This window comes from Dama dama, chromosome 23, assembly GCF_033118175.1.
Source record: "Dama dama isolate Ldn47 chromosome 23, ASM3311817v1, whole genome shotgun sequence".
Taxonomy (NCBI): domain Eukaryota; kingdom Metazoa; phylum Chordata; class Mammalia; order Artiodactyla; family Cervidae; genus Dama; species Dama dama.
In genome coordinates this window covers 65,926,150-66,169,973 of record NC_083703.1, presented here as the reverse complement: position 1 = coordinate 66,169,973, position 243,824 = coordinate 65,926,150, and the positions used below count along the sequence as shown (strand labels likewise).

Genomic DNA, 243,824 nt, shown 5'->3' with positions numbered 1-243,824 from the left:
TTCCCTTAAGCAACTAGTGCTCCCACTTTCTCATGTATCCTTCCAGATATTTTATACAGATGCACAAACTCTGTTTGCTCTAAGTGAACACATTCCCAATCTCAGTTAATACATTTAAGAATCAGTAATATTGATCGAAACATGACACACAAGTGGAAAGAAAGTAGATCAGAGTTGATTGTAAAGCATCCATCTGTTTCTGATGCAGTAGAAAAGCAGTTGAGGAAACAGTAGTTATCACTGTTCTTTGTATAGAACTTTCATGTTATTTTTTTTACCTTGAATTGATTGTGTAATTTAGGTATTATCATCGCCATTTTACAGATGAAAAAACAGACTCAGAGAAGTTAAAGCCAGAGAGCACAAATCAGTAGGTAACAGTGCTAGGACTTAGACTCAAGACTCTTGATTCCAATTTTCTGAACTTTCTTCAGTAGCTCCATAGGTAATAGTCTTAGCCATTTCAAAGAAGAAAAGGAAAATATCAACTTCCCTAAATGAGGAAATTGAAACAAGAAAAAAGCAATAGGGATAGTTTTGCTGAGACTATTTGCTATTGCCATCTTTGGGTGTTACATACACCTCTCTCACATGGCTTAATTTTTCCACCAAGATCTTCTCCTTAAAAGGCTTATACCTGGGGTGGGTTTTCACTAATGTTCAGTTTTCCAACTTCTCTGGGAACACAATGGAGCAGGAGTTACCAAAGTATGTATAGATTGAGGAAACAAAAAGTGATCCTAAGTTTTGGTTCTAGGTAGAGTGAAGTCCATGTCAGGACAGTCTCTCAGAGGAAAACTTAAAAGAAAATGCTGTTCTGAAATTTCTTCTCGTGACTGAATTGAGTGCCAAGGATACAGATTTTGGTGGAGAAAGCCTTAGAATGAATATTTTTAAGGGCCTTTCAGTTTTTAATTTCCTTATCTAGGTCTGAAAGAGGTAGATAAAACATAAATTGTCCTTGTGAGCAGGGCAGGCTCTAATTTCTCTCTAGGGACCCAGCTAAAGGACCATCACTTTAGCTTTTTCTTTGAGGAACAACAGTTAAGAATGATGAGGTCAGGTCTTGCCCCTCCCCCCCAACTATTAACTGCTTTTTTTTGTCTGTTAAAAGGTTAGGTGGTGAGTAGATTTTCCTAAGAGGGGCATGTGCCAACTAAGTAGTTGCTTAGGGCAGACTATCCCTGTTGCTTAGAGCAAAGCTGGGGGACAAAAAAATTTTGGAGGGGGGAAAGAATTTCAAAATGAAATAGTCATGTTGGCGAAAATAATCAGAACTTCGTTGTACTTTCTTACACTTATTTTGGTGGTTGGAATTGTTTATATTTTGAATTATATTTGGGAGGGTATAGATTATAATCTTTTTAGTCTTGGAGCCTCTAAAGGTCTGAATCAGGCTCTTCACACATGCTCCAGGGAACTCTGAAATTTTAAATCCACAACTGGGAGGCTGCTAATCATACAGGTACTATGGGATTAAAACATCAACAACCTACATGATGTATCTGAATCAGAACCGGAGAGTAAATCTATCTCACCACCATTCATTTTCTATTCAAAGAAGCTCAGTTGAGTGTTAACACAGCAGGCCATTGGATAATAATGAAAAGTAAAAACCAACATGTACCCTGAGAAAAAAGCAGAGAGAGCATATTGACAAAAGGGAAGAAAAAAAAACATGAAGGTGAGGCTGGATCAATGCTTAACTACTTAAATTTGATTCAACTGGTAATAGTGAAGCCCTGAAGTCTTGAGAAATAGACATGATACAAATGCTGCTTGAGAAAGACTAGTAAGTAAACATAAGATGGATTGGAAGAGAAAATATAACATGTTGAAAAACAACTAGAAATCTGGTGGAGGAGGAATCCACAAGATTTAGTGATTAGGTGTAGGGGATGAAGGAGCAGGAGAGTCAGTGATAACAAAAAGGACAGCATGGGCTGGGTTTTTTTGGTGAGTTTGGTAGTCCTGTTTATTGAAAACCAATGACACAGTTAACAGTCCAAAAGGCAGAGTGGGGGAGAGTACAGTTTAAATCTGCTTTATTTCATAAGGGAAAGAAGGGAACTCAAGAGTATTTTCCTTTTCCTTTTATCTTGGCCTCATTTCCAAAGCTTCACTTTCTAATAGTTCACCTCAGAATAGTCTGAGAATTACCACATGGCAAAAAGAAACGTCATGGATGTGAGCGATTAATTGAATGTAAACAGTTACAGGTCAAATGAATCAAAAGACAGGAGAGGAAAATGGGAGGTTCACATAGACAGGAAAATGACGTATTGAAAATCCAAAGTTAGAGCATAGACTCACTCCGGAGGAAAAAAACCCAGCATGCAGTGTTTCTCATTTTTTGTTTGGTGGATGACCTTTGAGAGGTGTGTCTTTTGTTTCTGGGTCATTTTCAAGCCAGCAGTGCCCCTCAGTTCAAATCTGGATGATCTGAAAGTCACAGCAAAAGAAGAAGCAGTATTTTGCACATAGTAGGCATTCAGTAAACATATTTGGAATGAAGAAATGAATGGTTTTCAGGACTTAGTGTGTGTGCATGAAGCAGGAAAAAAACCAGAATCATTCAGCTGCGAAGAAGAAATGGCCTTACAGTACATATACTGAAACTCACTGAAAACCCCACTACTTACTAAAAAGATGAAAAATGCAGCAATGACTCTCTGGTTTTCTTTGGCTTATAATTTTGGCTTATAATTATAATTTTCCTTTTATCTTGGTTTCTTTTCAAGACCAGGATGATCCTCTGAAGTTCAGATCTGGATAAAAAAGGAGTTATGGCAAAGGCAAAAAACTTGAGGTCTCTCAGCTCTTGTGATCTTGTCCATGACCAGCTATGAAAGCCAAGACCCCATGGAGTAGTCTTATTTTTATTCCACTTCTCTTCAAAAAATTCCAACCTTGATGTCTGTGTTTAACAAAGCCAGGGATACTTCTCAACAAAGAAATATCCAAACCTTTACCACTGTCAGCTCCCAACTGCATGTTGCTATTTTCCACTCACCAAGGTGCCTAGCAGGTCTGTTTAATCTAGATGTGTGGTGATAACCTTCCAGAAAAGAGCTGTGAAGAGGAAGACCAGGCTCTAGATCCCTGTCTTGGGCACCTTCTCCAGGGCCTGGCTAAATCGCTGATCTCTTTATCTTCAGTCTCTGCCTGTCCCTGATTATTCACATGCTTGTGTTTCCCAATCCTAGAAAATACCCTTCCATTTGTCTCTCCTCCACCAGAGTATGTAAAGAGAAGTTTTTACTTCGTATTCCAACTTTCTGACCTTCCTTCCAACAGCCTCTCAACCACAGCAATCTGGCTTCCACTCCCACTGTGCTAAAGACAGCTGCTTCTGGCAAAGGTTACTGAAACCATATGAAAGATAACATAGGAGGTCTTTGTTGAATTCCTCATCCTATTTGAATTCTCTTCAGTGTTGGACTCTATGAGTACTTCTTTCCTGGCCTCTGAAATACTGCTCCTCCTCCATATACCTTCCTGGACAGTTTTTTTTTTTTTTTTCTTTTAATTCACTCCTAAAATTTTACCTATCGCTGAAATGTTGGTACTCCTAGAGGGTCTACCCTTGAGTCTCTTCTCGTGCCAACACACTCCCTGAGTGATATGAACCTGTTTCCTTAGCTTCAGGTACTGCCTGAAAATTCCCAAATCTTCATGTCCAGGCTGCCTCCACTCCTGGAGCTCTTAAAGACAGATGCACAGCAGCTTAATTAGAAAACAAATGATCCAGGGACCTACCTGGTGGTCCAGTGGTTGACTCCGTGCAGAAGGTACAGGTTTGATCCCTGGTCGGGGAACTAAGACCCTAAATGCTAAGTGCTGAGGCAAAAAAAAAAAAAAAAATCCAGTACAGGAAAACCTTCATCCGTTTCATCTCCACTAATCCTGACATTTCTTTGCTGACAGAAGTTAGGAGGAGGGACAATGAGCCCTGTTAGAGACTCCTTGACCCTAGAGACAGATCTCCCCTTATTTGCCCGTAACCTCGAAGTAAAATCTCACAGGAGGTGAGTCTCTATGCAGACACTACATGCCGATACCCCTTTCAGAAGATAATGAGATGGTCCTGAAGTCAGCACAGAAGAAAGCAGAGCTGGAAGTACCACATTTGAGTTTTTGGGGGGAGTTTGAGTTTTTACTCATTTGAGACCCAGCCTTCAGCTGGTCCCCAAGTCCCAGCCCTCCCTATGTGTGGGGAATGTAGAAGACTAGGAAAATGCCCAGGGGAGAGGAGTGACCTTCTAAGATCCCATACACAACAGTTCCAGAACTGATCTTATCCTTCTGGTTATACTCCATTCTAGTTGAGAGTATCACCTTTCGTAGCCCAAAGGGAAACCTATGTTATTGGAGACTCCTCCTCTTCAGCAGGGGCCCCTTTGGCCCTAGGACAGAGTTGACTCTGCAGTCTATCTCCTATCTGTGCTGGACTCATCTCCCACCATCTCCATACCTCTGCTCTCTACCTCCATCTAACCCACGTGTGTCACCCAGAGAACCTGGCTGCACAGACTTCACCTCCTTTTATCAAAATCTCCATGCTTTTCCCTTCTGAGATCCTCTGCAACCTAACTGGACCTGCTTCCGTTTTCATCTCTGGTGACTCCTTCCCTCATCCAAGCAACAATGGGCATTTTGTAATTTTTAAACACACCATATTAAGTACTGAGTGCAAACTATGCCAGTCACTAATCTATAAACTCTGGAATACACTGAACATAAAAAGAAGGTTCCTGCTCTCACGCAACTCACATTTTAGTAGGAAGAGCCAGCAAATAAACAAGATAATTTCAGATGGTAATAAGGTGCTATGAAGACAATGATGGGGTGTGTGTGTGTGTGTGTGTGTGTGTCAGGGGAGAGATGCGGGTCAGCTATTTTAAACACAGTGCTCAGGGATAGCTTGACAAGGTGACTTTTTGTTGAATGATGAAAAGGAGCCAGACAAGCAAAGATCTGGCTTAGAGTATTTGGGGCTGTTTGACGAGCACGTGAGAAAGGCTATGAGGCAAAAATTAGTTTGACAGCTTGGCATGTCCAAGGTTCCAAAACAAAGCAGGTTGGAACTTCAGTTCAGTCGCTCAGTTGTGTCTGACTCTTTGCGACCCCAAGAATCGCAGCACGCCAGGCCTCCCTGTCCATCACTAGCTCCTGGAGTTTACTCAAACTCATGCCCGTTGAGTCAGTGATGCCATCCAGCCATCTCATCCCCTGTCGTCCCCTTCTCCTGGAACTTATTACATACCTAAGAAAGGGGACAATGCCCTAGATGAGGTGGGACCAGATCACATGGGGCCTTATGGAACATGGAAAGAAGTGTGGAAATTATTTTAAGAGCAACAGGAATCTATTGAAGGATCTTGAGTGAAAGACTGACAGCTCTGATTTACCATTTTAAGATTCTGGCTCTTCCCGGGGAAAGGGTTTTTTGATGGAGCAGAAGTGTAAGCCTTCAGACAGTTCCATGCCTTTAGGCTTATGCTCAGGCCATTCCGAAATCTGGAATGACAAGTTTTTACTGGGTTCCAGGGTCCCAGTTCCTAGGGCCCAGGGAGCTGAGGAAGTGCACCCTTACTCTCAGCTCTTTCAGTCCAGGTCAAGCCTCATTTAGCCATCAAAAAGAGATGGACAGGTGTCTGCTAATATCTTTACCTCATCAACCCCTCAGTGATTCTAAAAGACCATTCTCTAGGCGCTGGAGACTCTGAGGAGTTTCCGACGAGGCCCTCCCCCGCCCTTGATGCCGTGGGACCACTTTTTTCAGTTTCCTCCTCCATTTCCTAACCCAGCAAGTCTCGATCAAACTGTGATCGGAGTCCTGGGGCAGTGACAAACTCAGGGAGGCCCATGGGTTGGCGGGGCAGAAGACGTTTCTCCTTAAGATGAACGGGGCCACCTCACAACTGGTAGCCCTGCCTGAACCAAAGAGCCACCAAGAAAGGGATGCGCCGCTGGCGCCAAAGCTGGATACAGACTACAACTCCCGGCAGACACTGCGTGCGGCTGCCGATCCCTCCGCTACCAATTTGCCCCGCCGGCTGTGTCCACCGCTGCCCGCCAAGGGCCAAGTCCACGTGTTTTAGGCCCCGAAGTAGGTCTTCTTATCACATATCCGGAGAGGGACGGCTGGGAGCCCTGGAGGAGAAACGGACTTTTTTGAGGAGAAACGCGGATGCAGACCATCGAAGAGACGTTGTCCTGCAGCTCCCGATTTTCGCGCGCTTTTGGCGCGGGTGGTTGTGGGTAGCGCGCCCAGGAGGGAGAAAGGAGCCGGGGGGCTGTGACCGCGCCGCCCGCCGGGCCTGAGGGGATGGACGAGGACGATCCCCACGCCGAGGGGGCGGCAGTGGTTGCCGCGGCCGGGGAAGCGCTGCAGGCCCTGTGCCAGGAGCTGAACCTGGACGAGGGAAGCGCAGCCGAAGCCCTGGACGACTTCACTGCCATCCGGGGCAACTACAGCCTAGAGGTGAGCGGCGGCAGGTGGGGCGGCAGGACCGAGCTCGCCAGGCCCCACCCCCGCCCCGCCCCTACCCCACCCTGTGGGGCGGTGGGAGTTTCCCCACCGGGAAGGGTCTCTGCCCAGCCCGGCGCCGAGGAGTGCGAAGCTGGAAGGGAGGGTATAGATCCCATCTCTCCATTTATTTTGAGGCGGGAAACCGAAGTCCGGAAAAGGAGTGGCTTTTCCAAGGTCACACGCCACTCAGGGGTCATCCCCTGGTCTTCAGACCAGCGCCACAGACGTCTTGGGACTGCCCTTAAGTCTTTTGAGAAACAAATACCATAACGATAAAAGCTTAAATGACTTGTGTGCCAAGACGCCGCTGCCCAGCACTTTAGGTGTGTAGTCTTACTTGGTTCTCTCCACAGCCCTTTGACTATGTTCTGTGATCCCCATTACACAGATGAGGAAGCTGAACCCCAAAGAGGTTAAGCCCAAGGTCGTCCGGTTAATGGTGGAGCCAGACTGAGTCTGAACCATAACCTCTCTACCCTGCCGGCCCGAAATGTGGGTTGCTTTTTCTGCCGCGGCACAGCTATTTCATCAGAGCCATTTGTGCACACAAGGCTTATCTCTGGGCCCCAGATTCTTCCTCTCTCAGACGGGGATAATAAGATGGTCTTGACGCTAAACACAGTGTCTGCCTCTGAACAAAATAAATGTAAGCTATCATTAGATTTTCCCCAGCCATTCTTGGGTTAAGTCCTCACAACAGCTCTGTGACATGACAGGGCAGTGAGTATGAATCCTGTTGTCCAGGTATCAAGACCAGGAGGGTTGTGTTGCCCAGGCTCGTTCTGCTAATCATCGCAGGAACCCAAACAAGCATAAGCCCAGTATAGAGGTAGAATTATGATGGAATATATTTGCAGTTACTCCAGTGGCCTCATGATCAAAAGTTTTTGTGATCTAAGAGGGCTGGATTCAGAGTGTTCTTCTGACTCATCACCCAGTAGAACAGTTAATCGCTGAGTTCAAAGGAGTTGGAAATTTGGAGTTGACTGTATGTATGTGTCAGCATATGAGGGAGAAGAAGAGAGACTCTTGTATGTCTCCAAGGTAGGACTGGATAGACTGGATTAAGGACAGTCATCTGCATCTCTGGGTGACATGACTGGAAAGCTGAGGAAGGGAGGAGAAAGTAAGGGAGATTATAATTTACAGCCTCTGGATTGAAAACAAACTTTTTAGAAGTCAGAAAAAGCATTTCTGACATCCCAAGTCTTCATTTAGTCTCTCATTGAATGCGCATTGCTGAGTGTAGGCTATGTTGAAGGCATTAAACTAGGCGCCTTTTTCAGATTCTTGAATATGCCTAGCTTGCGCCTACTTTCTCCATGCCAGTCCCTCTGCCTGGAAACTTCACTCCCCACTCCAGGGAAAGTTTAAGAGCTGAAAGGCAGAGTTGATCAGGATATCTTAATGTCTGACTTAATTCACAGTTGTGTTGAATTAGGATTTTGTGTTTATTCTATCTAAAGTGTTTTATTTTCCTCTTCTTTGTTGGCTTTGTTTTTGGTGAAAGGCATTTTCATGTATCTGCTGCTTCCTAAGAATCTCTCTGCCCAGTCCCTATCCCCTCTAGTCTACCTGACAAGCTCCTGATTACCCACCCCACTTCACCTGTACATTTTGGTGGTTTATCACCACTTAGCTCTTTTGTCTCCCTCTGTGAACCCTTCTGTGACCCCTGCCCCAGTCAAAATCAGTTGCTCACTACACTATATCCTCCCATAGCACTTTATTTTCAATTCTTAAAACATGTATCTCACCAATTATAGATAATAGTATCTCTTCCTCCTAGTTCTACACTTGGAGTTTTATAAGGTCAGAGTGTTTTTGTATTTTGAAGCCCTAGAATCAAGGAACTAATTTAAATACTATAGGTGCTTTTTATTTTTAGAAAAAAAGTCAAAGTAGTAATTTTGGTTCTTAAAGTTTCTCTATATTAATAGTGTTTTCGTCTAGTAGCCTGTATCCAAAAGCTCTATAATACTTCGGTGTTATACCCAAACAATTCGTTAATCAAGGCTTCTAAAAGTATTCAACCGGAAGCTTACCTGCCTTAAGCAATTAAGACTTTTCACTACTTTAGGGCAGGAACACTGGGTCTTAGATTTATTGGTAGCTACTCATTTCTGCTCACCCCTTTTGGATTATTGCAGGAAATCTTTATTAGTCATTTTTTTTTTTATTAGTCATTTTTAATTCTGCTAGAGTCTGGTCTTAAAGAGGATCTGCACTACAGTATTGTGTTATGCTATGAGATTTGTGGCTAGTTTTTAATTTCATGTAAAGCTCAGCAGTGAAGTCATAAAGTGAATCTAGCTTCAATAGCTCAAGTCTAAAGCAGAGAGTTAGTGTTGAATTTTCAAATGTCACCTTTTTTGTAGCATTGTAAATTGAAATATCTGCTAAGATAGAGAGCCATACTTATACTGTTTTAAAGATTAGGGTAAATAATTCCCCCAATTTCTACCTCACAAAACTGACAATCTCCTTTATGTTGAACACGATAGCTATTAATTTTTATATGTGTGATTCTTTTGCCATCATTCTACTCTGTTCTTTCCTTTTCTCTGCCAAATTGATTCAAAAAGAAACAAAATGATAGAAAGGAACTTCCGTATCATCAAGGCCATGACTGGTGTTATAATATTGAATAGCCAATGCTGAGAAATTGAGAACTTTTTCAGTAATATTAGATTGGGGTATAGATGAGAGATCTATCTTTAGATTAATATCAATTTACCGTGTTACACAGGACTGAGAGTAAGGAATTTTATACCCATTTTTGCAACCAACTAAGCTTTCTGACCTTGGGCAAATATCCTCACTTCTCTGCCTGTTAATACAGTATGAAAATTATACCAGATAATCCTAAGATCTCTTTTGAGTCTAAAATTCAAGTGTTCTAACGAAATATATCCATTTTGCTATTTTATCTTTTGCTTGCCAGGGAGAAGTTATACACTGGTTGGCATGTTCGTTGTATGTTGCTTGCCGCAAAAGCATCATTCCCACAGTTGGAAAGGGTATCATGGAAGGAAATTGCGTTTCACTTACCAGAATACTACGTTCAGCTAAACTAAGGTAAAGCACTTTGATTTTTCAAACATTACTTTATAAGTCCTAAATTTAACTTTAGAATTTAATTTCTCTTCATTTTAAATCATTTAGCTTCATCCCATTCTAAATTTTTTTTCCAGTTCTCACATTCTTTCTCTGTCTTTCTTCCTCAAATTCTAACTTCAACCAAAGGCCCCTTTCTAAATCTTTTTTTTTTTTTAATTGAGTTACAATTTATAAGTCATATAATTTACTTGTACAATTCAGTTATTTGGGGTATTTTTAATAGAGTTGTGTAACTATCACCACAGGCATTACAGGCATAGAGGTTTTGTTTTTGGTGGTTTTTTTTTTTGGCTGCACCATGCAGCAGGTGGAATCTTAGTTCCCCAATGAGGGATTGAACCTGTGCCCCCTGCATTGGAAACATGAAGTCTTAACTTCTGGACTGCCAGGAATGTTACTAAATCCTTTTATCTATGATTTTTTTCATTAATATTTTAAGTTTGAGAATAATTTGAAGCTTTCGGAAAAGTTGCAAAAATAAGAAAATTACAAAGACCATCCATACACCCTTGACCTAGACTCACCTTTTAGTGACATTTTACTCCTTTTGCTTTATCATTTAATCTTTCTCCCTTAAATAATGTATTTTCCTCAACTACTTCAATTTAAGTAGCATCCATTATAGCCCTATACCCCCTAAATATTTCAGTGTGTATTTCCTTAAATAACTATAGTGCAGTTATCCACGTCAACCATTCTGTCTCACAGCCATTCTGTTTTTCACTTTCAGTAGAGTATTAGTTAAATTATGTGAGATAGTCAACACTTTTTTTTTAATAAAATAGACTTTGTCTTAGATGATTTTACCCAACTGTAGGCTAACGTAAGCATCTGAGCATGTTTAAGGTAGGCTAGGCTAAGTTGTGATGTTCAGTAGGTTTAGGTATATTAAATGCATTTTCAACTTAACATATTTTCAACTTACAGTAAAGTTACAGGTTACATGCTATAACCCCATTTGTAAATCGAGGAAGATCTGTATACACATAAATAACATAAAGAGAGATGGATGACAAAGCAAATATGCAAAATGCAAAATTGGTGAATATTGGTGAATAAAGAAGTTCTTGTATACAATTCTTGCAACTTTTCTGTAAGTTTGATGCTATTTCAAAATAAAAAGTTTAAAGGATAAAAGGGAATGTTTAGATACATTTATGGCACATCCATATAGTGGAATAAAATCAGCTCTTAACATTATGGAAGGACGTTCATGTGAACTGATAGTAAATGATCTCCAAAATTATAGGAAAAAAGAGAAGTATAGAATATCTATTGTAGGTAGTATGGTTTCACTTGAGTGGGGAAAAAGTATTTAAGTAGGTATGTGTTCATAAATACCTTAAAACGTTCTGCAAGGATAAATAAGAAACTAGTAACAATATAATTGTGACTTTCTCTGGCTCAGCAGTAAAGAATCTGCTTGCAGTGTAGGAGATCGAGGTTCAGTCCCTGGATGGGGAAAATATAATTAGTCACTAAGGCAAAGTTGGTTGCTTTAGTGGAAAAAACTGGGAGGGAGGTGATGGACAAGGAGAGATACTTTCCATCATGTATCCTTCAGTACCTTTGAAATTTTGTAATTATGTACATTACTTATTAAAAAAAGAAAAGAAAACTGCCATAGGGTAGCACGATATCCATCTTTGTATAAATATTTTTGCCTATATCTTTGACTGTCTCCTTCAGTTGAGTTCAGTTCAGTCACTTAGTCGTGTCCGACTCTTTGCGACCCCATGAATCTCAGCACGCCAGGCCTCCCTGTCCATCACCAACTCCCGGAGTTTACCCAAACTCATGTCCATCGAGTCGGTGATGCCATCCAGCCATCTCATCCTCTGTCTTCCCTTTCTCCTCCTGTCCCCAATCCCTCCCAGCATCAGGGTCTTTTCCAGTGAGTCAAGTCTTCTCATGAGGTGGCCAAAGTATTTCAGTTTCAGCTTCAGCATCAGTCCTTCCAACGAACACCCAGGACTGATCTCCTTTAGGATGGACTGGTTGGCCCTCCTTGCAGTCCAAGGGACTCTCAAGAGTCTTCGCCAACACCACAGTTCAAAAGCATCAATTTTTCGGCGCTCAGCTTTCTTCACGGTCCAACTCTCACATCCATACATGACCACTGGAAAAACCATAGCCTTGATTAGACAGACCTTTGTTGGCAAAGTAATGTCTCTGCGTTTTAATATGCTATCGAGGTTGGTCATAACTTTCCTTCCAAGGAGTAAACTTCTTTTAATTTCATGGCTGCTATCACCATCTGCAGTGATTTTGGAGCCCAAAAAAATAAAGTCTGACACTGTTTCCACTGTTTCCCCATCTATCTGCCATGAAGTGATGGGACCAGATGCCATGATCTTAGTTTTCTGAATGTTGAGCTTTAAGCCAAATTTTTCACTCTTCTCTTTCACTTTCATCAAGAGGCTTTTTAGTTCCTCTTCACTTTCTGCCATAAGGGTGGTGTCATCTGCATATCTGAGGTTATTGATATTTCTCCCAACAGTCTTGTTACCAGCTTGTGCTTCTCCTTAGATTCTTAGAAAAAACAATTTTTGAATGAAAGAATTGAGTGTTTTTAAGACTTTATATTCATGTTGCCAAGTTGCCTTTAGAAAGGTAAATTACTAATACTTCTAGCACATTTCACTGTATCCTTTTTGGAGTAGCATTTTTTTTTAACAGTCCTATTGAGATATAATCCACATATCCATTTAAAGTATATAGCTCAACAGTCTTTAATATACTCACATACTGACTACAATTTTAGAACATTTTCATCACCCCAAAAAAGAAACCTCATACTCATTAGCATTCACGTGTTATACCCCCACCAAATCCCCTTCCTCTGGCAACCACTAATCCACTTTCTGTCTTTTTGCCTATTCTGGACATTTCCTATAAGTAGAATCATACTGTATATGATATTTGTTTGTGATTGGCTTCTTTTAACTTAGCATAATGTTTTTAAGGTTCATCCATGTTGTAGCATGTATCAGCATTTCATTCCTTTCTATGACTGAATAATTTTCCATTGCATGGATATAAACATTTTATTAATTTTTTGGTTGATGGACATTTGAGTTGTTTCCACTTTGGACTCTTATGAATAATGTTGCTATGAATGTGTACAACTTTTTATGTGGACATATTTCTCATTTCTCTTAGATGTATATATAAGAATTGTTATGTTATGTGGTAACTCTGGTTAACCTTTTGAGGAGCTGTCAAGCTGTTTTTCAAAGTGACTATACTAGTCATTCTATGAAGATTCCAATTTATCCACATCTTGTCAGCACTTCTTATCTGTCTTTTTTTTTTAAGATTTACTTATTTGTGTATTTATTTATTTATGGTTCTGCTGGGTCTTCGTTGCTGCACAAGCTTTCTCTAGTTGAGGTGAGCAGGGGCTACTCTCTAACTGTGGTATGCAGGCTTCTCGTTGCAGTGGCTTTTGTTGTGGAGCACAGGCTCTCGAGTGCATGGGCTCATTAGTTGTGGCTCCCAGGCTCTAGACCATAGGCTCAGTAATTGTGCATGGGCTTAGTTGCCCCGTAGTATGTGGGATCTTTCCAGATTAGGGATCAAACCTGTGTTCCCTGCATTGGCAGCAGATTCTTAACCACTGGATTACCAGGGAAGTTCCTGTCTTTTTTTTTAAATAGTCAAGTACCCACGAAGTGCTGTCTCATCATGGTTTTGATTTGTATTTCCCTAATGGCTAATGATGTTGAGCATCTTTCATATGCTTTTTGGAGTACTGTATTCTTTGTAATAGATTTTCAATGAAACAAAAACTCTTGAAATCTGTTAAGTTTACTTTGTGTTTTAATTTAGTTTAAAAAAATCACATTCATAGTTTAGGTGATATCAGTCCTATAAGGCTCTTTTGTTCTCAAACACTCTGATGTACTTTGTTCCAGGTTAAGACAGCCATTTTTGGGATAGCAATATGTACATTGGATTTATATGAGAACATATTAGTCACGGCTCTTATTTATTAAAAAAAAAAAAAACTGGAGAAGGAAATGGCAACCCACTCCAGTATTCTTGCCTGAAGAATCCCATGGACGGAGGAGCCTGGTGGGCTACAGTCCACGGGGTCGCAAAGAGTCGGATATGACTGAGCGACTTCACTTTCACTTTCACTTTCAACCCTCAGCTGAGAAGACTTTCAGCTCTAGTGTTTGCTATTGATTGTTTTCTTGAGTTCTCAAAGACCTGTGACCATATTTTTTTAAGTTGCCTGTTTTCTAATTGCATCACTTTACACACTGTTGTCTAATAATATGTGGTATTTAGAATGCCTTCTTAATTATTTTGAGTAGCCATTGCCTGTATTTTCTTAGCACCTCCTTGGTTTTCTTATGTGAACTCATCTGACAGGGAAATGTAGCTTTTTTGTTTGCCCTCTCTGCATACTGGACCGTCTGAGTCAGTGTTCTCACTAATCCCTGATGGTCTCTGAGCTACTGTTCTACCAGACTCAGTAGTTATGTGCTTCAGGAATTTTTCGGTAGAATTGGTCCTATTAGACTCTTGGTGTCACCTTTGTTATCTTAAAAGCTGGTCCCTTCGCTGAGGCTCTTAATTTTTTGAAAACTTGATTCTATTTCAGCTGAAAATTGGCAAGGCTATTTAAAAAATTGATGGAAGCCATTTAAGAAATTGAAAAGTAATCGCAAACAACATTGGGTAGTTGTGACTTTCAGTTCTGTATCAGTTAAATTTTTGTGCTCTTTTCCCGGTGTACGTGGTGGTTCTATTTTTCTCCAATAAAACTTTTTATTAAAAAAAAAAAAAAACAGCAGCTACCAACTTTGGCTCTCTTCAGGAGAAAAAATATGTATTGAAAGAATATTGGATAGCTGACAAAGTCTTTAGGATAACTTGAGAAATTAGAAAATGACCAGGAGAAAGAGAGGCTGGCTACATAAGCAAAAAGCATATCACAGAACCCATCTCTTAGGTACACAGCTTGCATGGCCAGCAGTGCTGTCCCTGGATGTTGGCAGTGTTTTTGTCCCTAGGAGCTGCTGTTGAGCTCTGTAAAAATTTACCGCTTCCTCATTTCTGTGCCATCACTTCCAGATTCAAAAACCAAACAGATATATCTGATTAAGGGCCTCAGGTTTTTTGCGTTCACCGTAAGTTCCAATGCAGCTGACCATTCTAGTAGGAAATCCTCAGACAAAGGAAAGGATAGAATTTCACATGCTGAGCATCCCTGTCTCCAACAAAGTCCTCTATAAGAGACTGTAATTTTGTCAGCCAAAAAAATTTTAGTAATCTAGCTTTTTTTCTTTTTTTGCTGCTCTTGATAAGAATCTTTTAAAAAAGACTCAAATTCTTAGATTTCAGTCAGCATGTCTGCAGTTTGAACTTCTACAGACAATTATCTGATGATTTCTTCCACCACCTTTTGGAGAAGGCAGTGGCAACCCACTCCAGTATTCTTGCCTGGAAAATCTCATGGGCAGAGGAGCCTTGCCGGCTACTGTCCGTGGGAGCTCAAAAAAGTCAAACACGACTTAGCGACTAAACAAGAACAACATAGAGCTAAATGTTTATTTTAGTGGATTTTGATTATAATCCTGAGGATTCATTCAACAAATACCGATCAAACACTCACTATGTGTCACTAGATTATAAGCTCCTTTGGGCAAAGATTATGTTTAGTTTACTACTGTATGCTCAGCATCTGGAACAGTGCTTGGCACATAGCAGATGCTCATAAATATTTTAGAGTGACATTTGCTTGCCACTCTTCTTGGCCCAAGGACACAGCAGTGAACAATGTAGATGACATCTCTGCATTTGGGGTACTTACATGTTAGTGGAGAAGAGACAATAAATACACAAATAAATATATTCAAAAAAAAAAAAAAGAAGTAGATAGGTACTACCTGCATAGTCAAAGATATTTTATGTATTGACTGTTAATTCAGAGTTTATGTTTTCACCGTGGTTCTGGGAACCAAAGTAATTTCATAGCACTTGAAATGGTGTTTTTTTGTCTCTCTTTTTTTAAAAAATAAATTCAAGAATTTTAATAAAGATTCTTAGGTATAAGTAGAGTGTCTCCTTTTCCTACCATTATATGGATTCATTTTAAATTTGCTTTTTTCTGTTTGTTTAGTTTAATACAGTTTTTTAGTAAAATGAAGAAATGGATGGACATGTCAAACCTGCCACAAGAGTTTCGTGAACGTATAGAAAGGCTAGAAAGAAATTTTGAGGTGTCTACTGTAATTTTCAAAAAATTTGAGCCAATGTTTTTAGATATATTTCAAAATCCATATGAAGAGCCACCAAAGTTACCACGAAGCAGGAAGCAGAGGTGAGACACTTTATCCTCGTATATTTGAAATAGAAATTATGATACAAACTTATTAAGGGCATTTGCATTTTAAAAGTCAACTTTTTAACCCCATTTAATAAACCATGGTTGTCTGTCCTTTGTGAATAGGATTTTATATGTAATTTGACTTTACTACTTGCTGTATTTGCTGTTTCAATTTTTAAGTGACAAATGTGGAATGATTTTAGTAAGTTAGATAAAAAGTACATTCCCCCCACCCCTTTTTTAGGAGGATTCCTTGCAGTGTTAAAGAGCTCTTTAATTTCTGCTGGACACTGTTTGTTTATACTAAGGGTAAGGTGACACTTTCAGTTGTTTTATATTTCTGTTGTGGGAACTCGGTGCTATTTGACATGGAAGGTTCCTGGGTTTTATGTCTCTTTTTTCTTGTAAAGGTAATTTTCGTATGATTGGAGATGATTTAGTAAACTCTTATCATTTACTTCTGTGCTGCTTGGATCTGATTTTTGCCAATGCCATTATGTGCCCAAATAGACGAGAGTTGCTAAATCCGTCATTTAAAGGTAAGACCTTATTTATTTTTGAAAACTGATAATCAATTTTTAGAAAAAGAGTATTAAAAGTCGATCATATTCTTTTTTCCATCCATTGTTTCTTATACCCTGTCAAACTAGGTTTACCATCTAATTTCCAAACTGCTGACTTTCGGGCTTCTGAAGAACCTCCCTGCATCATTCCTGTACTGTGTGAACTGCATGACGGACTTCTGATAGAAGCCAAAGGAATAAAGGAGCATTACTTTAAGCCATATATTTCAAAACTCTTTGATAGGAAGGTACTATACTTACATTTAAATGATTCAGCTCCTGTGGGTCAGCAGTAGCAGCCTTCAGGAGAAAACCAGTATTTTAAGCAAGTTCTTAACGTTATAGTCCTCGGGCTTAAGTACCCAGGTTTCAGTCTCTGCTGTGATGCAGTCCTGGCCTGTGATTTTCTGTGATGTGCAAAAGTGAGCTTTGGAAGAATGTGATCAACCATATGTCCTGTTAACTAAATGCACAGCCAGAGGCATCTGTAGGAGGTTCTGATAGAGAATTAATGAAGGACAAACATCAGAGTAAGCCTAAGGAAAACCAGGAGGTCAGAGTAAGCTAGTTTATTGCCCCAATTTGAATACTGTTTACACAATTTGCTGTTTACTAAAAGTAGGATGATATATAACAGCTGTAGCTTTAATTCCATATGAGTAGAGCAGAGAGTCCCTTACAGTTTTATAGTTACTTATGGGCTACCTACATGCATTCTAGATTTTTTTCTCAATAATTTTCCTTGCTGTTTCTATATTCATAAATTGACTTTTTCTTTTGGGTCTCAGTTTATTTCCCCAACATTGAGCCATTTAATCCAGGTAGAACTTGAATTTTCTCTTTGGTTTAAAAAAAAAAAAGAAAGGAATATGGATTAGGTCATCACTAACTGGGTTCTTCTCTTATGTATACTTTTGTATCTAGTCTTATCTTTCAATAAACAAATATTTATGTGTATATACACAATATATATATTTCTGTGTGTGTGTGTATATATACTCAAAATATCTCTTTCTAAAATTTTAATCTCCAGCAAAGTAAATTTTAAAGGAACTGAAGGATTTTGTCTGTTGTGCTCTGTAGAAGCAGTGCACTAGTGGCGTCTGGGTATGGTGACCATACATCTTGGTTTGCCTGGGTTATCTGGATTTTGGCTGTTCGTTTGGCATAGTTACTAGAATGTCTTCTTTTTTTCACTCCAGAAGTATCCTGGTTTGAACAGTGGTTCTCTTGCCCATGGGCCACAGACAGTTTTTTGGCCTGTTTAGGGTGTTTTACATTTTTATTTTGTTCAATTTTTAGCTTACACATAAATTATCTTTTATGTGAAAATTGAAAAAAAATCAGAGTTGGCAGTATTGGTAACTACATAGGTAACGACTGTCAAGCTCAATAACGACTACCTCTTAGGACAAGGAAGTGTGCTTTCTGCCCTCTTCATTTATGTATGTTGAACCCTGACCCCTGAAAGCATTTGAGTTTACAATCCCTGATGTTTGATAATCTAAGAATAGTGTGGATACACAGACAATATTAATAACAGTGTAATTTTCCTTTCTCACCAGTTGTTAGTCACTCTGTCGTGTTTGACTCTTTGTGACCCCATGTAGCCTGCCAGGCTCTTCTGTCCATGGGGATTGTCCAGGCAAGAATACTGGAGTGGGTTGCCATTTCCTTCTTCTCACCAATAACAGTAGCTATATTCCTTTCAAATCTTTTGCTTGTCTGACACATACCATCATTCAATAACTGTTAGTTTCCATTCTTTATAGACAGTCTTTAAAATTGGACAGCTTTCATCAGAATCATTTGGGGAATTTGTTAAAACTACTGCCTTAGTTTAGGCTTTGAGGTCTGTCAAGTCTGCCTTTTTAACAAGTTCCCCTACATGATTGTTAGGTCACTAAAATTTGGAAACCACTGCTATGGATAGACTAACTTCAAAGTATTTTGAAATCTTGACGTTAAAGGTTTTTTAATATTTTATTTGCATACTAAATAGGAGTTACTGGTCTGAAAAAAAAATAATTCTGTTTTGTGTTTGTGTGTGTTAATTCAGATAAATGTAATGTCCTTGTGTGTACATTAATATGCTTACTTACATAATGTCACAATGACTTTTTCTTCCCAGATTTTAAAGGGCGAATGCCTTCTGGACCTTTCCAGTTTTGCTGATAATAGGTAATTATCTAACACTAAAAGTATCAGGCATATCATATACTGTCAATAATGATTTGTTGCAGTTGGTTAAGTGATATGTTATATCAAGTTAACAGCTCCAAATTCAAATTCAGGTTTCTTCTGCATTGGTGGCATTCAGTGAGTATTATTGCTAAGCCTTGTAGTCTTAAATTTATTTTCAGAAACCATTGGCACTTCAAAATATCTGCTCTCCTGAGAAACTCATGAACAAACCCAATGACTTCTGTATTTGAGTTTACATTCTTTCACTAATCAAATATTGGCAAATTCAGAATGTACTTATATTTCAAGGCCACACACAATTGTTTCCTCAATGATCAGGACTTAATTAGGTTCAACTAGTTTTCAGATTAAGTACAGATTCTTTTCAGTCACCTTGCAAAGTAATTTATTGCCATATATGTGAACGTGAAGAATGTCCATGATCAGAGAGAAACCTCAGATATTGTTAGATGGGCAGAGTTAATAAAAGCTAGAAAGTCATGAGCTTTTCTATGCTATGGAGTCAAAATCTATCTTCAAGATAAATCCATTGTGTAACTTAGTTGTATCCTAGGAGCTTAAAAGAATTCTCTTTTCAGCAAAGCAGTGAACAAGGAATACGAAGAATATGTTTTAACTGTTGGTGACTTTGATGAGAGGATCTTTTTGGGAGCAGATGCAGAAGAGGAAATTGGAACCCCTCGGAAGTTCCCTGGTGACGGCCCATTAGGGAAACTGACAGCACAGGCTAATGTGGAGTGTAACCTTCAACATCACTTTGAAAAAGTAATATAACCTCACCTGGCCTCAGTCTTGAATGATCTTTTTCTGTGTGTGTGTGTTTCTACTAACAGCAGAAGAGTGAAGAAAGTGAAAGATGCTCAGCCGTGTCTGACTTTTTGCAAACCCATGGACTATACAGTCCACGTTATTCTCTAGGCCAGAATACTGGAGTGGGTAGCCTTCCCCTTCTCAAGGGGATCTTCCCAACCCAGAGGTCGCACCCAGGTCTCCTGCATTGCAGGTGGATTCTTTACAGCTGAGCCACAAGGGAATCCCAACAGCAGAAGCATCTTTCAAGTTAAATCTTGAATTTCTTCTACTAATTCATATTTCCCATGAAAACTTTAAAGAATAATTTTCAAAACTAAAGCATATAGTATTTTTACCTCATTTCTTGCTATTTTTCATATTTGGATATTATCCCAGAATGCCTGGATTTTCAGTAGACTATGTGTCTTTGGATGTGAAGACATACTTTTTTCCTGTTTTTTTCTTTGTACCACTTTAGCTGCTGTTTTCTTGCTTTAAAATTTGCTTTCCTACCATGAGCACAACCATGTGCTTTTCTCAAACATCAACCATATTACTCTGGATTTGATTGTTAATAGCCAAGGCTTAATTCTCTGTTTATGTGTTAGGTGAGTTGCAGTATAAGGTCTGCTAGAAAATTCATAGAAACCTGTTTTAGTCCCGGCATTTCCATTACCTTTGTCAGCTGTTTCCTCGCATGTAAAATGAAAATGTGCATGTTATATTTCAAATGAATGTTAAGATAAAATGAGATTGTAGATAGAAAGCACTGTGGAAAAGTTTTATTCAGAGATAGGATGTTATTAGCATAATATTGCTAAAAATGGGGTAGGTAACCAGAAGAGGGGGAAAAAGTAACCTCCTGAACATGAATAGAGAGGATGATATCTGTACTAAATTAAATATGTAATTTAGTAATTTTTAATGTCATATATTTTTCTTTTCTGTCAGAAAACATCATTTGCGCCTTCTACCCCACTGACAGGACGGCGATATTTAAGAGAAAAAGAAGCAGTCATTACTCCTGTTGCTTCAGCCACGCAAAGTGTGAGCCGATTACAGAGTATTGTAGCTGGATTGAAAAATGCACCAAGTGAACAACTTACAAATATTTTTGAGTGAGTATGATACTATTTTTTTCCAAGTTTTCCAATCTAATTTTAAATTAGATTCTATATTTCATTCTGTTTTCAGTGCTTCTGAATTCTGGAGATAATGGATTTACATCTGGCAAGTTTTACTATACCATCTCAATCACAAAGTATATTGACCTAAAATCAGGTAGAAGTACTATTAAAAATTACATATAAATTTTATTTCATATTATTATAGACTTTGAAGATTAAACACATCTTAATGGTTATGTAGCTCTAACATTCCACTCTGGTAACACCCTTAATTTACGCATTACTGCTTTTGTTTTGTTTTTTAAATGGGTTCAATCTAAATGTCCATCAAATGGAAGACTGGTTACATATTGATGGTATAACCATGAAATGGAATTTTAAGCAGTTGTTGGAAAAAAAGAGACATATTTCGTAGTAAAGATGATAAAATGAAGCCAGACCAGAGAAACTTATTTCCTAATACCTAATGAAATAACAGAATAATAAAAATCAGCAAACTATCAGCAGCAACCAAATGAAGAAAAGGATATTTCATGCTATAATTTTCCAAAGTGTTGGTCAAGAAAGGAAATGGATGCTCCTAGTATGCCCCACCCCCAGGAAGCATTAGTGAGGGAAAAGGGTTTGTTAACAGGATCTCGAAAATGCTCATTAATACTCTAGATATGGAGGGAAAGAAATGGAGTGAGTAGGCAGATGGGCAAAAAGTCGTATTACTAGAAACCTCCCCAAGTGAAAGTCCCTCTATACCACCAAGATAGCAGCAGAAGTATGAAAAATCCTTAGGGCCTTCCATTTTCTGAGGTTCCTACCTGATTTGTGGTGAGATCCTCATAAAACTGGAAGGTGTCCCTGATGTAGGTATAGTGAACCCTGGAATGGGAATATTTAACTAAATCTTAGAAGAGAAAGCAAAGCCCTGGTCCCCTAACAAAAGCTGAGCCTAGCACCATCTATGTTGTACTCCCAGTCCCCAAACCTCAGTCTACAGAAAAGTGGACAGAACATTCATCCCCAGCTTCAACCACAGCTCAGAAGATAAGCAGATGGCAGGGAAAGCAGGAAGACTCATAGCATCTGATCTACCCTCACAGGATTTGAATAAATAGATCTGGACTGAGCTGTCCATTTAATGTGAACAAGTTAAAAAGAAATGGCAAAGTAACTATGCAGACTTTTTAAAATCAATATACTTATTTATTTATTTATTGGCTGTGTTGGGACTTAGTTGCAGCATATAGGATCTTTGTTGAGGCATTGCAGTACATGGACTCTCTAGTTGTGGTGTGTGGGCTTAGTTGCTCCATGGCATGTGGGATCTTAGTTCTCTGATTAGGGATCAAACACCACAAGACAGATTCTAAATACTGGACCAACAGGGAAGTCCCTGTGCAAACATTTTAAAGCACAAGAGAAGGAAGGAAGGAAGAAAATATGGAATGCAAAAGACAACCTGGAAATAAATAATGGAAAGACATTCCATGTCTATGGATTATAAGATTTAATATTGTTAAAATGTCCACATTACCCAAAGCAATCTAGAGAATCAGTACAATCCCTATCAAAACCCAATGACATTTCTTATAGAAATAGAAAAAAAAAATCTAACATTCATAAGGAATTTTGAAGGACTTCTAATAGCCAAAATAATCTTGAGAAAAAAGCTGGAGGGCTCACACATCTTAATTTCAAAAACACATTATAAAGCTATAATAATGAAATCAGTATGGTATTGTTATAAAGACAGACATGTAGACTAGACATGGAATAGACTGGCATCCCAAAATGCAGCTTCATGTATATCATCAACTGATCTTTGACAAGGGTGCCAAGACCACACTATAGGGAAAACTGGATATCCACATGCAGAAGAATGAAAAAAGGACTTATTTACATATACAGAAGTTACTTTCAGTTCAGTCGCTCAGTCGTGTCCGACTCTTTGTGACCCCATGAATTGCAGCACGCCAGGCCTCCCTGGGCATCACCAACTCCCAGAGTTTACTCAGACTCATGCCTATCGAGTCAGTGATGCCATCCAGCCACCTCATCCTCCATCATCCCCTTCTCCTCCTGCCCCCAATCCCTCCCAGCATCAGGGTCTTTTCCAGTGAGTCGACTCTTCGCATGAGGAGGCCAAAGTATTGGAGTTTCAACTTCAGCATCAGTCCTTCCAGGACTGATCTCCTTTAGGATGGACTGGTTGGATCTCCTTGTAGTCCAAGGGACTCTAAAGAGTCTTCTCCATTACCACAGTTCAAAAGCATCAATTTTTCGGCGCTCAGCTTTCTGCACAGTCCAACTCTCACATCCATATATGACCACTGGAAAAACCATAGCCTTAGATACCTATTATAGGTGGAATCATGTAGCATTTGTGTTTGGCTGGATTCAATTAGTATAACTTCTTCAAGGTTCATCCATGTTGTAGTATATAACAGGATTTTAAGGCTGGATAATATTCCATTATTTCTATATATAGACACACACACACACACCACAGTTTATCTATTCATTCATCAGTGGACCTGTAGGTTGTTTCCACATCTTGGCTGTTGTGAGTAATGCTGCAGTACACTTGGGTCTCTTTGAGATATCTCCATGCAAAAAAATGAAGACGGGATTTTATCTTATGCTTTTTACAGAAGTTAACTCAAAATGGATTAAAAACCTAAACATGAGACCTGAAACTATACAGCTAGAAGGAAAAATTGGTGGAAAAACTTTGCAACATTGAAATAGGCAGTTATTTCTTGGATATGACTTCAAAAGTATAGGTAACAAGCAAAAATAGACAAATGGGACTACATCATACTTAAATATTTCTGTATAGCATTGGAAATAATAGGATGAAAGGCAGCATACTGGAATGCTTGCTTGCTTCTGCATGCTGAATCATGTCTGACTCTTTGTGACACCAAGGACTATAGCCTGCTAGGCTTCTATGTCCATGGGATCATCCCGGCAAGAATAATCGAGTGGGTTGTCATTTCTTTTTCCAGGGGATCTTCCCAACTCAAGGATCCAACCCATGTCTCCTGTGGCTCCTGCATTGACAGGCAGATTCTTTACCCCTGAGCCACCTGGGAAGCCTTACTCGATTGAAAAGTGAAAGTGTTAGTTGCTTAGTCGTGTCTGACTCTTTGCAATCCTGTGGGCTGTAGCCCCCCAGGCTCCTCTGTCTGTGAAATTCTCCAAGCAAGAATACTGGAGTGGGTTGCCATTTCCTTCTCTAGGGAATCTGACCCAGGGATCAAACCCAGGTGTCCCACTTTGAGGGCAGATTCTTTACCATCTGAGCCACCAGGGAAGCCCTAGACTAGAATAGGAGAAAATAATTGCAAACTGTATATCAGATAAGTTAATAGCCAGAGTATATAAAGAACTCCTACAACACCCCCCCCCCAAAAAGTGAAAAACCCTTCATTTTAAGAGGGCAAAAGACTTGACATTTCTCCAAAGAAGACATACAAATGGCCAAAAAGCATATGAAGAAAATTCTCAATGTCATTAATCATCACATAAATGCAAATGAAAACCACAGTGAGATATCACCTCATACCCATTAGAAAGACCACTATCAAAAAAACAACAAGTGTTGATGAGTATTAGAACTGGTGTTCTGTTGCTGGGATTGTAAATGGTATAGAAAATAATATGGAGATTTCATAAATAATTAAAAATAGAATTTTTATGACCTAGCAATTCCACTTTTGGGTATATTTTCCAAAGAGTTGAAAACAGGATCTCAAAGAGATATTTGCACACCCAAGTTCATTGCAGCATTACCTTCAAGAGTTCTAGAGATCTACTGTACACTAATGTGTACATAGCTAACAAAATGTACAGTTAAAAATTAAGAGGGTGAGTTTGTTATTTGTTTCACCACGTAATGAAGTAAAAAAGCCTAGTTTGAAGAAAATATACCTTGAAGTGTAGCTTTGCGTTAGAAGAACTCAGTAAGAACAAAGTGTTTTTGCTATGTATGCTACCTGCCTTTCTACACATGATGCTGGTCCGTTTGAATATGGGATTGGGAATTCTGAACCCTGTGCTTGTTATTTGGCTTTGGGCAAGTCACATTCTTTCTCATAGACTTGGATTTGTCATTTCTGAATTAAGACCTGTATTCTGTGGTTGAATGATAGGAAGGTAACAGAGTTAATAATATAATATAAAAGTAACAGGGTTAATTGCTTCTGGCCAGAGATCTTCCTTTTTGATGCTACATTTTTTTTTTTTTTTACTTGTTATTCTTTTGATTTTGGTAAAAATTACATGCAATTTATTTTTACACCACAATATATACATAAACACTGCCCATCATCTAGTTTTTTAAATCAGGTTTACTGAAGTATAGCTCAGTTGGTAAAGAACCCACCTGCAATGCAGAAGACCCCGGTTCAATTCCTGGGTTGGGAAGATCCGCTAGAAAAGGGATAGGCTACCCACCCCAGTATTGTTGGGCTTCCCTTGTGGCTCAGCTGGTAAAGAATCTGCCTGCAGTGCGAGAGACCTGGGTTTGATCCCTGGGTTGGGAAGATCCCCTGCAGAAGGGAAAGGCTACCTTTCTGGTAGCATTTTGGCCTGGAGAATTCTATGGAGTATATAGTCCACGGGGTCTCAAAGAGTCAGACATGACTGAGCAACTTTCACTTCACTTCACTTGAAGTATAACTTATATATGAGAGTCATCCTTTTTACTGTACAGTTGTATGAGATTTGACAAATGCATACAGATGTATCATCACCATGATGATTAAGACATAGAACAGTCCCCCCAAATTTATGTGCCTTTATATTCAATCCCTATACCATCCCCAGCCTTTGGAAACCACTGATATGTTTTCTGTCCTTATAGTTTTGCCTTTCTAGAATTTCATATGAATAGAAGCATAATATAGAGGACATAGACTCCACTAATGTTGAAATTCTAAAACAGTATGCCAAATGATTATATTTAAAGGCTGTAGATTAGTTTGAAATATCCTATGTTTACATATCCAGGTTTACAACTTAAAATAGGACTTTGGTCACTAAAAACCTGACTAATTCTTGAAAGAAGACATGTTGGTAGTCTGGTTTGTTTTTTCCTGGTCATTAGGTTCCTTTTGTGTTTTATAGGTCTTGTATGCGTAATCCTATGGAAAATATTATGAAAATAGTGAAAGGAATAGGAGAGACTTTCTGCCAACACTATACTCAATCAACAGATGAACAGCCAGGATCTCACATAGGTAAGGAGACAAAACTGAAATTGATACAGCATTGAAAGTAGACTGTCCCAAGAAAAACAGAAATCCAAGTTTTTCCTTCCCTGCAGTTTTTAATATATCAGATTTAAGTTTATGTAAATTAAATTTTGTTCTTTAGTTATTAACAGCTACATTTCATTTTAGCACATTTTCTTTTCATTTTCCCTCATAGACTTTGCTGTAAACAGACTAAAGCTTGCAGAAATTTTGTATTATAAAATATTAGAGACTGTAATGGTACAGGAAACACGAAGACTTCATGGAATGGACATGTCAGTAAGTAAACTCACTCTACCAGCCGCTGGCAAAGTTCCATAAATCCTAAGCCTAGAAGCAGTGTGTTGAGAGGCTCCGTAGTTCATTGTAGGTGGTTTGTGGTCAGCAAGCAGTTAATGGCACACTTAGCCATAATGACATATTAATTGGCCTTCATTGTCTTTGGCACACCCAGTACTAGCCACCTCTTGGCAGAAATGTGGAACATGTAAAATTTGTTTTTGGTACACTATCATCATCTTTCCCCTTCAGGTCCATTGTTTGTCCTTCATTCCTAGTTGACTAATGTTGAAACCCCCCTACTCCTGCAACTATTAAGCCAACTGATAACTTAAATATGTGGCCATACCTCTCAGGGATTTTTAATTTTTTTTTTTCTCTCTCTCTCTTTTTTTTTTTTTCTCTCAGGGATTTTTAAGGAATAAAATGTTAGCATTTTTTTTTAATTGCTCCATTTTCTTTGGACGTTTGATTAAGTTGGATCACTCTCTCCAATAGCTCAGTAAAGAAATTTTTCTAAAAAGTCAATCCTAGCATATGATCTTTGTTTCTTCCTTCTCCACTCTCTTGTCACTTTTGGAGCCTTCTGACCTTAATTTCCAATAAGAACAAGTTGATGTTTGGGGGTGCTGCTTTAACTGTTAAAATTTCTTTGTGTTTGCACCCTGGAAGCTTTCTTCTGTGTTGGTTCCCCATTTTTACTGGATTCCATGCTTTTATTTTTCGCGATTTACTAATATTTGATGGAGCATAGGCTCCCATAACCTCCTAAGAAAGAAGTAAATTTTCAGTTTTTTATTTTGAAATAATTATAGATTCACAGAAAGTTGCAAAAGTAGTACAAAGGATCTCATGTATTCATTTGTCCCCAGTGGTTACATTTTATATAGTACGATATCAAAACCAGGAAATTGAGATTGGATCAATGTATGTCTCTCCCTTTACTATTGTCTTACATGTGTAGATGAGGTCAGTTCAGTTCAGTTCAGTCGCTCAGTTGTGTCCGACTCTTTGCGACCCCATGAATCGCAGCACACCAGGCCTCCCTGTCCATCACCAACTCCCGGAGTTTACTCAAACTCATGTCCATCGAGTCAGTGATGCCATCCATCCATCTCATCCTCTGTCGTCCCCTTCTCCTCCTGCCCCCAATCCTCCCAGCATCAGGGTCTTTTCCAATGAGTCAACTCTTCGCATGAGGTGGCCAAAGTATTGGAGTTTCAGCTTCAGCATCAGTCGTTCCAATGAACACCCAGGACTCATCTCCTTTAGGATGGACTGGTAGATGAGGTAACCACCACCAAAATCAAGATACAAAATTGTTCTGTCATCATAAAGATCTCCCTCATGTTACCCCTTTTTAGGTGACACTCCTCTCTTTAGCCACTAATTTGTTTTTTGTATCTATACTTTTATAATACTCTGTGAGTTCATTTTGTTTATATTTGTTGAGGTTTATTTTATGACTCAGGAATGGTTTATTTTGGTGAATGTTCTGGGCTTTTAAAAAGAATATGTGCTGTATTTGGGTGAAGTGTTCTGTAAATGTCAGTTCTGTCTTTTTGGCTAATGGTATTGTTAAATTCTTCTACATCCTTGCTAATTCTTGGTCTAGTTCTATCAGTTAGTGAGAGGAGATAAGGGTATTGAAGTTTCCAAATGAAACTAAATTTATCTGTTTCTCCTTTCAGTTCTGTTAGATTTTTTAAAATTCATATATTTTGAAGCTCTGCTCTTTGATGCATAGACATTGAGGTTACTGTCTTCTTGGTGAATTAATCATTTTATTATGACAGAATATCCCTCTCTGAGTCTGGTAATTATATTTGTTCTGAAGGCATCTGGCTGATGTTTATATATAGCCACTTCTGCTTTCTTCTGGTTAATGTTTGTATGATACAAGTGTATGTAGTTTTTTTGTGCTTCACTTCTTTGTACTTCACAGATAGTGAGTTTTTAATAAAGGTTTGCGACAACACTGTGTCAAGCTTGTTGGTGCTGTTTTTCTAATAGCATTTTCTCACTTCATTTCTCTGTGTCACATTTTGCTAATTCTTGCAGTATTGCAAACTTTTTCACTATTTGAATTTATTATAGTGATCTGTGATTAGTGATCTTTGATGTTTTATTGCAAAAAGATTACTATTCATTGAAGCCTCAGATGATAACATTTTTTAGTAGTATTTTAAAATTTTTTTTAGACATGCTATTTTACACTTAATAGACTATAGTATAGTGTAAACATAGCTTTTATATGCATTGGGAAACCAAATAATTTGTGTGACTCACGTTACTGTGGTATTTGCTTTATTGCATATTTATTGCAGTGGTCTAGAACCTGGTATGCCTATATATCTTTTTCTACTCTTACTTTCATTTTACCTGTATCATCCTTTGAAATTAGTTTCTTGTAGGCAGTGTATAGTTGAGTCACATTGTTCTGTATACTGTGTCAGGCTCCTTCTTTTAATAGATATTAGCTTACATTTAATTGTTACTATGTTAAGGGCATAAGTCTACTATTTTATTTTTTGTTTTCTGTTTTGTTTTTTTTTTTCTTTTTCCTACCTTCCCATGGATTACTTTGAACATTTTTAGAGTGTATACCTTTGTATTAAATTTTTTTTTAGTGGTTACTCTAGGTATTACAGTATACATACATAATTTCACAATCCACTGTTATAAACATTTTATCAGCTTAAGGGTGGAAACCTTACCTTGCTTAAAATTTCTTTTTAAAAACTGCATGAATGTTTTATTTTAAACTCATACTTGATTAATAGTTGGCTGTATATAAGATTCTGGATTGACAATCATTTTCATTTCTGATTTTGAAGGCATTGCCCCATTATCTTCTACATCCCAAGATTGCTAATTAAAAGTCAGGGGCGTTCTAATTCTTTGTATTAGTACGTGACCTGTTTTTACTTTCTGGAATCTCAGTATGGGAGGCTTTCCTTGAATGTTGGATTATTCCTCAAATGTTAGATTATACCCTTGTCTTTCAATTGGAGGCTTTCCTCAAATGTCTACTTTTTGAATGCGTCACTAAAAATGAGACATTAATAAACCCTTATGTTGATAAAACAGTTTGGGTCAAAACTGTGCACAAGAGTGAGAATAAAAGTCTAGAAGCCTCGAGTGATCATGTAGTATAGGGACCCTCAACTGCTGGTATCTTTAAGACTTATCTGGAGTGTTTTGATTTGTCTAGAGAAGTATCTGCTAATCTCTTGCCTGGCTGTTGGTGTTATGGAGCAGAGCACAGAAGGGAAAGTTGGTCTCAAATTCAGTCTGCAGGCTTTCACCTAAAACCCCGGTCTCTTCTTTACCTGGTGTTCTGAGCTCTGATTCTCTGTAGTTCAGTTTTTGTAGACTAATTCTCTAGACTAGAGGCCTATTATCTGATTCCTTAGAGTGGATGTTGTGTGGGAACCTCAAGAGTTCTATCTTAATACTATAAACTTGCAGATCACCCATCCATGTCAGCCCCTGCCTAATAACCTCTACTTTCCATTCTGCCTGTGCTTTCAGTTGCTGTGTTTTTCTCAGGTTGTATGGAGCAAATTCATTTAAGTGTCTGTAGTCAGGCCCTTATGTTTGACCATCCTGCTTTCTGCTGGGTAATTTGTCATTCTTTCATCTACCTTCAGTTTACAAATACAGTTTGTGGTTATAGGTAACTCCTTGTTTTATCCAGGGTATTTTCTGTTTCTTATTCTTTGTTGACTTGGAGTGGTATTTTGAAGAAGGATGGCAAAAATACTATTTATAAAACTGAAAAGTTATGTTAAATTTTAAACTCAGTGGTAAAACAGGACTTTATCTTCTTAGTAAAATGTTTCTTTCTCTGAACTTCTAAAAAGTCTTAGCTGTGATATACTATATCTTTGATTTTAGTGTTTGATTAATAAACAGTGCCCTGATGTCGAGAAAACAGGTGACACAAAATTCATTTAAATAAAGGAGCCAATTCTTATGCTTGTCTCTTCATGGGAATATTAGTTATTTTATTATTTGCTCCAGTTTCAAAGTAGATTGTTGTTTATGCCTCATTTACATTTGACATCTACCACTGACCAAGATTATATCTTACAAGAAAACTCTTAATAAGTTTAAAAACTTGAAGTTTTATCTGTATTAATCTAGTATAATGTAATATGCTCTTAGATAAGTTATAATATGATTTAAAACTTATGTAAGTTATTCTTTCTATAGTCCTCTTTATATAATGGCAGAGGCTAAAATCCTGAGAAATATATTAAACTGTAGTCTTTCTCTTCCCCAAGGTTCTTTTAGAGCAGGATATATTTCATCACTCCTTGATGGCCTGTTGTTTGGAAATTGTGCTCTTTGCCTACAGCTCACCTCGTACTTTTCCCTGGATTATTGAGGTTCTTAATCTGCGACCATTTTATTTTTATAAGGTGAGATGAGAACAAAGTTTTGTTAATGCTTTGCCTCACATAAACATTCTGTTTGTATTAGTGATGAAGAAGTGAGCTATAGTGATGTCTGGATAATATTTCCAGAAGTATTCTGAAAACATACTGCTTTTGGGGTGGAATCATGGACAAAGAGGAGAGGGAGAGAGAGTATCAGTAAACTAAGCCAATCTCACAGCTTCAGACATCACTGAAATGCAAGTATGGCCAGGAACTAAGTACTTAACTTTGAGTATTCTATATTATGAATGAAAAATCATAATCCTGTTAAATAGAGGCATGATGAAGAACAAAAACTCTTTTCTCCTAGGAGAAAGAAAAATCTAAAATTAATCACGCTTCTTCCCCAAATTTGAGCTAATTCATTATGGCTAAATCTTACTTCCCCTTTTTTTCTGCTGTAACCTTTTTCTTCTAAAACACAGAGGGCATAGCTACAGTAACACTTAATGTTACCTAATTTCTGAATTTAAGATTGATGCTATTATTATACTTGTTGGCATGGTTTAGTTAATATTTTGTCACCTATGTTACTTTCAAACTACTGATTATGGAGTAGTTAGTTTGGGACTTCCCTGATGGTCCGGTCCAGTGGTTAAGACTGCTTCTACTGCAGGGGTCATGGGTTTTACCCTTGGTCGAGGAACTAAGATCCTGCATGCTGTGTGGGATGGATAGATCGATACAGATAGATAAGCAAGCAAGCCTAAAGTTGTAGAAATGCAGATCACTGAAAAGCTTACCCATTTGAATTGTTGACTATGGAATTTAACTTCTTTTTAGTTTGGTGGGGAAAATTGCTTTTCTATATTTAATGTTTATATGAGTATTTCAGATTTTCCATTAGTAAATACATGTAGTTTTATTTGAGGAAAAAGTTTAGTTTTTGCTCTCACCTAATAGAAATTCATTTTTATTTGTAACACCCTTTTTTCATCCTGGAAGTTAAATATGTTTGTTTTTTAATCATAAATAATACTCCCTGAAGAAAAATGAAAAGTATATACAATTGTAAATATTAAAATCATACATTATAATCCTAATATAAATGATAATCACTGTTAATATTTTTGTATATACGCTTACAGAGTTTGCTCTAGATGTTTATTCTTACTGAAAGTGGAAGTTAGTTGCTCAGTCATGTCCAACTCTTTGCGACCCCATGGACTGTAGCCTCCAGGCTCCTCTGTCCATGGAATTCTCCAGGCAAGAGTACTGGAGTGGGTTGCCATTTCCTTCTCCCGGGGATCTTCCTGACCCAGGGATCAAACTCAGGAATCGAACCCAGGTCTCTCACATTGCAGGTAGATTCTTTACGTGTGAGCCACCAGGGAAGCACATGTATTCTTATTAAAATGTAACTATAGTGTATATAGGCAAAGTTCCTTTCATATATGTTATTCATCCTCTTCTTCTGAGATGTTGGGAAGAATAGTCTGAGAAAGGAAATTGAATTCAAAATAGCACTGGCCTGGAAACCCAAGACCTGACTTCTACTGTTGGACTGTTGACCAGTTTTACCTATCATTGCTTCAGTTTTCCATGTACAGAATAAAACATGAAAACCAGAAATGTATGTGAAAGTATTTTGAAGATCTTTAAAACTTCTTTATAAATTAAAATATATTAATAAGCCACAGAATTATGGTTCAAAAATGTTCTTGGTCTATGTCATTAATAAGGCCAGAGCTAGCCATACATGTAAGCCTAGTCTAGAAGTGACTACTTGAGACCATATTACTTTCTCTGTTTTCTCTTCCGCAGGTTATTGAGGTGGTAATCCGCTCAGAGGAGGGACTTTCCAGAGACATGGTGAAACACCTGAACAGCATCGAAGAACAGATTTTGGAGAGTTTAGCGTGGAGTCATGATTCTGCACTGTGGGAGGCTCTCCAGGCTTCTGCAAACAGAGTTCCTACCTGTGAAGAAGTGAGTTAGGGCAAGGCTAATAATCCCATCATTTTATGAAATCTCTGTATTGAGACATGATCCCATACTGTATAGTTCACCTATAAGTATACAATTCAGTTATTTTTAGTATATTCATAGATATGTGAAGTCATCATCACAGTCAGTTTTGAGACATACCACGTCAACAAGAAAAACTTTAGGGATCACTTCCCTACCACCTCCATCCCCCCACCCCCCACCCCCCACCCCTGTCTTCCTGACCCTAGGTAACTAGTAATCTACCTTCTATCTCTGTTGATTTCCCTGTCTGGACATTTCATGCAAATCATTTAATATGTGGTCCTTTGTAACGGACTTCTTTTATTAATATAGTGATTTTCAAGGTTCATCCATGTTGTTATATGTATCAGCACTTCATTCCTTTTTATGGCTTAATATTCCATTGCATGGATACACACACACACTACTTTGTTTATTCATTTATCAGTGGATGAACTGGTAGTGTTTCCACCTTTTGACTATCAATAATGCTGCTAGGAACATTCATGAACAAGTATTTGTATGGACATACATTTTCATTTTTCTTGAGTACATGGCTAGGAGTGGAATGGCTGGTCATATACTAGCTCTTTCTAAGTTTTTGAGGAACTGTCAGACTGTTTTCCAAAGTGGCTATACCATTTAACATTCCCACCATCAGTATATAAAGATTCCAATATCTCCACATCCTCTCCAGTACTTATCTGTCTTCTTGATTTCTAGCAATCTTAGTAGGCATGAAGTATTATCTCATTGTGGTTTTACTTGCATTCCCTGATGGCTAATGATGTTCAACATTGATTCAAGTGCCTATCGACCATTTGTAGATCATCTTTGGAGAAATATATGTTCAGATCCTTTGCCCCTTTTTTATTTGGGTTGTCTTTTTAATATTGAGTTACAGGAGTTCTTTACATATTTTAGATATACTCCTTTATCCATTATGTGATTGGTAAAAACCTTTCTGTGGGTTGTCTTTTTACTTTCCTGATGATGTCCTTTGAAAAAGAAAAGATTTTAATTTTAATGATGTCCAATTTATCTGTTCGTACTTTTGGTGTCAGAGCTAAGAAACCTCATCATTTAAAAATTTTCAAATAAAGAATTTCATAAAGAATTAAATACTTTTCATTAGTAGTATTTAGAATAAAAAGGTCAAAAGCTTCTGCCTAATACACTCAAATTGCACATTTAACAGCTTGGTATCATGAGAAATTGAGTTTTCCCCCTCCATCTCTTGTGTTATTTTTTGACTGCTTTCTACATCCTTCCTTGCTTTTTTGTGTCTACTTATACTTCAATTAACCATCTTGAATTTTTCCCTAATCTCAAACTACTGAAAGAACTATTTAAGACTAGGAAGGACTGAAAAGAAAATGATTTCTTAAATACTCTCTTCCATGCTTCTGTTGTCTTTACAGCAGACTGTGGTTAATTGGACAGTCTTTGGTATTCATCAATTTTTCCATTATAGGATCCATTGGGAAATGAAAAAAACTATGACCTTGAAAGAAAAGGATTTGAGTTGAAGCCATTTCTCTAATACCTAGCAGTAGTGTGACCTTAGGCAAATTTCACATTTTGAGCCTCAATTTTCTCAGTCCCTAAGTGAAGAACGGTAGTGCCCACCTCATAGGTTTACTTTTAGTGGTCAGTAGTCTTAAATAAATAGATAAAAGGTTAAGTAAGATGAACTCTTTACATAACTTAATATTAACTATTGAGCACTTTATACAAGTTGGTATATTTTGTGAAGAGAGAAAGAAAGGGAAATAAAACAGTAAAAAAGTTAAGACTTTTTTCTTACCTTTTCTGTTATGTTTTGATCAGTGGGTTTATAAGTAAAGCAGAGGGGTTTTGTTTTTTCCAGGTTATATTCCCAAACAATTTTGAAACAGGAAGTGGAGGAAATGTACAGGGGCATCTTCCCATGATGCCAGTGTCTCCTCTGATGCATCCAAGGGTCAAAGAAGTTCGGACTGACAGTGGGAGTCTTCGAAAGGGTAGGTTGACCATTGGTAAAACAAACAAAAAAAAATAACAAAGACTTTTTTTGTTAGAGAGAATTTCAAGTTTTGCCCTAATATGTTATTAAGAAATCAATTTTTTTAAATCAAGATTTGAAAGGGGAATAATGTTTATGCCAGTACCCTTTGTGGCTAATTATATACTTTTTTATATTAAAGTAATAAGGTTTCCACTGTGATTCTGAATATAATTATTTTTTTAAATTGCAATATCAGTTATTGTAGAAATCGTATTTTGGCCTTTTTATAAATACACGTAACTTTTCCTCAATGCTAATGGAAAACTACTTAAACTAAGTACCTACCTTTGCAAATGTGACAGAAGTTATATTCTTTCTCTACGTGACTTTATAGAAAAATAAACATCTAAAGCAGAACAAAGAACTCATTGGGATACTTAAGTTCATTTAATGAATTACTTATCTGTACTCTTAAAATAGTTCTTTTGAGCCTTACTATAGGAAAATTTTAGTGCATTCTTCTTTATTTTCTCTTGTGATGCACCAAACTGATGTGTGTATCTTCTGGACTATATAACTCTTTAATTTTTAAAAATCAGTTAAACTCTTCTGACCAGAGAATATCCCTGAAGAAACCTCAGATGAATAAATAATCAGGTTACTTAGTAAGGTAGCTCAAGAACCATTTTTGAACTATAATTGTGTGTGTGTGTGTATCTTGCTTTGCATGTAGTATAAGTTCACAAAAAATATGCAAGCTGTGCATGCAAAACAATCTTCATTAAACTATAGGAATAATCAGGACTGTTTTATGACCTTTAAAAAACTGTCAAAACTAAAATTATCAGTATAATTACTGTCAATTATCAGTATTTATTAAATAAATGAAAAAATAGTAAAAAATACTTAATATATGGTTGGTTTAGTCGCTAAGTTGTGTCTGACTCTTGTGACCCCATGGACTGTAGCATGCCAGACTCCTCTGTCCATGGGATTCTTCAGGCAAGAATACTGGAATGGGTTGCCATTTCCTTCTCCAACTTAATATATACAATGATTAAAAACTTTGGAAACACTGAGAATGGAAGTGTTTTGTCTTTAAAAAACTTAATAAAGAATCATTTAAATGATGCTTACCACTTTCTTCTTATATAACTTGCGATACTGAGTGAGCTTCTTTCCTGTGCCTTGGTGAATTTTCATGTTCCTTTCACATTAAAGGAATAACTTTCAACACTTTTATCCTTTGCTCTTTCAGTATTGTGAAATTTTTTTCCGGTTTCCTTTCAAGTGAAGTTTTTTGCCATTGTAACTTCCTGTTGGATGTCTTCATGCTGTTCATCATAACAACTTTGCATTTATATTAATAAGTCTCATCTTCACACAGTTCTTCTGGCTGTATATCTAATCTCTTGAACAGCAGCAGTGTCAACATTCTTAGCGTCAGCTATTCTATAATTTCATTGACAATTTTAATTTCACTTTCAGCATTATTGCTCTTCATTTCTTTATTGCACTTTTCTTTTTGGCAATTCCCTCTTTCATTTATTTTTGTAAAATGTGGATTTATCACTGGGAAACAAGGAGGCAACGTAACTATATGCTTTGTGGCCTACATGAGTTGAACAGCAGATTTGCCCTGACCAATCACTGGAAGACTTTGAAAGAAGTGACAGGATTGGTCACCAATCATGATGCACATCTTTTATTTACATAATGATTTGTGGGAAAAGTTTGTAGTTTATGCAATTATAGTTAATATACCATGGCAATGGAAATTTGAAATTTGAACCTTTTTGTTAAGGCTTTTGTTAATTTAACTATGTTGTGGTAACTGAAATTCATGCATACTTTAACTGCCCAAAGCATGAACTTTGTGTGTAGCATGTGTGTATGTATCTGACTATAATTTATATATTTATGTTATATGTGTGTGTGTTACCTGGAGAATTCCATAGACAGAGGAGCCTGGCAAGCTACAGTCCATCGGGTTGCAAAGAGTTGGACATGACCGAATGACTGACACTGTGTGTTTGCAGCCTAGCTAGAGATCTCAGAACTAAGATCATGAAGAATGGTCACCAAAATGATTCTCTCTCAGTGGTGGGATTTTAAGTGTTAACTTCTTCATTATAGTTTTTAGTGCTGTTTGAATTTTTCAGTGAGCTTTTAAAACCTGAAATATAATTCACATACCATAAACTTCACCCCTTTAAAGTATGCAATTCAGTGGTTTTTAGTAAATTCACAAGACTATACAACCATAGTTGTATATTTGCCGTTGTATATATGCCATCTCATTACAGAACATCTTTATCACTCCCAAAAGAATTCCTGTATCCAACAGTAATCACACTTTATTTGCCCCTCTACCAAGACCCTGCAACTACTAATCTGTGTCTCTATGAATTTGCCTATTCTAGACATTTCATATAAATGGAACTATAAATTTGTGACCTTTATGATTGGTTCTTTTTCAGGCATGTTTTCAGGTATATATACGTTGTAGCATGTGTCAGCACTTCATTACTCTATATGGCTAAATAATACTTGTGTCCAACTGTTTGTGACCCTGTGGACTGTAGCCCTCCAGACTCCTCTGTCCATGGGATTATCCAGGCAAGAATACTGGAGTGGTTGCCATTTCCTCCTACCGGGGATATTCCTGACCCAGGGATCAAACCACCCTCCCTTATGCCTCCTTCATTGGCAGGCAGATTATTTTAATACTGAGCCACCTAGGGAGCCCTGAGCAAAGGTTTTTTAGTTTAATATGCATTACCTGAGAGTCAGGGTTCCCAGAGATGGGCCATTATGGATAATGTAAGCTTATAGGCAACATCCCTTTAGTGACTAACCTGCAATAAAGGTTCTTCCCCATTATACAGCAGTGGGATTTTGCAGTGAAGTGAGATTAAGTTCAACTTCTAGAACAACAGAGAAAGTAGGAACTTAACTGATGGGCGTTTGGGTTATTTCTACCTGTTGGCTTTTATGAATAGCACTTATGTGAGTATTCAGGTAATATATTATTTTTATAATTAGAAGAAAAAGTTATTTTCTTGTAGGGGTTCATGCAAGAGAATCAAATAATAGAAAATCCTTAGAAAACAATAATATTGAGCCTTGACTCTAGTGGGGAAAAGACAGTTTATTAATTTATATACTTAGTAAATTTTTATTGAATGTCTACTGCAGCTTTTCCAATACTTTGCTAGGCAAAGAATCATTTCAAAGGGTTTGCAGCTAACTTGGTGGTTATAACATGCATTTTCCCCCTTGAAATGTCAGTTCTGAACATTCCTAGTTAGCTTCAAGGGCTGCATTGGTTTTCTTAGAAATAAGACATAGAGGTAGACTTCTGTTAAGGGGTAATGGGCTACAATAGAACTTCCCACTTGTTTGCTAAGACTGGAAGTCAGAACTGCTTTCATAACCCCCAGAATTAAGAAGAGATTTTTATTAAACCATAGCTATTTCCCCAGTTACCTCAGAAATCCAGAGAGTTGTCAAATTATTGCCAGAGGTGATTTTTATACCTTATAAGCAGTTTTGAAAATAGATGACATGGCTGTTACACACTAATGGCTCATAACACTTCTGCTCATCTTCATCTTCTAGTGGGTTTGTAAAAGATGATTCTCTGTCTACTAAATCAGAAAGCCACAGCTACAGCCTTAAACTGTTTGAAGTGTAGATATGTGGGAAGAGATAAAATTGTGAACCAAATCACTGATTTTTCCTTTTTATCAGGAGGAAACAGAAGTTAGTTGGATTACTTTTCTAATTTAACAGTCACTGCATTCTACCTCTCAGCTTCTTACTTTCCCCTTAATATTTTGGTTCTTTAACATAGGCAGAGGTTCAAGAAACTAGGAAGGTTAGCTATTGTAATTTGATTTTAAGATTTATTTCATTCTTCTCTCTCCCACTAGATTCGATATTGCATGAAGACAGAGGCTGTTATTTTAGCATAGTAGCTCAGTATCTAGGGCTTCCCTGTTGGCTCAGTGTCAAAGAATCCACCTGCAGTGCAGGAGACACAGAAAATGTGAGTTCAGTTAGGTCGGGAAGATCCCTGGAGGAGGGCATGGCAGTCCACTCCAGAAATCTTGCCAGGAAAATCCCATGGACAGCGGAGCCTTGCAGAGTACAGTCCATAGGGTTGCAAAGAGTCGGACATGACTGAAGTGATTGAGCACACAGTACAGCACAGCTCAGTATCTGTTGAATGAGGGAACAAACCTGATTTTTTCTGTTTGAAATACAAGTCAAACTGTTAAAAATTTTCTCTTAATAGATATGCAACCATTGTCTCCGATTTCTGTCCATGAACGCTACAGTTCTCCTACTGCTGGGAGTGCTAAGAGAAGACTTTTTGGGGAAGACCCCCCAAAGGAAATGCTTATGGACAGGATCATAACAGAAGGAAAAAAATTGAAAATTGCTCCTTCTTCAAGCATCACTGCTGAAAATGTATCAATTTCACCTGGGCAAAGTCTTCTAACAATGGCCACAGCCATAGTAACAGGGACAACAGGACATAAAGTTACAATCCCATTGCATGGTAATGTTTTGATGCATTTGTTTTTTTTGAAATGGATAAAAATTTAAGAAATGTCTTTTTGGATTATATCACATGGTCTTATTACTCCTGTATTTTCTCCTGAACCTGTACTTTTTTTCCTCTAGTAGTTTTAGGTTCATGGCAAAATTGAGCCTTTCTTGCCATCAATATCCTGCACCAGACTAGCACATGTATTACAACTGGTGAACCTTCATTGTCACATCATTATCACTTTAAGTCCATAGTTTAGGTTAGTGTTCACGCTTGGTGTTGTACATTCTATGAATTTTGCAAATGTCTAATGACACATATCTACCATTATACTGTTACACAGAATAGTAACCCTGCCCTAAAGCTCCTCAGTGCTCCCCCTTTAGTTTTGTTTTGAATGTATAGAGGCATTCCTCATTTTATTGCACTTTGCTTTATTGAACTTTACAGATACTTTTTTTTCTCTTTTTTTACAAATTGGAAGATTTGTGGCAACCTTGTGTTGCCCGGTGATGATTAGCATTTTTTTAGCAACAAAGTATTTTTTAACTGAGGTACATACAATTTTTTGGACATAATGCCATAACACACCCCATAGACTGCAGTATAGCAAAAGCATAATTTTTTTTTTTAATTTTATTTATTTATTTGACTGCTTTGGGTCTTAGTTGTAGCATGTGGGATCTAGCTCCCTGACCAGGGATCGAACCTGGGCCCCCTGCACTGGGAGCTCAGAGTCCTAGCCACTGGACCACCAGGGAAGTCCCCAAAAGCATAATTTTTATATGCCTTGGAAACCAAAAAATTCATGTGACTCATTTTATTATGATATTCACTTGATTGTGGTTCTTTGGAACCAAACTCTTAATATCTCTGAGGTATACCTGCACAGTTTTTTGAATTTTCATATTTTATGGATTTACTACTCTCTTTGTTAGGACTTATTTTCTTACCTGAGTTTTACAAATTAGTGCATTGAGCAAGAATTTTGTTTAATGGTTAAAAACATCTCCTTTAGACCACAAAAGAGAACAGTATTATTGTTTCAGAGCAGAAATAGAAAACAAGAATATCATAACCTAGAATTACTATTTTTGTGGCTTCTTCTAACATTACTATGCACAGATAGAGAGTAAACAAGAAGAGGGAGGGAGGGAGGAACGAACGAAGAAAGAAAGAAGTATTGACAACTTTTCTGGGACACATTTCTAAAACTAAGAACTCTTGCTTGTACATTCAGGTATTGCAAATGATGCTGGAGAGATCACACTGATACCAATTTCCATGAATACAACTCAGGAGTCCAAAGTTGAGAGTCCTGTATCGCTTACAGCTCAGTCATTAATTGGTGCTTCTCCAAAACAGACCCATTTGACCAAAGCACAAGAAGTACATCCAATTGGAATAAGCAAACCAAAGAGAACTGGGTCCTTAGCACTGTTTTATAGAAAGGTATGTGTTTTTATAGCATCTAAAAAGATCTCCTTTAATCAGTGCAATAAAGATTGAGTAACAGAGGACAGCTTTGGCCTTTTTTTGTATGTGGTAAAATATAAAATTCACTATTTTAACCATTTTTAAGTGTACAGCTAAGTGTCATTAGTACATTCACATTGTTGTGCAGCTTCCACCACTGTCCATCTCCAGAACTTTTTCATCTTCCTAAACTGTAATTCTGTACCCATTAAACAGTAACTCCTCATTTCTCCCCTCAACCCCCAATTAGTCATTCTGATTTCTGACTCTATGACTTTAGGTACCCTAGGTACCTCTTAAAAGTGAAATTATACAATTTTTGTCCTTTTATGATAGGCTTATTTTACTTAGCATAATGTCTTCACAGTTTATCCACATTTTTGCATGTGTCAGAATTTCCTTCCTTTTTAAGGCTAATATTCCATGGTATGAATATTCCATGTTTTGTCTATCAATTCATCTGTAGATGGATATTTGAGTTGTTTCTGAACCTGCTTGCCAGTGCAGGAAACAGAAGAGACATAGGTTCGGTCCTGGGGTTGGGAAGATCCGTTGGAGGAGGGCTTGGCAACCCACTCCAGTATTCTTTCCTGGAGAATCCCATGGACAGAGGAGCCTGGCAGGCTACAGTCCATAGGGAGGCACATCGTCGGACAAGACTGAAGTGACATAGCACATACATGTACCTTATGGTTATTTTGAGTGAGTAATGCTGCTATATTGCTGTGCAGATATATAAGTTTCTGCTTTCAGTTCTTTTGGGTATATACAGAAGTGGAATAGTAATTCTAAATTTAATTGTTTAGAAACTGCTATACTATTTCCCATGGTGGCTGTACCATTTTTATTCCTGCCAGCATTGTGCAAGGGTTCCAAATTCTTTGCATTCTTGCCAATACTTGTTATTTTTTGTCCTTTTTTAAAATAGTCATCCTAATCAAGTGGTATCTTATTGTAGTTTTGATTTGAGTTTCCCTAATGAATGATTACATTGAGCATCTTCTCATGTGCTACTGGCCATCCTTATACTTTCCTCAGAGAAATGTCTATTCAATGTTTTATATTTGAGTTTTTTATTGTTGAGGTGTAGAAGTTCTTTATATTTTCTGTATATTAGTTCCTTATCAGATTATGATTTACAAATTTTTTTCCCCATTCCATAGGATGGAATATAGTCTACTTTGTATATAGTCTACTTTGATGCAGTTTTTAATTTTGATGAAGTCAAATGTTTTGTTTGTTTGAATGAATCTATGTTGTTTTGTGTTATTCCTTTGGTATCATATCTGAGAAATCATTGCACATTCCAGTGTCGTGAAGCTTTTCTCCTATGTTTTTTTGTAGGAGTTTTATAGTTTTGCAATTGCATTTAGGTCTTTGATCCATTTTGAGTTAATTTTGTATAATTTTTGTGTACAGTGTAAGATAAGGACCTGTTTTTATTCTTTTGCGTGTGGATGTCCAGTTTTTTCAATATACTTGTGACAAGACTGTGTTTCTGCACTGAAACACACCTTGTTGGCACCCTTGTCAAAAGTTGCTCATCACTGTATATGGGAGGGTTTATTTTGAGGTTCTGTATTCTATTCATTGGTTTCTTCGTGCCAGTACCACACAGTTTTGATTAGAGTAACTTTGTAGTAAGTTTTGAAATCAGAAAATGTGAGACCCGCAACTTTGTTCTTCTTTTTCAAGATTATTTTGGCTATTTGAAGTCCTTTGACATTCCATATGAGTTTTAGGATGGATTTTTTTCTATTTCTGCAAAAAAAAAATTGGGATTTTGATACAGATTGTATTGAATCTGTAAATTGCTTTGAGGAATGTTGACAACAATATTAAGTCTTCCAGTCCATTAGCATAGAATGTCTTTCATTTATTTGTGTTTTCTTTAATTTCTTTCATCAACATTTTGCAGTTTTCATTGTACAATTTTTGTTTCCTTGGTTAAGTTTATTCCCAAGTATTCTTTTTCATACTAATATAAATGGAATCATTTTCTTAATTTCATTTTTGGGTTGTCCATTGTTAATGGTATAGGAATAAGAGTGATTTTTATGTGTTGATTTTGTATCTTGCAACTTTGCTGATTTCAGTTTATTAATTCTAATGCTTTTTGGACTCGGGGGTTTTTCGGTTTTCTACACATAAAATCATGTCATCTGCAAACAGGTGATTTTACTACTTTTCTAATTTGAATGCATTTTATTTCTTTTTCTTGCCTAATTGCTCTGACTATAACTTGTAGTATAGTGTTTAGTGGAAGTGCTGAAGTTGGGCATCTTTGTCTTCTTCCTGATCTTAAAAGAAAAGCTTGTATTGTTTCACTTTGAGTATGATCTTAACTATGGAGTTTTTCTATATGGTTTTTATTATGTTGAAGTAGTTTCCGTCTGTTCCTAGTTTGTAACAAAAGAGTGTTGAATTTTGTCAGTTGTCTTTTTCCACATCAATTTTGAGGTGATTATATCATTTTTCCCTTCCTTTTGTTAATGTAGTATATTATATTGATTGATTTTCACATGTTAGGCTGTCCTTTCATGCCAGGAGTAAATCCTAGTTGGTCACATGGTACAGCCCTTTCAGTGTGCGCTGTTACGGTCAATTGGTAGTGTTTTGTGGAGGGTTTTTACATTAGTATTCATAAGAGATATTGCTGTGTAGTTTTCTTATGGTGTCTTTGTCTGGCTTTAGTATCAGGCAATGTATCATACAAAATAGACAACTTAGCGACTGAACAACAATAACAAATGTACCTTTAACCTTTTTTGAAAATATATTTAAAAGTATGGGGCTTCCCTGGTGGCTCAATCAGTAAAGAAATAGCCTGCAATGCAGGAATCTAGTGGGCTGCAATTCATGGGATCGCAGAGTCAGACACGACTGAGTGACTAACACTTTCACTTAAAAGAACATTATGATTTTGATGAGCTGTGTTTGGACTCAAGTTCATAGAATTTGATTCCATTTCCTGATATGACTTAGGTTTCTTGCCAACTTCATTTGCATAACTTTAAGAAAGCAGGTAGCATTTTCAGGAACTCTGGAATTTACAGGAACTCCATTGTGTTACATTGCTTTGAAAAGTGAAAGTTGCTCAGGCGTATCTGACTCTTCCACCCCATGTACTGTAGCCTGCCAGGCTCCTCTGTCCATGGAATTCTCCAGGCCAAAATACTGGAGTGGATAGCTGTTCCCTTCTCCAAGGGATCCTCCCAACCCAGGGATCGAACCCAGGTCTCCCACATTGCAGGCGGATTCTTTACCATCTGAGCCACTTTAGATTGAGTTTATTGTGGCACAAATACATCTTAGATCTTATGTATAAGTTTAAATTACTGAAGATTTATTATTAAGATTTTTGGGATACTGTGGGGACTCTACATAATTTTTATCATAAATCTCATTTGTTACCTGTAAGATTTGACTAGTCATTATAATCCCTAAATTGTTTTAAGTATTAATGTAGAGATTTAATGTAGAATTTCTATCCTGCCTTTTATAAGCACCTTCAAGCTTCTAATAAGACAGACATGTTAATCAGATATTTATAGCCAAACATGCTGCTTCTCTAAAATAAATCCCAGAATTGGGAGATATCTCTCCAGTCCACTCTATAACTAGTGGCTATCTAGCCCATTCTTAAAAATTGTAAATGAAAAAAAAAGGCACTGTTTTTTTTGTTTCTTTCTAGCCTTGTGATTAGAGTTTAAGGCTTAAAATTTTTAAGAAATTTATTTCTTTTTCAGTTATCTTTTGATGCAAATTTAAGTTGATTTCCTCTATCTAGTCTTTCTTAGGATATTTCTTGAGACACGTGCTCTTTTTTCCACCTCCCACTACCTTTTCTACTGTGTCCCACCATCCCCATTCCTGCCCATGTCTTGTGCCTAACGCCTGTTTTTAAAGGACAGTTCCAAATGTAGTATTTTCCCCATTAATTTCCTGTTTTTAATTTTCAAAATAACAAATTGCTGCCTTTAATAATGAATCTAAGATTGACAAAAATAAGGCTTTATTTATAAATTTTTAGTTCTGAATTTATTTCAGAATCTAGCCTGTCCGTTTCCTTCCATTTAATTATAGCTTACTTAGAAGCTAAAAAGTTTTATTCTTAAAGGGGATTGAGATGTTCATATCTGTAATGAGTTCAAAATAACCATTTCTTGAGTAAATTGCAGCTGTTATCCATGCTAAACTCAGTGTGATACTGGGTGTCATATGCCTGAATGGAATTTACTGTGAATTTTTTGTTAGAATTAGCAGCCTTTCAGAGGATGTATATCAGATTAGCTACAGAGAAGTCATTGGATTAGCTTTGTAAAAGATGCTTAACAAGTAGTACCTAATCCGTCTAGCTAGGGCTATATCTGTTATCATCTCTTATCATGAATGTAAAGTTCCAGCATGTTTCCCACTGCTCTGACCCTAGTAGCTCCTATTTATTTCTTGACCAACTAGACCAGAAACAAAGGGATGGAATGCAGAGAATGAGTTTGTTATAAAATGAATCACTGGTGGCTTTGGAGTCAACTTTATCTCTCTATCAGATTAGTTTATTGGATAGTTAAAATTCATTTTAAAGCTCTAACTTGTAAATTTTTTTCCCCTCTCAAAAGATATTTTGATGTAAAGAATGCCTTACTCATTTTTTCTCCTGAATGTTTAGATTTAAAGCCTTAGTTCAAACAGAATAGTCTAGTTTAGGAATATCACAGTAGGGTTACCAATTCTTAAAATAACAAAACAATGCTTTTTGGATGATCAGAAATCATTTTAGAATCTTTCAGGATCTTTGGGTCATTTGCGTTAGTATTAGTTCATATAAAGACTCTATATATAAAAGATTAAAGGCATTGAACTGAATTTACTCTAATATGTTTAAAAACAACTTGACAGAGACAGACAAATACTACATGATCTCATTTATATGTGGAATCTAAAAAACAAGCTCATAAATACAAAGAACAGGTTAGTTGTAGGGGCGAGGGAGTGGGTGAAATGGATGGATGAAGGGAGTCAAAAGGTACAAACTGGAAGATATAAAATAAGTAAATCATGGGGCTATAATGTATAGCATGGTGACTATAGTTAATAACACCATATTGCATATTGAAAGTTGCTAACAGGATAGATCTTTAAAGTTCTTATCACAGAAAAGAAATTATAACTATGTGGTGATGGATGTTGACTTATTGTGGTGATCTTTTCACAGTATGTGTGAATAGTGAATCATTGTACACCTGAAACTAATAATGTTTTATGTCAGTTACACCTCAATAAACATCAACAGTAAAATCTGGTGTCTTATTTACTTAACATTCCTTTCATGTGCTCATAAAAACAATGGAGAATATAGGGGAATTTTTTTTAATGATTTTGCTCTCAGACTCATTTTTTAATTCAAATATTTTAGTGTATTATGTGACATTTTAGGCTTTCTAGCCATTTTACCTGAACCAAAAAAAGAGACTTCTATTTTTTAAAAAGTTATGTATTTATAGTGGTCATAATGCTCATAAATCAAGCCATTTAGTTTTAGTATTTATCGCTTTACATAGTTGACAGCATAGATAGAATAGCACAAAGCATCTTTTCCCAAAAATTGTTTAGGGTTTTACAAAGAGAATTTTGTTTTAATATATTTTCTTTAGCCACAGCAGTGAACCGATACTCTAAAATAGCTATTTTTTGTAATTTAATGCATCAGCAGCCTTAGGTATTTACTAATCTTGACCTAAAAGCCCATCTTCATGGTAAGACATAAATTTGAGAACTTATTTACTTGTTTTTTTGCATCAATGTGCTATCTTTCATCTTAGGTCTATCATTTGGCAAGTGTACGCTTACGTGATTTATGTTTAAAACTGGATGTTTCAAATGAGTTAAGAAGGAAGATATGGACATGTTTTGAATTCACTTTAGTTCACTGCCCAGATCTGATGAAAGACAGACATTTGGATCAGCTCCTCCTTTGTGCCTTTTACATCATGGCAAAGGTAATGTATAAGTTGGGGGAAGCTCTTTGCTGTAGTTACCTATATTTGAAGCATGAGGTGAAAATCTGTTGCACTCATTAGTTTACCTTAAGTGCTATAAGCCAACAGTGCCCACCTTCATTAATTAGGTGGTAAATTCCAGCTAATGCAATTACAGGCCATTTGTAGTATGTGGTTCTCCACACTATTAATAGAGAACCATTTCCACCTCCACCCCTGTAACACCTCTAATCTTACAGTTTAAAGTAATCATTTTAGATCATTACATTTTAAGTGAGTAACAGAGACCCAGAGCTGAAAATAACTTGGCCAAAATTACACAATTAGTGACAGCCTGTGATCTTCTGATTCATAATTTGATGTAAAATAGCTTTTATACTATATTCCTTTTTAGTGATTTATTCCATTACCTCAGAAGAGCATTTTACTTTCTAGTTGCTACAACATGTTTTAAGTCATAAAATGGCATATCTTACTTGGTTTTAAAAATCCTAATGTGTCTGAAACATTGATCTGTAACTTTGGTCTTGATCATATTGGCCACAGATCCTAGCAGATGAGCATGTTACAACCTAATTTTTCAGCTTCTGGAGGCAAAGGACATGTTTTCGAACTCATCTGTGACTTCCTTCTCACATTGCCTCTTTAAAATCTCTATACAAAATATATAATAGATATTGTTAATTAACCTTTTTTAAAGTTATTACTATTTTTAAGTTATTTCTCTTAAGGATATCAGAACTCTAAAAACCAGCCATGGGTTTATAATTTAGAGAGTTAATTTCCTTCTATGGTTACAATTTTTATACATTTATTCCACAGCCACTAAATAACATACAACACAAAAGACCACATAGTTGTTCCCCTTTTATAGTCACATGCTACATTGGCATCCATACCAATAATCCTTTGTATTACTCTTTCCACTTTTAAAACCACACCTATATACATATTTCATTTATTTTAAGAATAAATGATTCTAAGAATCTCCAGGGAATTTCCCAGGAGTCCAGTGGTTAGGACTCTATGCTTTCACTGCTGAGGGCATGGGTTTAATCCCTGGTGGGAACCGAAATCCTGTAAGATATACAACAAGGCCCCAAAAAAGGAAAGAATCTCCGAAGTCTGAACACTCACGACAACAAAACCCAAAGTTGTCCCAGAACTGATAATACCGCTGGGTTTCCCAGCAGAAGCAAACTACTTTGAGGCATGAAACACTCAACCCTTAAGCCATTCAGTATTCACATAAGTAAAATCCTTACTAAAGTAGAACTAAAAATCAAAAATTATAAAACATTCAAGGAAATGAACCAATATGAGTATGTCAACAGATAAAGTTTAGAGCAGGTTAGATACTGAAAATTTTAGGTAATGAAATTGTTGATCTCAAAGTAGGCAGTTAATATGTTTAAAAGGCTTCAGTGTATAAAAGAAAATTCATTTTATGAATAAAGACCAAGTTACTTTAAAAAGGACCCCAAAATTTAAAATTTTTTTAAAAGAAATAAAAAGGACCCAAAAGATATCAAAAAGAACTGAAGGTAACTTGGAACGGAAACCCAGTGAAATTTGAATGGAAACAAAATTCCAACCCAAAAAGACTCAACAGATTAGAATAGAGAACTGTGGAAATGAAAAAACAATGTATCACATAGAGAAAATACAAAAAAATCAAGAGACAGAGTTGCAAAACATTTTTTTCTTGTTCCCTTTTTCTTTTGTTCTCTTGTGATTTGATGACTAACTTTAGTGTTGTGTTTCAATTCCTTTTTCTTTTTGTGTATGTATGATAGATTTTTAATTTGTGGTTACCATGAGGATTTGCTATAGCAATCTGTGTAGAAACAAGATTGTTTTAAGTTGCTGATCTTTTCCAGTTCATTTCCAATATCCTGCATTCGTATTCTCTCCTCATAATTGCTAGTTTTCATATCATATTTGTGTATAGATGATTTCCTACCTTTCGTGTATGTTTGCCTTTACGGTTGAGCTTTTCCATTTGTAATTTTCTTGTTTCTAGTTGTGGCCTTTTCTACTTAGAGAAGTTCCTTTAGCATTTGTTGCAAAGCTGGTCTGGTGGTGCTGAGTTCTCTTAGCTTTTGCTTGTCCATAAAACTTTTGATTTCTCTGTCAAATCTGAATGAGAGCCTTACTGGGTAGAGTATTCTTGATTGTAGGTTCTTCCCTTTCAGCAGTTTAAATGTATCATGCCACTTCCTTCTGGCCTGTAGAGTTTCTGCTAAGAGATCAGCTGATAAACTTATAGTTCCCTTGTATGTTGTCATTTTTCTCCTGTTGGTTTTAATATTTTTTCTTGGTCTTATTCTTGTCAATTTGATTATTGTGTGCGTCTTGGCATGTTCCTTCTTGGATCTATCCTGCCTGGGACTCTGCAATTGCTGGACTTCAGTGAATGTTTCCTTTCCCATGTTAGGGAAGTTTTTCAGCTATTATCTATCTCTTTGATTTTTTTTTCAGATCCTTCCTCTCTCTCTTCTCCTTCTGAGACCACCCCTATAATGTGGAATGCTGATGTGTTTAATGCCCCAGATGTCTCTTAAACTGTCTTCATTTCTTTTCACTCTTTTTAAATTCTGTTCCACAGCAGTGATTCCCACCATTCTGTCTTCAGGTCACTTATCTGCTCTTCTGCCTCAGTGTTCTGCTAGTGTATTTTTCATTTCAGATGTTTTATTGTTCATCTCTGTTCTTTAGTTCTTCTAGGTCTTTGTTAAACGTTTCTTGCATCATCTCGATCCTTGCCTCCATTCTTTTTCTGAGGTCCTTGATCATCTGCAGTATCATTATTCTGAATTATTTTTTATGGAAGGTTGCTTGTATCCACTTTTAAATAAGTACTTAAAAACTAATAAAACTGAAGACTACAGGAGAGTCAGCAGATCTGAGTTTTCTTATGTTCTTTTTTATAAAGAAAGGCATTTTGTGGTTAAAAAAAAAGAAATACATTTTCAGTAGAGTTATACCATAACAATCTTAGTGCTTTTGATTAATGAAGCTATTAGCTGAGTTCCCACAGGCCACAAAGCCTGAACTTTTAAGGTAGTAGAAGTCACAAATTGTAGTGGTTTTTAGTTATGGAGTGGCCTGGGGTTAATAGCTTTCTGCAAGACTGCTCTCAGTGCCAACTGGTAATTGAAGTTTTTGTTTAGGGCCATTTTTCTTTTAAAAGCAATTGATGAATGAGGTTTTTATTTTCCTTAGGTAACAAAAGAAGAAAGAACTTTTCAAGAAATAATGAAAAGTTATAGAAATCAGCCCCAAGCTAATAGTCACGTGAGTTACATTATTTTTCCTCCTGTCCCAAAATAGGTTTGTACTATTTCCCTGCTGACAAGTCACATAAAAGGTAAACTTCTTTTCTAGGTTTACTATAGATACTTTGGTTTTATGGATACCATTAAACTTGAGACAGTTTTGATCAAAAAACAGTTTCAATAGAAGCCAAAAATCTTGCTGTTTCTGACTTATCTACATATTTGCATGTACTTCTCACACATTCTCTTATTCCATGTGTCCCTTTGTTGAGTTGGGGATGTTTTTCACTAGAAAATCTAATGAAAAATATTTATAATAATAATATTCTTTAAATATATGAGATTTGATTCTCTGATAATATTTAAATCCAGTGAAATTTGAGGATATATTAAGTCTAGTTTCTTTTTTCCATTTGCTAAGAATCTTAATGTTTGCATCTTTGAATTTGAATAGATATCAGGCATTTTTTATATAATATCCCTGGTAAGAGTTCTATACAACATTTCAGTCATGGAACTATAAAATGTTAGCATAGTGGCCTAGTACATAGTAAGCATTTAATAACTGTTAGGTCTACATGATTTTTATTATTGTTCTGAAAAACATAGGATTAGTTTACTGTAAGGTTTTGGCCATTTGACAGCCTGATTGCTCTAAAGGAGCATATTGGCCTCCTCTCTGGCCCCAGTGATCTGCCATCTTAGACTAGAAGAGAGAAATAGTAGCTGAGATAACCCTGGCCCCAGTACTAGTAGCCATACCCTTCTGTAGGAGATCCCCACAGACAGTTTCACTTGTTTACTGAAGCCTCAAATACACTGCTAGCAATATAGAGATACTAGAAGAGCCAAGTATAGGCATTTCTTATATCCTGTGATAGACTAGAAGAGGCCTGGTTTCTGGGCCTCTTCAGAAAAATCACCCAGGAAGAGAGCTTAGAGAGGTTCAAAACATCCCTAAGTTCATTAAGGCAAAGTTAATGTGGGTCAAAATTGGGTCAGGGGATTTCCCTCATGATCCAGTGGTTAAGAATCCACCTTTCAATGCAGGGGACATGGATTTGATCCCTGGTAGGAGATTTCATATCCCACATGCCATGGGGCAGCTAAGCCCATGCACCACAACTAGAGAGCCCACAATGCACAACTAGTGAGCCATGCACTCTAGAGCCCATGCTTTGCACCAAAAGAAGCCCTGACACGCCACAGCTAGAGAAGGCCAGCATGCCACAACAAAGACCCAGCGCAGCCAAAAAAAAAAAGTCATGCCACAGCTTCCTAAAAATTCTCTCAATACCATTATCCATAGGATGAGGGAGCATGGATCATGCTTTTCAGTTATCCTGGAGGTTAAAAACAGTTTAGGGGCAGGGAGGGGAACACATTTTCATGTGGCCACCTGAAAAGACTTGGCATGGGATTGGAACAGGAAAGCAAGCCCCAGAGATATCAAATGAGTCTCACGGAAGGAATTAAAGGGAAGAAGGAATAGGCTCAGATCTTTTAAGTGGCTTTTAATTGGCAAAACTTGCTCATCAGTGTTTAGTTGCTGCTTACTTAATTCTTCTAATTTGTAACCTCCTAAATGGCATATTTCAGGTGGTAGGCTCTGCTTTAGTAAGCTCCTCTTCTAAGATGTTTGCAGTAATCTACATTTACCAGACTAATAACATCTTGCCCTTCACTATCACCCATACAGACAAATACTTTTTAATTGGCTTGATATCTTGCCCTTCTTATTTTGGTTTTGCTTAACCTGTGCTTATTTGTGACTCAATAGTCCTTTATTTCCCTTATGACCTATAGGTCTATAGAAGTGTACTATTGAAAAGTATTCCAAGAGAAGTTGTGGCATACAATAAAAACCTGAATGGTGATTTTGAAATGACAGATTGTGGTAAGTTGCCCAATTTAGCATTCTATATGTAGTACATCTTTGGTTATATTATGCATACTACAGTGGATGTCTTGGAGTTACTTACGTAGGTGGGGTGGATAATGCATGTGTGTTTTGAGAAGAAACAAGTGACCTTGAAGTAAGTATGGGTCTGGTACCTTCCTCCACAGAATTTGTGTGTAGAAACCATTAATTTGTCCTCTGTTAATTGTGTTTTAGAAGTTTCCTAGTATACTTGCACATGTTAATATTATATATACTTGTACACATTTATTATGTAAAAGACACAATAAAATTCAAAACTGAATCTGAATGACAGGAAAAGTAAGACAGCTGTCAGTGATCTGCCTGGGGAGACAAGGAAATGTCCTATTTATTAATAAGTGTATTAGATATTCTGCCACCATCAGCAAGGTCACCTTGTTGCACCATCATGCTAAGACTTAAGGCTCTAGTAATTTTTTTTAAAGAAAGAAGAATCAAATATTTGGTATTCATATGTTGATAAATAATGAAAAGGCCTCTTCTGCCCATATCCTTTTTCTTGTCTCATCTTTCCATTACTTAATGTAGATGTGTGTATATAGGTACTGTAATTTATTTAATTCCACAATATGAGGCATTTAGATTGTTCTAATTATATACAGCTTTGTGAGGAACATCACTGTAAGTTGATCTTTGGTCCACATCCTTAGGGTAAATTCTTAAAGAAAATTGACTGGGTCAAAGACATTTTTTAAATTACCCAAATATCCATGATCATTATGGTGTCTACTGGGATCTTAAGTTTTAAGGTCTTAATGAAAAAATGCTTTAATAATAATGTCCTAGAATCTGATCCCATTTAAGGCCACACAGGCCAAATTCAATTCTTTTTATATAGATATAGACTAGAGATCTCTTCAGGAAAACTGGAGATACCAAGGGACCATTTCATGTAAGGATGGGCATGATAAAGGACAGAAATGGTAAGGACCTAACAGAAGCAGAAGAGATTAAGAAGAGGTGGCAAGAATACCCAAAAGAACTATACAAAAGGTCTTAATGACCTGATAACCACGACTGTATGGTCACTCATTAGAGCCAGACATCCTGGAGTATGAAATCAAATGGGCCTTAGGAAACATTGTATTTATATGAACAAAGCTAGTGGAAATGACAGAATTCCAGCTGAGCTGTTTAAAACCCTAAAAGATGATGCTATTGAAGTGCTGAACTCAGTGTGTCAGCAAATTTGGAAAACTCAGCCGTGGCCACAGGACTAGAAATGGTCAGTTTTCATTCCATCCCAAAGAGAGGCAATGCCAAAGACTGTTCAAACCACAGTACAGTTGTACTCACTTTACATGTTAGCACGATTATGCTCAAAATCCTTCAAGCTAGACTTCAGTACATGAACCAAGAACTTCCAGATGTTCAAGCTGGGCTTAAAAAAGGCAGAGAAACCAGAGATCAAATTGCCAACATTTGTTGGATTATGGAGAAAGTAAGGGAGTTCCCGAAAAACTTCTACTTCATTGACTATACTCAGGCCTTTGACTATGTGGATCACAACAAACTGGAAAATTCTTAAAAGAAATGGATGGGACTACTAGGCCAACTTACCCGTCTCCTGAGAAACATGTATGTGGGTCAAGAAGCAACAGAACTGGACATGAAACAACTGACTGGTTCAGAATTGAAAAGTAGTAGGACAAGACTGTATATTGTCATCCTGCTTATTTAACTTCTATGCAGAGTACATCATGCACAATGCTGAGCTGGGTGAAGCACAAGCTGGAATCAAGACTGTCGGGAGAAATATCAACAGTCTCAGATATGCAGATGATACCACTCTAATGGCAGAAAACAAAGAGGAACTAAAGAGCCTCTTGATGCAGGTGAAAGAGGAGAGTGAAAAAGCTGGCTTGAAACTCAACATTAAAAACAAACTAAGATCATGGACCCAGATTGCTTTGGCAATTCTGGGTCTTTTATAGTTCCATATATGTTTTAGAATTATTTGTTCTAGTTCTGTGAAAAATGTCATGGGTAATTTGATAGGGATTGCATTAAATCTGTAGACTGTTTTGGGTAGCATGCCATTTTAACAATATTCTTCCAGTTCAAGAGCATGGGATGTCTTTCCACTTCTTTGAATCATCTTCAGTTTCCTTTATGAATGTTGTATAATTCTCAGTATATAAGTCTCTCACCTACTTGATGAGGTTTATTCTTAAGTTTTTTGTTGTTGGGGTTTTTTTTTGTATGCAATTTTAAAAGGGATTGTTCGATTATATTCCCTGTCTGGTATTTCATTGTTAGTGTAAAGAAATGCACCTGCCAATCTGCTTATTTTAAGTACTTCTAATTTCCCTCAACACAGACCAATTTTTAGGATTAGGCATACTTAATAAATGATCACTGTTTTCATCAATAAAAACCTACTTCTGATGTCAGGTATGTTAATTATCAAAGCATTGGTCTTTGATTGAGATATGCCTAATAGAAACCATATTTATAGTAGCCACCTGTGGAGAAAGAGCTTCCTTGTTAAAACACCAACTGGATACTCAGCCTGTGCACTCATTATCATGTTAGCAGAGCACCCCAGACTAGCATTCTTGATTAGAACACTTGAGAGATCCAGATTATAGCTTAGTCTAAGTGATGCAAACATTAATGCTCAAGTAAATTGAAAACTTTACAATATTTCTTCTGAGGCTTGGCTTAAGAATTAAAAAAAAAAAAAAGATGCGTGTGTGGTGTTTCATACAAGGCCTTCTCATAGTAAGGCCTTAGTAAGTAGTAGTTATTATTATTTTGTTTATAAGAAGTATAAAATATATTTTATTAATGAGTATGGCTCTTTAAATGTCTTTTTTTAAGCTAATTTTTCTAAGGCCATATTCCTTACATAAAATCCTTTAAATGTTGAAAACTAGGTCAGACACACAAAAACAGTTAAATCCTCTCAAGTGACAAAAGTTCTGTTTCCATAGGAAATGTATAAGACTGATAACTACAAATTGATAATTAAGTGACTTTATTCATATTAGAACTATTTTATGGTCACCAGATAGACAGCCAGATGTGGATGGAGCACATTTTCTTTTTAGATTGTCTGTGTAAACAAGGTTTCCTTGGTTTTAGATTACAATGAATGCCTTTTAGAGCTTATGAGAAACTGCCAAAATGGTCTAAAAGCACTGTAGTTTTAAATTGGTGTGTGCTCTGTGACTTTTGCACAACTGGAGCTCAAGGGCACCGCAGCCTACACACTTTTACAGTGAGGAGCGAAAGAGGATAAGGAGGAACGTGGTAGGATAAATACACAACAAATACCGGATGCTTACTCCAGGGAAGTGCTGCTGCCCATCACATCTCAACATGACCCTTGAATTTATAAATAAATTTTGATCTTTCTTACTTTCATCCTAAAATAATTTTGCTTCTTTACTTTCTCCAGTTTCAGATGGTAAAAACTCACTATATTTGTTTCTTCTCAGACTGAAGACTAAGGACTATATGCAAAGAAATCAGCATCAGTCACTTGAGCAGCTCCTCTGGGAGTGAACGATGGGGTTTCATTAATACATGCATTCTAGACAGTTTAGGTGTGCCCATCCTCTGAAACCAGTTCCCCTGAGAAATGCATATCTACTATGCTCTCAGTCTCTTTTCCTCTGAATGCAATTATATTGTCCTGGGATATGAAACTAACCATGTATTATGGTTGCATTTGTTGACTACCTGCAGCCCTGGAATAATTTGCTTTCTCCCTTCCAACTTTCACTTTAGATCCTTTGAAAATTCTGAAGTCAGAGATCCAGGCTAAAAATTTCAGCATGTCTCTCCAGAGTTCTGCAGATAATATCTCCTTTTTTTCTAAGAGCTTCTCTCATTCACTGATAGTTTTTTATAAAACCACATTTTAATTGCTTGATAGTGTTATATGATAATCCAGAAAAGACATTCCTCTTATTCATGGGAACAGTAGGGAAAATTATGAATCTGTATATAGTTCATTGGTTCATTTCACAAATGTATGTCAAATATATACCATGTGACTCAGATTATATTAGGCAGAGATCCCTTCTACCCTCTGAGGGAAAACAGATTTGAACCAATTATAGCACCAAGCAGGAAGATCTCATTCTCTTTCCCAGTCTTTCATAAGTTCTGTCTCCTAATTTATATGATGTGAGATGGTCACCAGGCCTACTGAGGCTTTAATTTCTGAGTGCCAAAGTCCTAAAAGAGATGAGAATGTAGAAATCGTTTTCCAGCTTAAAGGATAACTGACATCTTGTTTTCTGTTTTGAAATGAAAAATACTAAATAGCTAAATGTTGTTCTTGTTTATGAAGAACTAAAAGACCTTTTAGAACTGATACCCAAAACAGATGTCCTTTTCATTATAGGAGACTGGAATGCAAAAGTAGGAAGTCAGGAAACACCTGAAGTAACAGGCAAATTTGGCCTTGGAGTACAGAATGAAGCAGAGCAAAGGCTAATAGAGTTTTGCCAAGAGAATGCACTGGTCATAGCAAACATAGCAAACCTCTTCCAACAACACAAGAGAAGACTTTACACATGGACATCACCAGATGGCCAACACCGAAATCAGATTGATTATATTCTTTGCAGCCAAAGATGAAGAAGCTCTGTACAGTCAGCAAAAACAAAACCGGGAGCTAACTGTGGCTCAGATCATGAACTCCTTATTGTCAAATTCAGACTTGAATTGAAGAAAGTGGGGAAAACCACTAAACCATCCAGGTATGACCTAAATCAAATCCCTTATGATTATACAGTGGAAGTGACAAGTAGATTTAAGGGACTAGATCTTATAGACAGAGTGCCTGATGAACTATGGACAGAGGTTCGTGACATTGTACAGGAGACAGGGATCAAGACCATCCCCAGGAAAAAGAAATGCAAAAAGCAAAATGGCTGTCTGAGGAGGCCTTAGAAATAGCTGTGAAAAGAAGAGACGCGAAAGGTAAAGGAGAAAAGGAAAGATATACTCATTTGAATGCAGAATTCCAAAGAATAGCAAGGAGAGATAAGAAAGCCTTTCTCAGCGAACAATGCAAAGAAGTAGAGGAAAACAATAGAAAGGGAAAGACGAGAGATCTGTTCAAGAAAATCAGAGATACCAAGGGAACATTTCATGCAAAGATGGGCTCAGTAAAGGACAGAAATGGTATGGACCTGACAGAAGCAGAAGATATTAAGAAGAGGTGGCAAGAATACACAGAAGAACTGTTCAAAAAAGATCTCCACAACCCAGTTAATCAATATGGTGTGATCACTCACCTAGAGCCAGACATCCTGGAATGTGAAGTCGAGTAGGCCTTAGGAAGCATCACTACAAACAAAGCCAGTGGAGGTGATGGAATTCCAGTTGAGCTATTTCAAATCCTAAAAGATGATGCTGTGAAAGTGCTGCACACAATATGTCAGCAAATTTGGAAAACTCAGCAGTGGCCACAGGACTGGAAAAGGTCAGTTTTCATTCCAATCCCAAAGAAAGGAAATGCCAAAGAATGCTCAAACTACCATATAATTGCACTTATCTCACACACTAGTAAAGTAATGCTCAAAATTTTCCAAGCCAGGCTTCAGCAGTATGTGAACTGTGAACTTCCAGATGTTCAAGCTGGTTTTAGAAAAGGCAGAGGAACCAGAGATCAAATTGCCAACATCCACTGGATCATTGAAAAAGCAAGAGAGTTCCAGAAAAACATCTGCTTTATTGACTGTGCCAAAGCCTTTGACTGTGTGGATCACAATAAACTGTAGAAAATTCTGAAAGAGATGGGAATACCAGATCACCTGACCTGCCTCTTGAAAAACCTGTATGCAGGTCAGGAAGCAACAATTAGAACTGGACATGGAAAAACAGACTGGTTCCAAATCCAAATAGGAAAAATAGTATGTCAAGGCTGTATATTGTCAACCTGCTTATTTAACTTATATGCAGAGTACATTGTGAGAAACGCTGGGCTGGATGAAGCACAAGCTGGAATCAAGATTGCCAGGAGAATTATCAATAACCTCAGATATGCAAATAACACCACCCTTATGGCAGAAAGTGAAGAGGAACTACAAGCCTCTTGATGAAAGAGGAGAGTGAAAAAGTTGGCTTAAAGCTCAACATTCAGAAAACTAAGATCATGACATCTGGTCCCATCACTTCATGGCAAATAGATGGGGAAACAGTGGCTGACTTTATTTTTGGGGGCTCCAAAATCACTGCAGATGGTGATTGCAGCCATGAAATTAAAAGATGCTTACTCCTTGGAATGAAAGTTATGACCTAGACAGCATATTAAAAAGCAGAGACATTACTTTGCCAACCAAGGTGCGCCTAGTCAAGGCTATGGTTTTTCCAGTAGTCATGTATGGATGTGAGAGTTGGACTATAAAGAAAGCTGAGCACCGAAGAATTGATGCTTTTGAACTGTGAGATCCAACCAGTCCATCCTAAAGATCAGTCCTGGGTGTTCGTTGGAAGGTCTGATGTTGAAGCTGAAACTCCAATAGTTTGGTCACCTGATGTGAAGAACTGATTCATTTGAAAAGACCCTGATGCTGGGAAAGATTGAGGGCAGGAAGAGAAGGGGACGACAGAGGATGAGATGGTTGGATGGCATCACCGACTCAATGGACATGAGTTTCGATAGGCTCCGGGAGTTGGTGTTGGACAGGGAGACCTGGCATGCTGCACCTCATGGGGTTGCAAAGAGTCGGACATCGACTGAGCGACTGAACTGAACTGTTGTTCTTGTTTACTCACTTAGTTCGATTTTTATTTTTAATGATCTGTATAACAAGAATAACCTACAACTGCTGTAATTAAGGAGAAGGCAGTGGCAACCCACTCCAGTACTCTTGCCTGGAAAATCCCACAGATGGAGGAGCCTGGTAGGCTGCAGTCCATGGGCTCGCTAAGAGTCGGACACGACTGAGCGGCTTCACTTTCACTTTTCACTTTCATGCACTGGAGAAGGAAATGGCAACCCACTCCAGTGTTCTTGCCTGGAGAATCCCAGGGATGGGGGAGCCTGGTGGGCTGCCGTCTGTGAGGTCGCACAGAGTCGGACACAACTGAAGTGACTTAGCAGCAGCAGCAGCAGCTGTAATTAAGCTGGTGTTTACTGTCTTGGAACAGTGTCCCCCACGATTGTAGTTAAGTGTCATGGAAAAGAAGGACTGTGCAGAGAAAGTTTGAGAAGTATGGAATTAAAGTGAACATTTTTTTTTCTAATTGCAAAACTTCTGTAAGCCTTTATTATACTAACATGTATTCTCAATTCCTAAGAGAAGGCTATAATATGTGGCATTTTTTGAACTTATTGATCACATAGCTTTTCCTGCCTTACTAAGATCCTGCAAAAATAACAGGAGTAAAAAAGACATCCCAATGGGGACCGAGATTCCCCAGGGAGATTCCCTGTGGCTGCCTGACCCTTGGACCATGTCAGAGTTTTCTTATTTTCCTAAGGTAGAAGCATAGTAGTAGTAGTAGTAGTAGCATTAGTCGCTCAGTTGTGTCCAACTGTTTGTGATCCCGTGGGCTGTACCCCTCCAGGCTCCTCTGTCCATGGGATTCTCCAGGCAAGAATACTGGAGTGGATTGCCATTCCCTTCTCAAGAGGATATCCTCGACCCAGGGATTGAACCTGGGTCTCCTGCATTGCAGGCTCTTTCTTTACTGTTTGAGCTACAGGGAAAACCAAGGTGGAAACATGCTTCTACCCATATTCTCAGTGTTTGCAGGCCAGTGTATTGAGAATGAGACATTTTTTTCACATGCTGAATTCTTTTTAATTGCCAGTAGTTCTCTAAGCTCTATACAAGAAGCTCAGTTTAGGTAAAGTTCCACCCAAAGCTAGGTGATTCTTGTCAGTACAAGTAGATGTTTTGTAATTCTCTTTTCCCCCCCAAAAAAGAATAGGATAAAGTTCTGCCTGGTGTCACAAGCTACCCTAGAGTTACACTAAAAAATGTGAAAGCACCTTGGGGCAAGCTCTAATTTTATAGCTGAGGATGATATCTTTATTCAGCACTAAGTTCCTGTTGTGCCTGAGAAAATAAGGCTTTTTGAATACCTGTCACCTGCCATGTATTTGCAGAAAAGTAAACATAAGCAATTCACCTTGCTTCTTCCTTAACTTTTGAGGATACACTTGACCTTTTAGAGTCTTTCCACCTTTTCCAAAGAGCCAGTAAGAACATCTGCAGGCCCTTTTGTTATCTGAAGCTCAGGTTTTGCCACTGCTACCCATATTCTGAAGCTCAGTTTAGGTAAATTTCAACCCAGAGCTGGTGCCCCTCTGAGAGTCACCAGTGACAGTGGGTTCAAAGGTATGGTTGTGAAAACATTCTTGCTGAAGTGCTATCTAGAGAATAGAGTACCAACTTAAGTTTACATGTTTGTATTTCTCAAGTTTCCAATTTAATTTATCCATAATATAGGTAGATTTCTGAACTTTTCTAAAAATAGTCATTGTCCTACAGAAATATTTAGGTTTATTTGATTTTTTTCACTTTTATATTGTAGAGAGAGTTGTGTTTCAGATTCCCAAATTATAGATTAAGGTACACCTATCACAACACTGAATTCTTTTAACAGACTTGGAAGATGCTACAAAAACACCTGACTGCTCCAGTGGACCAGTGAAAGAGGAAAGAGGTGATCTTATCAAATTTTACAATACAATATATGTAGGAAGAGTGAAGTCATTTGCATTGAAATATGACTTGTCAAATCAGGACCATGTGGTACGTTTTTTATTTTACTATTTTATTAATATCTGTTCTCATAATTGGTTTACTATGAGTTTATTTTGGTAGATAAGTATTTCAAAGTGAAAGCCTTACTGATACATTTTACAGGAGAAAACATGCTAGTAAATAATCAGAGTGATTAAGGTTGTGATAAAACAGACTAGAGAAAATCATGGAGATTTCATCCATGAAATTATGGATGCATATGGGCAAGGACTCAATGGCAATATGGAAAAATGAAAACAGCTCTGGTGGTTTTTTTCCTTGTTTTTGATTTCTGTTGTTATATTTCTGAGAGAAATGTTTTTCTCAAGATAAAGAGAAAAGAAACTAGATAGGCTTGAATTAATAATAGAAACAACACTAAGAAATTTTTATTCCATATCTATATTTGACACTACCAGCAGGCCTTGATAAGTATTATCAGTATATAAGCTGAAGTTGGTTCCCAGAAGAGCAGACTTCAGTTATAAGAAAGAGGAACCAAGTAGAAGCTGCATTCAGGCAGTAGCTATATATGTGTCTGTGTCTCTACATTTCTTTCCTTGTCCCTTTCAAGGAATATGAGCTGACTATCCTCAGAGGCCATGACTACTCATTCTTCTCCCTCAGTTCCACACATTCCCCACCCCCCACCATGTGCTATACTGTGAATATCTCTAACATCAGCTAATTGGGAAAAAAACAACTCTAGTTTTCCTAGCCTCAAGTGAAGATGATGAATGAAATACTAATTAAGGAGTCATCCCCATTTATGCTTGGAATAGAACATTGTATAGATTATTAAAAGTGCAGTTCCTTCTCACTTTATCTCTGAGTCCTTTGCATTTCAGTATAAAGTCTTATACTTTACACTAGTAACTCAGTCAGTAAAAGAATCTCCCTGCAATGCAGAAGACAGGAATTTGGTCCCTGGGTTGGAAAGATCCCCTGGAGAAGGAAATGGCAAGCCACTCCAGTACTCTTGCCTGGGAAATCCAATGGACAGAGGAGCCTGGTGGCTACAGTACTTGGAGTCGAAAGAGTTAGACATGACTTAGTGACTAAACCACTGGGCATAAAGTCTTAACCATTTTATTAAGAGATTTGTTCCTCGTTGGACTCTTCTTGCTGGCCCACAGAATACTGTGCCTCTCTTTTATTCTCTGCGCTACTAATTTGGTTGTGGGTATGTATGTATGGACTCTTAAGACTCTTGAGACACCTTTGGTGATCAAAGGTGCACAGAGATCAAACCAGTCAACCCTAAAGGAAATCAACTCTGAATATTCATTGGAAGGACTGATGCTGAAGCTGAAGCTGTATTAACATTGGCCACCTGATGTGAAGAGCCAGCTTACTGGAAAAGCCCTGGTGCTGCAAAAGATTGAGGGCAAGAGGGGAATGGGGAGACAGGATGAGATGGTTAGCTAGCGTAACTGACTCCATGGACATGAATTTGAGCAAACACCATGAGATAGTGAAGGACAGGAAGCCTGACACTGCAGTCCATGGGGTCATACAGAGTCGGACACAACTTAGCACTTAAACAACAACAATGTGTGTGTGGAGAGAGATCCTTATTGCAAGTATTAGGACAAAAGTTATTCTTTGCCTCACTTTCTGAGCATGGACATGGAAGTTCCTGTGCTCTTGGCTTATTGCTTCTGGTGTCTTACTCAGAATCCTTTAGGATTTCCTAAAAGATCCAGAAAAATAAATTTTAGTTTATCCATTAGTAATTATTGAAAAACAAGGGTTAATGAATCATTTTTTTAATGAATCATTTTTTAATTTTTTTCAGCCATAATAAGTTCTTATGGTATAACTAACTTCTAATTAGGAGATACCAATAATAATAAAAACATGGTGCGGGGGGAAAGTTCCTTCCATGTTGATCCTTCACCCTTACGGGGAGGAGGGGAATGTAGAATAAAAAATGTGGTGGGATTCAAAAAAAGAAAGAAAAACTTTGATCTGATAAAAGCTTTGGTGGTGGTTTATTCACTAAGTTGTGTCTGACTCTTGTGACCCCGTGGACTATAGCCTGCCAGGCTCCTCTGCCCATGGGATTCTCTAGGCAAGAATACTGGAGTGGGTTGCCATTTCCTTCTCCAGGGGATCTTCCTGACCCAGGGATTGAACCCAGTCTCCTGCATTGTAGGCAGACCCTTTACCAACTGAGCTATGAGGGAAGCCCTATAAAAGCTTTACTTTTATGTTATTTCAGATGGAAGCTCCGCCACTCTCTCCTTTTCCACATATTAAGCAACAGCCAGGCTCCCCACGCCGCATTTCCCAGCAGCACTCCATTTATGTGTCCCCACACAAGAATGGGTCTGGCCTTACACCAAGGAGTGCTCTGCTGTATAAATTCAACGGCAGCCCTTCTAAGGTAAGGTGCTCCCAAACTTTACTCCAGAACAGCAATATCCGTGTTAAAAAGTGGATTTCAGATTTCCAGTTAGTAATCTTTAATCTTACCCTATTTATTTTGCAAAGTTGCTGCAAATAAATACAAACTCTTACTATGGCAAGTTTCCTGTGATCAAGAGCAGTGTATCCAGTTGAGGGAGTTTAATCTGTTATGACTGACATGGTATTGGGGGAGTTCGCACCAAGGGCACAGTGTGTCCTTGCTCAGGCACCATCTTGAGAAGGACCAGTAAGGCAGCATGTGCAAGTGGTCAGATATGGGGACACTCTCTAAAGAAAGACCTTGGAAGGGAAAGTTCATTTGGTGGATGTCAACCGGGATAGGGAAAAGTCTGAAAGCAGAGGCCTCTTCTGACTTACACAGACAGCTCTGTGGTCACCTCCATCTGTAGTCCCATTAATGATGATGATCCAATGGGGACATGATTGCTGTTTTCAGGTAATTCAAGGACTATCAAGTAGATGTGTTCATTGTGTCTCCAAAAGCCAGAATGACTACCAACTGGAAGGAGTTGTAGTGGGATAGGTTGTAACTCAGTCCAAATACATGGCAGCTCCTTAACTTACTAGTTTCTTAACTCATGTAGATCCACAAGCATTTGTTACATTCCTGCCATACTTAGCAAACAAAGTTTACTGAGATATACCTCACAGACTTGCATTTCCTCTTCATAGAAGCTGATTTCATATAAAGACTTTTAGAAGAAATTCTTGGATAAAATCAGAAATGGGTTTAATTGAATTCTAAGTCAATAATTTCAGAACCATAAGTCAGAATCTGGGGAGCTTGTTGAACACAGATTCCTGTCCCAGAGACTTACTGAATCACAAAGCTCTAGCAGGCAGATTCCCTAGACAGTGTTGATGCACAGCGTTCAGGAATAACTTCTCGAAGGCTGTTTTACAGTAAGACCAGCAACATTAGCGTCACCTGGGAGCTTGTTAGAAATGCAGAATCTCAGGCCTCACACCAACGCTACTGAATCTGAATCTGCGTATTATCATTCCCCAGATGATTAGTAAGCACATTAAAGTTTGAAAAGCACTGCTTCAGGAAAAAGACCTCAAACTTGATGGAAGTTTGTTTGATTTATCACAATCACCTGGAAGGCTTGATAAACTAGAGATCACTGGGTCCAATACCTAGAATGTCTGATTCAGTCAGTGTAGGGTGAGGCTTGAAAATTTGCATTCCCAATAAGCTCCCAAATGCTCTGCTGCTTGTGGTCTGATGTCCACATTTTAAAAACTATTGCTATAATGTAAATCCAATTTTTAAAATCACCTGAAAAGATTAATTCTAATCACCCTTATTAGGTTGACCTAGATTCAAAAAATAATCTCTTCCTCATTGTTTAGCTTTGGATAGAGAATAAGGGTAGGAAAAAGCAGTTAGCTTAGATCTTTGCTGCTATTTCCCCCCTTTCCCCTTTTACTCACACATATCCTCTATTTTTTGCACAGAGTTTGAAAGATATCAACAACATGATAAGGCAAGGTGAGCAGAGAACCAAGAAGCGAGCAATAGCCATCGATGGTGATGCAGAATCACCTGCCAAACGCCTCTGTCAAGAAAATGATGATGTTTTACTTAAACGACTACAGGATGTTGTCAGTGAAAGAGCAAACCACTAGTGCCCTTCTCATTTCTGTGGTAAAAGCACTTTCAGGATGTTTTGCAGCAAGTTGGGGCTCTGTCTTTCAAAACAATCAACCCTGAAGGTAGTAAACATCACTGAGTTACAAGAAAAGTTACACCAAAGTTAAGTGGATTTTTTTTTTTTTTTTTTTTTACTTTTATCCAAAATGTAGTTGACAAAAAAAAAAATGTAGTTGACAGATGTATTTTGAGTTGGATTGTAAAGGAATGTTTTTAAGTGCACTTAAAAGGGAATGGTTTCAAGTGCAGTTAAAAAGGAATGGTTTTAAGTGCCTTTTAAGCATATTAATAGTCATAGAATTGTTAAAATATTTGTTCTCTGAGTTTTTCAGACAAAGTAAGGGGAAGCCTTTTAATTTTTTTAGCTCACTTTTTAAAAGAATCAAGTGTCCTCTCCTTCTGGGCTTTGTCATAAGAGGGTGAATAATCTATTTTTGGTAGGTATGCTTTGAGATGTTTGTGTTCCCAATTTAATATTGAGTAGGGGTTGGGTTCCATGGCATCTAGGCCAGAGGATGATGTACGAGCCTGTCTCTTACCCAGTGTGCTAACTTCACATCCAGGTACCACTGTGGGTTGTCCAGAGGCTTCTCATGCCCTTCCTCTCCTTGAGCAGAAGCATGTTTTTACTTAAACCCATGCACTACCCACTCCTTGCTTTCCAACCTTAAGCCTTCTTAGCCTGGTGTCACAACCTAATAAAAGAGCTACTTGCTCCTTTTTAAAACTATCATCACTTTATTTTCCAAACCATTAACTTAATTATATATGATTATATCATCTAACTCTCAAGATAGGACACTGCTTCTCAGGCCAGTAGAGTAAGATACAGAAAAGCGTTGTTAGAGACTAAATTTCCTATTAGTGAGGTAATAGCCATGATAATATGTAAGATACTGTTTTTGAGATCATTATAAGATTGATCATTCTCAATGTCTAATTGATTCCTTAAGAATAGTTGAAACCTTTCTCAAAACCATATTAAGACCACCTCATGCCTTATAATTATACTACTCCGACCATGACGTAGCTGCTTATCACCTCCCATCTTTGCTTTCAGTATCATCAGCGTATTATGAGTTTCCCAATAGGGTCTTATCACTGGCCCCTTAAGGGTGTTTTCTAGGGCTCCAAATGCCACTTCACAAAGAATCAGCTGTTCAATATTCACTTTTCTAGTGTGTTTCCAGAATCTGGAAGGACGTGAATAAGCCATTCTTAATTAATTTTGAGAAATTTTATCAAATGTATGTTTTTTAAACTGCAAACCTTATTTTTTTAATACTAAATATTTAACTAGTGAAAAGCGAAACTGGCTCAGTCATGTTCGACTCTTTGCCATCCATGGACTGTAGCCTGCCAGGCTCCTCTGTCCATGGAATTCTGCAGGCAAGAATACTGGGGTGGGTAGTGGTTCCCTTCTCCAGGGGATCTTCCCAACCCAGGGATCGAACCCAAGTCTCCTGCACTGCAGGCGGATTCTTTACTGTCTGAGCCACCAGGGAAGCCCATTTAACTAGTAACCCTGGCTAATTTGAATGAGTCTGAAATTTGGCTATTAACTAATATCAATAATTATGATTATTAGGAATTTTATTTTTAAATTTTAAGAAGAAAAGTGAGTCTGGTCACATTTTACTTTTCTGAAAATTACATCATTTTTTTGTGTAGTATCTACACATGTTACAAGCCAAATAGCATCAAGTCTGTCTTGAATCCTTGTATATATTTTTATGTAGCTATAATTATTGTGTCATTATTAATGTGCAAAATGTAAATGAGCATTTGTGCATTGTCTTTATAAGAAAATCTGGATGTGTTTTTATCAGTTTTCTAGACTGTATATTCATGTACATAAAATGGTTAATAAAATATTGGCATTTTTGTGAGATTACTGGATAAAACCTATACTTGTGCTCTTTTCTATGTGACTGGATGCAGTTGTGCAGCCATCTAGAATCTGTATCTCTAAATATCTGCTTTATATTTTTTAAATGTCTTAGTGTAACTAAATGTAACATTAAAACTTAGTGTAACTTAGTGTAACTAGTTAACATTAAAAGTTAATATTCTCAGTGCTTTCCAGGAGCCAGGAAGAGAAGGGGAGTGAATGACTGATTGACAAGTACAGGGTTTTCTTTTGAGGTGATGGAAATAATTTTATAACTTGATATAGGTGGTGATTGCATACCATTGTAAACTTATTAAATGACAGTGAATTTTACACTTTAAAATAGTTATTTTTATGTTGGGAGAATTTCTCCTCAATTGAAAAATACCTTAGGCACATACAAGAAGCAGAATTATGTCAGGGCCTTGAAATGGATCAAATTACCATACGAATTAAGGAAAAGTCTTCCCTCTTTGAGTGCTTTCAGGTATATTTATTCATTTGAGACTCAAAGCTTTAAAGTTCTTTGCTATTTAAGATATTTTTAATTATTTTTTTAATTATTTATTTAGCCACATTGGGTCTTAGTTTTGATGGCAGGACCTTCACTGGGTCATGCAGGATCTTTGGTTTAGATGCACAGACTCTCCAGTTGGGGCACTTGAGCTCAGTAGGTACTTCCCAGTATATGGGATCTTAGTTCCCTGACTAGGGATTGAACACGAGTCCTCTGCATTGCAAGGCAGATTCTTAACCACTGGGCCATCAGGGAAGTCCCAAGATATTTTTAATTCATTTTTAAAAAATTTTGGCTGTACCAGTCTTCCTTGTGACGAGCAGGGGCTTGGTTGCCCTGCAGCATGTGTGCGTGTATGCTCAGTTGCTCAGTCCTGTCCATCTGACTGTTTGCAACCCCTTGGACTGTAGCCCATCAGGCTCCTGTGTCTGGGATTCTCCAGGCAAAAATACAGGAGTGCGTTGCCATTTCCTTTTCCAGGGGATCTTCCCAACTCGGATCAAACCCATGTCTCCTGCATTGGAAAATGGATTCTTAACCACTGGACCACCAGGGAGGTCCCTCTAATTATGTGGTTGTGAGTGAGTGTGAGTGTGAAGTCACTCAGTCGTGTCCGACTCTTTGCAACCCTATGGACTGTAGCCTGCCAGGCTCCTCCGTCCATGGGATTTTCCAGGCAAGGGTACTGGAGTGGGTTGCCATTTCCTTCTCCAGAGGATCTTCCCCACCCAGGGATCGAACCTGGGTCTCCTGCATAGTAGGCAGACGCTTTACTCTCTGAGCCACCAGGGAAGTAATTATGTGGTTAGATTGTTTAAATTTAAAAAAAAAACAGTTTTTTAAAGATGGTAATATTCCTGCTTGTTTTTGTTTTGTTCCTTACACTACTTTCACTAAATCAACAAACCTAATTGGCTGTTTACTCTATGCCTGGCCCTTTGCTCTGTGCTAGGGATATAAAAGTGATGCAGGCATAGTTCCTGTCCTCAAGGTGTATTTGTAGTCCATTAATATAATGGTGTAAGCATAGTAGTACAGCACTACACAGAGAGGGATGCTGTTAGCACAGAGTGGATGACTCACTCTGCCTGAACAGCTGTGTCAGGGAATCTAAAATCACTCTGTAAGTAGTAGTGTTAGTTGCTCAGTTGTGTCCGACTCTGAGATCCCATGGACTGTAGCCCACCAGGCTCCTCTGTCCATGGGAGTGGATTGCCATTCCCTTCTCCAGAGGATCTTCCCAACCCAGGGATCAAACCTGGGTCTCCTGCATTGCAGGCAAATTCTTTACTATTTGAGCAACAGGGAAGACCAAAATCACTCTAAAGTGGGGGCCAAATGGTAACTTAGTCCTTGAAGTGAAGTCGCTCAGTCGTGTCCGACTCTTTGCGACCCCATGGACTGTAGCCTACCAGGATCCTCAGTCCATGGGATTTTCCAGGCAAGAATACTGGAGTGGATTGCCATTTCCTTCTCCAAATTTAGTCCTTAGGGATGACTAACTGCCAGGGCAGTAGAAGACAGAGAGCACAACCAGTATAAAGTCCCAGAGGCATGAAAGTACTGTAGGTTTAGGAATTGTAGATACTTCAGCGAGGTTGAAAGGAAGTGTACATACTCAAAAGTGCAGTGCAAAGAGGGCTAGAAAGGGGCCTTTCTTACTTGGGCTCTAAGGCAGGTTAGAGAGCTCAGGCTTGGTCATTTCCAATGGTTCTCAACATTGACTGCAGCTGGGGAGTTTTAAAAAATACATCGGTGAATGGGCTTCTCCCCCCAGAGGTTTCTGATTTAATTGGTTTGGGGAACAACCTAGCTTTAGAATTTTTAAATACTCCCTAGGTGAGTCCAAAATCACTGCCATTGGTGACTGCAGCCATGAAACGCTTGCACCTTGGAAGAAAAGCTATGACCAACCTAAATAGCATGTTAAAAAGCAGAGACATCACTTTGCCCACAAAGGTCTGTATAGTCAAAGCTATGGATTTTCCAGTAGTCATGTACAGATGTGAGAGTTGGACCATAAAGAACGCTGAGCACCAAAGAACCTATCCTTTCAAACTGTGGTGCTGGAGAAGACTCTGAGAGTCCCTTGGACTACAAGGAGATCGAACCAGTCAATCCTAAAGGAAATCAACCCTGAATATTCATTGGAAGGATTGATACTGAAGCTGAAGTTCCAATACACTGGCCACCTGATGTGAAGAGCCAACTTAGTGGAAAAGATCCTAATGCTGGGAAAGATTGAGGGCAAGAGGAGAAGGGGGTGACAGAGGATTAGCTGGTTGGATGGCATCACCGACTCAATGGATGTGAGTTTGAGCAAGCCCCAGGAGATGGTGAAGGACAGGGAAGCCTGGCATACAACAATCTGTGGGGTTGCAAAGAGTTGGACATGACTTAGCAACTGAACAACAACAGGTGAGTACCTAAGGTGAGAACCACTGGTATATAGGTCAAGGGGGGGCCACTAAAGTGTGTTTTTTTTGTTTCTAGTATTTATTTAATTTAGACTGTGCTGGGTCTTGGTTGCAGGGCTTCCCAAGTGCAGTGGAAAAGAATCCACCTGCCAGTGCAGGAGATGCAGGTTCAGTCCCTGGGTTGGGAAGATCCTCTGGAGAAGGAAATGGCAACCCGCTTCAGTATCCTTGCCAGGAAAATTCCATGGACAGAGGAGCCTGGTGAGCTACAGTCCATGGTGTTGCAGAGTCAGACATGACTGAGCTTGCACACAAGGTGGGGGGGGGGGGGGGGGGCTGGGGGGGGGCAGTCTTAGTTGCAGCACATGGGCTCTTCTATCTTTGTTGTGATCTGTGGGACCCAGCATGAGAACTCTTAGGCGCGGCATGTAGGATCTAGATCCCTGGCTAGAGATTGAACATAGGCCCCCTGCTTTGGGAGCATGGAGTCTTAGCCTCTGGACCACCCGGAAAGTCCCAAAGTGGTTTTTTAATTTTACGTGGATAATGATAAAATCTGATGTTTATTTTAGAGCAGCAGTTCCCTAACTTGCCCAAAGATAAGGATTACCTGAGACACTTGACTCCTAGGCCCCACCCTTGACCAAAGGAATGAAATCTTCAGGAATTTTGTTAATCTCTGTTTCAAGTGATATTTAACCTCAAGCAAGTCAGAGACGTTTCTAGCAGTGTTTCTCAAATTTTAAGAGCATAGGAATCACCAGGATTGTTAATCTTGTTAAAAATGCAGTCTGGGGGAAAAAAAAAAATGCAGTCTGGTGTTGGGTCTGAGATTTTGCTTTTCTAACCAGCTCTTACCTAACACCAGTGCTGCTAGGCCAAAGACTGTGCTTTGAACAGCAAGTTTTAGAAATCTGGAAGCTATGTGGAGGACTGATTAGAGGATGTTTAGCCTGATGAGAGACAGTTAGTCATTTTTAACTTGGTTAATTTTACCACCTCCAGGGACATTGACAATGACATCTTTGCATTTTGGGTTGTCACAACTGGGCATGGGAGGTGGTGCCCAGTAGGTAGCTAGCAGACAGAAGCCAGAGATGCTGCTAAACATCCTCCACTGTACTGGGCAGGCTCACAACAAAGAATTATCCAGCCCTAGTATCAGTTGTGCCAATCCCTGAATGAAGTGAACTTTTACCTGGGCAAGAAGAGCTCTGTGTTTCAATGTCCTAGTAGTGGAGATAGAAAAGAAACCACCAAGGGTTACCCAACTGAGCAGGTATGGAGTCCTAGTCAGTGATGGCTTTATAAAGAAGATGACTTTCCAGGAAGGATTCATGGTAATAGATTCCAGGTAGGGTACTAATACACACGAGGGATTATTTAGTGTTGATGATAGATCCTTAATATGTTGAAGAAAATGTTCCTGAGGTTTCAGATTCTACCTATGTCAGTGGTTCCATCAAATTTTCCCATGGTAAGAATCACCTTTGCGGGTTTATTAACTATGCAGATTTAAAGTGTAGTACACACACACACACACACAAAAATAAAGTGTAGTACACAAACAGCTTTGTTAAGCATCCCAGGCTATTATTCTTACCCAGGAAGCTCAGAAGGTACCTGTCTAGTAATCAGGAATACAGAGATCTGGGTGCAAACATCTGCCCTGGCACTGTCTCACCAAACCAAGTGGAACTTAACTGCTTACTCACCTCAGTTTGGTCACCATCACTTTAGGAAATAATTAATTATGGAAAATAACATTCATTGTAGAAAACTTAGATTATACATAAGCAAAAAAATAAAAACTGTATTCCCACCAACCAGAGGTCATCTTTTCAAATTTAAAAAACATGTATTATGTTTTTTCACTTGAGGAAATTGTGTAAATCTTGTTTTATACTATGTTGAATTTTTTTCCAGCTCATCGAGGAAATGAGCTCATACCTCATTTCCAGCTCATACCTCATTGAGGCATAATTTACATAGAATAAAATATACCCATCTTAAGTGTATAGTTTGGTGAATTTTAGTAATTATGTATGATTCTATAACTACCACCACAGTCTTCATCTTACTGTGCTTTGCTTTATTGCTCTTCACAGATAATTGCTTTTTTTTTTTTTTTTAACTGAAAGTTTGTGGCAACTCTGCATCAAGCAAGTCTTTTGGACTTTGCAACAGTATTTGCTCCTTTCGAATTAGAGTTTTCATCTTTTCCAGATATATGCCCAGGAGTGGGATTGCTGGATCACATGGCAACTCTATTTTTAGTTTTTTAAGGAACCTCCATATTGTTTTCCATAATGACTGTGCTTGCAGTGACCTCTTTTTTTTTTTTGCAGTGACCTCTTGATGTGAATCTTCCTAGACTTTTTTCAGTGAATGTATTATATATTTTTAAAGTATTAGTAAAAATGGATCATATATGTAATTTCATATATCCTTTTTGGTGGTGGTGGTTTAGTTGCTAAGTCGTGTCCGACTTGCAACCCCATGGACCTGCCAGTCTCCTCAGTCCATGGGATTCTCCAGGCAAGAATACTGCAGTGGGTTGCCATTTCCTTCTCCAGGGGATCTTCCCAACCCAGGAATCAAACCCAGGTCTCCTGCATTGCAGGCAGATTGTTTACCTACTGAGCCATGAGGGAAGACTATATCCTTTTTGCGATGTCTAAATTTTACCTCTCTGACAGTATTAATGTTTGTGTTCCAAAGGATTTTTTTTTTTTTTAGTATTTGTTTGACTGTATCGAATCTTAGTAGCGGCACATAGGATTTTCATTGTGTTATGCAAGATCTTTTCACTGTGATGCACGGATTCTTTACTTGTGGTGTGTGGGCTCCAGAGCAGGCAGCCAGTGAATTACTTATGTTATCATTAAACAAGGAAAGATTAGCACAGTCACTGCAGCCACTGCGGGAGGTTTCCTCGACAAGATGAAGCACAACATTCGGGACCACTATTCTCAGGCCAGTGAATACTCAGCCAAATATATCAGGAATTGCATCACCCAGTTTAGTGCAAGACCAGACAAATACTTTACACTGGGGCTCCCCTCTGGGAGCACCCCCACTTGGCTGCTACAAGAAGCTGATTGAGTACTGTAAGAATGAAGACCTGTCCTTCCAATATGGAAGACTTTCAACATGGATGAGTGTGTGGGCCTTCCTTGAGACCACTGAGAGAGTTACCAGTCCTTCATGTGGGACTCCTTCCTCAAACACATTGACATCCACCCAGAAGACACCCAAATTCTGGATGGGAATGCAGCTGGCCTACAGGCTGAGCATGAAGAGATGATCAAGGCTGCAGGTCTGTTTGTTGGAGGCATGGGCCTTGATGAACACATTGCCTTTTACAAGTCAGGCTCCAGTCTGTTGTCCAGGACCCATGTGAAGATGCTGGCCACGGACACTATACTGGCCAGTGCTTGGTTCTTCAGTGGTAATCTCACCAAGGTGCCCACCATGGCCCTGACAGTGGGCATGGGCACTGACTGTCATGGGTGCTAGAGAGGTGGTGATCCTCATCTCAGGGGCTCACAAGGTGTTTGCTCTGCCATCGAAGAGGGAGTGAATTATATGTGGACCGCGTTTGTCTTCCTACAGCATCCCCACATGGTGCTCATGTGTGATGAGGATGCCACCCTGGAGTTGAAAGTGAAGATTGTCAAGTATTTCAGAGATTTAAAGCTTGTTCATACCAAGTTGATGACCCCTGTGCAATATCAAAGAGAAAGAAATAGAGAAAAGCCAGCCTTTTAAGAAGCCATACACTGATTAGCTGCTGCTACTTGTAGTCTCAAGGACCTCACTGGGACAGGTGGGTCTCTCTGAAGATTGTCTTTAGGAAGACAGAATTCTTCATCTTTAATCTAGTATGGTTACTAGCTAAATGGGTGAACTTGTTCTTAGTGGTGCAGTGTGGAGTCCAGTCATGGAATTCAGCTAATTTATAATTTAATAAAAAAAAAAAATCACTACATAATTTTGATGTTTGCCCCACAGATTCGGGGTTTTTAACTTTTTATTGTGCCTCTAACACTGTTCATGTGTACAGTATACTCCCGTCAGGAATTTCTATCATTACATGCACTGATTCTCAATTGAGAGGGAGTTTGGGGCTTATGTGTATTGGAGAAAACCTCTTTGGAAAGTCTTAAGAGCTTGTCTTGGGTAGCCCTGCCCCTTGTTTTAGAATCATTGTTCCGGATTAAGGAACAAACTCAATGTCTAAAATCAGTGTAAGGCAGCAGTCCCTTTAGTCAGTAACATGTGCCATGGGAAGAAAACTCTCCCTCACTGTTTTTCCCCAGCTAGGAAAACTTTGCCCAGCTGTTTTTTTCTGCTCTCTCAGTTGGCCTTTCCATGAACTCAGAGGCCTCCTTGAGAGAGGATTCGGGTGGGTGGGACTAAAGAGAAGGCTTTTGCCTATGAACTCAGTGCCTCAAGGGGCCCAGCTTCATCAGACTCCTATCCCTCGGGGACGCTCTAGCACCAGGAGAAGGGCAGAGACCCTGTGTTTTGTTCCAAGGTCTCACTGTAGCGCCTCTCTTATATACACTCATTCGTAGGTAGGAAGTTCATGGGGGCAACAGACACAACCAATATTCAGTGTTATGTTGAGCCAGGGGTATGGGGTCAGGGGAAATAGCTTAATTATGAGTTTAGAAACAATACCAGAGAGATGTGTTTTCTGTGTCCCTAAGAGTTGAGTGCCAAGAAATATATCAAGTGCTTCTACAGTTGTCTAATATCCTTTCTCCACTTAAAATGTTCTGCCCTTCTAACCTCCCAGGTCTGTGTGGTGTGGTCTGATGTTCCCAAAACATCAGGAAGTACACTTTTGCCCCATTACCCTTCACTCGTTGTTCACAGGATGAGTCTATATTCCCTCTTACGCCTCGATGGCCTGGAAGCTGCCTCCTCCTCCTTCCAGTGTTTGTGCCTGTTTGAAGTCGCTCCTGCCTCTATTTCTGGAACGGTCGTTCAGAGCCTGGCTCAGGCCTGTCTTTAACTGCTGTGTTTGGTACCAGCATTTCATTTTCAGCTTTTATACGTGATTGTGCTATCGTTCTGGTTTTTTGTTTGTTTCATTTTTTAAGTTTATTGTTATAGATTTATTTATTTTTGGCTGCACTGGGTCTTCGTTGCTGCATGTGGGCTTTCTCTAGTTGAGTCGAGCGGGGTCTTCTCACTGCGGGGGCTTCTGTGGTGGAGCACAGGCTCTAGGGCATTCAGGCTTCAGTAGTTGCAGCTCTCAGGCTCTAGAGCACAGGCTCAGTTGTGGCGCATGGGCTAAGTTGCCCTACAGTATGTGGAATCTTCTTCAACCAAGAATCGAACTCATGTCCCCTGCATTGGCAGATGGATTCTTAACCACTGGACCACCAGGGAAGTCCTGTCATTGTGTCTTAACCTAATGAATCAATGGACTTGTTTTACAGTGTGATATTTTCTATTAAATCTAGTACTTTCAAGGAAAAAATACAGAAAGATTTAAAAGGTTTTAGATTTATTTCTTTGTTGAATTTGTTTTAGATACTGGCATTTGGAATAAATTTAGTGAGTCTAATGTTTGCAAAGTTAAGAATTAGACACTATTTAATCTGTAATATTATGAAGCAAGTTGGCTAAAACATCAGATATTCATTACATAATGGAGTACCCACAGGCTCCCTTACTTCATTTGGGTCTCTGCTCAAGTGTCAGCTGATAGCACTTCCCAGCCTTTCCTATACTGTTACTTAGCATGTTTTCTTTTTCTTCCCAGAATGTATAATCTATTCATGTATTATCTGAATCCACCACTAGTGAATGAAGCACCATGTAGGTGGAACATTTTTTCTGTAGTTTTCCCAGAGTATTGAATGATTCATTGAAGGAAGTATGGGCTCGACATTTGCTGAATTAGTGAACTGAAGAAAGAAGCTTAGTGATGCTTTCTCTGTTGTTTTTTTGGTGGTTTTCTTGGCCTCTTGGCATGTGGGATGTTAGTTCCCCAAACCAGGGGTTGAAACCCCACCCCCCACACCCCCCACTGCAGTGGAAACACAGAGTTTTAACCACTGGACCACCCAGGGAAGTCCCCAGGTTGCTTTTTATAATAATTATGTCTCACATGTACTAAGCATGTACATACTGCAATGAACAAGGGGGCATATTTGTTGTTGTTATTCAGTCACTAAGTCACGTCCAACTCTTTGTGACTGCAGCCACGAAATTAAAAGACACTTGCTCCTTGGAAGAAAAGCTATGACAAACCTAGAAAACATGTTAAAAAACAAGAGACATTACTTTGCCAACAAAGGTCCACATAGTCAAAGCTATGGTTTTTCCAGTAGTCATGTATGGATATGAGAGTTGGACCATAAAGAAAGCTGAAAGCCGAAGAATTGTTGCTTTTGAACTGTGGTGTTGGAGAAGACTCTTGAGAGTCCCCTGGACTGCAAGGAGATCAAACCAGTCAATCCTAAAGGAAATCAGTCCTGAATATTCATTAGAAGGACTGATGCTGAAGCTGAAGCTCCAATACTTTGGCCACCTGATGCAAAGAGCTGACTCATTAGAAAAGACCCTGATGTTGGGCAAGATTGAAGGCAGGAGAAGAAGGGGACAACAGAGGACGAGACAGTTGGATGGCATCACCGACTCAATGGACCTGAGCTTGAACAAGCTCCAGGAGATGGTGAAGGACAGTGAAGCCTCGCATGCTGCAGTCCATGGGGTCACACAGAGTCAAACACGACTGAGTAACTGAACAATGTACTGAGTGACAAAATGTACTAAGCATTTTCTATGTGCCACACCAAATTCCCATAAAACCGTATAACAAAACTGTTTACAGAGGAGGAAATTAAAGCTCAGAGATTTTAAGTAACTTGCCCAAGGTCACAAGATTCAAACCCAAACACTCTGGTTCTATAGTCCATTTTTTAAAAATTCAGTGAAATCGGGGGGTTTTGTGTGGTAAAATATGTGTAACATAAAACTGATCATTTAATCATTTTAAGTATACAGTTTACTGGCATTAACATTCATGTTGTTGTGCAACCAATCTCCAAAAATTCTTCATCTTCCAAAACTGTAACTTTATACCCATTAAACAACAGCTCCCTTTTCCCTGTCCCTCCCTGCCCCTAGCAACTACCATTCTACTTTCTGTTTCTCTTATTTTGACTACTTTCTGATTGGCTTATTTCACTTAGCATAATATCCTCTGGGTTCATGCACGTTGTAGCATGTGTCAGAATTTCCTTCTTTTTTTAAAGATGACTAAATATGCCATTATGTGTATTGACCACATTTTGTTTATCCATTCACCCTTGGATGGACTGCAGCCCAATTCTAATCTGTTAACTTTTCAAAACTGTGTCTTTTGATATTAATCTTGAGGTGACAGATTATGGGAAGTGCCAACTGTTTTTCTTAAACTTCTCTCTTTTTTCTGTGGGAAACATTCTTACTTCTTCTTTCTGTTTTGGAATAGATCTCAGCCCCATCACACACACAGGAAATTCAACTTGTTGAAAACTTTCCATCCAAAAAGTTGCTCACAAAAAAAAAAAAAGTTGCTCACAATAAATATTTGGGGATGGACAGGGGTTGTTAAGTGGTCCAGTAACAATCTTCTCCCTTCACTCCAATCCGTCACTTCCAAACCCTCTCTCCCAGTTGCCTCTTGGGAGCCCTAGATTCCTTGCTTTTATTACATGTTCTCTAAATTTCCTATCTTACCATCAGCTTTCACCAACATCCTGAAAATTGAGTCAGGTTGGCACTGAAAAGGGTCTTTTTCTTCAAGGAACCCTGCTCTCCTGCTCAGAATGCAGTGCCAGTTTATTCCCAGATACTCAGAGCACACTAGATGGGAGAATGTTCAGTCCCCTAAAGCTGCCTTACATGTAAATTATACTTCTCATTAGTAGGGATAATTGACGTTTCCTCAGTCTTTTGAAAATATGTGAATAAGAGCATCTTACTGTTTTGTTTTTGGTTGTGTTTGTTTATTTTGGCTTTAGCATGTGGGATCTTAGTTCCCTGACCAAGAATCAAACCCGCATTCCCTGCATTGGAAGTGGGGAGTCTTAGCCACTGGACCACCAGGGAAGTCCCCCAAATAAGAGTATCTTAAACATTACTGTGTATATTGGCATACTCTAACTCACAATATAGGAAAATACAATACAGTAAGTCCCCTACAAATGAACAAGTTCCATCCCAAGAATGTGTTTGCAAGTCCAATTTGTTCATAAGTCCAACAAAGTTAGCCTAGATACCCAACTAACATAATTGACTATACAGTACTATACTGTAAATAGGTTTATAATACTTTTCACACAAATAATATGTAAAAAACAGACCAAAAATAAAACATTTTTAATCTTACAGTACAGTACCTTATAAAGTACAGTGAAGTTAAGTGAAATTGCTCAGTCAAGTCTGACTCTTTGTGACCCCATGGACTGTAGCCCACCAGGCTCCTCCATCCATGGAATTTTCTAGGCAAGAGTACTGGAGTGGGTTGCCATTTCCTTCTCCAGGGGATCTTCCTGACCTGGGGATCGAACCCGGGTCTCCTGCATTGCGGGCAGACGCTTTACTATCTAAGCCACCAGGGAATCCCTAATCTTACAGCACAGTACCTTAAAAAGTACAGTAGTGCAGTACAACGCCTGGCATAGAGGCGCTGGCATCGAGTGAACAGGCAAGCGTTACTGACTGGAGGAGCGAGAGAGGGTGGGAGATGGTAGAGCTGAAGGATCATCCGCAAAAAGAGGAGGGCAAGCTGTAGTTTCACTCATGCCTGACGTTGATGGCACAGGTTCTGGTTCCTTGCTGGATTCAACTCTATCTACCCGCTTGACATGAGTTTGAGTAAGCTCCGGGAGTTGGTGATGGACAGGGAAGCCTGGAGAGCTGCAGGCCATGGGGTCACAAACAGTCGGACACGACTGAGCAACTGAACTGAACTGAACCCACTTGAAAAAATGGTCCAGTGATGACTGGGTAGTAGCTCTTTTTTTCTCATTGTAGATGACATTGTAGCACTGGATTGCATTCTGAAAGGCTGCTGCATCCTTTATGCACTGTTCTACATTCAGCTCCTGTGCCTCAGAAACTAACAGTGCCTCCTCAAATAAGGAAAATCCCCTCACCATTTCCTGTGTCATGAATCTCTTCCATTCTTCAGTTACTACTTCTTCCTCTTGTCTCTAATCGTCCTTCCTCTGGGCCTCCAATTCCATCAGGCCTTCATTAGTAAGCTCCTTGTGTTGCACAGAAAGTTCCATTGTTTTCACTTGGTGCTTCTTAGCAATACCAGCTACATCACCACTCCTTTTCGCTTGCTTACAGACATCCTGGGCTTGAAATGAAAATACTGTACTACTGTACTCTATACAGAATTGTACAGTAAAGTACACAAAAGCATAACCACTTATAGAGGACGCACACAGGTGACCATGGACACCAGACACATGAACTAACTTCCATGTTTGGACATGCAAATGCACATTTGAGTCTTTTTCTTTTTTTTAAGATTTTTTGATGTGGACTATTTTTTTAAAGTCCTTATTGAATCTGCTATAACAGTGCTTCTGTTTTACATTTGTTTTTTTTTTCACCACGAAGCATGTTGGATTTTAGCTCCCTGAGTAGGGATTGAACCCAAACCCCCTGCATTGGAAGATGAAGTCTTAACCACTGGACTGCCAGGGAAGTTCCAGGTTTATATCTTTGAAAGTTTGCAATTTGAAGGTTTATATGTAGGGGACTTATTACATATTTGTTTTTCAAATGCAACTCTAAAGATAACCATCCAGTCCCACCCAGCTTATTGGCTCTAAAGTGAAAAGTGAAAGAAAAGTGAAAGTGTTAGTTGCTTAGTTGTGTCTGACTCTTTGAAACCCCATGGACTCTAGCCCACCAGGCTCCTCTGTCCGTGGAATTCTCCAGGCAAGAATACTGGAATCGGTAGCCATTCCCTTCTATAGGGGATCTTCCCGATCCAAGGATTGAACCCAGGTCTCCTGCATTGCCCCACCTCACCTTAATAAAAATTCTGAAACTATTTTCCTTGTCAATCACCGTATTTATAACAACTCCCAAACACTAAAATGCCTTTAGACCTTCTTGAGATAAGGGTCATGTTTTTAGATGAGAAGGATTACTATGTAACAGATATTTAACTTTGAGGAAAGAATATTTTTAAAAAGATCAAAGCCTTCCTTAACATTTGAATTAATATGTACTTTGTTAATATGATAAATGATAAATGTATGATATTTATTATCATATGATAATGTAATAAATGATAAATATGATAAATGATAGCACACTTAGAGTGGAGAAATAGACAAGTATGTATGAGACTTTATTTTGCATGCTATGCAATAGCACAAGGGTTCTTGGTTGTAACCAACTCCATAGTTGTCAGAAATTTGGGGCCCAAACATTGGGAACCACTAAGCCAAAATGTCCGACCTCAGGACATCATCTCCAGCAGTGGTTGTCACATAGTACAAGCATGTTGGAGGTGTGTATCAAGTCTGCTAGAGCTGCCGTGACAATATACCATGGACTGGGTGGCTTAAACAACAAATTCATTTTCTCAACAGTTCTGGAGGCTGGAAAACCAAAATCAAGGTGCTAGCACAGTTAGTGTTACTGAATCAGGTCCATTTGCCCAATGTGCAGCAAGCCAAATACCGAAACGCCAAGGTTTACAGTCAAAGAAATTTTATACACAAGACAGCCAAGTGAAGAGATGGGAGAACAAGTCTCAGATCTGCCTCCCTGAAGGCAGAAGGATTGGAGTGCTTATGGGATAAGTAGGATGGTCTAAAAACTGAGCAGGACAGTGCCGAGCCCTCCTGAGTACAAAAGCTCTTCCATGTTCCTCCATTTCTCATTTGTAGGAAAAAGGTTTCGGCCTTCTAGATCTTCCCTGAGTTCCAAAGGGCAGATTCAAGCAATTACCTATTAGAGAAATGAGAGAATGAAGAAACAAATGAAAAGCAGTTAAATAGAAAAGTAAGGACAAGAGTGCAGCAATAAGAGAGGCCCAAGTCTTCCTCAAGAGATATACATAACAATCCAATACATATCTTGAGTTGTTTTTACAGGAACTAAGTCTCCCCACCCAGGTGGAGGATGGTGACTTCATGGGGAGCACAAGATTCCTGGAACATAACCCATTACCTCACCATCCCCCTATCAGAAGAAAAATGTGCACTCTGCTGCCCTCACCCAAAATTTGCCTTTAGAAACTCTTCCCTGAAACCCCTCATCAGAGAGTTTGGGTCTTTTGAGCATGAGCTGCCCATACCCCATGTTTGGCACCTGCAATAAAAGCTGTACTTTTCATCACTATGAAAGTGAAAGTCAAAGTCACTCAGTTATGTCCAACTCTGCGACCCCATGGACTATACAGTCCATGGAATTCTCCAGGCCAGAATATTGGAGTGGGTAGCTGTTCCTTTCTCCAGGGGATCTTCCCAACCCAGGGATTGAACGCAGGTCTCCTGCATTGCAGGCGGATTCTTTACCAGCTGAGCCACCAGGGAAGCCCTTTCATCACTACAACCAGGTGTTAATAAATTGGTTTTGCTGCACAAAAGGTAAGTGGACCCAAGTTCAGTTTGGTAACAGTCTTAGTTGTGGGATAGAAGTAGATGGAGGTAGGGGAAAAGGTGACATAATAAATGTTCTGCACAGGTGCTTCTGGGTCACATACAAAGACTTTATTAGGATATTAAGAATTGCAGTTCGGGAGACACAGTTTTAGGTAAAAACCAAAAGAGTGCTCAGGAGAAGAAAATGTATCAGAGGCTTACAAGACAAATACCACAACGTTGTTAGAGTTTTGTGTTTGGGTGAGAATTGTCATTGACTCTGACATAAAGAAGCATTTGTTATTAAGGAATAGGCTGTCACTAGTTGTTTTGGGGTAAGGTCAATAAGTATCTCGAATTTCTGGCAGATGTTCTGGATGCCTGTGTTAAGACAAAAGTGGTCGAAAGTTCAGTTTCCTTCCAGGCTGAGATATGCACAAGCCCTGTTTCCTCAATGGTCTTTCAGCTCCATCTTAGTGACTTCTCTTAGCAATACCTACTCCATTTTGACTTTTCTTTGACATTTCCCCCTTTTGACCAAGATCTTTCATTGGGAGGCATCAATGATCAACCATCTGGTTATTTAGCATCAGCATCAACTTCCTCTGTGCTGGGAAGGCTCTTCCCAGAGAGTCATGTCACACAGAGGAGGGGGAAAGGTGTCTATGTGAAAGGTATGTTTTTAGAAAGTTTATGGCCATATTTGAGCAACAAGGAGTAATCTAGGAAGTGAGACTTAGAGGCACTCAAAATAAGAAAAGTTCAAAAAACTTTATTAAGAAGAATCTTATTGGAGTGGTCAGTCATCTCCAGATGTTTAGCTATCATTATTCCTTTTAGTATTTCTCCAAGACCTGGTATTAGGTCATTCATAGTAATTATTTGTTTTTTCATATGACTTATTAATTGTATGACATTCAGCAGTTCTCAACCTTTTTAGCACCAGGGACCAGTTTTGTGATTATTCAAGTGCATTACACTTGTGTACTTTATTTCTATTATTATTATTACATCAGCTCCACCTCAGGTCATCAGGCATTAGATCCTGAAGGCTAGAGACTCCTGCATTAGATGGTCCATCTGGTCCAGAATCTTGGGAAAGCTGTTCACAACAGATTTCATTGCTTCATTATCCTGGCCTTTGTCTGATTAATTTTGCTTTCAGGTCTGTAGACTTGTTGTGACATCCAGGAAGGAGACAGTGCCTTCTTTAAATGAGAAACATGAATCCATGAGTCAATGCCCTTAGGATTAGCAGCACAAATTTAGTTAACAATACTTGTAAAGGTCCCCTCCAACAAGGTTGGAGAACATCATTGCTAAGGTGTCATTTCCAGTAAATACAGTCACCAGTCTGTTTTTTCCTGAAGGAGTGGATCTCAGATTAAGCAAAACCAAAGACAGTGCTTTGGACCACAGCAGCTTAAATGATTAGTCATCATAAATGTGCTATGGTAGGTGGAGTGCAAAGACTAAAGACAAAACAAAAAACAACAGATTAGTTTGCCAGGAAGCCAGGAAGTACCAAGCAGTTGTTTTGGTTTTCCTGTAGCCCCCACTGTTAATTTAATTTACATCCAGTGTTTACCCATCTTAATTTCTCTGATTCAGGAGCAGTCTGTTGCCATGTTACAAGATATCAGGATAGGAAAAGACTGACAATGAGAGGTCAATTCTTCTGAAGAAGCAGAATGGATTTCATCCACAAACGCCACAATATTTACATATTCTGTTGCTGCTGCCTTTGCATGAAAGTCAGCTAGGACTTTCCCCTTATACTCAGTCCTTTTAGTGTGAGCCTCTATTTGATGACAGACAACATTTTATGTCAGGACATATCAGACTTCTAGGAATTTCACACAATTTCTTGAACACCTAAAACACATACCCACATAGACACAACATAAAGAAGGCTAAACATTACTTATCTGACAATTCTTCCCCTACAATTTAAACATATCAAGTACATCTAATTACTTTAATATGTCTTCCTTTACAATGAGAGAGAATAAATCTGAGACATCTGAAATGTCTCTTATCTCAAGTTAGTTCTAAGTCAAAAAGAATTCATTTGGAATTTGATTTGGGGAAGTTTGTCAAAAATATCCAAAAAGTTTTAAAATAGTCAAATAGGATCATACATCACTGTGAAACAATGCTTAGTTATTCCTTTAGCCAAAATAACCAAGACTTCACAGTCAAATATGGAAGGTTGGGCTTCTCAGAGGGCTCAGAGGTAAAGAGTCCACCTGCAATGCCAAAGAACACCTGTAATGCAGGAGACCTGAGTTGGATCCCTACATCTGGAAAATCCCCTGGAGAAGGAAATGACAACCCACTCCAGTATTCTTGCCGGGAGAATCCCATGGATAGTGGAACCTGGTAGGCTACAGTCCATGAGGTCGCAAAGAGTCAGACATGACTAAGCGACTGAACCACCACCACAGTTCTAAGCAAATCTTAGTTATCAAGACGACTTGCATTACTTAAGTTATTATATGATAAAGACATGATTATTTTGATAAGACACAAGATCTTTGTTTTTTTCCCTAGGCATATTACTTAAAGGTAAAGAAAAATCTTCCTTATTTCTTATTATCAAGAGCAGACAGATAGGAAAAAAATCGAAAACAAAAAACTGTCCTTTTAACAGAGGCAGAAAGCCAAACATATTACTTAAAGTTAAAGAAAAACCTTTCATAATCTCTTATTTGAAGGGCAGACTATTACGGAAAAAAAAAAAACTTTGTCCTTTTAACATAGAAAAACAAATTCCAATTTTGTACCAGTTTACAGTTTTACCAGTTTGATATTGACTCATTTAATTAAATTCATTTCAATCATTTCTAGTCTTAACCAGGTATGAAAGTCCTTTCTAAAGATTCCTTCTTCATAAACTTTCTTTTACGGAAAATAGACATCCTACTTTCCTCACATATGGAGATGTTTTTACTTATTTGTCTATTTATTTAGCTTTAATCACATATATTAGAGTTTTTAAAAAGTCCTTCAGTTCAATTGCTCAGTCGTGTCCAACTCTTTGCAACCCCATGGATTGTAGTATGCCAGGCTTCCCTGTCCATCACCAACTCCCGGAGCTTGCTCAAACTCATGTCCTTTGAGTCAGTGATGCCATCCAACCATCTCATCCTCTATCATCCCCTTCTCCTCCTGCCTTCAATCTTTCCCAGCATCAGGATCTTTTCCAAAGAGTCAGTTCTTCCCATCAGGTGGCCAAAGTATTGGAGCTTCAGCTTCAGCATCAGTCCTTCCAATGAATATTCAGGACTGATTTCCTTTAGGATGGACTGGTTGGATCTTCTTGCAGTCCAAGGGACTCTGAAGAGGCTTCTCCAACACCAACTTAAAAATCCTTCTTAAGATTTTTAACTTCCCCACTTAAAAATCATTAGAAAACTTTAATTTGAAAATTAATAAGAACTAAATAGCAATTATGAACTATGTTTTACATTGGCATTCTGTATATTGGCAAATATAAATAATTTTTATCATTTCTAGAAATGTGCTTTCTCATAGAAATAGAAAATTTCTCAGACTGGCATCAAATACTTTAGTTTCTCTGTAAAAATAAGTCTATGTTCAGTAATTAATTCAATATCTTATCTTATTTGGAAATGATTTAGATATTCAATGAATTTAAATTAAAATTTAACTCATTACTTAATTTAGTAAAACTCTAAGGGTGTAAGTTACCAATGAGATTTGAGAAACCATTTTATTTATTTAAAATATTTATTTGGTTGCCTGGGGCCTTAGTTGCGGCACATGGGATCTTTACTTGCTGGTATGCAGGATCTTTAGCTGTGGCATGTGGGATATGGTTCCCTAACCAGGGATTGAACCCAGGCCCCCTGCTTTGGGAGCACAGAGTCTTAGCCACTGGCCCACCAGGGAAGTCCCCCAGGGAAACTATTTTAAGTTGTTTGTTCAGTGCGTAAGTCGTAGCCAACTCTTTGTGACCCCATGGATTTTAAGCAGATATATCATTGCTAAAAAGTTTGCCTAAAAACTCAACTTATTTACATTTAATTCATTTGTTCTTAACAACCATGTTTAGATCCCCTATTAAAATACTTCACTAGACATTAGATAACATCAGTCATCCTCCTAAGTTATTTTTCTGACTGACAAATTTTGCAACAGAGATAACATGAGCTTATTTGACTTTTGGTAAACCTAAGTAGAGTAAAATGTTATACTTGAGATTTTCCTGGTGATCCAGGGGTTACAAATCCACCTGCCAATGCAGGAGACATGGGTTCAATCCCTAGTCTGAGACGATTCCACATCTCAAGGGGCAACTAAGCCTATGTACCACAACTGCTGAGCCAGAGTGCTCTAGAGCCCATGAGCTACAACTACTGAAGCTCACATGCCCTAGGGCCCATGTTCACCACAACTAAAGAAAGATTGTGCACAGCAACAAAGACCCAGCACAGCCATAAATAAATAATAAATAAACTTATTTTTTAAAAACTCCTTAAAAACTGTTATACTTAATGTTGGCAATGCTAAAGAAATGTCTACATTAAACCAACAAACTTAAACTAGCTTTTATTTCCTAAAGATTCACCCTAGGTCATGTGAACTTGAAAAACATTTGGGTTAGGTTCTATTACATTTCTGCAAGTAGACTTAATTTATATAGTGCTTGTTTGTGTTAAGCCGATGAAATTGAACTCTCTATACAGATTAATTTTAGCAGCACTATCCAAAGGTAGGAAAAATACCACATATTTACAACATCTTTATATATAGACACATATGAACATGGTCTTCCCTAATAGCTCAGATAGTAAAGCATCCGCCTACAATGCAGGAGACCCGGGTTCAATCCCTGGGTCAGGAAGATCCCCTGGAAAAGGAAATGGCAACCCACTCCAGTATCCTTGCTTGGACAATCCATGGACAGAGGAGCCTGGCGGGCTACAGTCCATGGGGTCGCAAAGAGTTGGACACGACTGAGTGACTAACACACATATGAACATACAGACAGATGCAAACAGAGGCCTTATAGTTTTTGTTTTAAAACTTTTCTTAAACTGGATTTCTCGGCAAAGGCACTTCTATAGCAGCTTGTATTTTTATTTATTTATCTTTAATAATTTATTTATTAACATTTTTATTTTTGGTTCCTGGGCCTTCCTTCCTTGCTGGTTTCAGGTTTTCTCTAGTTGCAGCGAGCGGAGGCTACTCTTCATTGTGTTGCATGGGCTTGTCATTGTGGTGGTTTCTTTTGTTGCAGAATATGGGTTCTAAGTCGTGTGGGCTTCACTAGGTGTAGCACGTGGGCTCAGTAGTTGTGGCACACAGGCTTACTTGCTCTGAGACATGTGGAATCTTCCCAGATCAGGCATTGAATCCGTGTCCTGCATTGGCAGGCTGATTCTTATCCACTGCGCCACCAGGGAAGTCCAGCAGCTGTATATTTAAAAGTCTTCTTCTCTCCCTTCCCCCCACTTTTTTTTATTTTTTTTATTTTAGGAATTGGAGATGGTCTAGATAAGAGTTCCCAGAGAGGTTACAAGCCTTTGAGATAAACAGGGGAGATGTGGGGAATGATGAAAAGGAATGGGAAATATGAACTGCCTCTAGAACTGCATTTCCACTTTCACAAGGATTCATAAGGTATAACTTACTATAAATGACACCATAGGCTGATCCACACATTCAACTACTTTATCCTCAGTTTACTTCTTTATATTAGGGAGATTTCTAAATTTAAAAAAAAAATTATGTTTTGCCCAGGCAACATTGTTGGTTAGCTTTGTCATGTCACTGTTAATTGGACATCCTAAAGAGCATGCTAAAGAGCATGTCCAGTTAATAGTGCTTGAAGGGTGGATTTATATGCCTTAGTCCAGAGGATATATGTAATGGTGTGGTGCCATCCTCATTTGACCTGGCTTTAAAATGGGCTGCCATTACAGGAGGGACAGTATGGATGGTCTTCTGCAGGGGATCAAGCTTGGTGTTACAAAAAATAAGGAAGTTCAGAAAGAGTTGGACAGCAATGAGGAGAGCTTTATGATAGATATTCAGAGGGAAGGACATAAAAAAAGGAGATTTGCAAAGAGAGAGTTCTCAGAAGCCTCAGAGGATTTTTCTAGCTTGGAAATCTTTTGAGATAATTGTGAGTTAGTTTTTCAGGGGGAAGCAATAGTAGCAGATTCATTCATTATGATTGGAGGCCTCACAATATGAATTGAAATATGCTTCACATTCTCTTTGTTTTGTACTATAGCTTTTCTCCAGTTGAGCACACAAATAAACTAATTTTGAAATTCTGAACAAGCCAAAAGTAGACCAACAGAGTTTTAAGTCATTGCAGGTGATTTTAGTCCAATGCAAAAGAAATATACAAGAGGAAGGCCTATAAGTTTTAAATATTAATTGATCTGGAGTTCTGAACAGTGGCAGTGCCTTTAGAAACCCAATTCCCCATAACTGAGTACTCACCAAGATGAACCATTCCCTTTCCAGATAAAGCCAGCCACAGAGGACAAAGTTGAATTAAAGTTGAAATACAAGTGGAGATTGGCTGTAAGCAATGAGTTTAGAAGGATTAATGAACTATGTTTACTCAGGAGCAACCCACTGAAGTCTGGTCACTCCCTCAAAAGTTGTTTGAGCATCCTAACTCCCAAATACATGGTCACTCCACCCCAAACACTGAGGCACTCCTAGGAAGTCACCATAAGTGAAACTCTATAGGAAGATCTGGCCACTCCCTGTGACTGCCTAAAAGCAATAGAACTTGTACTCAGCTCAAGTTACAGAACAAAACAGTGGTTTTCAAGGCTGTGCGTGTGTGCTAAGTTGCTTCAGTGGTGTTTGACTCTGCGAACCTATGAACTGTAGCCTGCCAGGCTCCTTGGTCCATGGGATTCTTCAGGCAAGAACACTGGAGTGGGTTGCCATGCCCTTCTCCAGGGGATCTTCCCGACCCAGGGATCAAATCTCTGTCTCTTATGTCTCCTGCACTGGCAGGCAGGTTTTTTTACCACTAGTATCACCTGGCTGACGTAGGTTCAAATCCCAAAGCACTTAACACATAGGTGTGTCCTTTGGCAAGTCATTTCACCTCCCTGGGATTCATTTTCAAATTTCTTAAATAACACCAAGAATCTTTGTCCAAAACCAAGTCTCTTCTTCCTGATACTAGACCTTGCCCTAACCCAAGGGGTAACATGCATCCTGATTGGGTCAATCATTTCATAACACAACTGGTCCAGGAATGAAAGCAATCCAGACTTGTTGAAGTCATTCCCTTACATTTGAACTGGAGGAGCAGAGGCTTTCTTTTATCTCTAGATATGAAGCCATAAAGATGGGACCTCAAAGCCACCTGCAGCTGGTAGCCCTCATGTTTCCACATGATTTGCACCCTCCTTGACTTAAACTCTTAGCACTTCCCCTTTGCTCACTTTGCCTATCCACATTGGCCTCTTTGCTATTTCTTAATACCCAGCATGCTCCTGCTTCAAAAGCCTTTGCACTTGGTGTTCTCTTTGTCTGGAATGCTTTTCCTCCAGACACCTTCATGGTTGAGGAAGGGTTGACTCCTTCCTCTCCTTCCTGTTTCCTTAAATGTCATGTTCTCAAAAGTCTTATTATGTCCCCACTACTCAAAACTGTGACTCTATCCTCCACCTCTACTCCTCTTTAAAAATTGTTTTCCAAAGTACCATCTTCTAACTTTATTCTTGTTAATTAGACTATTATTATTATTGCCAGTCTCCCCCAGCTAGAATATGTTTCACTGGGGCAGGGGTTTTTGTTTCTTTGGTTCATTGTTGTGTCCCAGGTGCCAGACAAATTAGTACGTACACAGTAAATATTAATATTGGTGGAATGAATGAATGAACATATTTATAACCAAAGAAGATCAGCTAGTATAATACCTATCTAATGACATTGTTACAAGGATTGGAAATTATGGATATAAAGTAAAGCACAAATAGATTATCTGACTCATTGAACAAAAAAAGACTTACAAAAAAAGGAAACCGAAAAAGACTTATGGGGCATGCACCAGGATCTGTATGTACCAGGATCTGTATCTTTGGATCTGTATGTGTGTATATACACATTTTGTTTTCCAAGTTTTCTTTCTTGAGCATTATTTTTATCAAACAAATCTATATATTTTTTTAAAAAAAGAATTTTGGCTTGCTTTGTGATTTTGGCAGATGGAACAAACAAGGTCCCTGAGAAGGTTAGGTTCAAAGAGAGGATGAGGGAGTGGTGATAGATGGCAATGAGAACTAGCAGTGCTGGTTGAAGAGGAAGTTGTGGAGAGATGTAAAACCACAAGGTTAATACTGCCAGGAATAAAATTGCCCAATTCAGCTGGGTGGGTCGAAGCTAGCTTGGAAGAGCAAGGAGGACTTGCTGAGCGTATTCAAGGTCATTAAACAATGGGCCTTAAATTAATCGAACTTTGAGTTCTTTTTTTCTAGTTCTAACTATGGTGAGATTGACATCAGAGGAGAGTGTAAATATTCATTTCTCTCAATATGACCAGAGCAGAAGGCCTGTGTCTAGTAGGCATTTGTTTCCAGGTTGTGGAATGACCGTATGAAATAGAATCACCAGGACCAAGTGGAAGTAAAGCAGCAAACTAGAAACCATCCAAGTTTTGGAGTCAGTTCTGAATCTAGAGTCTGTCACTTACCAGCCATGTGACCTTGCACAAGAAACCAACCAACTTGTGTAAGATTTAGGGGCCCTACGAAGTAGATTAGGGGAAACATAATAACTATGGCATAAATCATACTCTTTAACAAGCAAAAACAAATAGAAAATTAATTTATCAAAAGCAACTGCTTTGAACAAACCCAACTGATTAAACTTAAAACCCTGCTTATATCACCTTCTACTGTCCAGGAAACCTTGGTGTCAGGGCAGGTTTTCCCACAAGTCTTATGAACACAAATTTTCAAACAGCCATGTTCAAGTTTAAATATATATCTTTCACATATATATGTTACTTGTCTCTTTGACCCCCTTGCCCTTGTGGTTTTGGTTTCACAAGTCTTGAAAAACATTCTTTACTCAAAATATTCTGAGGTTTAAAGATATATCTTTTGGGCCCTGGTCCTTCTGTCCTTCCGTGCAGAGGAGGGCAAGGTCACCTCTCTATACTTTCCCTCAGGGGTCTATGGGATAAGGGAGCAACTGAAAAATTTGGGTTAACTAATATAAAATAATTTTGTATCAGAATTCCCATTAGCAAGCAATTGTTGGCAATTGCTGGCAGAGAAAAACTAGATTGCCCCCTGTTTCAATTCAGGCTTCATCACTCCCTAGCTGGGTGACTTTGAGCAAATCACTTATTTCTCCATACCTCAATTCCTTACATCTTAAGGTTATTGTGGGCTTCCCTGATAGCTCAGTCAGTAAAGAATCTGCTTGCAATGCAGGAGACCCTGGTTCCATTCCTGGGTCGGGAAGATCTGCTGGAGAACGGATAAGCTACCCACTCCAGTATTCTCGGGCTTCCCTTATGGCTCAGGTGGTAAAGAATCAGCCTGCAATGTGGGAGACCTGGGTTTGATCTCTGGGTTGAGAAGATCCTCTGGAGAAGGGAAAGGCTACTCACTCCAGTATTCTGGCCTGGAAAATTCCATGGACTGTATAGTCCATGGGGTTGCAAAGAGTCGGACACACCTGAGTGACTTTCACTTCACTTAAGGTTGCTGTGATGCTTAATTAGTACTTGCAAAACCCTTAGAACAGTGCCTGGTACACAAAATATTTGGCTCAACTGCTAGACCACTGACAGGTTCATGCTGCTTGATCATAATCTGCCTCATTCAACCTTTATCTCCTAGATGCGTCTATGGTTGGGTTGATGGGAAGGTGTATCGGCTTTAGTAGCAGCAGTAGTAATCCTTTTACATAACTGTAGAGATCAAGATTCATAGGTAAGTTTGGGTCCTGCTCCAGGGTGGCAAGAATGAAGGCGAGATGCTTACCATTTTCATAGGCAGCTACCACTAGGTAGTAAAAGTCCTTGAAGATAAATTTTAACTTATCGGATTGTCCACTTCCTTTCCTCTAGGCAGGGAGGTGGGATGGAGAGAAGGGGTGAGGATTCTTTTGGAAAGAAGTCTGACATCTGCTGGTGTATGGAGACTTGAAGATAGGCTAAGAGTTCATGGACAGACATCCCCAAGACCCTCGAATCGGCCAGCAACACTGCACAACTTGTTAGTGCAAGCAGACGGCTTTACATCAGGTTTGAATTCATTCCAGCATCTTCCAGTTCTGCTTCCTGCCCACTTTTCTCTTAATTAAGATGAGGGCAACCTTATGACTTTTCAGGTTTCTTTTAAGTCTCAGTTCAGTTCAGTTCAGTCGCTCAGTCATGTCCGACTCTTTGCGACCCCATGAATCGCAGCACGCCAGGCATCCCTGTCCATCACTAACTCCCGGAGTTTACTCAAACTCATGTCCATCGAGTCGGTGATGCCATCCAGCCATCTCATCCTCTGTCGTCCCCTTCTCCTCCTGCCCCCAATCCCTCCCAGCATCAGGGTCTTTTCCAATGAGTCAACTCTTCGCATGAGGTGGCCAAAGTATTGGAGTTTCAGCTTCAGCATAAGTCGTTCCAATGAACACCCAGAACTGATCTCCTTTAGGATGGACTGGCTGGATCTTCTTTAAGCTTAGGGCATCTGAAATATGGCCAAGAGTAAACCTGGGGTAGTCTGAAGTTCAGTTCACCAGAAGAGCCTCTGCTCTGGACCGTAGCAGCATGTACTGGGCACACTCTTTGCCGGCTCCCCCAACCCCGCCCCCCACTATTAGCACCATCCTCACTTTTCCTTCTACTCACTGGCTTTACCGTAAATGCCTAGGTGCGGTTTCGGTCCATTGGGCGGTCACCGCGCCTGCGCAGGGGCTGGGAGGTTGGGGGACTGAAGTGGGCGGCCTGTCTGGCCCTAAGGCCTGAGCTGTCAGTGCGCCTGCGCGGTCGGCCTGCAGCCTGGCAGTATTAAGCCGACTCGCCGCCGGCACCGAGCTGCGAGTGCGCTTGCGCGCGGGTCGGGCGCCGGGGTTCTTGAGTGTGCTGAGGCGAACTGTGTGTGTGTGCGTAAACCATGCAGAGTGCCGACTCTCAGAATCCCCCCAAGCGGTCCCGGCGCGACGGCAGCCCAAAAACGCCGCCAAACTCCCCTCCCGCAGACGCAGAGACGTCCCCGAGCCACGACCTGCACCCGGACCACCGAACCTGGGGCCCGAAGCAGGTGTGCTCCTTCCTAAGGCTCTGTGGCTTCAGCGATTCGGAACTGCTGAAACGCTGCCGAGGTATCAAAGCTGGGTTGCTGAGGGGCCGGGGGGCCGGCGACCCGTGCCCGGGACAGCCGGGCCTGAGAGAGGGCGCCTTGAGGCAGTGAGCGGGGGCCTCTAAGAGGAGCCAGAGCGGCCGAGGGAGACCGGACGCGGGAGGCACCCGAAGGGGTGGACCTGAGGCGGCGGCGCCCAGGAGGGAATGACCTGAGGCGGAGAGCGGAAACCTGAGGCGGCGAGCCCTCGGAGAAGGGGACCGGAGGGAAGGGAGGGGCAGACTTGACACGGGAGGCACCCGAAAGGATGGACCTGTGGCGGCGGCGCCCAGGAGGGATGACCTGAGATGGAGAGGAAGGAGAAATGGGGCGTCTGGGGTTGGGGACCCGTAGGCAGGGGGCGGACTTTGAGGGTTGGGACCCTGGAGGAGAAAGAGGGGGCAGCTGGTCTAACTCTGGCGGGCTTCTTCAGGGACTTACCGCCCCGGCGCCGGAGAGGCGAGACTCGAGTCCCTTTTTTTAAGAAGAACCTGAGTGGGAGGGCTGCTGTCACTCATGTTCACCAGGTTCGGGACACCACTCTGCTGATGCAGCTCCATGAACACTAGCCACGTTAGATTATGTGGGGATGCTCGAAGGGGCTTCCCAGGTGGCGCTAATGGTGAAGAACCCGCCAGCCAATGCAAGAGACTGATTAAGAGACGCGGGTTCCATCTCTGGGGAGTCGGTAAGAGTCTCCTGCAGGAGGGCATGGCAGCCGACTCCAGTATTCGTGCCTGGAGAATCCCCATGGACAGAGGAGCCTGGCGGGCTGCAGTCCGTGGGGTCGGAAAATATCGGACACGACAGGAGCAACTTAGCACACACTCTGTGGGTGCTTGAAAGTTTTTGTTTCCTCCTCTCCCCTCCTAACCGGGAGTTTTTCTAACGGGGAAAGAACATTTTTGTTCATCTCTGAATCCTCATCGCCTACCGTACCATCCCGGTAGGACTCTACGTGCTTGGTGCCTGTACTTGCAGAGCTTGGTGGAGATCATGTTTTATTCTCCAAAAGCAGTTTCCCTCGCTAACTCTAAACCCTGGAGTGGCTCAGTTGACCTCTGAACTCCCAGGAGCTTGCATCTTGGCTTGTAGGTTGTGAATTTTAAGCTACTTTGTTGGCTCAAGTTCAAACATCCATCCACTTGAAATCTACTGAGCTTCCTGTAGGGGATGTGAAGCTTAACCTCTGCTTTACCCTCTGAAGTGTTCAATAGGAAAGTGGGTGTGATTTGCAAATTCAGAAAACTTTTGCAGTTGGGGGGTGGAGCCCTGTGTGCTTAGGCTGGGGACTAGGGTGGGAGGATCTTTAGTGGTTCAAGTCTTAAGGATAGCTTGATGGATGTTGCACCTGACCACAGCCAGACAATGTCCTGTCGGACTGAGGTCATTTTCCCTCCAGAGGTTCAGGTTATCTCCGTTTGTCCCTTCTTTATCCTATAAAAAAATTTTTTTTTGGTTTGATTTTTGAGCCGCTTGCAGATTTCTGAGATCAAAACATTCTCCCATTGCAAATAATTTTTCTCATTAATTAAAGTCTGTCTCTAAGTTCAGATTTTTTTTTAAATTGAAGTATGGTTAATTTACAATGTTGTGTTAGTTTCTGGTGTATATCAGAATGATTCAGTTATACAAATGTGTGTGTGTATGCTATGATCAGTCTCTTTGTGACCCTATAAACTGTAGCTCACCAGGCTGCTCTGTCTATAGGATTTTCTAGGCAAGAACACTGGAATGGTTGCCATTTCCTACTCCAGGGGATCTTCTCCACCCAGGGATCAAACCTGCATCTCTTGTGTCTCCTGCATTGGCAGGTGGAATCTTTACCACTAGTGCCACCTGAGAAGTGTGTATATATATATATATACATATACATATATATTTACTTATATATGCATGCGTGTCTGCATGGCTTCAGTCGTGTCTGACTTTTTGCAACCCTATGGACAGTAGCCTGCCAAGCTCCTCTGTCCATGGGATTCTCCAGGCAAGAATACTGGAGTGGGTTGATATGCCCTCCTCCAGGGAATCTTCCCAGCCCAGTGATCGAACCTGCATCTCTTATGTCTCCTGTATTGGTAGGCGGGTTCTTTACCACTAGTGCTACCTGGGAAGCCATATATGTACATGTAGAATGTAGTTTCCTGTGCTATACAGTAGGAACTTGTTGTTTTATACACAGTAACTTGTGTACAGATTAATTTTTATTTGACAAACTAAGCACAAGGTGCTGGGTCTCTTTCCTCATTTTGGAATACAATTTTACAGGAATTTAGAAGCTGTGATCCATGTTTTTTTTTTTTGATCCATGTTTTTTAACATGATATGTTTGAGATTGAAAGGTCACACAACTAGAAGAAAACAGAGTTGGATTTTAAGATTAGGTCTTTGAACTCCAGAATTCATCCCAGCTGTATCTTAACAAGTATTCTTATTAAAATACACTGAATTTCCCTCAGCAATACAGGAACAAATAAACCAATAAGAAAAGAAAAGAGAACATATCCAAAGTTATAAAGTCAGTTAAGAGCAAGGAAAAAAACACCCCAGTAGGAAAATGAGCAAAACACAAGAACAAACAGTTGACAACCAGCTTGTAAACACAGAAAAAGATATTCAGCCTTAACAGTAATTTTAAAAAACACTGATTTTAAAATTTAGGTAGAAGAATATATAAAGATTAATAATAGAAATGGGTAATCTAATAAAGTTGATGAAAGTATCAATTTGCTTAACTCTGGACAGTTTGGAAATACCTTTTTGCTTATAGGGAATTTCACTTGTAAGAATTTATAGAAATATTTGTACGGTGTCCAGAGAAATATATTCAAGAATTATTCTTCTACCCACTAGTTATAAATAGCAAAAAAAACCAGAAAATTTCTACTGGACCAGACCCTGCTCACCTGGCACCTGAACATTCATGCTTTGATCTAACTCACCCTAGCCTCGGAAGGGCAAGGTTAGCTGTAAACTTGAGCGCCCAGAGTCACCTTTGCCCTCCCATCAACAAACCCACATGGAAGCTGCTGAGTCCTGAGTGTTCAGCATCCACACTATGTAACCCTGAGCTGGCTCCATGGAATTTTCCAGGCAAGAATACAAAAGTGGGTCACCATTTCCTACTCCAGGGGATCTTCCTGACCCAAGGATTGAACCTCTATCTCCTGACAGGAGGATTCTTTACCACTTCGTCACCTGGGAAGTACCTTGTTGCCAGTACGTATTGCCGGCTGAAATCTTAGCCTTCTCTGCCTACTGAAGCTGAATGAAAAATACGGAAACAGAGTTTGGAGGAAATAGAAAGGTGGCTTTTATTCTCAGCTGGCAGAGAGGGGAAACAGTAGGCTCGTGCCTGAAGAACTGTGCCCCCCACTCCACGAGGAGCCCTGGGGGCTTGTGTAAGGCAAGGGCTTGCAGTCAGGAGTCAGTGATGAGGAATAAAGGTGATAGGATCTTGATTTCTTCCTCTTGTATTGTTTCAAAGACAACCATAAGCTGGCATTAGTAATCCAGTAATTGAGTCTGGCAGTTCAGTGGCTCTGTGGCCTTCTTTCTGATATGTAACTACAAGGTGAAGGGTGTTGTACGGGTAAACTCCAGATAGGGGGATGTATTTAGCATAGAGTCAAAAGAAAATAGGTGAGAAGTGTAGCTCCTACAGAGTTAAGGGGCAGAAAAGCAAACTCAAACATTCAGAGTTAGGAGCAAAGTGAAAAAAACTAGGAATATTCAGACCTGCTCACTATTCCTTTATATTCTTTGTTCTCAGGAAAGGGAAAGAGAAAAACTCATTCCTCTTTTGTCCTTTTCACTGCAACATACTGGATGCTCTAAAAATCTTGATCTGAGTAAATTCTGATGGATCCAAACTGAAAGAAATCGAGAAGCAAATGCTGTAAATATTGAAATCATTTATTTTTTTCTCTGTTTTCTTCCATAGAGAAGAAAATGACAGATTCATTACTGCCCTTTCTTGATGAGTCACGTCCTGAAGATCTTGAAATAAGGTGAGAATGATAAAATTCACATTGTAGCCAAGCACACTTAAGACCTTTTTATTCACATTTGAAAGACAGAGCCCAAGATCATTAATATTAACTGTCTTCACTTTAAATTTGTAGTGTTTTAAAACAGAATACCATGCCTGCTGTTAACAGCTGTTTTTGTTTTTGCTGTGCAAATTCTGTGTTTAGTATTACTAATGATTCCTATTTTAAAAATTTTTGCTGACAAACTTTCATGAAGTTTGTAGTGACCAAGTTTTTACTCTCAAGTTCAGAATAATTGAATTATTCACATCAGAAAATGTAGAACTGATAGGAAAAAACATTAGCAAGCAACATGCAGTCCTATCTTGAACATGTTTCTAGGTTTTTTAAAGGTGCCTTAAGACTGAAATGCTTCTTTGGTGCTAAAGACACTGTCCAAGGAAGTTAGGCATTTTTCAGTTGAATGATTTGGGAACAATTTATTTAACCCTTCAGTTTCTGCACCTGTGAAATGGATACCTGGGAGACAATGTGTGTAGTGATTAGCACATGATAAGCCCTTCATAAATTATATGTATAGGTTGAGGTCCATATGTATGACTGGAGATTCTAGGATCTAGATCTAGGTCTACTTTAAAGATCTAGGTTGAGGATCCAATATCTAAATATTCCTTAAATAGAGACTTTATATCCATTGGAATTGGCAACAGTAGTAAAAATATTGTCTTTTTTCTGGAATTCCACTTAGTTAAGTGTTATTTGTGGAAACAGTAACAAAGAATCAAAACAAAGGATTATACTTGAGTTACTTTATGCATTGCTGCTTAGTAGTTGGTAAGGGAAGTAGATTGAAGGAAGAGATCACTTTAGGACATTTAACTAACTTTTACCAGCCTTCGTTCCTCCAGATTGCTTCTTACTACCTATTTCTTATTTGAACTGAATGGATTTTTCTAGTAGAGTTTTGCTTTAAGAGGGAAATATGTACTTTGTGGATCCAAATACTATTGATTTATTCAACAAATATTTGTGGACGACCATTATGTGTTAGGCATTCTTCCAAATACTTGGGACACATGAGTTAACAAAATAGTACAAATTCCAAAAGGGACACTATATGTCACGTCTTTTTGTGCCCATCTCTTAACTCTGAGGTGGGTTCTGCAGGACTCCTTAGAACTGTGTTTTTCTATACAGGAGCCACTAGCTATGTGTTAAAATCAATTAAAATTAATCAAATTGGAAATTTTAATTTCTCAGTTATACTGAGTCATAGTTCAGTTCAGTCACTCAGTCGTGTCCGACTCTTTGTGACCCCATGAACCACAGGACGCCAGGCCTCCCTGTCCATCACCAACTCCCGGAGTTTACCCAAACTCATGTCCATTGAGTCAGTGATGCCATCCAACCATCTCATCCTCTATCGTCCCCTTCTTCTCCTGCCCTCAGTCTTTCCCAGCATCAGGTTCTTTTCAAATGAGTCAGCTCTTCGCATCAGGTGGCCAAAGTATTGGAGTTTCAGCTTCAACATCAGTCCTTCCAGTGAACATTCAGGACTGATTTCCTTTAGGATGGACTGGTTGGATCTCCTTGCAGTCCAAGGGACTCTCAAGAGTCTTCTCCAGCACCACAGTTCAAAAGCATCAATTCTTCAGTGCTCAGCTTTCTTTATAGTCCAACTCTCACATCCATACATGACCACTGGAAAAACCATAGCCTTGACTAGACAGACCTTTGTTGACGAAGTAATGTCTCTGCTTTTTTTTTTTTTGTCTCTGCTTTTTAATATGCTGTCTAGGTTGGTCATAACTTTCCTTCCAAGGAGTAAGCGTCTTTTAATTTCATGGCTGCAATCACCATCTGCAGTGATTTTGGAGCCCCCAAAAATAAAATCTGCCGCTGCTTCCACTGTTTCTCCATCTATTTGCCATAAAGTGATGGGACCGGATGCCATGATCTTAGTTTTCTGAATGTTGAGCTTTAAGCCAACTTTTTCACTCTCCTCTTTCACTTTCATCAAGAGGTTCTTTAGTTCTTCACTTTCTGCCCTAAGGATGGTGTCATCTGCATATCTGAGGTTATTGATATTTCTCCCAGCAATCTTATTCCAGCTTGTGCTTCCTCCAGCCCAGCGTTTCTCATGATTTACTCTGCGTATAAGTTAAATACGCAGGGTGACAATATACAGCCTTGACGTACTCCTTTTCCTATTTGGAACCAGTCTGTTCCATGTCCAATTCTAACTGTTGCTTCCTGACCTGCATACAGATTTCTCAAGAGGCAGGTGAGGTGGTCTGGTATTCCCGTCTCTTTCAGAATTTTCCACAGTTTATTGTGATCCACACAGTCAAAGGCTTTGGCATAATCAGTAAAGCAGAAGTAGATGTTTTTCTGGAACTCTCTTGCTTTTTCAATGATCCAGCAGATGTTGGCAATTTGATCTCTGGTTCCTCTGCCTTTTCTAAAACCAGCTTGAACATCTGGAAGTTCACGGTTCATGTATTATTGAAGCCTGGCTTGGAGAATTTTGAGCATTACTTTGCTGGCATGTGAGATGAATGCAATTGTGCGGTCACTTGAGCATTCTTTGGCATTGCCTTTCTTAGGGATTGGAATGAAAACTGACCTTTTCCAGTCCTGTGGCCACTGCTGAGTTTTCCAAATTTGCTGGCATATTGAGTGCAGCACTTTCACAACATCATCTTTTAGGATTTGAAATATCTCAACTGGAATTCCATCACCTCCACTAGTCATACTTCAGGTGCTCAGTAACCACTTATGACTGGTGGTTACCATGTTGGACAGGGCAGATATAGAATATTTCCATTTTAACAGAGTTCTCCTGCTCAGAGCTACCTTTGAGGATCCCACCGGGATCAGCTGAAGTTGTTCACAGTAGTACCAATGCAACCGATTAACGTATTTCCCCCTTGTTTCCTGTTTTACCTTTCCTAACCCTCCACTCCATTTCCCAGGATTCACATCCCAAAATAAATTACCTGTATGCAAACTCTTGTCCTAGACTCTACTTTCTGTGGGAAAATCAGTTTAGACAAGTACTCCTGTATTTCCTCATGATTAACTGATGATTGTAAAAGGTTTTTCTAAAAAAATGTTAATAACAAACATTGTTACATTAAATGTATACAGTAGTTGTAAGAAACATTACATTTCAGAAATGATGAAATACAGAAATAAAATCTTATTGTAGTCTATCCTGGCCCAAATCTTTGTTTAAAGTATTTATTTGGAGACTTCCGTGGTAGTCCAGTGGTTAAGAATCTGCCTGCCAATGCAGGGGACACAGACTGGATCCCTGGTCCAGGAAGATGCCATGTGCCTTGGAGCAACTAGACCCGTGTGCCACAACTATTGAGCCTGTGCTCTAGAGCCCAGGAGCAGCAGCAAGCGAAGCTATTGCAGTGAGAAGCCTTTGCACCACAACTATGAGTAGCCCCTACTCACCACAACTAGAGAAAACATGCTCAGCAAACAGAGCAGCCAAAAAACAAAAGTATTTACTTTATCATAACTTTTGCCAAAACAAAGACATTTCCAGGTTTTGGGTAGCTTTTTAATATACTTTAATCAGTGATTTTTTAAATTAAATAGATTTTTATTGAGGTATAATTGACATGTAATATTATGTTCGTTTCAAGTATATAATGTAATGATTCAGTATTTGTATATATTGAAAAGTAAAAAAAAAAAGAAAAGTGATCACCACAGTAAGTCTAGTCACCATACAAAGTTACAAAGAATTTTTTTTTTTCCTAAGATTTACTCTCTTTGGAATTCCCTGGCAATCCAGTGGTTAGAACTCCGCACTGTCACTGTCAAGGGCACAGGTCCAGTCCCTGGTTGAGGAACTTGAGATTCTGAAAGCTGCACAAGAAAGAAACCAACACCAAAAAAAGAACAACAAAAATTTACTCTCATGAGTCAACAAAAAATTAGAATTCGATATAAAGGAGAAATAGAGAATTTTATTTGAGCCAACCTGAAGATTATAACCCAGGAGACAGCCTTTTAGAAAACTCTGAGGAATGTTCTATCTGTCAGAAGTCAAAGATAGTCATGTACATTTTTGAGATAACAGATGGTACATCAAAGTGATGCACTGAAATTTTACATAAAGTTCACCAAAAAAAAAAAAAAAGTTCACCAAAGACTCATACTCCAGATCTGCACATAGGAGTAATGTGTCACCATGACCTTTACAGGGTTAGGAAAGGAAAAATTCATCTTCTAACGAGTTACATTGCTTACATCAGAAGGGAAAAACAGCATTTTTTTTTACAGTCAGGCCAGCATTCTCACCTTTTTTTTTTTTTTTTTTTGCATTCTCACCTTTGAGGAGGTCTGGTTAATATGTAATCCAGATACACACTGCACATGAGGGAGGGCCCAGCACAAGCAGGGACCATGTTATACCTAAATTTTCTTGCCCTGCCTTAGAACATAAAATGTATTTTATCGTTTGGCAACTTTGAAACATGTACTGCAACATTAATTGACTATAGTCATCATAATGTCCATTACACACCCATGACTTATTTTATAACTGCAAGTTTGTACCTCTTGAAACCCCTTCACCCATTTTGGCCACCTCCTCATGATTTCTATATGAATACAGTAGCTTCTTTTCGAGTTCTAATTGAGTAATGAATACTGAATATCAGTTGAGGGAAAGACTCGGCAGTGAGGTTGGTTTAGGTTTGGTATTGTTTTATGCTGTGACTCTTGGTTATGCTGTGCTGTGCAACTATGCTTAACCTTTGTCAGTTACAGCTCTGCCTTTAGGTACTTCTTGGCCTGGCCTTTCTCTGTGCTTGTTATTCAAACAGCTGAGGAGAGGGGAATAGTAAATACAAAGCATGCTGCTTTAATGGTTTATCAGCTGTAATGATGCTTCTATGCATTCTAGGAAAATCATTCTTAGATTCTGTAGTTACTCTGAGTTTCAGGGTACAACATAGAGGTCAATTATAGTTCTTCTGGCTCCAAGTCTATTTAAGTACTTTTAGCAAACGATTTACATTTCAGTCTAATTAGCTAGTGGATTGATAAAACCTAACCCCTTGCTTTCTGCTTCAGCCAGGTATCAGGCTGACATGCCTAGACCAATTAGTAAGTGTAAATGGAGACTGATTAGTAATGTAAATAGAGCAGGGAAATTAACTATAGGATTTTGAGCTGTTAAATTCCTATTAAATTCTTTCTCAGGATTTTAGTATTATGAGTAATTACTGATAGAGGAAGAGAGGTATAAATGAAGCTAAAATCATAAATATTTGATTTGTGCTTAAGTCATACCTATACTCGTAAGTCACATTTGGGCCTTTGAAACTCGTCACTATAGTGAATTTTAAAAGTCCATTCATGATCTTGTGACTGATCACCACCCCTGCCAAGAAGTCTTATATTATCCTGCATTTCCTTTCATTGTATCCTCAGTTCAGTTCAGTCACTCAGTTGTGTCCGACTCTTTGTGACCCCATGAACCACAGGACGCCAGGCCTCCCTGTCCATCACCAACTCCCGGAGTTTACCCAAACTCATGTCCATTGAGTCATTAATGCCATCCAACCATCTCATCCTCTGTTGCCCCCTTCTCCTCCTGCCCTCAGTCTTTCCCAGCATCAGGGTCTTTTCAAATGAGTCAGCTCTTCGCATCAGGTGGCCAAAGTATTGGCGTTTCAGCTTCAACATTAATCTTTCCAATGAACCCCCAGGACCGATCTCCTTTAGGATGGACTGGTTGGATCTCCTTGCAGTCCAAGGGACTCTCAAGAATCTTCTCCAGCACCACAGTTCAAAAGCATCAATTCTTCGGCACTCAGCTTTCTTTATAGTCCAACTCTCACATCCATACGTGACTACTGGCAACACCATAGCCTTGACTAGATGCACCTTTGTTGGCAAAGTAATGTCTCTGCTTTTTAATATGCTATCTAGGTTGGTCATAACTTTCCTTCCAAGGAGTAAGTGTCTTTTAATTTCATGGCTGCAGTACCATCTGCAGTGATTTTGGAGCCCCCAAAAATAAAGTCAGCCACTGTTTCCACTGTTTCCCCATCTATTTGCCATGAAATGATGGGACTGGATGCCATGATCTTAGTTTTCTGAATGTTGAGCTTTAAGCCAACTTTTTCACTCTCCTCTTTCACTTTCATCAAGAGGCTCTTTAGTTCTTCTTCACTTTCTGCCCTAAGGGTGGTGTCATCTGCATATCTGAGGTTATTGATATTTCTCCCAGCAATCTTGATTCCAGCTGTGCTTCCTCCAGCCCAGCATTTCTCATGATGTACTTTGCATATAAGTTAAATAAGCAGGGTGACAATATACAGCCTTGACGTACTCCTTTTCCTATTTGGAACCAGTCTGTTGTTCCATGTCCAGTTCTAACTATTGCATCCTGACCTGCATACAGGTTTTTCAAGAGGCAGGTGAGGTGGTCTGGTATTCCCGTCTCTTTCAGAATTTTCCACAGTTTATTGTGATCCACACAGTCAAAGGCTTTGGCATAGTCAGTAAAGCAGAAGTAGATGTTTTTCTGGAACTCTTGGCAATTTGATCTCTGGTTCCTCTGCCTTTTCTAAAACCAGCTTGAACATTTGGAAGTTCACAGTTCACGTATTGCTGAAGCCTGGCTTGGAGAATTTTGAGCATTACTTTGCTAGCATGTGAGATGAGTGCAATTGTGCGGTAGTTTGAGCATTCTTTGGCATTGCCTTTCTTAGGGATTGGAATGAAAACTGACTTTTTCCAGTCCTGTGCCCACTGCTGAGTTTTCCAAATTTGCTGGCATATTGAGTGCAGCACTTTCACAGCATCATCTTTTAGGATTTGAAATAGCTCAACTGGAATTCCATCACCTCCACTAGCTTTGTTCGTTGTGATGCTTCCTAAGGCCCACTTGACTTCACATTCCAGAATGTCTGGCTCTAGTTGAGTGATCACACCATCGTGAATATCTGGGTCATGAAGATTTTTTTGTGTGTGTGTGAAGATCTTTTTTGTACAGTTCTTCTGTGTATTGTTGCCACCTCTTCTTAATATCTTCTGCTTCTGTCAGGTCCATGCCATTTCTCTCCTTTATTGAGCACATCTTTGCATGAAATGTTCCCTTCGTATCTCCAATAAGTCTTTCCCATTCTATTGTTTTCCTCTATTTTTTGCATTGATTGCTGAGAAAGGCTTCCTTATCTCTCCTTGCTATTCTTTGGAGCTCTGCATTCAAATGGGTATATCTTTTCTTTTCATTGTATCCTAGATACTTCTTAACTGATGTAAGAAATGCTTATTTCTCTTTGAAAGTTATTTTGATATGACAGCGACTCAAATTGTCAAACAAATGTAGTTTTCCTAGATGTGACATCTTTTCCCATTTAGTTAGATGACTTTGTTTGCATAGTCACCACATGGTTAGACTAATAAACTTCTATATTCTTGTACTTAAAACACTGCTGATGGAACAAATATTGATTTGAACATCAGTAGTAATTTCTGTAACACCTGTAATCATAATTAAAATTCTCCCGTAGTTCTTGAGGGCAGCAACTGAGTCTGTGGTAACCTCAGTGCTGAACACACTGTTTAATCCCTCTGCAGCCCTGTGAGGGAGATATTAATAGTATTATCTCTGTGCTATAGATGAGAATATCAATGTACTAAAAAAGGTTAAGTGACTTTTTTAAGGTCATGTAGATTCCATGTGCATATGTGAGCCAGTTCCGCCTGATTCCAAAAACCTTTTTCATTATCACTATGCTCTACTTCAAAGAGACCTACCTGTCTTGAGATTTCACTCACATGAATCATGCAGATTTTAGGATCATTAGGGTAGATGTTAGCCTCAGTTAGGTTAAAGTAAGTTTGAAGTGTATATTGAGCATTCAGTGATGCAGATATGGGAAGTGTTGAAGTCTGAATTTACCAAGAAAGAAGAGGATTAAGGGCAGAAGTCACATGTCTCAGAAGTAAAGGAAGGAGAGGGTTTCTAGGGAGGAGTATGTTTGGATTATTAATTGTTCCTTTTAATCTGACTTCTAACAATCTAAAGTTGATTATATACTCCAGGATTATTATTAAGCAAATAATGATAGATTTGCTTATCTTGTTATAATTTTAGTTCCTGTGGGAAGAGAATGAAGCAGCTTAATTGTATCCAACATACAATGAAGGTAAGAGAAATGAGTTTATTGTTATTTTTTAACATAAAGTGATATAACTCAGTTATGTAGAATTCCTTTTTAAAAGAATGGAAAGAAATCTCTTTTCAGTAATTGGATTAGGAGTAATGGGTATTACTTTCCTAAACTTTCTGCACTTTCTAAAATAACCATAGAGTATATAAGTCAAGAAAAGCTAAAATAGTTTAAGCACATAGAAAGTATACATAGGCTACAGCCGAGCTTGTCAGATCTTAACATTTTGCCTAATTTGCTTGAGATCTTTTATTTTTAGAACAAAATATTAGAAACAATAGAAGGCCTCCTTTGTAACCCTCTTGAATTCTGTTTCCATCCTTTTTTCTCCAAGAGTAAGCACCATCCTGAACTTGGTGTTTAATCATTTTCTTCAACGTTTTTTGGATTTTTTACTATATATCTATGTATAGCCATAAACAGTGTATAGTACTATTTTACATTTTTTTTAACATTATATACATGAAATTACACATTGTCGTGGCTTCTCTTGTTGCAGAGCATAGGCTCTGGAGCACTCGGTTCGGTATTTGTGGCATGTGGGCTCAGTACTTGCAGCTCCCAGACTCTAGAGCACAGGCTCAGTAGTTGTGGTCCACAGGCTTAGCTGCAGTATGTGGGATCTTCCCAGACCAGGGATCGAACCAATGTCTTCTGCATTGGCAGGTCGATTCTTTACCACTGAGCCACCAGGGAAGCCCTAGGATAACTTTTAAATTAAAATTACTTAATCAGTTTTGGTAAATTTTTATCAAATGATGGGTCAAAGAGTAGATATATGCCTAAAAATTACTTGTTTATTTTTCATCCCCCAACCCCTTCCAGACATTTTAAAAGCCCTGTTTTTCAGACTTAGTGTCCAAAGAATCATTTTAAGAAGCAGTCAACTGCCTAGCTTCCATCTCAGAAATTCTGATTATGGGAACTTAGTTTAGATACCTAGGAATGTGCATTTTTCACAAGCTCTTCAGTATGGTTCTAATACCATAATTACAGAAATGTTTCTTAAAAAAAAAAAGAAAAATATTTCTTGATTGGTTACTGATAGGAAATGTACATCATTGCTTACCCTTTGAGATCTATAGGGTAAGGAGACTTAGTTTCAGATCTGGAAGAGGGGACAGGGTTGTCATTCTCCTTTTACCAAGTCACCATTTGTATTTTTCATCAGAGGTATTATATGCACTGAGTTATCTTAGATTCTATGACCATTTTACTTTTAACAAGTTAGTCTGCTTATTTTCCATTGAAAATCATGTTTGAAAATTTGCTTCACTTCTGCAATAACTTTCTTTTAGAGACAAGGTAGTGATTCTTAGAGTAAATTTATTTAATCCCAGCCCTTTTTGAAAAAGTTACCTAATGTTAAAATACTTCCTTTTCATAAAGAAGTAAATAGAAGGATCACTTCCAAAGATGCTATCTAAATATTTCGTCCTGCAGTCAGAAGACAGTTACTGTCCTCCATTCTCTTGTGTCCCTCCTCAGTAGCTGCAGCTTGGGTGGTCTCTTCAGGCAGGGCAGAGGTAAGATGAGTTTTCTTCATTAGTTGAGATCATCTCAGATAATCTGAGGTCACTTTTTCACATTTTGCTGCAAAAAATATTTTCAAAGTAATTTTCAAGTCAGTCAGTAGTTTCATTTATTCCCTTTTATTTATTTTTCTATTTTTCATGAAAAGCAAAATTGTTTAACAGCATGTATAAACTATAGTCATTGAAAATAGTTCTTAAAGCTACTAAGTGCTTGAGTTAGTGAGTCACTGTCTAGTAATGAAATTGATACCTTTTTGACCTTAGCTTCATCAGCAGTACGGTTGAACAAAAAATTGATTTCTACCCTAATTTGACATCTACCTTTATTTCTTTTTAAATAAAAACAGCTTTTGTGAGATATAATTCACATACCTTACAATTCACTGTTTATTTTTTCATTTTTATTTTTTATTGAGATGTAGTTGACTTACAGTGTTGTGCTAATCTCTGCTGTATAGCAAAGTGACTCAGTTATACACATATATACATTCTTTTATTCGTTCGTTCTAAATATATGAGTCATTGTTTCTTAGAAATTTCACAAGGTTTTTCAGTCATCACCACAATCTATTTAAATTATGAGTTCTTTATATATTCAGGATATAAGTCCCTGATATTTGATACACTGTGCAACTATTTTCTCTCATCTTCTGGATTATCTTTTTATTTTTATTTATTTAGGCCACATTGAGGAACTTGTAGGCTCTTAATTCTCCAACCAGGGGTTGAACCTGGGCCCCCAGGTTCAACATAACATAACCACCCTATCAGCAATGAAAGTTTGGACTCCTAACCACTGGATTGCCAAGGAATTCCCTATCTTTTTACTTTCTTAATAGTGTTCTTTGAAGCATAAAAGTTTTAAAGTTTGATGTAGTCCACTGTATTTATTTTTGCTTTTGTCTCTTATGCTTTTGGTATCATATCTAAGAAACCATTGCCTAACCCAAGATTATAACTTCTTATTCTTGAGTCAGTTTTCTTCATGCTAAATTTAGTTCAGTTGACCTCTGAAGCCAGAAATTATATAAAAGTGAAGATGAAGTACAGTATTTGACATAGCAGGCACTAACTCCAGGACCCAGCATTACTCACTGGTGGGTGGGCACCAGTCCCAGGATCTCCAGGACCCCGATCCTCCCATCCACCAGAGGGCAGACACAGGCCCCAAGACCACTGCAGCCCCACAGCCTACCCTGTCAGGACCCAGCCAACACATTAGCAGCCCAGCAACAGTCCTGGGCCCCTACCTCCTGGCCCTGCCTTACAGCAGGCTAGGTCTAGCTCTGGGACACCTTGAGTGCCTCAGCCAGCAGTCCTGGGATTCAGGTCCACCCATCAGCAGGCTGGCGGCAGCTTCAGGACACCAGGGCCCCTGTGTCCAGAGACCTTGGGACCAGCTCCACCCACCAGTGAGCTAGCACTAGCCTGGAATGCCCCTTGAGCCTGGCCCTGCCCACCAGTAGGCTGACAACAGCCCTGGGACCCCGCAGGTCCTGGACTTACTCATTAGCAAGCCGACACAAGCTCTGAGGCACTTTGGACTCCTCAGTCAACCACTATGGAATTCATCCCTACTCACCAGCAGGCCAACACCAGACCCAGGAACCCCGGCCTCAGAGTGTCTCATCTCAGAGCCTAGCTCTGCCCACCAGTGAGCCAGCACTAGCCCCAGGACACTTTGGGGTCCTTCAGCCAGCTACCTTGTGATCTGGCCCTGCCAACCAGTGGCTGGGAGTCTCCATACAAGGCAGGGCCTGGCCACCAACCCAATTGGGGAGCAGGTCACACCTCCCACACTACCCACGATACTCAGCCCACCACAGTAGAAGGACCCACAGTGAGGGCACCCTTGAAGCATATAGCCCTGATGACCAGAGGCGTGTGAGATGTTGGGACACACAGGACATCTCTCATAAAAGGCCACTTCTCCAAAGTCAGGAAACATAACCACCCTATCAGATACATAGAAATAAAATCCACAAGTTAGACAAAATGAGACAACAGAGGACTGTATTCCAAACTAAGAAACAAAACCACAAAAGAACTAAGTGAAGTAGAGACAGATAATCTACCTGATAAAGAGTTCAAGGTAATAATAGTAAAGATGATCAAAAACTTGGGAAAAGAATGGATTCACAGAGCAAAATGTTAGAAATTTTTAACAAATAGAAAATCTAGGGAAGAATCAAGCAGAGATGAAGAATACTGTAACTGACATAAAAAACACACTGGAAGGAATCAACAGTTGACTAAGTCATACAGAGTAGGAGATCAGCAAGCTGGAAGACAAGATTGGAAGCCAAACAGAAAAAGAAAGGAAAACAGAAATGAGAACAGTTTAAAAGACCTCTGAGACAACGTCAGGCATTCACATTCTACGGGTTCCAGAAGGAGAAAAGAGAGAGAAAGGAGCAGAGAACATATTTGAAGACATAATAGCTGAAAACTTCCCCAACCTGGAAGAGGAAATAGATGTCCAAGTCCAGGAAACAAGGAGAGCCCCAAATAGGCCCAACCCAAAGAGGAACACATCAAGACATATTGTAATTAAAATCGCAAAAATTAAAGAGCAAATATTAAAAGCAGTCAGAGGCTAGCAGCAAGTTTATATAATGAAATTCCCATAGACTATTAGCTGACTTTTCAACATAAAATCTGCAGGCCATAAGGGAGTGGTAGAGTATATTTAAAGTGCTGAAGGGAAGAACTTAAAACCAAGAACCTACCTGGCAAGTTCTCAGTAAGAATTGATAGATCAAGATAAAAGCTAAAAAAAGTTCATTACCACCAAACCAGCTTTCAAGAAATGCTAAAGGCACTTATGAAAGGAAAAAGCCCATTGGTAAAGGCAAATATACAGTGAAGGTATTCAAATGACCACGTACAAAGCTAGTTAAAAGACAAAAAGCAGAATTATCTATATCTGTAGTAAGTAGTGAAGGGATACGCAAAACAAAAAGATGTAAAATATAATACCAGAAACAGTACTCAAGGAGGGACTTCCCTGGTGGTCCAGTGGTTAAGAATCTGCCTTGTAGTGCAGGAAACTTGGGTTTTATCCCTGGTTGTTGGTCCTTTAATGGACCGGAACTTGGTGGTCCGGAGTCCAAGATAAGAAAGTAAGAGAGAGAAAGAAGAGGCTAATATCCCCTGGGTTACGCAGCTGGCTTCCGCACTCCAGGGAATCAGCCAGAAATAGAGAGAGAGAGAAAGAAAGACATAGGGACCAAAGCTCTGATGGAGCAAAGGTGTTTTAATCAACATGGCGTGGGCATATATACTGTCTTACATTGTAGTTATTCTCAGCAAAGATAAAGATTAAAATTCCAGACTTACAAAACATAAGAAGATCCCTATCAAAGAGAGAGTTGCAAACAATCACCTTTTACCATATGGTTCATAAGAAGGAAGAGGGTACTTATCACCGTAATGAGAAATGCCTGGATTCCTCAGCCCTGGGAAAGGCGTGCCTCTCCTCTTAATTCCTGAATATTCAGGAATTATTAAGGGCCAGAGGGCTCCTGACAGATCCAAAACAGCACACAGGAAGCCTCTTGTTAAATGCTTCCTGACACCTGGTCAGAGAATTAAAGATCCCACATGCCACGGAGCAGCGAGGCCTGCGTGCCATAACTACATGACCCCTTGCACCACAACTTGTGTCTGTGCACTGCAGTGGAAGATTCCACATGATGCAGTACAGATCTTGTGTTCCTCAACTAAGGCCCAAGGCAATCAAGTAAATAAATATTTTTAAAAAACAGTACTAATGGCTAAAGGGGAATAAATAGAAGTTTGTTAAAATTCATTTGAAATGAAGAGATCAGCAACTTAAAATATTTGTGTGTGTGGGTGGGTATATATGAGTTTGAGCAAGTTCCAGAAGATGGTGAAGGACAAGGAAGCCTGGCATGCTGTAGTCCATGGGGTGGCAAAGAGTCAGACATGACAGAATGACCAAACAACCAACATGTATATATATATATATACACACACACACATTTATAAATATGTTGCTCTATATAAACCTCCCAGTAAGCACAAACTAAAAATCTATGATAGATACACACACACAAAAAGAAAGGAATCCAAACATAACATTAAAGATGATCATCAAATCACAAGGGAAGAGGACAAAAGAAGAAAGGATCAAAAACTACAAAAACAATCCCTAAACAATGAACAAAATGGCAATAAGTACATACCTATCAATAATTATTTTACATGTAAATGGACTAAATGTTCCAATCAAAAGACATGAAGTGGATGAATGAGTACGAGAACAAGACCCACATATAGACTGCCAAAAGACTCACTTCAGATCTAAAGAAACACAGACTGAAAGTGAAGGAATGAAAAAGTGTTTCATGCAAATGGAAATCAAAAGAAAGCCGGGGTAACAAAGCCAAGTAGTAGATTAGTTCTGTATTCAAGTTAAACACACTCACTTAACACACTCATTCAGATCATATAAGCCATTAGACTCACTAAAGGCTGATGAAATAATATACGTAACAGAAAGGTTGAAATCTTTACGCTTCTGTTACTAGAATCCATTAAGAAGTAAAGTGTACCCAAGTCCAATACACTTGATCTGTCTGGTAGTGATTCGTAAATAAAGTTAAGATTTTCATACCTTGTCATTTCCCATAGTATTATTCTTTCTTGAAAGCAAATAGCTTTAACGTCACACCATAGGTCGGAATGAGTGGACAAAAATTTTAGATGGTGTAATGTATTGTTGCTCACATTAATTTAAACGTAACTTTCTAGGTGATTAATGATCCTATCCATGGCCACATTGAATTTCACCCTCTCCTCATCCGAATCATCGACACACCTCAATTTCAGCGCCTGCGATACATCAAGCAGTTGGGAGGCGGTTACTATGTTTTCCCAGGAGCGTCACACAATCGATTTGAGCACAGTCTAGGGTAAGAAGCCTCCCTGGTGACTCAGGTGGTAAAGCGTCTGCCTGCAACGCAGGGGACCCGGGTTCCATCCCCAGGTCAGGAAGATCCCCTGGAGAAGGAAATGGCAACCCACTCCAGTACTCTTGCCTGGAAAATTCCATGGATGGAGGAGCCTGGTAGGCTACAGTCCATGGGTTTGCAAAGACATGACTGAGTGACTTCACTTTCACTTTAGGGTGAGAAGACTACAATGCGATAAAAGTTATGTGATGAATTTACATTTTTTTTAAAAAGTTATGTGAATGTAGTTTCTCCCTCTCTTTCTCTCCAGATATCTTATTGTATAAATCTAATGCCTTTTTCATCTTTTTTTTTTTTCCTTTTTCATCTTAACTAAGCACTTAGCACACACCATAGCTGTGGCTTTCACAGTTTGAGGTGTATCATTGAAACTAGCACAAATTTCTTTTTCCTTCTTCACAGTTTCACAGAAGATCTATTCTTATGATAGATCTTAGCAACCTCAGCATAACAATTTTTTTCTATATTTATTGAGTTGAGAATTTTGACCTTTTTGCTCACTTACAATGGACATGAGTTTGAATAAACTCCAGGAGTTGGTGATGGACAGAGAAGCCTGGGGTGCTGCAGTCCATGGGGTTGCAAAGAGTTGGACACAACTGAGTAACTGAACAGAACTACTCACTCACAGGAAGCACTTCTAGGCTTCTCTTTGGCACATCTGAATCGCTAGATTTACTACTCTTGCACTTTAGGGCAAAATAAGGGTTACTTGAACATAAGCACTGTGAAACATTGATAATCAGTCTGATAATTGTGCTGGTTACTAAGTGGCTAATGTGTGGGATACGCTGGACAAAAGAGTCACTCATGACCTGCTCGTGATGAAGCAGAAAAGTAGGAGATTTCATCATGCTACTCACAATGGACTGATTTTTAAACTTATGAATTGTGTATTTCTGGAACTTTCCATCTAATATTTTCAGACTATGGGTGACTACTGGTAACTGAAATGAGAAAAATGAAACCAATGATAAGAGAAAACTGCTGCGTTACTTTGGTTTTGTTTATTTGTTTAGAAGCGTTTTTAATTAGCCAGAACACAAGCATCTACTCAAATCTTTATTCATCAATAAATACTTATTGGAAAATTGTTCAGTTCCGACCCTCAGTCGTGTCCCGACTCTTTGCGATCCCATAGACTGCAGCACACCAGGCTTCCCTGTCCATCACCAACTCCCGGAGCCTGCTCAAACTCATGTCCATCGAGTCAGTGATGCCATCCAACCATCTCATCCTCTGTCGTCCCCTTCTCCTCCTGCCTTCTGTCTTTCCCAGCATCAGGGTCTTTTCCAGTGAGTCAGTTGTTTGCATCAGGTGGCCAAAGTATTGTTAGAAAAATTGTTAGACCATACCAAACTGATAAGGTAGCAACTGTCTCTATTCTTGTGGAGCTCAAAGTTTAGCGGACAAGAAAGATTCATTTAGGAAGTACTTTCAAAAAAAAGGAAGTACTTTCAGGTGGAAATGTTAAAAGTGTATTTAACATTTGTTGGGCACCATATCTTCAATCTATGTTGTAAACATTACAATTCCAGAAGTTTGCTTTTTAAAAAAATGGGATAAAATAAATAATGTAAAATTTACCTTCCTAACCATTTTTAAGTTTACAGTTCAATAATGTTAAGTATGTCCACATTATTGTGCAACCAATCTCCAAAACATTTTCATCAACTGAAACTCTATACCATTGAGTAGCAAGTTCCCATTTCTCTTCTCCCAGTCCCTCAGTAACCACTATTCTACTTTCTGTTCTGGTGAATTTGACCATTCTAGGTACCTCATTACAGCTTCCCAGGTGGCACAGTGGTAAAGAATCCACTTGCCAATGCAGGAGATGCAAGAAACTTGGTTTTGATCCCTGAATCGGGAAGATTCCCTGAAATATGAAATGGCAACCCACTGCAGTACTTTTTGCCTGGAGAATATCATGGACAGAGGAGCCTGGCGGGCTACAGTCATATAAGTGATTTTGTAGCATATTTGTCATTCTGTAATTGGCTTATTTCACTTAGCATAATTTCCCTAAGTCACTCATGATGGAGCTTGTGTCAGAATGTCCTTACTTTGCTCAGTTAAAAACTGCTGATAGGTTACCCTAAGTGATAGACACTGGGAAATTTTTATTATGTATGCACAGAATTTGTACTTCCAAGTACTTGCTTAATTGGGAATTAACTCTTATCCTAAAATTGGCCAAAATGGGGTTCTTTTGACATTCCAAAATTAATTTTTTTTCATGTGCAGCTAGAAAAAGCCAACTTGATAAAACATCTTTTCAAAATTCTGAACCTAAAGAAACAGAAGTCTTTCTGGGAGCATTTGCATTTCTCTTCCTGTATCTTAAAGATACGAAAGTTCTACCTGATCTTAGGCAACCCCCCAACCCCACTGTGTACTGTGATCTTGGTTTCTGCTACGAAAGTGACTCACATGGTATACATTTGGCAAGCAGTCAGATAGACTGGGAAGTCTATTTGTCTGACTGTGGCAACTCTCAGGAAAATTTGTTATAAAGGATCTTTTTCATCTTAACCTTCATTACATCCTCCCATACATCAAAGGACTTTACTCTCTTAGGCTGTTTTGGGACATAAATTTCTAAATCTTATGAAGGCTGCATGCTTTGCACTCTCTTGTGGGGACCTCTTGCATTTTATTGGCTTGAGTCACTGTTAAGATACTACTTGTCAATGACCAGACAGTGGATCCTTAAAGGTGGAGAAACTTGGTAAATTGGTAAATTTTTTAGAGAGCTTTCTTTATAAAGAGCTGTTTTATTGTTACCTATGAAAAAAATTAGAAGATGGATAGTATATAAAATAGCTATGCCGTCAGTTTAGAACAGACAAAAATAAACAAATTTGGGAAGCCTTATTTTTGTAGTGTCTACTTAGGGTTCCCTGACAGATGCGAATAAAAACATTAGGTTAATTAATGTTAATTAGATTGATTAATAGAGAAAAAAGCTGAGAGGAAAGTGAAGAGACTTCTTCCCAAGAAGGTGAAAATTTTAAAGGAATTTGTCCCAACAGGATAAAAATCTTTAATTTTATTAAGAAATTAGATATTTAAAATGGATGTTAATAGGATTAAAAGAAAGGTTTTGATACAACAATATATAAGGTTGGATGGGCCATGGGAACCTTCTGTTGGTGCCCAATATTAAAGGGCCCCAAACAAGTCCATTCTTTTTAACCTCAGTTTAGTATATATATGTAAATATACTTAAATATATGTTTAAAATATTTATTTATATATTTAGAAGGCTGGAAGAAAATTACACTGAGATACCTGATCAATAATTGTTTGGGACAACAGTTAAGCCAATTAATTAAGCTAAAGATATTTTTTAAAAAAGACCTGAGTCCCTTAGTTAACCCCCTCCCTGGAGACCCCAGAGCCTTTTATGTAAAAATAGATAAAATGACCAGAGGATAAAAAGGAGAGTTTCTAGAACCCCTTGTGGATGGTGCACTAATAAAGGCTAAAGTTAACGGTGTAAGAGTTGATAGGACTGAGACGACAGTTTATAAAAATAGGTATATTTAAGTGGGTTTAATATGTTTATATCTCTTTTTCCTAACTATATTGTGTGTAGACATTATGTGTCCCTGGGGAATGCTTCTCCTCCCTGGTATTATAAGACAGAATATAGAAATCCACCCCTCAGAAAATATTAAATATACAAAAAATTCCAAAACAACACAATAGGATTACCTGAACTTACACAATATAATGTAAAAGTAAGGGCTAATATTCATAAGCTAATAATAATCAAAGTAAAGAAAATATAGTTGGGGAAATCAGTCTTTTAATATTATTCAGGCAGCAGACTAGTTCTTTGGGGAATTAAAATCAACTCTCTCTGTCTTGCACATCTCTACAAATCAGAAATATATAACAGCCTATAAGGACCAGAAATGTAATACCAGCTATTACAGAAATGTAATACAGCCTACAAGCTCAGTCAGGTAGACTCTCTGAAACAAAAAGAGAAAAAGAGGTCTTTTTACACTCAAACTGCTGAGAAGGGTCCATAACCCATAGTCTGATTCACAGCCTCCTTAGAGATTTATCATGGACAAATACACATCTTAACAGTCACTCATCTTTCAAACAGAAAAATAACCTTTTCTTTTTTGTTTGTGTTTTGTTCCTTCCTGCTCCGCAGTGTGGGGTATCTAGCAGGACGTCTAGTTCGTGAACTGAGTGAAAAACAACCAGAGCTGCAGATAAGTGAACGAGATATCCTCTGTGTTCAGATTGCTGGTCTTTGTCATGATCTTGGTAAGCAGTTCAAAGAGCCAGAGTTCTAGTGTAAATTCACCTGTCACCTCTCTTTGAAATACAACTAAGAGCAATATGAAAGTTGTGTTCCAATTCTTTAGTTAACATTAATGTAAATTTGCCATTGCTTCTTCCTAGAATTGTTCGTAAGCCCAAAGCATTGCTTTCTTTTCTTTTTTTTTAAGAGTCTTTCAATGAATTTCAAAGAATTCAATGAATTTCAATGAATTTCCCACGTTGTACCCTTCATTGCAGGTTATATGAAAGGACGGTCTAATAGCGATTTTTTTCTCCCTACTGTGTGTTGGAATGTTGTGGATTTGATTTTTCCTTTATCTTTGCTGAATAGAATTGCTGTTTCCCTTCAGTTACTTTGTGAAATCTCTTCTTCTCACACCTAGAATACATAATCTGCTCTAGCAGATTAACAACAGATTTAGAGAACCCCTTGTGACCTATACTCACAACCTCAGTCTTGGGCCACTTAAATCCAAGCAAAATAAATAAATAAATAAATAAATCCAAGTAAAAGAATATCATCTTTCTCCAGAGACAAAGAGAAAAAAGAATGTTCTCTTTTATCACAGGAGTTTTTTCTTCTATCCTTATAATTTATTCCTACTTACTGGAGTAATCTATGGATTTCCCAGGCAGCGCAGTGGTAAAGAATCTGCCTGCTAATGCAGGAGATGCAAGAGACATGGGTTCGATCCCTTGGTCAGGAAGATCCCCTGGTGTGGGAAATGGCAACCCACTCCAATTTTCTTGCCTGGAAAATTCCATGGACAGGGGAGCCTGGCTATAGTCCATGGGGTCACAAAGAGTCAGACACTGAGCACACACACACATTGAAGGATCCTAAGAGTTTGCATGTGCCCTCAGCGCAGAGAAAGGGAGGTTTTTGTGTTTCAGTAGTCAAATAATTGAAGGCATAGGGCAGTCTTTTCAGCACGTTCTCTTGGAGATTTCAGTAGGACCAGTATCAGCCTTTGATCATTAATTTAAGATTCTTGGTATTTTGAGAGGGAGCTTTTGGGAATCTTTTACCAATCCCCAGGAGTCTAAACTCTGCAATAACAAGCCTTTATTTATGTACTGAAACATGCAAAAAAGGCCTGAGGCTGGCCCAAGTGAGCTCCCTCTCCCATCTAACAAGGAAGTGTAGGGGGGATTTGTTCCAGGATCCCCTCCAGATACAGAAAAAAAAAAAAAAAACCCAAAGCCCAATGCTCAAGTCCCTTATATAAAATTTGTATATAACCCATACACATCCTCTCCTGTGTATAGAGAATTAAATCAATTAGTCTAGAATTAAATCAGTTCTAGATTACAGATAATACCAATAATATATAAATAACTGCCAGCAAGCTTGGCAAATTCAAGTTTTGCTTTTTGGAACTGCCTGAAATTTTTTTTTTCCCCCAAATATTTTCTGTCCAAGGTTGACTGAATCTGTGAATGCAGAGGGCCAAGTTTAACTCCTTCAGAAATTCTGATGATTCCAGATTTGTGCCTCAGGAAAGCTTCATGTTGATAGATGTCGTGGAATGTTAAGGTCACTTATGAATAAGATGAAGTAGTGATCTCCACTTTTGATTGCCCATATCATCAATAAAAACAAAGATAAGCCCTGATATGTGTATATTTATTCTAAAATAAATTACATACATTATAAAATTTACATAAAAAGGGATGTTTTTAAAGGTTCAGAGTAATAAAGTTCTAATGATTTCCTGACCCTAGTAGATTGTGTTAAAACTGCTTTTCTAACACTACCAATATGTAATCTAAAGAAGCCAAAAGTTTTTGTCGTTAGCATTCCTTTAGTTACACAGAAACTGTCCTTTCATTAAGTTTATGTAAACTCCGGTGACTCAGAGACCCCCTCAGTGGAGAATTAACATTCTTGTATTGTTCTGCTTCCTGTTCTCTTGTTTTAGAAAATAGGAAGGAACAATTTGTTCCTTTTTGTGATTATTTATAAATTATTAATTTCCATTGATATTCACGTTTAACTAAAAAAATTTCTTTTCCACCAATTTACAGTTTTCCTGTTCTAATGCAGCTTTTGTTTTTAAGGTCATGGGCCATTTTCTCATATGTTTGATGGAAGATTTATTCCACTTGCTCGACCAGGGATGAAATGGACGGTGTGTATCCATATATTCAATATTTAGTAAAATAAAGACTAAGCAGTGACTACTGTGTTATAGTATACTTATGTTACAGTTTTTCAGGGTGTTGCTTTCATTTGATCCTCACAGCAGTCTCTAAGGAGGAAATCATTATCTCCATTTTTGTTTAAGTGTAAAGGAACTCGAAACTCAGAGGTGTACTGATGCACTAAAAACCACAAAGCCTGTGAAATGATAGAGCCAGCACTAGAAAACCAGGTTTCCTAGCAGCTATTTTAATGCTCTTTTTACTCTGTCATACTATATAAAATAAAAAATCAAAGGCTGACTCTGGCTTTGATTCATTTTGTGTGACCATAAAGTAAGGAATACCAACTAAGTTCTTTGTATAATTACAGATTTGCAGGTAGCTAACCCATTTTTCTTCTGGAGAAGGAAATGGCAACCCACTCCGGTACTCTTGCCTGGAAAATCCCATGGACGGAGGAGCCCGGTAGGCTACAGTCCGTAGGGTCGCAAAGAGTCGGACACGACTGAGCAACTTCACTTCATTTCAACCCATTTTTCTGGAATCAGTTTTTGAGAAGTAAAAGTTAGGTCATCTTCCATTGTTAACTGCACTATATTTGGAACAGAAGAAGATATCAATACATACTGAACACTTCTTACATGTCAACCACTATTTATTCTCTCATTTTTAGAAAGGTATAATTCATCTTAAGTATGTTGTCCAGATCTTCATTGTACAGTTCAGTGAGTTTTGATAAGTGTATTCATCCATGCAGCCACTACTCAAGTTGAGATGTGCAATATTTTCATCTTCCTGGAAAATTCCTGTGTGACCCTTCCTAGTCAGTTCTACTGTCCCCATCATCATCACCTTCTAATTTTTATAAACAGATTCGTTTTGCCTGTTTCTAGACTTGATATAAGTAGAATCCTATAATAGGTACTGTTTTGTCCTGTTTGTATTCATGCAGTATATTGTTTGTCCCTATTCATTGCTGAGGTAATAACCCATTGTATGAATAAGTCACTATTTGTTTATCTTTTCTCCTTTTGTAGTATTTGGGTTGTTTTCAGTTTGGGGCTGTTACAAATAAGGATGTTGTACATGTTACTATACACGATTTTTGTGGAAAATATTTTCATTTGTCTTAGGTTCATTTCTCCTTACCTAGTAGTAGAATTGCTGGGTCATCAAGTAGATGCATATTTAACTTTATGAGAAATTACGAGACCTTCCCCATTTTACTGCCAGCAATATGAGAGTGCCTCTTCTTCCATGGCCTTACCAACTTTTAGATTTTTAGGTTATTCTTTCTATTGAGTGTGAAATAGTCTCTTGTGGGATTTTCTCTTTTTTTTTGGCACTCTCTGTGGTGCGTTAACTTGCATTTCCTGTACTTTGTCACTGATAAATCTTCTTTTGTAAAGAGATTTTCCATTTACCCATTAAAAAAAAATTGAATATTTACCTTTTAGTTATCAATTTGAATAAATATATATATAGTCAGATGTATTGTGGATATTTTTTCTCCCGTCTCTGACTTACCAATTACCAATTGATTTCTTTAAGATTTTTTTTTTTAATGTGGACCACTTTTAAAGTCTTTATTGAATTTGTTATAATATTGTTTCCATTTCATGGATTTGGGGGTTTTTTTAAATTTGTTTTTTGGCCACAAAGCCTGTGGGATCTTAGCTCTCTGATTAGGAATTGAGCCCACACACCTTGCACAGGAAGGGAGTTTTAACCACTGTACTGCCAGGAAAGTCTTAGTTCATTTCTTTAACAAAGGTGGCTTTTGAGAAAGAAAATTTAAAATTTTGATGAAGTATTCTGGTTCTTCCACCTAGTAAAAAGGATAGTTTCTTTCCAGTTCTGCTGCCCTAGGGCCTCCCTCAGGCTAAAAGCCATAAAAGAATTGGAATGTTGCCCACAACAAAAAAGAACTGGAATGTTTAGTTCCCTATAACTCTGCCTGCTTTTGGTGGTAATCCAGTTCAGTTCCGTTTAGTTGCTCAGTCGTGTTCTACTCTTTGTGACCCCATGGACTGCGCCAGGCCTCCCTGTCCATCACCAACTCCCAGAGTTTACTCAAACTCATGTCCATTGAGTCGGTGATGCCATCCAATCATCTCATCCTCTGTCGTTCCCCCTTCTCCAGCTTTCAAACTTTCCCAGCATCAGGGTCTTTTCAAATGAGTCAGCTCTTTGCATCAGGTGGCCAAAGTATTGGAGTTTCAGCTTCAGCATCAGTCCTTCCAATGAACATTCAGGACTGATTTGCTTTAGGATAGACTGGTTGGATCTCCTTGCTGTCCAAGGCGACTCTCAAGAGTCTTCTCCAACACCACAGTTCAAAAGCATCGATTCTTTGGGGCTCAGCTTTCTTTATAGTCCAACTTGCAGGAAGGGGGACCCCTCCCAGGGCCGGAAACTGGGCTCTTGTCCAACACTCAGAAATGAATTGTCCGAGGAGACACATGTGCTGACAAAGCAAAAGATTTTATTAGGAAAGGGCACCTGGGTGGAGAGCAGGAGGGTAAGGGAGCCCAGGAGAACAGCTCTGCCACATGGCTCACAGTCTCGGGTTTTATGATGATGGGATTAGTTTCTGGGTTGTCCTTAGCCAATCATTCTGACTCAGAGTCCTTCCTGGTGGTGCACACCTTGTTCAGCCAAGATGGATGCCAGAGAGAAGGATTCTGGGAGGTGGTCAGACCTGTAGTGTCTCCTTTTGACCTTTCCTGAACTCTTCCGGTTAGTGGTGGCTTATTAGTTCCATGTTCCTTAACAGGACCTCCTGTCGTAAAACAACTCATGCAAATGGTTAGTATGGTGCCTGGCCAGGGTGGGCGGTTTCAATCAGTGTGCTTCCCCTAACAAACTCTCACATCCATACATGACTACTGGAAAAACTATAGCTTTGACTGGACGGACCTTTGTTGACTAAGTAATGTGTCTGCTTTTTAATATGCTGTCTAGGTTGGTCAGGAAGTTATCCAGAGTTAATAGTTGTTTTGGAAAACAACAGGGTCAATTTAAATAGGATCTACTTAGCCATTCCCAAGTCTTTTTCTTTAAATATTTTGCCTTTCACCTGTAAGTCCTTACCTCATGGGAACTTATTTCTCTGCATATGCATGGTAGAAATCTGATTTCTTTTTTAATATAGATAATTATTTATTGAATTGTCCCACTGATCTGCACTCAAATGCTCTACACTGTCCCCACTGATTCTATAATACCAACCCCAACATTTTTTGAACTTTATGTATATGATGAATCTTCCTGGATTCTATTCCATTCCACACATTCATAGTTGTCACTAAGTCTTGACAGTTGGTAGGACAGCTGTCCACACCTTGTTCTTTTATTAGGTATCTTTGGCCTTTTGTTCTTCTATTATAAATATTGTAATTTTCTCCATAAAGATTTTATACATCTTTTGTTGTGTTTACTCCTAAGTTGCATATAATTTTAGTCATTATTGTCTGTGCTATCTTTGTGAAACTTAAAGTTTTCTGTGTGTATAAATTTTTTTCTGATCCATTTTAAAGTATGTTGTAGGAATGCTCCTTTAATCCTATATGCATCAGTGAGTATTTCCTAAAAATAAGAACATTCCCTTACATAACCTCAGTACATTTATCAAAATCAGGAAATTAATATTGATACAATACTATTATCTAACTTACAGACTTTCAGATTTCATCAGCTATCCATAGAAAAGCGGGAAGAAAACCTTTTTTGGTCCTGATTCATCCATACGTTACACTTAGTTGTCATTTCTCATTAAGTTTCTTTTGATCTACAACAAATCTTCAATCCTGTCTTTCAGGGCCTTGTCATCTTTTGAAGTATACAAGCAAATTATTTTGTGGAATGTTCCTCAATTTGAGTTTTGGTTTGCAGTTTTCTCATACTGTCAGACTATCTATTTTTGGCAAAATGCCACATAGTGACCTTAGTGTGTTCCATCAGAGGCACATGAAGTCTAAAGCTATTACTGGTAGTATTAACTGAAATCACTTGATTAAGGCAATGACTGCCAAATTTCCCCACTACGAACTTACTCTTTTTCCTCTATATAATTAGTATGTACCTTGATTCAGTTAAAAATAAAAAATATAAATAGGACCATTCAGGGTTGTGTTTTCATCTTTCTTGAGTTTGTTTTTGCTAAGAACTATGATGATATGTCTTCCCTGGTGGCTCAGAGGTTAAAGCATCTGCCTCCAATGCGGGAGACCTGGGTTCGATCCCTGGGTCAGGAAGAACCCCTGGAGAAGGAAATGGCAACCCACTCCAGTATTCTTGCCTGGAGAGTCCCATGGACGGAGGAGCCTGGTAGGCTACAGTTCACAGGTCGCAAAGAGTCGGACACGACTGAGTGACTTCACTTTATGATAGAGCAGTTCTTAGCAAAGATCTGTCCTATCACAGTTCTTAGAAAAACAAAGGCCCTCCAGGGGGCCATTTGATCGTTATAACAATTACAAATGAGTGACCAGAGACAATGAGTAAAATGAGTTTATAGTTTGAGATTCCAGCCCAGATCTTGACTTCAGATCTCTGGATCATCCGCCACCTTTTTTTTTTTTTTGCTTCCAAGTTTGGAATTACCCCTTTTCACCACTAGATGGAAATGCTAATAGAACTTGTAGCTTCACAAATTCCAAAGCTGACGATACTCTAGAACTAAATTTTATAGTAATATTCATTAAAATGGTATTCTACTGCAAATTTCCTGGCAGTCCAGTGATTAGGACTTGGCACTTGCACTGCCAGGGTCTATGTTTGATCTCTGGTCAGGTAACTAAGATTCTGCAAACCATGAAGCTCACCAAAAACAAACAAACAAAAAGGTATTCTATCTTTATAATCTGGTAATATTCAGTTGTGCTCTATAATACATATGTATTATAAATGATTATATCTCATTAAATATATTTAAGAAATAATGATGCACCTGGATTGTAAAGTTTTGTAGACTGGTAAAATATAGACAAATTTGACAGATTTTTTAAAATATCTGTAAGACTGTAGTTGAAAAAATAGATCATTAACATGCATTAGAACTTTATCTCTGAATTACCAGGGAGCCAAGAGTAATTTGAATAATCAGGGGTCCCTGATGGACTAGAGTCTGTAACAGACCATACTGCTGACTTTTCCTAGCATGAACAGGGCTCAGTTATGATGTTTGAGCACCTCATCAATTCTAACGGGCTCCGAGATGTCATGAAACACTATGGTCTCATCCCTGAAGAAGATATTTTGTTTATCAAGGAACAAATTACGGGACCACCTGCATCACCCATCAAAGATTCTTCAAAGGTAAGTTTGTGTACAATCTGATTTGAACTGACTGGTTCTTTTCATCAAGTCTTTTCTTGGTTCCTTTAGATCTTTATTTGAAGGGGTGACATTTTGCTATTTTAGGAGACTAAATGATAAAATATGTGATACATTTCTACTGTTTAGTTGGAAAAAAAAAAGGCTTATATAGTTCTTCCAGCTCTTAACTGAGTTCTTTAGAAGTTATCCCCCCAATTAAAATACACATATTAATATTTTTAATGAATATGTATGCAGGATTTTATATATAAGCCTAAAGTAACTTAGTTCTGAAAGTAGGTGTCTTGTTTATCTATTAAAATTAACATTTGGATTATTTAGATATGTGAAGACCTAGAAAAAAGTTGAATTAGTTCAGAGGGAAGTATGATTTTTTTCCTTTTTGATCTTTTTTCTTTTAATTAGGAAAAAGAACTTCCCTTTGTGTTTTTTAGTCTTTTTTCCTTAAAATACACAAATCTACTTGTAAGGTATAAGATAAATAGGAGGATTTTATAGCAAATATCCTATTTCCAAAAATAGAGTTCCTAGGAATTCCCTGGCTTTCCAGTGGTTGGGACTCTGGCGCTTTCACTGCTGAGGGCCCAGATTCCATCCCTGGTTGGGGAACTAGGATCCCCAGGATCACTCAGCGCAGCCAGAAAAAAAAAAACAGAGCTCCAAGAATTTTCACTCCTGAATTTAAGCATTCGAATATAAGGAACATTCTTCCTAGTTTATAAATAGATCTTAATGTTTTTTAAAATCTTTTAAACCAAGAAAACAAGAAAGCTTATTGGTTATCTAAGTGAAATAGACTTAGGATCCTTCCAAAGGCACTAGGTTTAGTATTAACAGGATATCACACTTTAGCATTTCTAGCATTTCTTTCCCTTTCTACTAATTTGGGAATTAAGTGAAGGAAAAAAGAGTAGAACCTTCTCACTTACCTAACCTTCCCATTTAAATATCTGTTTATAATTTTCAGGTTAGTACACTTGCTTTGCTTATAAATAGATTTATCTCCTGTTCTATAACTTTCAGTGGGTTTTCTTCTCTTCCAGTGGCTCTATAAAGGGCGTCCTAAAGAAAAAAGCTTCCTTTATGAGATAGTGGCCAATAAAAGAAATGGCATTGATGTGGACAAATGGGATTATTTTGCCAGGTATGCACTGAACACTTCAGAAAAATTGATTAAAAATCTTGTATACTTTAAATTGCAGAGAAATGCATTTTCACAGAAATCAAGATGTTATTTTTGTATACTATATCACTTAGACAACTGTGTTTCATTTGCTGTAATCAGTTTTTAAAAGTCAGATGGAAAAAGCAACTGAAGTCCTAGAAAATAGAAATGTAATTTTAAACTATCCAATAAAGCTGGAGGAGGAAGGGGAAAAAAAAATCTTGTATACTTTAAATAGATACAATTTTTATTTAAGTAAATAAGCAAGCAAAATAAAACCCGTATATAACTTTAGTATTGATATTTAAGGTATGGTTTCATTTGCTGAAAAATTTCATCTCTCTGCTTGGGAATCTCTCCAGGGACTGCCATCATCTTGGAATCCAAAATAGCTTTGATTACAAGCGCTTTATTAAGTTTGCCCGTGTCTGTGAAGTAGATAATATGAAGCATATTTGTACTAGAGAAAAGGTAAGCTATGTCAGAGGACAACAAGGAAGGTGTGATTCTTAGCCTGAAGTCTAGAAATAGCCTTTCAATAATTTGGAAAAATCACTACCTGGTAAATTGTCTATCTCTTTACTTCATGCTTAGCATTTGTAAGTATTTTAAAGCTCTTTTCACTTCTCCTGTATGGTCTATTGTCTACAGTAGACATTTACTGAGTCTTGTTCTCAGCACTGTTTTAAGTGGTTTAGAGGATTAACCCAATCTTCACAATTATGTAAGACTGATACTATTATTTTCCCATTTAACAGATAAGCAAATTGAAGCACAAAGAAGGCATACAGTTAATGGCAGAACTGGAGTTTCAATCTAGGAAGTTTGGCTTGAGTCTTGTCCTTAATCACTATATTGTGTGTTTCATGGTAGTTATAATCCTATAATCATTAGTTCCCTGCTAGTTTAGTCATATTACTAAAGAATATAACAGTACTATACTATACAAAGTCTTTCTTTTGAGAATGAAGACTAGAAGAAGAATAATACCTAATTTCTAGAATTATTGGGAAATTTAAAAAATATATTTAAGATGCCTAAAACAGAATGCATCACAGAGTTACGATGCTCAGTAGATTTTGGTTTACTAAGAATAAAAGTTGCAGATTAGTAGTATTATGAGTCTTCCTTGCTCTTTCTTGGGAGTCTCAGGGGGTTTGATGAATTTTACCTGTGTCCAGTCTTCTTTTATGCCACCATCCCTTTTTCTTGACTTTTATGCTTGTCTACTAACAAGGGAACCTAATCTGATCTCACCTTAATGTTTGTTTCACCTCTTTCTGCAGGAGGTTGGAAACCTGTATGACATGTTCTATACACGCAACTGTTTGCACCGCAGAGCTTATCAACACAAAGTTGGCAACATCATTGATACAATGTAAGAAATTTGATTGTTATTTCCCTATAAAATTTTCTATGATGTTTTACTAGAGTAGCATACTTGGGTCAAGTTGAGATTTCTAAATAAATTCAAGTAAAGTTTAAGTGAACAAATCGAAAGTGGTTCCCTTAAGCAAAACAAAAACTAGCATAAAATGAATTTAGAGGTGAGGAGGTGAATGTTAAAGAGGACAGACTCAAGCAGAAGAGGGGGTTTAGGCTAGGCAGGAAGGGGACACCCTAGGATGGCTTAGATCTCCACACAGGTAGTCACTTAGGTACCAGATATTAATCATCAAGGTGAGAAATGAGATGTGGATAATTGACGCTCTGAAATTAATGACAAAATTGAATTTTGAAGATTAATGTCTCTCCCTACCCTGTCAATTATCAACATTTGTAGAAAACAATAAAACCTACAGGAATTTTGGGCTTTCCTTGTAGCTCAGTCAGTGAAGAATCTGCCTGCAATGCAGGATATCCACATTCAATTCCTGGGTCATGAAGATCCTCTAGAGAAGGAAATGGCAACCCACTCCAGTATTCTTGCCTGGAGAATCCCATGGACAGAGGAGCCTGGCAGGCAACAGTCCATGGGGTTGCAAGAGTCAGACACAGCTGAGTGACTAAACCACCACTACAGGAATTTTACTTCTCCCTGATCCAGTCAGAACCAAAGCAGAAAAGTACAACCAGGTCTCTAAGTGACTCAGAGACCCTGTGAGGAATTTCCAAAAGTGGGGTATGAGTCAAGTTACTTCTGTGACCCTAAAATAGTTTTAAATGGATCTCTTTTAAGCTTTTACTGTTTTTCATGTTTACATTTGTGTTAAGAAAATTTACTTTTCTACTTTTTTCTTCACCTTTTGTCATGAACAGACTAGTTTGAATCCTTTCTCCTATTTGTATAGCTGTTATTTTGGTAAGAGGTTTTTTTGGTTTGTTTGTTTTCAATGCAGAGACTCAGATCTAGGAACAAAGTCTGGTACTACTTCTTCCTAACTTGACTAAATGAAAATTACTTAATTTCTATGTCTATATAATTGAGGCTGATTACACCTGTGTTACTGATAGAAAGATTAAATAAATGATGTATCTAAAGCTTTGTAGTAATGCCTGGAGCACAGTAAATATGGTAGTCCACAAATCATTGTGGACTTCCTTAGCATGGTTGAGATGCAGTTGTCTTTTTTTGTTTTTAATTTTAACTTGCAGGTGTACAATATAGTGATTCACAATTTTTAAAGATTATATTCCATTATAGCTATTATAAAATATTGACTACATTCCCCATTGTACGGTGTATCTTTGTAGCTTATTTTATACCTAGTAGTTTATACCTCCTTACTCCCTCACCTGCCCCCTTCCCTCTGCCTACTGATCACCACTAGTTTGTTCTCCATAAGTCTGAGAAGCAATTGCCTTTAGAACATTGTGTCTCAAGATTTTGTTTCCTTTTTTTATTTTTTTATATAAGATTTTGTTTCTTAAAAGTAGAGAGGTTTCCTAAATTTTATACAAAGCATAAAGCAAATATTCAAATTTACTCATAAACATAAATGTTTATAAAATGATCTTTAGGATTACAGATGCCTTCCTCAAAGCAGATCCTTACATAGAGATAATAGGTTCTGGAGGAGATAAGTATCGCATTTCTACAGCAATTGATGACATGGAAGCCTTCACTAAGCTGACAGGTAAGAAGTAGAAGGTAACATAGATGGTCCATCTCAGAAACCATGTAAACTTTCCCTGGATTGCAGATGGGTTATTTTCCAAACATTCCAATGTATTGTATATTACTGGATTTGAGTTTTATCTCTGCTTTGCACTCACAAGGTAACCTTGATAAAGTGATTTAACCTCTCTGAACCTTGTTTCCTCATCTGTAGAGTGGGAGTAATGATACGGAGCGTGTGGTTTAGTTGTGACGCTACACTGAAGCACATAGCACTTGGAACAGTACTTGGCACACAAGTGCTGTGCTGTGCTTAGTTGCTCAGTCTTGTCGGACTCTTTGTGGCCCCATGGACTGTAGCCTGCCAGGCTCCTCTGTCCACGGCGATTCTCCAGGCAGGAATACTAGAGTGGGTTGCCATGCCCTCCTCCAGAGGCTCTTCCCAACCCAGGGATTAAACCCAGGTCTCCGACGTTCCAGGCAGATTCTTTACTGACTGATCCACCAGGGAAGTCCAAGAATACTGAGGGGGTAGCCTATGCCTTCTCCAGGGGATCTTCCTGACCCAGGAGTCTTAACTGGGGTCTCCTCCATTGCAGGTGGATTCTTTACCAGCTGAGCTACCAGTGTAGCCTAAGTGCTCAATATTAATTATTTTTAACTTCTAATACAATTGGGCTTCCCTGGTGGCTCAGCTGGTAAAGAATCCTCCTGCAGTGTGTGAGATCTGGGTTTGATCCCTGGGTTGGGAAGATCCCCTGGAGAAGGGACCAGCTACCCACTCCTGTATTCTGGCCTGCAGAATTCCGTGGTCTGTATAGTCCATGGGGACGCAGAGTGGGACATGACTGAGCAACTTACACTTTTATAATACATAATTACACTTTCATAATACCAGACCAGTACCAAAAAGCTGACTTGCCCATTTAACATAATTTTCGTTGCAAAACAGGATGCCAAAGACATTTCTGTGCAGTTCGGCGGAAACAAACTCTGCAACTTAGGGTGGGAAGGAAGAGGGGTGAGGTGTCACAACTGATTCTTTAATGTGGGTAAGATCAGTAAAGCAAAAGATATAAACCAAACAGTATATACCAGTTAAGAGTTCTTAGTGGCAAATCCTGAAACTGACTCTGCTTAACTAAAAACAAAGTGATAGAATCAGTGAGAAGGCTGGAGTTTCTGAAATGAGAGAATGGCAAAAGCTGAGTGGCCTCACACACAACCAAGATCAGCTTCCTGTTCCATCACTGCTAAATTTTTTTTATACATGGTATAGGCAGTTATATGGGCTTCCTTAGTGGCTCAGATGGTAAAGAATCTGCCTGCAATGCAGGAGACCTGGGTTCAATCCCTAGGTTGGGAAGATACCCTCAAGAAGGGAATGGCTACCCACTCCAGTATTCTTGCCTAGAGAATTCCATGGACAGAGGAGCCTAGTGGGCTACAGTCCATGGGATGGAGAGGAGTCAGACATCACTGAGCAACTAACACTTTGACTTTCAGGCAATTAATAGAGTCCCCATTACACTTGTAACTTTTTGGGTACTTTCCAATCATACCTAAAGGACAGGTTAGAAGTGAAATGGTGATTCTGTGTATCAAATGTCTGTACACTGAGAATACTGTGTCCATCAATATTTGCAGTTTATAATGTGACAAGTGAGTTTACTTTTTTCTTGTTAATTCATCTGGGTTGGATTGATGACAGAGTTACTTATAGGGGATAATGTATTTGAATTGTTTCTGTGTTTTGTTTTAATAATACCTTAGTAGGTACACTAGTTTTCCATTGCTATGTGGCTGGAAATGGAAAAAAGATTATAAGAGAATTTAAGCAACCTGCAGATAGTTATTTTTAAACTTTTGCTCATATTGAAGCAAATGATGCTGTATTTTTAAAAATCATCTTCAGTCTTCCTGAGAGACCAATCCTAACCATTTATCCTATAACAGTATGTTACATTTAAATTATCTTTTCAGTTTAAAACAAAAATGAATTTTGGATTTTATACACTTTTGGGTTAACTGACAAACTGTCAAATATTGTACATCTTAATGAGGTCATAACTGCACATGACTGTACGTAGCTCTTGTTCACCATGAACACGGTGACTAGAACACTGAAATTGGCTTTTACCCTGTTCAGTGAGATGAATTCACTGATCACTTGCTTGGATATTGTCACAATGCCAAAAATCCCAAAAAAGAAATTAGGTCACATTTTTATGCTTTAACTGTCAGAATATAGGAGAATAAGCATACTGCCTTTCCACTTTAGTCATTTGAGCCAGGAATCATCTTACTTTTCTTGCATGTTATTTTGAGCAGTCATATGATCCTTATTGTCCTTAATAACAACACAACCTTGAAGGAATAGGATCACGTGAGCCTTCCTTTCTTTTGTTGCAATTCTAAAAGCAACTCATCTTTATTTTGAAAATCTTCACTTCTTATTTTTAAATTTTTTAGAATTTTTTTTCATGTTTTAGGGACAAGTGTTGAAAATATACAGCAATGTTAAAAGAATTTTACAGTTAAAACCTATATATAGAACCTAAATTCTACCATTTACCAGACTTGCTTTATCACATATTTATTACTTACCATCCCTCTATCCATTTATTAATCTATCTAAAGCTTGATATATTTGAAAGTAAATTTCAGACATCAGTATACCCTAATTCCTGCAGCATGCAGATTAACTAAAGTTCAGTAACTGTTATAGATTTTTTTCTTTTTATGCAAAATTACATGCAATTTGTATGTTTATAAAAATTGTAAGGTTAACATTTGCTGGACAAATGCAGGACACAGAACATTATCTTCTCCTTAGAAAGTTCCTTTATGCTCCATCCCAGTCAATACCTGTTCCCACCTCATCTCTAGAAGCAACCACTATTACCTGTCCTAGGGTTTTATATCAGTGGAATCATACAGTATATATTCTTCTGCATAAGGCTTCTTTCACTTAGCATTGAGATTTATCCAGATTGCATGTATCAGTAATTCATTCCCTTTTATTGCTGAGTAGTAGACCATTGTATGAATATGCCACTGTTTCTTATTCTGTTCTCTCTGCTTCCTAAATTCCTATTTCTGATGGATGTTTCAGCTTATCTGGATGAAACTATCGTAAGCATTGCAAATGTTATGACCACTGTCTTAGGTAGTCATTTTCTTACCTTGGTCTTTATTCTGCAATATTCCTAAGCAATAGATGGACCTTATCCCTTCCTTTCCTTCCCTTGGAAGACCTTACCTTCAAATCCCTTAATTAAATTGGGGCCTTAGAATGTTAAATTCAAAAGAACCTTAGAGATTATCTACTTAAAACTCCTCAGATGAGGAAACTAAGGCCAAATGAAGGAAAGCAACTTATCCTAATAAATGGCAAACCTGAGCTCAAATCAAGTCTTCTGACTCCCAAGTTGAATGTTGTTTACACTCTTTTAGTGATACTTTAATCATTAAGTTTAATAGACAAGCAGCTTCCCTTTACTTTTGTACATGACTACTTTCTGAAAACATGTATGTGGAACAAATAGAACTCTCGTACATGGCCAATGGGAATGCGGATGGTACAGCCACTTGGAAAAATTTGAGCATTTTCTTTCTTTCTTTTTTTTTTTTTTTTGAGCATTTTCTTTTCAACATATATGTATCCTGTGACCCATTAATCCCTCTTCTGCCCACTCAGCCAATGAAAACGTCAGTCCACCCCAAAACCTGTACCTGGTAGAATAAGATGAAAGGCATAAGAAGAGTATCAGTCAGGTTCTTTGGGGTTCGAAGGAAGAAGGAATTACATCTCTGATTTGGATGCACTGGGGAAGGTTTCATAATTAGGCACTTTTTGAGATGAACCTCAGAAATTAGATAGGCCTTCAGGAAGTGAGATTCTGTCATGGGGGAAAGCATTTCCCTAATTTAGCTGGGAATAGGGTAGATTAAAGCATGGATTAGAAAAGTGTGGTCTTATTATATTAAAATTGTTTTGTTTTTCAAACTGAGTGTAATATGTAAAGAAATAATGAAAACCAGACTTCCCTGGTGGTTCAGTGGTTAAGAATCCTCCTGCCAATGTAGGGGCCACAGGTTCCATACCTGGTCCGGCAGGATTCTCCGTGCTGTGGGGCAACTAAGTCCATGCGCCACAGCTATTGAAGCCCATGGGCATTAGAGCCCTTGCTCTGCAACAAGAGAAGCCACCACAGGAGAAGCCCAAACACCACAGCTAGAGAGTAGCCCCTACTCGCCGCAACTAGAGAAAGCCTGTGCACAGCAAAAAAGACCCAGCACAGTGAAAAATAAATAAAATGAACATGTTTTTTAAAAATGTTTTTTAAAAACATTACTGAGAGGGTAAGGAATCTGTTAACCATGGATTAAGAGGGAAGAACATACATATACGTGTAGGTGACATGAATGACATAGGCTGCTAATATTTTGCCAAGAAAGGGCATTTTAATAAAATTCACTTTGCAAAATGCAATGGTTGATTCAATCAAGGATAATGAATGAATGCTAAACCATTGGTTGAAAACTTACTGGGATAATCAGAGCCTCTGAAAATATCACCTTGCAGAAAGATTCATTTATAACAGAGAAAAACCTGGGGATTATTGCCCTAACCAACTTTTGGAACTTGTTAACAAAGCCAGTTATGTGACACATGATGTGATGCACTGAGCCAAGCTCTTGTAGTGCTCTTAGATGTTATAACACTTGTATAATGTTCTTCATAAGTGTTTTCCTTGAATGTAGTGGTGAAGAAACAGCAAACAAGTTCAGTCTGGACATTTTACAAAATGACTATGTGAACTTTTCTAAATTGTCAACATCATGAAAGAAGTTGGAATTACCTAGTTCTAGTTGGGAGGAGCCTAGAAAACAACAACTAATGTCATCCATAATCCTTGATTGGTATCTCCATCCAGCAACAAAAATTTGTAAATTGCATTATTGCAACAATTAAACAAATTCAAGTACAGATTGTATGTTAGATATCTTTATATCATTGTTAAATTTCTTAACATGATTGTGATTAAGTTAGAGAATGTTCTTGTTCTTGGGAGGTATATGCTTAAATATTTAGGAGTCAAGGGTCTTGATGTCTGTAAGTTTCAAATGTTTCCTCAAAAATTTATATGTGCACACATACAGAGAGCGTTTGCATCTGTCGAAACAAAACAGTTTATAAATTTTGGTGAAGGGTATTTTATTTTGAAATTTCTGAAATAAAAAGTTTGAAGAAAAAGGAAGAAGGAAATTAAGCTGCCTTCTATCATCATGGAATGAAACCTTTAAAAGCTTTTTCTTTTTTTTTTTTGACTGTGCCTTTCTTTGCGGGATCTTAGTTCCCCTACCAGGGATCGAACCCAAGCCCCAGCAGTGAAAGTACTGAGTCCTAACTACTGTACCTTCAGGGAACTCCCTTAAAAACTTTTTATTAAGGAAATTTACATCACTTAGCTTCATGATTTAGCTGCAATAATTAGCATGGCAGTTTTATTTCATCCCTTCACCCCATCAGACCCTGGGCCATTTTGAAGCAGATCTCAGACATAATTTTGTAATTCCTTAAGTTTCATTCTCTTTAAAAAAAAAAAAAGCAATAAACTAATATACTTTTGTACCCCAAACTCAGTCTCAAGTCATCATCTCCAGTGCAGTCTTATCTCATCTCTCCCCTTTCCCACTCATTAGGTTATCCTGAAACAAATCCAAGACACTGATTGGAGCACTTTTTACAAAAGTTTTTTGACATCTTTATAATCATAGTGTATCTACATTTGTAAACCTCTGCTTGAAATCATTTCAGAAGTACAGCAATGTATGAGTCTCTTTAAATCTTGGGGGGTTTTTGTTTTTTTTGTTTATTTTTTATTTTAATATAACTGAAATTCCATCAAATTGGCAGATAACATTTTTCTGGAGATCTTACACTCCACTGATCCCAGATTGGATGCTGCACGAATGATTTTAAAGAAAATTGAATCCCGTAATCTATACAAGTTTGTGGGTGAGACTCAGCCCAAGAAACAAAGAATTCAAAAGGTAAGTTGAAAAGTCCTCTGTCCCCACAACAGGAAACCATTCCCATCACAATACCACAGCTGTATTCTAAGCCCTTTATATTAATATGTTCTCATTGAATCTTCACATCAGTCTCTTGAGACCTATCTTGCAGACAGACTGAAGCTTGGGAAAGATTAAATAACTTGCCTACAGAAGCACACTAAGTGAGCTAGGATTCAAAGTCAAGCCTTATTTATTCCAAACCTTTACTTTCTCAACTCGGAAGTGAGAGGGGGCCTCAAATTTTGTCTAGATCCAAAGACCAGAAAATGAATGTAATGGAAAAGGGGCCTCATAATAAGGCCTCTGCATGAGCTTCTTTGAGACTTTAAGGACCTGCTTTTTAACTACTTCCTTCTTTCACAGTTTATCACTTTCTCCCAGACAGTGCTTGCCTGCCTTCCTTAGTTCAGTCATTAGTTCTCTCTCCTGCTTGTTGAAGGGTCTTATCTTTGTCAAAAAACCTATAACACAAGCTATACTGATAACCACACCCTGCTACACAATACTTCCTTAGGTCACACTTTACTTCTTCTTGTTTTACTAATAGGTTAATGCCTCATTTCTTTCAATGTGAAATTCTGTTATGAAAATCACACTATTGTGATTTGATTAAAAGGTAGCATGGGTATAATTTGTTAGGGAAATCTCTATCTACGTTTCTTGGTAAAGTGCCATTTTTAGAGAAGAACCCTGTTCGTGGCACAAACACTGTAGGATGAAGAACTGGAGTTCTAACATGAGGAGCCTTGTCTTTTCCAGGAAGACTACGAACACCTTCCGGAAGAGGTCGCCAGTGCTAAACCCAGTGATGTACAGCTAGAAGCTGAACTGAAGGCTGAAGACGTGATAGTGGATGTAAGTAGTTAGCTCAATAACATGCTACACAAAGAATTTATTTAAGGTAAAGCATCACTACCACCCCTGTTATAACAGTAGTACCTGGTCATTATAGAAAATCTGGAAAATACAGAAAAAAGATGGATAGAAGAGAATCACCTATGATATCACAGAAGAAACTAACATTAGGCAGATTTTTAAAATGACAGCCAACTCCAGTATTCTTGCCTGGGAAATTCCATGGATAGAGGGGCCTGGCAGCCTGGGCTAACAGTCCATGGGGTCGCAAAAGAGTCGGGCACAACTGGGGGACTAAACAACAATGAACAAAATTTTCTTTGACATATTTTTATGTCAATATTGTCAATATTTTTATGTAATTGTGGTCATGTTATTAATAGAGCATTGTATATAGTGATTTTTGAATGTTTTCTTGATCAAAAAACTAATTGTTGTTGTTCAGTTGCTCAGTCGTGACCCCATGAACTGCAGCATGCCAGGCTTCCCCGTCCTTCCCTATCTCCCAGGGCTTGCTCAAACTCACGTCCATTGAGTTGGTGATGCAATCCAACCATCTTGTCTTCTGTTGTCCCCTTCTCCTCCTGCCTTCAATCTTTCCCAGCATCAGGGCCTTTTCTAATGAGTGGGCTCTTCACATCAAGGGGTCCACTGGAGAAGGGAACGGCAAACCACTTCAGCATTCTTGCCTTAAGAACTGTATGAAAAGGCAAAAAGATATGACACTGAAAATTGAACTCCCCAGGTTGGTAGGTGCCCAATATGCTACTGGAGAAGAGCAGAGATATAACTTCAGAAGGAATAAGAGGCTTAGTCAAAGTGGAAACAAAGCCCAGTTATGGATGTGTCTGGTGGTGAAAGTAAAGTCCAATGCTGTAAAGAACAATATTGCATAGGAATGTGGAATGTTAGGACCATGAATCAAAGTAAATTGGAAGTGGTCAAACAGGAGATGACAAGAGTGAACATCGACATTTTAGGAATCAGTGGACTAAAATGGATGAATTTAATTCAGAGGACCATTATATATACTACTGTGGGCAAGAATCCCTTAGAAGAAATGGAGTAGTCCTCATAGTCAACAAAAGAGTCTGAAAAGCAGTACTTGGGTGCAATCTCAAAAACAACAGAATGATCTCAGTTTGTTTCCAAGGCAAACCATTCAATTTTACAGTAATCTAAGTCTATGCCCCAACCATTAATGCCAAAGAAGCTGAATTTGAACAGTTCTATGAAGATCTACAAGACCTTCTAGAACTAACACCAGAAAAAGATGTCCTTTTCATCATAGGGGACTGGAATGCAAAAATAGGAAGATACCTGGGGTAATAGGCAGTTTGGTTTTGGAGTACAAAATGAAGCAGGGCAAAGGCTAACAGAGTTTTGCCAAGAAAACACACCGGTCATAGCAAACACCCTCTACCAATAACACAAGAGATGACTCTACACATGAACATTACCAGACGGTCAATACCCAGATCAGATTGATTATACTCTTTGCAGCCGAAGATGGAGAAGCTCTATACGATCAGCAAAAACAAGACCAGGAGCTGACTGTGGCTCAGATCATGAACTCCTTATTGCAAAATTCAGATTTCAACTGAATAAAGTAGGGAAAACAACTAGGCCAAGGTATGTAAAAAAAAAAAGTAATACATACCAATAATTTTTTAATAGCACACACACACAAAGGAAAAAGTTAAGACTTTTTGACTCCTATTTTCATAGAGAATGTAGTGTCTTCTTATATCCTATGAGAATGCTGGATGACTTTCTAACATTTTCTTCTGTTCTTCATAAGAAATTCTTTTCAGAGTTCTACTGAAATCTCAGGACAGTCTTCCCTGTGTACTTTTTCCATAAGCCTCTCAATTCTTATCTTCTTGCTGACGCATCTTTGAGTGAAGGGCAATCTTTCTATAACCATTCTTTGCCCTTGAACCCCCTTTCTATTTCCTTGGCTATATGTTCAAGTGCCTTAGATCAGCAGATCAGGCTGCAGGTTCCTGTTTCATTAGATGAAGTTCCATCAGAATAAAGGGATCTCACATCCTGACTTCCTGAGGCTCTGAAAGACTTCCCTCTCCGAAATGTTACCCCTGGGTTTGCACATGTCTGTCCTTGCCCTCAGGGCAGAGCATTGCTCCTAGTAGTCCCCCACTTCCCAGTTCATCTCCATCCAGGTGGCCTCATGCATTGAAGATGACATACACATGGCCAGTAGACATGAAAAGAAGTTTAACTTTCTTATTAACCTGTAGGCAAATTGATACAATGAGTTTTTTGATTCTCAGATATATAAGATAAAAAATTTTTTTTAAGATTTTGTGATAATAAAAATACATGGTAATGGAAGTATAAATTGACACAAAAGATCAAACTTGGGTCAGTTTTAACTGACCTGGCAATTTCAGTCTGGAGGTTTGTCCTAAGGAGATAATCAGTTTTGCACAAAAACACAAATATATTTATTGTGGCATTATTATAGTGTGAAATTTGAGGGAAAGTGTATATGTCAGTGGAATAATGCAAGCATTAAAAGTTGTTTTTAACATGGAAAGATGTTTATAATAAGTGCAAAAAGTACATACAGAATTATTTTATTTTTGCATCTTTAAATTTATATACACGTGTGTATACAGTGAACACACTGAAAAATCATGGATATATTAACATTATTTCTATCTGGGTGGTAGAATTGCAGGTGACACTTTCTTATAGTGAGTGTGGTATAAGAGTTTTATAATCAGAAAAAATAACTATCCATTTTAAGATGGGTAAAGCCCTTCTATATTCTGAGAAAGCAAGTAAAATTGCTAGCTACATGTCTTATCATGTGTTCGCATTCCACTTTTAGTTTTACGGTGTGATAAATTTATGTGGTCTATTTTACTATGCGTGACTCCTTTTAAGACTGCGACTAGTAATTTTATGGTTATCTAATGGGCTGTAAGACATAATTTACTAGTTAGAATTAAAAATATGTAGTTGTTGGTCTGTAGCTACTTTTTACTCTTGAGTCCTTGGTTAAAAATCTCTGGGACTTCCTAGGTGCTCCAGTAGTTAAGAATTTGCCTGCCAGTGCAGCGGACACTGGTTCGATCTCTGCTCCAGGAAGAGTCCACATGCCACAGGGCAGCTAAGCCTGTGCGCCACAACTACCGAGTCCACACTTTAGAGCCCACAGGCCACACCTACTGAGCCCGAGAGCCCTTTAAGAATGGGATCTCCAACTACTATAACATTCCCCTCTGGAAGAATAACTGCAGATTTCCTCAAATCTGCTTAAAGGAGGAATTTACAGTACATTGTAGAGAAAATGAGGATTATCATTTATTCCAATTTTAAAGCCAAGGAAATAAATACCTAAGAGCTAGGAGCACTTGTAAAATTGATGAAAATTTGATTAGTATTCATGCCTTATCACGATCGGTAAAAATGTCAAGGCTGTATCAGGTCTCTTGCACATGGCACTACACGGAGGCCTGTGACAGCACCAGCCCCAGGATCATGGAGAGGACTAAGCAGTTCTCCCTCACATCAGAGGGATGCAGCTCTCAGAGCCCGTGGACCCCACAGAACAGGAGGCCAGCCAGGTACTGCCGACGCCAGGCTCACTTCTGGACCACGGCTGAATCTCAGATGTCCACAGTTCTCACAGGGAGCATCGCCACCAAAGCTCATATACTGGTTTTCTTCTGTCACCACTCACAGGATAAGTCTTATCATCTGTTCTTTTTTTTTTTTTTTCTTTTTGCACTATCCTCGCCACATTACTCTATTTCTTCCTGTTATTTCATTTCCAGTCTCTTCCCTTGTCTGGAACCTGTCCATGAAGCCCTTAGGAATTTCCATTCCATAATTAATGCACCTGTATCTTCAGCCTCTTCACTATCTCTTTGCCTTTGTTGCATGTAACCTGCTATCCCCTGAGAACCTTATTCCCCTGCAGCTCTTTCAGGAAAAGCACATTTTTTAGCGTCAGGAGATCTTCCTGGTCATCAGTCCTTTTGTCCCCTACTACCATCTCCAGACCCCATGCAATATCCCCATTCCTCTGAGACTGCCATCCTTAAACCAGCTCCTGTCCTCTTGGTTGAAGATTTTGGCATGGTATAGACCCTTCCACTCACTCTAGTTCCTGCCATCATCTTTAGTGGCTTCATAGTCCCATAATGCCAGCTCTGATCTCCTTATCCTTGTCCTCAATGACCTTATCCCCTCCACCTCAGCCAGCACACTCAGCACATTATGCACTCTGAACCTTGTTGACATTGAAAAATGCCCTTCCTCTAAAATTCACTAATTTAAGCATCCCATCTCTGTCCACAAACCCCTTTCTTCCTTACTTTCTTGTTCCTAGCTCATTGGGAACTCCAGTTTATTGTCTCCTTCCTTTCTTCCATCTTGTCCCCTTACCTTTCCTGGGTACCACAGTCCACTCCATAGTCTCCCCTCTTGCCTCTCTTAACAACCAAACTTCTAAGACTTGTCTTCTCTCTTTTATTTCTCGACTTCTGTTTTGTTTCATTGTTGTTTGTTTTAAACCATGCCATGTGGCATGCGGGATCTTACTTCTCCCACCAGGGACCAAACCTGTGCCCCTGCAATGGAAGTATGGAGCCTTAACCAGTGGACCATTAGAGAAGTCCATTTTCATCTACTTCTGAACTGCTTTTCTGCCACCATCATAGACAGCTCTACTCGTTTTATTGCCAATCATCTTATTGTACTTTGCATGTATTGCATTATCTCCAAGGTCTAAGCTGGTATTAAAACTACTCACTAAGACCACCAGTGACTTCAGTGTTACTAAAACTAGCAGACAAGTTTCTGTCCTTTGTGCCTCAGAGCTGTTTCTTCTGCCTAGAATTCTTTTCTTTCCTACCTAAGCCTGGTTAATTCCTGCTCACTTTATTAGTAAAATCACTTTCCCAGGAGAATATTTTCAGTCACTGCATAGGAGCCCCAGACTACTAGGTTCTCAGGTCACAAAGTTTCATAGCACCATTTGCTTTTCCTTAGTAGCTCTTTTGTTTTTTAAAATTTTTTGGCCACACCACCATACAGCTTGCAGGATCTTAGTCTTCAGATCAAACTCCAGGGATCAAACCCAGGCCCCTGGCAGTGAGACCGCCAAGTCCTAACCACTGTACCATCAGGGAATTCCCAGTAGTTACTTTTTTTTTTTCCCCAGTAATTACTTTTATAATTATTTGTTCTACCTTAGTCTAAGATCATGGCATCTGGTCCCATCACTTCATGGCAAATAGATGGGGAAACAGTGGCTGACATTATTTTTCTGGGCTCCAAAATTACTGCAGATGGTGATTGCAGCCATGAAATTAAAAGACGCTTACTCCTTGAAAGGAAAGTTATGACCAACCTAGACAGCATATTAAAAGGCAGAGACATTACTTTGCCAACAAAGGTCCGTCTAGTCAAGGCTATGATTTTTCCAGTGGTCATGTATGGATGTGAGAGTTGGACTATAAAGAAAGCTGAGTGCCGAAGAATTGATGCTTTTGAACTGTGGTGTTGGAGAAGATTCTTGAGAGTCCCTTGGACTGCAAGGAGATCCAACCAGTCCATCCAAAAGGAGGTCAGTCCTGGGTGTTCATTGGAAGGACTGATCTTGAAGCTGAAACTCCAATACTTTGGCCACCTGATGTGAAGAGCTGACTCATTTGAAAAGCCCCTGATGATGGGAAAGATTGAGAGCAGGAGGAGAAGGGGATGACAGAGGATGAGACGGTTGGATGGCATCACCAACTCAATGGACATGGGTTTGGGTGGATGCTGGGAGTTGGTGATGGACAGGGAGGCCTGGCGTGCTGCAGTTCATGGGGTCACAAAGAGTCAGACACAACTGAGCGACTGAACTGAACTAAACCTTAGTCCAGGCCATGTGGTCAGTGGGGGCTGGGATTTTATCAAATATCCTTGTATCTCTGCACAACAGTGCCTGACATGTCTGTCACATAGTGGATATTGACTTTATACCCTACCTATGTTGAAAGCACAAAATCTCTCTCCTCACCCTACCCAGATTTCAAATCCCTATGGGTCATGCACCAGACCTACTTTTGTTCAATTATGAGCCACTCTAGCAGGGCTCCTACTTCTCCAGGGCTCCTAGCTTCGTTTCTTGTGATACCCTCACAATCCCGAATTTAATTCTCATTGCTGTTATGTACATGATCGCTCATTTATTGCTTGTATTAAGGTTATCAACATGGATTATGGGATGGAAGACAAGAATCCTATTGATCATGTTCGCTTCTATTGTAAGAGTGACCTCAGCAAGGCAATCATAATTACTAGAGACCAGGTAACTACTTACAGTAGCATTTGGCAAATCTTTGTAGTAAAGTTGCATCTTAACATGCAGGTTAGGCTCTGAAGTCAATGTATACAGTTTTTAAAAAAGAAACAGAAACATATCTTTAAAATTAAAGTATACTTGATTTTCATAGACTAGACCATCTTACCAGCCAGTTTTTCCTGTTTGTTAAACTTGAAGAAAGCTCTGTTTTTTGGTTTAGAAGGTAATTTATAAGTCTGATGGGACAGGAATATATGGTTGAAGTCATCTAAGTTAAATGTGCTTATTTGTATATCTTCTGTGAGAGAGTCTGTAGTCTTCATATAATTATATCATACAAATCTTTTATCTTTTATTAATGGGCATAAAATTATGGGACATCTTGCAGTATGACAGTTACCCTGAATTCTTTTCTTTGGATTATCATTGGTATAAAATACCAAAACAACATGGTGCGTTTAATATCACATCAAGCATGGAGCTTAGGAACAGCTGATCTCTCTTCAGCATGTAAATTTAAGGTGACAGTGAAATCTTTTCTTCTTTAAAAAGGTTTCTCAGTTTTTGCCAGGGACATTTGCTGAGCAGCTGATTCGAGTTTACTGTAAGAAGACAGATGAAAAGACTCTGTTTGCTGCACGACAGCATTTCGTCCATTGGTGTTTAATCAGTGACTTCACCAAGCCACAGGTGGGTGACTTATTATTCGCATACATCACGGAAATTTTTAAGTAAAAACCACAAGCAATGTTTACTTCCCTCTGAAAAGTTCTCATTTAAATGATGGTCGTTTGATGAACTTATTTACAAGACAGAAACAGACTCACAAACTTAGAGAACAAACTTATGGTTACCATGGGTGAAGGATGGGGGTGGGCAGGAATAGTTAGGGAGTTTGGGGTTGACATGAACACACTGCCATATTTGAGATGGATAACCAGCAAAGACGCAGGACCTTCTGTATAGCACAGGGAACTCTGCTCAGTATTATGTAACAACTTAAATGGGAAAGGAATTTGAAAACGAATAGATACATATTTATGTATAACTGAATGACTTTGTTGTACACCTGAAACTGACAGAACATTGTTAATCAACTGTACTCCAATATAAAACAGAAAGAAAATAATAGTCATTTGACTTGATTTGGAGGAAAAAAAGTTTTTCCACATTAAGCCTCCCTTTTAATCTTTTAATTATTTTTAAAATTGGAGTATAACTGCTTTACCATGCTGTGTTAGTTTCTGCTGTATAACAACATGAATCAGCTCTATGTAAACATAAATCCTGTCTTTCTGGAGCCTCCCTCCCACTCACCCCCATTGCACCCCTCTAGGTCATCACAGAGCACTGAGCTGAATTCCCTGTGCTATACGGCAGCTCCCCACTAGCTATCTGTTTTACAGCCTGGTAGTTTCACCAGTCATTTTATTGTACTTTGCATGTATTGCAACATCTCCAAGGTCTCAGCCTGTATTAAATCTACTCTCAGTAAAACTCCAAGTTACTGAAACTACAAGTTACTAAAACTAGCAGACAAGTTTCTGTCCTTTGTGCCTCAGAGCTATTTCTTCTGCCTGTAATTCTTTTGTTTCCTACCTAAACCTGGCTAACTGCTCACTTCATTAGTAAAATCACTTTCCCAATGCTGAGTAAACTCAGTGTTCCCAAACTTATAACCTATATAAATTCACTAGTTGCCAATCCCATAGAGAATGTTGTTGAAATGGTCCTTTATTGACCTGCAACATGGTGGATGCCTGGCACAGAGAACATGACCAATTGATAGTTGTTGATTGAACAAATGATTGGTAGGTAGGTCGGAAACAGTGTTCTGCTTCCTGGTCTAGTACTGTCTCTCACAGCACCCTACCTTCTTTTCTCCCCAAGCACTGGATGCTGAAGGAAACAAAAATGAAAGGTTAGATGTGAAAGAATAGCCCAGTATATCAGATCTTTGTCAAATGCCAGAGGGAGGGACACAGGGAAGTCTTTTAGTATTCAGGGTTGAGAGAGCTGTCAGGTAGGAAGGAGGATTCTTCTAGATCCAAAAGCTGGATTGTGTTTGGATGAGTAGCAGAGAGAAATGAGAGCTACACAAAATTGAAACTGGAACAAATCGGGTGTGTTTGGGAGCTATGAAGACATAGCTATGAAGCTATGGTCTGACTGGAGGAGAAAAGTCTTATTGTTGAGGTGACAGGGGAATCAGAAAAAATCAGCTTGATTGTGGAGAAGCACTGAAAATCAGCTACGAAAGAGTTATTCTTATGCACAGTGGGGAGGGAATTGCCTCAAGACTTACCATGCTGCTATAATTATTTTCTTTTAACAATTTTATTTATGTATTATTTAATTTTATTGATTTATTTTTGGCTGCACTGGGCCTTCATCGCTGTGCACAGGCTTTCTCTAGTTGCAGTAAGCAGGGGCTGCTCTTCATCGCAGTGCACAGGCTTCTCATTGCAGTGGCTTCTGTTGCGGAGTGCAGGCTCTTGGTGCACAGGCTTGTGCTGCACGGGCTCAGTAGTTGTGGCTCACGGGCTCTAGGACACGGGCTCAGTAGTTGCGGCTCACGAGCTGTAGGACACGGGCTCAGTAGTTGCGGCTCACGGGCTCTAGGACACGGGCTCAGTAGTTGTGGCTCTCGGGCTCAGTAGTTGTGGCTCACGGGCTCTAGGACACGGGCTCAGTAGTTGCGGCTCACGGGCTCTAGGACACGGGCTCAGTAGTTGCACCTCACGAGCTGTAGGACACGGGCTCAGTAGTTGCGGCTCACGGGCTCTAGGACATGAGCTCAGTAGTTGTGGTGCATGGGTTTAGTTGCTCCGTGGCATGTGGGATCTTCCTGCCTGGACCAAGGATTGAACCCCTGTCCCCAGTATTGGCAAGCAGATTCTTATCCATTGTACCACCCTGGAAGTCCCTGCTGTAATTATTATTTACTTCTGGGCTTTTATCTCTAGCTAGACCTGTGGGAATAAGGAAGTATGTCCATCTTAAGAACTATAGCTTCTAAGGAGACTAAGCCCCTGATGAGGAAGGAAGACTCTAGCGACAGATAGACTGGCACGTGGAGAGACTGGAAACAGAGAGATAAGAGGCTACTCAAGTTCAGCTACTCAGTTTGGACCCTAGAGCCAGATGCATTCATTCAGGGAATGAGTGTCCCCCAGGTCCTGTGTCCGGGACCAGGGATGGAACAGTACCTGAGACAGTTCCCGAGGGTCTCACTCTAGTTGGGGACAATAAAAACTTGAGTCAATAATAATCACAGTAGTGCGTAAGTACTTTGGGGTCAGAGCAATGTGTACAGTCTCAGAGGAGCAAAAAGGTGAAGGGTTTATGCCAGAGTTGGTTGGTTGGGAAAGACTCATTTAAAGAAGGACTTGGAAAGACTTCCCTGGTGATCCTGTGGTTAAGAATCCACCTGCCAATGCAGGGGACATGGGTTCAATCCCTGGCCTGGGAGGATCTCACATGCCATGGGGCAGGTAAGCCCGTGTACCACAATTACTGAGCCAATGCTTTTAAGCCCGCACTCCACAACTAGAGAAGCCACCACAATGCGAAGCCCATACACTGCAACTAGAGTATAGACCCTGCTCGTGTATAGAAAGCCCGTGGGCAGCAATGAAGACCCAGTGCAACCAAAAATTAATTAATTTTTTTTAAAAAGAGCTTGGAAGCTGAGACCTGAAGGATGGATGAGGAGTCAACTGCATAAAGGGGGTGGGGGACCGGAAGGTGAGAGAGAATGAGGTGCATTTAGGGGTGGGATCTGAGCTCTGTGCAGAGTCCTGTAAGCCAGGAGCCCCAGAGCAGTGGGAGCCATTGGGGTGTTTTAACCAGGAAAGTGACACGTTCAAGTCAGCGTTTACAGCAGAGTCACGGCCACTGTACCCGACCAGAGGGCCCATAAGAGAAGCACCTTGACTTCTCTGCCCACCTCTCTTCCAGTCTCCCACCAGTGCCTCCCACTAGCCCAACCTGACTAGAGGCCAGTAGGCAGGGGAGCTGGGAGATGTGGTTCACAAGAGCAGCTCCTGTTACGCAGAGCAGGGCAGAGGGAGGTGGAGAGCGGATCTGAGAGCAAGTAGGCATGTGAGGCCCACAGTGTTCTACACGAGCCTTCTCTTCCTCATGCAGTAAAGGCTCTGACAGTCCTGTACCCTCATGTAGCCTAGAGAATCCAGTCACGAGTTCAAGAACAGTTCAGGATAGAGTCAGGCGCTGGAGGGCCTAACTTCTTACACTCTTTGATTTCCAGTCATAGTGTCGCTTCACTTCGACACCAACCCTCATTTTGGGTGGAGTCTAGGGAGCTGAGGCCAAAGTGACAGCTTTGATTATGGAGCAAAGGTCAAGTTCCACAGGTACACACTACCTTTCCCTCTTTTTGCCATCTAATAGACCTGGGCCATTTGTTACAGGGGAGACTAAGAAAGAGGGTCCAGCAAGGATCTAGCACATTCCCTTTTTCCCTGGAAAACCAGGGCAAGGTGCGTCCCCGGAAGCTGCGTGAAGGGACGGGGTCACCGAGCCGGGCCACGTGCTGCTTCTGGCCGTCTTTGAAAAGAACTGGTGTGGTGGCTTTTGCTCTGAAAGCTCGTCCCTTCCCAGGACCGTGTGTCTCTAATTAAGCATGTACACTGTCCGGGGTTTCCCAAGAGTAAGTCTGTCCAGAAGCAGGCTGTCTGCAGGACGAGGATATGTGTGCCTGTAACATTCACTTAAAACCATGAGAACTGGCTTTTTTCTCTATTCCTAGTTACTCTCTCTTTGACAGGATGGTGACGTTGTAGCCCCGCTTATAACACCTCGGAAATTGGAGTGGAATACAGCTGGCATCCAGGAAGGGTCCAAAGCCAAAACCCAGCTTTTCTCAGATGACTCGATGTGAATGTCTGCACTTTTTGTTTACAAAAAGCCCCTCCCCATCCCCTTTCCCTCCTCCCCCAGCACAATTAATTTAGGGAATTTGGTCACAGAGGTCTACAAATGGAGTGACAGCTAGTGCTTTATATTTTATATCTTGAATGTACACACATACTAAGTCATTTTTATCTAGAGGAACAGGTATTAGGCAGACCTTTATTAACATGAGCTATGGAAAGCACAGCCTTGCCTCTTTTTAATATTAATCAAAGTCTTTCTTCTTTAGCAGTCTATTTTCTTAGAATTAACAGCTTTTTTAAGTACTTTGAACTCTTATGACATTATAGTGTTTTTTAAAAAAATTGGAAATAAGACAAAGGCACACACTGGAATTTGCAGTTGGGGTTGTCATGAACAGCCGTGGTTAAAAACAGAATGTGAAACCCCAGCCCCCTGAGGAGGTGCCCGTCACCCTGAATTTGAGGCTAGCTTTCCTTGAGTGGATTGCAACATTAGTGAAAGGCACCTCCCCTCACCCTTTTAGCCCCTCATAAACTGCCAGGTTGGGGTCAACAGTATAGGAGGGCCACGAAGGGGCTCCAGCTCTTCAATGAGAGGCCTGATTGATGTGTTGAAAAGATCTGAGGGTGCTGGCCTCCTCCAAAATGGGACATAAAACTGCCTTACAGGAGACCCCCTAGCTCCAGTAGCAGAGGGACTCCCCAAACCAGGCTGTCCCCTGGGTCAGCTGTGGCTCCAGCCCATGTGGGTTTCTTTCTCTCCTGAGTGCTCACTGCCCATGCCCTGAGGGTTCCACCACTGCCCAGCCTGGAGAAAGCAGCTCCCGTCCCCCTGACCTCTGCCTCTCGCTTGGGTGCTGATCAGAGGCCATCATAGGAGCCGTCCTCAAGGCTGCTCAGAGCTAGGACTTAATTTTTGCCAGTTCAGTGCATTTGATGAGTTTCAGGGCAAAGACTGGCTGCCTATGCTGAGACAAAGTGACTTACCCAGTGAATTCCAGGTTCCCCTTTGTGTCTCTACCTCCAGCAGTGGAGTAGCTACCACTGTGGTTGAGCAGTGCTCCTGAGCTAAACAGAGTCTGGAGTTAGAGCTAAGTCTGGAGGCTGCCAGAGGCAGGGCCACGGGGAGTGCAGTTGTGAGCCCCTGACATCTTGTACTTCACCACGCCCTTACAGAAGCCTCCCTGGCAGCCTAGGCGTGGGGAGCCAGCCTTGGCTCTGGGTCAGAGCAAGAGGGAGCGGGGAGGAGCTCAGACCGCAGGGCAGCAGATCACCCCAGCATCTTGGGGGTGCTGCCACCGTCCACTGTGTAACCAGGTGCTCCTCTGTTGACACTAGGGTGACAAGCGTTTGCAATGTCTGCTGTTCTGCTCTGTCACCCCCTCCTACCCCCAGTAGATAATCGAGTTGACCCTAATTCCTAGAGTAGTTAAAACCGTGCTCCTCTCCCACCACAGTGCTGTGTGATGGGGATGTGGATACAGTGGGCTCCTAGAAGCCCAAAGAAAGTGGTCATGGTACCAGGTCGTGTCTGTTTTGGCCACGGTGCTTCCAAAACGTCCAGTGGGGAGAACCCTCCACCTCAGACTTCATGTGTCCAGGCCCAAGGTCAAGAATGTATCGTTTCTCTGCAAAGATTGTTTGATTTTTGCCACTCCTCCATTTATATGATTGTTTTACTCTGGAAGTTTGTCATCTCAGAGTGTATCATTGTGCTGAGGAACAACTTGAATCTGTTTTGTTTGCATCTTTTGTTACTTTTTGGCAGCTGCACTTTATGCTCTTTGCAACTGTTTTAATTATGGGAACCACGTGCCATTGACAAGGTTAAATTTTTCTTAAGAAGCATCTTCACTATTGGTATAAAAAGGGAGCCTTTAACAGCTTGGCATCTAGAGTTATTGAGCTTTGTCACCTTGAGAATGTAAATAAGACTGCAGGTTCAAGTGCCTGGTTGCTTCATCCTGGTAAGGGAAACAGATGCAATAAAGCTTCATGAATGTACCTCTGTCTTGAAATCAGTGGTGTCTTCCTCAGTGACTTTCACAGTCGTGTGCCCAGTATTGACCCTTTTGTGCAAAAGAACTGTGTTTGGTCTAGGAATGTGCCCAGATGTTTCTTTATACCTCAGTACCGTGTTGGGTCTTCCAGAGGGGATGGTTTTAACAGGCCCTATGTTACTTGGTTTTCCTCTTTCAATAATGGCAAGTAATGACCTGATAAAGAATCTTATTCTGTCAGGAGGCAGGCACTAGCATGGGGAAGGTTATGGATTTTATTTTATTTTTTTTTTAGTTTTTCTAAGTTCCTCTTTTGCCAGAAAAAATATCCTTCCTTTTTTTTAAATCTCCCTGACATTTTCATCTACAGAATTTCAGCTTCTTTACCCAAATGTGCATATCATTCATTGGCTGCTTTCATATTTTCCTTGTGGAATTAAATAAGAGATCTTCAAGTACCCAGCACAGTGGTAGCAGACTGGTCAGTTTTCTGGGAAACGAAGAATGCTATTTTGGAGTCTTTATTAATTTCACTGGTTGAGTTAGGTGTCTGTGGTTTGACAATACTCTTTAAATTAAAATACTGTCCAAAGCATATAGAGAAGAATCCCATTTTTTAAGAATCCCATACACCTCCTTGGAAAACTGTCTGGAAGGATATATATGAAAACGTAAGTGTTTTAGGGGGTGGTTGAATTTTAGGCAATTTTAATTTTTTTTATATCTTCTGGTTTTTCTACAATAAACACACACTAACTGTGTACTCTCTAAAAGGATCATTTTCCTGCGGAATTTTATGGTGCTTGGGTGAGGTATAACTGTCTTTTACTCCCTCAGATCCCCTCTCTAGTAGAATGTGGCCTGGCTCCACACCTATCTTGGTCCTCAGGCGACGGAGGCTGCTCTCAGCCACAGTCCACACCGGTCACCTCACCATCTGTGTTTCAGACGGAACGGGCCGCCCTGGGTGAGCGCGGCCTCGGCGGCATCCGGGGGCAGGTCTGAACGCCTGTGGCCTCAGGAGGCTGCCCGCCGTGGCGTCAGCTCAGGACCCAGGCCTCCACCTCACTGATGCAGAACTGCTCCTGCCGGGCCAGCACCTCATTGTTGAAGGTCGCACAGGGGTGGCTCCCCCCGCGGTACAAGTCTCCATCCAACCACAGCCCAAAGCGGCCACTAAAGAGAGGAGAGTCTTGGCACCGTCCCTCCAGCACCCTTCAGACCTGCCCCAGCAGCCCTTGGCCACGCCATGACTGCTCTGCCTTAGTCTCATCTCCTCTGAAACCAGTTTGTCCCAAATTGTTAAGGACTCACACATTGCCCCTCACAGGGTTTCAAGCTTTTTTTTGTTTGTTTTACAGTACAATGATTTTGATAAATATATACAGTGGAGCAGCCATCACCACAGACCAGTTTTAGAACCTTCAGAACATTAAGATGGCAATGCCTTAGCCAAAGGAGGGACTCTCATAAGCTTTGACTCCAAGCCCAGAATACATCAGACCAGGGCATCCATTCTAGTTCCCTCTTTTGACAGCAAACCTAGGCTAGAGCTGGGAAGTGGCTGATGGGGTCTGTGTCAGTCTGCCTCTGTGGAGGCTATTCAGGCAGCTGGGAGAGCAAAGAACTTGCCTGGTGCTAATCAAGCAGCTGTCATCCGTGCCCTCAGGATAAGACTGATATTCAGCCTGAATATTCAGGTCACACCAGAGGCGAGACTGACCTTGTAAAACACTCCACTTCCCACCCCCAACACACACACACCAGGTTCTGGGCAGATGCCTGCCTTCCTCCAGTGAGTTCTGTTCCCTATGTTTATGGAGCTGATTGACAGGTAGATTTGGGGTTTGACTTTAGCCTCATCCAACCATATGGAGTGCTGTTCCCAAAGTTTACATAAATTCAGCCTAAGCTGTCACCAACGAAACACTTTAGGGGAGACGTCATGCCATCCTCTCCTCTCAGTATCAACTTAGAGCAGAGTTTAGGGGGTTGGCTGGGGGCCAGGGAGTGCCACAACACCTATCGAGGGGAGATTATTGAAGGTTAACCAGCAGCCTCCCCCATTTTGTCTGGGGTAGCCTAACCCAACATTTCCAGACAGGGGAAAGGACCAGAGTACAGACCACCTCGAGACTCAAGACTGGGGAGGACTAGGACACGCACCTGCCACAGCCCATCATCAGAGAATCCAAGTCGCCTTTCACAAAGAAAGAGTTGCTTCCTGTCCACTTGAAGACCTGCGATAAGAAACCTCCAGTTATTGGCGGAGTCCTGCTCCTGCAGTTTTACTCTGGACCACTGGGTGGCAGTGTGGTGAAGGAAACAAACTCCAATCCCCAACTAAGGCACTGGCGCTACCCTAGGCTCCTAACTCCTGCAGTTTCTCTCAGTCTCCCTGGAGTTCACCTCCTCTTGCCCTCCAGTCTGAATTCCCACAGCCCAAAAGCCCTTCTGTTCTAGGAATAGACCAGAACCCTCTGAGGCTTCCTGCTTCCGAAGCTGGAGAGAGGAGGGGAAAGGTCCACATCAGGAGCCAGGCCCTGATTCTACGATTAACTGTTTCCTCCTCTCACTGGAGTTAACACAGCTTGCACAGCCCCGGTGCTATTTCACACCCAACAAGTTGCAAGCCCCACCCCAAAGAGACACCCTGACTACCACCAGTTCTGTCCCCGCCAGTCACTCCTTCCTGGATCACAGCCTCCTGATGGGTCTCTGCTTCCTCTGTCTCCTGCCCCGAAGCCCACGTCTGCTCTGCAGTCAGTGAGCTATTCAAAACTAAATCAGGAACTCCCCTGGGGGGTTCAGCGGTATAGAATCCACCTGCCAATGCAGGGGACACGGATTCAATCCCTGATCCGGGAAAATCCTACATGCTGTGGGCAACTAAGCACTTGGAGCCGGTGTTCCCCAACAAGAGAAGCCTGTGCACCGCAACTAGAGAGTAGCCCCTGCTTACTGCAAGTAGAGAAAGCCTGCGTGCAGCGACAAAGAGTGAGAATAGCCAAAAATTAATTATTTTTAGAAATCAAATTGGATATTAGCCCTCCTCTGCTAAAGCTCTCCAATGGCCCTGACAATGGGAATAAAATTCAGCATCTAACAAAAGCCGAAAGCCCAGCGTGCTCTGCCCTGATTTTCTCTCCGATCTCTTCCCCCCTTTACCGCCTGCACTTCGTCTACACTGACCCTTTTGACCCGGGACACCTGAAGCTATTGCTGCTCCAGGGTCTTGCTGACCCCTCTGCCCAGAATTCTCTTCCCCCAGATCCTCAGAAGGCTCACTTCTCAGCTTTTGGATGAAATGTCATCCCAGAGAAATTTAAAGTAGCCCTTCCTTCCAGGCCCTGTTCAAGTGACAATATGCCCTGCTAACATGTAAGTTCCATGAAGGCTATCTTGATTCTGGCAATATTCCCGAGACATGGTGTAGACGTTTGTTAAGTGAACAAATTATTCAGGAGTCAATTTAGGACTTCCCTGGTGGTCCAAAAGTTAAGGATCCACCTGCCAACACAGGGGAAACAGATTTGATCCCTGGTCCAATAAGATCTCACATGCCACAGAGTAATGAAGCCCACACACCGCAACTACTGAAGCCTGCCCTAGAGCCTGTGCTCAGCAACAAGAGAGATCACTGCAATGGGAGCCCAAGCACTGCAACTCAAATGCAACTAGAGAATAGGCCCCGCTTGCTGCCCTGGAGAAAGCCTGGGTGCAGCAAGGAAGATCTAGCACAGCCAAAAATAAATAGAAAACTATTTTTTAAAAGTTTAGCTAAAAAAAAAAAAGTTTAGCTAATAAAAAGATTTTTAAAGGGCTGCAAAAGTATAGCCTATGATTGCCTGTAATTGGTTGCAAAAAATGCTCTGAGCAACCAAAGGGTTTTTAGCAAGAAAATGGACTAATCAAAGATAAGACCTGGGCTCAGAAGAGATGAGATAATATTAACAAGTGACCACGAGAAGACAGAACCATGCAACTCCTCCTCTACTTTCCTCAAGGAACGTGACCTTCAGACTTGCAGGTGGAAGATAAACACTGCTACAGAAAAAATTAAGTAGATGTTCATGGTGCTTCTTGGAATGAGGGTCAAGGAACTGCTGGGAATTCATGAAGAACGCAGATGCCAGAAGACCAAAGACAGACAAAAATTAACCAATTTTTTGAAAAGATGAGATTCCATAATAATAGCCTGCGAAGACTATAGCAATTGCCTGAAAAGAAAAAATCATCCCATTCAAGAGTTTATTTTTTGCATTTAATACAAGGCACTGTTTTAGGTACTGGATAGACCAGTGATGTAACAGACAAAAATTCCTGCCTCCTAGGACTCCCACTCTAGTGGCAGGAGGCAGGTAAATAAGTAAAATAAATAGTGTGTTAGCTGTGACAAATGCTTAGGAGAAAGAAGTAAAGAAGGGCAATAAGAGTTTCCAGCGGCTGGAGTGCTGTAAATGTAAACAGCAGGGAGGGTCCTGCTGAGAGGGTAACATCTGAGCAGAGTCCTGATGGAAGTGAGAACTTGACTCATACGGAGAGCCTGTGGAGGGAACCTTAGGAAGAACAGCATGTTTAAAGGCCCTGAGGTAGGAACAACCTTGCTTGTTTAAGAACGAGCTCCGAGGTCAGTGTAGGGAGAGGGGAAATAGCAAGAAATGACTTCAGAGAGAGTCCAGAAGATGCAGACTCGTAGGTTATTTTAAGGACTCTGGGGATTTGTCTGGTGGTCCAGAGGTTAAGAATCTGACTGCCGATGCAGGGGATGTGAGTTCATTCCCTGGTCGGGGCGCTAAGACCCCACATGCCTCGGAGCAACTGCTGCAACTACTGAGCCTGTGTCGCAACTACAGAGAAGCCTGTGCACCACAGCAAAAGATCACAGTGTCACAACTAAGACCTGATACAGCCAAATAAATAAGTAAAAACATATTCTGAAAAAAGACTTTGGCTTTTCTCTGAGGGAGAAAGGAAGCCATTGGTAGCTTGCAGCCAAGGAGTGATATGTTCTGACTTCATTTATTTTAAATATTTATCTGGCTGTAGCTCGGCTGAATCTTAGTTGCATCACACGGGATCTTCAGTTGTGGCATGTGAGTTCTAGTTCCCTGACCAAGGATCGAACCTGGGCCCCCTGCAGTGGGAGCTCAGAGTCTTAGCCACTGGGCCACCAGGGAAGTCCTTGTCTTACCTTTTAAAAGGCTCCCTCCAGGTACTGTGATGACTGAAGGTGGAAGCATTAGGAGGCTATAGCAGGGACATGGGCAAGTAGTGATGGTGGCTCGGAACAGGGTGACAGCAGAGGACATTGTGAGAAGTGGTAGATTTTGGGTAGAGATGGAGGAGGAAGAGCCTCAGGATCCGTTGACAGCTTATCAGACGTAGGGTGTGAAAGAAGCATTAAGAAGGGCTCCAAAATTTTTGGTCTCAACGGCAGGAAAGACAGAGGTGCCATTCACTTTGTCAGGGAAGATGGCAGGAGGGACCAACTTTCTGGGAGAAAGTCAGATCAGCTTGGCAAAACCCCAGTCGTGGTTGGACCCTCCCATCCACGCTGTCTGTGCTTGAACCTGACAAGCTGAATGTTGCTAGAGGAAAGGAACACAACAAAGGAACCGGCCCCAGGACTTCCGTGGTGGCCCGGTGGTTAAGAATCCTCCTTGCAGTGCAGCAGATATGAGTTCTATCCCTAGTCAGGGAACTAAGATCCCACCTACCGCTGGGCAACTAAGCCCATGCGCCACAACACTGAGCCTGCCCGCCCTAGAGCCTGTGCTCCAAAACAAGAGAAGCCGCCACGATGAGAAACCCAAGCACCGAGGGCTGGAGAGTAGCCCCTGCTAAGCCGCCACTAGAGAAAGCCTCACACAGCAATGAAGACCCAGTGCTGTCACAAATAAATACAAATTCTTGAAAAGACCAAAAAAAAAAAAAAGAGCATCACCTTCAGTTGTGGAGAGAAGGAGAAGAGGAAGGTCTCGCCAGTACCGTAGAAGCCTTTGCTGAGTCGAAGGGCCGAGGAGGAAAAGGCGCCAAACATCTCGAAGGAAGAGTTTATAGTTTGCAGCTGGAAGGGAGCTGGAGATCCCCTTCAGGCTGGGGAGTCTGGGGCAGAGCTGGGGGATGGAGGGGCCTCCGGGGGCCCATCAGCCCTTAGTGGCAGCCCTCCCCCCAGCACCCCCAGCACAGCTCACCTGGCCGTCCTGGTCTCTCAGCACCAGCAGCACCGGCCCACTCTGACCCTCCATCTGCCTGTACAGGCTCCGCAGACTGAAGCCGTCCCTCGACGTGCAGAAGGCCAGCCTCCAGGAGTATCCAGTGACTCTCGGCGGCAGGTGGAGACTGAGCTGGGGACAGAGCAGAGGGTGAGCGAGGGCTCCCGGTCCCCCCAGCCTCCTTGCTCCGTATCCTTGGGGTCCCAGGAGGACTAAGGTTAAACAGCCACCCCTCACCCAAGCCTGTGCTTTACAGGTTCAGTTCAGTTCAGTCGCTCAGTCGTGTCCAACTCTTCGCGACCCCATGGACTGCAGCACGCCAGGCCTTCCTGTCCATCACCAAATCCCGGAGTTTACTCAAACTCATGTCCATAGAGTCGGTGATGCCATCCAACTATCTCGTCCTCTGTTGTCCCCTTCTCCTGCCTTCAATCTTGCCCAGCATCAGGGTCTTTTCCAGTGAGTCGGCTCTTCACATCAGGTGGCCAAAATATTGGAGCTTCAGCTTCAGCATCAGTCCTTCCAGTGAACATTCAGGGTTGATTTCCTGTAGGATTGACTGGTAGGATCTCCTTGCGGTCCCAGGGACTCTCAGGAGTTTTCTCCAACACCACAGTTCAAAAGCATCCATTCTTCGGCGCTCAGCTTTCTTTACAGTCCAACTCTCACATCCACACATGACTACTGGAGAAACCATAGCTTTGACTAGACAGACTTTTGTCGGCAAAGCTTTACAGGTCACGGAGCGCTTTCATGTTTCCAGGGGGCACCATGGAAACAGCAATGAGCAGAAGCCCTCAGAGAAAGGGATTACTGTTCCCATGTTATAGATGAGGAAGCTGAGGCTCGAGGAGATGAAGCAACTTGCCTGAAGCCCTCATGGGGAGGAAGGAGCAGAGCCAGGATTTGAACCCAGGTCAGGCAGAGAAGAGACGAGACACTGACTGCCTCCTCCTAACTCCCCATCTCATCCTTCCATTCCCACCCCAGCTTTGGCCTCAGTTCCCAAGGACTGGTTCCGTTTAAAGAGTCAGATTAGTTCACCATATCCTTAACTTCCTGGCACCGTGAAGAAGGTGGTGCTAGGATTACTGACTCATTTTACCAGAAAAGCCCCGCGAGGAGAAGTGAGGTGCCCAAGGTGACACAGTGAGCAGAGGACAGAGCAGGAGGGACCCCAGGCATCCCTGGGCCTGGCTGGGGTGGGGCAGGACTGAAGGCTTTGTACCATGGACTGTGCCCGAACCTGACTCATCTCCGAGGCTCCCAGAACCTGGCTGGCTCCTGCCAGCTGGGGCGCCACGGGGCCTTCAGGAACCGGAGCTGGGGCTGAGGTTGTTGCCTCCTCCTTTTCCTCCTCCTCTTCCTTGTCCTCCTCCCCAGACAGAGCATCCTCCACCTGGCTGGGCTATAAAGACACACAGAGGGCCTGGTGAGTCGAGAGACAAGGAGACACGAGCTTCCACACATCCAGAGCCTGAGAGCCTTGGCCACCTTATCGCCCCTACCCGGGCCCCTGCCAGTCCAGCCGGAGGAGGCTGTGAAGTGTCCACGACAGGCCAGACCCTGTCCTTCCCGCCAGCCAGCTCCCTCCCTGGCCCCTTCCAACTACACCCACCGGATGTGGCCTTGAGCCCCCGAGGTTTTGTCTGCCTGGTTGCTCTTGATCCAGAGTGGATGCCAGGGATTGTGTTCTAAGCTTGGGAGGCAGAAGAGAAAGGCAGGCAGCAGCTCCCAAACTGTGTGCATTTGTACATGAAATAACAATAATAATAATAATACAATAGTGGCTGAATATCCAGTAAACAGGACACATTTGACTAGGCCCGTGTGAAATGCTTGGTGAGCATAATCTCTGAATTTTCCCAAGAATCCTAAGAAGAATGTGCTCCTTTTTATTTTTTTTTGACTGTGCCACAAGGTTTGCAGGATCTCAGTTCCCCAACCAGGGATTGAACCTGGGCCCTCCACAGTGAAAGCATGAAGTCCTAACCACTGGACCACCAGGGAACTCTCCAGAGTAGGCTTTTTATTACCCCCATGTTATTATCCCAAAGGAAGAAAGAAGGCCCTTTGAGGTGGTGAAATGTTTCTCATGGGTGAGATAGTGCACAGGTTCATATAAAATGCGCGTTTAGGGCTTCCCTGGTAACCCAGTGGATAAGAATCCACCTGCCAATGCAGGAGACATGAGTTTGATCCCCGGCCCAGGAAAATCACACATGCCGAGGAGCAGCTAAGCCTGTGCGCCAAGACTACCAAGTCTGTGCTCTAGAGCCCGGGAGCCACAACTGCTGAGCCCGTGTGCTGCAACTACTGAAGCCTGTGTGCCCTAGAGCCCGTGCTCCGCAACAAGAGAAGCCACTGCAAAGAGAAGCCTGTGCACCACAACCAGAAAGTAGCCTCTGCTTGCCACAACTAGAGAAAAGCCTGTGCAGCAACAAAGACCCAGCATAGCCAAAAATAAAAATAAATAATAAATGCCTCGATAAAAAAAAATGCACAATTGTTTGAAGGTGTGTGATGTGTTGGCTTAAAATAGAGTTGTGTAGGCAAGTCAGTGTGAGGTGTTAAATGCAACTTTGTATGTTACCTTTCAATATGTGGGTGGGTATGAGCTAGGATTGTGTTATATGTGAGTGTCAGTGGGCATGTATGTTAGTGTGTTCATTCATTCATTCATTTAATCACTGAGCTGCCTCTCTGTACCAGAGTGTTTGTGTGTGTGTGTGTGTGCGCGCGTGCACGCACGCGTGCACATGATGCCTGCACAGAAGGACTTTGAAGCTTTTCATCAGGAGAGATCTCTTTAGGGAGAAGAGATGGACAGGACACTGCTTTCCTATTCTCCAGGTTCAGGCCTACAGAGGGAGTCCTAACTGGACAGGCTTCCGGACCGAGCTCCATCTGGCACCCACTCCATGCTCCTTGAGGGTCCCGGAACCACAGGGCTGGGTGCTAAGGCCCCAGGTTCCTGAATCCTTGCTTTGAACCCTGGGTCAGCTGGGGAGGGCCTCAGAAGGGGGACACCTAGCTGTATGCACCCTGGCCCAGGTCCCACCCAGCCAGAGATCTCACCTCCCCTGCCTTTCCTGACCGACCCCCAGCCCCAGCCCCAGCTGGGCCTCTTACCAGCCGAGTGTAACGCCAGCGGAGACTTTTCATTCTTCTGTCCGAGCTCAGCCAGGGGCAGTAAGTAAGCCTTCAGCCCTGCCAGGGAGGAGGCAGCGCTGGGTGAGACCTGGAGATGAGAGGGAGGGGCCTGGGGCACACCTGGCTGGCTCCACGCCCACCCAGCTGCCCTTTGCTCTCTCACCTGTCACTCCCAGGCCAGCTTGTCCCTGAGTGAGTCTGTGAGGTCAGCTATGCTCGGCATTCAGGGCCATACTTGTAGTTAGCAACTAATGCAGGTTAGCCATAAATTCTAGTTGTAATTCAGGCCCATAGACCCATAGACTGTAACATTTGCACAGCTGCCTGAGCCCCAAACAGGGGATCTGGGGCCTCTACTTCCCTTTATGATCTTGCATAAGTGCTATGCCTTATGCACTTATGTGGGTCTCAGTTTCCCCACATGTGACATGTTGGATCAGGTTGTCTCAGAGGCCCTCACAAGACTGACAGCATGCAGTTCAGTTTTCTCTCAAAGCCATTATAACAGAAGCTTGAAAAGGGCCAAGCTAGACCAAAATAACAGATTTTTTTGTAAAAAAAATACTCATTTTTCTAATTAAAAGAGCAATACATATTTACTATAGAAAATCTGAGAAATTTAAAAAAGAATAAAGAAAAATACAAAAATATTCAAAAAAATTCATAATTCCACCTCTCAGAAATAAACTCTCAACCCCTACAGGTTTATTTTTCCATCTTTTATAATTTCACATGTATGTCTATACATACATTTATAAATAGATCACACAGTGTGCTGCTTTATAAGGTGCTTTGTAAAGCTTAACAAAAGAAAAATTTCCAATTACAGTCAGTACCCTTTGAACATGTGATTTTTTTAAATGTATTTATTTATTTTGGCTGTGCTGGGTTTTAGTTTCAGCACACGGGATCTTTTTTTGTTTATTTCATGTGGGCTCTAGTCCCCTGACCAGGGATTGAACATGGGCCCCCCCCCCCCCCAGCATTGGGAGCGTGGAGTCTTTGCCACTGGACCACCACGAAAGTCCCATGAACATGTGATTTTTAATGGCTGCATATTATTTCACCACATGATGTACATCATTCCTCAAAATGTTTGACATTCTGTTTGCTTATAATTTTCTGTGATTATAATAAATTATTATAATAAATTATAATAAACTTCCTTGTTATAAATCTGATTATATTTTTTATGATAAATTTCAGAAGTTGAATAATGGATCAAAGGGTGTTCACACATTCTTTTCCAACTGTTTCCAATGAGGCTTCCCAGAGCTTAAGGCTGACCAATGTCTGGATATCTTTCAGGAATCTCAAGGTAATATCTTTCTGATCATTGTGTTTTATGGCCTTAAATTACAGATAAAGAAACTACCACTCAGAAAGTTGAAGAAGGAACTAACCACAGCCACAAAATAATATAACACAATAAAAAGAGCACAGACTCTGGAGTCAGGGAGTCTAAATCCTGTGTGACCTTGGGCAAGTTACTTAACATCTCTGTTCTTCTATCTCCTTGTCTGTAAAATACTAATACCTATTTACCTGATAGGGCTGTTGTAAAAATAAATGAAGGTAATGCCTGAAGGGGTTACTCACTGGAAAAGACCCTGATGCTGGGAAAGATAGAGGGCAGGAGGAGAAGGGGGCGACAGAGGGTGAGATGGTTGGATGGTATCACCGACACAATGGACATGAGTTTGAGCAAACTCAGAGAGATAGGGAAGGACAGGGAAGCCTGGCGTGCTGCAGTCCATGGGGTTGCAAAGAGTTGACATGACTGAGTGACTGAACGATGCCTGAAGAACTAGGAGGCTGAGCCAGGTCTCCATCCTCCTGTTCTGAGTTCAGTGAGATAACACACAGTGCCTGGTGTTTGGTGAAAAAGTGAAAGTGTTAGTCCCTCAGTCCTGTCTGACTCTTTGCAACCCCATGGACTGCAGCCCGCCAGGCTCCTCTGTCCGTGGGATTCTCTGGGCAAGAATCCTGGAGCGGGTTGCCATTTCCTTCAGGGGATCTTCCTAGGCAAGGGATCAAACCTGGGTCTCCTGCATTGCAGGCAGATTCTTTACCGTCTGAGCCACCACGAGTGCTAGATAAGTGGCGGTGCTCAAGGCCATCCCCCCACACTGCCTCTTTGGGAGATTCAGGGCTCAAATCACTGACAAATGGCCACTCAGTCTCCACCCGAGCACCTCGGGGACAGTCACTTGGTCACTTGCGGGGTTAAGTAGCTCAGTGGGGCAGGGAAGATCAGGAATGTACTCACTTTGCCAAGTGTCGACCTCTGGTGACCTCTTCCAGCTTGTCCAGCCTGATGGCTTCCCTAGTGCATCTCCGGGATCCCACAGAGAAGGAAGGGGCCACTTCCAGAACCAACCCTGTCCACCTGGAGGTCTGTACGAAGCAGATTTAGCTCTGTACCCTGGTTCTCCGGCGGGCAGCTGTTACCTCTGCCCCAGCCAGGCTCCAGCCCTCCTCTCCTGGCTCTTATACCTGCCCAGAGGGTGGCATGCCCTGGCCCCGAGCCTGCTCCGGTTTCAGCCGGAAGGACCTGGCTGTGATTATAATCCATCAGAAACTCAAATCCCACAAACAAGAGCTTGTCACCTTGGGTCTCTGCTCTGCCCCTACCAGCCCAAAGAGGTGGGGTTTACTGAACTCCTGGGCTCTTCCCGGAGCCTCTCACCCACAGCTACTGGGCACCACGTGGTACCTGAAGCCCATCATGGAAGGCACTTCCCTGATGCCTTGTTGGGACGCAAATGTTGCAGGAAAGGGTCTAGCCATAGGGCCACATCCACCTCCCTGTGCCTCAGGGGAAACCTGGGGCTCGGGGGATGAGGAGAGGTCCCCCTGCTCTGGTCCTGTTTCCCTTCTCTCACATGGGGAGGTGATTCTTATTGGCCTGTCGTGCCGTGGGGCGAGGTTACGCACAGGAAGCCGAGCATCTGGCACACAGTAGGCACGCTCTCGGTTCGGGTAGTTCTCTGTCCCAGGCTCATAGTGGGACCTCACTGAATGCTGCTGTTGAAACGCAGAACCTCAAAGCTGGAAGGGGTTTCAGCCCGAGCCAGACCAAGTGACCTCCACCCAGGACAGGAAGTCATGAAAAAATATGCCCAGCAAGGGACCCCCAGCCTGTTTGGGGTGGGTGAGCCCATTCCCTTGGGTGATTCACACCCTCGGACGGGCCAGCTGCCCGCTGGGGGACCGCGGTACAGAACTACAACTGTTTCACACAGACCTCCAAGTGAACAGGGTCCGTTCTGGAAGTGGCCCATTTTCTGCAGGGTCCAGGAAATGTGGGGTGTGGGGCGGCTCTAAAAGACTCCTTCCTGCTGGCCTTGGTGGAAAGGACTTGGGTCCCCAGATCCTTTCTCCATGGCCAGGTCTCCTGGGGCAACGCCCCAACCAGGAAGATAGGATACTGAAAGGACTTGTATTAATATTATGGGGAAAACATTCAAGTGATGGGCCCTGTTGCCATCTCAAACAAGTCTGTTGCAATACGTGTTTGAACTGTTAACAGCCTGGGGGATCACACGTCTGGCCCTCCTGCTTTCATGGCCCCACTCCCAACTCTTTTTCCTCCACACTCGATTCCTGAGCCTTTGGGCACTTTGGGAGGCCAGTGAGATGTGCCTTGCTGTCCCATTCTTTGTCCTTAAGTCTAGAAATGTGACCTGGCGAAAAAGCTAATTGCCACGTAGTGTGTTTAGTCGTGTCTGACTCTTTGCGATCCCATGGATTGTAGCCCACCAGGCTCCTCTCTCTGTGGAATTCTCCAGGCAAGAATACTGGAGTGGGTAGCCATTCCCTTCTCTGGGGAATCTTCCTGACCCAGGGATGGAACCTGGGCCTCCCACATTGCAGGGAGATTCTTTACCATCTGAGCCACCTGGAAGCCCAAATCCCATGTAATTGGCTTCTGAAAAGCTTCTACGATCAGATTCTAGATGCCAGAGGGTTGAATGTCCCAGCACTGCCTTGCAGCCTGCTTTCTCCTTTCTCCACCAGACCACGTGCTGCCTCTTTTAGCACTGCAACAGTCGTGGCCAGGAAACAATTTCAATGTCCAGTAAAAGGGGAAAAGGTTAATTGACCTATGGAACATCCACTCTGTGGATTATTTCTAAGAATTAAAAGCGATGTTTGCCAAGAGTTCATAAATGCACAGGAAGATGCTTCTGCTACTCTGTAAGGTGAAAAAAGCAGATATAAAATGAGATGTGCGGCACAGTTACTGCTATGCAAAATAAACCCGAAGACATTAGGAGAAAAGGGAGAGAACACACCTGGTGGCTTGCTGGGCTGACTGGCTTCACTCTGAGCTGATGGGTGCATGATGTACCCCCTCATGCATCCTGGGAGGTCTGATCTCCATGCTCTGGTCCCTGTTATGGACCGTCTTTGCCCTCTTCACACACAATTGCCACTCCTTCAGCTCCTCACTCTCAGCTGGTGACTTTGTTCCTCTTTGAGAAAATGGGAGCCGTCAGTCCCTCCCTCAATCTTCCGACAGACCCACCTGCATCTCACACCTCTCTTCCACCTTCCTTCTGGGACAATGAAGGAACAGCCTCTGTTCCTTTCAGAAGCCAGTCCCTGGGGTCCCCCTAGATTTGTCGCTCTCCACTTTTCTCTGCCTCATCCATCTCTTGCTTGCTCCTACCTCTCAATGTGACCATCCCCTCCACGATGGCTCCATCCTCTTCTTCCTACACTCCACCTTTACCTCCTCGTCACTATTCAATCCCCCGCCTTTGACATCTGTCCTGACCACCCCTGCTCTTGTCAAGGTCCCCAGCAGCCTCCGTGTCACTCTAGGCTGGGGGTTGGGGGGCGTTCACTTTTCTGCTCTCATCTTCCTTCAGCCCTTCTGCTATTTGACAGAGCGATTCTCCTTCTCTTACATTTATTCCTTCACTGGCAGCTCCCCACCCCTCTATCTTTTGTGGCTGGTGTCTCCTTTCTTACCCACTTTTTAGAACCAGGAATTCTTTTTTAATTTTCTACTTTATTAAGGAAATGATATATGGATATAGCTTTATTTAATAAGATTCGAACAATTAATGATAGATGTTCTGGAAGCAATTGTTGAAGGCCCCTTTCATCCTGCCCTCTCCCAATCCCATCCACACTTGGAGGGAACAACTACCAATTTTTTTTCATTTAAAAATTTTACTTTTTATTTTAAATTGAAGTATACTTGTACAACATTATATAAGTTACAGGTGTACATGATAGTGACTCACAATTTTTAAAGGTTATACTCCATTTATGCTTATTATAAAACAGTAGCTATAGTCCCTGTGTTGTACAATAAGTCCTTGTTGCTTTATTATTATTTTGGGAGGTATGTGCCACATGGCTTGCAGAATCTTAGTTCCCCAACCAGGAACTGAACCTCGGGTCACGGCAGTGAAAACCTGGAATCCTAACCACTAGGCCACAAGAGAACTCCCACTTGTAGCTTGTTTTCTACAAGACAATTTGTCCCTCTTACTCCCCTTCCTTCTCCCCACCAGTAACCACTAGTTTGTTCTCTGTATCTGTGATAGAACCAGGGATTCCTAACATCCTGGTTCTAGGGCAGTTTTTCTTCTCTCTATAGACCCTATCTGGTCTCATGGATTTAAATATTATCTAAATGCTAATAACCTTTCATGACTCCGGACCACATGCTACCCTGGGCTCCACACTCATGGATCCATTGCCTATATACCTTGAAAGTCTCCAAAGACACCTCAAACTGATCGGACCCAGAAAGAACTCTCAACCTCCATCTCTAAACCTGGTCTCTCCACCCGCAATCACCTCCAAGCTGTTTTCCCTGTCTTGTTAAACCACACCACCACTCGTCCTGTAACGAAAGCCAAAAACCTGGGAGTTGAACTTCATTTCTTTGATCCCTCACCTCCATCCACGGGTGTCTAACTCTTCAAAGTTCCAGAAGTGATCTCAGGAGCATCCCTCTTCTTCCCTCTCTACTGCCTCCACCCTCATCCCAGCCACCGTTACCCCTCAGAGGCTGGTCCAACTGCTCCATGCCCCATCTTCCAGCAGCTTCTTGCCATCAGCTAGAGTGATCTATTTAAAACACAGATTACATCTCACCCTGGCTTACTCCAAAGTCCCCAGTGGCTTGTCACTGCATCAAGAATAAAGGCCTGCAAGGGCTGCTGTGACTTCTTCTATCCACTCCAGCTCCGTCCATCACCGGTCAAGTGCTGGTCACATGGCCCTTCTCACTTTCTTGAACATCTATCAAGTAGGTTCTCTCTGCCTGGAATTCTCTTATTCTGGCTCTCTGAATAGCTCACTTTAAATGTCACCTCCAAAGAGAGGCTGACCTGACTACCCCTTTTAAAGCAGGCTCCCCTACTAATTCCTCTAACTCTTCTTCAGCCAGTGGTTTGTATAAGGGACAAAAACTTTGGGACTTCCCTGGTGGTTTGATGTTTAAGATTTCACAATTTTTAAAGGTTATACTCCATCTATAGTTATTGTAAAATAGCAGCTACATTCCCTGTGTTGTACTATAAGTCTTTGTAGCTTATTATTATTATTATGGGGGGTGTGCTGGGGCAGGGTTCCATCCCTCATTGGAGAACTAAGATCCCATCTGCTGCATGGTGTGGCCAAAAAATAAAAACACTTTTAAAAAAGGAATAAAAATTTCAATTAAAAAAAAATCACCTCCTCTTGGGAGCCTTCCAGGATTCAGTCTCTATTCAGTTTCCATCATGTTGGTCAATTCAGCTGCTTGAATGGGAGAACATAAACTGTTTTTCCACTGGGTGATCAGCATCTTCATTTCTTACAATCTGATTTATTTCTTTTTATTTTTTTAATTTATTTATTTCTTATAATAATTTAATGCTTCATGACTTCTAGAGTAGAGCTTTATACAGCGTGTGCCTGAGCTGAACACTACCTAACAGCGCAGCACAACAGGCTCTAAAGCTAGATGGCCCTGGGTTCAAATCTACCCCAGCCCTGCCACTTCCAAGTTATAGGACCTTGAACAAGCAAACATTCCAGTTATTCATTGCTGCGTAACAAACTACCCCCAAAATTAGTGTCTCAAAACAACAATATTTATTTTACAGTTTGGGACAGCTCATTTCTGCTCTGCTTGGCATCAGCTGGCGCAGCTCCAAGGTTGGAGGCTGTATCATCTGAAAATTCCTTCTCTCACGTGTCCAGGGCTTAGTGGGGACCAGAGCTGGAGTTGTTGAATGGAACACCTTCATGTGGCCTCTCCCATGAGGCCTCGCTTCCTCCCAACATGGTGGCTGGGATCCAAGGGAAAGTGGACTGAGGGAGAGAGAGACTCAGGGACACAGAGGCAGAGAGAGACTGAGCTGTCAGTCATATTGCCTTTTATGACCTAGTTTGGAAGTCATACTGTCACTTCTGCCGTTCTCTGTTGGTTCAGGCAGTCACAAAAGCTGCTCAGGTTCAAGGCGAGGGAATATAAACCTCATCACTCAATCAGAAGAGATTCAATGCCACACTGTAAACAAGAATAATTGGGGGACTTCCCTGATGGTCTAGTGGTTGAGAACTCACCTTGCAATGTAGAGGACGTGGGTTCTAGCCCTGGTCGGGGAACTAAGAAGCCTGCACACACTTGAGCCCTGCGCCTCACCACGAGAGCGTCCGTGTGCTGCAGTGAAAGATCCTGCAGGACACAGTGAAAATCCCACATGCTGCAACTAAACCCCGATGCAGCCAAATAAATTTAGAAATACTTTTTAAAAAAAGAACAATTGGGATAAGCTATACATCCCTGAACCTATCTTTTAAAAATACAATCAATCACAAGAAGTTCCTAACCTTTCCAGGATCCTCTGCTGAAGTGTTGGGCACCGAGCGTGGCATGAGTGCTCAGGGGGCGGGAAGCCCCAGGTGGCCTCCCCACCTGCACGGAGCCAAGTCTGGGCCCCTGGCAAGTCTTACTCCTGCTGTTTCCCTCCTCTGAACTGAGTCCAGAGCCCCCACCTTGACTCTACCCCCCCCCCCAACCAAGGCCTTGCTGTTCCCCAGACTCTTCTGGGGCTGCAATGTGGATTCAGGGCTCCCCACATCTGAAGACCCTCAGAACAGGAAGAGCCATTAGCACCCTGCTCAGCCAGGGACCCAGACAGGGTATATGGTAGAGGCAGGACTTGCGCTCAGGCCCACGTGGGGAGATCCAGGCAGCTGCTGTTGTGGCCATGAGTGTGTCGGGAGTGGCTGAGCAGCCTGCTCTAGCACGTATTCCCCTGCCAGGGTTCACATCATCCAGCATCTCCAAGCCCACATTCTGCATAGATGGAGAAACTGAAGCTGAGAGAGGGTATGCGGTTTCCAAGAGCCACACAGCATCTCTCTGTGCTGGACCAGAACCAGTCTACAAGAAATGGAGGCATCAGAGCTAGAAGGACCCTGTCATCCATTATATCCCACGGGGTCTTCTGAGGCCCAAGAAGCAGAGGAGGGCCTGCCTTGGCCCTTGCCTTTGTGGAATGTCATGCCATCCTGTGGGTGATGACTCTTTTGTGGCTCATCTCCTCCCTTGACTGTGTGCTCCATGGGGTCAGGAATTCACCACTGGCAAGTCCACCACTGTGGCCCTCTGTGGACTGGGTGAGTGGACAGTCAGTGTGGGCAGGGGAGCTGGGGCTTTGCCAGGAGGGGGTGGAAATGCCCCTTAAGTAGTGTTTGCAGAGGACGTATTGAGTGGCCCTGCTCCTTACCTGGCTGGTGGAGGGCACCTGGAGAAAGGGTTTGAGGATGGAGGGGGCACTCACACACCTAGACACCCCTAGATGGGAAGGAAGCCATGCCTCACAAGGAGAGGGCATACCCGGGAGTGTACTCACCGCTGCGGGGGAGGTGGGACAGATACAAAGTGGACTTGGGGCCAGCCGTGAGTCAAGGGCGGAGGAGGTGAAGCAACAGGATTGGAGGGAGGAGGAAGAGGAGGGAAAGAGAGAAATGGAAAAGGAAGGGGGAAAGGGCTAGGAGGAGGAAAGGAAAGGAGGAGGAACAGAGGGAGGAAGAGGCTGCAGAGGGGTAAACACGGGCCTGCCCCCACCCCCGCAAGGGGGTGCCACCCTGAGGGTGATCGCCAGCCCGCTGGGCAGCCAAAGGACTTCCTAGACTTGCCCAGCAGGGGCTCGGCGGCGATGGGGAGTAGCAGCGAGGAGAGGGGGAGGGGAAGGTGTGACAGCCACGTGGGAAAGTCAACAACACGGGAGCACAGGTCTGGAAGAAAAGAAACGACACCCATCGGAGTCGGGACTCCAGGGTCAAATGGAGTTGCTCTGTCGGGGACAGAGTGTGAGGAACAGGGCAACCGGGTCCAGCTCGGACTAGCTCCCGCGGGAACCAAAACCTATTCCCAAAGCACCTGCATGTCTGACTCTTCAAAATGGGTCGCCTTGATTTTAGCCGGGCAGAGCCTGAGACCGGGTTCAGGGAAGAAGCGATTGTGCCTGGGGTCACAGCAGGTCAAGGCGTGGGGAGCTGGGCAGGCGCCGAGGGCCAGACGCTCCCCACGACTATGAGAGGGAAGCCAAGCCTGGACACCGGAGCACGCCCTTGGAGGCGCGAGGTCTGGCGTCCATCCCGGCTCTGCCAGTAACCGTGGGTCGGGATCGCCGGTCTTCCCCAGGCTCCAGTTTACGCATCTGTACATTGGGATGATCTCTCTCGCTCCGCCAGGTTCTGGGGGGCGGAGTTCGCGCACGCTCCGCACAGCCGCGAGGGGCGAGGTGCTCGGCGTGTATATGGATGCTGGCTCCCGCGATCTGAGGTCCGCCCGGCCTCTGCCTGGGAGTCCCCAGCCTCGCCGCTCGCGCTACCCCTGCGCGGACGAGGGGAGCGGGGGCGCCTCCGCCGGGGGCGTCGCCCAGGCCAGCAGGGGAGGGGACGGCGGCGGAACGGAGGCGGAGGGAGCCCGGGCCTCGGCAGCCTCGGCCGGCCTGACCCTCGAGGGGGTCGCTGTTGCCTCGCAGATCCCTCCCTCGCTCGCCTCCTGTATCCCTCCCTGCCGCTCCCGCCGCGTCCGCCTTTTGTTCGCGGAGCCGCGCGTCCCCGAGCTGAGGCGGCTGGGCGGGGAGCTGGCGGGGCTGCGCGGGGGGCGGGCCGCGCCGGGCGGAGCCGGGGCCCGGGCCGCAGCCGGACTCGGAGCTCGAGAGAGCGATCGGCGCGCAGGCAGCCGGGGCCCGGGCACGCTCCGGGGGCGCGGCGAGGCCGAGGGGGCGGGCGCCGGGCGGAGCCGGAGCCGGAGCCGGGGTGCCTGGAGGCGATCGGGCCGCTCTCTCCGAGCCCAGAGCAGCGGAGAAACCGTGCGGCGGGGGTCGGGGCCGGAGCGCAGCCCGGGGGCTGAGGTGGGCCGAGAGGAGCCGCGACCCCAGCGGCCGGAGAGGCGCCAGGAGCCTCTCCCGGGGCGCGGAGGCCGGGCAGGCCCGGGCCATGCGCGCCGCTCGTTGAGGCCGAGGGAAACCGCGATGGAGGTGCCGGCGGGGGAGCCCCCGGCTCGGGGCTGCGGCCCCCCGCCTGCTCCCGCCCCGGAAAGGAAGAAGAGCCACCGCGCGCCGTCGCCGGCCCGGCCCAAGGACGTGGCCGGCTGGTCGCTGGCCAAGGGCCGCCGCGGCCCAGGCCCGGGCGCCGCGGCCGCTTGCAGCGCCGCGTCCTCGGCGAGGCCCGACAAGAAGGGGCGTGCGGTGGCGCCCGGGGCGCGGGGCACAGGGACGCGGGTGGCCGGGGTCCGCACCGGGGTCCGCGCCAAGGGCCGTCCGCGCCCGGGGACCGGGCCGCGACCGCCGCCACCGCCGCCCAGCCTCACCGACAGCAGCTCGGAGGTGTCGGACTGCGCGTCGGAGGAGGCTCGCCTGCTGGGCCTGGAGCTGGCGCTGAGCAGCGACGCCGAGTCGGCGGCCGGGGGCCCCGGGGGGGCCCGCACGGGACAGCCGCCCCAGCCGGCGCAGCCGGCACAGCAGCCTCCGCGGCCTCCCGCCTCCCCCGAGGAGCCATCGGTGGCCGCGTCGTCGGTGAGCAGCAGCCGCCTGCCCCTCAGTGCCTCGCTTGCCTTCTCCGACCTCACCGAGGAGATGCTGGACTGCGGACCCGGCGGCTTCCTGCGAGAGCTGGAGGAGCTGCGCTCGGAGAACGACTATCTTAAGGTGCGGGGTCCTGGTGGGGGAAGGGGAGGCCGCGGGGAGGCGCGGGTGTCCGCCCCACCGGCCGAGGCACTAGCCGGCCCGCTGTCCCACCGCTCGAGCTGGGCAAGGGCCTAAACCCTCAGGGGCTCCCTCGCATTCCGCTTCCCATTGTATCTGGGAAACCTTCTCCTCAGGGAGGAACCTGGAGGAGGAGACTGCCCACGGGCCCTGATTTGGGAAGGGGGTCTTGAGTGCTTTGGAGGATGCTTAGATACGGTGCCTGGGATGGGAGTGGGTGCTCCGTGAGGGGCTGGACCTCGGATTCCGCGGCTCAGAGCCCCCACCCCCAGGCCGCTGGGTGGCCCTCCTTTCTGGGACAGGCACTGGTGTGCAGTTTTCCGGGAAGACCTGTGGCCATCTCCGGCCAAGGAGAGGCCTTGAACACTAGTCTGAGTCTTCACCCAGGGCTTTCCTGGCTCAGGCCTGTCCCTGCCTGCCTTTCAGGGCGGGTCCCCGTTTGAAAGCATGACATCTGGGAACATCCCCTTGGCTAGAGTCCGACTTCCGCCCAGTCTAACGGTCCTGCAGCCTGGGAGGATGGTGTCCAGGGAGAACCCGTTCACAGCTCCCTAAATCCCAGGGTATTGTCTTCTGCCCAGTTTGGGATAGGCCCTGTATACCCAGCAATCCTATTGGTGCCCCCCAGCAGTGCCCATCTCCTTTCCAGTGAGAAGAGGGAAGCTGGCATCTGAAAGAGGCTTTTTCTCTGGGCCTGTAGGGGACCTGAGAGCTTCCCAGGAAAGCAGGCTTGACCTTCACCCTTTGGGTGGACATGAGCACATACTGGATGCAGGCCAAGCTCTCTCTGCCCACTGAGGCAACTTTAGGGAAGGCTCAGCCCTCACACGTCGGTGTTGGCCTGGGAGATTGCCAGATTCCTGGGTTCTCCCGCCACGGGCTGGGCACGGTTTGGAAGAGGCTGAAATGTTACCTGCTCTTATCAGTTGATATCCTGGCACAGCATCCAGAGCATCCCTGGCCAAGAGCCTCTGAGTTCATGGCACTCTGCTAATTTCTGTCTGCCTGGCAACACTTAGCCTTGCACTGTAGCTCTTCGGGCCAAAAGGGTTTCTCTGTCTTTATTTATTTATTAATTTGGTTTCTCTGTCTTTAGAAGTCTGTGAGGTCTTGCTTAACTGTGTCTCTCCCTCTCCATCTCCCCCAGGATCTGCTACCCAGCATGTGTTAAGTAACTGTTTGTACAATAGAAGGATAGGGTCTGTCTGAATCAGAATAACCTACCCCTTTAGCTTCTAACCTTTCCTCAGGCCAGGTCTTAGTTTTCTTATCTGTTAATTGGGAGGGTAAGCCTTCCTGAAGCCCCCATTCAGTGTGGACAGTTGGGGTCTCAGTCAGCTCCTGCAGTCTTCACAAGCCAGCTGTGAGGAGAAGACAGTGAAGGGTAGGGGAGAGGAGGGAGATAAGCCAGAGAAGGCCTGGCCCTGCCCAGGTGGTGCCTGACCTGCTCTGAACTCGAACCCTGAGCTCCTCAATCCTGCCTCCTGGCCTCCATCGCTCCCCCTGGCCAGGGAAGATGGGCCATAGAACTTGGCTTCACAGTCTCCCGCACCCACCCCCACCAGCTCCTGTTCATGCCAGGAAGTCACCCGGCAGAGCTCTGGACTCCTGCTGAGCCACCCATAACTGTTAAGATGGAAAATAGTTCCAGAAGGCTGGAGATTGAACCTGAGGCCTCACAGGGGCCAGGGCCTGGCTGGGGACCACCCACTGCCTGGGCAGGGCTCAGCCTCAGTTTCCCTCATTCATTCAGTGTTTCTGGCTTCACGTGCAGGCCTCAGGCCACTGTTAGATCTGGAGAGTGTGCCTTCCTGGCTGTGTGATCTTGGGCAAGTCCCTTAACGTCTCTGGATCTCAGTCTCCTCATGGTAAAAAGAGACATCACACATCTTTCAACCTTACGTGTTAAATGAGTTATGTGCGCAAACACCATGAGAGCGCCTGGCATGGAGCGAGCCTCAGAGGAGGGTAATTTCCACCACTGTTATTCTCAAGTGGTACATGACACATTTCTGTGGGCGCTTACCATGTTCTCTGGCAGACTCCGTGGGGAAGGAATAGAGCCTCCTCCCCACCCGAAGCAGTCCTGGCCCGTCATTCATTCATTCGCCAGCTATTTACTTAATGCCTGCTGTGTACCAGGCACTAACACAGATCTGAGGACGAAGTGTCTGTTTTCATGGAGCTGTTGGTCCTCGTGGAGGAGGCTGGAATTAGACAGTAGTCACACACTACATCACACACTGCCTCACACTACAGACCGCGATAAGGGTGGGGAGGGACACAGTGTGCTGAGAGCACATGAGGGTGGGACTGGGGATGCTTAGGGAGGCCGGGATGAGAGGGAGCCAGGTGAATAAGGAGCTGGAGTGAGACCCTTCCAGGCTAAGGGAAGTAGGAAGAAACTTGTGGAATTCAGGAAACAGTTCCGAGCCTGGAGAGAGGGGGGAGAGGGAGGAGATTGGATGGGAGTGGTGAGCAGGACTGGACTGTGAGGTTAATGCTGTGTCCACATGAATCAGTCCCTGATCTTCTCTCCAGCTGCCAGCCTCACAGAGGCAAGGTGAAAACCTAGAGACTGTGGATGTGGGCCGTAAATGCAGAGGCTATTACAGGAGTTGAGTGCTTTGTTTGGTTTTGTTTTGGGGGCACGCCGTGCAGCATGCAGGATCTTAGTTCCCGGACCCAGGGATCAAAGCCACATTCCCTGCAGTGAAAGTGCAGAGCCTTAACCACTGAATCGGCTGGGAAGTCCCAGAAGGAGTTGTTTTGTTCATTCTACAGATGGGTAAACTGGGGCCACAGCAGGGAGGGGACTTGCTCCAGGTCCCAGAGCCAGTTGTCCAGGCAGCCAGGCTCGGAGTCAGAGTACCTGGTACTCTTGACGTGTTTCTTGCCCCTCTGGACCATTTTGCGTCTAAGATGCAGGAACCGAGTTACCAGGAGAGACTCCAGGTCCCCAGCATGTCCGCAGCACGCCTGCTGCTGCCTGGCTTGAGTCCCTCCAAGCCCGGTGGGGCCTTGATCAAGCTCACCTCCCAGTTGATGGAAGGCTCTGGGACCTGTCGCCTGGGGAAGGCCTTGCAGATGATGACGGCAGATCTCCTGCGGCCTGAGGCTTTTTCTGGGGCCCCAGGGGGTAAGGTAGAAACCCAGCAGCTCTCACCCAGTGAGGAGCTGCTACAGAGAAGGGAGTGAGCTTGCTGTCACTTGAGTTATTCAGGGTTATTCAGTGCTGGAGTTATTTGCCTGTGATAAAGACATGGGGTTTGTGGAAAACAGCTTGTAAACTGAACAAAATGTAGTGGTTGTGATTACTTGAGGAGGATTTAGGAAGAGGTTTATGTGAAGGCTGTAGTTGAAATTGCCTGACCTCAGGGTCCTTCCAGCCAAGGAAGTGTGAAGGTTATTAACTTTTAAAAAAATTTTTAAAAGATTTTGAAGTATAGTTGCTTTACAATGTTGTGTTAGTTTCTACTCTACAGCAAAGTGAATCAGCTATATGTATATACATTTATCCCCTCTTTTTTCCTTTCAATTTCTCAGTGTCCATAGGACACTGAGAAGGGTTCGTTGTGCTCTGATAGTGAGGTTCTCATTAGTTAATCTATTTTTACACAGTATCAATAGTTTATATATGTCAATTCCAATCTCCTAATTCATCCCATCCCCTCCTTTCCCCCTTGGTATCTATGTTCTCTATCTTGAAGGTTATTAACTTTTAAGGGTCCAGGATTCAAAGATGCAGACAGATTGACTGTTTGACCTTCAAAATCCTGGTGGTCTGAGGTCTTCCATTTCCCCATCACCACTAGCTGTTGCCCATGTACCATTAGGACATGCTGGGAACCACCCAGTGTGGACTGAAGAATCCAAGAGTTGGAACCCAAAGATCTGGCTTTGTGACCTGACTGTCATTTACTGTGTGGCCATAAGTGAGTCACGTGGCCTCTCTGAGCTCTCTTTTGTTTCATCTGTATAATGAAGATGATGGAACCTGCCTGGGCAACCTCAGAGGACTGTTTACAGGAATCAGGGAGGTGTGAATAGACAAGAAGACTTTTTGCAAGCAGTGAAATCATGCACCTTTTAGGCAGTTAGCATAATTATTAGCCAATGAGCAGAGAGGATGTCTAGGTCTTCATTCTTTTTTTGGGGGGGGGGGTGGTGCGGCTGTGCTGGGTCTTTGTTGCTATGCAGGCTTTATCTAGTTGCAAGGAGTAAGGGCTACTCTCTAGTTGTGGGGCGTGGGCTTCTCTTGTTGCAGAGCACAGGCTCTAAGGCATAGGCTCAGTGGTTGTGGCGCATGGCCCTAGTTACTCTGAGGCATGTGGGATTCTCCCGGACCAGGAATCGAACCCGTGTCTTCTGCATTAGCAGGCGGATTCTTTACCACTGAGCCATCAAGGAAGCCCTGAAGTCTTCATTCTTGATAGAGCTGGGAGAAGACAGGAGGGTGGATCCCCTTAGCTTTAAGATGTTAATAAATCAGGAGCTGCTCCAGGGAGGACAGGAAAGTGTGGGTCACATTCTGTACTGTGTGGACTCCATGAAGCAAGCCCTCCCACCTCCCTAGAGGTTCTACACATAAGAGTTCGTGCGTGCATGCTAAGTCGCTTCAGTCTTGTCCGATTCTCCCTATGGCTCCTCTGTGCATGGGATTCTCCAGGCAAGAATCTGGGAATGGGTTGCCGTGTCCTTCTCCAGAGGATCTTCCCTATCCAGGGATCGAACCCGTGTCTTTTATGTCTCCTGCAGTGGCAAACGGGTTCTTTACCACTAGTGCCACCTGGGAAGTTGGAAGTACAGCCAGCTTTAGATGTCAGCCCAGAAGGGCCCAGAGGAAGCATCTAATTCACCTCCAGTTCCCATTGGGTACAGTTGGGCAAATGAAGGCTCCAGCTCACACAGCCAGAATTCCAAACCTGGTTGGTCCAACCCTGGATCCTGTTCTTTTCACAGTCTGAGAGGAACATGAACTTGTGGTTGCTAACAACTGGTCTAGTGTGGGACATAGGTTGGTGAGAGGAATTCTACTGTGTGCAGTGTCCTAGGCTAGGGAGCAAGTAGAGAATAACCTGTGCTGGGGCTGACGGCCTGGCGCCTGTAGGCAGTGTGTGTGTGTGGTGGGGGGCGGGGGGCACATGCCTGCCTGCGTGTACATGGATATGTACCCTGCATCAGTGCAGAGTGAGATTGGGACCAGGGGTCTGAGACTGGAGGAAGTGACGGGGGGTTGGATCCAGCTTTAAGGTTTAGATAATGGTTAGGCTGGAATCCAGAGCGCTGGAATGTTAGAGCCCGCCTGGGGACCCCCAAACCACTGATTACCGGCCTTCTCTGGCTCTTGCGCACAAAAGCTATCAGCTATGAGATCATTTCCAGAGTGCTAGGCCCTTAGTTAAGTAAGCGCTTTACTCCTCACAGCAGTCCTATGGGGAGAGTTCTGATATCAGACCCATTTGACAGAGGAGGAAGCAGAGAGGTTATGTCACCTGCGCAGCTGGTACACTTGGGACCCTCATCAGACAACCCCAGGGAGCCCCCTTCCCAAGTCGTTCTTCCACCCTCTCCCATGCAGGAAGCAGCCCGTGCCTCCAAGTTTCACAGAGCAGGATTCTCGCCTGGTTCTGCCAGTTACAAGCTGTGTGAGATTCTCAATTTTTCGGAGTCTCTGTTTTCCCTTCTGGAGAATGGGTGATAAGCATACTGCCCCTTTTCCAAGTGGGGACCCTTTTCCAAGTGACGATGTAGATGTGCGTGCATGCTAAGTCACTTCAGTCGTGTCTGACTCTTTGCGAACCTATGGACTGTAGCCCGCCAGACTCCTCTGTCCATGCGATTCTCCAGGTAAGAATACTGGAGTGGTTTGCCATGCCCACCTCCAGGAGAGCTTCCTGACCCAGGGATCAAACCCACGTCTCCTGCGGCTCCTCCATTGCGGATGGATTCTTTACCGCTGAGCCTCCGAGGAAGCCCGATATACATCTAGCACACAGCAAATGTCAGTGCTTGTCCTGGTTGTCACCTTTCCCTTCCTTGCTTCTTCAGGCATTCATTCATTCATTCATTCAACATATATTTTCCAAGTGCCTCCTGGATACCAGGCCCCGTGCCAGCAAGCTGTGAAGCATTTCTGAGCTCCCGGGAGTTGTAGGGGGAAGGGTTCAATCTGCCTGTTACTGGGTAGGGGGAGAGGAGTGGTCATCGGTCAGCAAAGATCCTGGCTAGTCCCTGTCTTGAGTCGCAGCAGTCTCTGGGGCAGCTGAGAGGTGGCCTGAAAGAAGCAACTCTAAGAACTGGGTCTTTAAGGATCTTCAGCCTGTCATGGGGGGAGGGAGCAGCTCTAGAGATGGAGAATGAGATGGAAAATGTGAGATGGCTGCTGCTGAGGCCTTAGGAGGACCACGAAGCTCCCAGGGCTCCCAGCATTCCTGGCAGAGGGGCTTGGCCTGTGTCCCTGGGCACACTGTCTCCTGCACACACAAACACACGTACCCATATTCACAGCGCATGCGCAGAGATCCACGCCCACTGACACACGTCTCATGTACCCATTCAGGGGCAGGCTTGTGCTCTCTGCTTTTCAGAAGCACACCTGCGGGCATCTTAGAGAGGAGACCCGCTCAGAGACGTACACAGACCCACGCAAGATACACCACACGTGTCTCCTCACACCCACCGTTACTGGACAGACACAGCACAGACTCACACCCTCTAGGAGACGGCAGGCTCGGAAACACACCCTCACACACCGCCAGACATGCTTGGCCGCGTCCCAGAGATGGACACACCCTGGAGACAGTCTCAGACATATCGGAAGTACATGTGCGTATGCGGGCGCGTACAAACCCACACAGACTCGTTACCCACAGGTGCTGACACCCGCAGACCCACCCCTGCCAGGCGGGCACAGACACTGCCCATCACCCAGACACCTCCACTGCGTCTGCCACAAAGACAGCAAACAGCAGACCCAGGCTTGCACACCCGGGCTCACAAAAACACACAGCCAGGAGACACATGTGAACAAGACATGGAGCCACGACACAGAAGCAGGGCATGAGCACAGAGCACTCAAATGTCAGGTCTGTAGCATTTGCTAGCAGGAGCCAGAGACCCACAAAGGAGGATACCCAGACATGCACGCGCACACACAGACACACAGACACACAGACACACACACACACTGGCTGTGACATTTCAGCCACACAGAAACACAGGAAATCCTGGCCCGTGTCTCCCTGGAGCTCATGCGTACAAACTACTGTTTTCAGTGCCTCCACGAGGCTTCCTTCCACTAGGCTGCTGGAAACAGTGAGGAGTGTGACAGGAGCTTGATTTTGTAACCTCCGGGATCTGGGGGCCCTGGAGCCTAACTGAGACTGAATGGTTTGTAGGCAGATAAAGGGCTGGCAGGTCACCGAAGTGGAGAAACTGCATCAAAGGCCCTCAGGCCCCGGACACACGACACTTGGGCTGGGGCCCAGTGAGCCAAGTGGAGCAACTGTCAGGCCTGCCTGTGGGAGAAATAGTGCCCAGGGGCACCTCCCTCCTAATCTCCTTGGAATTTCCTGCTTGCCCTCATCTGCCTCATCCCTTGCCCCTTTTCTGGGGGCTGTGGAGGACTGTACCATTCCTGTCCCTAATGAGTGCCCGTTTCTGCCTGGGAAAAGGAGACTGGGATAGAGGAAGTTATGTGGGCACTCAGAGGAGGGGCCTGGGAGACTTCCTGGAGGAGGAGGCATTAAAGTTGAGGAGTTAGCCTTGAATGACTGCCTCTGTGTCCAGCTGCTGCTGGGACCGTGCCTGGCACATCCTAGCGATTCAATAAATATTTGTTGCACGATTGAATGAAAGGCAGTGATCAGGGTCTGCAGGTGGGCTGCAGGCAGACTATGGGCTTAAAATAGAAGAGTTGGGGGGAGTGGTGGGTGGGGGCAGTGGTGTCGGGGAGACTGGGAAGGGGAGCTGGGCCTGCTGGGGAAGGGCACTGTGCTGAGCTGAGCTGAGGCATTGTGAATACCTTGCTGGTAGGGGCTGTGCTGACCCAGAGCAGGGCCAGGCACTGCCTCCTTTTCATGTGTTTTCAGCACAGGGCACGAGGCCCAGGGGCCTCAGCAGGGAGGTGAAGAAACTCCACTTGGGGGATCAGGTCTGGACCAAACCTTGCTTCGTTGCCTCTTCCCTGTCCATGAACCCCATGTTCAAGGCCCCTCTTCCAGCCTCAATCTTCCTATCTGTAAAATGGGAACTTAGGGGGTCCAGTGATTAATAATCTGCCTTCCAGTGCAAGGGGATGCAGGTTTGATCCCTGGTCGGGGAACTAAGATCCCACATGCTGTGGGGCAACTGAGCCTGCGCAGTCTAGAGTCTATGCTCTCTATTAAGAGAAGCTCCCAGCTTGCAATGAATACCCACTGTAGCAAAAAACAACAACAACAACAAAGGGAACTTAACTCCTTTCTTCTTTTCAGAGCACTTGGGAGGATTAATGGTCAGGTGTACAAGCACATTCAGCACCATCCTGGGCACAGCAGAAGGGAGGGAGCCCCACTTGTGTAGTCTCTGGGGCAGAAAGAGTTCCTCAGGGGAGGAGCTTGGCTAAGTTCTAAGCAGAGGCCTGACCAGCAGCCAAGGTTATAACTAAGATCATTCCCCTGGGTGCCCCACAGGCATGACCTCATATGCAGTCACATTCTCTTCCTTCTGGCACCAGAAGGAACTGGGAACTGGGGTGGGGAAAGAGCCAGAGACTTGGGTGTTCTGGGCCGGGCTGGTCCTGGCTGTCACTGAGGGGCCCCCAGGTCAGTGGATGGTGCTGGCCTCTCTGAGGAATGGTGGGGAGTGAGAAGGTGGGAGCAACAAGCCAGCCTTTCCCCCTTCTTTGGGGTCCAAGGTGGTAGAGAGCACTGTGGTCTGGAGCCAAGCTCACTTGAACTTGAAGCCTTGTTCTGCCTTTTCTTCTGTGAGCTTTGCCTTTACAAGCCTCAGTCTCTTCATCTGTACAATGGGTGGGCATGCTGATGGTGCTCGCCCCGTAGTGTTGCCGTGAAGATTAAATACAAGAAAGCATGTATGTGAAGATTACCCGGGGCCTGTAAGGGCTCAACAGCTCTGCACCCTCATCACTCGTTATCACTAGGCTTGGATCTGACTTCCCGTGAGCCCTGGGTCGTTTTTTTTTTAATATTTATTTATTTATTTCACTATGTTGGGTCTTAGTTGCTACACACAGGATCTTTATTGTGGCATGTGGAATCTTTAGTTGCAGCCTGTGGGATCTAGTTCCCTGACCAGGGATCGAACCCAGACCCCCTGCATTGGGAGTGCAGAGTCTTTGGCCCTGGACCCCTGGGGAAGTCCCAAGCCCTCGGTCCTTGACAATAGGGGTTGTGCCTGGCTCTGGGTGTGGGTCTTGGCATGGAGCAGGGGCCTGGGAGGTGTGTGTGCAGCTGAAGTGCGTTGTGGGTATCCCCAAACACATCTCTCCCTGCACCGCCCACCCTTTACCCTCCTGCCCCAAGTCAGGCCAGCGCTGCAGGCTCTCACCCGGAGATACCTCTTTGCTGACGGAGGGCCACCTTTGGGGATCCCACAGTCTAGAAGTGGGGTGAAGAATCTCCCGTTGCCTGTGCCTCAAAGAGAAGCTCAGACTCCAAAGAGTTTGGGGTCCTATAGCCAGGCTGGACCAGCTGTCTTTACTGTGTTTTTGCCCCAGATCCACATAGGTTCTTCGGGGTCAGGTGCCTCGACCTCTCCCCTCCACACCCCTCCTTGGGTGCCCTGCCCAAGCACCTGGGTGGCCTGTGTGGTCCTGCCTTTCTCAGCCTCACCTCACCCCCACTCCACCCAAGTTCTGAGCGCTCTGTGCACCCCAAGCCTCTATCCCTGTCTTCTCTCTGCCGCGGGGCCTTTGTACTGCAGTTCCTCCGGCCTCCCTTGGTGTCCTCCTCCACCTTCTTGTGTTCAGCTCCAGGCCAGGCTCCTGAGTTAAACACCTAGGCGCTTCCTGTAGGCTCCTTTGGGGCATTTACCTCTAAGTAATTACATTATTAACTAGATAATCACAGGTTTCATCCCCCTCCCCATCTCTGCAGGAGGACACAGATCTTACCCTGGTGGGACTTAACCCCTTCCTTTCACATTGGTGTCTGTAAACTGAAGCTCAGAGAGGTTAAGGGGCTTGCCAAAAGTCACACAGTCTGTAAGTGGCAAGAGGCAGAAGGACTGGGGTCCCTGGTGCTCTTTGCAGGATGCTAGGCAGGGGGGATGGTGCTGGCAAAGGCTGGGAGGTGTGCGATGCTGGGGTGTGCCGGTGCCTCAGGCCACACCTCCTGGAGCCTCAGGCCACACCTCCTGGAGCCTCAGGCCACACCTCCTGGAGCCACTCCCTTGACTCTCCAACCTCACCTTCCCTCCCTGTACACCTCTGAGCGCTGTGCTCTCCCTGTTCAGAGATGTGGCTGCAGCCCAGAGGCTGTTTGGGGGATGATTTTTTTGGGGGGGAGGGATGATTTTGAATTTTTTTAAAATTATATTTACTTATCATTTATTTTGGGTGCCCTGGTCTTCGTTTTGGCACACAGGATCTTCAATCTTCGTTGAGGCCTGTGGGATCTAGTTCCTGGACCTGGGGTCAAACCTGGGCCCCCTGCATTGGGAGCGCTGAGTCTTAGCCACTGGACCACCAGGGAAGCCTCTGGGGGACGTTTTAAATACATCCAGATCCAAATACTATCTTCCTTCCTGTCAAGAGAAAGGACTGGAGGGACACTGTTGGGTGTCCCCGCTCTGAGCGCCCCCTGAACCGGAGGCATCAGGGCCTTCAGAGGTCTCGCTGCTTTGGCTAGTGAGGCCTGGAATGGGACAGCGACAAGTCAGGCCTGGCCTTGGAGGTCAGTGGTTTCTGGGCATCTCCTCTCTCCTCAATGCCCCCCCGCCCATGCACGCATATGCGGACACACATACACAGCTCCCCGCCAGAGAGAGTGTCTGTGGTCTCATGCATAGAGCTGTGCCACATCTGAGAGGCTCACTCCTGATTGCCTTTGGAGCCGCCTTCTTCTTCCTGAGCCTCTGTTTGCTTATCTGTAAAATGGGTGTCTATAGAATAGCACTTGCCTGAAAGGGACTGTCATTGAGGAAATGGACCTTCATTCAATGCTCAGCCTGGAGTCTGGCACAGGGTAAGCCCTTGTAAATATTAGCTCTTATTATTGTCACTACTGTCCCATCAGAGACACCGTCTAGTCTAGTTTACAAGAGCTCAAATTGGACTCGAAACCTAGCCATGCCGTCTGACGTGTGACCTTGAGGTGGCCTTTCTGACCTCAGCCCCTCCCCAGTCAGCGGGGATGGCTGGGGATACAGCGAGATAACGTGTGCCACCTCGCCCAGGTCGAGCGCTCAGGACGCTCTGTGCCTGTGGTCATTTGTTGCTGGTGGAGAGGCAAGCCCAGGACTCTGTCTTCAGTCATGACCCTGGGATCCCTGAGACCAGGCAGCCTCTGTGCCAGGGGGAGGGGGCACTGTGCGGCATGGCCATGCCTGCCTGGAATCCAGGCCCTCCTTCTCCAGGACCTTTGACCCTGACTCCACTACAGCTAGAGCCCAGCCTCCCCACAATGAGGCTAAGCTGGGAAACGGGAGCGCAGAGTCCCTCCCGGCTTGACTCTGGACAGTCTGGGGGACGGTTGGGCTGTCCCAGGCCCCTTCTAGACCTCAGGGCCCCTGCCTGTGAAGGGATGGAGTCTCTGCCCCCCCTCCACTACTGCTCCTGCAGTTCTTGGCTTTTGAGCTGGAAAGGAAGTGGAGCTGCACAGCCTCTGCCCTCCTTGGGGTCCAAGTGTGATGATCTCATCTGGAGCCTTGACAGACCCTGGAGGACGGGCAGAAGGGACAGCAGATGGCTGCCCTGGCCTCTCGGGGGGGCTGGCATGCCGCCCTCGTGGCCACTGCTGGCCCACCCTGCAGGTCAGCTCTTCCAGGCGGGGGTGAGTGGCCCGGCCAGAGCCAGGGTGGCAGATGGGCAAGCAGCCTGGGCTTTGGCCTGAGGGAGGGACCGTGGTGGCTAGGGTGGTATGAAGGCCAGCCAGGCGGGGGCTCCCAGGCCTCTGTGGAGTGGTGGCCATCCCGCAGAGCGAAGCTTCTGGATCCCTCAGTTCAGCTGTCATTCTTGCTGGGCCTGTTGCCCATTGATGGGTTGGGTCCCTAGAACCTGGGAAGGAAGTGATAAATTTGGGTAAGGTTTGAAATTGAGCGAGGCTTCCCTGTGACTCAGATGGTAAAGAATCCACCTGCAATGCAGTAGACCTGGGTTCAGTCCCTGAATTGGGAAGATCCCCTGGAGAAAAGAAGGGCACCCCACTCCAGTATTCTTGCCTGGAGAATTTCATGGACAAAGGAGCCTGGTGGGCTACAGTCCATGGGGTCACAAAGAGTCAGACACAACTGAGCGACTCACGCTTTCGCTTTTCTTTGAAACTGAGCGGGGGTGTAGTCGGGCTGGGACATGTGTTACGCTCCATGAAAGAAAAACAGCGTTGAGATGGACGCGATGGGCCTAGATGGGTCTGGAGGGCTTCTCTGAGGAGGTGGCCTTTAAGTGGACGCTTCAAGCAGGACGGACAGCCGGTAGTGGGAGATTCGGGGGAGGGGAATCCAGGCAGAGGCTTAGATTTGGGACAGGCGAGGTATCTTCTGGCTTCTGGAAAAAGACCTGAGTGGCCGATGAGAGGAGTTGGGGAAGATGAAGACGGACAGGTTAGCAGGATCAGGCTTCTCTTTTGCTTTCAGGCCTGGTGATTTACATACAGTAAAATGAGCTTTGACAAGTGTATGGAGCTCTGTAACCACCACCATAATCATTCCATTCTCCAGTGGTTCAGATGGCTCAGAATCCACCTGTGATGCAGCAGACATGGGTTCAGTCCCTGAGTCAGAAGAGCCCCTGGAGAAGGAAATGGCAACCCACTCCAGTATTCTTGCCTGGGGGAAATCCCATGGACAGAGGAGCCTGGCGGGCCACAGTTCACAAAGAGTCGGACACGACTAAAGCGGCTGAGCCACACCAGCTATTGCACCCCCCACGCCGGCCGACATTCCCCCTTGGTGGTCAGGGCCTCCCTCCTCCAGACCCTGGCAACCACTGATCTGTTTCCTGTCCCTATAATCTTGCCTGTTCCAGAATATCATGGAAATGGCTTCATACAGTCCATAGCCAACTGAGTCTGACTTCCTCCACTTAGCATAATGCCTTTGGGCTTCACCCACGTCCTTGTGGGTATCAGCAGTTCCTTCCTCTTTATTGCTGAGTAGTTATTATATGGATGTACCACCGTTTAGCTATTCACCAGTTGAGGGACATTCCAGAGTTTGATGATTGTTGAAGGATTTCACATAGGAGAATCAACAGTTAAAAAAAAAATCACTCCATGTACTAAGTGGAAAACAGATTAGTGGGGAGTAGACCGGCCATCATGGGGACTAAATCCAGTGATTTGGTGATGAATCCGGCTCACTGTGTGTGTGTGTGTTTGTGTGCTCAGTCATGTCTGACTCTTTACAACCCCACCTGACTCCTCTGTCCTTGGAATTTTCCAGGCAAGAATACTGAAATGGGTTGCCATTTACTACTCTAGGGGATCCTCCCAACCCAAGGATTAAACCCCCATCTCCTGCATCCCCTGTATTGACAGGTGGATTCTTTACCCACCTAGGAAGCCTGTAGGTACTCAATAATTCTTCATATAAAATGGTGGTGCCCTGCGGTAGCCTGGGAGGCTTCTTGGTGGAGGTGGCATTTGAGGTGGAGGGGTGAGGAGTTGGGAGACAGATACAGAGAGGAAGGAGGCCCAGGCAGTGCAGAGTCCCCATGGGAGCTGGGTGGGCTGGGACCCCACCTTCCTGCTCCTGCCCCAGCCTTGGTATCCCAGGGTTTCTAGAATGTGGTCTGCAGGGCCCAGCTCAGGATTCCCTGGGGATGCTGGGTGAACAGGCACCTGCCGGGGCCCACCCTAACTCCATGCGGGCTGATGCTCTGGGGTAGGAGTTAGCCAGGGGACCTCAGCTCTGGAGTAGTCTCTTCTGTGTTGGCTATTAAGAGGCTACCCCCTCATGTGTTCAGGAACCTCTTGCCCCACTGGTTCCTCCTGTCCCCTCTGGGCCAGCTGGGAGCTGTTGCTGGGGGCTCTCCTGCCCTTTGCTACTTGCTGTGTTTCTTTAAGGGGCTTTGTGTTTGGTCCCTTGCACCTCCAACCCCGTGGGTTGGGAGACCTTCTCACCAGCTGCTTTCCCAGACCAGTTCCATCAGACCCATGTATCTGGAGCCCCTCCGAATGTTCCAGTAGCCCCACATATAACCCCTCCCATCTGTCCTCATTGTGCAGAGATTAATCATCTTACATTCCAGTAGGTTTCCTGCTGAAAGTATTTTTTCCTGGAACATTTTGTATTTTTTTTGGCCATGCCACACAGTTTGCAGGATCTTAGTTCCCTGACCAGGTATCAAACCCCCACCCACCACAATGAAAGCCCTAAATCCTAGCCACTGGACTGCCAGGGAATCCCCTTTTCTGGAATATTTTAAATGTGGCTCGAAATCAGAGTTCTTCTTCTCCAGCTTTATGCCCTGATGGTGGAGAGTGCGGGTCTGGGGTCACTACCCAGACCCTACAGATGAGGCGGCTCCAGAGGAAACACAGATTCTGTCTTATTTTGTGCTGTGTCTCCCTTTAATCTCTCTGCTGAGAGTAATTTTCAGAATAGTGTTTCTAAATGTTTGAAACAAAATGTAAAGGAAAGCAAGTATATGGAAATAGAGTTAACAAAGTATATATTTAAATGATGACATAGTAATAGGTGTGCTTATTAACTCATAAGATCTGGAAATAGGTCTATTAACACTGTAATTTCAAGGTACTGATGAGTATAAAGGATATTTTGACATTTCTGCAACAACTGTTATATGCTATGAAAATCTATGTGGTTTCTCTTGGTGTCAAAGCCGTAAGTACTGCTGATACAACTGTGGTTTGCCCAGAATAGAAGGAAATGTTGATTTTTAGTTAGTGTTAGTGAAAAATAAAGACGTGCTTTTTTTTCCCCCCTTAGCACTGAAGTTCATGGGCTCCCTGCATTCTGGTGCAGACGAGAGAGCCTGAGTCCTGCTTGGAGATGTCTCTGGGTGACCTTGGGCACAGCCCACCTCCCTGTGCTCCTCTGCAGTTCTTTGCCCCTAGAACAGAGATGGTAATTCCTGTGCTGCCTGGCCCTGGGGCTTCTGTGAGGACCCACGAGATGAGTCACGTGGAATGTCTTTGTAAACTGTGACGCCGCTTGCTGCCATGCAGTGCCACGCTATTATTAGCGGTTGTGTGAGCTCATGTTTGGCCCTCCGGCCCAGCGTGGACCGAGAGACTCTTCCTGGCCAATTCCCCCAGGGTTCCGGGGAATCAGTCCATTTTGGGGAACTGGCCTGCTCCTGAGAGGCTGCTTCCTGCAGGCTGACCCCATGGATCATTAGAGAGTGTGGTGGGGATAGACTGAAATGTACTTGTGGGCAGGGTGTGGGTGGGGGAGCAGACCCTGCCCATCCTCCTGGGTGGCATAGGGGTCTGAGGCCAGTGCTGGAGCAGCCTAGGCTCTCTCTCTTTTTAAAAAAATTAGTTAATTAATATGGCTGCATCAGATCTTAGTTGGGGCTCATGGGCTTTGTTGTTTCATAGCATATGGGTCTTAGTTCCATGACTAGGGATTGAACCCACACCCCCTGCATTGCAAGGAAGATTCTTAATGCCTCTGGGAAACTTCTGAGCCTCAGTTTCCTCATCTGCAAAGTGGGAACATTTTCCCTATCTACCTCACAGGGCTGGTAAGGGGATCAGACTGTTGTGCATGTACTCTGCTTAGACTGGGCCTGGTTATCAGTGAGCTGTTTTTTATTTGAGGGCATGTCTGGACATGGAGGCTGAGGATTCTAGGGCAGAGGCAGGGCTGTGAGGAGGAGACCTGGGGAGAGGTGGGGCTGGATTCTAGGGTAAGAAGTGTGAACCTAACACAGAAACCAGCAAGAATCGGGGAGGAGATAGAAAGCTACCTGCTTTTTCTTTTTTCCAAGTTTTTCCCAATAAACAGGTGTTACCTCTATAAAAGTGAAAGTGTTAGTCACTCAGCCGTGTCTGACTCTTTGTGACCCCATGAACTGTCCATGGAATTCTTCAGGCAAGAATACTGGAGTGGGTTGCCATTCCCTTCTCCAGGGGATCTTCCCGACCCAGGGATCAAACTTGGGTCTCCTGCATTGCAGGCAGATTCTTTACCATCTGAGCTACCAGGGAAGCCCATTACCTCTATAATCAGAGCGAAATAAATTTTTTTTTTTTTTGCTGCACTGCACAGTTTGTGGAATCTTAGTTCCCGGACCAGGGATTGAACCTGGGTCACAGCAGTGGAAGTGCTGAGTCCTAACTACGGGACCACCAGGGAATTCCCAAAATAAACATTCTCTGTAAATGGAAAGTCTGACTATCGAGGCTGTAGCATGGGTGTCTGATCTAGTCCCCAGACCTCCCCCTTCCACTCCCCCTCCTCAGGTTAAACAATCAGGTTAAGCTTCAAGGGGAGGAGAGGTTACCTCGAAGGAGCAGCCAGAGTGGAATGAGTTTGGAGGCCTGGCAGACTGGGCCCAATCTGGGCACCTTTCCTCAACTTCTTTTTTTTTTTATTCGTTTTTTAGTTTTTTACTTATTTGTTTCTTGGCCCTGCTGCATGGGCATGTTGGATCTTAGTTCCCTGACCAGGGATCGAACCTGTGCCCCCTGCAGGGGAAGCAAGGAGTCTTAACCACTGGACTTCCAGGGAAGTCCTTCCTCAGTTTCTTTAGTCTGGCCTTTCTGACAGGGGTTTGAGAATCAGGGGCCCCCAGGCTCTGAGGTGGGCACCTTTGGGCCGTGTGGCCATTTCCTGTCTGCTGTGGGGGATGAGGTTTGGGTTTTCCCACTGATACGGGGCGGGAGTTGGTCTCTGACAACCTTACTGAGTAGTCACAGGGCTGGCAGAGTCCAGTGGAGTTTGGTCCCTCTCTCCCCACTTGCGTGCTTTTGGGGTGCGGGGCTCAACCGGGTCACTGAGCTGTCTTTGAAGGAAAGGCTGAGCTCCCCACCGCCCCCCAGCAATTCCCCACCAGCTCCCTCCATTGGATCAGACAGCCCCTGGATGCAGGAGTCCCGGAAGGTGGAGAGGCTCAGTAAGGTCTAAGAACCTCGGAGGAAAGCAGAATTCTGCTCTTTGCCCCCTCCTCGTGTCCCAGAAGCCTCTTTCCCAGCCCCCACCTCAGACCCCAAAAGCTTAACCCCGGCCTGTGTCCCGCCTTCACCAGCTTCTGCTGCCCCCATCCCAGCAGACCCAGCCATGCGGCCCACAAGCCAGCCTTTGTGGACTCACCCTCTCCTGTGGGCTGTGCCAGGAGGGGCTGACTGCATTCTGCCTGCAGCTGGGACAAACCCCCAAGGGCCCTGGGCCCCCCTTGGCTGCCATGGAGAGATGGAGCTGGCATGAATGCAACATCCTGCATTTTCAGAAATGGACTGTGGTGAAGGGCGGGCCTGGAGAGGCAGCTGCTCATGTGAGAAAGATCATTCATTCATTCATTCACTTCTTCAATAGATGCTTATTGAGACCCTGCTCTGTGCCAGGCTCTGGGCTGGGGGAGCTTGTGTGCTGAGACAAGGGACTCTTGCCTATTTAGAGAAAACGACTGTAAGGAAACACCCTGCCTTAGAGTCACTCGGGGGCCCCCATTTCCAGGGTTTCTGATTCAGCAGGTCTTGGTGAGGGTGTAAGAATTTCAAAGTTCCCCGATGTAGCCAACACTGCTGGTCCAGGGACCACTCTTTGAGAAGCACTGTGATTCAGGACCAGGTGGAAGAATTTTGCGTGGTTTGTATCCTCTATATTTTCAAAACTATTTCTATGGTCATCATTTACTTTCATAAATAGAAAAATCAGTTATTTAAAAGGTTATTTTTTAAGTTGTCCTGCAAAATTGACTTCAGTGCCCTGGATGTGGTCCTGTGATGAGGGGTGTCACCTTTTATGATCTAAATGTCACACATCTTTTTTTTTTTTAATTTCACTTATGTTTAATACTTATTTATTTATTTGGCTGAATGGCGTCTCCGTTGCGGCACGTGGGATCTTCGCCGAGTCATGTGGGATGTTTAGTTGCGGTGCACGGACTCTCTCGTTGTGGCACATGGGCTCCAAAGTGTGCAGGCTCAGTAGTTATGACACATGGGCTTAGTTGCTCCTCAGGGATCCTAGTTCCCTGACCAGGGGTTGAACCCACATCCTCTGCATTGCAAGGAGGATTCTTAACCCACTGGACCACGAGGGAAATTCCTAAATGTCATACATCTTAATGTAGCCTAGCATCATTAGTTTTGCATGCCCTGCACTTCCATTTGGCTCTTTCTGAGCTTGGGGTCCACTCAGACCCCCACATCCTCCTCATCAACATGTTCTGTAAATGGTATGGTGAGGATTTGAACAGAAGCCCATTTGGAGGCTGGTTTAACTTGGATTTAGCCAACTGGCCCACACTTCCTGAGTGCCATTTCCTTTATGCTTCCTTAATCTTGCCAACTGAAATGCGTGTGGACCCCTCACTTCCTCATTTCTTTAACTGGTGTGATCATTGACTGGCCCACTTCCTTCTTCTCCACGGATTAGTTATCTATTTTATATATAGTAGTTCAGTTTCTCTTTTTAGTCTACAGTCTTATTTAATGCATTCAGTCACACAAAAGATAGATCCTTTTATTTGTGATTCAGCTTTCACATCTGCTATTAGACATAGTGATCATTGGTTTCTCCTCCCGGGTCTCCCCACTGCTCCCTGCTACACTTTGTCTAATGATTGCTGCCAGTTGGTGTGTCTCGTTATGGTTGTTTGCCTAAAACCAGACATGCCACCATGCACTCAGGATGTTGGGACCTATGCTGGGTGTGGGGGTTACAGCAGGGAGTGAGATGGACATGGGGAAGCCCCACCCCATCCCGCCCCCGGCACTCACAGTGTCTCTGGGAGATAGACTATTAAATGAAGAATTACTGATGTGTTCATGTTGACAAAGGGGAAGTGAAGGACATCTGGGAACTGATGACAGAGGTGGTCAGGAGCTGCCTTGAGGAAGTGAGGTCACCCCCCTCAACCCAACCCCCTCCACTTAAAACCCAAGCTCAGATTCTTTTATTTATTTATTTGGTTCTACTGGGTCTTCATTGTTACGCACAGATTTTGCTCTCTAGTTGCAGTGCCTGGGCTTCTCGTGGTGGCTTCTCCTGTTGTAGCGCATGGGCTCTGCAGCACAGGGTCTTCAGTAGTTGTGACCCCTGGACTTAGTTGCCCCATGACATGTGAAATCTTCCCAGACCAGGGATCAAACCTCTGTCCCCTGCATTGGCAAGCAGAGTCTTAACCACTGGACCACCAGGGAAGTCCCAAACTCAGATTTTTTTACTCAGCCCTTCAAAGCCCTGGATTGCTGACCATTGTCAGTTTCCCTAGCCTCACCTTACCCCTGTAGCTTCCCTGGCCACTTTGCTGTATCTTGATACACTGAGCTCTTTCTTGCCTCAGGGCCTTTGCACACACTCCCCCCACCCCTCTGTCTCATGGGTGTTCCTTTGGCCTCCCCAGCCATGTCCTCCAACATAGCACGTTCCCCCATTACTCCATCATATTACCCACGTGTTTTGTTTTTGGTTTTTTATCTTCATAGCTCTTAACAGTTCAGTTCAGTTCAGTTCAGTTGCTCAGTTGTGTCTGACTCTGCGACACCATGAACCGCCAGGCCTCCCTGTCCATCACCAACTCTCGGAGTTTATCCAGACTCATGTCCATTGAGTCGGTGATGCCATCTAACCATCTCATCCTCTGTCATCCCTTTCTCCTCCTACCTTCAATCTTTCCCAACATCAGCATCTCTTCAAATGAGTTAGCTCTTTGCATCAGGTGGCCAAAATATTGGAGTTTCAACTTCAACATTGTAACCTAACAGTGTCTGAGGGTTTTTTAATTTTTTTATTATTTATTTATTTTTTTCTGAGGGTTTTTTTAATCTGTCCATTTACAATATGTCTAGCCAGTGATACTTGGGGCTCCACACAGACAATACAGAAGGGGCCACATTCATCTTGGTTGCCATGCTCCTTCCCCAATCTCCTGCTTGCACAGGGCCGGGTATGCAGTTGGTGCCCATAAATGCTTGTTGAATGAGCCCTTTTCTGCTTCCCCAGTGTATTTGTTTCCTGTTGTTGCTATAAGAAATTACCAGAACTTTAGTGGTTTGCAGCAATCCCAGCTTATCATCTTACAATTCTGAAGATCAGAAGTCTGAAAACCAAGGTGTTGGCAGGACTGCTTCCCTGTAAAGGCTCTGGCGAGAATCCATTCCCTTTTCCTGCTTCTAGAGGCTGCCTGCCTCCCCTGGCCCGTGGCCCTTTCTCACCTTCAGTGTACATCACCCCAACCTCTGCCACATCGCCTACTCCTGCTCTGATTGCTTTGCCTCCCTCTTTTTTTCCTTTTAATTTTTATGTATTTATTTGGCTGCTCCCAAATGAATTAGTTGAGGCACGCAGGTTCTTCAGTCTTCATTGCAGCATGCAGAATCTTTTTTTAGTTGCAGCACGCGAACTCTTAGTTGAGGCATGTGGGATCTAATTCCTTGACCAGGGATCGAACCTGGGCCTGCTACATTTCGAGCATGGAGTCTTAGCCACTGGACCACCAGGGAAGTCCCTTCCCTCCCTCTTAATGGATGCTTGTGATTACATTAGGTCCACCCAGAAAAATCCACGATAATCTCCCAATCTCAAGATCCTTAATGTAATTATATCTGTACAGTCCCTTTGCCATGTAAGGGGACATATTCAGATTCTGGGAATTAGGATGTGGGCACTTGAGGGGGGTTGCATTGTGCAGCCTACCACTCTCAGACCCCCCTTCCCCCTCGGGGTGCCTAGGACAGTGTCGGGTATGGCCTGTGCTCAAGCACTCTGGCCACTGCCACAGGGCCCCGCGACCTGACCTCTCCTCCCCTCTGCAGGACGAGATCGAGGAGCTGCGGGCAGAGATGCTGGAGATGCGGGACGTCTATATGGAGGAGGATGTGTATCAGCTACAGGAGCTGCGGCAGCAGCTGGACCAGGCCAGCAAGACCTGTCGCATCCTGCAGTACCGGCTGCGCAAAGCCGAGCGCCGCAGCCTCCGCGCTGCCCAGACCGGCCAGGTGGATGGCGAGCTCATCCGTGGCCTGGAGCAGGACGTCAAGGTAAGCCTGGGCCCCCCTCCCCAGTCCTCAGAGGTGCCCCTGCTGGGGGCGGTGGCGGGGAGGATCATGAGCCTGAGTGGGCCCAGGTCAGCTCACTCCTTGTGTGTCCCTTGGGCAAGTTCCATCATCTCTTTGCGTGTCAGCATCCTCATCTGTAAATGGGGATCCCTGGTGAACTGACCGGCCATAATCCAACAGGGTTGTCCCACTTTGGGACAATTCACAATATGAATCCTCCCAACAGCAGCTGCCGTGTGAGTTGCAGCCACACACCTGTTGCTGGGCTCCGAGTTGTCTCTGCACAGTTCCATGGAAGTTTCCTTTCTTGTGCTGGTGGAGAGTAGTGAAGGTCTGGAGTTAGATAAGGATGGTTTATATCTTGACTCCAATATGCCCTAATTTTATGGTTTTGAGCAAGTCACCTATGTTTCAGTTTCCTCATCTGTAAAATGGGTATAACAGCAGCCCATGCCTCATAGGGCTCTATGAGGATCAGATGAGATCAGGTAGGTAAGAGGTCACTATAAACAGTGAAAAATGTTAGCTACTATTATTATTCCCATTTTTCTGGATGAGGAAAGTGAGGCTCAGAGAAAGGAAATACCTCTCCAAGGTCATGGGACCCGCTGTATTGCTGGCAGAACGCAGACTCATCAGCCTCCCACGCTGGCTGCCTGACCTCGCTGTCCTCGGCCTCAGGGAGCAGGAGAAGGATGGCCTGGAGTCTGGCAGGGGGAGGAGTCTGCCTTACCTGTCTGTGTGAGCCCAAGTCTGGGGACTGACAAATCTGGGGGACCTGGCATGACACCCAGCTCTCAGCACTCAGCCCAGTGTCATCCAGGGATGTAGGAGCTGGGGGTGAGGGCATCTCGTGCAGCCTGGGGGCCTATGGGATCTGCCTGCAGGGGAACCTCTGAGCCGAGGCTTGAGGTGCAAGGAGTGTTGGAGGAAGAGGGCCCCTGTAAGCAGGTGTGGTGAAGAGTGAACACCAGCCCCACCCTGGACTTTGCGTCTCCCGTTGTCTTTCATGGTCCAGGTGCATCAGGTCTGCTGATGACGAAACAGAGCTAAGAAAGGTTATATCTCCAAGTCCCAAGTGCACCAGGGACCTCCCTGATGGCCGAGTGGCTAAGACTCTGCACTCCCAATGCTGGGGGCCTGGGTTCAATCCCGCATGTCACGAAAGAATATCTGGCAGACTGCAACAAAGATCGAAGATCTCACGTGCTGCAACTGAGACTGAGAGCTGCCAAATAACTAAATACAAATACTTTTTAAAAAATCAAGAAACGAAGTGCTCTTCTTTGTCTGAGAAGGCAGCTTTTGTGATAAATGGTTACAGAAATATTCAAATTCCCAGCACCAGATTGAGAGGGTGGCGGGTGAAGGAGAGCCTTAGAGGCTTAGAGGAATCTGGGTTTGGGCCCGGGTAGTTGGGGCTTTCAGGCAAAGACCCACAAAAGTCAGTCTTAGATGAGGAAGGCGTGGAGGAAGGCTGGAGCTGGGAGTGGACTGACGGGTCTGCTGGTGCCTCCCCGGGAGGAGCCAGGAGCAGCTGGTGTGTGTGCAGAGTGTGAGGGGGGAGGCCCCTGGAGCCTGGGCGGAGGGGAGCGGGCCCCTTCTGTTGGGATTTGAACCAGCCAATCAGCAACCGGCTCACCCCTTCCCTCCCTCCTCTCTGTGAGCCTGCAGCTGGGGCGCTGAGCTCATCCATGCCGGCCTGGGCTGGACAGCTCTGGCTGCCTCCCTCAGTCCCATGTGCTAGGGACGTTCTGGGGCGTTTCTCAGAGGTTCTCAGAATGCTGACTTCCTTGGTATTGCCTGGGAGGGCTTGATGGTCCTGAGTGGATAGGACTGGTTGCTGTCTGGAACGGACCCTCTGATTTCTCAGCCAGCAAGAGCAGACTGGAATGGGGCCACTTCTTGGGGTCTCAGTTTCCCCTTCTCTTAAATGGTGGGCTTAGAGCAGCTGAATCTTCAGGGCTTTAGCAGCTCCAGTGCTTTTAGCAAGCAGGTGGATTATTGGTGTGGGTGCTGTGAAAGAAACCTCAGGCCTTGGTTCTCCCTCTCCCCCTGCCTCCCCTGCTGGGTCTCACAGCTGAGAGGACCCACAGAATCTCCTCTGGAATGTTGTCCATCATGAGGAGGGCAGAGGTCGCGGCAGAGACCTGCTCTGCCACTGGCTTGCCCTGTGGCTTTGGGAGAGTTGCTTTGCAGCCTGAGCCTCAGTTTCCCCATGTGGAAAATGGGGGTGCAGCAAGTCTCTACCTGGAGAGACTTTTGTGAGGATAAAATGAAATAGTGCAAGTAAAGAGCATGCTGAGCGCAGGGGCCAGCTTGGGATGCTCCTCCAGCAAATAAGCAAATGTTGGTTGGGGTGTTACTGTTAATGTTCAGGAGAAAAACTTACAAGTGGGATGAGTGGCTGGGCCAGGGCAAGGAAGCAGGTAGAATCTCAGCCTCCCTGGATGGATAAGTATAGCCTGGAAGCTTGTTCACCATGCAGATTCCCAGGCCCCAGCCTCAGGGGCTGGGATCCTGTGGGAGGGTATCAGGTTCCAGGAATCCAGGATGAAAATTCCTACCTTGGAGGAACCCTTGTAGGGGGCCCCAGGACACACCAGTAAAACATTTCTTAGAAGCAGTTTACTTCCTGGGTGACTTGAGCAGGTTACTTTCTCTTTTTGCTCCTCCGTTTTCTCATCTGTACAATGAGGGTAACATTCCCACCCTCCCTGGGCTCTTGGGAGCATTTAGCCACACTGAGTCCAGATGCTGCCTGGACATGGGGTATTCCTCAATGAGGGCTCCCAGCCCCTGCCCTGAGGATTCAACATGACATAGATGCCTTGAAGCCTTAGGCTTAGGAGCCGAGGGGCCGATGAGTGAGGTGGCTGTGGCCTGGAGGCTGCCAGTTGCATTTGGCAGGAGCCAGGCCCCAGCGCTGTAAACAGTGACCTCATGGCTGAGAGCATTTGTTTGTGCTTTGGGGATTTGCCCTGGTTTTCGGAAGCTGCAGCTGCTTCGCCTCCTGTAGTATCTCAGTCTCCCCAACTTGGGGAGGGTCGTGAGGGGATCACATGAGACAGGCAGGTGGGCCCCTCTGAGCCCCTGACACTGTGAGCACACGTTGTGCTTTTTATATATTTAGTTTTTGGCTGTGTTGGGTCTTAGTTACGGCACATGGGATCTTCCTTGCCCTGCGTAGGCTCTATAGTTGTGCCTTAATGGATGGGATCTTAATTCCCTGACCAGGAAGAGAACCTGCATCCCTTGCATTAGAAGGCGGCTTCTCAACCACTGGACCACCAGGGAAGCCCCTGTGCTTATTATTAATACTTTTATTACCGATATTAACACAATGTGTTTTCAAGTTTCAGACCAACAGCAGGCTTAGACTGAGAGCAAGACTCCAGAGATGACCCACCTGATTTCAAATCTGGTTCTGTAGCTTCCTGGTGTGTGACCTTGGACAAGTGACCTACCTTTTCTTTCTGAGCCCCAGAATGGGGATGATAAATTACTTCCTGAGGGTTGAAAGGCACGTGGTGCGTGCTCAGGTAGTGACCTGATTCTACCTGCTTACCTGTGGGAACCAGGGTGCCAAGGACCACTGAGATTCAGAGAGGGGAAGGGTCAGGCCCAGGCAGCAAGGCTCCTGCCCTTGAGACACTTGTGCTCCTTGTTGCTTTGGGCCTCCATCAGGGGCACGGGGCTCTGTGGGGATCTGAGATTTGTCCACGTTGGAATTCTGTAAGCTACCTGGCACTAGGTCTTCTTTACAAAGCACCCTGGGGAGTAGAGAGCAGATGGAGAAGGGGTTCCTGGGGAAGGGGACAGAAGGCAGCTGGGGACTCACCAAAGGGGTGAAATCCACAGAGTCACTCATGGACCCCAGGAGATCCAGGAATCCACACTGATCATGACTTCTTGGTGGGGAGTGGGTCACCTGGTCACTAGGTTGAGGCCTTGGTAGGAATGGAGTGAACCCCAGGTGGAGAGGAGCTTGCCCAGGTGGGAGTGTAGTTGGGAGAGGAGCCCTGGATCCCCACCGCCCCGCCAGGAGCTGGTCCCTCAACCCCAGTCAGGAACACAGCCCTCTCTGGACATTTGGGGTGTAGGTGGTTGGGGGGAGCATCCCCAGCCAGGTTTGGCCAGGTGCAGCTCCCCATGTGTCAGTCATTTACTCCTTCATTGCCCCCCCCCCCCCATTTTGCTTGTTGGAGTCTTGGATCTGTTTGTTCGTCCAGTAAGCATTTATTAGGCACTTAGTATATGCCAGACTTTGCACTGCTACTGGGACAGAGAGATATGAAGGAGCCCAGGCATTCCTGGATTCTAGACCTCTGTACTCCACCACTCCTACCCCTAGGGGCTAAGCAGATGAATGAGGGAGTGAATGAATGAATGAATGAAGTATTCATCAGGACAGGGGCTCACTGGGTGACCTCACAGCCTAAAACTTGGGGCCAGAGCCACAAGCCTGGGGCTGAATACCTCTAGCAGGAACACACACTAAACTCAAAAGTGAGGCTATGAGATGTTGGACCAAGTCGGATAAAATCAGTGCACAGAGGTGAAATGGTAGTCTTAACAATGCATGACAAAATCATTATTCTTTTTTTTTTTTTTTTGTCCATACCACATGGCATGGTGGGATCTGCTTCCCTGACCAGGGATCAAATCTGTGCCTGCTGCATTGGAAACTTGGAATCTTAACCACTGGACCACCCAGAAGGTCCCCAAAATCATTATATTTTGAGTACCTGCTATGTTTCAGCCATCAGCCCAAGCACTGTGTTGTTTATTCCCCACAGCAGCCCTTGTGACAAGGCTCTGTCACCCCCTTTTACCGATAAGCAAACCGAGACTTCAGATGCTTAAAAAAACTGCTATCCTGGGTCACACACCCAGTGAGGGCTGAAATTAGGCTTGAATCTAGTTTTGCCACCTGCAACATCTTTGTTCTGCTAGGGAGGAATCGCTCACCCCACTTTGTGGAGGGGGAAGGTTTTGGGGGCCTAGAGAGACTGTGGAAGGAGCCTGGTGGGTCGGCTTCTGACCTCCCTTGGAGAGCTTCAAGGGTGGAGAGAGGCAGCAGGCAACAGAGGGAGGAGAGAGAGGGAGTGCTGAACTTCCTCTCTGGCTGTTGTTTTTCCTGGCCTGCCTTGCACACTGCCAAGGGGTCTGTGCTGAGCTGGGCCTGGGCCCAGGCAGAAGGCAGAGCCAGGGAGGGCCCTCTTCCCTTCCAGCGGGCAGGAGGTGCCACGGTCATTTCCGAGACTGGCAGGCCCGAGGTGCTGGGCTGTCTGCCTCACTTATCCTTCTTGCTGGCAAAAGTCCTCGTACCCCTGGTGGAGTCCTCGCCACACGGCCCTTCAGCCAAAGCCCCTGAGGTCCCCCCAGCTTGGCCTACACTATCTCTGACTCTGAGCAGGTCATTTGCGCTCTGAGCCTCTTATTTCCTTGCCAGCAAAATGCGGGCAGAATTGGGGTGAAGATGGGTGAATCTGTCACATAGCAGATATTCAACAAATGCTAGTGCTTAGTCCTCTCAGGGACGGAGGCTGGTTATGATTTACCATCTCAGAAGGGCTTTCTTGGGACTTCCCTGGTGGCCCAGTGGCTGAGACGCCACGCTCCCAGTGCAGGGGCCCTGGGTTAGATCCCTGCTCAGGGAACTAAATCCTGCATGCTTCAGCTAAGACCTGGCATAGACAAAAAAAAAAAAGAATATTAAAAAAAAAGAAGGGCCTTCCTCATCCCCAGAGACCCCTTTTCCTACCCTTTCACCCCCACCATCAGGGGATAGGACAGGGGGTGTCCTTGAAGAAATGGAGTGTTGTTGGAGCAGAGTCCTGGAGCCGGTGACCTGGGGTTTGTGGCTGTGTCAGCTCCTCCCGGAGGGATGACCTGGACAGCTGCCTAGCCTCTGTCATTTGGGGCATGTTCTGTATTCCAGACAATTGGAAACAGGCCTCGGGGTCTGTGTCACACTGTCACCCCCAGCAAGCCATGCCCTCTCTGGACTCAGCCTGTCCCAGCAGCCACCGCCACTCACTCAGAGCTCACTGTGCAGGCCCTGGGCCAAGCCTTTGGTGCAACAGCTGATTCAGGCCTCCTGTTGGCCCGGGAGGTTGAGCTATTATTATTGCACCCATTTTGTAGTGAAGGAGACAGAGGCAGAATAGGGAAATGATTTGCTCAGGGACATATTCTGGTTACTGGCTGAGAAAAAATTAGGTTCAAAGGGCTTTAGGGAAGCCTATCTTCCTCTGGGTTTCCCCTCTATGTATTATTATTATTTTTTAATTTATTTGGCTGTGCTGGATCTTAGTTGCAGCATGCGGGATCTCTTTAGTTGTAGTATGGGAACTCTTAGTTCAGCGTGTGGAATCCAGTTCCCTGACTAGGGGTTGAATCCGGGCCCCCTGCATTGGGAGCGTGGAGTCTTAGCCAATGGACCACCAGGGAAGTCCCTCCCCTCTCTTTAAAGTGAGCTTCTGGGACTTCCCTGATGGTCCAGTGGTTGGGACTCTGCCTGCCGGTGCAGGGGACACTGATTCAATCCCTGGTCAGGGAGGATTCCACATGTTTCAGGAGCCCGAGAGCCACAACTACTGAAGCCCATGTGCCTGGAGCCCGTGCTCTGCAAGAGAAGCCACTGCAAAGAGAAGACCATGACCGCAACTAGAGAGTAGCCCTTGATTTCCGCAACTAGAGAAAGTGCACACCTAACAACAAAGGGCAGCCAAAAATAAATAAGTACATACATATATACATAAATAAAAATGAGTTTCTGGTCCTGCCATAGGCTCTTGAGAGAACTGGGCAAGAAGGTGGATGGGAGAGGCTTTTGGAAGCATTAAAAGATCCAGATAAATGTAAAGGCACTGCTAAGGATCGACAGAACCTCTCACTTTCTAGGGGCTGGACCATGATGTGAACACAGGAAGCGCAGGGTTCCTGGGTTTGGGTTTTGGTTCTCCCACTTCCGGGCTGTGTGACCCTTGTTGAGATACTTGACCTCTCTGTGCCTCAGTTTCTTCCTCTTCAAGTGGGCGTGACGAGAGTACCTGCCTGCCCTGGGGCTGCTCTGTGACCATGATGGGATGGCCCTCGGCCTGCTCATGCCCTGCTTGTCGCTTGCCTTTGCTCAGGTCTCTAAAGACATCTCAGTGCGGCTGCACAAGGAGCTGGAGGCAGTGGAGAAGAAACGGGCGAGGCTGGAGGAGGAGAATGAGGAGCTTCGGCAGCGGCTGATCGAGACGGAGCTGGCCAAGCAGGTGCTGCAGACGGAGCTTGAGCGGCCGAGAGAGGTGAGGGTCCTGTCCTACCTGGAAGGGCCAGGCCTGGGCTGGGCAGGCCTGTGCCAGCCCCACCCCAGCCAGTGTCTCTGAACCTCTGTTCCGCATTGTTATGCCATCCTGGCAGAGCTGTCTATTCATTCATTGCTCCAGCACACGCACCCTGAGCACCTCCTGTGAAAACTGTGTGCTGGACACCAAGGACACAGTGGTGCTTGAGAGACACCTGGCTCCTGACCTCCAGGAGCCCAGAGGCTAACGAAGGAGACAGTCAGCCATCAAAGGAGCACAGCTGGGTGGGAGATTACCTGAGAAAACGTGCGGCGATGCCCAGCCTAGAGCCCAGCCCTCTGTGCCTCAGTCTCCTCATCTATAAAATGGGATAGTAATACTTCAAGTCATCAGAAGGACTAAGTGGGATAGATTTTATGGATGTGCTTTAGGGATGGCCAAGAGCTGCCACTCAGTATAAAGTCACTGCCGGGGCTGGCCTCTGACTGGTGTCTCAGCACATTTTTATGACACAGTTGCTTCTTAAATGTGGCTCCAGGCATCAGGCTCTCTGTCTTTGCTCATGAGTGCCCCTCCCACCTGGCAGCCCGTTCTTCCTCCTGCCGTGTGTTAGGTGTACAACATGTTAAGCACCATGCCAGACACTTTCTATAATTTCCATAATAGGCCCAATGAACTTGTGATTGTACCCATTTTATGGATGGGAAAATGGCCCTGAGGGAGAGAGGAATGTCCTCAAGGTCAAGTAGGGCCCACTGGGGTACATTGATTGGAAACCACCAGCAGAGGCGATGCCTAAGGGCTGGAATCTTCCAGAAGCCAGCACTCTGTGTCCCAGGCAGCCCGGGTGCCTTCTGGCCCCAGCTGCCCCTCAGCTGTCTGACTGCTCCCGAGGCATCCTAGGATCGAATGTTGTTCTGGGGCACAGTCCTCATCTTCCCGGGGACAGGCATTCCAGTGTTCCAGGACACACCACGGCCCTGAGGCCAGAGCAGTCCTTCAGCTGCCCTTCCTGCTGGCTGTGTTGGTGTGATGTGCCAAAGGCTTCTCAGAGTGGAGAGGGAGGTATGTGCTGCTCAGGGCTTCCCAGGGTGGGGTGGGGGCCCCCTTCCCTCAGGCAGCCTCCTGCCCCCCATGACCTGGCCTGGCCTGGTGCCACAGGGCACCGTCTCCACACATCTCATTGTTGCCACCCTTCATAGTGAAAAGGAGAGACAGTTTCAGAAAGTGCCTTGGAGGTCAGGCTGTTCCCATTGTAAAGGAGGGGAAAAGGTTTGATGCATGAGACAGGGTGCTCAGGGCTGGTGCACTGGGATGACCCAGAGGGATGGGATGGGGAGGGCCATGGGAGGGGGTTCAGGATGGGGACCACATGTACACCCATGGCTGATTCATGTCAATGTATGGCAAAAACCACTACAATATTATAAAGTAATTAGCCTCCAATTAAAATAAATAAATTTTTTAAAAAGGTGGGGCGGGGGGAGGAGGCCCAGAGAGGGAGAGCTTGCCTGAGGTCACCCAGCCTTTCCTTGGCTGAGATATGGCTGAGACCCTGAAGCTACCTCCCCTTTCTAAGTTTCTTCCTCTGTGACATCAGGATAATAACAGTACCTAGCTTACGAGGTTCATAATCAGTCATAAGATTCATAGCCATAGAACACTATGAAGAAGTTAGAAAGAATAAGGTAATATGGCAGTTCCTGAAAAAATTAAACACAGAGTCACCAATAAGCCAATTCTACTTCTGGGTATATACCCAAAAGAATTGAAAACAGGGACATGGACAGATATTGGTACCCCCATATTCATAGCAGACCTGCCTTGTGGCTCAGTGGTAAAGAACCCCCCCTGCCAAGCAGGAGACCCAGGTTCAATCCCTGGGTCAGGAAGATCCCCTCGAGAAGGAAATGGCAACCCACTCAGTATTCTTGCCTGGAGAATTCCATGAACAGAGGAGCCTGGTGGGCTGCAGTCCCTGGGGTCACAAAGAGTCAGACACAACTGAGCGACTAAACAACAGCATTCATAGCAGCATTTTTCACAGTAGCCAGAGGGTACAAGCAACCTACATGTCCATCAGTGAACAAAGAAATATGTAGTATGTACTTACATTGTATGTGTGATCCTAAGAAGGAGTGTGATTCTAACACAGGCTACAATGTGGGTGAACCTCAAGGACATTGTGCTTGATGAAATAAGCCAAACACGACAGGACAAGTATTGTATGATTCCACTCAGATGAGATACTGAGAGTAGTCAGATTCATAGAAACAGAAGTAGGTTGGAGGTTATCAGAACCTGGAGGGGGGAGAGTGTGGGGAGATATTGTTTACTACATACAGCATTTCAGTTTGGGGTGATGATAAAGTTCTGGAGGTGAGTGGTGATTATACCACTGGATTGTACACTTGCAAGTGGTTAAAAGTGGCAGATTTTATGTTACTTATATTTTACTACCATAAAAGGAAAACATGGTTAAAATGGTAAATTTTATATTAAGTATACTTTCCCTTGGTTTTTTTTTTTTTTTTTTTTTAAAGGTAGATACATATGCACTGATGTGGAAAGATTTCTAAGGTACAGCGTTAAGCACAAAAAGGAAATGATAGAACCATGCATGTTGTGCAATCTCGCTGATCATTTTGGAGACCTATACAGAACAAACTGGTTTTGAAGCATATGTGTCTATGTGCAAAAATGCACAGCCTGGAGGAAAGTCTGGGGAAAAACCCACTGAACTCAGGTGTTAGAAGTGGTGGGAGTCGGGTAGGGAGTGACCTTTGCTTTTTATTATATGACTGATGTAGTTAGGGTTTTTTTTGGGGGCGGGCATGGTCATTATTAGTGAAATTTTAAATGAACTCAAGCATGTAAAGAGTCCTTTATGGGGCCTGGCACACAGTAGATGCTCAAGAAACACTGGTTCACTTCCTACTTATTTATTTGGCTACAGCAGGTCTTAGTCGTGTCATGCGGGATCTTTCGTTGTGACACATGCACTCTCCAGTTGTGGTGGACGGGCTTAGTTGCCCCCCTCAACATGTGGGATCTTCATTCCCCCATCAGGAATCGAAGCCGCATCCCCTGCATTGCAAGGTGGATCCTTAGCCATTGGACCTCCAGGGAAGTCCCTCACTTCCTCTTGAAGGTGATATCGGCAGGGACATCCCTGATGTCCCTTGGAGTCTTAGGATCTGGGCAAGGAGGCGTGGCCCTGTGTTTATTGGCTGATTGCCCTCTCCCCCCTCCTTCTCTTTCCTGATATGGTTTCTATGGAGACAGGGTCCCTTAGCAATTCTTCTGCCAGAGCTGCTCTAGTCCCATCATCGAGATCTGCCTTTGCCATCCTGACAGGTTGCTGTGGCGATGCTGTCACCCGGCTGGGAACAGGAGCCCCTGGCCTGAGCTGATGTGGTTGCTATGGAGATGGCACTTCGCTGGAGAGAAGGGAGGGTGGCCTGCCCCAGCCGTGTTCTGCAGTGGCACTGTTGCCAGCTGGATTGCAGCTCAAAAATCGTAACAGCAGCCCCCCAACCCCAATGCAGTATCATTCCCTTTCTTTGTATTTTAGGCAGAAAGCCAGTGTCAATGTTGATGGGATTTATTATAATATAGCTGCTGTGTCTGAGCTCTTACTCTGTACCAGGCACTGCACTAAGCATTTTATGTGTGTCTTCACGTTGTGTAGCCAACAGCCTCCCAGGGTACATAGTGATTTTTGTCCCCATTTTATTTTGTTTTATTTCTAGCCATGCTGCGAGGCTTGTGGGATCTTGGTTCCCCCACCCAGGATTGAACCCGGGCCCTTGGCAGTGAAAACTCAGAGTTTTAACCCTTGGATATCCAGGGAATTCCCATTTTGTCCATGTTTTATAGATGGTACTCCTCTTGGCAATTGTTTAATTGCAATATAGTCCATATACCATAAAAGTCACCATTTTATGTGTTTATTTTGGCTTGTGGGATCTTAGTTCTCTGACCAGGGACTGAACCCGGGCTCTTGGCAGTAAAAGTGTGGAGTCCTAACTGCTGGACCACCAGGGGAAAATTCACCACTTTAAGGTGTACAATTCCATGGGTTTTAATATATTCATAATGGTGTGCAACCCTCACCATTATCTAATTCCAGAACATTCTGTTGTCAGCAGTCACTGCCTACTCCCCCCTCCCTCCAGCTGTGGCAATGTATGAGTGTATGAGTGACATAGAGACTCTCAGTCTCTATGGTTTTGCCTATTGTGGACATTTCATCCAAATGGAATCATGCAACGTGATCTTTTGTGACTGACTTTTTTCACTTAGCATCATGTTTTCAAGGTCTCTCTCTGTTGAGACAGGTGTCAGTAATTCATTGCTTTTCATGGCCATATGTAATCCTTTGTGGAGAGGCCACAGTTTGTCTGTCCGTTCATCAGTTGATGGACATCTGGGTTGTTTCCACTTTGGGGGCTGTTATGAACTAATGCTGCTGTGAACCCTTGTGTACAGGTTTTTGGGTGGACATGTTTTCAGTTCTCTTGGGTGTATACCTGGAGTGGACCTGCTGTATGTAGATGGGATAGGAGAAAGGACTTTCCACCTTCCAAAGCTACACTGACTCTCATGGTGATGCCCCTGCGCTCCTTGCCCCATCCAGGGGCCTTCCTGGAACCCTGCTATGTTTCAGGACCTCTGAAGGGGCTGCTCACTCCAGTGAGGACCTCCTTCTCTGGCCCGGGCTTCTTGGCCTGATTCCCACTCTTTTTTTTTTTTTTTTCAGTGGGTTTTGTCATATATTGATATGAATCAGTGATTCCCACTCTTAGGGGTAAGAAGGGCACTGGCTGTAGCATCAGTTCACCTGGGTTCCTGTCTCCGTTCTGCTGGATTCATCATCTCATGCAACCCTGCTATGGCCCATGTGCTGCAGGACGAACTTGAACTTGGAGTCACGTGGGCCTGGGTTTGAATCCTGGCTTTGCCACTTATTGGCAAATAACCAATGAGTGCAGTAGCATTGGGCAAATCATATAAACCTTTCTAGTGCTCAGTTTTGTTCATTTATAAAATGGGACTATGAATCCCTGCTTCTCAGAGGTGTTTGTAAGAATTGATCAAGACAAAGCAGGTGAAGGACTTGGTCAGTACTGGTTGTCAATATTGTATCAGCACCCTGACAACCTCTATGATGGCTGTGGTCCCGAGGAAGTATTTACCTTAATCTAATGACTATGCTTCTGGGACATACCTGGCAATCCAGTGGTTAGGACTCTGCACTTCCAATGCAGGGGGTGTGGGTTTGATCCCTGGTCAGGGAACTACGATCCCACAGGCCACGAGGCGTAGCCGAAACATAAAATTTAAAAATTAAAAAATAAGTCATAAGTAAATATGCTTCTGCAGCCTCTAACAAGCAGCTCTCCATATCAGGCTGCCAGTTGCCCACAGAAGGAGCAGTTAAGTTGCAAGTCTGCGCTTGCAGTTGGCAGCGTCTGTCCCAGTGATTTGATCTGGGGCCCTTGTCAAACCACTCTGTTTCCTCCTCCCCAGTGGTCTCCCCCAGCCTGGAGCCACACCCCCTCTCTAGCTTCTTCAGCCAAGAATGCCTCAGTCTTTGAGATGCACCCCCAACCCAGATCCACACCACCCCCTCACCACTCCGGAGGAAATTTCATCCACACTGCACAGTCTGTGTTTTCAGGAGACCTTTCCAAACATCCTCTCTAAACTGGGTGAAAATCTACCCAACTGTTTTGGCAGAAGGCTCATTTTATTCCGTGAAGGTTGGTCTTTGTTTCCTGGCAGGATGGAAGGTGTTAGTAGGCAGGGGGCCGCTGCAGTTGTGTTCGGCAGCCTCTCCAGTGCAGGCTGGGGAGTGGGGGCACCATCCTAGTCTCCCCAAGAAGGGAGAGAAGGGCAAGCAGGGACAGAGCTCCTGCTGCTACTAGGAGCCGTTAGACCAACGATGCTTAGAGGCGCCACCCTGGCTGCCCAGAGGCAGCCTTGTGCGTTGCTGGTGGGTGGGGAAGCCACCTGCTGCTTGCGGGCCAAGGAGCATGCCCTCGGGGTCTGGTACACGTGACTGGCATTCCTGTGGGTGCTGGCTGTTGTCCCACCCTGCTCCGCCCCGCCCCATCCCACCCTGCAAGGCTCAGGATTGGAACATCTGCCCCTGGGGGCTCCACAAAGGCTCCCTGGCTCCCTGGGTCCCTGGAGGGAGTCCCGCCTGACCAGCTGCTGCCTTGCAGAGGGGAGGGAGGTCTGTGTGCTCTGAGAGCCTGCCTTGTTTTCCCTCCAGAGCTGCAGAGCTCTGTGGGAGCCCACATGACTGAGATGGGGTTGGGGCAGGATCCGTTCCATGCAGAAAAGACTGGAGCCACTCTGGTCTTGAAAAGGTTTCCTGCTTCAGCCCCTCTTCTCTGCCTATTGCCCGCACTTTCTTTCTTTTTTTAAGAAATGTATTTTAAAAAAATATAAAAACAAAAATAAAAAAATGTGTTTTTATTTATTTATTTGGCTGCACTGGGTCTAAGTTGCAGCATGTGGGATCTTTACCTGTGGCATGTGGGATCTAGTTCCCTGACCAGGGATTGAACCCCGGGCCCCTTGCACTGGGAACGTGGAGTCTTAGCCCCTGGACCACCAGGGAAGTCCTATACTCCCTTTCCAGTGGGCACTCAGAGCTCCCCCTCTGCCTATTGAAAAGGCATTCATGACTTTCCTCAGGGAAAGTACGTTAAAACAAAACAAAACAAAAACCCTACTATAACTTTCTCCTTCCACCTGACAGTTAACATATGCTTAGTAGAGAAAGACTACAAAATACTAGGAAGCCATAAGGAGGAAAAGTTTCACCTGTAGCCCACTATTCAGAGGGAATTCCTCTGAGTAATTACCAGATTACTATTTGGGTCGGAGTACTTTCCAATCTGTTGTATTTCCAGTATGTTTTTCTATGTGTGTGCACACATATTGAAATGTACATGTGCATTTGTTTTGACTGGAAAAGTAATATAAGGTCAGTGAAACAAAAATTTCATTACAAAAACACAGAAATGCATGCCTAGCATACCTCTAAGGCTGGACACAGCAGACTGGTTGCCTTGGTTGCCTGGGGTGAGACAGCCGGTTAATGGGTTCACTGTATTCCCTGATGCTGGGAAAGACTGAAGGCAGGAGGAGAAGGGGACAACAGAGGATGAGATGGTTGGATAGCATTACCAACTCAATGGACATGAGTTTGAGTAAACTCTAGGAGTTGGTGAGGGGAGGCCTGGCGTGCTGCTGTCCATGGGGTCGCAAAGAGTCAGACATGACTGAGCGGTTGAACTGAACTGAACTGAACTGAACTGAACTGTATTCCCTTTTGGATTTTTTTGAAGTTTGAATGTGAGTGTGCTCTCCAAAATATAAGAAATGATAAAAACCATACATAAAAGAAGAAAGCCTCCCCTAACCACTTCCCTCAATTCGATGCCTGGTTCAGCCTAACCCATGATTTGTTTTAGTTTGTGCCTTTTCAGGCCTTCCTCTATGCTTTACAATGTGTAGTTGTTTCTGTATGTATTTTCCAAAATAAAGATGGGATTATGTTATAAGCACAGTTTCTGTAACATACATGATAATGTAGCATGAACACAGGCTCTCTTTTTAAATGCTGGATGTTTGGGGGTTTTCTTCTGCTTAAGGTGCTTATTATAAAAATCAAAGATCACAGAGCTAAGTAAACATAGGAAGGAAAGAAAGTCTAAAAGAACACCATCTATTTCAGTATTTTAAACACAGAGCCAGAGGTCTAGAAGGAGCTCCAGCCAACCTTTGGCTGGGGTCACCCTCAGGAGAATGGGTGGGGGTATAAGCAGGGGGACTCCTGCTTTGTCAGCATAGTATAGATTTACAGTGAGAATATAGCTTTATGTATTAATTTACTTTTTAAAAATTATATAATTTTTTAAAAACTTTAAAGAGAAAACACTGGTGGACTATGTCTTTGCTCCTCTCAAAAACATGTGGGGGAAGAAAAGTGAAAGGTGCAAGTTCTCTGTACTCATTGTTTTCAACTAAGTGTATATTCTTTAAATCATATCCCCCCACCATGCACATGCACACATGTATACCCACATGCATGCATGCACACACGTGTCTTATTTTTATAAAGATGGTAACATGTTCTAGTTTTTTTAAAAATAGTTTTCTTTATTTATTTATTTTTAGCTGTGCTGGGTCTTTGTTGACGCTTGGGCTTTTTTCTAGTTGTGGCAAGCGGGGGCTACGGCTACTCTCTAGTTGCGGTGCATGGGCTTCTCATTACAGTGGCTTCTCTTCCTAGATCAGGGATCAAACCTGTGTCTCCTGCATAGCGAGGTGGATTCTTACCCACTGAGCCACCAGGGAAGCCCCCCTCTAGCTTGTCTCAAATAAAGGTTGTCTTTTTTAAAGGGTAGAGTTCAGTAGTTTTTAGAATACTCAAGAGTTGCACAGCCATCACTGCTCTCTAATTCCAGAACATCTTCATCGCCCTAGAAAGAAACCTCAAGCCATCAAGTCACTCCCCACTCCCTCTTCCTCCCTGGCAACCACTAATCTACTTTTGGCCTTTGTGGATTTGCCTCTCTTCTGGACTTTTCATGTAAATGGAATCATATGCGATGTGTCCTCTTGTGACAGGCTTCCTTCACTCGGCAGTGTTTTCAAGCATGTAACATCAATCAAGACTTCATTCTTTTCCTGGCTGACTAACATTCCCCTGGGTGGATATACCACATTTTATTATCCATTCATCAGTTGATGGACATTTGAGTTGCAGGTTTTGTTTTATAGTTACCTTCTTTTTGTCTCAGATTTTATCATGTCAGTGAATTTCACTCTCCCACTGCCCTTTTTAATGACTTTAGGTTTTGTATTATCTCAGTCCTTTATATGTGAATGGCTGGGACCTCTCAGTGCCTCTGGGAACCCCTGGCTCCCCTTCCTGTCATCCCACTTCCCTCCTCCAAGAGGTCTGCAAGTAGTCATTTAATCTGTGGCTCAGTTTTGTAGATGATGGAGTGGAGTTTCTGGGAGAGGAAGTGGTTCACCCAGGTGTCCCACCTGAGTTCCCGGACCCACCCATCAGCTTGTGATGTGAAAGTGAAAGTGTTTTATGCTCAGTTCTGTCTGACTCTTTGCGACCCCATGGACTATAGCCTGCCAGGCTCCTCTGTCCATGGGATTTTCCAGGCAAGAACACTGGAGTGGGTGGCCATTTCCTTTCCAGGAGATCTTCCTGACACAGGGACCGAACCCGGGTCTCCCGCATTGCGGGCAGATTTCTTTCCCATCTGAGCTACCAGGGAAGCCCAATATGCTTGTGATTGGGAGACCCAGATCTGCAACCCTGGCCACCTGACTCCAGAGCCCCCACCTCACCACTGTGGGAGGGGGTCTCTCTCTGAGCTTCCCCTTCCCAGACCTCTTTTGTGGGAGGAGCTCTTTGTGGAAAGACTTGTTTTGTGACCCTCACCCGCCTTCCATACTCTTAACCTCCTAGCTTTTGAAAAATTCCCCCATCAGCCCTTCTCAAATACTGCCTTCCTGCTCTTGGCACCCAGCGTCTGAAATTTCAGCCTCTGCCTTCCTGCCTCATTTACATTTCAAAAGGTCTCTTTAGGATTTGATTGGGCTTTAAGATAAACTTAAGAGCCTGTCTCTGGTTCATCTTCCTCCCTAGCTCTGTAGTTTCAACCTTAGCTGCACATTAGAATCACCTGGGAAGCTATTTAAAATTACTGATGCCTGGGACCTACTCAGACCAATGATGTGAGAATCTCTGGGGCTGGGATCTTGGGCATCACTTTTTTAAATTTCCCCTAGGTGATTCTGATTTGCATCCAGGTTGAGAGCCACTGTGCTGGGTCCACTCTGGCCTCTGTCGAAGAAGGTACAGTTTCTCCTTCAAGTGTTTTGGAGCTAGAACAAGAGTTCTGTCCAGAACTCTGGGACCTGTTCGGTCCCAGGTCAGCTCTGGTTTTGCTGTGGGATCTCTCTCTTGCCTTCAGTAAAGAGGAGGCTTGGATTAGATCCGTGGTTCTCACCTCCAGGGTTCGGGTATGAGAAGTGGCGGACAGGAAGCACATGTATTCAAACTACCTGGAAGCATGCTCAAAGATTACCTGCCCGACTTGAAAAGTCAAATGCAACCCAAAATTGGTTTTATACTCCACTAAGTGAAATACTCACTTCTCTCAAGGGAAGACGTGTTCAATGGATTCATGCCTATGAGTGACTTTTTTAAATGCTGAGAAACTTCAGAAAAGATGATTATAACAATTCCTCAAATTCCCCTCTATAGAACTTGTGCCATTTTGCATTCTTGCCACTGATATTGAGTGTTCCTGTTTTTCCATCACTTCATCAATAGAATGTGTTGTCAGATGTTTGGGTTTTTGCCAATCTGATAGGTGAGAAATTGTATCTCAGTGTAGTTTTAATTTGCATTTCTCTTCCATGAATAGGGTGAGCATCTTCCTGAGGTTGGAGCCATTTACGCTTCTTTGCCTGTGAACTGGTTTTCATCTCTCTTGCCTATTTCTCTGTAGGTTTGTTGGACTTTATATCTTGTGACTCTCTTTACGTATTTAGGACATTAACCATTTGTCAGTGTCATACACTGCAAATATTTTTTCCCAGTTAGTCATTTATATTTTTACTTTTCTTAGAGCATTTCTTTGCCCCGGGTAGAATTTGCTTATCTAATCAAATGTATCAATTTCTTCCCCTATTGCTTCTGTATTTTTGTGTTTGTTTTTTTTGTTTTGGCCTCATTGTGCAGCCTGTGAGATCCTAGTTCCCCCGACCAGGGATAGAACCCTTGCCCCCTGCACTGGGAGCATGGAGTCTTTTTTTTGGGGGGGGGGGGGGTTGGAGCATGGAGTCTTAACCACTGGACCACCAGGAAAATCCCTGCTTCTGTATTTTTGCATCATGATGATTATCAGAGCCTTACTTTACTTTAATCTGCATGAAAACCTACCATTTACATTGTAAAAAAAAAAAAAAAGATCAGTTCCTCATCATTTCTGAGCCTCTTCTATAATTATGATTTGTTTTACCATATTCATTTTGTTTATTAATGTGTGTTAGTAGCTCAGTTGTGTCCAACTCTTTGCGACCCCATGGACTGTAGCCAGGCTCCTCTGTCCATGGAATTCTCCAGGCAAGAATACTGGAGAGGGTGACTGTTCCCTTCTCCAGGGGATCTTCCCAACTCAGGGATGAAACCCTGGTCTCCCACATTGCAGGCAGCTTCTTTACCATCTGAGCCACCAGGGAAGCCACCTGGAGTTCCATGTAAAAGTGATATCATACAGTATTTGTCTTTCCCTGTCTGATTTATTTCACTTAATATATGAGAAATATTACTGTTTATTAATATCTACTCTGAATTAAAGTTCTCACTAGAATGCCAGTTCCTTGAGCTCAGGATTCCCCCTGAAATGGAGATTTGCATGCAGAGGCTTATGGAAGTGTCCTCCTGGAATAACATCATCGGAGATGGAGGCAGCGGGAGAAGCTGAATTGCAGCGCATTCACACCCATGTCCTCAGCTGATCCCATGGGGAGCTCTGGAGCTGGTGTGGGAAGAGGGCATGGACTAGTCATTGAATGTGGCTTCCCCCCATTGCCCCCTTGCCCCCACAGGGAGGGCACAAGACCTTGGATGAGGTGGTTGCCCTCAGCCAGTGACCATCCCTGGAAGGGGGACTAGAGGAATGCTCTAGTACTAAAGGGAGGATCTGGGCATAACACTCCAGTATCCCCCTGAGGTTCTCTGTCTGTCATGGTCCCTGCTGTATTCTCCATGCCTTACTCTGCCTGGCACATGATGGGTGCTCAGGGAGTCTTTGGTGAATGAATGAAAGACAAACAAGAACAGAAACCCAGATTTTCCAGGTGTTGGGCTCAAGCCAATTAGATCACAATTCCGGGGTGCAAGAGAGGGGAGGAACCCTGGGCAGGTGGGTTCAGAATCGTCTTAGGTACTGACCTGGCTCTCCATTTGCAGTCACTGGGTGGTCTTAAGACTCCTCTAACTCAGCAGATGGTGCTGCTCAAGGCTGGCCATGGCCGGGCCGGGCTGGCTGGGGAGGGGAGGGGTTCTCAGCAGAACCTTGGGCACCATGACTGCTCTTGGATGTGCATCACCCTTGTGAGCTTCAGTTCAGTTTATTTTTAATCCTCCTCCAGCACTCCTTGAAGAAAAGAGGAACGCGCTCCCTGGGGAAGACGGACAAGAAGCCTTCGGTGCAGGTACTTCTGGTCAGCCTCCACCAGCCTCAGGCAGCATAACCCCAAGTGGCAGGTTTTAGTCTGAAGGCCCCCGGCTTAAGTCCAAGGGGCCGGGGAGTCCCCAGAAGTGTCCACCCCTCCCCTGTTTCTACTCCGTCCTCCCCTTGTTCATTTTCTTAGCTTTGATGCCAGCTTTACTTCCCCAAACTACACCCTGAGCCCATGCTTCTCACATGCTCTGCTCTGTATAGTCCTGTCTGTAGCACAGGTCAGGCACAGAATACAGTTAGTCTCACGTGGTTCTGGATGATCAGGGTGTCAGGCACTTTTTATATATTGTCTCCTTTAATTCTCTTCATGGTCTGTTGGGGGCGGTGTTATTGCCCCATTTTACAGATGAGAAAACTACAGGAGCAATGAATGGTAGTAGTAGCAGCAACAGTCACCCTGACAGAATGTCGCTTACTCCAGGAAGCCCTCCTGGACTCCTCAGGCTATATGTGTGCCCCATTTGTGTGCTGCCATGTATGCCTCTCTGCCTCCCCTCTGGACCCCCAGCGCCTTGAGCGTCAAGACTGTGTTCCCAGCACCTAGTAGTTAGAGCTCCCCGAAACGGTGTGGCTGAGCCTCCCAACACTAACTTTCCTGGCTCCTGCCTGTCCCTGTTCCCCCTCCGGCCCCAGGAGGACAGCGCCGACCTGAAGTGTCAGTTGCACTTTGCAAAGGAAGAGTCGGCGCTCATGTGCAAGAAGCTCACCAAGCTGGCCAAGGAGAACGACGGCATGAAGGAGGAGCTGCTCAAATACCGCTCGCTCTACGGAGACCTGGACGGTGCCCTGTCGGCGGAGGAGCTGGCGGACGCCCCCCACTCGCGGGAGACGGAGCTCAAGGTGCATCTGAAGCTGGTGGAGGAGGAGGCCAACCTGCTGAGCCGCCGCATCGTGGAGCTGGAGGTGGAGAACCGCGGCCTGCGGGCCGAGATGGACGACATGAAGGATCACGGCGGCGGCGGCGGCTGCGGGGGCCCCGAGGCCCGCCTGGCCTTCTCCGCGCTGGGCGGCGGCGAGTGCGGGGAGAGCCTGGCGGAGCTGCGGCGACACCTGCAGTTCGTGGAGGAGGAAGCCGAGCTGCTGCGGCGCTCCTCGGCCGAGCTGGAGGACCAGAACAAGCTGCTGCTGAGCGAGCTGGCCAAGTACCGCTCGGAGCACGAGCTGGACGTGACGCTGTCGGAGGACAGCTGCTCAGTGCTCAGCGAGCCCTCGCAGGAGGAGCTGGCGGCCGCCAAGCTGCAGATCGGCGAGCTCAGCGGCAAGGTCAAGAAGCTGCAGTACGAGAACCGCGTGCTCCTCTCCAACCTCCAGCGCTGTGACCTGGCCTCCTGCCAGAGCACGCGGCCCATGCTGGAGACCGATGCCGAGGCCGGCGACTCGGCCCAGTGCGTGCCTGCCGTCCTGGCCGAGGCCCCGGGGCCCGTGGCCGCGCGACTCTGCCGGACCCGGGAGGCTGAGGCCCTGCCGGGGCTGCGGGAACAGGCTGTCCTGGTCAGCAAGGCTATTGACGTCCTGGTGGCCGACGCCAACGGCTTCTCGGCCGGCCTGCGCCCCTATCTGGACAACGAGTGCGCCGACTTCCGGCTGCACGAGGCCCCCGACAACAACAGCGAGGGCCCCAGGGACGCCAAGCTGATGCACGCCCTCCTGGTGCGGCTGAGCCTGCTCCAGCAGGAGCTCAACGCCTTCACGAGGAAGGCGGACTCGGTCCTCGGGGGTCCTGTCAAGGAGCCTCCGGAGCCCTTCTCCACACTGCCCGCCTTGAGCTCCCAGGGGCCCTCCAAGGAGATTCTTCTGGCCAAAGACCTTGGCTCAGACTTCCAGGTAAGAGGTCCCAGCCAAGGGTCCTATTGCTTTTATTTTTTTCTGGCTGCACCGTGCAGCAGGCAGCACTTCTCCGACCAGAGATCGAACCCACAACCCCTGCAATGCTGCTGCTGCTGCTAAGTCGCTTCAGTCTTGTCCAACTCTGTGCGACCCCATAGATGGCAGCCCACCAGGCTCCCCCGTCCCTGGGATTCTCCAGGCAAGAACACTGGAGTGGGTTCCTCTGCAATGGATGCATGCAAAGTCTTAACCACTGGCTATGCTGGACTAAGTCACTTCAGTCATGCCCGACCCTGTGCGACCCCATGGACTATAGCCCGCCAGGTTCCTCTGTCCCTGGAGTTCTCCAGGCAAGAATACTGGAGTCGGTTGCCATGCCCCTCCTCCAGGGCATCTTCCCAACTCAGGGATCGAACTGGCCTCTTCTTCAGCCTCCTGTATTGGCAGGCGGGTTCTTCACCACTGGCGCCATCTGGGAAGCCCCTTAACCACTGGACCACCAGGGAAATCCCCTATTACTTTTTATATATGTGTGTATATGTAAACACACACACATATATAAACCTTTTACTGAACCATATCATACAGAAGCACACAAAACACAAATGTGCAGCTTAATGAATTTTCCCAAAGTGAGCACACCCATGTCATCATCAAGATGACAGGAACCGCAGCAGCCCCTCCTCGGGTTCCCTTTTAGCCTCTATTCCCACTCCCAAGGGTAACCCCTCTCTCGATTCAGTTTTGTCTGTCTTTGAGCTTTGCATAAATGGAATGACACAGAACACACTCACCTGTGCCTGACTTCTTTCACTCACCATTATGTTTGCTGTCTCAGGTAGAAGTAGTTCTGAGTGTTCTGACCGGATATGACCTCATGGAGTGACTATCCTACAGTTCCCTTAGTCATTCACCACTGATAGATACAGGCTCCTCTGTCCATGGGATTCTCCAGGCAAGAATACTGGAGTGGGTTGCCATGCCCTCCTCCAGGGGATCTTTCCCACCCAGGATCGAACCCAAGTCTCTTTTATCTCCTGCATTGGCAGGTGGGCTCTTTCCCACTAGTGCCACCTGGGAAGCCCCTAAGTCCTGACACAGTCAAATAAAGTTAATTCGTTAAAAAAAAAAAAAAAATTCATGGAGAAGTTGCAGTGCACCAACCGCCAGAGGTGAATCCACCTAGGTCTCTCCCCTCAGGTGCCCGGTCAGAGGCTCCTACAGAGCCCGGGGCCTGGAGTGGGCGCTGTTTCCGGCACCCCACGTGCCCCTCCCCAGGGTCACCTTTAGTCTCTTCTGCTTGTGCCTCTAGGTGCAGCCTCCTGACCTCAGGGACTTGCCGGAATGGGAGCCTAGGATACGAGAGGCCTTCCGCACCGGCGACTTGGACTCCAAGTCTGACCCCAGCCGGAGCTTCAGGCCTTACCGAGCTGAAGACAATGATTCCTACGCCTCTGAGGTGGGCCTGGGCCCACACGAGCGGGGGCGAGGGGCAGGAGGAGAGTGGCTGAGGTGACTCAAGAACAGAGTGACTTGTGAAGAATCTTAGCTGGTGTTGTTATGGGTTCTGAGTGTTTCCTTTGGTTCCAAGCTTCCTGGCAACAAGGGCTGGAAGAGAAACAAGGAAGTTTGGGCCATTCTCAGGACCTGATGACAGGAAGTTTATAAACTCATCTGAGGAAGTTTTTTTTTTTTAATTTATTTTTGGCTGCGCTGGATCTTCGTTGCTGCCGGCTTTCTCTCGTTGCAGCAAGCAGGGGCTACTCTTCCTTGCAGTGCGCAGGCTTCTCCGTGCAGTGGCTTCTCTTGTTGCAGAGCACAAAGTCTAGGCTACGGACCTCAGAGCCCGGCCCCTCTGCATTGGGAATGTAGAGTCTTAACCTCGGGACCACCTGGAAAGTCCCTCAAGTAATTTTCATAAGCTGAACACTCCTATGTAATCAGCAAGCAGATCAATGAATAGCCCATGACCTGTCCCTGGAAGCTTCCCTTCTAGTCCCCATTTAGTCACATCCTGACTTCTAACCAGATAGATTTGTTTTGCCTGTTTAGCTCCAAATCGTTATAAACAGAATTTCCCCTGAAAATGTAGAGTTTTATTGTCTTTTTGGTAGGAGTTTCTTACATTATAAACAGCAAATAACTATAACAGAATCCCTAAATAGCATAGCATAAAGATGGAAAAAGAAAATCAAGATCACAAGATTAACACATAGTTAACTACTGTGAATGTTTAGTTTGTTTAACTTGTTATTGAAATATAGCATAAAAACATACATATAGTAAAGGGCACTATCCTTTTTGTTTTTTTGGCCACAGCTCTCAGCTTGTGGGATCTTAGTTCCCTGACCTGCACCTTTGGCAGTGAAAACATGTTGTCCTAACCACTGGACAGCCAGGGAATGACCAAGGGTACTGTCCTTAAGTGTATAGTTGAATGGATTTTTACATAAGTATAGACCCATTAAACACATATGTTTGATCCCCGACTTACCTAAGCTATTTGTAAATTATTACAGTTATAAACAATGAGATGAACATTTTTGTGAATTCACTTAGTTTTCATAGTATATTATTTTCTTCAAATAAATTTTCACCAGAAAGTGTCAAGTTAAAATTCTAATAATAGCTAGATTTGATGTGCACTGTTTCATTTCATCATCATGACAACCCTCTGAAGTAGAGACCTGCCATCATGCCTGCAGTACACGTGAAGGATAGCTTGGGTCTGACTTCCTGCTGTCTCGCTCTCCTCTGACTGTCATCCTTCGACTGCAGTTTCTGTCCTCCTGCTCTCTCCCTGCTCCTCATCTGTGTTCCTCATCTCGACCCCAGATCAAGGAGCTGCAGCTGGTGCTGGCCGAGGCCCACGACAGCCTCCGGGGCCTGCAAGAGCAGCTCTCCCAGGAGCGGCAGCTCCGGAAGGAGGAGGCCGAAAGCTTCAATCAGAAAATGGTGCAGGTGGGTGGGGTCCTATCCTGCACCTACTGCAGCCTCTCTTCCCTGAACTGAGGGCAGAAACCTTGGTGGTCCTTGGGTTTTTCAGAGGCAAGCATGTGAGGGGTAACCTGTGTCTGCACCGCGTGCTGCACTGGTGCTTATGCATTAACTGTGCTGGGCTGGAATCCTGGGCTTGTCACGGACTGTCTGTGTGACCTGAGGCCCATCCTGTCTCCTCTTGGGGCCTCAGTGTCCTGTCTATGAAATATTGCCCCCCCTCAGAGCTGAAGTTCTGTATTAGAAAGTCCACAGTCCTAGTTGGTAATCAAGATGGTAGTTCTGCTAGTAGAAATCATTTATGAAGCCCTTACTGTATGTCAGAATTGCAATGCACTTTCCACACATCATGTCCTTTAATCCTCATGTTTTCCCCTGTGAGGTGTCCCCCTTTTACACCTAGAAAAACTGATGCCCAGAGGGCTGAAGTGCTTTGCCCAGGATTTCACTTGCAGGGCGAGGTGGGGCTGGGATTTTAATCCAGGTTATTGGCTCGCTCTGAGCCATGATACCTCATTGCTTCCTAGGGTATTCATGTCAGCCTTCCTCACCCCCAGCATGGCCTTTGCTTTGCATGTTGGGTCACCCCTCCCTGCCGTCATCACTCACCCTCCCAGGTGTCTCATTAAATGTGAGAGTCCACCTGAAACACTGGTGCTCGTATGGGCTCATTGTGAAAACGTGAAAGTGTTAGTCGCTCAGTCTTTTCCGACTCTTTGCCACCCCATGGACTGTAGCCTGCCAGGCTCCTCTGTCCATGGGATTCTTTAGGCACGAATACTGGAGTGGGTAGTCTTTCCCTTCTCCAGGGGATCTTCCTGACCCAGGGATTGAACCTGGGTCTCCTGCATTGCAGGGAGATTCTTTACCATCTGAGCCACCAGGGAAACCCACCTGGGCTCATTAGATAAAGCCAATGTTTTTATAATCAGAGCAGGTTCAGATCCCAGTGCTTTCACTGATTACTGTGATTGCTGCTGTTTTTATGAGTTTCCTTCCCCTGGAGTAGCAGAGGGAAGTGTTTATTTCAACAGAATGAACTGCGAGGGATAGAATCCCCAGCAGGGTCACCACTAGGCACCACATGTAATTTCTGCCTTTATCTGAGGCCTGGAATGGGATGAATCGGGGTCCCCAAGACAGCTGGGCTGGCTCATGCTCTGGTCCCTCTTGCAGCTGAAGGAGGACCAGCAGAGGGCGCTCCTGCGGCGCGAGTTTGAGCTCCAGAGTCTGAGCCTACAGCGGAGGCTGGAGCAGAAATTCTGGAGCCAGGAGAAGAACATGTTGGTGCAGGAGTCCCAGCAGTTCAAGCACAACTTCCTCCTGCTCTTCATGAAGCTCAGGTGGTTCCTCAAGCGCTGGCGGCAGGGCAAGGTTTTGCCCAGCGAGGGGGATGACTTCCTTGAGGTATGGTTCCCCTGGGACTGGGACTGGGGTGGGGGTTGGGTGGAAGAGAGAGGAGGGGAAGGGGCACCCAGCTGGGTCAACAGCCCTCGGGCTCAAATCCGAGCCATCAGCTTGCAGCTTCCATCCCTGCATTCATTCACTCATTCAGCATCAGTTTGTTGACAGCCAGCTCTTTGCTGAGTGCTGTGGCAGTTGCTGGGGATAGGCGGGGAAGACTTGGTCCCAGCCTCTCCAGGAGGAAATCTCCTTGGGGGCCAGTAGGTTTTTAACACCTCTCTGGTATTTGTTGGTTTCCCTTTTTAACAAGCCTGAGTCTTCAGCTGGCAATGTATCTGGGTGAACTTAATGATCTAGTTTTGTTGCTTTTGCATCATATGCAAATATGATATATATTAATGGTTTTTTTAATCTTTTAAGGTATAATTTATATACAGTAAAATGCACACATCTTACGTGTACAGCTAATGAAGTTTTATAGAATACACCCCACCGATACATAGTGTAGCATCCCCCAGATTACAATGAGCACATTTCCAGTGCCCCAGAAGGTTCCCCAGTTCCCCAGGTGATATGCCCATCCCAGCAGTCAGCACTATTCTGGCTTCATAAACACCATGGGTTAATTTCACCTGTTCTAAAACTTCATATAAAGACTGTAGTCTTTTGTGTCTGGCTTTTGCTTAATAGGCATGCAGAATCCTCCTGGATCAGGGATCGAACCCATGTCTCCTGCATTGACAGGCAGATTCTTTACTACTGAGATAACAGGGAAGCCCCTATTTTATTTTTCATGCTTTCTCTGACAATGGTAATGGACAGTGACTTTCCATTTTTAGTAATAATATAAACTTCCTTTTTAATTTTAATTTTATTTAAAAAATATTTATTTATTTGGCTGAGCCGTGTCTTAGTTGTGGCATGCAGTATCTTTAGTTGCAACATGTGGGATCTAATTCCCTGACCAGGGATCAAACCCAGGCCCCCTGCCTTGAGAGCTTGAAGTCTTAGTCACTGGACCAACAGAGGAGTCGCTCACCTTTCTTTTTTACATTTATTTTTTATTTAACTAGAAAGAGTAGGTTGACTTAAAAGCATCAGTTATAATACAGGTAGTATTTGGGCATGGCAGGAAATAGGACAAGTGGGGCTTTGGGAATGTGTGAAGGTTGGGAATGATTCATGTGGCCCGTTGGTCCCTCAGCCTGTGAAGGCTACAGGTTGACCTCAGATCCTTGACCTCGATCCTCATCCTTCTGTCAAAATCAGCCAGCGCGGTCACGTTACTGGGAGAAGGGGAGAGGTAAGGATGTCATACCTGTCACATCCACCCGAATTGGCACTGCTCACCTGGCCTTTTGCGTACAGGTACCTCTGGTCTAGACCAGGCTTTGCCCTCCTCTCATTCAAGCTACTCATTCCACAGTCAATGGAGACTAGTGGCCATCCCAGTGTACCCCTCTCTGGGGTCCCCTAGAGTAGCCTGAATGTCCCAGTAGCAGGGGATGGTGGTCAGACCTGAATCTGTAGCAAGTGTTCCCTCCCCTTCCCCCAGCAGAGCTCATGATTCTTCTCACAGGCCACCCACTTACTCCTGAAGGGCCTCAAGAGAGAGCTGCTGACCAGCTTCAGTGGACATGCTCACTGCTGCCCTTGTCTGGGAATGTCTGACCCAAAGGTGCCCCTATGAAAAGTACCTTGAAAGCCCAGCATGGCTGCCCCTTGAGCATCATTCTTTGTGACACTTGGGTACTACTATTTTTTTTTTTAATCTTATCCATGTATTTATTTATTGGAATATAATTGCTTTACCATATTGTATTAGTTTCTGCTTTACAACAACATGAATCCTGTTTACATATACATATCCCCTCGCCCTCTTGAGCCTCCCTCCCACCCCTGGGTACTAGTATTTGAAACCACTGTCTGCTTTAGGACCACCCCTCCTGTTTGGAAGTCCCACACAAGCCTCTGGATGAAGCCCAGTGTGGTTTGTTTTTTTAAATAATTTTTTAAATTTATTTTTTTAATTATAGTAAAATATATATATAACATAAATTTTAACCATTTTTAAGTTTACAATTCAGTAGCATTAATTCACATGCTTGTGCAACCATCACTACCATCCAGAACTCTATCTTACAAAATTGAAACTCTTACCCATGAATTCTCTATTCCTCCCTGTGCCTGCCCCTGGCAACCACTACTCTACTCTCTGCTTGTATGAGTTTGTCAGATTCCACATATAAGTGAGATCTTGTAGTGTTTATATTTCCGTCTCTAGCTGATTTTGCTTAGCATAATGTCTTCCAGGTTCATCCATATTATCACAAATAGTAGGATTTCCTTCTTTTATAAGACTGAGTAATATTTCCTTGTGTGCATATGTCATATTTGCTTTACCCTTTCATTCAGAGACAGACACTTAGGTTGTCTCTATATCTTGGCTATTGTGAATAATGCCACAGTGAACACAGAGAGATCCAAATTTCATTTCCTTTGGATATATACCCACAAGTGAGATAGCTAGATCATATAGGAGTTCTATTTTAAAATTTTGGGGAAACCTCTATACTATTTTCCATAGCTGAAGCCCAATTTTGGCAGCTAGGGAAGATGTTTCGCCCCCAAAATGAATTGTCTACAGGCCATATAGCCTGTATTTTAAATCAGTTTGTTGCAAGCAAATTCTCCATATTTGGTGAAAATCTTTCTAGCCATGTCAATGTACTGGGATAACAGAGAAACAGAAACTTACTTTAGGAGAAAAATAAGGTATAAGCATAGAAAATGAAATGATATATATACCTATAATGAATAGAAACGTACTAACTGAAATAGACATAAATAAATAAAAAATAAGTGTAGGGGCTTTCGTGGTGGCTCAGAGAGTAAAGAATCTGCTTGCAATGCAGGAGACCTGAGTTCAATCCTTGGGTCAGGAAGGTCACCTAGAAGGGAATAGCTAGAAATAGACATAATTAATAAGAAATAAGCACAACCACCCATACTGTAAAATATATGTATATGTACACAGATATAAAATATGATATAAAGCCCAGTGTATAAAAATATGTATATACAAATGCATAATAAAATACATATAACTATAAAATAAGGGGCTTCCAGGTGGCTCAGTTTGTGAAAAATCCACCTGCCAACCCAGGAGATGCAAGAGACTCGGGTTCCATCCCTGGATTGGGAAGATCCTCTGGAGGAGGAAATGACAACCCACTCCAGTATTCTTGGAAAATTCCATGGACAGAGGAGCCTGACGAGCTACAGTGCATGGGGTTGCAAAGAGTTGGACACAACTGAGCATGCACGCACTCAGATGCATGGGCCCAGGACCCAGGAATACAAATAACAAATGATGTATATTCATACTTTTAAAGAATATATATGTCCACATATGCAGAATTAAAACTGGGTATGTGAATGATAACCCTCATATATTGAGTATTTCTAGTGTCCTGGGTACTGTGTTAAATGCTCTCAGTGGATAATTGCATTTCACTTTTACGCATACCCTATGATTTGGAAACAAGTACTACCCCCATTCTAGTACAGATAAAGATCTTTGATTCCTTATCCTCAGTTCTGAAATCCAGAAATTCTGAGAACTGTTTTGTTGAGTCTAACTCAGATGGAAAAATTTGACCTGATATTCATTTGGCAGCAAAACCTCTATTTATCCATTTCATTAGTATTCACATGTTTGAAGAGGAAACACTGGTGTTGTTGAGCACAGGGTGTAACTCCAGATGGGGCTGTTATATAATATACAGTGTGGGTACCATATTATCTTTCTACATCCCAATTAATTCTGAATTCCAAGCACACCCGGCATCAAAGAATTTCAGAGAAAGAATTGTGCACCTGTGTATACAGATAATAAAGTCTGTATGTTGGACTTCCCTGGTGATCCAGTGGTTGAGAATCCACCTGCCAATGCAGAGGACATGGGATCCCTGGTCCAGGAAGATTCCACATGCCACGGGGCAACTAAGCCTGTGCACCACAACTACGGAAGCTCACACACCCTAGAGCCTAGGCTCCTCAACAAGAGAAGCCATTGCAGTGAGGAACCCAGGCACTACAACTAGAGAGTAGTCCCTGCTCACTGCAACTAGAGAAAGCTGGCATGTAGCAACAAAGACTCAGCATGGCCAAAAATAAAATAAATAAATAAATAATTTTTTAAGTTTGCATGTTTAGATACTGGGACCAAGGACGGAACTGGGTGTTTACTCACATAGGCCCTTCTACTCGCACATGCTTCCCAGTGCCTTCCCTGACCCCGGAAGCTTCTTCGTTTGGTTTTTAGGACACCGTATTCTCTTGGCTTTCCTTCCACCTCACTGGTTGCTCCTTCTCAGTCTTCTTGGCTGGACCCTCCTTTTCTCCCTGAACTGACCCCTTAACATCACAGTCACCAGGGTTTATAGCCCTCAGGCCACATCTCTCCTTTTGACCTTTGCCTATTGCCTTGGAAAGCTTGTCCAGGCACTTGGCTTCCGTGGCCTTTCCTGCACATGGTGAATCTATCTGGAATCTACAGAATCTGCCCCGGCTGCACTGCCCGGCCCTGTCACCACCCGCATCTGAACCATCATCACTTTTTGCCTGGATTATCACTGCAGCCTCCTAACTGGTCTTCCTGTCGTTGCCCTTGCACCTTTCCACTGAGCATCTTTTATTCAAAACAGGCAGGTACCAGGCTGCGTGTACTCCACGTGGATGGTGCCCCCTGGCGCTGGGGAGCTCTGTTTCTACCCTATAAAGTGTCCCAACACAGCAGCCAGAGTGATCTCACAAAATTGGAAGTCAGGTCGCCGTCACTCCTAAGCACAGCCCTCCTCTGGCTCCCACGTCACCCAGAGTAGAAGCGGAAGTCCCTACAACACCTGGTCAACCCGCCTTGGTCCCTATACCTCTCACTTCCTCCCTGGCTTTCTTGCTCTTCCTCAGACACACTTGTCCCCACCTCAGGGCCTTTGCATTTGCTGTGGTCGTTCCCTGGAATTCTCAACCTGCAGGTCTTCACATGACTTATTCTTTTACTTTCTTCAGAACTTTGCCCAAATACTACCTCCTCCCTGAGGCCTTCCTTGACCACCCAGTGCAGCACATCCTAGCTCCTTTCACGGTTCTCCTCCTCATAGCACTTATTATGGTGGAACATTTCATATACTTAATGACATTTCATGTATTTCACATATCTGTTTTATTGCTCCTGGAAGGGAGGCTCGAGGGGACCAGGGTTTTTCATCTGTCTTGCTCACTGACATATCCCCAGCTTTGAACAGGGACCTGGGGCATGGCAGGATTTCAATTAATATCTGTCAAATAAGGGACTTCCTTGGTGGTCCAGTGGTTAAAATTTCATCTGTCAATACAGGGGGCACAGGTTTGATCCTGGATCAGGGAACTAAGATCCCACATGCTGCCAGGCACAGCTTAAAAAAAAAAAATTGTCGAATGAATTAATGAATAGTAAATAAGCACCCTCCTCTTCTCCTTCTCTCTCTTCTTGAACTAGCCCTGGTCTCCTGGGCTGACTCTGGACTCCTGTCCAGAATCAATTAATAGCAACCCCCGCCCCCAGGAAGGGCCCCGTCTGTCTACCCAAACCTCTGGTTGCCCTTTTCTCTAGTTAAGAGGGTGCCTTGTGGCCCTTTTCATCCAATCACTGTGCCTCCTTTGACAACAGAGCTATTTCTGAGTAGTTCTCAGGGATGTCTCATGGTTCTTGAGGCAGAAGAGATGGTTGTGGGGTAGGGGAGAGGGCCAGAAGGACCTGACTCTCTAGCTAGGCTCCTTGGCCTGGACGGTGCCTAGGAGTAAAAGTTAAAATTTGGGAAATCAATGCCTAGCTGGGGTGCCTTTGGTCCATAAATCCTCATACTTGCTTCCTGCCTGTCTATTCAGCCCTCTTTTTATCTGAGTCACTAGCCTGTATCCTCTCCCCCTGAAGGTCAGACCCCCAGGCATGATGCCCTGCCACCCCCTGATCAGTGTGTTTTTTTAAAAATAGGTAAATAGCATGAAGGAGCTGTACCTGCTAATGGAGGAAGAGGAATTGAATGCTCAGCATTCTGATAACAAGACCTGCACAGGGGACAGCTGGACCCAAAACACGGTGAATTCTCAGCCCGTTTCCAGTCCTGTCCTGTCCATTTGTTCCTTTGTCGGTTTAGTGATCATGTCTTGCTGCTTTCTCTGACTGCAGTCCTACACCAGGGACTAGAGCTATAGAGGGTTGCTGCCTGGTCACTGGCCCCAGATGCTCAGCATTATGGGGTACATAAGTCATTCCAGGGCAGTGATGGAGGATCGAATGATGGACGGTGGGGTCATGGGTAAGAGAGCAGTTAATTCTGTTCAGAGTGTAGGGGATGGTATTACAGAGAAGGGGTTTTAGGTGGCGGGTTTTGAAGGATGAATAGGAGCTTCCCTAATAAAGAATGAGGAAAAGGCCATTCTGTACCAAAAGAAGTATGTATGCAGAGGTGCGGCAAGGTATTCTGAGACTGGCTGCAGCTTGGGATGTACGTAGTGGGGCTAAGGACAGCAGGCTGGAGTGAGTTGTGTGAAGAAAGACCTTGTGGCCTAGGATCAGGAACTTTCAAATCAAGGCAGGGGGTAGTGGAGCAGTGGGGTCAGGCTCCCAGGGGTACCCACACTGAGCTGGGTTATAAGTGGGAAACAGTTCCTGTGCCCAGGAGAGAAGATTAGGCCCAAGGCAGATAGTCAGGTAGGCTCCAGGTTTCAGACTGCTCATCTAGGCCCTGGTGGGTCAGAGAATGCAGTTGCTGAGCAGGGAGAAAGACCCAGGCCTAGATGCTGCAGAGCTTCAGAGAAGCCAGGGCCCAGCTTAGCTTTAGGCTGAATAATTGCTGTAACTACAGAATTTTGTGTTTATGTGAAGCTGGGGCATGTGTCAGCCTTGGAGGGGGCCTGGGCTGGGCTTATTATGCCTGTTTTATGAAGAGATGACCCAGAGAAGTCATGGGACTTGTTTAAGGCCTGGTAGAGTCCCAGACTGAACTCTGGATGAGTTCCCAGTCCAGCCTGCCTTCCTTGCCACTCTGAAAGCTCCTGACTGAGCCCTTGCCCCCATCTGCAGCCCAATGAGTACATCAAGACACTGGCTGACATGAAGGTGACGCTGAAGGAGCTATGCTGGCTGCTCCGGGATGAACGCCGTGGTCTGACTGAGCTTCAGCAACAGTTTGCCAAGGCCAAGGCCACCTGGGAAACGGAGCGGGCGGAGCTCAAGAGCCATACTGCCCTGGTGAGTCTCTCACCAGTCAGAGACATCCCTCTCCTCATTCCTGTCACTGCCAACATCTCAGCTGTCAGACTGGGAAACAGGATGGCCAAGCCACGCTCCTAGAAGCATAGGAATCACTTTACTTACTTTGTGGCCCAGAGAAGGCAAGAGCCTTGACTAGATCACACAGCAAGGATACCAGAAGCAGTGGAGACTGGGGGTCTCTGGGCTAGGAAAGGCAGGTGAGGGGTTGGCAAAGGAGCCTGGGGGCATCACAGGCACCTTTCCCATACCACAGGCTCACAGGTGAGGCCAGAACACTTAAAAACCTGTCTGCACCTGGTGGCATTCCTCATCCTCACACCCAGACTTCTGTGGCCTGCTGTCCTTGTAAAGTTCCCTTAACTTTCTGCTGCCTGGCCCTGTTTTGCTCCCTCCCCCCACAGTGGGGGACTCCCCTCCCTACAACCCAAATAATTCAAAGGACCCTTAACCAGGAGCCCTGGGTATTTAGTCTCTGCTGTGTGCCTGGCAGTAGTGCCCCCTACTCTGGTCTGAGAAGTGCAAGGGTGGGCTTCCTCCCACTCAGAGGGCTCTCACCACCCCGTCCCTCCCCCACGGCCCAGCTTCCTCCCTCCTGCCCCTGCTGCAGGCTTCCTTCCCAGGCGTCTTGGGCCCCTTGGAGGTGGGTACACCAATTATCTTTGTTGGGCAAATGACAAGACAGGCACAGAGGAGTTCAGTTTCTTCTCCAAGATCACCCAGCTAGTAAACAGCAGACCTGATCCTCACTCCCCAAACCTTTGCCCTCCTGGCTTCTCATGACCGTGATCCCCCCTTCTTCCCAATTCTCAAACTTCTGGCTTCCCGGTGCTGCCATTCTGTCCTCCCAACCTTCCCTGCAGATCTCACAGCTCTCCTCCCACATGCACTTTCCACAGTGTCCACTGTTCATACTGCTCCCGCAACCCCAGCCATTCCAGGTGCCCCTTCCCCATGGGAATCTGACCACAGCCTGGGGTGTGGGATCCCTATAGATGGCATCTTTACCTCCTGTGCCCCCCTCTCCCGAGCTTGGGACCAGGAAAGCCATTACTCTTGAGTGATTCCTGCACACATTATTTTTAATGTTTAGACTGCGTGTATCTCCCACTAACTGTAAACCTTGGTAAGTGTTGATGAAATATCATGAGAAGCAATAACTAGGAACCTCTGCCATTTTGTAGCTATGTGACCTGGGAAAAGCAACCTCTCTGAACCTCTTCCTCCTTGGTAAAAATATAAAAAATGGTAGTTATCTTGCTGAGTTTTCTCGAGGATACAGATAATGCCTGAAAAGCCCTTAGCACGGAGCTTGGTGTGTAGAAACTGTGCCACACAAGCCTTGATTGTGAGAAGAGACTAGTTCTAACTGAGGAGGTCAGCGATGGCTCCTGGGGGAGGGGGTCCTCGGAGGAGGGGCCCCTCCTGCCTTTGCCTACCCTCTGTTGGTGCCCGGGAGGGAAGATCACAGGAGGGGGACGGCAAGGGGCCTCCCAGGGCCAGCCACCCAGTTTGCTCTTCCTTCCCCAGATGGAGCTGAAGGCTGGGAAGGGGGCTGGGGATCGGACGGGGCCTGACTGGAAGGCAGCCCTGCAGAGGGAGCGGGAGGAGCAGCAGCACTTGCTGGCCGAGTCCTACAGCGCGGTCATGGAGCTGACGCGGCAGCTGCAGATCGGCGAGCACAACTGGGCGCAGGAGAAGCTGCAGCTGGTGGAGCGGCTCCAGGGCGAGAAGCAGCAGGTGGAGCAGCAGCTAAAGGAGCTGCAGAATCGCCTGAGCCAGGTGAGGCCTGCCCCAGCCCCAGCCGCCTCAAGCCACAAGCGGGGCGTTGTGGGCACAGACCAGAGGGAGGACTCCTTCACGTAGCGCTGGATCCGTGTGCTCAGAGGCTGCAGTAGGGACCGAGTCTTCCTCTCTGTTGGTCTCATAGGCTTGCTTTCCTGTGTTTTATTCCAAAGCAAGCTGTCCTTCAATGTGGCCTCTTTGAATTTTGTGTTCACATCCTCACAGCTTAGCCTTTGCAATGGGAAGAGAGTTTTCTTTTTTCACACGGCTCTGATCAGCCAGATATGAGTCATATGCCCACATCTAGAGCCTACCAAATCCCTTGAACCAAGGGGGAAGAACCAAGGCTGGTTCCTCATGAAAATTAGAGTTCTCTGACCAAAAGGGGGAAATAGGAAAATCAGTCATTGACTGTAGCCCCACTACAGGTAACATGTGCCTAGCTTATCAAGCTCTGTGACTTTATCCTTTGTTTATTATTTCAGTTGTATAAATCAGGACTTCATCTTTATATAAGACTCAAATACTGCAAAAGCATACTTCAACCCACTCCCTCCCTTTCTTGCTGTTTAAATTTACATTCAGAGATTTTTTTTTATCATTAATTGAATCATAATATGTATATTATTTACATTTTGCCTCTTTCATAGAGAGCTGTTCACAATAGAGTGCAGAGGCATGCCATTCAGTTTAATTGCTGCTTAGCATACCTAGTGTGGAGACACCACTTTAATGTTATTCAGCTGCTGCTTAGCTAATGTAGCTGTTCCAGGAACTGCAGCATGAATTAACATAGTAATAACAACTATTACTGTATTTGAGATAATGACACTTATGAGGATGCCTATAAGTGTTTGGTTTCATGATCATTTGCCAAACCCACTTTGTTGGCTCAGAGCTGCTGTCCATTTGGAAGGTGGCTCCGAGCCCATGATCTGGCTCATCTGGGCTGCAGAGTGGAGCCTGGGGAATGGCACCACACAAAACAGGGCCCTCCTCCCCAGCTTTGCCTGTACGTGACCACCTTCTTTATTCTTGTCCAGCTGCAGAAAGCTGCTGACCCCTGGGTCCTAAAGCACTCAGATCTGGAGAAGCAGGATAACAGCTGGAAAGAGGTGAGAGAGGTGACAGACTCCTGGTTATACTGCAAAGTCCCTCACTTGGGGGAAATGTGACCAGGAGGATGCTAATCCTGTCCCATAGATCATATACCCTCACCCGCTTGGGCTCCTCAATCCTGAGGTCTCTACTTTATGATTCCAGCCTTAAGACCTATGAAGTTCCCCTCCTTGCCAGCTCCATCCTTCCATGCCTGGGGAGAAAGGTTAGGTGTCTCTCTTGTTTTAATTATGCCTTTCTCAAAAACAGGGCATCCAAAAGAGCTTTGTGATCCTGGGCAAGTCACTCTGTCTCTTTGGGCCTCAGTTGCCTCACTGGTAAAATAAAAATCATATTCTCTGCGTTAGCCCAGCCCAGGTTGTGGAGATTAATCAGGGAAGTTTGCTCCTGAACCTCAGGGGCACTGTCCATATAGCAACACACTGAGTAATGAAACAGTGACCATGCAAGCCCTTGCTCATGACAGCCTAAGGATGTGGTGACTTAGATTTGGTTGCAAGCAGCAAAAGCCAATTCTGGGGAACTGAAGTAGGAGAGGATTTCATTAGGGGCTCAAGAGGGTTGGTGATGCCAGGTCAGAAAACTGATGCAAGTCTTAGGACTTGTTCTGGAACCAGGGTGGGGCAAACCTCAAACAAGACCTCAGATCACTGCTTTCACCTTCAACTGAGCAGTGGCTACTGGTTGCTTTGTTGCTGCCATTACATTCACAGTAAGTTCTAAATAGACTCTCTTGGGTTCTCTCTTGGACTGTGGATTGGCCAAGCTTGGATCACATACCTATGAGGGGCGGGGTTAGATGCATTGTAGGTAGAAACTGACCAATGGGCTTCTAGGTCGGTGCTGACAATACTCCTGCTCTACAGGAGGAGACTCAGAGAGCTTGGGCCAGCTCCCACACTGTGGCCAGACTGACCCTTTCCTGTCTCTCTTCCATGACAGACCCGCAGTGAAAAGATCCATGACAAAGAAGCTGTTTCTGAAGCTGAGCTTGGGGGAACCGGCTTAAAGAGGTGCTGGCAACCCTGTCCCGAGCCCCGCCCCTGCCCTAGCCCCCCGCCCTGTGGTCCACCCTGCCACTTTGCCTTTCTTCTCTGCTCTGCATGCCCAGCACTGCACCTCCACTGAATTGAGAGAACACGGGGATGTTTTTTGTGGAACCCCAGCCACCTAGGAGCTGGGAACCTTTGGGTGATAGCAATTCTAGCCTGTGATTTTTTTTTTTTTTTTGATTCTAGTCATGGAAAATGGGCCCCAGCGTATCCTAGCTGAGAAAGAAACTATTTAGCTCCTCTTGGGGTTCTTCCTGTCTCTGGAGTTTGGAGAGTCCTCCTGGACCTCTATTCCTGGTAGTACTGAGCATCATCCTCTGGGCCCAGCCCTGTGCTATAGCCAGGGAAACCCCCGGGGCTCTCAGGACCATGTTTCCACCATTAGGAAACCCTTGAAGAAAGTTGGGGTGACAAAACCCCACAGGGGCCATGTGAGCAGCCCAAAGCCAGGTGAGCCCCAGGGAGGAGGGTGGCTCTGGAGTTGTGACGTGAGATTTGAGTTTCAGCAATGCAAGTTCTAGCTCTGTGCCCTGGTGCTGTACTTCCCATCTCTACCTGTGGGGTAACAGGAACTGCCCCCAGACTTGTCCGAGGACTGAATGGTCTGACGTGTGCAATGCTCTCACGTATGCCTGGCACTTACAGTCATCAGGCAGCACGCATACCAGGTCTGGGTCAGAGATTAAATGGTGTCCTAGATCGTGTTATTATTTTTTGTTAGTAACTCAGTCGTGTCTGGACGACCGCATGGACTATAGCCTGCCAGGCTCCTCTGGCCATGGAATTCCCCAGGCAAGAATACTGGAGTGGGTTGCCATTCCCTTCCCAATCCAGGGATCGAACCTAGGTCTCCTGCATTGCAGGCAGATTCTTTACCGTTTGAGCCACCTGGGAAGTCCTATATTGGACTCCCCCAAAAGGAAGGCTTCAGGCAAGGATTTGAGTGCAAACAGAACATTTGGGAGGGGATTCCAGGAAAAGTCTGGAAGTGAGACAGGAAAGGGAACGCACAGTAAAGGAGGTGTTATCAACCAGGTTACATGTGGGCAACTGGAGCTATTTCACAGCATTGCTGGGAGCCAGAGTGGAGCATGAGTTCTCCCACCTAAGGGTTCCTGGGGACTGGTACCAAACCACCAAACCCCACCCATGGTTTGTTGATGGCTATGTCTATAAATCATGTCAAATTTTTAGTTTCCGCTCAGTGGTAAAGAATCTGCCTACAATGCAAGATATGTGGGTTCCAGCCCCAGGTCTGGAAGATCTGGAGAAGGAAATGGTAACCCACTCCAGTATGCTTGCCTGGGAAATCCCATGGGCAGAGGAGCCTGGTGGGCTACAGACCATGGGGGTCACAAAAGAGTTGGACATGACTTTAGCAACTAAACAACAACTGGGTGGAAGCCAAGTATGCTCCTGCAGACAGAAAAAAGCCCTCAGGTGAAGAATGGCAGGTGCTCCGAGCGTGCAGTGTTCCACGTGTAGGTGTGCGTGTGGAGGGGGCGAAGGGCAGGGCACCAACAGCATCTTTCACAAGAGGTGAGCAGGACTGTTGTGGTCCCGGCTCCCGTGAAGCGCAGGGACCAGCGAGGAAGACCAGAGTGCTTGCTCTGCATAAGGCATCTACTAATTCAGCCGTTCCTTTTCTGCTCTTCCCAGGACCAAATCTGTTTCCTCCATGTCGGAGTTTGAGAGTTTGCTGGACTGTTCCCCGTACCTCGCCGGGGAAGCCTCCCGGGGCAAAAAGCTACCCAACAGCCCTGCCTTTGCCTTCGTGGGCACCCAGCCAGTGGACCCGGAAAAGGGTGCCCCCGAACAGCCAGGGCTCTCGCCCCGTGACTGCAACCGCCTGGGTGCCCTGGGCTGCCCGGAGCCGGCGGGGAGGCAGATGCAACGCAGCTACACGGCACCCGACAAGACGGGCATCCGCGTGTACTACAGCCCCCCAGTGGCCCGGCGCCTGGGCGTCCCCGTGGTCCATGACAGGGAGGGGAAGATCATCATCGAGCCGGGCTTCCTCTTCACTACAGCCAAGCCCAAAGAGTCGGCCGAGGCGGACGGGTTGGCCGAGAGCTCCTACAGCCGATGGCTCTGCAACTTCTCCCGGCAGCGCCTGGACGGGGGCTCCGGGGGCGGCCCCTCGGCGGCGGGGCCTGGCTTCCCGGCGGCCCTGCACGACTTCGAGATGTCAGGGAACATGAGCGACGACATGAAGGAGATCACCAACTGCGTGCGCCAGGCCATGCGTTCGGGCTCGCTGGAGCGGAAGGTGAAGAGCACGTCCAGCCAGACGGTGGGCGTGGCCAGCGTGGGCACGCAGACCATCCGCACGGTCAGCGTGGGCCTGCAGACCGACCCGCCCCGCGGCAGCCTTCACGGCAAGAGCTGGTCGCCGCGTGGCTCCTCGCTCGTGTCCGTGCGCAGCAAGCAGATCTCATCTTCCCTGGACAAGGTGCACGCGCGCATCGAGCGGCCCTGCTGCTCACCCAAGTACGGCTCGCCCAAGCTCCAGAGGCGCTCTGTGTCCAAGCTGGACGGGGCCAAGGACCGCAGCCTGTGGAACCTGCACCAGGGCAAGCAGAACGGCTCGGCCTGGGCCCGCTCCACCACCACGCGGGACAGCCCCGTGCTGAGGAACATCAATGACGGGCTGTCCAGCCTCTTCAGCGTGGTGGAGCACTCGGGGAGCACGGAGTCGGTCTGGAAACTTGGCATGTCCGAGGCCCGGGCCAAGCCCGAACCGCCCAAGTACGGCATCGTGCAGGAGTTCTTCCGCAACGTGTGTGGCCGGGCGCCGAGCCCCACGGCGTCCGCCGCGGGGGAGGAGGGCGCCAAGAAGCCGGAGCCCCTCTCCCCCGCCAGCTACCACCAGCCCGAGGGCATGGCCAGGATCCTGAACAAGAAGGTGGGCAAGTCGGGCGGCAGTGAGGAGGCCAGGCTCTCCGTGCTCCCCCAGGTGGGGAAGGATGGTATCACTCGAGATGGAGATGGAGCCACCGTCCTTCCCAGTGAGGTAGGTGGGTTGGGGGCGGGGTGCCCTTTTTCTTTTGAGCTGAGATTGGTTTATAAGGTCCCAACTCTTTGGTTTTCAAACTCAGGCCTGTGGCTTGTGCGTTTCAGTAAGTCCGTGTGCTGGTCTGGGATGGGGGTTGGAAGACCTCCGTCCTGGAACAACAGACCTGTTGGACACACGGTCTGATTACTAGATGTGTGAGCATGGCTTACCCATGCACACCCCCAGAGACTGCCAGCATCCCCTCCGGGCAAGAAGCATGGGCACTGCTTTCCCATCACCCAGCGATGTGCCCGCTCCCTTGATTCATGAGAGCCAGTCGTGGACCTCCCTGTGTTCAGTGGTGTCACCTAAGTACCCTGAGAGGATTTACTCCATGAAAAGTGGAATTGCTGAAAATCAGCGCTTCTCCTCCCACTCCTGGGAAGCCAGTCTTTAAACATGTCCTGGCACACCACTGCCCCCACCCCACCAAGACTCCATCCCCAAGTGCTTCCATTCTGAGACCCTTTTGTTGCTCATTCCACTCCGGATATCAATTTCAGATTTAGTTAAGGTTATGTGCATATTAGTAAAACAAATAAGTTAGTGTTGCAGAAAGGGAAACTGCGGCTTATACCATGGAACCCAAGGGCAAGGATCCAAAGGCCCCAGAGGCTGCTCTGTCTCCCTCTCCTCTCTTTAAAAAATATATATATGCACATATATATATAAAGTTTGTCTCTCTGCGCCAGGTCTTATTTGCAGAACTCAGGATCTTTTAGTTGTGGCAGGCAGAATCTAGTTCCCTGATCAAGGATTGAACCCAGAACCCCTGCATTGGGAACTTGGAGTCTTAGCCACTAGACCACCAGGGAAGTCCCTCCCTCTCCTCTCCTTTGAGCTTCATTTTCTCTGATGTCCTTGTCTCCCTCCCTCTCTGTTGTATTTGCATGTGGTCCAGGTGGGCTCTCCCTTCTCTGCTTTTATAACATCTTCTGGTTCAAGCACCTAAAAGAGATGGAGTCAAATCCCTATGTCCCAGTTCCACATTTCAGGAAGAAACTGATTGGTGTAACTTGAGTTCAGTGGGCCCCCTTGGCCCAGTCAGCTGTGGTAATGGGCTTATCATGGTCTGCAGTGCAGGGAGTGAAGGAAGGTTGTAGGTGGGGGTACAGAGAGATGGCATGGGCTGGAATTGACCCATGTGATTTGTACGGTTTATATGTTTAGCTGGTTTCTAGGTTTTCCCTATTGTACATAATACTGTGGTGAACATCTTGACACAAAAGCATTTTTCCATATTGCAGATTATTTCCTTAGTTTTTTAAAAAATGAATTAATTAATTTTAATTGGCTATCTCCTTAGTTTTGAGTTGTAGAAATGGGTAAATTGTTAAACTATTTAATAAGTGTTGCTGAATTGCCTTTCCAAAGACTTTGTCGAGTTTCTAGAACCCCCAAGAGTATATGGTGAGTGCTCTACTTCCTTATACTCTCTGGCTGCGTTAAATTAAAACAAAACAAAACAAAACAAACCTTTAAAATATTTATTCCTATTTTTTTAACTTAAACCTTTTTTAGTTTAATATATATACTGTAAAAAATATGGCTTATTGAATTCTTACAAACTGAACATAGCCATTATATTAGAGTTCCTTGGAGAAACAAAACCAGTAGGCTTTATGGTTATGCATGCGTGAGAGAGAGAGAGAGAGAGAGTGTGTGTGTGTGTGTGTGTGTGTGTGTGGAGAGAGAGAGACAGAGACAGAGACAGAGAGACTGAGTCCAGAAGCCTGAGAAGAGCCAATGGTATAGTTCCAGTACAGCACATATAGCTGATGTAGTTCCAGTCTAAAGGTCATCAGGCAGGAAGAATTCTTTCTTACTCTGTGTTCTGTTCAGTACGCCAGCTGATTGGATGAGGCTCACCCACGTTAGAGAGAGCAAGCAGCTTTACTCTGTCTACTGGTTTAAATATTAATCTCAATCAAAAGCATCCTTGCAGAAGTACCCAGGATAGTGTTTGACCAGGTGTCTGGAACCTGTGGCCCAGTCAGGTTGACACAAAATTAATCATCATAGTCAGATAACCACAACTACATCACGAAACCAGAAATACAAAGCTGATTGTATTTGCCATGTTGGTTGACCCAAACATTTTTCAGTATGTAAAATATGCTTATTACCCATTGATCCAGTAGTTCTCTTAAGAATGTAACCAATGGAAATTTTTATAGAGGTGGATATGTATATAAAGAAATGTATTGCATTCTTAATAAAAATTGCTAAGACTTACTGTATACATAATAGGCAATATGCCAACAGTTTGTTGTAATCACAACAGACTTTGAGGAAAAAATCCGGGCTGAGATCAAAGTTGATCACAACAACTTTGAGGAAAAAATCAAGGCTCAGAGAGGTTAAAAAACTTGTTTGAGGTCACACAGCTGGTAAGTAACTGGGCTGGAATTTTAACCAACCAATCAAGTTTTACAGCAGCATGTTTTTGGGTTTTTTTTGACGTATAGTTGCCATACAATATTATATAAGTTACAGGTGTGTAATATAGTGATTCATGATTTTTAAAGTTTATACTCCATTTGTAATTATTATTAATATTGACTATATTCCCTGTGCTGTAAAATATATCCTAGTAGCTTATTTTTATTCCTAATAATTTGTACCTCTTAATCCCCTACCTCTATTTTGCCTCTTCCTCCTTCCCTCTCACCACTGGTAACCATGAGTTTGTTCCCTATATCTGTGGGTCTGATGTTTTTTTGTTCTATTCACAAGTTTGTTGTATTTTTTAGATTCCACATATAAGTGGTGTTAGTATTTGTCTTCCCCTGTCTAACTTAACTTTACCTAGTATAATGCCCCCCAAGTCTATCAACGGTACTGCAAATGGCAAAATTACATTTTTTTAATAGTTGAGTAGCATTCTATCCATTCATCTATTGATGGACACTTAGGTTTCCATATCTTGGCAATTGTAAATAATGTATAGCAGCACTTTTAGCCATTATCCCTATGTGTTGGTCGTAGTAAAAAAATAGAAACTACCTAAAACACACATAAAAAATGAGTTGGATAAATAAATTAAGCCATTTCCATTCAGTGGAATACTATGTGGCCATTAAAAAGAAAGAGATCTGGACATAGATAATGACAAAAAAAGTATTCATGTTTTGTCGATTACAAAGTAAGCTATTGGAGTTGAGATCATTTTGGTAAAGGTATGTTCCAGAATTTATGTATATTCCAGAATTTATTATATTCTAGAATGTTTGGGTTTTTTTGTTTTGCTTTTTTATCTGTACTGGGTCTTTTTGCTGCATACAGGCTTTTGCTGGGCTTCTGTCTAGCTGCAGTGCATGCGCTTAGTTGCCCCCATGGTATATGGGATCTTAGTTCCTCGACCAGGGATCGAACCCAAGTCCCCTGCATTGGAAGGTGGATTCTTTTTTTTTTTTTTTTGGAAGGTGGATTCTTAACCACTGGACCACCAGGGAAGTCCCTAGCATGTTATTTATGAACACTCATTACTGCTTTATTTATGAACGTTCATTACTGCTCTAATGGGAGAAAATAAGTTTTTAAAATTGGTTCAAAGAGGGGCTACAGGGATGGGATGGGGAGGGAGGTGGGAGGGGGGATCAGGATGGGGAACAAATGTAAATCCATGGCTGATTCATGTCAATGTATGGCAAAAGCCACTACAATATTGTAAAGTAATTAGCCTCCAACTAATAAAAATAAATGAAAATAAATAACTGGAAAAAAAAAAAAGAGGGGCTCCAGCTCCTAGGAACTGCACAGCTGAGTCCGAATTCCTGGCCTGGATGGCCACCCAGTCCCTGGGGGGGTGGGGGGGCGGTTAGTGCCTCCTGGCTCCTCCTGACTTCTTCCTCTCTCCCCCAAGGATGCAGTGTGTGACTGCAGCACCCAGTCTCTCGCCTCCTGCTTCGCCCGGCCATCCCGCTCGGCCATCCGCCACTCTCCTTCCAAGTGCAGGCTGCACCCTTCAGAGTCTGGCTGGAGTGGGGAGGAGCGGGCAGCCCCGCCCAGCGAGTGATAGAGCAGCCGAGCTCCTCACCTCGACCAGCCCCCGTCCCTGGACAGCCGAAGGGAACCAGTGGAGAGGAGAAGTCGCTCGGGGCCCTGAGAGCTCCTGCATCTCTCGCCCTGGAGGGCTGCATCTCTGCCATGGAAGCGCTTTCCCAGCCAGGTAAAGCGGGGTCTCCTGCTGACTGCTGGGTGGTGATATCTGACTTCCCAGGGGAAGGCAGCGAGTGGGAGAAAGACCAAAACTGGGCTTCAGAAGCATCTCCAGAGAGATCCATTGAGAGCTGATCCCTGGGTCGTAAGTTGGGAGAGCCTTGCCTGGTTCCACCCACACCCACTTCTCAGAAGAGCCAAGGAAAGGATCCACTTCCGGCCATGCGCCTCAGGGAAAAGGGCTCACAGAGATGTTCCTGGCCAACCACATCCCTCTTCACCAGGAAGAAACACCGATGAGAAGAACAGGCTTTGCTCTAGGGCTCAACATGGGGTGTCTGATGGAGCTGAGCTGGGCATCACCCCATCCCTCTCTTCCCTCCGCCACCGCCTCCTCCCCCCAGCCCCGCTGCTCTGGATTGCTGCAGCTCTAGGGAATATGATAGGGCAGTAGCCAGGGTCAAGTATCTGCTTGGAATCCTGGGGTCCTGGATCTCCCTGCCCGTAGCTCAGATGCAGCAAGACCTAGAATGAGGTAGAAATGTGCGGGGCCCAGGGTCAGGGAGCCACTGGAACTGCCTTTCTTGCCAAGGTGACTTGGGGGGACCCCAGCCTTCCCAGGAGACTCCTTGAGGACAGACATAGGTAGAGTCCATCTCAAGACCTGGTGCACAGATAAATAAATGCCTAATTGCCCACTGCCTTGATTGCTGGGGGCTCTTTCCCCAGCACCCTGGAGGGGTGCCACATCTCTACTGTGTTTACATCCTGCAGCTGGTGGAGGGCAAAGATATTCCCAAAAAGAGACTCCCAGTTGGCCAGATCAGGCCCAAGAGTCTTTCACGAGGCCGTTGCCCCAGGACATGGCAATAGACTGGGGCCTGGAAACACATTTCTTGCCTAGGTTGTTTATTTTGAGTTTTTCTTACTATAAATATTTAAGGTGGTTTTACTTTATTTTAATAATTTAATTTACCCCAAAGTCCCTAAGGTAATTTATTGGAGGTTGAGACATGTGCTCTCGCCACTGGGACAATGCAAGGCTTTAACACGATGGATGGGCGCAGGGTCCCCTCTGTGGACAAGACAACTCAGCAGGCGAGCTCTGGTCTCCTGGTTCAGGTTTGGAGGGGACCCCAGCAGAGCTCCCCACAAATCTGCTGACCCTTTGGCCTCAGAGCATCATTTTTATGCTCTACATCTTCTACTTGCCTGACCCCCAGCTGTGAGTTTGTAAATACTCACAGACAGGACAGAGGGCTGGACCAGCAGCACCGCTTCCCAATCACTTCCCATTTTCCTTCTCATTTTCCTCCCTCCTTCTGACACCTTTTTTTTTGGTTTCTAATGAGTCCAACACAGATTACTAAGGTTTTATCAAGAGCATGGAGATCTCTCCAAGTTCCCTAAGTGAGAACTCGCAGGAAAACAGGACTGAACTTCGAGAATGTTGTTTATTGCAGCTTTGCACATGGATCTGAGAGTGTCTGCCAGCCTGCCTCAGTTCTCACCAGCCTCCAGCCTTTTCACCAGCCTCTCTCCTTAGCCTTATGGACTCCCCAGGCTCGTCTCTCAGCCCCAACCCCACTGCCCACCCTTCCCCCTGTCGCATGTGAGCTGACTGAGCCATCGGATGGGTTGCAGCATGGCTCATTGCAGTGGTGACAGGGCAGGGGAGAACGCAGGGGCCTCCCTCTTGGTGCCAGTGAACCCATTTTGGTTGCACACATACCTGCATATCTGCGTGTAACTGGTTGGGGGCTCAGAGTGAAAACATCAGGATAAAGTGGCTTATCTGAATTTTCCATCAGGAAGACCGAAAGCCAGCATCTTTGCTAGTGTGCCCCCAGGACTTAGGAGATGCCTCTGCACTCCCACCCACCAGCCCCCAGTCTTGCCCTTTCTGGAGCACCTGGACCAGTTACCCAAATACCTTCATGTCCATTACCTATCAGCAGAACTTTGGGGTCACGTTAGTACAACCAGCCACTTCCTCGTACCATAGTGACCTGTGTGGGCAGAGCAGGAAGGTCAATGTAGCCAAGGGCCAGCCCCTCTGGGATGCCAGTGCTCCCACCCAAGAGGTCAGGGGACCCCTCCAATGCTATCCAAGGGAGGGGGTTCACACCAGGCCACAAGCCACCAGCGGCCTTCTGCCACCTCCTGGGGCTGCAGAGGGCCAGGGAGGCTGCACTTCTAGCCTTGGGGAGGAATCCTCACGAGACCTGGACCCTGTTGAGTGCTCAGCCTTACCATCATTGTTCTCATCCAAGATAGTCCTTGCGTTCTCATTGTCTTAGCGCCTGGCCGCCCAGCCCTCAGCCAGTGTCAGAGGCCTGTCCTTGGTTTTCAGTAAAGTCCCAGTTTCTGCTTCCTGCATGCCACTGGGCAAGGTCACTCATCACTGTTCTTACAGAAGCCTCTGGATATGGGGTTGATGGGGTTGAAAATGTTACGTGTAAATATTGGTTTGATTTGGGTTTTAGTATTTTAATTAGCAACTGGTTGTGTTTCCTTTTTTGGGGGTGGGGGGTTGTCTTGTAAAAACTCTCTACTCTTTTGGAATGTAATTTCTAAGTTTGTTTGTTTCTTCAAATGCCTTTTAAGTCTTGGTAACATTCCCGAAGCAGAAAACTGCCTGGCCCACTGTGAGGACTCCCCAGGAGCACCGGGTCCCAGGAAGGAACACTGCCTTTTTCCCCTTTCTTCTTTCCTGCCTCTTTACTCCCAGCAACTTCCTTCTCTTCCTCGCCCTCTGTCCCTCTTTTTCCTCTCATTTCCCTCTCTCTCTATTCTCTTCAGCCAAAGTCCCAAGGAACCTTGGGGTCCTAATTCCCTACAGGCCCCTAGGCTTGGATCCATTGTGTTGGCACCAGTTGGTTGAGGGGAAATGGAAGACTGACCCCAAACTGGACGATCTTGTGTTTCTGACATCTGACCTCTTCCCACAGCCAAATCAGACCCTCCTGGGGGCAATGATGTCTGTACTTGAAATGAAAATCAAACCACTCTGGCACGTCAGTGGCCCCTAGATCCTGCATGCACGAGGTATCAATATTCAAGTCCCTGTCACCCTGGTGGCCATCTCCCCCCCAATTCTGTCCCCACCAAAGGCTGACCAATTTTAAAAAACCCCTCCCAAGAGGTCTTGCTCAAAATGGCTCCTTCCCTTGGTCTCCCCAGGGATGGTCCTCTACCAGCTGCTCTCCCAGGTGACAAAGTTGAGGGTCCAGGACTTGACCCTCTTGTGCCCTGATTGCCACATGGCTCCCTCCTGCCTGCCTCCATCCACTTTTCGTGGTTTCATCACATGGTCTGTTCTCCTCTTGCCCATCCAACTTCTGGGGCCTTCCTCCCTCTCCTCTCCCATCTAGAATGCTCCCCCCCCAGCTTTGCCAGTCTTCCAGGCCCATTAGCCCCCCAATCCCACCACCTCTTCATTAATAATAAGTCCCTGGACACCTCTTCTAGAGCACATGGCCATTTAGAAATTGCTTCTCCTTCAGGCTTCTACATGCTAACTCTGGGAGGCAACCTTGGCAGGACAGGGTTTAGTGTTCCCATTTTATAGATGAGGAAACTGAGGTACAGGTCTCATTCCAGAGTCACCTAACCAGGAAGTCATCAAGTTCAGACTAGAACCTAGGTCAGCTGGAACCCTCAGGCCAACCTTGTCCCTTGCTGTGTTAACCTACTGCCCCACTGGGGGCTTTGTGTGGCTGCAGAATTCCCAGACTATGCCACTGCCCAACCCAGACACAAAACCAGTCTATCCTGAATCTCTGGACCTGTGTGTCTCGGAGGGTGGTGTGGGGACATGTCCAAAATGCAGCTTCTTGGACCCCACCTCACCCCAAAGGGCCAGGAATCTGCATATCTAACAAACTCCCAGAGAGATCCTAAGTACCAGTGCCACATCATTAATGTTCACAGCCTTGACCATTGTTCAGTTACTCAGTCGTGTCCAACTCTTTGTGACCCTGTGGACTGCAGCATGCCAGGCTTCCCTGTCCTTTACCATCTCCAATTAGGCCATCTTTTTTAAGCCCAGTAAATATGATATATTTTTAGAAGAGCCTTGAGCTGAGAATTAGGGGACCTGGTCCTCAATCCAGCTCTGATTTGGGTTAACTATGCTGAGAATTTCCAAAAAGCACCAGGGGCAATTTACAATCTTAATCGTAAAGTTCAGTAAGGCAACGGAAAAAAAAAAGTCAAAAAGCAAGAGGAATTATCATTCCCCAAATCTATCTTCCCAGGTGGCACAGTGCGTAAAGAATTCTCCTGCCAATGCAGGAGACCTAGGAGATGTGGGTTCGACCCCTGCGTTGGGAAGATCCCCTGGAGGAAGAAATGGCAACCCACTCCAGTGTTCTTGCCTGGAAAATCCCATGGACAGAGGAGCCTGCAGGACTACAGTCCATGGGGTTGCAAAGAGTTGGACAGAACTGAGCAAAACTAAGCGCGGCGCGCGCGCACACACACACACACACACACACACTTAAATCTATCTGATGTGATTTCCATAATCCTGCAATTAAATTTTACTCTGGAGTTTCCTGGCAGCCATGGTAAAAAGGGAAGCACATCAACTTTCACTACTCTCATCATCCAGTCATGGGAAGTGACAATATTTGCCCCAGGAGGCAAACTCTTCTGCTAATTTAGAGCATGCGTCCTTTCTTCAAAGGCCACTAAGTCAGTTGTGGTATGAACCTAAAATGCAAGGATGTTTTCTAGGTCACTATTTTAAAAATAATAAACTGCCACCGACTTGAATGACCTTGACCCCAGAGCTTGTGGCTAGTCTGTGCCTCTGTTCCTCCAGCTGCAACGTGGAAGAAATTCTACCTCACATGGCGGTGCTGAGGACCAAGTACAATACTGTGTGAGTCTACGTGGGAAAACATAAGGTTCTACACTGATGTAAAGAGATCTGATCACACTCATTGTCCCCTAGTGCCCTCACTAGTCTTAGTGAGTAGAAAGGCTAATAAACTGGACCAACCCTCTCACTTTAAAAAAAAAAATTGTGGCCCAAAATACATAATATAAAACTTACTGTTTTATCCCTTTTAGTGGCTTTAAATACATTCACACAGTGGTACAACCATCAGGACTATCCATTTCCAGAACTTTTTCATCACCCCAAATTGAAACTGTACCCACTAAACAGTAACTCCCCATCCTTCCCTCAGGCCCCTGATAACCTATATTCTACTTTCTGTCTCTATGAATTTACCTATTCTAAGTGGAATCATACAGTGTTGGTCCTTTTTTGTCAAACTCCTCACTTTTTTGGATGAGGAATCCAGCCCAGAGAAGGGAGTTCCTCACCCAAGGTCACACAGCAAACTGGAGGCAGAGTCAGGACCAGAATTCAGGTTTCCTGACTCCCACCAGGTTCTGCATCCCTAGGGGTGAGTGAGACCCCATCTACCATTCCCTGATCTTGGCTGAACCCTGTCTTCTCTCTGGGCCAGCCTGTTTGCTTCCCACCACCCATCCATCCTTTGTTTTATCACCTTCCTCCAAAGCCTCCCCTCCTCCTGCCTCCTCTTCTCTGACTGATTCCCACCAGCAGACTGAGTGGCCCTGACCCATGGCCAGGTTTTCCTCTTCTGAGCCGCAGGCTTCTTTGTAGTACTCACCCCCTTCAGCCCTCCCAGAATGGCCTTCTATGGATTTCCTGGCCCCTCAGGCTTACATCCCCATCGTCCTGTGTCTGTGGTCTCCCAACTCCTGATGTTTGCTTTCAGATCTGATTGTATTTCCTGGGTTCTATTTTACTTTCTCACACTGAAGGGGGAAACTTTCCCCGATGCCTCAGGCTGGGCTTGGCCCAGTGACCACCCCCAGCCCAGAAAGACACCCCCCATCCCACCCTTGAGTCCCATTTTCTTCTGTCCACAGCCTCCCGACAGGACCCCAGCACTATCCACTGGGAATTGGCAGAGGTCACTGGGACCCCCATTTTGGCTTCCCCTATCCTGCCCAGTCCTGCATAGCCTAGTTTGTAAAGCAGATGCAGCCTGACTTGGGTTCTTCCCTCCTCCCTCTGGCTATCTGTCCGTCCATCTGCCTGTCCATTTGATATCCCACCATCCTCTCTACCCTCCCCTGGATCTCTCTGCCTCTGAATAGCTTGCCCTGGCAGAACCTGTAGCCCACCCTGGCATTACCACTTATCCCTTCTGTAGTATTTGCAGTTTGCAAAGTCCACAGAGCCAAGAACCAAAGGGGACTGGTAACATAGTGACCCTTGCCCAGGGCTCCCCCACCCCACCCTTCCCTGCACCCTCCTTTGTCTACCCCATCAGCCTTGCTCCCCTGCCTTCCTGCCCTTCACCAGCTCCCTGAACCCCAGGCAGTAAGGAAAGGAGCTCTGGTTTCCCTTGAAACCAGAAGGGCATCCTTGAAGGGCCAAAGTCATCAATGCCTGACCATCTTGTCTTTCTCCACTCTATTACCACTCGAACTGCTCCTGTGAAAAGGAATTTCAGCCAGGATTTTGGAGACCTGGCCCAGGTCTGGACAGTTTTCCTAACTTCTCTGTGTTTGGCTGGTTGTATGATTTTATGATGATCCTTAGGGACCCCAGAGCACCCCTCATGTTTTGGGGTCCTGCATCACCATCCTCTCTCCACTGGGCCCTGGCATCCTGGCTCCTCTCTCAGCTCCGCCACTGATCTCTGTGCCTTAGTTTACTTCGCACAGGGGGCTCACCACAAGTCTGTTCCCAGCAGCTTCCCAATTTGGTGCCTCTAAGGCAGGGCCTTGGCAGCTGTGGCCCAGCTCCCTGGCACTGTCTTCTAAGGGCACCAGGTTGCTGAGGATGAGATGCCTGGAGGTTCTCAAAGAAGCCAGAGCATCACCTGGGAACTTGATAGAAATGCAAAGTATTGGCCCCACTCAAGAACTACAAAACTAGAACTTTGGTGGGGGTGGGGGGAGGGCAGCAAGCTGGGGGTTTAACAAGCCCTCCAAATGATTCCAATATACACAGGCATTTACTACCTGCCGATCTAAACCAGCAAACAGTGTGGCCTGGTGAAGGACTGAGGCTGGTCCTGACCAGGAACAAGTGGGAAACATCAAGCTCATCTGGATTTCTGAGGCCAGGGAACCCTGGCCATCCATACCCAAAGCAAAACACAACTGTGTTCTCCTCTTCCCAGAAATTGGGGGGCTGGAAAAAGGCAGGCATTTTTCCTTTCTCTACTCCTGGCTTGGTTCCAGTTCTACCCACCTTTCCTACTCATCTGGGTTTTACTAAAGGTTGTATAGGGTTGTGCCAGCCAGGCAGGGGGTGGGCCTCCTGTGGGGGGGGGGGTGGGCAGGAGACAAAAGACCCTGACCCTTTATCCCTTGGGAATCTCACCATAGGCTTATGGCTTCTTTTCAAATGGAAAGCTTCTCAAAGACAGACTCCTAAATCCCCAACCAGCTCCTCCTCCTCCCACCTCCAGGGAGACCTTGTAGACGGTGCCAAAAAGCAGCTCCTGCCCCTAGGGGCTAGGGGAGAGAGCCAAAAGCCATCCCTCAACCTGGCCTCCCCATCCTGAACCCCCGCCAATACTGTGAAACCCCCTTCCTGACCATCCTGGTTTCCTGGTGTGGCCTCTGAAGTCATGGGCCCAAGGGGTCCCCCAGGGAAAGGCCTTTGGGAAGGAAGGGACCAGGGGCATCCTTGGGCCAAACTCTGCCTCTCCTGTCCGCTCTTTCTCCTCCCTACTCCTTTCTTCAGAAGGCTCCTTCCCAGGAGGTACTGGGTGCTAGACAACCGTGGTCCAGTCCGCCAGCTCTCCTTCCCCCCCGTGTCTTATTTCAGACATGAGAATAACTGTACAGTGTAAACTTACAAAGGGTTTTTAATGGTTTAGATTGGAAATAAAGTATGTCACATGAACAGTTTCCCTGGACTTGGCTTGTCTGATTTCTCACGTGAGGTGGGTGTGGTCCCCAGCACATTTGGAACTTGACTCAACCACACACCCAGTTGCCTGGGAAGGAGGGAATCCTAGGAATGCCACAGCCAACTGGCTGGTCTGGGGTCACTTCGGAGGAGCCAGCAGGGGCTCCCAGCTACTGACTGCTGACACCTCAGGGTCTCCCATGAAGGGTGGTAAGGCCACAGAGAAACAAATGCAGGTCATCAAAAATGGAATTGAAATTCGCTACAAAAGACTTTCAAATATTTATCACAAAAAAAGGACATGGGTTAATTATCTATTACAGTATAATCAATTATCCCCAAACATTTATATCACAGATGCCGTGGGTCAGGGATTCAGGAGCTAAGTTGTTCTGACTCAGGGTCTCCTGAGGGTGCAGTCAAGTGTCAAATCAGGCAGCAATCATGTGAAGGCATGACTGGGGCTGGAAGATCCATTCCCAAGTTGGGTTACTCATGCCTGGCAAGTGAGGGTGGGCAGGAGGCCTCAGTTCCTCGCCATGTGGACCTCTCCCTAGGGCTGTTTGAGTATCCTCACAACATGGCAGTTGGCTTCCCTTAGAGCAAGTGATCTATGGGAAAGCACGAGAGGTCACAATGTCTTTTATGATTTAAGCCTTGAAAATCATACACTATCATTTCTGCAGTATCTCACTAGTTATACAGATTAGTCCTATTCCTTTTGGAAGAGAACTATACAAGGGCATGAAGAGCAGAAAGTGGAGGTCATTGGGGATCATCTTGGAAGCCAGCAACCACATGAAAATTACTTTTTTTGTGTGGGATGTTAGTTCTCAGACCAGGGATTGAATGTCGGCCCTCAGCAGTGACAGCATGAAGTCCTGACCACTAGATCACCAAGGAATTCCAGATCTCTTTTTTGAGAGTCTAACAACAGCCAGGCCTGTGCTGGGCATTGAGGATAACAGTATATGGACCTGAAAAACAGGAAACCAAATGTCAATGGCAAAGGGTTGGTCAGGGAGTCGGAGGGATCAGGGAAGGCTGCAATGATTCCTAAGGTTGAGATGTTGACCAGATGAAGGAGATGGTGGTGTGTTGCAGGCAGGAGATGGAGACAACATGTTCCAGGGAGAGGGAACAGCATGTAGAAAACCTAGTAGAGAAAGCAGAGCAGGATCAGGGAACTGGAAGAAATCACTGGTGTGGGGAATGAAGAAAGAGGCTGGGTGAGATCACACAGTCCCTTATGAGGGAAGGAATGTCCACATCTTGTGGACAGTAGAGAGTCATGGAAGAACTGAAAGCAGGGAAACAACCTAGAGGATGCACTGGGTCTGGATTCCATGAGGCAACATACTTACCCACTGTGCCCCAGGATGGCCAGTTCTGGCTGTGTTCTGTTCTTGGGACATTGACAAGTGAGAAGTTGAACGAGTGGGGTGGGAAGGGAAGGAACTGGGCTCCAGAAAGTGATATTCAGGGAACAAAGAACAAATCTCTGCTTCAGACATCTGTTGGGAGACAACATGCTAGAACCACAGAGTGGAAATGTCAGGAAGGCAGATTTCTGCCTACCACCAGAAAACTTTTCCAGGGACCCACAGCTGTTACGGAAAGATGACCACAGTCACATTCCAGTGGTGGCTCATTAACCCTTCTTGCAGTTTTTGTGGACTGCTTGTGATTCAACACTTGGGGAGATTTCAGATCCCGAAGGCATGCAAGGTGACACTCTGATGGCATCATGCTGGGTGCTGAAGCAGCAGCGTGCTCTCCGGGAGCCCCCAAACCAGCAATGGATAGTGTGCCAGGCACAGGCTAGGCTCCCGGCAGCACAGAAAGGGCATCTGCTTTACAGCCTGGGGCCTCAGAGAAGGCTCTCAGTGCACTGGATCCTCAACTGAGGCTTAAGATTGGAGAATTCTGCCAAGAATAATCAGGGAAGGGCTTCTCAGGCCAAGATAACGGCTTAAGCAAAGGAGCAGAAACAATGGGGGTGATGATAAGAGTGGCAAGCGTACTGGGGAGGGGGAGGTCTGCAAGAAGGTTGTAAAAGGAGAGATCCTAAACTTTTCTAGGTGTTGAAGGGGCCACAAAAAGAGAAAATATGCTAGAGGAGAACTGGAAAAAGTGGTCCCAGTCTGCCCTGGGAGAGTCATGGTCCACAATTTTAGAGTTAAGACAAAGGAGAGAAGGATTGTGGCCCAGCGACCGGACAAGGCATCATTGCCCACTCGCTAATGTCTTCCTTTGGCAA

General features: G+C 43.7%; 4 protein-coding genes, 1 long non-coding RNA gene, 2 other non-coding genes and 1 pseudogene across 23 annotated transcripts; 4 read left to right on the top strand and 4 right to left on the bottom strand.

The window, feature by feature from the left end:
• Positions 1–6,154: 6,154 nt before the first annotated feature.
• Positions 6,155–66,889, top strand: RBL1 (RB transcriptional corepressor like 1). 4 transcript variants are annotated; one of them, XM_061127233.1, is made up of 22 exons: positions 6,164–6,487; positions 9,480–9,613; positions 15,789–15,989; positions 16,240–16,304; positions 16,406–16,534; positions 16,646–16,806; positions 18,690–18,739; positions 19,342–19,528; positions 20,507–20,673; positions 25,807–25,919; positions 26,110–26,213; positions 30,503–30,640; positions 32,423–32,587; positions 34,479–34,611; positions 38,896–39,162; positions 40,394–40,605; positions 46,452–46,628; positions 49,854–49,925; positions 51,713–51,803; positions 60,426–60,574; positions 62,790–62,954; positions 64,460–66,889. In XM_061127233.1, the coding sequence occupies exons 1-22, from the start codon at positions 6,332–6,334 to the stop codon at positions 64,628–64,630; spliced, it is 3,207 nt and encodes a 1,068-aa protein (XP_060983216.1). In that variant the 5' UTR covers positions 6,164–6,331; the 3' UTR covers positions 64,631–66,889. The 4 variants fall into 4 exon arrangements, 3 of the variants coding, with proteins under 3 accessions (XP_060983217.1, XP_060983216.1, XP_060983218.1); XM_061127235.1 differs by lacking the exon at positions 6,164–6,487 and adding an exon at positions 6,721–6,858; XR_009690117.1 differs by lacking the exons at positions 62,790–62,954; positions 64,460–66,889 and adding an exon at positions 56,206–56,563 and having other exon boundaries at positions 6,155–6,487; positions 60,426–60,555.
• Positions 66,890–67,783: 894 nt separating this feature from the next.
• Positions 67,784–67,855, bottom strand: TRNAS-ACU (transfer RNA serine (anticodon ACU)). The gene has a single exon. It is a non-coding gene; the product is annotated as a tRNA-Ser (tRNA).
• A 4,474-nt stretch (positions 67,856–72,329) lies between these two features.
• Positions 72,330–73,400, top strand: LOC133044464 (glucosamine-6-phosphate isomerase 1-like; annotated as a pseudogene).
• Positions 73,401–79,859: 6,459 nt separating this feature from the next.
• LOC133045088 (uncharacterized) lies at positions 79,860–92,029 on the bottom strand. Its single transcript, XR_009690116.1, has 3 exons — positions 91,103–92,029; positions 87,582–87,663; positions 79,860–80,466 (listed from the first exon to the last, which is right to left on the bottom strand). It is a non-coding gene; the product is annotated as an uncharacterized LOC133045088 (long non-coding RNA).
• A 99-nt stretch (positions 92,030–92,128) lies between these two features.
• On the top strand, positions 92,129–147,371 carry SAMHD1 (SAM and HD domain containing deoxynucleoside triphosphate triphosphohydrolase 1). Of its 2 annotated transcripts, none has more exons than XM_061127219.1 (16): positions 92,129–92,438; positions 96,399–96,465; positions 104,582–104,633; positions 110,969–111,129; positions 115,364–115,479; positions 117,559–117,629; positions 122,803–122,961; positions 124,026–124,126; positions 124,510–124,618; positions 125,434–125,525; positions 127,109–127,224; positions 133,129–133,265; positions 134,049–134,144; positions 140,371–140,475; positions 141,022–141,159; positions 144,740–145,238. In XM_061127219.1, the coding sequence occupies exons 1-16, from the start codon at positions 92,231–92,233 to the stop codon at positions 144,743–144,745; spliced, it is 1,734 nt and encodes a 577-aa protein (XP_060983202.1). In that variant the 5' UTR covers positions 92,129–92,230; the 3' UTR covers positions 144,746–145,238. The 2 variants fall into 2 exon arrangements, with proteins under 2 accessions (XP_060983202.1, XP_060983199.1); XM_061127216.1 differs by lacking the exon at positions 144,740–145,238 and adding an exon at positions 145,259–147,371 and having other exon boundaries at positions 92,131–92,438.
• On the bottom strand, positions 106,120–157,311 carry TLDC2 (TBC/LysM-associated domain containing 2). Of its 13 annotated transcripts, XR_009690115.1 has the most exons (8): positions 156,718–156,863; positions 155,204–155,284; positions 154,814–154,993; positions 153,565–153,717; positions 153,315–153,410; positions 149,534–149,607; positions 134,671–134,841; positions 106,161–106,250 (listed from the first exon to the last, which is right to left on the bottom strand). XR_009690115.1 is itself a non-coding variant. In XM_061127222.1 (7 exons), the coding sequence occupies exons 1-7, from the start codon at positions 156,748–156,750 to the stop codon at positions 106,241–106,243; spliced, it is 627 nt and encodes a 208-aa protein (XP_060983205.1). In that variant the 5' UTR covers positions 156,751–156,863; the 3' UTR covers positions 106,140–106,240. The 13 variants fall into 13 exon arrangements, 12 of the variants coding, with proteins under 12 accessions (XP_060983212.1, XP_060983205.1, XP_060983206.1 ...); XM_061127222.1 differs by lacking the exon at positions 134,671–134,841 and having other exon boundaries at positions 106,140–106,250; XM_061127223.1 differs by lacking the exon at positions 106,161–106,250 and having other exon boundaries at positions 134,151–134,841.
• TRNAE-UUC (transfer RNA glutamic acid (anticodon UUC)) lies at positions 155,523–155,595 on the bottom strand. Its single transcript has one exon. It is a non-coding gene; the product is annotated as a tRNA-Glu (tRNA).
• A 10,450-nt stretch (positions 157,312–167,761) lies between the features above and the next one.
• Positions 167,762–241,563, top strand: MTCL2 (microtubule crosslinking factor 2). Its single transcript, XM_061127215.1, has 15 exons — positions 167,762–167,918; positions 189,089–189,313; positions 196,474–196,632; positions 208,840–208,902; positions 209,565–210,755; positions 212,071–212,217; positions 213,594–213,719; positions 214,932–215,162; positions 221,197–221,301; positions 222,289–222,456; positions 224,008–224,259; positions 225,306–225,377; positions 226,324–226,394; positions 228,093–229,446; positions 233,354–241,563. The coding sequence occupies exons 1-15, from the start codon at positions 167,847–167,849 to the stop codon at positions 233,504–233,506; spliced, it is 4,389 nt and encodes a 1,462-aa protein (XP_060983198.1). The 5' UTR covers positions 167,762–167,846; the 3' UTR covers positions 233,507–241,563.
• Positions 241,564–243,824: the final 2,261 nt, after the last annotated feature.

Bases quoted from the DNA above. Each gene is read 5' to 3' on its own strand.
- MTCL2 (XM_061127215.1), top strand. From the start codon at position 167,847: ATGCTGGACTGCGGACCCGGCGGCTTCCTGCGAGAGCTGGAGGAGCTG. The intron at 224,260-225,305 runs GTGAGGCCTGCC...ATTCTTGTCCAG, and splicing joins TGCAGAATCGCCTGAGCCAG to CTGCAGAAAGCTGCTGACCC. The intron at 225,378-226,323 runs GTGAGAGAGGTG...CTTCCATGACAG, and splicing joins AGGATAACAGCTGGAAAGAG to ACCCGCAGTGAAAAGATCCA.
- TLDC2 (XM_061127220.1), bottom strand. From the start codon at position 156,750: ATGAAAAGTCTCCGCTGGCGTTACACTCGGCTG. The intron at 153,718-154,831 runs GTTCGGGCACAG...CTCTGTCCCCAG, and splicing joins GAGCCTCGGAGATGAGTCAG to CTCAGTCTCCACCTGCCGCC. The intron at 149,608-153,314 runs GTGATGCTCTTT...TTCTTATCGCAG, and splicing joins CCTTCTCTCCACAACTGAAG to GTCTTCAAGTGGACAGGAAG.
- RBL1 (XM_061127233.1), top strand. From the start codon at position 6,332: ATGGACGAGGACGATCCCCACGCCGAGGGGGCGGCAGTGGTTGCCGCG. The intron at 6,488-9,479 runs GTGAGCGGCGGC...TTTGCTTGCCAG, and splicing joins GGGGCAACTACAGCCTAGAG to GGAGAAGTTATACACTGGTT. The intron at 19,529-20,506 runs GTAATATAACCT...CTTTTCTGTCAG, and splicing joins TTCAACATCACTTTGAAAAA to AAAACATCATTTGCGCCTTC.
- SAMHD1 (XM_061127216.1), top strand. From the start codon at position 92,231: ATGCAGAGTGCCGACTCTCAGAATCCCCCCAAGCGGTCCCGGCGCGAC. The intron at 92,439-96,398 runs GTATCAAAGCTG...TTTCTTCCATAG, and splicing joins ACTGCTGAAACGCTGCCGAG to AGAAGAAAATGACAGATTCA. The intron at 117,630-122,802 runs GTGTGTATCCAT...GACTTTTCCTAG, and splicing joins GACCAGGGATGAAATGGACG to CATGAACAGGGCTCAGTTAT.